Below are 288,358 nucleotides of genomic sequence, written 5' to 3' on the forward strand. Positions count from 1 at the left end.
AAAGGAGCCACAGCACAAATGCACATGTAAAATACACATAATGCCTTCATACCACACCACGTTTCATATTATATACAGATACTACTGACTTACCTTCAGTTACAGATGGAAACGCAACACACATAACTATCAGGTATATAAACTACACGTAGACATATCACACATGCCTACAGGCATGCAGAGATGTGTACACATAACTCAGTCAACCACTGTACTTGGGAGCCTCTCAGGGCTCTGGGTGCATATCCCTGGGAGAGCCTGCTTCAGTGCTGAGTCTAATTAAACCAATGCTTCAGAAGCCAGAGAGTGAAGTTGAAGTCCTTGTTCTGTTCCAGGCAATGTGACAATTCAATGATCACTCTGAGCTGTGGGAGAGGAGCTAAGAGGCATTCATCAGGAGTCAGAAGGTATTGGGGCTCCGTGCAGTTAGAGCCAGACCTGAACACCCACAGGCAGAGCTTTGGACTCCAACGATATGTTGGGCTATGAACAAAGGGAAGGCATTTCACAGACTGACTGCGTCCTTGCCATCAAAGTTTTGCAGAAAGGCATGTTCTACCCCAATGAAACCCCACAAACTGAACAGAAAACACCTCTCATGTAGACACATTATTAAAATCGGCGTGTGTTGGAAATGGGACCGGAGGAATAGAGCCCTGCACTCCAAGGTAATCTGTGCCAGCCTTCATTAAATGATAAAGCAGCATCAGCAACTTCCAGATGCTTCCACCCACACAGCTGCATGGTGCTGGACCTGAGTTTTGCTGTGACTGTCAGAGAGGGGGATGACTAAGAACAGGGCCCGATGGTTCAGTCTCATAACCCCAGCTCTTGCCACGAGAATTGCCACGAATGCTAGGCTAGCCTGGGCTACATTGTCTCAACAAAACAACAAATAAATGTCTGAAAGAAATAGAAATGTTACCTCAAGGGCATGTTCTAAGGTGGCTTAACCGCCCTCCAACTCTGCCTTCTAGTGGCCTGTAAGATCAAGAATCTGCAAGAGGGAGCACAGGAGAGTTCCCGCTATTCATCTCTTGTCCATCACAGCCCCCAGACCACCAGCTATGCAGGGCACAGCAAGACCTTAAGGATGGGAAGCAGCGCCAGGCGATCTTGAAAGACTCTTCTACTGCTGAGGGTCTTCTCGTGACTGCCCACGGCACAGGGTTAGGAAGGTCTCTGAGGTTGTGTTAGGGGAAGGAGCTGGGTGCTATCGTGAAAACAGTGGAGGGGTATGCCTGCTCTTCTTCTGGCCTTGATTTCTTTCTAGTGGCGGCTTTGTTCTAAGTCTGGGTCTGTAAACTCATGGGCTTCTAGACTCTAGGCAGAAAACAGCAATGAGCAGGCCAGAGTCAGCGGACAACACCTCCACGGGGTGGTGGGGCCTGTCCAGGTGCTGCTGTGTGCATGTGTGGAGTGTCTGGGGTGTGAGTCTGATGGTTTCCCAGTCATTCAAGATTTCAGAGTTCAATATAAGCACTATTTTTTATAGTTACTATTTATTTGTTTGTTTATCGTGTGAGTGTGGGCATATTACAATGTACATGTGGAGTCAGGTCAACTTTGAGGAATTGATTCTCTCCTTTCATCTTGTTTCTGAGGCAGGCCCCCCTTGTCCTCCCTCCCTCCTTCTCTCCCCCTCCCTTGCTCTCACTCTGTCTCCTTCCAGTTTTCCTTGTTCTTTCCAGTTTTTTAAATTCTTCCCTCATACATTATATCCTGACCAAAGTTTCCTTTTCCTCTGCTTCTCCAAGCACCTCCACCTCCCCTGTCCCCCAGATCTACTCCTCCATATCCCTTCAGAAAAGAGTAGGTTTCCCAGGGATGTCAACTGAACTCGGTATAACAAGTTACAATAAGACTAGGCACAAACCCTCCTATCAAGACTCTAAGAGACAATCCAGTAGGAGGAAAAGAGTCTCAAGAACAGGAGAAAGAGTCAGAGACACTCCCACTCCCACTATTAGGATTCCTATAAGAACACTGAGCTACACACCCAGAACATATATGCAGTGGTCCTAGCTCACACCATACAGGGTCTGTGTTTGTCCTTTCTCTCTCTGTGAACCCCTACAAGCTCTGTATAGTTGATTCTGTGGGTTGTGTTCTCGTGGTGTCCTCAGACCCTCTGGTTCCTACATTCCTTCCTCCCCGTCTTATGTGGGGTTCCCCTGGCTTTGCTTAATGTTGGCTGTGAGTCTCTCTGTCTGCTCCCATCAGTTGCTGGATGAAGCCTCACTGATGACAACTGGACTAGCCTTGATCCATGAGTTAGAGCAGAATGTCATTAGGAATTATTTCATTGACTTTGTTTTTTTTTTTTTTTTGCCAGAGTCATGTTTGGTTCTATTCTAGGTGCCTGGTCTGTCCAGTTTCTGGTTCCTGGCCATCCAGGCAGTATCAGGTATGGGATCCCTCTTGTGCCATGGGCCTCAAGTTGGACCAGTCGGAGCGGCAGGCTACGTCCCTCCACCTGGCTCCCCGCTAGCTTTACCCGAAATAATTACATGGAAACTGTATTCTTTTAAACACTGCCTGGCCCATTATATCTAGCCTCTTATTGGCTAACTCTTACATATTTATTCAACCCATTTCTAATAATCTGTATCTCACCATGAGGTCGTGGCTTACTGGGAAAGATTCAGCATGTCTGACCTGGCAGCTTCATGGTGGGCAGCTCTCTGACTCTGGTTCTTTCTCCCAGCATTCTGTTCTGTCTACTCTGCCTATCTAAGCTACTGCCCCATCAAAGGCCAAGGCAGTCTCTTTATTAACCAATGAAAATAACACATAGACAGATGACCCTCCTATATCACTCCCAAAAGTTCTGTGCCACCATTACTCCCAACATTCCTTGCAGGCAGGACAAATTGTAGGTCAAAGGTTTTGTGATTGTATTGGTGTCCAAGTTGCAGAAGATGACTTGAGTACATTGACACAGGAGACAACTTCCTGAACAGAACACTGATAACACAGGCACTAAGAACAACAAGCAATAAATGGAACTTCATTAAACTGTAAAGCTTCTGCAAGGCAAAGGACACCATCATTAGGACAAAGTGGCCACCTACAGAATAGGAAAAGATTTTCATCAACTCCACATCTGACAAAGGGCTAATATCCAAAATATATAAAGAACTTAAGAAACTAGACATCAACAAACAATCCAGTTAAAAATGGGATATAAATCTAAACAGAGAATTCTCAGCAGAGGAATCTTAAATGGCCGAGAAACAACATCCTTAGCCATCAGGGAAGTACAAATCAAAACTATTTTGAGATTCCATCTCACACCTGTCAGAATGGCTAAGATCAGAACCACAAGTGACAGCTCATGCTGGCAAGGGTGTAGAGCAAAGGGAACACTCCTCCACTGCTGGTGGGAGTGCAAACTTGTACAACCACTATGAAAATTAATATGGTGAGTCCATAGAAAATTGAGGATCAATCTATCTCAAGACCCAGCAATACCACTCTTGGGCATATACCCAAAGGATGCTCCATTCTACCACAAGGACATGTGCTCAACTATGTTCATAGCAGCTTTATTCATAATAGTCAGAATCTTGAAACAACCTCAACTAAAGAATGGATAAAGAAAATGTGGTATATTTACACAATGTAATATTATTTAGCAGTTTAAAATGACATGAAATTTTCAGGCAAATGGACGGAACTAGAAAAAAAAAATCATCCTGAGTGAGATAACCCAGACCCAGAAAGACAAACAGTATGTACTCACTCGTAAGTGGATATTAGCTGTAAAGTAAAGGAGAACCAGGCAACAATCCACAGACCCAGAGAGACTAAGTGACAAGGGTTCAAGCAGGGAGGGGGGTACATGGATCTCCCTGGGAAGGGGATATAGGATAGATTTTGCAGGTAGTCTGGGGGCGTGTGGGGATGGAAACAGGAGGTATCAGGCTGCAGGCAGGGGGATCAGTGGAGAGTACTGGGGAGATGACTGGAACTGGGGGAGGTGTGGAACTCTAATGCAGTGGAAACTCCTGGGCATCTACGAGGGTGACCCTAGAGAAGGCTCGAGTAATGGGAGATACAGAGCCTGAGCCGGCCCTTGTCATTCCCACACTGAGACCTCCAGGCTAGCTCTCCACGGGCTTCCTGCTGATTCTTCAGGCTCAGACTCCCTCTCTGTAGCACGAATAATAAAAGCCCAGAGACTTAAATTGAGTTTCAACCAAGTCACTAGAGAAGTCTTGCCTTTACCAAGGCTGGGCGACCACAAACTAAGCAGACTAAGCAGCCCCTCTCTCCTCCCATTTTATATTCCCTCTAGTTCTGGGATTAAAGGCATGACTCCCTGGGACTGGGATTAAAGGTGTGAGGCACCACCACCTGGATTTGTTTCTGCATTAATCTTGTGAGGACCAGAGTGGCCTTGAACTTAGAGAGATCCTTCGGTCTCTGTCTCCCAAATCCTGGGATTAAAGATGTGTGTCACCATTACCTGATGTCTAGTGGCTTTAGCTTTGCCTCTGGTCTTCAGGCAAGATTTATTTATTAAAATACAAGTAACATACCACTATCCATCTCTCTGCGGGAGTGCTGGGATTACAGACGCCTGCCACTACATCCAGTTATATCCGTGGGTTCCATGGGTGGAACTCAGATCACTAGGCACATGCAGCAAGTGTTCTTACATGCTGGGCCATCTCCCCAGCCCAGTGATAAAAAATGTAAATACTTAAAAAGTAATTATGTATACTGTATGCATGCATGTCTGCAGGCTGGTATGACCCATAATGTGTCACTCTGCAAGCTTTGTTCTGAATAATCCAAAAGATTTCCCTCAGAAATTCCATATGAGACCCACAGGCCATGTGCCTGTTAAGTCTCTCAGTCAATTTTTGGTCTCTTCCCCACACATCCAGGAGGGGGTCATAAGGAAGTGTCCATTAGGCTATTGTAGGCTTGATCTTACTCAAGTCTTGCGAGTCTTCTTCTTGGCTCTTCTTTGATGCACCTGAAAATTTAGGCCTAGAGACCTTACTGACTTGCTCAAGATTGCACAACACAAACCCAAATCAAACTTAGTCCTTTGCAGCTTTCAAAGTTTGGGGGTTCTATGGGTAGAAATTCCATGACATAATTAGCAGCATTCAGTGGAAACCCCAAAGGTGTGTGCCTAAAGCCTGGGAGGACCCCAGTTTCATATCTAGATCCACTGTAACATCCCCATTGTTCCAGAGGTTTGCAACTTGACCCACTGTAGTGAGGAATCCAACAGACATTCTTGAGCTGGACCTGAACCTGCAGCCCTGCAAGTGCAGGCCTCTGGCTGCAGTCTGTCCCAATAACCGTCCAGAAGGACCTTTGGTCTGGGGTTTTGAGACAGAGAAGCTCTGAAAGCTGGTGTCTTCCATCTGGTCCCCATTAGGATGCTGTTAAATTTTTCATGCTTTTCATTGTAGCAACAAATAAAAGCAGAACGAATCTCTTTGTTAAAGGGTCCCCGACTGACTTCACTGGTGATTAAGTGGCAGGCTTATTTTCTCATGACTAGAGTTCTGTGGGCGGTTTGGAAAGAGAACAGGTTCCCACAATGAAGCTGAGCGGGAAGCATTTTGAGATGGATGGAGGTGGGAGAAAATGAGAGCTCTAGGGATTGGGGTAGGAAAGAAGAGACACTCCTCAATGGTCTCAGCCCTGGGGATGACAGAAGGCTTAGTATCCATCCGTCCATCCATCCATCCATCCATCCATCCATCCATCCATCCATCCATTCATCCATCCATACTTACATACATAAACATATACATCTATTCATCCACTCAATAACTAATCCATTAATCCATTCATACACATATTAACAGTCAGCCCATCCATCAATCTATACATACATACGTACACTCACACCAGCAAACCCATCCATACACACATCCACACCTCCAGCCACCCATCCGCTCGTCCATCCACAACTCATTCTTCTAGTGACAGTGTAACCATTCACCCATCTACCCATCGACCTATTTTTCATCTACCTACCAACTCATCCATTTATATATTCGTCTATCTCTTCACCCACTTATTCATCCACTCATCCATACATCCACTTTTGTCTTTATCTATCCACAAATCCATCCACTCATCCATAAATCCATCCACCCACCCACGTGTCCATCTACCAACTCACCCATCCACTGCTGTCTTCCCATTTATCCACTGCCTCGTCCACCCATACATTTATGTATACATGTACCACTCTTGGTTTTTGTTGTTGTTTTATTGTTTGCTTTTCAAGGATTTCTCTGTGTAACAGCCCTGGCTGTCTTAGAACTCAGGAAGCAGAGGCAGGCAGATCTCTGGGAGTTAGAGGTCAGCCTGATCTACATACTAAGTTATAGGCCAGTCAAAGCTACATGGTGATATGGTGAGACACTCTTTCTTTATCCTCTTTCCATATACACATATACATAAATACACACACACATATATATATATAAGCATACACACATATTCATACATACATTTATACACACATATACATACACATATGTAGTATGAGGGGGAGCGTCCCGCCACCCGGATCTGTAGTAGGGAGAGCAGGGGCCCCTTTTGTTTCATCCTGCCCGGCTAGCTTACACCTGAAATAATCACACAGAAATTGTATTAATTAAATTACTGCCTGGCCATTAGCTCTAGCCTCTTATTGGCTAACTCTCACATATTAGTTCAACCCATCTCCACTAATGTGTATCGCCATTTGACTGTGGCTTACCGGCATGAGTCTAACCAGTGTCTGTCTTGGGCAGGAGAACCACGGTGTCTGCCTGTCTGTGCTTTCTTCCTCCCAGAATTCTGTTCTGTCTTCCCCGCCTACCTGAGTTCTGCCCTATCAACTAGGCCAAGGCAGTTTCTTTAATAACCAGTGAAAGTAACACAAATACAGAAGGGCCTCCTACACCACACACACACACACACACACACACACACACACATAAACACACATAAATACCAACATACATTTTTCACAGACATACACACACATCATTCGACCCAACCAAACATTTCTGGAGACACCCAAAGAGCTCTGGTCTTTATCACAGAGACCCTTGCACACCCGTGTTCATCCCTGCTCTGTTCACAACAGTGAGGGAAGGGGGACCCTACTTTCAGGCATCTGTGCATGCTTGCTTCCCGATGTGCCAGAATGAGAACCACTTTGGAGTTTGTAGAAATGGAACGTCTCTGAGCACCAAGCTAGTTTCTCCTAGCCTGAGGAGGGATTTGAACCCACACAGTTTAAATCCCTTCCCTCAATTGTTGTCACATTTCTGGTACCCCATCTAGTTCAGCTTCACTGCCCTGAATGAGCAGCCCCTTTCTGCCCATTTTACACATAGAGAAAGTGAGGCTCAGCAAGTTAAGCTTGCTAACTTAAGAAGGAAACCAAAGGCTGTGACTGACAGTGGTCAAACTCTCCTGCCTCTGTCAGTGACCATTTTTGGGCCTGCTGTGGGGGAGCTCCAGCCCACACAACTGCTTCTCTGCTTGGCATTCTAGGGACATCCCTTTGTGACCAGGGGAGGATTGCCGTGGGCTCACCTGAGGCTGCTCCTGGCCAAGGTGATAGATGAAGTGGGCTTTTTCTGTTAACATTGAAATTGTTAAATGAGAAGGTAAATATTTAACTGCCTGCAGTGACTACCTTCTGCATAACCATTTCAAGTCTGGCTTTAATACAAAACTATTGTAAAATAAGCATACCCCCTGCCTTCTTCCTGGAGCCAGCTGCTTTTGCTCCCCCCATGAGGCTGCTTCCCACCATGTGCCCCAGAGAGGTTGCATTTACATCATCCTCTGTCATGACAGGGCTTCCAGAGCATGGAAGGAGACACACACCTGCTTGTCCGTGGCCCTCTCACACCACCAAGGGCTGGTGTTGAATGCCTCATCGCAGGCTTCTTTGAGTCACTGCTGGCTAATACTCTGTTCTTGCGTTAGTTTCTTCTGATGTCACTGTGACAAAATACCTAACTCAGCAGCCTAAGAAAGACAGGTCTATTCTGGCTCACGGTTTGAGGGCACACAATCCATCATACAGGGAAGGCATGACGGAGGGTACACAGTTCATCACAGAGGAAGGCATGGTGTAGGGTACACAGTCTGTCATGGCAGGGAAGGCATTGCTGAGGGTACACAGTCTGTCATGGCAGGAAAGGCATGGCTGAGGTACACAGTCCATCAGGCAGGGAAGGCATGGCAGCAGAAGTGTGAAGTGTCAGATCACATGGCATCCACAGTCAGGAAACAGAAAGTGATGGATGTTGTACTCATTTCTCTTTCTTGTTTCTATGCAGACTAAGACCTCGGCCCATGAAATGGTGTCATCTACACTCAGCATAGATCTTCCTCCTCAGTCAATCTATTCTAGAAACTTCCATGCCCAGAGACTAACCTAATCTAGAGATTTCTTCACAGGCATGCTCAGGAGTTTGCCTGCTCAACATTCTAGATCTTGTCAAGTTGACAGTATTAACCATTGAGATCCCTGAGTATCTGGTTTTGGGGGAGCGGTCACCCCTCCTTTCCATTATAGATGTGCTTCTGCTGAGATTTCTCCCTCTTTGGAGCCCAAAAGCAAGAAATGTACAGTCATGCTTCTTCACACCCAAGACTATGTCCTGTCCTCTTGGGTGCTGCCTCCTACTCTGGTCCAGCCTAGACCCTTCCCTGCAATCTGTTGTCTTGCTCATTAAACAATCAATAATAGCAAAACACTTGGGAAAGTCCCTTGGCCATAGCTTGTCACAGCCTCCCTTGAGAAACACCTGTGGACCTGTGACTTCTATGGCACACTCATTCTCTTCCAAACACTTTCAAAACAGCACTGCCAGAATCTTGAGACAAACACCAAGAAATTTGCTCAGCAGAATGGAAATCTGCACTGGCTTAGTGTATAAGATGCCCACAGCTTCCTGTGATAGTGAAAGCTCAGGAGACCAAGGGAAGGTGTCAGCACTAGGGGGTGGAAGGAGCCATGTTCAGATTGTGATGGAAGACACGAGAACCAGCTATGGCGGCAGCAGCCAAGCTGGCTGATGCTTCCCTACACCAGGCACAGAAATGCTGTCAATCTGCAGGGCCTCTGTGAAGAAGCAGTTGTTCTTACCCTGTATGCTGACTTGAAAGAAAATGATCCCCAAAGGGACTGGCAGTATTAGAAGGTGTGGCTTTGTTGGAATAGGTATAACCTTGTTGGAGGAAGTGTGTCACTTTGAAGGCGGGCTTTGAGGTCTCATATATGCTCAAGCAATGCCCAGTGAGTCAGTTCACTTCCTGGTGCCTTTGGATCAAGATGTAGACTTCTCAGCTCCCTCTCCAGCAACTGGTCTTCCTGTACACCACTGTACTCCCAGCAGCCCTTCTCTCTGCCATGATGATAATGGACTAAACCTCTGAAACCGTAAGCCGCCACCTCAATTAAATGTTCTCCTTTGTAAGAGTTGCCATGGTCATGGTGTCTCTTCACAGCAACAGAAACCCTAAGACACCCCATTACACAAATGGGAAAACCGAGAATGCCTTGGTTCCTGCCATTTCTTTTCTTTTTTTTAAATTTATTTATTTATTATGTATACAATGTTCTGTCTGTGTGTATGCCTGCACACCAGAAGAGGGTGCCAGACTTCACTATAGATGGTTGTTAGCGACCATGTGGTTGCTGGGAATTGAACTCAGGACCTTTGGAAGAGCAGGCAATGCTCTTAACTGCTGAGCTATCTCTCCAGCCCCCGGTTCCTGCCATTTCTAACCCAGATCTTCCCAGCATCCTCCAGGCTCTCTGTTTTCCTGCCACAGCTTCTTGAGTGCTCCCTGTGAGGGCAGAACACCGAGGTGCCCTATACTTGCCCCAGGGCCCTACTCCAGCACAAAGGGCAAGCGAGAGTTGGCCTGTTCTTTGTTCCATGGCTTGGGTCATTATTCATCTCCAGCACTGTAGTTGGCCCTTCTCTCCCCAAACAATTCAGCCCACAGGTCCTCCTAACACTCCCTGGTAGACAGTTTTATGTCCCTGTTCTAGAAACATCTATTAATGTCTGGGGACATTATTAATTGTCACAGCTAGGGAAGGCTGCTGTTGTCGCTGTCATCTTCTGGGTAGAGGTTAGGAATGTTGTTAAATGCCCAACAATGGAGATGTCGGCCACCCAGAACAAAGACCCAGCCAGCCCTGCAGGCTGAGTGTCAGGGTTGAGGAGTCCTGCTCGCAGCCTGGGGCCCAGCTTTGTCCACTGCTGGCCCCTAATGTGGACATTCTATTTTTGAATCCCTCCATGGCCAGAACCCTCAGATCTCATTCCTCACTCCACTTCATGCCAGCTGCCCACCTATGGCATTTCATGTCTCCTCCTGATCCTGGTAGCTTGGCTGGATGGGGTCACCTGTTTCCTGTCCCCATACCACGAGTTGCCCCCAATCCTGTGTAGAGGGACCAATCTGTATGGCCCTCCTGCGGGACCACAAGGGCAGAACTTAGACCGCTGTGGGCTAGTACTAGCTACAGCGGTTATCCTCTGCCAAGACACCAAAGAGACCCCCATGTCCTGGGTAGTGGTCTTCTCACCCTAAAACACAGTGCCTGGCCTGGCAGACACCACCCACCAACTTTTACTGAAGCATTAATTTTAGGTACCCAGAGGTTCTGTCCCTTAGAGTCCCAGCGTCGGGGTGGACCTGGCAGTAGGAAAAAAGATGCTGTGACCCGTGCCTAAAAATACAAGTATTATCCAATTGTCAAATGTCATTCAGCTGTGACAGCTGCCTGCCTGACGCAGGCAACAGGCCCCCAGCAGCGGGACGGGCTCCCTGGGAGTCTTCCACTCCGGACATTAGGATGGATCTAGGCCGGCCTTTGGCAGGCAGCTTTGCCCTCAGTGCTCTGGGTTCTGGGATGGGATGCAGGCTGGCTCTGAATCCGTGGGAAGGAGAAAGGCACTGGGCTTCCTCGGCTGGTCCCCTTTCTTCTGGCTTCCACCCCCTGCTGAGATGTCCCCACTCGTGACTGGAATGAAATTTTCAAAGTACATTTCTACTGAAGTGGGGCCTGGAGGTTAAGTCCACACAGACTCCCTCGGCTTGCGTTCTCAGCAAAAGCAGCCCTCTTCCCGTCTCATCTAGAGACAAGAGCGCTGGGATCAGATAAACCACCACCCACTCCCAGTCCTCACTACCCACCCCACCCCCCCACCTCCACCCCCACTTCCCTCATCCCCATCCCCCACTCCCTGTCTCTGCCCTAGGAAATCTAACCCTGTCTGTTAGGCCTTGAAAGGTCCTTTCTTCCATGAAGGATTATCAAAGTTTTTCTTCTCTGCCAGGTCTTGCACCGACCACAGTGGTGTCAGTGGCCTGTCTGAAGGGTTCCCAGCGTGCTTCAGCAAATATGTAGGCACATTATACTCCTAGTCTCAGCAAGGTGGTCCTTGAGGAAATTTCGCGAGGTGTCGAAAACACCAGCTCAAATCCCAACTCTACTCCTACAAGGTCCTGTGGTCTTGAGTCTGATTATCTCCTTGTCTCAATCTCACGTTTTAGAAGTACTCGGTCCCGGCATGGTGGCACAGACCTGAAGGCTGAAGCAGGCCTTTACATTTGAGGACAGCTTGGGCTCCATAGAGAGCCCCTGATTAAGAGGGGGCGGGGATGGTCTCAATGCCGGGCTTGTGGGGCACTCGTGATTTTTAAATACCAAGCACATCGGCACCATAGCCACCCGAAATGCTGGCTGCACCGTCTCCAGGTTCGGGCACACAGAGTGAGGCTATGCCATCAGACCTGAATCTGAGGTCTGACTCCACTGTTAGTGGGTCCTAGGGCTTGCATTCTCCCCCTGAAAGAGGCACTGCCATCCTAACTTCAGAAGGTGAACGTATCTGAAGAGCAGACTGGGCTCTGAATCTAATACTCCTATATCCATAAGAAGATGGCCACAGAACAATGGAGGCACATGTTGAAATCCTGCATACGAGTGGGACCCTTAACCACTAACAGAGGCTTGGAGAGAGTCATGGAAGAGGCGCTCCCTCCACAAGTCCCTCAGGAGAACTGAGGCCCAGTGATACCTCGGTTTGAACTCTAACCTCTCGACCTACCCAGGAACATCCCCTGTTGTTGGAAGCCAGCCAGTTTGTGGTGATCGGTTAACACCAGCCTTAGTTAGCTACATACTGGCAGCACACCTGTCCCAGCCTTTGGATCCGCAAGTGTGATCCAGGGACTGAGGAACAGTGCAGATGGAGTAAGGGATACCTGGTAGGTGCTGGATTAGCTTTACTAGAACCTTCAGAGGAAGGAACACAGAGGTGGGAAATACACACACACACATACACACCCATGGATCCCAAGTAAGAAATTCCTCTTTCTCAGCAGCACCCTGGAGAACTCCCGGATGACAGCATGGAAGAATCTGCTGGTTTCTCTAGGACAGACAGGACAGAAAGTGGAGGCAGGGAACAGACACGGCCAATGGGTACCGTCAACCTGTGCCCCAGTAGGAAGGTGCCACCGCCACCGCCATGTTTCTCTAACATATCCTCTTTTTCTATTTTTATTATATATATATTTTTGTCCAACCCATCTTAAAATGTTGGCTTCCTTGGGATCAGAGCTCCCCTCCTTACACTGCTGTATTCTCCACGCTGTGGAATGAGTGACCTCAACTACAAGCCAGCCCCCATGCAGAGAGGTCACATGACCCAGGTCAAGGAGATTGGTACCACCCAGACCTCTGTAGTGACAAGGGAAGCCCAAGAAATGCCATGTGTTCCTTGCTGGGGTTCTTGCTGAGGAGGTGAGAGGAAGCCATCTCCCTCCCCAAGGTGGCTAAGACAGGATGTCACACACCTAGAGGTCTTTGTAGCTTCTATGTCTGCTGAGCTGCCTCAGGCCATGTCTAGTGTTAAGCTTTTGTCTGGTGACCAGAAGCGGGATCATGTCCAAGGCTACTCTCTGGTTTCGGGTCAGATTGCAATCTCTGGGGGGGAGGGGGCGGTGAAGTTCTAGACTGTAGCATCTGAAACTGTGGCCCCAGGAGTCAGGTAACTCACTGTGGCGGTTGCGCAACAACAGGTTCTCTCTCAGGCCTTTGCTATAGGGTAAGGCATGCCGAGCACTAAGCAACACTTCTCTGTGTCCTTACCGCCATCCATCCCACACAAGCCGGAGAGCCAGGCTGCCAGAAGCAGATGACGGCCCACGCTCACCCAGTGTCAGATCCAGGATGTGTTACTGATTCCTATGTGCCTTGGCTCCCTGGGGCGTTCAGCTTCGTGATGGAAACGGAATCCACCAAACTCACAGTGCACCCACTCACACTCCACCCACCCGTGACCTTCCAGAAGTCACTTTTGTTTGGGTGGTTACACTTGCAGGAAAATAAATGATAGCCCTGGAGACACAGCTAAGCTTCCTAACTGTGGCTGGGTTCACACTTGTCATTGAAAGGTCCCTAGACCAGCATGTCCTAGGAGCCCGCAGGGCCTTCCCTCCATAGATGATGCTCTGTTATTTGGCCCATCACGCTCTCCCTATCCTTTCTCTTGTAAAATGACTGACCATGACATTGCTCACCTCTGGGCATTCTCAGATCAGGGCTTCGTTTGACCTTTCACCCCTAGTTCCACGGGTGCTAGGATCAGCAAATACAGCACCAGAACTCTGCAAGCCCCATGCTGAATGTCAGTGTGGTGGGAGATCAGCCAGGCTTCCCAGAGGATGAACTCACTGGATGAGTGACATGTTGGCCAGAGAACAATTTTTATGTGTCAGTTTGCTACTGTTGCTCTTAGGTTCTATAAGGGATGGAAGATAGAAGAAGGCATGACTGCTGCTGACCTCATTGAGTTTGACCAATCCAAGTCCCAGAGGCTGCTTAGCCCTCAGGAAGATATTAAAATACATTGATGACATCAAGAATTATATGAGGGTATATATGCATGCATGTATGTATGTATATATGTGTATGTATTTATAATAAATATATAAATATATTTTAAACAGAAGTTTCTGTCCTGCCTGGTCCCACAGTCATTCAGTTCCAAATAAACCCACAGAGGCTTGTATTAATTATGAACTGTTTGGCCGATTGCTCAGGCTTGTTACTAACTACCTCTCACAACTTAAATTTACCCATAATTCTTAACTATATTTATTTAGCCATGTGACTTGGTACCTTTTCTCAGTAAGGCAGTCTCATCTTGCTTCCTCTGCATCTTGCTTCCTCTGCATCACTGCCTTTCCTCTTCCCAGAATTCTCCTAGTCTGATTGCCCCACCTATACTTCCTGCCTGGCTACTGACCAGTCAGCTTTTTATTAAACCAGTATGAGTAACAAATCTTTACAGTGTACAAGAGCATTTTCCCACAGTATTATATATCACATATATGATATGATATGTATTATCTATCATTTATGATAGATAAATAGACCAGAATTATATGGGGGTAGGTAAGTATGTAGATAAATAGATTAGATAGATACATAGATAGATGATAGATACATATATACATGTGTTTGTATTTGTGTGTGTGTGTAGACCAGAGGACAATCTCATATGTCATTCCTCAGGAGCTTGCTTTTTGAGACCAAGTCACTCACTGGGCCTGGAGTTCACTGGTTGGGCTAGTCTGGCTGACCACCAAGACTCAGAGAACTTTGTGTATGTCCCCCATGACCCCAGTGCTGGGATGACAAACACAGGCCATCAGCATTGCCTTTTCCCTCACCCAGGGCTTTGCTTTGAGACATAGGCTCAGAGAGCCCTGGGCCTGAACCTGTCTTTCCGCATTTGACCTCAGTATGTTGGTCTCATCAGTCACCTCTGATCTTGGGGTTGTTAAGGACACCCCTGATGCCCCATATGAGACGCCCTGTGCCAGCCTATAGAGGGTGAGAGACAAACTCGGGCTTCCTCTGCCCCTGGCCTGCTTTCAAAGCTGGGCTGACTTAACTCTGAAGAACGAGGCAAGGCACCTGGCACCCACATGGAGCTGAAACGACGCCTTGAGGATTGATCTGACCCCTGGGGAGGCCAAGCACCCAAAGGACCCAAGTGGAGAACTAATCCTATTTCGAAGCCTTCTGTTTTCCTAATTGCAGGCAGAGTAGACTGCGGACCTCTCCTAACCTTTCTCCTCCTGGGAGGCTGTAAATTCTGCCAATCAGTGATCAGATAAAAAACGTTTTCTTGTGAAGTTATAGCGTTCTCTTAGACAAAAAAGGCAAACCTTTTGCTCCCTCATCTCGTTTCATGATAAAGTCAGGCCTCAGCGCGGGGCAGATTGGAGATCATAGGAGCAGCTGCTCGGAGGCAGAAGATAACAGACATCACACAAAGGGTTGGACTCAGGACAAAATCCCAGCTCCATCTCAGGCCCCCGTTAGCTTTCTTAGCATCACAAATCTGATTTGGGCACCAAAGGGGAAAATCAAAACCAGACACCAACATGAAAAGCCGTGTTCTGTTTGGTCTGTGTTTTTGTATGTAGTGTTCCCGAGAGGAAATCTACTTTCAACAAGGTGAAACTGTTCAGGGAGTCATTGTCCCCAGCAGCAAATATTGTCATTTTATAGCACTGGGAATATTTTGCCAAGGGGCATTAAGTTTCCATTCTATAAACAGAAGAGGCCTGGAATGGACCCTCCCTCCTTCCTCTTACTTCCCTCCTTCCATGTTTCTCTCCTCCTCCCCCTTTCTTCCTCTTCTGGGGCTTTACATATTCTCCAACTCATTACTTAGCAAAGGATAACCTTGATTTTTTGATCCTCCTGCCTCCACCTTCCCAATGCAAGTGTGTGCCACCCCTGGTTTATACAGTGTTGGAGATGGAACTCAGGGCTTCACGCACGCCAGGCAAGCACTATATCAGCTACTGACCTACATCTCCAGTCCCGAGGCCTGGGATTCTAGAGCAAGGACAACCTTGTTCTCCTCTCTACCCCAGTCACTAGTACAAATATGACACAGAGCCGATGCTCACCCAATATTTGTCTGATAAATTAATTAACTCATATCCTCAAACATCCCTGTGGTGGTTTGAATGAGAATGGTCCCCATAGTCTCATATATTTGAGTGTTAAATCACCAGGGAGTGGCACTACTTAGAAGCCCAAGCCAGACCCAGAGGCTCTCTCTTTCTTCCCACCGCCTGCAGATCCGGATGTAGAACTCTCAACTTCTCCATCTCTGTGTTTGCCTGCATGCCGCCATGCTTCTCACCATGACGTTAATGGACTAAACCTCTGAAACTGTAAGTAAGCCCCAATTAATCATAGCGTCTCTTCACAACAATAGAACACTGACTAAGACAATACCTGTAAGTATCATCATCAGTGGGACAGACATTTTAGAGTCACAAAAGGCTACTAAACGAAACACCATACGCTGAGTGATTTGTAAACACCAAAAGTTTATATCTCATAACTATGGAGGCTGGAAGTTCAAGATCCCTACTAGATTGGTGAGATCCAATTTACTCGTTCCAAACTCGTATGGAGAAAGGAGTGAAGAGCCTCTCCCTGTCCATCCCTTTGAGGCTACAACTTTATTCATGAGGACCCCGCCACTCAAGACCTAAGCACTTCCCTCTTTCTGACAGTTTGTGTCTGGAATGTCCTCTGAGGACCCATTTCTGTTTTCAAAGTTAAATCCACAGTTTGGTGCTATTAGAAAGATTGAGGGAATTTTTAGAAGTAGGGACCAGTAGGGGGGTCTTCTGCTCATTGGGGACATGTGATAAGGGAATGTGGGACACTGGCCTTTCCTCTTCCTCTGTTTCACAGCCTAGAGCTGACCAGACATTCTCCACGACGTCCTCCCGCCATGATGGGTCATGAGCTCAAGGCAACGGGGTTAACTCATCATGGACCGAGGCACGACTGGAAGCCAACACACACCCTCTCTCTTTATAAGAGCCCTTGTCACAGTAGCAGAAAATTGATTAATGCAACCCTCTAGTTCCATGACCTTAGGAGTCGAGGAGAAAGAAGCATTGAAAGTTCAGGCCATAGTGCACCCCTGTACCAATGGAAAACCACAAACTGCTTTGTGTCTGTTGGGTGTAAACTTCAGAACAGACCTTCATCCAAAATCCCCAAGTCAGGCTGTGCCTAGTGAATCTTGTGTTCCTGAGAAATCTTCTTCCTCTTGTGGGTTGGTCGTCTCTTTTCTGACTGAGGAAAGCCTCCCACAGAGGAGCAGTGAGTGTCCTTCAGTTCGCCCCATCACGTGCAGACATCATACCTGTGCTTGGTATGTTGCTTGGAGACAGAAGAGTGCACCAGTGGAGCCATGGAGACCGCAGTAGAGCACGTGAGTGTGGGAAGCTGACAGACAGACACTGTCTTTTTAGTATTCTGTGAAGACAGCAGACGACAGAGCGCCGTGAAGATGGAGGGGTTATCTGAAGCCGGCCTACCTGAAAAAGCTCAAGGAGACAAGATTAGCACTAAAATAACCGATAAGAAATCCATCCCTGGGAAGGCCAGGGATGTGACTCCGCAGGCTAAGAGCTTGCCTAGCATGCGCAAAGCCTTGGATTTAATACCCAGCGAAGGAGAAACCGGTGTGACATAATGCATGCTCAAGTCTGAATACTTGGGGGGTAGTGACAGGAAGGTCAGCTACATAACCAGTCAGAGGCTGGAGCCTGGGCTGCATGACATCTTGTCTCAAATAAATAAAGAAAGAAAATGGGGGGAAAGAGAGTAAGGAGAAGGAGGGTACCCCAACAGTCAGTGAAAGCAGACCAGGACATGCTCATAAACCAGGCCAAACTACAGCTACCATGGAAGCTAATAGTGCTCAGAATAATACAGCCACAGCACTTGAACTCCAGCACTCAAGAGGCAAAGGTCTCCATGAGTTCAAGCCTAGTCTTTTCTACATCCAGAGTTCCAGGACAGCCAGCACTACAAAGGGACTCAATTTCAAAAAAAAAAAAAAAAAAAACCAAGAAAAAAATGATGCAAAGACCTGCAAGATGGCTCAGCAGGTAAAGGTGCCTGCCACCAAACCTGACAACCTGAGCCCGATCCCTGGGCCCACATGCTTGAAGGAGAGCTGACTCTCACTTCCACACACATGCATCTCCACATAGACACATACATGTACACATACACACTAAGTAACTCATAATAAAACCATTTTTAAAGGCAACGACACAAGACACAAACGGAAACTAAACTAGAATGTCAAAGCCTAAAACAGCAAAGATATGAGACACAGCTCCATCTAAGAATCATCTAGAAAGACAGAAGGAACGCCACAGAGACAACAGAACATCTGAAAGGAGATGGATGAGGAGCAGGGAGACTTTTTTTTGGAATTTTAAAAATTGCATTTATTTTCGTGTGTGTGCGTGTATGCACGTGCACATGCATGCGTGTGTCTGTCTGTCTGTGTGTCTGCGCGTGTGTGTCTGTCTGTCTGTGTGTGTGTCTGTCTGTCTATGCATGTGTGTCTGTCTGTGTATCTGTCTGTCTGTGCATGTGTGTCTGTCTGTGCATGTGTGTGTGTGTGTGTGTGTGTCTGTGTGTTTGTCTGTCTGTGCATGTGTGTGTGTCTGTCTGTGTGTCTGTCTGCGTGTGTGTGTGTATGTGTGTGTGTGTGTGTGTCTGTGTTGGTGCAGATGCACCACGGCACATTTGTGGAGGTCAGAAGATGACCTTCATGAGTCAGTCCTCTCCTCCACCATGCGGGTCCCAGGGATGGAACGCCAGTCATCAGACTCAGTGGCTAGTGCCTTTATCTGCTGAGCCATTTCAGTGGCCTGAGATTTTTAAAATGAAAAGAAGAAAGGTAAAGATTTGAGAGCAATGAAAATAGCCCAAGAAGATACGGTGTGTGGGTCAGAGATAAAACAGCAGCAAGAGAGTGAAGGATAAGTCACACAAGGACACTTGTAAAAATAAAAAGAGCAAACACTGTTGGAAGAGCACCCTGCACACCTGCGGCTACTGGCTAAAAACAACTAACACCCAAACAGTCTTTCCAAACCATCACCTTTATGAGAAATAGTGGCACATGGCTTTAACCCCAGCACTCGAGAGGCAGGGACAGAAGGATCTCTGTGAGTTCAAGGCAAGCCTGGTCTACAGAACGAGTTCCAGGACAGTCAGGGCTACACAAAGAAACCCTGTTTTAAAAAAACAAAACAAAACAAAACAAAACCAGAAAGGAAAAAGGAAGAAGGAAGAAGTTCCTGTGGGCACTTAGGAACAAAGAACACGTGATTGATGAGGTAAAGAAAGTGGTGGTGTGGTGTTCTGTCAGACTTTTTTCTCACTAGTATCATTTTACAGCAGAAAAGCAATGCCTTGGTTCATATGCACAAGAGGATGCAAGCAGAAGGATTTATGTCCAAGAAAATGAGTTTACGGAAGGAGAAGAGTGTGAAGACGCAACAAAGTCACCAAGCTGTGGGAGTCAGAAGCCACTGCTCAGAGCCCACCTCCCCCAGGAATCTGACAGAGAGGAGAGCGCAGAGCACCGGGGTGACCAGGGACTCAACACAGGGACTGTGTGGTCACCTAATAGCCTACAAAAAGAAGTGCTAGCCACGTGCTCCAGCAAGGAGACATGGCATGGCAGCAGGGAAGACAGAGAAAGCTGATGAAGAGGGAGACAGATAGGAAAAACATCTGTGAACTAGGAATGGCTTCCGTGCCTATAAGACCAGCACTCGGAAGGCTGATGCAGCGGGATCTTAAGTTCAGTGCCAGGATGGGCTACATAACAATACCTTGTCTCATGAAGGAAAAAAAAATTAACAGTTTTCAGTGGTCAAAATTGGTATCACACTGAGCACCACCACCATTATTACTTTATGAGAAATATGGTCTAATGTATTCCATGATAGCTTGAAATGTAACAGATCTTTCTTTGAACTGTCAGCTCTCAAATAATGACATGAAGACTTCTCTTATTAAGTAAGAAAGCTTGGCCTTTGCTTGGTCTTGCTCCCAACTAGCTCTTATAACTTAAATTAATCTACACTCTGCCACATGGCTCGTTCCCTCACCTTGTTACTGTACGTGTCCGTCTTCCTCCACTTCTGGCTAGCAAATCTTCCCAGAGTTCCTATCTCTCCCTGAAGTCCTGCCTATCCTCTCCTGCCTAGCTATTGGCTGTTCAGATCTTTATTAAACCAATCAGAAGATACCTAAGGCAGGTGAGGTTAAACAGACACATCTTAATACAGTATGCAAAAAGATTATCCCAACACTTGAAACAAATACGTAACTAAAGATGACCTTGAATTTCTGATTCTCCCACCTTTAGATCCCAAGTGCTGGGATTATGGGTGTGAGTCACCACACTCAGTTTTATGTGATTGCTAGAGGGTCAAACCCAGGGATTCATGCATACTAGCCAGCAAAACAATCTCTAATGACTGAGCTACAGCTGGGGGATGCAACTCAGTAGTAGAGCATTTGGGCAGCATTATAAGGTCCTAAATTCAGCCATTGAATTGAAGGAACAATGACAACTGTGCCACAGCCTGGTGAAGGTATTATTATTATTAACAATAATTTTTTTGAGACAGGGTTTTGTTTTGTAGCCTTGGCTGTCCTGGAACTTGCTCTATAGATCAGGCTTACCTCGAACTCACAGAGATCCACCTACCTCTGCCTCCTGAGTGTTGGGATTAAAGGCGTGCACCACTGTGCCCTGCTTGGTGAAGATTATTAATGTCACAAGATTGTAATGTGTCAAATAATAAAATGGGTATTAATAGGAGATTTAAACTGTTAGGGATTAAATCTCCTTCTTAAGCCTTTTTCTTAAACTTCTTTTTAAGCCCTTGATCATCAGGACACCTGACCTGGAGGAAGTACATAAGATAGAAATGGTTTAAGAATAAGAAGAACTGTAGTAGTATTCTAGATTAAGTTGGAACTTTTGCTTTGCATATTACCTATGTTCTGACTGTGTCTGCTGAAAAACCTACCTAGAACAAACACACAATAGCAAACAGATGTCAACTTAAAGGGTTATGTGAATGTAAGGGCTCACACTGGAAAACCTGCAGAAGAATATAAACAGAAAGTCTTAACGAGCTTGAAATAGAAAAGAAAATGTTTAGGATGAAAAGACTATTAACCAGTGAAGAAGAATGGGACTTCACTCAGCTAAAACCACTTGCAGCATTGAAAATTAAAATGATCACGAATGCTCACTTAAAATAAGTGGATTTTATGGATTATAAATTATACCTCAATAAAGCTGTTATAAAAATTTAAATTAAGAATAAAGCAGTACTAGTGAAAATCAGGTTTCTTATCATTTAAACAAAGTAGGAAGTAGACGAGGATTTGTGAATTCCAAACACAGTGTGGGAAAAACACTCTCATGCTGTGCATTCCTCCATGCAATAGGTCAGAAAGATTTGAGCGAATGAAGACGTGTGACCGGCCAGTAGAGAGTAGATACCACTGCAAACCCCCCAGAAGCAGCTGCTGTCCCGAAAGCACTGAGTGCAGTGTATGGCGAGGCAGGTCTGCGCCTGCATTGTTGGCGGGATGCAGAAAGGCAGAGTCACTTTGAAAAGTTCTTAGAAACTTACTCACGACGTGGCTCTCCACAATTCAAATCTCAGGCTCCTCCCAAAGAGAAATGGAAATGTAAAACCTTACGGAGACACACAATGGGATGTGAATGTGTCTGTCTGCTTGTCATTACCATAACAAATGCCTGGGATAAATCAACCAGTAAAAATAAAAGGCTTATTTAGGCTTAAGGATTATAGCTCATTGATGGTTGATTCCACTGCTGTGGAGCCTATGGCAAACAGTACATCATGGTGGGGACCTTGTGGTGGCATAAAACTTCTCACTTCATGGAGGCCAGGATGTGAGAAAGAGAGAACCAGAATCCCATAATCCTCGTCATGGACGTGCCTCCAAAGACCAAAATTTTCCAGTACCCCCATCTCTTAAATTCCGCATCCCCCAGTAGTGTCACACAGAAGGCCAGGAAGGAGAGAGGGAACCGAGGCAAGGGAAAGCTTTATTTTGATGACAAGGTGGGTCTTGGGACCACTCCACAGCCCCAAGGGAGAGATGCCAGGGTTCCAGGGGAAAGAGATGAGGATGGGTCACAATTTGGAAGATTCCAGTCTGAGGGCAGTGGTGGAGTGTTGGAAGAAGGATTTGCTAACAGATCCAGGGTTAAGTGTGTGGTACAATCACACAGAAACACATCTCTGATGTCTACCCCACTCCACTCCAAGTGTTCCAGAGAGCTCTGGCGTGATGACAGCCTCTTGTGCGCTAATGAGATGACTGGGGATAAAGCTGTCCCAGATGGGATGGGGTTCAGGTTCAAAAGGATTTGTATGCTTGAATACCTGGAGGTTCCTGGAGAGTGGCCCATTCAGAAAAGGCAGAGAACTTGGTCCGTTCCCTGTTCCTGGCCTTGTGTGTCTCTTTCACCTGCCCATTCACTTTTGTATCCAGGGTTACATACACCCTTTACCACCTATGGCTAAACTGTTTTTCTGAGGTCTGTGGGCTCCTTCAGCAAAGTAACCAAAGCAGATCAAATCAAATCTCTTTACAGCCGGTCAGTCAGAGTCACAGGTAAAAACACCCAGAGCTTGTGATTGCTGTCAAAAAAGGGGCCGACCCCAGGGGACCAAACACTCCACCTGTGGTAATCTGACACTACCTGATTAGCCTGTGTGGGAGTCGGGTTACAGGATGCCCAGCTGGTGTCTGCTGAAGACTCGCTGTGTAGGGAAACCACACACAAACACACAGCTGATGCCAAAGGTATTGTGAGGGGTGATGAAAGAACCGCCGTTTGTTCTGCCCCTGGTAGCGCGGGCAAGCCAAGCACAAAGATTCTTTCAAGAAAAGAGAGGTAGGTGTTCAGGGGAGTCAGAATCCAGGAACCAGGCCCATCCTGAGCTCTGGCCAGCGTGAGTTACTGTGCAGCCCTATGGCTAACCAGATCCTAGGAGATGCATAGTTGTGGTGAGGAGGAGGGGCCATTAACACCTGATAGTCCTTCTTCAGGTTATTCCTGCTTCTTCACTCTCTCTTGGTCTACTATCTCAAAAATGAGAAACATCAGTTCTGGGAGGACTCGGCCACCACTGGATGGCTGATGAGATTGGGCTGATGAGGGCAGCCAGGGCGACTGTGCTGATGTGGCTCAGGGTAGAGGAAACAGTCTCAGCTCTGTGCCCCAGAAGCTTCACTTCCATGCTGTGTGAGCCCACGTCCCCAAATCCACAGAGTAAGAAACAGAACTGGAGTGCTACCTGGAAACTTCTGCCATCATTAGTTTTTAATGTTGGCTGGACACAATCAGCAGTCATTTAGACGGAGCTGGAGAGAGGGCTCAGCAGTTAAAAGCACTGAATGCGTTTTCAGAGGACCTGGGTTTGATGCCCAGCACCCACACAGTGCCTCACAACCACCTGCAACTCCATTGTAGGGTGTTCAGTGCTCTCTTCTGGTCTCTGTGGGCACTGCACACATGTGGTACACAGACATACATGCAAATACCCATATATATATATATCATACAATACAATCGTATATAGTAATATATATACTAAAATTATACATATAATATATATAATAAAAAATTTTAAGGAGTCATCCAGGATGACGGAGTCTCGTTTAAAGGAGTGCCCAAATTATACTGACCTGTGACTATCTAGGTTATATATGACCTGTGTGGAGAATTGTCTTGATTATTGATTGATGTGGGAGAGCCCGGCTCACTCTGGACAGCGCCATTCCAGGCCAGGGGTCCAGGAGTATATCAGGAAGCTGGCTGAGCACAAATCAGAGGGGAGTGAGGCGGAAAAGCAGCCTTAGTCTCTGGCTTCTGCTTCAGTTCCTGCCCCGACTTCCCCCAGTGATGGACGGTGGCCTGGGAGGTGCAGCTGCAATAAACGCTTTTGTCCTCGAGCTGTTCCCGGTGAGTGCTTACCACAGCAACAGAGAGGCGAACTAGGCTGACTCTCTTCTTGCTGCCGACCCTCTGAGCTCCCTAGCACTGTCCAGCCAAACACTAAAGGCAATGGCACTCTATTTCCTCCCAGCTCTGGAGATCAGGGGTAGATAGAACTGGTTTCTGATGAAGCGTCTCACTTGACTTCTCCATTCTGTCTTCTCCCTGTTCGCACATGATCCTCGGTGTGTGTCCGTGTTCGAATGCTTTCTAATGAAGACGCAGCTGAAGCTGAGGAGATGGCTCTTGCTGTGTTAGCTCTAAATTTAACCCTCGCAGAACAGTACCTGCTATGCTAATATGATGACTGGAATTTGAATCCCTAGCACCCATATAACAAACAGGGCTGGGGGGCAGAGATGAGGGGATGCGGAGTGAGAGGGCTCACTGGACAGCTGGTCTAGCGAAAAGGATGAGATCCGGGTTTAGGAAGAGACCCTGTCTCAAAAAAATCAGGTGGAGAAGTGATTGAAAAAGACATCTGATGTCATCTCCGGCGCGCGTGCGCGCACACACACACACACACACACACACACACACACACCCCAGAAAAAGACACAATTGTAGTGAATGAGATTTATCCTAACGCCCTCATTTAACCAATTATCTCACTGGAGACCCTGTCTTCGATTAGGGGCAGAGTTCGAAGTATGAACTGAGGTGGGAGCCCCAGTCAGATACCATGGATCTTTTATTTCAAGTAGACTGCTATTCATTTGATCCGAGGATCGAGCAAATGCAGAAAGGGTTACCTTAGCTACCTCACGGATGGCACAGGGCTCTCTCAGCCAAACACTCTCTTCCTAAGCGTGCCCTCCCGGTTTCAAATGCCAGGGACACGCTGTCCCGTCTGTTGCTCACCTGGCTGTGAACTTTACTCCCTGAGAGGCTTTAAAATTTAAATCCCCTTGCAGAATACTAATTCTGCTTGCCTCTTTCCTATCCCAGATCCCAAAGGAGTTGGTGGTAATTGAGACCCAGCCACCCGGTCCTCTCACAGGCAGCCCTGGGCTCCCACAGTGTAGGTGCTGTGGAGTGTTTTTATTTGCATTTTAACGGCTTCAAACTCCAGAGCTGTCCCCCTGGACCCTGGAGGGGCCTGAACTCTTTCCATTCCACCTGCCGCCAGCTGACACAACGCTCTGTTTGTGTCCCTGTGGCTGTGGGGGAAATGGCTAACCCTGCACCACCGCATCCACCAACAGGCCACAAAAAGCCCAAACATGAGGTGCAGCTCAAAACAGGCCAGGCTGCAGCTCTGCCAAGCCAAACAGAGAGGAAACAAGCCCAAGCCTGCAGAGAAACCAGATTCCCCTGAAACGGCTGCTCCCTGCTGTGTCTGGAAGGCCCGGTCCAATAAAGCAGCTCCGAAAGGCCCCAAGGACCCCCATGGCCCTCATCTTGATGGAGGCACCAATAAAATTCTCAAAACATCCAGGCTGCTGGCCCTGTAGGCACTGCCCGGACGTAAACCAGCTATGAGCAGCTGGGGAGTGGGAGGGGAAAGGCCTGCTCCTGACATGGCCCACCAGCTCACAGGCCAGGAAGGAACAGAGAAGCCATTAGGGAGAGAGAGGGCAAGGTGACTGAATGGGAGGGGGGAGTCTGCCACCTTTCCAGGCCTCTGGTCTAAAACCAGGCCCAAGCTGTTAACTCCTTTGGAGTTTCGGGAAGGAGCAATGGCCGCCAGCAAACACAGGTTCCTAGAGGAATCTAGGGGAAACAGCCCTAGGAAACAATTGCAGGCCTAAGAGCTATAAACGCAACTTTGAAGGTGCCTTGGAGATGCAGTGTGCTGGTCCACAGAGAGGGGAGGTGTGTGTGTGTGTGTGTGTGTGTGTGTGTGTGTGTGTGTGTGTGTGTGGTGTGCATGTGTATGCATTTGCTTGCATATGTGTGAATCAGAATCCAGCCACTAGACATACCAGTAATGCGTGTGCATGTCAGTTTTCATGTGTACAGCAGGCTCTCCTTATTTGTGGAAACATGGAATTGTCTGTGGATTCAGCCAACTGCTGTCACAGATATTTGAAAAACATAGCTAGACCTATAATATTTGCATCTGTACATTTTCATGGTTTCCTGAGCAAGACAGCATATTTCTTTATGTAGCATTAAAGTGCATGGGAGGGTGTGTCCAGGTGACATTCAAAAGCCTCATCATCTTACGTAAGAGACTTGAGTATCAGTAGATTTGGGTATCTGAGGGGATTTTAGGACCAATGTTCCATAGACAGCAAGGGAGCTGTGTACAGTGGACATGGTATGGAGAGGACACATGCACACATGTGTGTGCTTATGTGTCTGTACGTTCGTAAGTTTAACAAATCAAAAATAAGATGTGTAGTTAAATTTTGATTTAGACACCCCCAAAAATCCCCAAAATAGGTCTTAATAGAATTATCCTCCATCATTTTATGATACAAACACTAAAATGTATCTTTGTCAACTTATAGGCAAAAATCAATTTGAATCTCTCAATTTCTTTTTTTATAGTTAGTCTGAAGAAAATGAACACCCCTCCCCCGCACACACACACAGTTTTTCTTATAGAGATTCGAGGGAAATTCCCAGCTAGCCCAGCTCAAGGCTGTGATAGGAATTCCTGGAGGCCATCAGCAGGCTGGGATAGAATCCAGTCTGTCATTTTGGAAGAGAGCCAGGAGACTCTCTTGGTGAATGCTAGCAAAGAGGGCAAAGCATTTGCCACCTGAACAGTCTGCGCCTTGGCCCTCTGCAGTGCCCGTGACTCCTCTGTAGTTTCCTGAGTAGCCTTGCATTTATGCACGGACAAGGAAGTCAGAGGATGAACTTAGTAAGGCAGAGACCCCCAGAGCGCAACCCTAGGGCCCCAGTGGGAGATGCTACAGACCTAGCAGGAGATGAGTGAAGCCACCTGAACCCCCGTCCTTGCCCCCTGTCAGCTCCTGACATATGGAAAAATAAAGACACTGAGGCCATCCCTCTCGCCAGAAAATCCCATTTAAGCACTTTGGGACTTGCCTGAGTAACAAAGTTTAGCTTCCAGTACAAGGACATTTTTCCTGTCCCACAAGAGGAGGAGTCAAGGTGACTTTCTATCTGGCCATCTCTTGTCCACATGCAGGTTGAAAACCCCTGTCCTCTGCAGAAACTGACTAGGAAGTCCGTGGACATTCTGACCAGGGGAGCCACAGTAGAGCCCCCCCCCCCCGGGAGATTCAATGTCCAGTGTGCATGCCCACAACTACCCATGGCAAGCTCAGTAAGTACTTGGGGGAGAGAAAGTGCCGACTACATGGAGAAGGGAGCCTTCTCCCCTCTTGCTGAGGAAGGACAGCCTGCTCAGCTGACTGAGCATGCTCACAGGCACAGGCCCCTCCTCCTCAGAGGCAAAATGGCAGGTGGTTGCTGTCCAGTCACCTCTAGCTCACTGCTTCTGCTTCCCCAGGGGAAGAGGCTTGATTTAAATCTGAGAAATGCAAAAATGGACCTGGCTGGACCAAGAAAGGCAAGCATTGGCAGGGTGTGGGAAGGTGGGCAAGGAGTTAGCGCTGAGAGAGTCTTCATGATCTGTTCTTTGACTGGAAGGTTGTGTCAAACCAGCTGAGGTGCCAGACAGGCTCAGACAACTCTGAAGTCCAAGGGACCAGACCCCTGCCCCTGCACTCTGTAAACTATCCAGTAGGGGGCACTGTTGACCCCACATGGGCTAGCTCACTAATGTGGCTGCTCTCCTAGCCTCCCAAGGAGGGAAGGCTGCTCTGGGCCCTGTAGCAGACTAGGGTGCCCAGCTGCTTGCTTGCAGACTGCTCACATCAACCCCACCTGACACAGCCTGGTCACCTCTTGCTTCCTTAGTGCTGACAGTAGTCATCACGGCCACAGACACCATTTACTGAACCCAAACCCACGAGAGTTCTCTGGAGATGTGGTGATGATTCCCATTTTATAGGTGTGAATGGCAAGGCAGCCAATCAGCAGCTGCTCATGAGGTTGTCATGTCTTTCCTACAGTTCTTGCCCCTGCCTCAGCTGCTAACCTTGCACAGAGCTGCCTGCCCCTGGCATCAAAGAAATCCTTGGTTAGCTGTCCTTCATGTGACAACCAAACCACCTCAAATGGCCCCACCATCTCTAACTGAGCCCCAAATCAGGAGAGGCTGTTGGGAGACCAAGCAGAATCCAGCCCGTTTCCAAGTCTGGGGAAGTCAGTCGGTTTCCTGGAGGGAGTAGCACTCCAACTTGGACCTCAGAACCCGCTAGGGTTGGGCATGGAAGGGGGATTGAATGAGCGCTTTCAGAACATGATGCTTCCTATGTAAAGGGGAAGACTCAGGGAACTGGGTTGCTGCCTGCAGAGTCCAGCACGCACAAGTCAAACAGCAGGCCCTGCTTTCTCCTTACCCACTCCAGGGGAAATCTGCCGTCTGCACATCTAGGAAGGGTAGAGCTTCTGAGATCTGGTGGGCAGGGACCAGGGAAACTGGTGTGTCCCTCACGATGCCCAGACAGTGCGGTGAGACAAGACGGCTTGGTCCTGCATACACATGGCGTGCTTTCGAGACACCTGTTTCTAGTCCTGTCTCTTTTCCTTCTGATCTTTCACAGAGGCAGCTTGGAGCCCAGCCTGGGTGACGTCTGGTCTGGTAGCATGGAAGATCAGAGGGACCCTGTTTGAAGGCCCTGAAATAGTAGTGACAACTCCAGTCGAGAGATACGCGGGGGCCTGACTCTGGCGCTGGCTGTGCTGGCTGCTCTCACAAACTTGTAATGGGTATAACGTCTTCTGCAGAGGCACAGAGCAGTCAGACAGCTTGCCCAAGATTACACAAGATTACACAGCCGCAGCACACAGAGCCCGGATTTAAGCCGAGAAATGAAAGGATCCAAGGCCTGCATTCTTTCCATACCTGGCCACCCCCTGCAGAGTTCCCACGTAACACACCAGCTCCTGGCTTTCCAAAACAAGCAGGAGCTTTCTGTAACCTCTGCTCCTTCACGGGCATGTCATCTGTGATCCCATGGGACCAGTGTTTTCCGGTTCTCCGGTTCACCAACCCTACCTAAGCACTTGGCAGTCCTTAAGCCTCAACTTTTCCCCATTCCCTGCCTAATAATAGAACCCTTCAAAGTTTGCATTGTGGTGGGGTTGCTGGCTGGGAACGACACCCAGTGACTGCCTGCAGGTGCACATCAGAGGACAGGCACAGCTCTGTTCCCTTGGTCACCTTCCTTGGCCTTGCACTTAATCCTTGCTCTGATTGGGCCAGACAGGTATTTTCCACCTCCAGGGTCATGGAGTCTTTGAATACTTGTGTGGAAAGCCAAGCAACCACCCCATGTGAACCCTGGAACAAAGAGGCCTCAGAGTTCCTTCCTTGACGCCACAGCAGCTCAATGCTACACTTGTGACCAGCCCAGGGGTGCCTGAGTCCGGCACACTATGCATTGTCTGAGGCCAGCCCCCTCTGTGACTAAGGGGTAGAGATCAGGGCCAGCCCTAGAGCAGGAGATAAGTGAGGGATGTGCCTGCTGCCTCCTCTACTGTAGCCTCAGGGACACTTGTCTCAGTGTCAGGGTTCTGGGGATGCAGGGGAGGTGAAGGCTTCAGTTGCCTCTCTGGCCCTAATGACGCACCCATTGCAGCTCTCAGAACCTGTGAGCAGTCCCGACTCACGGAGAAATCCACGTTTTTCTGCAGAGTCCTGGACAGAGGCAACCCTGGAACCTAGAGTGGAATGCACCCTGGCGGAAGCCAAGCGCTCACTTTTCACTGAACCAGAACAAGCCCGGAGTGTTTTCCAAAGTCGTTCACTCGGAACATGAGGACATTTGTTTATTCATCTAATCTTTCCTGGCCGGCCGGCGTCCACTGAGCTGGCACGATTCGAGGCGGGTAGATGCTGGGGAGGAAGAAGTGAGGGCGGCCACAGGGGGCCACAGAAAAGTGACACACTGGGGAAATGACCAGGCTGTGTCCTCGGTGCCAGCCGGTGTCTGGTACGTGAGTCCTGACTGCAGTGTGCTCAGAGAGAGTGGAGAGGGTCAGCCAGCCTGGGGGACGGGCAGAGGCCCTAACAGAAGCGTCATTAGGTAACCCAGAAACAAGGTAGAAACTTTTATGATCCCAGGAGTCTGAGGAAGAGATAAACCCATATTTTATCCGCCTGTTATTTTACCTGTACTGTCTGTTTTTATCTAAAGTCAAGAGTATTAAGAGGTACGGTTGAGCTTTCAAAGGACTGTAAGGTGTTCTGAACAAAATGCCTGGCTGAACCTTCTTCAATCCTCTCATTTATCCACCGTTGCCTCATTCGTCCACCGACTGGCCTTCATGGAACACCCACCTACGCCAGCATCCCCAGCATCTCATCCACTTCCTATGCACCCTCTCAGTATCCATAGCAACCAAAAAGCATCCCTGGGGACATCCTTAAGCACTGGATCCTAGCAAGTGTCTTAAAGGTGACATCTGATTAGCTTGAGCCAGTTTCTCCTGCCTTAGCTGGGTACAGAGAGGGAGGGCCTCCAAGCGTGGAGCTACCAGTCTGTCAACAGTCCTGGTCTCTACAGTTTACAAATCATCTTCACTTCCGGTGTGTCCTTAGACCTTCATAACAATTGCAGGAGTTCCAAAGAAGGCAAAACTAATGGAATAGAAAGGGAAACTAAGGCTCAGAGGGTAAGGCAATGCACCAAGTGTGCCCAGCAGCACCTCTGAATTGGAAGCAAGACGCAAACTCAGAGTTTGAACTTTAAGGCATGGCCAGATGGTGTGAACTGATGCTGAAACACCCCAGGGTGGGTATCTGTAAAACAGTCACATGCACCATCCTGAGGATCTCTGGGATAAACACCAAGCACATGTCCCCTATGAGGAACACGCTAGTGGCCCAAGAACGTTCTACGGCAAATGCTAGGCGAGCATTGTATTTTTCAAAGGTAGCCCCGACAGCCTGTCCCATCCCACAGGATCCTCCTGTATGGATTTCCATCTGCCAATCAGGATGTAGACCGTGATATCAGCCCCACTCCAAATCAGGGCCAACTTTAGTGACTTACCCCACCAATTGAAGCGGCCTTAGCGATGCTTTAAGATTTCTAGGGTTTGATGGCTCGTCTTCATTGTCAGCTTGACTGGATTTGGAATCACCATGGAAACATACCCCAGAGTACATCTATAAGGGTGGTACCAGGAACATTTAACTGAAGAGGGAAGATGCACCCTGAATGTGGACAGTACCATTCGTAGCTGGGTCCCCGGTTGCATAGAAAGAGAAAAACAAGCTGAGAACTGGCATTCCTCTCTCTGCTTCCTGATTGTGGATGCAGTAAGCCGAGCTGACTTAGTCCCTGCTGCCGCCTGTGACTCTCTCCCTGGGATGGACTGTACTTCTCCAGCTGTGATCCGAAAAAAACCCCATAAGCTGCTTCTCTTGGGTGTTTTGTTGCATCAGCGAGAGACATAACGAGCACATGGGCAACGTCAGAAGAAGTTGAAGTATGTGGAGAGATGCTTGGGTCAATCTCACGCTACTCTTGCAACGATATCCCTCAGGTCTCAGCCACTGTGCTGTGGAAGCCCAGTCAATGATCTCATATATGGCCGAGCTCCCGGTTGACGCCCTATGGCTGGGCGAGCTATCTTGGGCATTGTGCACAGTCAGGCCTTCAAGTAACTCTATGCCCAGCTCGATTCTAACTGGAAACAGCAGAAAACATCCCGGAAAGGTTTCCAGTTTATATTCTAGGATGTCTAGGATGGCAATCCCCTGTTTCTGTCAGGGGAGAAACAGAACAACAGTATTTCTTTTATTTATTTAAATATCTATCTATCTATCTATCTATCTATCTATCTATCTATCTATCTATCTATCTATTTATCTTGCATACAACGTGCTGTTGGCATGTATGCCTACAGGTCAGAAGAGGGCACCAGATCTTATTATAGACGGTTGTGAGCCACCATGTGGTTGCTGGGAATTGAACTCAGGTCCTCTGGAAGAGCAGCCAGTGCTCTTAACTTCTGAGCTATCTCTCCATCCTCCCACCCCCACCCCTGAAAAACAGTATTTCTTACAGCAGTTCAGGGCAGGGCTCCTCCGCCCCTGGCGAGGCTTGGCTGTCAGTGGAGGGCTCCAGACGGAGTGATGCAGACAGTAGCACAAGCTGGGCTACTGAAGCGAGTTGGGGATGCTGGCGAGAGCGGTGCTCCGGTGCCCTTTCGCTTAGTCACTAGCTGTCCAGTCGCACGCGTCAGGCAGAGCTGGGTCAGTGGCAGAGAGAACTGCACCCAAGGCACCCGTGCTGACCAAGAACGGACACCATGCATCTCAGCCATGAACTGGCTCACTGGGAGACAGCTGGATTCAGGACTTGGGTGCCCCCTGAACAGAACCCACTCTTCCGCTTTCACTGTGTTCTCAGGAGTGGCACCACGGGTGTACCACAAATCCTGGAAAGAGGCTTGTTATGCTGAACAGGATCTTTGATGCTTCATGATTTGTTAGAACACGCACAACTGAATAAAAATCCAAACTGAGCGTGGTAGCCCATGATGGTGATTCCAACCCTTGGGAGACTGAGGCAGGAGGACCCTGAGTTCAAGGACAACCTGGGCTCATTTGTATATTAGCATCTGGAAACATTCTTAATTTACCTAGAGTAAGCTGATGACTGCTTCCAGTCCAGGAAGAAGGGAAAGGAGAAAGGGAAAGAGAAGGTCATTTTGCTGGGCAGCAGATATGATACCAGCTACGGCACCAGCTACAGCACCAGCTACGGCAGCAGCTACGGCACCAGCTACGGCACCAGCTGTGGCAGCAGCTGTGGCAGCAGCTACGGCACCAGCTGTGGCACCAGCTACGGCACCAGCTGTGGCACCAGCTATGGCACCAGCTATGGCACCAGCTATGGCACCAGCTACAGCACCAGCTGTGGCACCAGCTATGGCACCAGCTATGGCACCAGCTACAGCACCAGCTACAGCACCAGCTATGGCACCAGCTATGGCACCAGGTATAGCAGCATCTAGGGCAGCAGTTGCTTTCTATGCATCCTTTAATCCCACGGCAATATGAAGATTCTCATTAGCCCATTTCACAGAGCCACAAAGTACATTTCCAAGGTCATGACCCTAAGTGAAGCAGGATCTGAAGGACAGTTCAGTTAGACTTGGAGGGCCATCTCCATTTCACTATACCACACTGCTGGCAGTAAACAACAGAGGTTTTTGGACAAAAATTCACTGGTCTTATTTATCAGAGTCTACTAGAACCAACTCTCAGGAGTTCCCTAAAGTGAGCATGGGATTACCCCATTCTTGGACAATTTGAGAACAGCAAACAAGGGAGACAGGGCTTTCATATGGCTCCAATCAGTGTAGTGTAGTGTAGTGTAGTGTAGTGTAGTGTAGTGTAGTGTAGTGTGTGTGTGTATGTGTGTGTGTGTGTGTGTGTTGTGCCCAACAAAATCAAGTCAAGTCTGGTGGGGACCCAATAAAAAGGAGAGGGGAGGTGTTGGAGAGATGACAGTGGATGACAGCAAAACTGCTCTTGCAGAGAACTTGAGTTTGGTTCTCGGCACCCACAGTGGGTGGCTCATAACCCTGTAACTGCAGCTCCAGGGGCTCTAATGCCCTCTTCTGGCCTCTGCGGGCACTGCACCGCACTCAGGCACATACCCACCCCGCCCCACATACACAGAGCTAAAACATTTAAACCATTGAAAGAAGATGCAATTCTATTATTCTAAAAGGAAAAGCTTTCAGTCTTATTATATTTCTCTCTCTCTCTCTCTCTCTCTCTCTCTCTCTCTCTCTCTCTCTCTCTGATTTGCAATTGCATTGTTGTCTAGTTGCATCTTAAATGCCTTTTTCTTCACTTTGACTCTCCTTCTTTGGTTTCTTTAGGTGAAAACCTAGGTCATCTAGACTTTCTAGTTTAATGACCCCACACTCTATATTTTTCTGTGCATCTGCATTCCCTCCAAAGGACTCTCTTGTTTGACCGTGTTAATGGGTCATGTTGTGGAGGTTTGAATAAGAATGGCCCCATATGTTTGAATGTTTAAGCCTCAGGGAGTGGAACTACTCGGGAGGGATTAGGAGGTATGGCCTTGTTGGAGGAAATGTTACTGAGGGTGGACTTTGAGATTTCAAAAGCGCAAACAAGGTTCAGTGTCGCCCTCTTGTTCTATCGCCTGCAGATCTGGATGAGGAAGCTCCAGCTCCTTCTCCAGCACCATGCCTGCCTGTGTGCTGCCGTGTTCCCTGCCATGACAACATGGACTAAACCTCTGAAACTGTAAACAAGCTCCAACTAAACGCTTCCCTTTATAAGAGTTGCCATGGTTATGGTGTCTTTCCACATCAATGGTAACCTTAACTAAGACGTGTGTGTTATTTCATTCCTCTCATGATGCTTGTTTCTGAGTATCTTCAGCATGTTCAATTCTCTGCACAACTGAAATCCTTTTGCACTCACTGAGAATCGTTCTTCAGGACAGTAGATGCTCACCTTGATGTGTGGTCCTTGTGTTTTGGAAACTCGTGTGTGTTCTGAATCCTTGGGTGAGAGGTTTTTCACTAAATCATGCTGGTTGAACGTACCCCATCCTTCCTTGGTCCCCTTTTTTTCTTTATCTGTCTTTATGTTTTGTAGGGAGAACTTTCTATGATTCCACATCATCTTTTAAGCCATGCCCCTTCTTTATCTGTTGGCAGTAGCTGCATCATGGCACACACTTCCTTACAGTGATGCCTCACACTGTGTGAGAGCTTTATGATCATGATTTCCACTGGCCCTTCCCTGGCCTTTGTGCTAATTTAGCATATATCCTAGTGTACACATTACAAACTTCACAATATATTGCCAGTACTTTAAGCATCCCATTGTCTTTTGCTCTGCTGTGGGTTTGTGCTGATGGGAATGTGAAATGGTACGACCACTTTGGCAAAGGACCGGGCAGCTTCTGAAGCCAACGTCTCTGACCCCAACACTCCACACTAACGTGTTTGCACAAAGGAAACTGGAGTTTGTTTCCACAGAGACAGAAACGTGGATGCTCACTGCTGTTTCATCGCTGGTAGAAAGAAACGGAGCAGCTCAGGAGTCCATCAGCCGGTTAGTGTCCTCAGGGACTGACGTATCCATATAACAGAACACTGTAAGGCAGGCGCACAGTGCTGACACCTGAATGGAACTGGTATATAATTATCACACTGCACTGAGGAAGCCAGAGAGAGCAGATTGTGCTACTGTGCCCTGTCAGTCAATCACCTGACGTCCCAGAAAATGCAAATTCAGTAATCAGCCAGCCCAGTGGTCATTGGGAATCAAGATCGAGAGAGGGGATGGATTGTAACGTAGCACAGGACACTTTTGGGGGGTAGTAGATAATGATCTTCACCATAGTGATGTTTCCATGGCAACACCTGGGCCCAGACTCAAAGCTTATACTTTAAATATGTGATTTATTACATGTCAACTAGACAGCAATAAAAACATAAACATTTATTGAGCAGGTTTAAAGCAGATTAGGAATGGCATAAGTGGTCAGTGAACTTGATAACACCACATGGTCCAAACTGAGAAAATGATATTGAGAAACCAATGGAGAAATGCTCAGCTTGCAGCAGGACAGCGTCTAACAAGCTAACATATGTGCACCCAGAAGTTCCTATGAAGTGAGACCAGGGGACAAAAATATATATACAGAGAAATAATGGGCAGCTTCCCCAAATTTTCAGCCAAAGATCAACCCTAAAAATTAGAATATAGAAGAATGAACACAATGATCACAATGATCAAATTCTCAAAAATCGAAGTTAAAGAAGAGCATTAGAATTAGCCAGTGAGCCCAAGGGGACTGGGGGGAGTGGATCAGTGGTTGGATCCTCAGCATAGTAAAAAAGAAGGAAGAATGAAGAGAGAGGAGGAGGAGGTGAAGGAAAGAGAAAGAACAAAGAAAAAGAAAAGAGGAGAGAAAGAAGGATGAAGAAAGGGAGGGAGGAAAGGAGGGGAAGGGAGGAAAGGAGGGGGGGAGGGAGAGACGGAGGGAGGGAAAGGAGGTAGGTAGGTAGGTAGGGAGGGAGGGAGGGAAGGAAAGGAAGGAAGAAAGGAAGGAAGGAAGGAAAGAAGGAAGGAAAGAAGGAAGGGGAAAGGAGGAAGAAAACACATTTTTAAAAAAGTATCTAGGATAAAAAAGAAGGAAGGAACCCATAGTGAACCAGTCTGTTTAACTGAAGCAGGAGGCGAGGCAATGAAATCCAGTCCCATGTTGCTTTAATAATGTTCTGAGATACATACTGTAGGGAAGTTTTGTCATGCGAGTATCATTCGGTGGACCTATATAACCCAAGATAGCCACAGTGCCACCAGACACATCATCTTTGGGGTCATCCCCTTTCATAGGCTTGTCACTGGCGGAAACATCACAGCATGTCACCTGAAGGTACAGGTGTGTGTAAGACAGGAATTTGTGCGTGTATATGTGCAGTTGTGTGTCCCGCACTTTTCTGTGAAAACTCACTCTCCTGGCGCAGGGCGCGCTTCCTGTACCAGGTTGCCACGAGTCTGGATCAATATCCTAAGAGTTGAACAGACACACACACACACAGAGATTGGATCATTTGCCCAAAGGGTAAATGTCAATCTTTATTCAACACACGTAGGCTTATATACTTGGAGGTAAGAGGATGAGAGCCCCCCTCCCACCTGGGAGTGAGATCATAGTGTTGACCGCCTGGCACCAGAGGACTGAGCCTCCATGCAGGGGGTATCGAGCTGGGAACCCTGACAGACAGATGGGAGGAGATTTAGGGCACCTGTGAGGACCTTCTTAGCAGGTGAAATTATCATAGCAATGACAGAAACAAGGCTTTGAACTAATTCCCCCCCCCCCCCCCTCGCTAGCAGAATGAGCAGGGGAAGCTAAGCTGGTTAGCATCTGTGTTTAGGCCTCAAGGAACAGGGAAGACAGGGCCCTACAGTTGTGCTTACCTAGAGGGCCACATGAGGTGTCTTCCACCTTAGTTTTTTGTGACAAAAACTTAGTCTTTTACTGAACAGGAAACTCTGTTTCAACTGGACTGGCCAGCGAGCCCCTGCATTGAGATTACAAGTATACGCTATTGCATGGCTTTCTACACAGGTTCTGAAGATGAACTCAAGGGCCTCATGTTTGTGCAAGGCAAGCACTTTATTGATGGAGCTTTTATGTAGGTCCAAGACAAATAATACTTTAAAAAAATAAGACGTAAAGGGTCAGAGAGATGGCCCAGTAGTCAGAGCACTGGTTGCTCGTACAGAGGGTTGGGTTTAATTCCCAGCACCCATAATGTGACTCACAACTAGTCGGTAACTCCAGTACCGGGGGATCTGATGCCCTCTTCTGACTTCCACAGGAACCAGGCACACACCTGCTGTAAAGATATACATGCAGGCAAAAATACTCATGTACATACAACAAAATAATATAACAATGCGTAAAACCATGATGAACTAACAAATTTAAGCAAAGGTCGGTATCCCTGGCATCTCCTGCTGCCTCCACAATGGTGTCTGTGCTGTGAGCACACCCTCATTACAGACTCACCTTGAAAATTTCACTCTGTGCTTGGTACTTCAAAGTCAACGGAGAAATTTGCTGAAGGAGTCAGTATCTTAAATAGAACAGGAATACGACATACAAAAGTTACAGGGGCTGCTGTGTTCAGTCTCTAGAAAATCTCTCAAATAAACAGGAGGGAACATCTGCTAGCTGCTGCAGACATCGGGGGACAGCTTCTTGGGGGACCTCTGACAGCTTAGATGAAGTGTGATAGCAAGCTGATTAGCTGTCACCTACCTGTCAGTGTTGACTCAAGGAGAAATAGAAAATCTGAAGTCAGACTCCTGGATCAACAACAAGTGCTATTGATTGCTGTGTTTATTTAATAGCTAGACTGTCCAGTGCATCTTTATTCCTTTGTCATTTTTACAAAGGTGTGCCGAGCATCACCTGGCTTCCAGACACTCTATTAGGTAAGAGAGATGCAATGATACTTCCCACGAATAGAGTCAATTCAGCAGAATTTAGGTTCATTCTTACAAAAAAACCTGGGCTCTGGAGCCCTGGTGAAGGAGTCAGCACATAGCAGAACTCTGTTTCTAGAGAAAAATCAGATTTATTGATGCTACTTTATCATATAAACTTGAGAATTATCTGTATTCTTTGGAGGAGACAGGACCAAGTAAGAGATAATTTAGGGAGAAGTTTTCAAATTAGTGTCAGTTGCCTGATATTCTCCTTCTAAACTCTCTCTCTCTCTCTCTCTCTCTCTCTCTCTCTCTCTCTCTGTGTGTGTGTGTGTGTGTGTGTGTGTGAGGGAGGGAGGGGGGAGGGGGAAGGGGGATGGAGACAGACAGACAGACAGACCTTGGGTGTTGTTCCTCGGGTCACTTCTACCTTTCTATTTGAGACAGGATCTCTCATTGACATGGATCTTTGACCAGTAGGTTAGGCTAGCTGACCATTAAACTCTAGGGATCCACCTGTGTCCACCTCCCATCTTGCCATCACTGGGAAGGCAAGCATGAGCCAATGAGTCATGTCTACCTCTTTACATGGGTTTTGAGACATTCAAACACAAGAACTCATCCCTGCACAATAGACACTGAACCCACTGAGCCATCCCCTCAGCTCTTTGACCATGATTCTTGATAGAGTTTGAAAAAGAGATCTGTGGATGCTCACCTTGTTTTTTTGTTTGTTTGTTTGTTTTTGTCCTTGTTTTTTTTTTGTTTGTTTGCTTTTTGGTGTCCTTGCTCATACAGGAGGGGCAATGCTACTGATGCTGGAAAACTGGGGAAGCGGGAGGGGAGCAAGGTGTTAATGGTAGGCATTTGTTAAATCTCAGCTCTGCTACATGTCAGATCGGCAAGGCTGGATAAGGCATGGATCCATGTAACATCCACCCTTGGGTATCCAAAGATGGCAGAAGGAAGCACAGATCCCTCACTTGAATTGTAGAAATGAAATTACATGGTAAGAATGTGTGGCAGGAACTGCTCTATCCCTGGGTATCAAGGAGCTGCCCTGACAGGATACTGGCCAGCTTCGATGGTCCCTCCCTGCTCACACCCTGGCTCCTTACCCACAGGCAGGATGAGTTCCATTTATATCACTTCAGAGAACAGCAAACCATGCAGAGGAGAAGGTGCTACCTATAAGTTAAATCATACCCATGTCTTGCTTCTGTACACACCTAAGGACATCTCTCATCTCACTTGGGCTTCCTAGTTATCCTCAGGGTACAAATTCTGTCCAGTTGGAAAGGCATCGGCTTAATCTATGTGCTACAGCAATCAGCATACGTGGATCTGAAGCTGCACCCAATTCTCTTCAGCTCTAGGGGGCTGCACAACTTCGCTATAGATGCTTAAAGCCTAGCTGGGGGTTCCATGTAATAATGATACTGCTTATCATCATTATAGCCATTTAATTCATACTTGTAAATACCCACCGGAGTCCAGTGTGGCCACTAAAGTAGGAAACAAATAAGATCTGGCTTTAGACTCTACAGAACATCTCCAGGAGTCAAGGCCGTGCAGGAATGGGGTAAAGGGCTCTCTTCCAATGTAGTGAAAAGTCCATGGCAACCCCCAAGGACTCAACTTTGGCTTCCCCTCCCACCTTTCCAAGGACGTACCAAAGCTAGGTGTTTCTGGGGATGCCACACACAGTAAAGGAGCTGGGATGCAGCTTGGGCAATGACGACGCAGGCCGGCCCCTAGGACTAGGAGAATGAGAGCCAGCAAGCCTGCTAGGGTTTTCCCGCACTGTGCTATCTCTCAGGCTCCTGCCTTTTTCTCCCCGGGACTTACTTTCCAAGACTGTGCAAACAACCAAGGCTCCCTGAACGCATTCCCCAGGGACTCCTATTTCTGGCTCCCTTGTTTCTCCTGCAGCTTGGAGCCTGCATTGCCCATGTCTGTGTGGTTTTCCTCCTGCCTCCGTGAGACTTGCTGCTTTGGAAGCAGCAGGGTGAGTGAGCCTTTTTCTGCCCTCTCTCTTCTTCTGACCCAGAAAGGTGGAGAGCCCACCCTTTGCCTCTCTAAAGTTCCCCCTTCAGACCTATTGCAAATATCTGGACTCTGAAGTTGACCCAGCTCCTGACGCTAGTACTTACCTAAGTTCTAGCTCCTCAGAGGGTGGATGCAGGAGGACCATGGATCTGAGATCAGCCTGCATAACTTAGTAAGACCACGTCTCAAAGAAAGACTGAAGGTAGAACGCTTTCCCAGCCCATACACGGGACTGAGCGCAACCCATGTGTAAAACAGCAAGAAAATGATTTCTGGACCACCAGTCAGCTCCAATGGGAGCCCCCAAACCAGCTGGGGAAGGTGCGGTAACCACCTCCACCCCCCATCTCTACCTATCTCTTCCCTCCTGAGGCATGCCACGTGAAGTCAAGTTCATCAGAGAAACAATAAACTCCTGATGGGAGTGGCTTCTGTTCAAGTCTTTATCTTTCCTCACTCCAGAGAATCCCATCCAGGCATCCTGTCCACACTGGATCCTGGCCATAAGCCCTTATCACCCACATCCTTCCCTCACCTCCTCTACTCGAGTGATAGCAACGCTGCTCAGAGAGAATCACAGGCCCGAGGGGAGGGCCGGGGACTTGGAGCAATTGATCAGGACTTGCAGGTGTAATCAGGAACATTCCACTCTGTCCCAGCATACATAGGTCCCTTCTCTCTGTCACTTGTTCAACCCTGTTCCTGAGGCCCGTGCTACCCCAGGAAGGAATCCTAGGGAGTCCTCATGAAGTCTCCTACTCACTTTAAAAAAAAAGTATTCCTTTTATTTTTTTAAGATTATAATTATACCATCCTTCCTTTCTTTTCCTCCCTCCAAACTCTCCCTTGTTCTCTTTCCAATTCATGGCCTCTTTTTTTTTTTACTAGTTGTTACTACATACATATCTGTAAATGTATACACACACACACACACATTCCTGAGCACACCCTACTCTGTCTATATAATGTCACTTATTTATATGTTTTCAGGGCTGACCATTTGGTAATGACTAGTCAGTTGGTGTGCACTTCCCTAGAGAGAACCTGCTTCTCCCACTCCCAGCATTTCTTAGTGGCCTGTAGTTGTGTGGAGGTAAGACCTATTCCCTGCCCATGTTAACGTGTTGTCCTTGTTCAGCCTGTGTTCAGGCATGTTAGTCTTACTGGTGAGACCGTCTGGGTGTCACTTTTGACAGTCGTGGGAGACACAGTCTCAAAGCAAACTCCCTGAGCCTCTCTTCTGTCTTTCAGACACAGCATTCCCTGGGCCTTGGGTGCTGGAGTGGTACTGCAGATATATTCATCGGGACTGAGTTCCACAATTCTGCATTTCGGTTGGCTGAGGTTTTCTGTAATAATCTCTGTTGTAAAGAGAAGTGCCCTTGATGATGAGTGAGGACAAGACGCATCAGTCTAGACCTCAAAGATGGATGTGTAGGGTTTTGCTGGGTGAAGAGATTTGGATGAGGCACAGGGGGGTAGCCTCTGGCTCACTCAAATACTTCTCTGAGGCCAGTGGTTCCCCTGAACTCAGGTTAGTAAATAGTGTGTTCATTCAATGTAGCAATGAAACACCTACCTACCTTCAGTCACGGTTGAAGCATCTCTTCCTCTCTGGTGATAGCCTGAGGTAGAGTGTGCAGGGCCACGTAACTCAAAGGCTCCTGGGAACTCTGCATCTGGAGTCCAGTTGTCACCTGCCCATCCTCTGGTGTCATAATCACTTCAAAAATCCTCCTAAAGATTGCCATTTGTCTTTCTTTGGTCTTGTGTGTATGTGTTTGTAGGTGTGCAGGCCAGAGGAACCTCAGGAACCATCTACCTTGTTCTTTTGAGGCACAGACTCTCGGTGGGCTGCGACTTCCTGAGTGGTCTAGGCTGGCTAGTTGGCCAGCAAGCCCCAGGGGTCTGCATTAGTGTCAGGGGTCTCCCGGGCACTAGTCTTACAAGCATAAGCCACCATACCCTGCTTTTTCACAGAGGTCCCGAGAAGTGAACTCTGGTCCTCAGGATTGCACAACACTCGTCTACTGACTGACCTGTCAGCCCAAGCCAGCCTTCCTTCCTTCCTTTCTTCACAAGATCTTGCCACATACCCCAGCTGACTTCCAGTTTGTGATCCTCCCATTTTCTGTCTCCTGAGTGCTAGATTATAGGCCTGTGCGACTACCCTGGAGATTTCTTCAGGGTAAATCAAACTATCCCTGAAGCCGGAGAGAGCATGCATTCCACTGTCTGAGGTCTTGCCACTTTCAGATGAGAGGAAAGCACTCTCCACACCCCCAGATCGGAGGGAGATTGGGACAGAAGGCTGGGTGGGTGGATGGGTTCTCAGTTCTGTGTTTGTGAAGTCTCCAGGCTCCGGCTTTGCTGTGGATGAGCACAGGGACAGTCAGGAAATCCAAGCCTAGTCATACTTTTGAGGTCCCGCCCAGCGGGTCTGGTCTATACTGTAGGAGACAGAGGAGTACCAGCGGGGGCCCTCTACCCAGGGCCTTCAAAATACAGCTAGAGATAATGTCCTTTCTATCCAGGGAGCTGGCACAGGAAGTCGCCCAGGAAATGAGATTATTCAATCAAGTGATTGAATCTTAGTCTGCTCAGTGATCACCTCTAATAATCCTCATCATTCCTCAGGCAGACTCAGCTCTGGATAGACTTCTGCCCTTGCTTAGAGCTTCCCAAAGTCTTGCGATTTCATGTCGCTCCATATCTTGGGGCCTGGGGTCTATTTCTACTTGGAGGATGCTGCCTATTCCTCCCTCCCCAGGTAAACCTAGCTCATTCTGATGACTGTTCCCTCCTCTCTAGAGGATTCCTGAGTCCTAGGCTCCCTGCCTTTCTTCTCTCCCCGCCCTCCGTGTGGAATTTACCTGTTCTCATACCCTCCACACACACACACACACACACACACACACACACACACACACACACCACGCATGCACCTATGAACACATGTGGCAGAAGACTTTCTTTGTGGTGCTCAGAAAGCAGAGAGAGGCAAAGGCCAGCACTCCACGGTTCAGTTGTCTCTTCCCCACCCACACACCAGGTTTATGAATGGATGAGCTGTGAATGAGTGAATAAGGAATGGATGTGTGCGTCAGTGAGTCAATCCATTCATTGATCATGGGTGATTAATGGGTTGGGAGAAGTAGGTCCTCCCCAGTGAACTTTGCTCCTCACTGCTACGTCAGAAACAAAGCTAAGGAATTTCTCAGCATAGAAATTAACCTAGATTTGTTCTGCCCCATCCATCCTGAGCTATGGACAAGGTGAGCTATGGAAGATGTATGGCTCACATTAGGCTACCACAGCACAGCATCCCAGAGCCTCTGCTCCCAGCAAAGGCTGATGTTCTGGGTGCCTTCATCCTTGCGATTCCTGAAGTACAGCTAGTGAGGCCACAGTGGCTGCGATAATGGGTCCCACAGGGCAGGGCGCATGTCCTGCCTCTTCCCTGTCTTCAGACTTCCAGTCTGCAGTATCCAGTGGACTTTGGCCTTGCCGGTCTCGGTGTCTACCCAAATATTCAGGCCACCATCATTTCTTGCCTCTTTCTCATTCCTCTTCTCCTGACATCAGCAAATTCCATAAGCAATTACTTCAAAGTAGCTCTGGAATCTGTGTCTCTTCCCTACCTCCACCCAGACCAAAGTCACTATCAGTCCTTGCCTGGATTATTTCCTCACGGTCCTCCTCATTGCTATACCCTGCCCTACTTTTTCTCCACACAGCAGCCAGTATGACCATTCAAGACAGCAAATTACGTCACGCTTCTCTTCTGAGTAAATATTTCAGGGTGTGGCTCAGGGGTAGAGTACTCGCCAAGCATGTACAAAGCTTTCCGCCCCAATCACAACACACACACATGCATACATACATACACACACACACACATGCATTTGCATATACGTACACAGACACACATGCACACATACAGACACATGCACAAATACACAATACACAATAGACATACATACATGACACGCATACACACATGCACACACATGCATACACACGCCACATACACAAACACATACATAACATACATATACACATGACACAGATGCATACAAATATACACGTACACACACACACACACACTAGCTGTAGCATCTGCAGTATACATGAATCCACAAATTACGTTAACCAGTAAATGAGAAGATTCTGTCTTTATCAATGAAAAGACCCATTTATAGAGTCATAATCAGTGATGTTGGAGGCTTTGGAAACTAGAGGGTGAGTTTAAAGAAAATAGGTCACTATGGAGGTGGGGCTCAAGCTTTTGAAGGGTATAGCTTGTCTCCAGTTCCTCCTCTTCCTCCCCTTCCTCTCTTTCTGGCTGCCATCGAATGAGCAGCCTGCTCCAGCAAGCCCTGTCACCATTATGTTCTTCCTCACTGCAGACCTGGAAACAATGGAGCCAGCTGACCGTGGACGGTAAACTTTGAAAGTGTGCGCTTAAGCAAATCTTTGTTCTTTTGAGTTGACTTTTCCAGGTATTTGCCACAGCTGTGGAGCACTGACCCAGACAGCCCATGGCCACATGGCATTTTATTACTCCATCTTCGTCTGCTCAGCAGTCCATACTAGGTTATAGTTCTCTGAAGGCAGACTCCCCCTGTTTACTTCCTCCTTGCCACGCCCACCCTGTGCCCAGGAAAGCACCATGCATTCTTAAGACTCTTGATGCCTTTGAACAAACTCACCCGTAGTCTCCTTCCCACACACCACATGGAGAGACTGCCCCAAAGCCATGCTCTTTCCCATGTTTACCAAGGTGGGGCTAGCACAGACGTGCAAAGTGGTTGCTAGTAGATTGGTGGTGGGAGAAAACCAAACTAAAACAGAAATAGCGCAAAGACCTATACTGTGCCACACCAGCTCCTAGGGAAGTGTCATCGAGATGATGGTAGGTAGGAGCAGGTCTCTTTCTGTCTGTCCCCAGACCTCATTCTGGGATCTCACAGCAAGAGACTGAGTCCCAGGCAGGAGAGAGCCACCTCTCAGTGCAGCATTGAGCCCTTTCCTCAGTGCCACCCACACACCAGGGCTGCCCAAGTGTAACCACAGCCCGCAGAGGTCTAATTGGGCATGCGCCTTTGTGCCGGGCCCTCTGTGGGGCCCATGACGTCAGTCCTTGTGGAGGCAGTCAGGTAAACACCATCATTACTGTGCTCTGGAGAAATGGTCAGCTGGGCAGGAGCAGAACTTCTGTCCTTCTGATCCTGAAGGCGGGAGCCTCAGCTCACCCTTAACGCCCCTACATTAGGTGAATAATCAATCAGGCAGTTCTTTCTTTGTGTGGCTTCCGACCCCAGCTCCTCCTGAAATGACTGAATGTGGGACAGAGATCGCCAGGAGCACGTGCCTATAAAACGTAGGTGTGAGCATCGTGGTAAAGGCTATGTCACTTTTCAAGGGGAAAGGCTATAGAACTATTCCAAGGCATTTTACATAGAAGGAAGGGACTAAAGGCAGTCCTGGCTTCTATAAGGAAGTAGAGAGGGGGGTTTACTGTGCTGTGTACACAGAAACTTCTGGTTGGACAAGAAAGATGCAGGGTTTGACACCAAATAACCTTCCACAGTGCAAAGGTCTCTGGGTGTGTGTGTGCCTAGCTCTCCTCAGTCCCAAGAGCAGCACTGTTAGGGGAGCGGCTAGATCAAGTCACAGCACAAGTCATTGGGTTGGTGCTCACTAGCCTGGCATCTAAGGGGGGGGGACGGTTATGGATCCGAAGTGATAAAATAGGGTAGAATTGGGGAGACCAGCATGGGAGTGGCTACCAGACAGAAAGACATGATGGGTTATAGATTATTTTGTTTTTATGTTAAACCGGAAACTTAAGGCAAGGAAAGTAAGAAAGGGATGAAGGGGACAAAGGCCTTCACTTGGCTGCCCAGAGGGACTGCAAGCCCCCTTGAGGTTGAGGAGACTGTAAAGAAATATGTTTTGGGGCAGGGGTTCTCAGCCTTCCTGATGCCGTGACCCTCTGGTAGAGGTCCTCATGTCTTGGTGACCCCTAACCATAAAATTACTTTTGTTGCTACTTCATACCTGTACTTTTGCTACTGTTATGAATTGTAATGCAATTATCTGTGTTTCCTGAATGGCCTTAGGAGACTCTGTAAAAGGGTCATTTGATCCTAAAGGGGATGCAGCCCACACAGGTCGAGAACAGCTGCTCTGGAGGGAACGGTAAGAGGCTTGGGGATTGGACAAGCTGGTTAGGGGTCATGAGAACAGTTGCTGAGCCAGCAATAGGTAGTAAGAACACACAGGAGTGTGTGGAAAGGACATTAAAGCCCAGAGCTTGACTGGGGTGCACTAACACGGGGCCTCCCTCTGACAGGGGCTGTGGAGGGGGAGACCCAGTTTCCGATCTTGGAAAGACAGTAGGAAAGGTGGGCTTTCATTCTGCACCCAGGTCCAGGGCTCTGAACAATGGCCTGTAATCCTGGCACTTTGGCAAGCTGAGGTCAGAGGGCCTCAAGTTCAAGGCCTACCTGAACAACCTGGTATGAGTCTGGCTCACAATAAAAAGTAAACAAAGAAGCAAAAACCCAGAGCTTGGATACCGCTCAACGACAACATGGCTGCCTCACAGGTATCAGGCTCTGGGTTCAGTTTCTGGTAGCTCACACAAACCAAGAAGTTATAGACAGCTCTGAGCTGGAGGCGGCCAAACGGGGTGGAGCCAATGGCCTGACCACTAACCCATTCCCCAACTTGCATAATTCTTTGGGACTCAGTTTCCACACCCAGCAAACAAAGAGAGCGATATTCCTGGCAGAGGAGTTCCAGAGGAAGTGTGCAGGCACAGAGGAGGTGTTAGCAGCCTGTTGTAGCTCGACTTCACCAGCCCAGGTCACCGGCCCTCCACGCTCACACACAGTCTGAACTGTGGTTCCAGAAACCCCAGCCTCTACAATGGGTCTGAGGAAGTCCCCTGGTCCTCCACGACAGCTACTGCCTCACGAGGGCTGGGGAAGCCTGATCGCAAGGTCAAGGCTACCTTGTCCCTTTGTGTAATTGAAGACGACAACGGTATTTTGTGTCTCGTGGAGACTAGTGAGATCAAAGGCAGCACGAAGGAGCAGCTGCGACAGGCTGGAATTCCCTGGCAATTCTGAAATTACTGAAATTGGCCACAGTTATGGCTATTACCATGAGGACGGCCAGCTCCTCCACGCTGTGGAGGGGACGTGCATCTGACAGCGGGGTGAGAGTTGTCTGTGGTGGGGCTGTCGGAAGCTTCCGCTGACCCAAGTTCAGACTTCAGGATGGATTACGGGTCCAGAGATGAGCAAAATGGAGTCTGGGAGCCATCTTGGGTAAAAAGGAATCAGAGGGCCTTGAAACATAGGCGAGAGGAAGAAGTGAGTTCTAGGGATTGGCTGTCGTGGTGGCTGCAGTTGCCTCACGGTAGAGGTGCATGTTGCTTTTCTGCTCCAGGGGCCCAATCAGAGGGTCACAGAGGCCACTGGGCAAAGAGTTGTGAGAGGAAGCAAAACCCTGAGCCTCTGCTAGTGCCAGAAGCTACTCCGGCCTTACTCAGGAGCTGGTCTGGGGGAGGGGTGCTAAAGAACCTAGGCCGCCTGAAGGTGACTCTCAGGCTAGTCCAGGAAGCTCTCTCCACAGTCTCCAAGGCTCGAAGCCAGCCTGGGGCTGCTCCTCCCACCACACCCCACCCTACTCCACCCCACCCCACCCCACCCACCCCACCCCAGTCTCCTGCCTCAGATCCTGCAGGAGACTATGAAGGGAATGTACCTTACAGAATGTCCCCGGTCAGGCAGTAAGCTTCCATTATTAAGTAAACAAGGAAGCTTGTTTAAGCGAGGCCTCGGGATTTTGCTTTTAAAAGTACATGATGAGTCAAAGGCTTGACTAGTGGAGGAGCTTGCTGACAGGAGCTATCAAGATATCCCATTAACTCCAGGCAAGGAGGGTGTGTGGTCAAGCTTCCTCTGAATGCCTTCACAGAGCGTGGGTCTTCACGGTGGCTCCATGGTGACAGGCATCATCCCATCTCAGACCTTGACTGAAGTTTTCACTCTTCTTCAAAGGCTCTAGCTGTGACCAGGCCCCCTCCAGACCAGCCACGGGCACTGGAGAACACTGCCCAGGAGTCTGGTGAAATTTGGGGGCTTGGTTCTGACTCAGTTACTCATCAGCAGGACAATCCTGAGAAATCACACTTCCTATGTCAGAATTCTTTTGCAAGCAACAGACAGCAGCATGGCTGGCCTATGCAGGAAATGGCAGGCCCAAGAGACCCCCTGTCAGGCTTCTGGCTTCTTGGGTAGGGGTGGAATGGAGCAGTCCAGGCAGCAGGAGCCCTCAGGAAGGTCTCCTGGGTCACTGCTCTGTTCTCTTATTAGACAAGGCAGCTTCCGGCATTTTGCGCTGCTGCCCTCTGATCAAGACAGAAACTGCAGGGACCAAGATGTAGGGTAAAAAGTCCAAGCTCACTCCTGGAGATTGAAATCCCACCGGTCCCTGAGCTCAAAATCAATCCCTTAGCTTGCCCCAAGCTCAGGATTCAAAACCTCACCAATCTCGGAGCTCAAAACCCCACCCATCCCTGAGTTTACCCCAAGCTGGGGACTTGAAATTCCACCAATCCCCACCTGGAAAACTCTACCCCTAAGAAACCCTAGATAAGCCCGCCTCTCACTCAGTTCTTTGCTACTTCTTGCCTGAGCAGAGGCAGCTACCCTCCTGGGTTTCTCCTAATAAATCTCTTCCATGAGGTTTGTTGTGCAGTATGACTTTGTGGTATTCCTTGGCTCCCAACTGCCAAGATACCTTTCCCTTCAGAACTGTAACACTTGCACTGGGGATCCTCAGAGTTGTAACACTTATATGAGGGACTGCTCTGGATGGACTAATTGGTCCTATATTTGATCTATGGCTATAGGAAATGAATCTTGTGATAGTTTGAAGAAGAATGATCCCCCCTCCCGTGGCCTCATATGTTTAATAATTGGTCCCAGTGGTGGAACTGTTTGGGAAGGATTAGGAGTGTGGCCTTGATGGAGGAGGGGTATCACTGAGGGGGCTTTGAGGTTTCAAAAGTGCATGCCATTTCCAATTAGCTTTCTCTGCCTTGTGTTTGTGGATCAAGATCTAAGCTCTCAGCTGCTTCTCCTGAACCATGCCTGACTGTGTACCACCATACTTCCTATCATGGTGGTAATAGACTCACCCTCTGAAAGTGTTAGCAATCCCTCAATAAACCCTGTCTTCTCCAAGTTGCCTTGGCTATGATGCTTCACAGCCATTAAAGGTGACTAAAATGAGCCTCTTGGTGAGGAATCCCACCAGCTAGCCCATTCCCAGGTAAGAAGCAACTCCCCCAAAGAAGATGCTTACACCAGCAGGAGTGGGCGTGGTTGTTGGACAGGCAGAACCAACATTTATGAGCCGTCTCCTCTCTATGAAATGGAGATGGTCATGCCTATCCCATGGGAACATGGAACAAAGTAGGAGCAATCATGTGTCTGACACAGCTTGTAGAGTGTCACCCAGTACAGTGACAGTCTCCCCGGGTCTGTGGCTGACATACTAGTCGTATGCTCCTGCCATTGAGACTGGATGCTTATGGCTACTTCTCTGAGCTCAGGTGTCTCCTTCCATGAAGAAAAAGAGGCGGACACCCCAACACTCACATTCTCCCCTCCTCACATCAATCCGTTGTCCCTTCGGAGCTGACTCAGAGCTCAGAAGATGCTCACCGCAGGTACCCTGAAGTCATGGTGACCGCCTGAGTAATTAGCTCACATGTCCTATGGGGGTACCATGTCCCTGTGATCCCCACGGAACTCCCCTGTGAGCTTTATGCTCTACACTTGGCTCTGCTTTCCCTCCGAGGGAGTATTACCAGCATCCATATGAGGCATTCAGGGGCAAATCAGCCACCAGCTGCTGCCACATGGCCTTCCCCTCAAACTTGCTGACTGGTGTAAAAGTCTCATCATGCTTTTCTTGAACAAGAATGGATCCGAGGACTGGAGGACATATAAAACCAAGTAAAAATAAGGCAGCATGTGGTCAATCCACCTGAGGAAGCTGGCCTCCTCCCAGGTAAGGACTTCCGGGAACCTCTGCTAGGTAACGTCTCAGAGAACTAACAAGACCCCTGCCTTCCTCCCTGAGACCCGTCACTGAATTGAGCAGCAGTTAAGAAACAGTGCCATCCCCACTGGTGAGGAAGAAGGATGGTTCACTAGAAAATGGTCGCCTGCCTTTTCTTGGACTGTCTACATGGGTCATGTGGGTGGGATATAAGTATATGCATCAGCCTTTGCTACTGAGTGGCAATCCACAGGCCTGACTCCTAGCTTGCTAGGCTATCCTGAAGCAACCAAAGCCCATTCATGGATATGGGACTGCAGGTCAGGCAAGGAGCTATTGATTATTCTGCAACGGAGGCTCTCACAACTGCACATTCAGAACCAGGGTAGTCCCTTCCTTCTTCAACTACAAGCTCCCCTGCGATGCAGTCTCAAGGGCGACCTCACAGCTGTGCAAATTTTCAACAACGATCAAACCTGACTGCATGCAAACTGCAAGTAGCAACTGCAACAAGTGAGTTTGTGCGTGAAGTCCAGTCTTCAGGGTGATCTCCATCAGTCATCAACAGGGATGTGCAGGCACTGCCTGGGAGGAAGATATTGCCTCTCATGGCTGAATAGTCCAGGGCTGGATGATCTAGCAGGCCTCACATGGGCTGGCTCACAGTTGCTGGGGCAGCTCCACATGGCCTCGGTGGTTGACTCACCTGGGCTCTGCACCACTTGGTCTCAGAATTCCAAGAAACCCAAAGTCAGGCAAAAAATCTGAATGCACAAGTACTATTTAAGTCTCCGTGTGGATCACAATTGTTAATGTCCATAGAACAAAGCAAATCTCCTGGGTGGAGTTAAAATGGAGACATGAGGGAAGGAAGTCTAACTCCACGAGACAAGAGTTCTTACAGCCATGCCTGTCCCCATCCACCTGGAGCATGAAAAATTGTCCCCTTTCTTTCCTACTGTCCCATGGTGCTGGAGGCAGGGACTGGCATGGGACCACCTGTGCCCTGATAGAATGAGTACCAATGGGTCTTGGTGAAGGAGGTGGGCAGGGAAGGAAGGAAGTGATGGAGGACTCAAGAAGCCCTGGGAAGATGGAGACAGTCCACAAAGTGGGACAGATGGGAAAGTCTGGACTGCTGACTGTCCCCTTCCCCACCACCACTCCCATAAAGCCAGTCTTTATCGCCATAGTCAGACCCCCCTGTCCACACTTGGATAACCTTCCATCTTCATAATTCCCAGCCTTTGGTTCCTTCTATCCACAGCTCTAGATTCCTGTCCATGCCAAGTACTTCCCCGCATCTCCCTCTTGAGTGTCACTGTGATTCAGATGGCACACCCTTATTTGTGGCCTCATTGTCATGAACGTACCCTGGGTACCCACTGAGTACCCAGCAGCCCCCTGAGAAGTACAGAACTGGGAGATGAATTCTGCTATGAAATCAATGAGCCATAAGACCAGGAATGGTCTATGGACACAGTTGTCCCACATCCTGTCAGGATCAAGCAGAACTGAGACTCCACACCTGTCCCCACACTGCAGTGAGACCCTGTGGCCCTGAAGTGAGGTCTCCATCTTCTTGAGAGAAGTGGCTTCTTGTTGTGATGCTGGCAAAGGTCCTGCAACTAGAGGTGTGGCACACACAATACCCCTTGTGGATGAGGATGCTGAAGGACCAAGCCTGACCTCAGGACCAGACATCTGACAGGAGCCAGCTTCCTGCTTTCCCCAATGGACTTTCTGCAATGATCTGACCCTGGGGCAAGAGATAATCCCATAGACAGGTCTTCCAATAGAAGGGTTTTTTTTTTTGAAAAAAAATAATTCTTAGAATAGGGCACAGCACAATAGGCAGATAGTCTGGGACTTCAGATAAGTACCAGAGTCCCTGCTGTCACTGCTACTGACCCCATCTCTCCCCAAGTTCCTCCTCCTTCCCATCTTCTCTCTAGCTTCCTGTTGAGGCTGGGGAATGACCCCAAGGGCAGGGGAGCTGGTTAGAGAGTGAGCCAGTTCCTAAGCTTGGAAGAAGGGGGAAGCAGGCAGAGCTCCTGCACACCCCACAGGGACTAATGCCAGCATACTCCACCCTGTGTTCCACACTGCTGGAGGTAGACGGTGCCTAGCTCTCTCTGACCCACCCCCTAGGGTAAGCCCTAAAATGAAGCTAATATAGCCTTGTTAACCTGGCACCTGGAGGGTTTGTCTACTTAGCAAAGGAGACACTGTAATAGTGCTTCTTGTTAGTGGACTCAGAAATAGCTCAAAAATGTGGCGGGAGGACCTTGCAGGTCCAGCACCTGCACCTGAAGAGGGACACCCTAGTCACAGCTGCCCCAGGCCATAGCCACTGTGGCACTGAGGATACCAACACTGAACACCTCAGGATCCCCTCTCACCAGGGAACTAGCCTTGTTCTTACCTCCAAGTGACATTAGCCTGTGACGGAAGGAGAGTGGAGGGTCCTTGCTGCGTGCCTACTATGTGTAGGGGGCAGCTCTGCACATGGTGTCCATTTACTGCCTCTAAAACTTGCTGTGAGTCCATTTCACAGGGGCAGAAGTTCAGGCCTGCCCAAAGCGGCACAGGAAGGAGGCGGTGGAGCTGGGATTAGAATCCGTGCCCGCCGGCAATCACTACCTGAGCTCCACATGCATCTGGTCTCCTTCCAGTCACTGAGGGGCCTAGACAGATGACCTATGTCATATCCTGATGGCTCTATCCCTGAGTACTATATGGATGGAGTCCTCCAGTCTGACATTCTGGCTCATGAGCATCCCAAATACAGAACTATGAGTCCACAATCATTGTTCTCAGTCACTTTCCTCATGGCTGTGTTTGTTCTGAGGCCACAGCTGTCTGATATGATAGGAAAAGGGCTGCCCTGAAGAAGGGGGAAGCTGGGCTAGGTCAGAGCAACCCATAGGAGTTCACCAAAGAAAGACCAAGAGACAAGAATGAAAGAGTGAATGTGAAAGCCAATTGGTCGGTGGGACAGCCGATCCCCCAACACTCATTAGAACATCCACCCAGAAAATGGGTGAGCTGCTCTATTAGAACTGCCCATGGAAGAAACCAAGTTACCCCTCCCCCAGACTCTGGGGCTGCCCCTATCTTCCTGCCCCTTCCCCTCTGCCTCCAAGGCAGATCTTCATCTGGACTTCTGCTATGCTTCACCACCAGCACCAGCACTGTGATGTCTTAATCAACAGCGCACACTTCTGTGTCTGGACTCTGGCTTCATGGTGTGGTTTTAAGACTGACCTGTGTCTTTCTGTCTCCTTGATAAACATGGTTTTGTGATGTGTCTATTTTCTTCCTAATGGAAGTCAAGGTACTCAGGCTATAGAGGACAATGTGATGACCACTCCAACACATTTCACATCTTTTGTCCAGCACCCTGCTCCCAGGCAGAGGCTCATGTAGCCCAGGCTAGCCTCAAACTCCGTATGTAGTTGAGGATAACCTTAACTTCTGATCTTCCTGTCTCCACTCTCACGTGCTGAGATTAGAAGCATGCGCCACCATGGCAGCTTACATGACTGCTAGGGCTAGAGCCCAGAGCTCCGTGCCTGTTAGGCAAGCACTCCACAGCACAAACTACATTCTCAGCCCTCTCAAATGGGGGAGCCTCAGACTTCGAAGAGGGGGGTCTTTGAAGAGGTTGCATATAAGCAGCACTTTGGAGGAACTCATAGGAGCAGATAGGCTGGGAGAACGGAGTGGGTGAAGGAGGGGAGGGTCCTATGCAGTAGGGACTGTGGACACCCAAGCAATTGGCCTCTAATGGTGACTTAGATAACTTGATGAGGAAGAGGCTGGAGGCCTTCAGGGGAAAATGACACAGGCAGGCAGCGGTGAAGGGAGTGGGGTTGGGTGTATCAGTCACTGGAACAGAGGACCCTGGAGACAGAGGGCGGGGCTAGGTTCTGGCTTCCTAGTACTTTGCGATGGTTCTAGTTCTAGCACTCGAAAGCATTCGCACATTTTCTTCTGTGATGTTGGACATCTCTCGTGTAATTCGGTGACTGCTGGGGCTGGAGCCCTCCACAGCTCAGTTAGGGTGGGCGTGGGCGTGGGATCTGGAACAAAGCTCCCGTGTCTGTCTGCTAACTCAGCTGCGCTAGCTGCTGGCTGGTGGGGCAGGGCTTCCTCTCTCCTGCTCATCCTGCATCATGGGACATGCCTGCATTTCCTCCAGTGTGCAGGCTCATGCTGATGAATGAATAAATGGTAGTACCCTCATCCAAGGGGCGTTCACAGAGACCAGGTAGGAGCTACAGGGCTTCTTATGACCAGTCTCAGGTGGGCATCACAGCTGCCATGTTCCCTTTCTCAAGCAAGCCTTGGAATCCAACCCAGGTCCAAGGAGCAGGGTGAAGAGCAGGGAGGTAAAACTGAGGGGTGGTAGGACAGATAATGGGGGGCGGGGTGACAAATCATCAGCAAGAGGGTGGGGCTTGCTACCGGCTTAAGGCTTCTTCCTTTTTTCCTAAGGAATCTATATGCAAATCCGTTTACACAGCACGGAACAGACTGAGTCACACACCACAGAACCTGTGGGCTAACAATGAACTACATGCCCGCTGGTGGTCCCTTAGGAATCCAGCACTCAGTGATGCTACAGCAGGCTTAGACTGTGTGAATGCTCCCACAAGGACAAAACTGGCAATAATGCACTCACCAGAATGCAGGCAGTATCCATTATGTCACACACAAATTCACCTTCTACAAAGGCCTCTCTGATGTTTCTGAACATAGACATGAGGCTATCTAGGACCCTCCGGCATCAGATGTGGGGATCCCCTTTGGACCTAGGACCTATGCAGAGGTCTTTTGTTCCTGGAGGTGAGTTTGTTGACTGTCTTGTTGAGCTTAGGCCAGCAATGAGTAAAAATGCTCCCTAGACAGGGGCCCTGCCTTAACCAGCCCCATGTGGGAGCCTGCCCAGTTCAAAGCCACCACAGACAGGACAGGAAGCACAAAGATCAGGTTGGCGTCTTCTACACACAAATCTAGGCTTGAATCTCTTCCTGGTTAAAGCACTCCAGTGACTTTGGGGACACTGCTAAACTTTTTGACCCTTAGTTTCCTCATCTCTGAAATCAAGACAATAATAGCACCTCCCCAGAGGAGTTGCTGGGGAGAGTGAATGAGGTCATAAAAGCACTTGACTGGGTCCTTGGCAGCGGTAAGTCCTAAATGCCAGCTGCACAGGAAGACAATAGACACGCCATAAAACTAGAAATGGCTTCTCCAGTACAGAGAATGTCAGCTCCAGGGGCAAGACCAGGGGGTGGGTAATGCATACTGGCTCTGACTTCTAAACATCTTTCCTGGGATTCTCTGCAAGAGAAACTTGATTGCCCAATGCCGAAAAGAAATCTCTCTGCAGTGTTGCTGTAAACATCTGGCCGGATGGGTGTTCTCTCTGTAAAGAGAAAGCACCCTCTCTCCACATTACGTGGGACCAGTATCTCCCTCGTTGTGGTGGTGGCGAGGGTTATCATTAGCTTCTCTGGAAAATGCACGCTCCTTAAATAGAGTTTTTATGTCTACAGAAAAAAAAAAATTAGCCGCCCTGTCTCCAGGGAAGCAGCCTTTGACTATTCAAAACCAGGAGAAATGAAGGGTTTTATTTATGGAAATTGGGACATCCGGTACCATCTACCTAGGGAAACAGAGCTATTCTTTTTTTTTTTTTTTAAAAACCCACCCACAACACCTCTGTATACCCAAAAAATTAATAAAATCTTAGGTAATACATTAATCTTGTGTGTTATAGGCAATCTCCTAAAGCCAGGGGCATTTTTATCTCTCAGAAGCCATTTGCTTTGAGCTGTTGAAATGACCTGGGTCTCACTGAAGAATCCAGTGGGCGGAGGCTGTGAACCTCAATTCATGGTCAAGAGGACAGAAGTCAAGAGAGGTTAATAAGTTGCTTGGGGTAGCACAGCCAGCAAGGAGCCAGGGCAAGAGAAAACCCACTTCTGTCGTTACACACCCGGCGTCCTCTGTCCTGTCGCTGGCTCCTGGACTCTGTCTTAGCACCTCTCTCCTGACAGTCTTCGAGTCGCGTGGAATTCTGGAGAGACGGAGAGGAGAAGAAGCACTGGCATCTGGCCTGGAAGAGGACTCAACTTGCCTGAGGCTCCTGGGCTCTGCAAGGATCAGGAGTTAGGAACTGACAAAGCTGAAACGTCATTTGTCTGTGTGTGCACGCAACTTATGTTTTACTGAGCACTGACGATCAGTCTGTTAAGGGCTGATAAACTACCCCAACTTTTCATGGCATTTTTTGGGAGTCTGGAGTAAAGTGGGTGCTGTAGTTTGGATCTCAGTGTTCCCCAGAGGTCTTGTGGGTAAAGGTGTAGTCCCTGCCATTGCACCACTGGGAGGATGTGGCATCTTTAAGGCAGGGCTAGCAAGCAGTATTTAGGTCATTAAGATAGAGCTAGGGGCCCCAGGTGCTTTCTTTCCTTCACTTCCTGCTCGTGCACTGACTGGTTTTGCTCTGCTCTGCACATCCACCACGACACATGGCTTTGCCCGAAGCAGCAGGGCCAACCAGAGCCCGAGACCTCCAAACTGTGAGCCTGAACCAACCTTTTCTCTTCAAAAGCTGATTCGCTCCAGTATTTGGTGGAGACACAGAAAGCTGGTGACCATGGTGGGCGTGACAGACAGAACGCTAGAAGCAGAGGCATATGGACGGTGCTACAGGATTCCTTAAGCAGGCACCTGGCACTGCCAAAGCTTCTGTCTAAACAGCTCAAGAATATCTCCTCTGCTTGATTAGGCTGTCGATCACGCACACTCACCTGCTAGGTCGTCTGCTGGAGCCTCCTAACACCTGCCCATGCCTCTGGCATCCTTCGCAGCATAACTCCAGGGCAGTAAGAGTCCCATTTAGAGCGTCTAAGGCTCCCACCTCAGTGTTGAGGTCTAACTTCGGAATCGGCTGCACTATCTACAGGCCCTGGTCACAGGGAGATGCTCACCCAAGAACTGGTGAATGAAGGTGGCCAGGAGGTGTTTATGGCACAGTGAAGCCTGGTGACAGCATAATACAGGCCCCTGGCTAAGAGACCTCTCGGCCTTTATTGAACACTCATCAGTAATCAAATAGCTGGGATCCACTAACTTTGAAATTTTTGCCATTTGAAAACAACTTCATAAAGTTATATGCAATTTTTTTTAAGTTTGGTTTCTACTAAGATTCCAAGGCTGGCCTCAAACTCCTGGCCCTCCTGTCTGAGCCTCTGGAATTCTAGGATTATAGGCTTGCATTACTACCCCATGCTCCTGAAGGTTTTAGCATGCTGATGAATACCACACTTTTGATAATAATTTTAAACTATATAAACCTGCCTATAGGGATAACTAGTACTGTATCCCCAAGTGTTAGTGTGGCCTACGGCCTGAGTCCTTCTCCAGTCATACTAGAGGGAGCTGTCAGTAGGCAGCGGGGACTACAGGACAAGGGGTTCAGTTCAGATCCTTGGGCAGGCTACTGGCAGACTTAAAGTTCTTCTAATAGGAATTGCTACCTTTATGGTCCCTGACATCCCCTCCAAAGCTGAAGAAGGCTATCGCTACACACAAGGGGCTATTGCCGTTTGGTTGAGAAACTCACCAAAGGTTCATGTGTTAAAGGCATGGTCCCGATATGGTGGGCTCTGATCCTCATCCAATTGGATCCTGAGGGCTCTGATCTAATCAATCAATTGATCCCTTGATGGATTCATAGTATGATGACCTCACTGGGAAGTGGTGGGAACCCAGAAGTAAGGCCTGATGAAGGAAGAGGGTCACCAATGGTGTGACCTAGAAAAATACCTCATCTGCAACTCCTTCCTGGCTGTCCCTCCAGTTCCCAAACGCCATCACGAGAATAGTTTACTTATACCACTCCCTTCTAGCGTAATGTTCTAAATCTCAGAGCCACACAGCCAGATAAATCCTTCTGACCACCCTTCTCTCGGTTATTTTGTCACAGCCAAGCTAACACATGACAATGGCTGCTTCCAGAGAGGACAGCTGCCCTCCAGTCGGGCCCCCTCCCACCCCTCTAGGTGGGTCTGCACAGGGACAATGGGGTTATCTTATTCTTTTGCTTCTGAAATTCATACGCCAGCCCTGTAGGCTGGGGCACACAGATGGAATCTGCATCTGAACTTCCTGCCTGGATTCAGCAGTCCCTAGCAGTGGGCAGGACAGTCACTGGGCCAGGTCTGCTGGAAATCTTTGATGGGGGCCAGGGGAGGAGGCTGGATTTGGTGCTGTCCCAAGTTCAGCACATCAACTCTGCAATCTTCCTTCTTTTGGGAGAAGTCAGTTCTAAACAACCACCAAGATTCTGGGAGAAGTGGGAAACATTTAGAAAAATCAGTTGTTGGAAACTCCTAGGAAGTCAAGTCTGTCGTCAGGGTACTTTTTCTTCCCCAAAAACCTAAAAAAGAAAGAGTACTGTCCAGTCATGTGAGAGGCCAAATGCCCAGTTTTTCCCGTAAATTCAAAACCTAAAAAAGAAAGAGTACTGTTCAGTCATGTGAGAGGCCAAATGCCCAGTTTTCCCTGTAAGTTCACATGCTCCACAAAGCTGGACGTGCCTGAGGAAGACATCCCCCATCCTGGCACTTGTGCCTACTTCTCCACAGCATGTGCTTTGCCATGAGAGATACGCAAACATATCTCGATGACCTCCTCAGAGTTCGCTTGGGCCTGGTCATGAGGGTCAGTCATTGGTCAGACCAGTCCCTCTACTTTCCCAGTTCAGGCCTACAATAAGGGCCATTCATTTATTCATTGGAGACCTTCCTCTGTGCCAGGCGCCATGCTTCATGCTGGAGGGGAGAAATGAGCTCTCTGGAGGTGAATGTGATTAAGGGGACATAAGCCGGGAAAGCCCAGGGATGGTTTAAAAGGGAACGAGTTAGGCAAATACCAGGTGATCATGTTTATCAGTCTGTTTCCTGTTCCTACAGCTAATAAGTAGGAGAGGTTTGTTTTCGTCAGTTTTGAAGGCTTAAAGTACATTTAGCATGGTGGTGGCTGTGATGAGGTCCTGGGTGATATCTCACTGTGGCGATGACATCATGGTAGGAATGAGTGACAGGGAGAGACCTCCCAGGAATTAAGAAGCTAGAGATTTGAAGGGACCGTATTTAGTGCTGCTGGGGTTGACATCCAGGGTCTTGTGTGTTACAAGAACCACAAAGATATATGCATATATGTATGTGTATCTATATCTATATATATCAATTTGTTAAGGGATGCTACGGGGAAAACAGACTCATGGATACAGGACAAGGTATAATTGTGGCGGGAAGAAGCGTGTGGCCACTGTCTCTCTTTTAAGAGATCACATCCACAAACAAAAGTCATGCCCTAAAGTCGGCATTCCAAAGTTATAGGTGGAATGACTACTCCCACAACACTTGTGCATAGCAGGCAAATACTCTATCACTCAGCTGCCCATAGTTTTCTTGCTTGTTTTATAGTAAGTTGATCTAGTGAGAACAGCCAGGGTTCCATGAGAATGACCTGAATCTCTTCTGAGGGGAACATTTCCATCAGGATCTACCGCCTCTCACTAGACCACACCTCTTACAGTTTCTTAGCCCCTCCCATCACCACACGGGGACCAAGCTTCCAAGCATGAACCCAAGAGGGACAAACCACACCAGACTACAAGCCCTGGGAGGGGCCGAAGCTGTAGCAACTCAGAGCATTAGATCAGAGTGGAGAACTATGGTTGACAAGGGAGGGTATAGCACAAGGACAGATCAGAGAGAACTGTGTGCTCCCAAAGACCTCAGAGATTCTGCAGGGGTCCTGTTCATTCAGTGATTGTCCAGGGGCTGCTAGGGGCCAGTGTCACAGTTCTGACTCCCAGGCCACTTGGAAAACCACCTCAAATTTCTTCCATTTTCATCCAAAGAAACACCTGATTTGCAGTTGGTGCTCTATCAGTGGTGAGTTAGGCCCCTCCCCTTTGTTCCCAAGAATAGGCATCATAGTTCATGCCAGATGACTGGTCCTTGCGGATCACATTCAACCACACTGCTTCAAGTCAAGTTCTTGGCCACCTAGCTCATGATGGAGCGAAGCTGACTTGCTCAGTGCTTGGCTTTTGTGAAGGAAGTGATTTTCAGCCCAACGTCAGCCCCCAGCGTTTAGAGAAAAGGAATTTGAGTGTGCTGGCTTGATGGGACTAGTGTTAACAATGCCTGTTAACAGTCCTGGTTCTATAGGAGGCTGACACACGTGTGAAGTGACCACACCGTTATGAATCAAGGCAGGGACAAGGAGGGACAACCAGAGCCTCAGGCAGTCATGATCTCCACTGAGTCTACCACTGCTGGGTTGATACCTGTCCCCAGGGGGTGGGAACAGGACTCTCTCCCCTTTAGACTCAGCTCCAAGGTCAGGTTTTAAGGACCCTTGGTGAGCTGCCCTTCACATTGGTTTCTCGCTCCCAACTGACTTCTTTTCTGGAGCTCTGTAATTCTCATCTCACTTGGTTATTGGGTTAAACATAGATGACTTGAAGGTTTCTCATTCCCCTTTAGGGCCTGCTTCACCCAGGAGACACAGGCCTGGGACCTCCATCTTTGCTTGGTCATAGGTGATGTGGCAATGGCCAGCAGGCCTAGGTGTGCTCAAATGATCAGAGAGCTTTGCCTCTCTTCTTTCTCCTGACAGTCATCATATAAAGGACACTTTCCATTTTCTGGATGGCTTCAGATGTTCAGAAAGGAGAAGTAGCTGAACAGGGAGCAAGACACTGGGACTCGGTACCCCTAAATCATCCCTCACCTTAGACAAACTCCCAGATTTTCTACTGGCTGACCAATAAAGGAGTCCTGGCTGCAGATACCCAGGGCTAGTGGAGCCCCAAACAAGATAAGATCCAGAGTTCTCAGGTTAAAAGACACAGGGGGCCCAGAGGGGAGCCACAAAGGACTGTTTTGTCTCAGGTATCCCAGGGTGGCTTTGAACTCATCCAGGTAGCTGTGAATGACCTTGAACTTCTCCTCCTGCCTCCCCCTCCAGTGTGCTGGGATTACCCGTGTGTGCAAATGCCAGGTTTACGTTGTGTACAGGATCAAACCCAAGGCTTTTGGCATGTAAGTGGAGTGCCATCTGAACTACGGCCCCAGCCGGTCCTTGAGGTTTCAATAAAACCCTAGGTTTCTTTTGGCCAGGACCTCAGGGTGGCTGTTTCTCCCAACAGTTGGGCAGAACCGGAAGTGGCCTCTAATCTAAATCAAGGAAGGAATTCCTCCCACCACCACTCACACACACACACACACACACACACACACACACACACACACACACACTCCCACCTCTTTGGAAACTCCATCTTCACACTGCTTCGCCCATCACTCATTTTCCATGGTCCTCCGGGACAGGGATGGACAGAGCTTGGCTGCCTTTAGCAGGAAGGTGTTCCAGGCATAGGATAGGTTCCCACTGCCACTGGAAGGGTCTCAGAGGGGCAGGATGGGAAAGGGGCAGACAGCCTGGACCAGTTCCTGGAGCACCCTGGCTCGCGTCACTAGGCTCACCGCACCCCAAGACATCACAATCTGGGGGCTGCGACCCCCGCGCCTCATCATTGTGCGTTGGCGATCAAACAATCCAACCAATATCCACCCTGGGGGTGGGGGAGGAAAAAAGAAAAAAAAAGGACTGTCCCGAGGCCGGCTCCTCCCGCCCCGCCCCGCCCTCTTCCCTCCCGCCCGGGGCCCCCGCCCCCGCCGGGCAGTGAGCGCGCGCCGGGCGCCCCGCTCCGCCGCCCGCGCCCGCCCGCCAGCCCGTCCGCCCGCGGCGGGGCCGGCCTTCGCCCGCCCACCGGCCCCGCGCTCGCCGCCCGCGCCCCCTGCCCGCCGCCCGCCGCCCCGGCCCGCCGCGCGCGCTCCATGGCTGCTCAAGAGTGGGACTGGTTCCAGCGCGAGGAGCTCATCGGCCAGATCAGCGACATCCGTGTGCAGAACCTGCAAGGTACCGCGGCCCCGGCCTCCCCGGAGGGGCCACCTCCACCAAACGTGGGCCCCGCCGCGTTCTTCGCACGCCCCGGAGCCGGGTGTCGCTGGCCTGGGCCGGGCTTGCAGAGCTCAGGGGGTGGGGCGGTGCGTGGGCGTGAGTGTGTGCATGCGTGTGTGTGCACGCGCACGTGTGCACCCCATTCCCTGTAGGGGACCCTCACCCCCCTCCTCCCGCCTCTGGTAGTTCAGAGAAGTTTGTACGTGGACTCTCAGGGGCGGTGGCCCAGGTTAGTGCTAGGAGAAAGTGCCACTGGTGTGTGCCTGTGTCAGACTTGGCTCACACTTTCTGAAGTACCTGTGAGGCTGGAGACCTGGAGTGAGGGGCATAGTCCGTCCCTAGGGCCTCTGGTTGGCAGGGGCACGCTGTGGATCCCAGTGAACTGAGGATCAGGAGACCTTGCCCACCCAACCCACAGTCTGAACTGGAGCTGGGACCAAAACCCTTGCCTGAGGCAGTTGACAAGATGGAAAAACTCTTGGTGGCCCGTGTGTCAGACACGGGCTCTGTGGTTCTGTCACCTATGAATATGAAGTATCTTTCAAAAGAAAGCATTGGGTGTGGAATCTTGGCAAACACACACACACACACACACACACACACACACACACACACACCCCTAAAGAAAAGAAATCCACCCCTTCAACTCTCAAAAGGTCATTGCTCTCAAGCTCCATGGGGGCAGAAGTGTGATTCCAGCCCTCTCTCTCCTACGGGGCTTTGCAGAACTAGACATACGTCCACTTCCGGCCTCTTCACCCGCCGGGACCTGTGCACAGGTGAGGTTGGTTTAGCCACTGCCCCTACTGGCTTGGGGTGTGTAGAGAGTTCAAGGTTGAAACTGCAAGAATCCAGCTGGGAGGTCTGGACAGCGGTGGGGGCAGGAGGATTGTGGGTGTCCCTTTGCCAACAGGGCAGGTAGCCCCTGCTGGGGGTGGGGAAGAGTCTAGATTAAACATTACACCCGAGAGAATGTTTCCTGGGAGCTCACGTGGCCCTCTCCAGCTGAGGTTTGGCAAGGACAGTGCGGGTCTGCAGAGGTGACCTGAAAAGGAGCCAGCAGGCGCCTCAGGGAGTGGGCACTGGGTACTCTGTGCTCTGCTACTGTTTAGTTAGCGGTTGTGATTTGTGTCGTGACAGGAGGGTTGGAGTCGCTGTGATGAGAAGAACCAGGATCTGGTCTGGGATGGGCAGTCATACCTTTTGCTGAGCTGCTATCAGGCTGGGGCTGTCAGGTCTTGTGTGCCTTGGGCAATCACAAGGCATTTTAATGAGCATGTACTAGCCAAAGCTATTTGTTGCAGCCAATTTTTCTTGCAGGACCAGCTTCCAGTGTGGAGATCAGTTATTGTAAAGGAACACATGACAAAGTCACGCTGAGGGACAGGATTACACAGCGTGGGGACCCTTTGAGATGGGTCTGGAAGGTTTAGGACTTCATAATTAGGTGTCTCGGTTCCTCTCTCGAGATTGTCACCTACCACACTTTCAGGCAAATATCAATTATAATTTGAACAGCAATGGACTTTGTTATTAAGAGGCAGACTTCAAATGTCATATGTATTGCACAGATGTATAATGAAGACTAATTTTAAATGTGAGCTCTACATGCTTTTAGATGTGGGTACACCCAGGTAATTGCTACCTACATATAGATTCCCAGATCCCTCCATGGTTGCCTCATCCTCCTTCCCAGGCAGTAACCTCACCTACCTACCACCAAGGTAACCTTTATTCGGATCTTTTGTTTTTAATCCCCAAAGGTTCAGTTTGCCTCTGGAACCTGCCTTGAAGTTGAATGGCACAGTGTGTCCTCTCAATCTGGCCCTTTTTGATCAACTTGATGTTAGCGAGTTCCCTCTGAACAGTCTTTTCTGTAGCTATAGTTCCTGTTGACTGCTGGGCACCGTTCCACTGTGTGGATATACCACCATTCTGTTCTCCAGTCAACTGCCGAAGGACCTTTGGGTTATTTGCAGTTTTGGGGGGTGTTAGGAACAAGCAAAGCCCGCTGTGTCTTGGGGTGGACATGAGTTCTGTGCAGTTGCTGAGATAGAGCGAGAATGGAGTTCAGGTCATGAATCGTTGGTTTTCTCTCTGATCTCTCTGTCTGTAATAGGAGCCTAGAAGATTTATCTCTTTTTGCTCCTGTGGCACTTAGAAAGTCTCCGCTAAAGGTTCAAGTCCAGAAGGCATCCTACATTGATCTCAGAGCATCTGCGGAGCCAGCTGGTGGATGTCAGGAGCCCAGATATGTCTGGATGAGCAGATGGGGGCTGTCTCAGGGCCTTGCTCATCTGAGCTCAGGTGGGCTGTGGGCGGGGGCAGCAGGCAGAGTCTGGGGCAGGGTTTGCTGTAGAAGCATGTGACTGCTCCCTGTGAAGGTAGCCATGGTGGCTCGGGGTTCATAGTTGGAGACAGTGGGACTTCGGGGTCTGTAATCAGAGGGAGGGAGGCTCCTGGTACCCTTGCACAGGCAGCTGCTACTGTCAGGTTCGTCAGGCCTATTTGGAGTCTTCTGTTCCTGGCACAAGGTGGTTCTGGGGTCAGCAATGAAGGCCGTTGAGATTAGGCCCTGGATGCTGCATTTCAGCGAACAGCTTGTAGTTAGCTGATTCTTCTCCCCATGTGCCCCAACGTTTATTCGGGAGCTTGTTGCCTTCCGCCCTTGCATTCCACCTAGGCCCGTGAGGTTCTAGAATCCAGGCTGTGATTGTGATATTGGAAAATCTTCCCCGGAGGAACGCTGGGGTGGAGGGAGGCCAGATGGGCTGGGTGGAGAATCCAGCCTCCCTCTGGGGGCCTTTCCTCCATGATCAGTCACAGAGCAGACGATGCTGTCCTGACGCGATGGCCGCTGAGGTGTTTGTCACCAAGGCTGTCTGGTACAGCATGGCATCCCTTGGCACAGACTGCCCGTAAAGCCTTACCAGGGTCCCTGCAAGGAAGTGAGGGTGGCTCAAGCTGTTGACCTTTTCGCGGAGAAGAAAATGACACACGGGAGGGTGTCTGAAGCCTCGGCCTGCGGATCCCACGCGTCCTCAGATCCGCAGCGGGTGACACGGAGGGTAGCGGTGGCCTTAGTTCTCTGCAGACTGCCCCCTGGAGGCCTCCAGCACCCTGAGGACAGTGTCACTTGGTTGCCCTCTCTTTTTTGCTTCAGTGGAGTGACCCACTCTGAACAAGGCTGCTGAGTCCGGGCTTGGGAGGCGCTTGTTGATCGGGAGCCTGTCGCCACCCCCCAGTCCACAGGTTTTCTCTGTTCTGCTTGGCAAGTGTGGGCCGGGCACACCGACCCTAGTCAGACACCATCTCAGGCACCAGCACTGCTTCCTGGGCTCATGATTTGGATGGAGAGATTTCCGCTAGTGTTGACAGGCAAAAGCAACGATCGGTCTGTCACAATCTAATTCACTTCTGCCTGCTAACGGGCTCAGTGGCCTGATGCGATTGTGTGGAGGCCATCCCTGTTCTGGTGCCCTCTCCTGCTGTCTGGTACCTTAAAGGCTTGGTGCTGTCATCTCTCACCTCAGTTTTTCTAGAGCAGCTTGGCTGAGATTCAGCTATGAGAAGGGGCTAGGTGAGCCTGGTGTCTGTCCCATCCCTTCTCTGAGGGGCACTCGGCAGCATCATTGCCACTGCCTGGGCCCTGATGGCTGCTCTCCCTGACAGATATTCCCATCCTCAGTCAGAACCCCCTCAAGATCATGTGACTTGCGAATCTGACTGGTATTTGAACCCAGGTGAGGCTGGGGCGAGCATTTTATGGGTATAAGCACATGGGTAAGAGGTTGTTAACCTCAATGGTGGTGGCTGAGACGGTCCAAGGAGGGGCTTTGAATTTGGACTTTGAAGGCTGACCCATAAATTGCACTTAGATTGGTTTGTCCTCTGTAGGGTATTGTTTGCATGTTCCAGAAGGATCTGTGCTTTTCTATGCTATTACTTCCCCATTGTCACTGACCTGGGCCCACATGCAGCTCTCCTGAGCTTGCTTGGGCTTCTCAGTGACCTTTTGAGGCTTTGGTCTAGCTTTACCTCCTCTAATCCATCCACCATCCGGCCACCCCACTGTGTCCCTCCTAAACCCTCCTGTGAGTTTGTGGACTAAGGCAAGAGCTTCCTGACCTGGTAGTGGCAGCAGGGACCTGGTGTTAGTTTAACTCTTCCTGAGAAGACTTCACCAAAACACCCACATAGGACACCAGCCGCTGCAGAGCAAAGGAATGATTCCATCCAAATCGAGCTTGGTGGGGCAGTAACTTTATTGGCCTTGTTCACAGAAGCGGGGGGGCGGGTGGGTGGGTGGGAAGGGGGAGTGTAAGCTGTCACTTACAGGACTGTGGGCTACAGAGTTGCCCTCTCACTTGAGTGACAGCTCATGGAAGCTGAAGTCCCTGTTCAGTTGACATTCCACCTCCTATTTACGTTAGCATTTCTTGAGACTCTGTGCAGTTTGGATTGGGACATGGGCACGTGGACAGGGCAGTGTGGCTGGCATCCAAGGGAGACACTGTCTGGTGAAGTATAGTCATGATACTCTGATTAAGATGAAAGTCATCATGTGATACGTGGAGGACAGCATCCACAACCTGGGTAGCTGCTTGGCCCACCCCTAGACCAGTAGTATCATGGGCTGTGGATGCCATGACGAGAGTTGGCATGACCTGGTCTATGAGGCCATCTGTGGTCTGCTGGGGGTGCCGCACCAGCCGCTTCACCCCTAGTTACTTCCTTCTCCCCTAGAGCCCACTCTCCGCTCTACTCGTCTCCCACCTGTAGACGTTCTGTGCTATGGGACCAGGCCAGACAGGGAAGGGCCTTTCTGCTCTCTTCCCCTGGTTCTCAGCAGAGTCAGTACCCTGGAAGGTTCCGTTGAAAAAACCAGGAGAAAATCAGATATGGAGTTTTATGTCTCTAGGGAGCTGCCTTGCTAGGTCCCAGGCACTGGGCTGTGTGCTTGTTTCCCAGGCGTGAATTGTGCTCTGGATGTTCTCGTCTGGTTCTACAGCAGTCAGATCCCAGACTCTGAGTCATCTCTGGTTTGCAGGTAAAAGGTCATGGTCTGGAACAGGATTTTCTTGGGGTGTTTGTGTGTGCGTGTGTGCGTGTGCGTGGTGTGTGTGTGTGTGTGTGTGTCTGTGTGTGTGTCTGTGTGTGTGTGTGTGTGTTGTTAGGGAAGCTGGCCTGGGAGGCCCATGGTAAGAGCCTGGGCTCTGACATTGTTGCTAACTTACTGTGGGATGCAGGAAAGATCTCTCTTGCCTGCAGCATCTTAGTTTTGTCATTGGTAGAGTTAGAGTTGACTCCCTGGGAGCTCTGAGGTCCTCCTGGAAGGTGGTGTCAAGAGGCTGGGCCTAGGCATCGTTTATCTGCCCGGGAGCCGTTTGCAACCCTACGGGGCATGGGCTGCCCACGTGCAGCTCTGGGCTCCATGCAGCTCCGCTGGCTGCTTTCCTGGATTCTTTCAAATTCAAGTACCAGAGACTCATTTCCACCCGGGGGCCGTGCAGAGAAGACCGCGGTTCTCAGGCTTTCCATAGAAAAGACACAGTAGTAAGTGGTGGGCATTCTCGGTTTGTGTTGTCTCCCACCCACCCACCCCTGCCTCCCCCACTGATCAAGCTCGGAGGTTTTCTGACCAGCCCATTCAAGCAAACAGAGGCTCCTGTCTGCATGTGTGCCCAGGAACAAGAGTGTTCAGGGGCCAGGAAAGCAAGAAATCCATCTTGAAAATGGGGTGTGTAGAGGTAGAGGCAAGCCCTTTATTGGGGGCTTGGCAACTGCCCTGTGAGGTGGATTGCACACAGAATGCTGGTAGTCACTCGAGGGGCCTAACCTCCCTCAGAGCAGCCTAGCTGCCTGCTGGCAGGGCAGAGCATAGGACTAGATCAGCCATTTCAGTGAAGTGCCTCTTGCCCAAGCAGCCTGGCTTTTCTGAAGTATCCTTCTGGCCTGCAGAACACTGTGGCATTTCACATTTTATTGGAACAGAAGAGCCCTGGGCAAAAATCCTGCCCAACAGGTCATAGGTTACGCCTACCCTGTGTCTGAAGGGAAGAAGAAAAATAAAGCGATTGTCTTTCAAATGGTTGAGCCATTAAAAGTAAACTCCCTGTTCCCATAGAAACCTTCTTTCACTTTTCTTGGTGTCCTTTGAAAAAAAAAAAAAAGAACAAACCAAATTGGTAGTTTATGTCTGTCATGGAAGGAAGCAGAAGCAGCCTTTGGAGAGCCTGACAGATTTTCCTCCCCACTGGTATGTTTGCTTCTCTTTGATTAATTTTCTACTAGCTGAGTAGGCATTTCAAGACGTCAGCCGTAGGCTATGTTTGGCCGGCTGCTTGTTTTATAAATAAAGTTTTATTGGCATGTGGCAACACTCATTCATTTGGTTATTACCCCTGGCTGAATAGGGAAATGAAGGTCCCCAGAAGACCAAACGTATATTTTCATATATTCAGGTGCAGACAAAGAGTGAAGTTGGGGAATGGAGGAACAGTGAAATTCAAGAGAAAAGGTGCGTGGGAGTGGGGAAGAGTGAGGTTTATGTGTGAAGTAGATATAATTTAGGTGCCAATCATGATCATCGTTAGATAGGTGGTTTTGCCAAGTCATTTTCTTCCATCCTGGACATGACCCACCAAGTTGTCCCAGGCCTCATGTCTGAAGTACATGCTAGCCGCATATGCCTTCTCCTCACTGCTGCACATCAGGTTTTGTGTAGTAGTTCCGGGTGAGGCCCTGATGTCATGCTAACACCTATAGCATACAGGGTCACCTTTCTTCCAAAGCAGGGGGCACACTCAGAGATCCAGGGAGGCGGATCAGCTGTGTGAGGTGCCTAGCCTTCCTGGGGAGACAAAAGTAGGGAGCTCACGTCCAGCATTGTCATGACTTGAAGACTTCCTGTCTGTACCATGGCAACCTGGAGAACTCCTGTAGGATAGTGGGGCCTGCGTGTTTTGAGAGCCGGTCCCATGGCATGTGACAGCGGGAGTCACTTACAGAGGCGTATGTTCTAGAATGCTTCCTCCAAGCTTAACGACTGTCATTTTCATCAGAACAGCTGTGGGCTGTGACAAGCCTCAGGAGACCCCAAAAGAGGTTTGTTGATTGTTGACATTCCTTCATAGGAAGCTGACATTCCAGCTGCTCCATCCTGCAGCTCTGGGGTCTCTCACGCTCCTGTAGCAACCGCTCACCCATGCCCATAATGTCATTGATTCCCCAAATTGTCCTTTGGTTTGTTCTTGGGACTTTGTAAGGAGGGGTAGACGTTGTTTGCATCCCCGCCAGGGAAGGAGTTCTCCCAACTAGATGCGCGTGGAGCACGTACTGTGGGTCAAGCCGTCTAGGCATTCTTAGCACAGGGCTGGGGGCACACCTGGTGTGCGCTCTGGGCCCGCTCTTAAGTGGATTTACACACTTGAAGCTGAGTCCAGAACTGTGATTCAGGGGGAGAGAGCTGGGCAGCGGACCCAGAGGAACCCACGCACTTGGTATTCCGTTCGTGTGTTTGCCGTGGAACTCGATGCTTCCTGGAGATTGTTTTACCCAGAGTGCTTGAAGATGAGGAGATGCTGAGGAGGGCTTTAGAGGCCCCGGTCAAAAGCAGCTTCAGCTCCTGCAGAACTCTGGTGGAATTTGATAGAGCCCCTGTGACATCACACCCCACTCCTGTTTTCTGGGGCGTGGGGGTGGGGGCTCAGGCAGCTGGAGCCTTTGCCACTTTATAGTCCTCTCTCTTTAGACTATTTTTAATCCTCTATGCTATGACATACTTAAAAGACAGAGCTCTGAGCACTCTGGTTAGGATCTGGGGCAGCAGGTAGAGAGGGGCTCAGAGGCCAACTTCTGGTTTGAATGGGGGAAGAACCTGAATTTAGATGACGTTATCCATTTCCCCCTTCGTCACCTAGCTTAGGCCAGTTCTGGCCCTGGGGTCACACCTACTTGGGCCACACCAGCTTCCCTGTGCACCTTGTATGGCCCGTGGTTTGCTGCCCTCAGGGCCCTCAGGCCGTATTCAGTCCTGAAACCTTTCTCTCTGGACACCTCTATCCTCAGCCAGATACTCTTACCCCAGGGGCAAGCCTTCTTCCTTCCTTGGATAAAATGAACCTCAGTGTTTGTTTGGGTGTTCACGCTTTCCATAGTGAAAGGCTGCAATCTTTAGAAAAACCATTGTAACTGGGGTCACCATGTTGGACAAGGACAGCCCGACTAGAAAAGCAAATACTGAATGTTTTCTCTCATCTGAGGAATCTAGATGTAAAAATGTTTTCACACACACACACACACACACACACACACACACACACACACACACACACACTGTGAGAGTAGGAGGGACACTGTTTGGGAAGGGGAGGGTAACCAACAAGGGCAAGAGAGGGTAACAGGGATCAATATGATCAAAGTACCTGATATACATGTGTAGAAATAAAATGAAACCTACTTTTTAATGCAATAAATATACACTAATTTAAAAAGTCCCAGTCTGGATACGTAAGTGATGAGGGGCTTTCATTTCCAGAAAACAGTGTCCTGGTCTTGTCTTGTGTGAAAGCCTATCTGAACGGCCGCATGAGTATTCCCAGAGTTCCCTCCCGTCTTCACGGCCCCTCCCTTCCTGGTAGAACACGTGGTCAGCTTAGATGGCCTTGTCGCTCTTCTTTTTCTGCGGTCATCTCCATGGAGAGTTTATGGTGCCGGTCACGATCCCTGTAAAGCACTCTTTGCTTTTGTCTCTGTACTGTTTGCTAAAGCAGGGATGTACACTGAGATGGCCGGATCCCAGAAAAGCCCCGTGTTTGGGGCTAGCCGTTCTTGTCGTCAGGCTGACTTAGGAACTGTCTAGCCAGTTACAGAAGACAGCTTGGAGCTGTGTTGTAATATGTTTGATGTTCCATGCAGGCTGTGTGTAGGGTGGCGTCGTAGTTAGCTTGGTCAACTTGGCATAGCCTAGGGTCAGCTGAGAGGAAAGCCTCCAAGGAAGAATTGCCTTGATTGCATTGGCCTGTGCAAGTCTGTGGGGAATTATCTTGACTGGTGATGGATGTAGGAGGGCGCGGCCTACTGTGGGCGGCACTATCCCTAGGCAAGGTGGTCCTGGACTATGTGAGAAAGCTGGCTAGGCAGGAGCTGGGCCGAGTCAGCTAGCCGCCTTCCTCTGTGGTTCTTGCTTCAGATTTCTGTCTGACTCCCTACCTCACTATCCTCCATGATGGACTGAGACCTGGAAATGCAAGCCTACCAAACACTTCTCTCTCCTCAGTTACTTTGACTCATGGTATTCATCGCGGGAACAGAATAAAATTAGAACTGGTGGTTTTGTTCGTTACAGTGAGTTGCGTTGTGGAAAAAGGGGATTTTGGGAGTGAGCTCACAGCGGGATGCTGTGCCCAGTGGTGATGGTTGTTATTTATACCTGAAATCGAGGCCAAACAAGCCCATGAGTGTTGGCTGCTGGGCTTTTGAGTCCTAGAATCAGAAATCTGAGTGAAGTCTGCATAGATGAAGTTAGGGCAGGTGCTCTACGTGGTGGCAGAGCCTGAGGGTTGGGTGGGAGCGTGGAGACTTGGCTGGGTATCAAGGATCAGCTGATTGAATGGCAAATGACCCTGGGTAAGAAGTCACTGCCTCGGGCGGGCTTGTCACCTGGCTCTTGGGACTCCAGTAACAATGCTTGCTGTCACTTAGGCACTGGTAACTCTTAACTATAAAGATAAAGGCCAAGCTCTTAGCCCATAGTTCCTGATTGGTGGTCATTGGGAAGTTTGGGAGCAGGGCTCGCTGTTGAAGAAATTGAGTCTGATTCCTATAACCTGAGTGATGGCGGAAGTAACAAGAGGTGGTCACGGGAACTGTCCTTTACTCTATCCTAGGCTGTGTGATGGTGATGACAGACTCTAAAGCTGTCAGTGTCTCTTTATGTTACATCATTTCATTCTGACATCACCACATGAGGTTGGTGTTATGCCCCCACTGTACGAACACATATGCTGAGGCCCGGTGTTCTAGACAGGGAGAACCTGTCTAATTTGAACTTGATTCTGATTGAAACAAGCCCACACACTTTCCAAATCAAAGCTGAGGGCCTTGGGCTGTTGCTGTGGTGATGGCCTCATCTGGGTTCTCAGGACCCTGTGTACCATGAGGTGCCTCACCCTGCGAAGGATGAGTGGGCAGGGAAATAGATCAGGATCACAGCTGAGATGGCCCAGGTCGGTACTGTGGCCCTTGGATCTGTCCTGGCAGTCCTGGGTTCCAGCTGTGTGCTGGCGTGACTGGAAGCTGGCGTGACTGGAAGCTGTGCCAGGCTTGTCACGAGAACACCGTGTTCACATCTGAACATGAGAGTGTGGAATTGAAGGGAGAATCCAGACTCTGGGTTCCGGCAGACCTGAGTGTATGCTTACTGATGCTTGGTGGAAGGGGATAGTAACCCCCAGGTCTCTTGCCTGTTAGAACATCAGTGAGGCCCCATCTCACCCCCTTTCCTTCCCTCTCGGGTCCCCCATTGTCCTTTCCCTGGAGACTTTCTTTGCTGATGATTTTGATATTCTACTCCTGTCAATCAAACACTTGCATGTCTTAACCGCGATTCCTCAGTTTTTTACTCCGATGCCTAAGAAACATAAGGGTGCCGCTTCCCTCTCCTCTTCGACCCTCGACACCACCCCTACTTCCTGATCTAGGCCCGTCACTATTTGGGGGGAATCTCATTGCTACCCTTGTCTGTGGTGCTCTAAGCTTAGTCTGTTGGAAGGTATGGTCAGCCAGTCCCCTTCTGAGTCTGCCTTTTGTTTTCTTGGGAGTTTAGACTTACTCTTGTTGTTGATCTGGTTGCTAACTTAAGGGCTTATGTATTTATCCCCAAACATTTCTGCTCTAGATGGCTGCTTTGGTTGTTTGGGACACCCAGTGAATTCTGTCTCAGCCCTGACGTCTTCAGTAAATCCTGGTCCTCTGCCTACTCTAGTCTGGATTTGTTGCCTTCCACACTTGGGACCTGTCTTTCACCTGGGCTGTCAGTCACCATTAACCATGCTTCACCTCTCTCCTGCTTTCTGCCTTCTGATGGTGTTGATTTGGGATCCTGGCACATATCCTCGCTGGGAATCGGTACTGAGGGGGGACATGTTGTCAGAGAACTTGAACTGGGCTTCTAGTTATATATTTAGTTTTTGGATACTGGCGCATACCCTTGCTGGGAATTGGTACTGGGGTGGTATGTTGTCTGAGAACTTGAACTGGGCTTCTGGTTCTTGATTGCTCCATTAACTGAGCATCATGTTCCGGATTGGCATCCCATTCCTCCAGGGCACAGAAGGGCTCCTAGGGATGCAGTTAGTAGGTTTGAATCTCTGCCTGAACCATTGTGAACAAACTTATTTTCTCTCTCTAGCAGCTTTCTGGGTCTTCTCTGTCCCCAGTGTCCTGAGTCTTCAAGGACTCCACCTTGATGCTGCCTTCATTTTGCCTATTACATTGAATATTTACTGAATTCTTCCCATCTGAGACTGTCCTTCAGTTCTGGAACATTCTCTTGGACTACACTAGTATGATGTCTGTTCTTTTGGATTTCTTTGACCTTCCAGAACTCTATTTAGATAGCAGCCCAGGGAGTCTTTCGTCTTTAATTTTCTTATCTTTCCTATTTGCCATTTCATTGCTCCTTGCTCTGTATTCTAGGCGATTTCATCCACTTCTAATTCTACATTTTATCATCTATTGCATTTTTAATTTGTAGAAACTATCGTAGAGGTGAAGCCATCTCTCCCACCTGGGAACATCGTGCTGCCGAGGATGGTGGGAGATCTAGAGAAACAGCCAACTTAGTGGGCTGGAACCCCAGCTCTGATGGTTTGGAGAAAAATTTCAGATGATGTTTTTGTTCTCCGGACACCTCGTATGAAGTGGGAAGCATCCTTACCTACCGATCTGCCCCAAGAGCCATGATGATTGTGTGAATCCTAGAGGCAAGGGGCCTGCAGGCATGTTCCACTGGAACCACCCCAGGGTCCAGTCATGGAAGTGGCGCAACGATCGTAAACTTAAGTCATTAGGAGAGTTCTTTATTTTGGTAACTCGATTGCATGGTTCTTGAATTTGAACTTCATAGATAGCAATGTTGTGTTGCTATATCAAGAGCCATGGCGGCTGGCTGGAAACTTGGCCAGTGCTCTGGTCTCCCTCACTGTGGAGACTCAACCTCTGCCAATGTTAGTTGGTTGTGTTCTGTTTTGATGGGTTTGCAGACTGCTCCTGAATATGGGTTACCAGTGGGAATAGATGGGATTGCTGGGAACATGCTGGCCACTTCTCATGGGTATTTATTTCCTCAGCCATACTCTAGTTTCCCTGTGACTGGTGTCCCAAGGCCTGGGAGTCAGGAACGGAGTTGGCTGCAGCTGCAGAAGCTGAGCCCTTACCACCAGGTCCCTGCTTCTCAAGGCTGCCAAGCCCCGCCCAGCTTGGCAGGCAAGGTTTTTATTGGACAGTAGCTTAGACTAGGTGCTACTTTAACAGGGAGCCCAGGCACAGTGGGGTTTGAAAGCATGCTGCCAGAGGGACCCTTGTTTAGGTTCTGCATTGTCTGGTGTTGGCACCCTCCCCACTTTTATGAATCTGCCCCAGCCTGAATCCGTAGGCTTTCTGGCACCAAGCTTTTAAAGCAATCTTTGCTTCTGGTGAGATGACAGCTTACCTGCCTGGCCTTCACCAGATGCTGCTGGGCTAACCTTAACTCGGTTGCTAGATGCTTGAGGGGTTCAGGCCAGCTGTGAGGAAGAGTACCATGGGAGCAACCTTTGGAGGTTCCAGGAAAAAACAAATCGATGTGTGGTCCTTCAGCGCTGCTTGCTGCTCGAATGAGGCCTTTTGTTTGCAGCCCTGGTAGCTTAAACACAGTTGATCAGCTGGGGCAGGAGGGGGGCGGGGATCAAAACAAACCCAGCAACAACAAAACAAACAAGGAAGGCCAGCCTGTTCCTGCTGAGTGGGAAGAGTAGGGCTCGAAGACAGCCAAGGGTTTGAGTTCCCTTCCTGTGGTAGCTGCACAATTTTAGCTGAAGTATCTGCCTTTGTCGTGTGCTGGTCCCTTCTGTCTGTGATGTGTGATATTAGCAACTTGGTGTACACCTGGGGCTGTTAGGGATGCAGTGACATCAGTAGGCCTTTTGAGTCAACATTTGTTCTTTCCCTCTATTTAAAATAAACTGCCTGTGGTGGTGGGAGTTAGGGAGATAGCTTAGTTGGTAAAATCCTTGCGAAGGGCCTGAGTTCAGTCCCCAGAAACCACACCTTAAAAATAAAGAGCCGAGCATGGTCCAGCATGCCTATAATCGCAGCATTGGAGAGACATAGACTGTTGGATCTATAGGGCTGGTTGGCTAGTTAGCTGTACCTACTTGGTGAGCTCTAGGCCAGTGAAAGATCCTATTGTTTGTTTGTTGAACCATTTGAGGAACACCTGAGATTGTCTTTGGTCTCCACACACGTGTGCACATGTAGACATGTACACATGTACACATACATATACACATATGCATGCAAAAATAAAAGGGGGTGTTTCTTCCTTTCTTTTGGTGTGGTGGTCAATATTTTCGCAGGATCTCAGCTGGATGAGGTGAGGGACTTATTCATTTAGGCAGTGTTTGGGGTTGGTGCTGTATCTCCTCAGGTTTAGACCACGTGATTGAGTGTTGATAAGCACTAAGTGTCTAATTGAGGCCTACATCACTGGTGGGTAGAAGAAATACTAGGGCTGAAGGATGTGGATGGCAGCCTGTAACAGGTCCTGATGTCAGGTGGGCGTGGGCGGAGTAAGGGGCTGTGAGATACTAAGGCGCATGTGTAGGAGTGTGCTTCAGACATCAGGGGGTGGCCTGTCCATCCCAGGACAAAGAGAACATGGTGATACGGGTGCAGAGCCTAGGGAAAGGGCTGTGGACTTTAGGCCTCTGTCTCTCCTGCAGCCATACCTGGCTGAAGGCCAGCATTCCTTCATGTGCAAGTGCTGATGTGGGTGCCACTGGCTCCAGAACCCAGAGGGCTTTTGAGAGTGACATGCGGGAGATTTTGCATCCTTAACTGAGTCTACAAAATAACCGTCATATTCCAATCAGCATCCCCAGTGGAAAATGGGACCACCCGCTTGAGAGCTCAAACGCACGGGAGCTACATCCTTGTGCTCCTCATTCAAAAGGCTCTTTGAGGTCCAGCTCTGAGGTCCCTGGTAAGTCAACAGATGATGTCACGGCTACCATGAATCGTGTCCATTATAACTCAGTGCTCTTCGGTATTGGGAAGAATCCAAGACAGGGACGTGATGATGACGACCCTTTGGATGACACCATGGAAAATTACCTAATGCGTCAGGTGTGCGTGCTGCAATTTTTGTTTGTTTTTCAAAACACGGACTGTTTTCCCATCCACCCGGCCGGAGTCCTTTTGGCATTGAGGGTAGAAAAGGACTTGACCCTTTTGAGCCATGCGCCAGCAGAGGCAGCTGTGAACATGACAGTAGGGTCCTGAACTAGGGCCCTGGGTCAGGTGTTCTGATGTTGAGATGGGAAGAGTGGATGGAAGTTGCTGGAAGGAGGGGAGTCTGCTTGCCTGTGATAAAACTGGTAGCAGTGAGGCTCATGGGCTAGTTCTTAAGGCTGCCTTGGGAACGTAGTGGAATCCTGTCTTACTGCCCAAAAGCCGAGGCAGAGGCACTGGAGTTCCACCTATGAAGCATTGGCCCAGTGTTCTAGCTATTGCCTGTGCACTCAAAAGTCTGGCATCTACTTCTTTCCAAGTGGGCTTTTCTAGAAAGAGCCTTCCCAGGGGCTGGAGAGCTGGCTTAGCGGTTAAGAGCATTGCCTGCTCTTCCAAAGATCCTGAGTTCAATTCCCATCAACCACATAGTGGCTCACAACCATCTGTAATGAAGCCTGGTGCCCTCTTCAGGCATGCAAGCATACACGCAGACAGAATATTTTATAAATAATAAATAAATAAATATCCTTAAAAAAAAAAGAGTCTTCCCTGCTGTGGATACACAGAATACAGCTTAGCTGAGATGCGGTCATACAGACCTGGGGTGACTTCGTGTGTTGGGGTACAAAGAGTACCCCAGTTGTCCTCCTCCCAGTGCCCCTCTCCCCCACTCTAGGCAGATCTGTCCCCTAGCTAGGAAGGCATATGTGTCAGGCATCTGGGTTAGGGATGATTGGCATGATGGGAGAAGTGAAGTCGACACTGATGGCACGTTTACTGCCACGTTGCTGTTGCCATCAGTGAGTGTCTGACTGACAGGAACACCGTGGGGTGTTTTATATTGAAGTCTCCAGGAACCATCTGAGCAGAGGAGCTACCTCTATTTTTCAGAAGGGAAATGGAGGCTGTCTGAATTCTGGTTCAAGATTCATGGCACCATGGCCCGTTCATGGCAGGGTCAGAATCCGACTGTCGGTGCCTCCCAGGACCCTGTACTTTCTTCACTGAGACCGGGTCTTCCTCAATTTCTCTCCACCTTATTTTTTGAGACAGAGTCTCTCCCTATGATATGGAGTTCACTGATTCATCTATGCTAAGTGCCCAGAGAGCTCCAGGGCCCCACCTGTCTCTGTCTCTCAGCACTCACATTAGAGGTGTAGACCTTCACACCCTGCTTTATCTGTGAGTTTTAGGGATCTGAACCCAGGTCCTCGTGCCTTTCTCAGGAACACTGTTACTGACTGAGCTATCTCCCAGCCCTGCCATAGATGTTTGGCAGCATTCCCAAAGTCATACTATTTCTTTAGTCAAATCCATAGGGGATAATGCGCTGCTGGGTCAAATGAGACACACCCCTCCATCAGTGGTCCGGCTGGCAAAGTCAGGTGGGTGCTGCCTGCTCTCCTGTTCTGGAGGCAGGGTGTTTGTATGTGTGTAGGTCTAGATTTGACTACTCAGCTGCCACAGGGAAATCTTCATGGCTATGCAAAGGGCTTGAGAACTCCAGACTTCTACCTTGGTGGCCATAGATCTCCTCTACACATCTGTGGGCCTTCCAGTATAGCCAGGGCTTGAACATAGGGTTAAAGAGTTAAAAGGTTGCCTGAAGAGGGATGAGACAGTGCTGTCCTGTCTTAAATTGAAGTCTTTACCCGTGACCAGTCACACATGGAAGCCAGGTTTGGTTTGAGGACTGTCCCTGGGTCTCCCCAGGCACTTACCTCTCCAGGAAAGCTGCACCAGCCTTAGATAGCACTTGCTGGGTGTGGCTGTACAGTGTCTAGGACAGGTACCTGTTTATTCGTCTATACATCTCTATAGCATTGCTAGTTTTTACGTGACTGTCAGACCACGTAGCCTCATTTCTGGGCCACCAGTCTTGTCTTCTGTTTCTTTCCCATCATCCTACCTGTTCTTCATCTCAGGCCTGTCTATCATGGAATCTATAGGTACCCATCGCCGCACTGTGTAAGATTGCCATCTGCCTTGCCTGGTGTCTTCTTAGACATACTGGGTGGCCCTTCCTGGCCTCTGGGGGGAGACGAAACCCGCTCTGCTCTTGGCAGTCACCTGGGCTCTTGTCATTTCCGTGCCTGCTCTCTGTTCTTAGAGACTGGCTGGTCCACGGTGACCTGGAGCATCTGTGGAGTGGGCATGCCAGACCCTGCTGAGCCGTGGGATGCAGCTTTCTTGCACCCTTCCTGGGGACACATTTGCCGCTTTCCAGACAAAGCTGCCCCGGGTGAAGCTCTTCCTGAAAGGCTACCTCATGATGAGGTAGTGTTTCCTCAGGGTGAGTTCTTAGAAAGGTGATGGCCTTGAATCTTGTTCAACATTTGGGGGTCTATTTTTTTATTACATTGTATTGATTTTCTGTATGTAGCAGGGGGTGGGGTGGGGTATACATGGCTCAGTGCCTGGGTGGGGGTCCGAGGACAACTGGCAGGTGTGAGTTCTCTCCCTTCACTCTGTGTGTCTCAGGTTGCCCAGCATGGGAGTCAGTGCTTTACCTGTCCATTCCTCTCACCCAGGCCGGAGGTGGATTTCAAAGTCTGGGTTTCCACTTGCGGCCTTTTGAGAGTCGGTTTCTGGCCTGGAACACTAGTTTCATTATTCCCTCAGGCGATAAAAAAAAAACCCTGACCTCTTACCCCATCAAATGTGAGAGGAGGTGAAGGCCTGGGGAGTCAGACCAGAGCACGGTCTTCTCAGCCTCTCCCTCTATGGCTTGGGTCACAGGGTGAGCCTTTTCTGGCTGCCTAAGGGCCCCAAAGTAGTCTGGCTGGAGGGCGGAGCCAAATGGCTGAACTTCCGGGAAACAGGAACTGTAGGGTAAGACTTAGCGGTCTTAGGAAACCAGGGAGGGGTGGATCTGGATCCGGGACTCAGCTGTGTCCTCAGACGCTGAAATGGTTCCAGCAGGAAGGGGCTTGGTGCATCAGGAGAGCTTGCTATCTAAGCTCCGGCGCTGGCTCCTCCCCTTGGCAGCCAGGTGCCTTCCCGCCCTCTTTGTCAACAAAGAGCACCCCGTGACCAGCCTGTGTTCTTCCAGTTCCCTGTGGGGCTTCCCTCCATGTGGTAATCTTTGGGTTCCCAGGGAGGAACCTCATCTGTCTGTATACTCTCCAGCTGAGCCCTCAGACTCAGGCCAGTTCTTGCATCAGGCAGAGTCATCCTCCAGGGAAGACTTGGTAGCCTCTGGAGGGGTTTGCGGTTTCATGACTTTAGAGTTGCTTTTCTCCCACTACTGGAGGTGGGTGGGGTGGGGTAAGGTAGAGGCCCCAGTGCCATTTAATACCCTCCCAGGCACAAATCAATCCCTGGTTGGGAATGATCCCCCAGTACCAGGGGGGTGAAACCCTGTCCCTTGCAGGGCACCTCACATGGCAGGTATCTGAGCCATACTAGAACAAGAATGTCTAACAGAGTCCCCAGGTGAGCCTTCTGTCCCTGCACTGTGCTGTCCACAGACTGCAACAGGGAAGGGGAATGCTTTCACAACCAGAGTCCAGGCTACCATTGTTCCTGTGGTCCTGAGTAGCCAAGGTGTGGAAAGGGTCCAATGAGCTTTTCATGACAGGTTGGGACCTGTGCTTTGTTCCCACCTCTGTTTCCGTGTGGATAAACTGAAACTCAAGGAATAGCGTTCCTGCAAAGCATGTGGAAGCACCTTCCCCTCACCTCCCCGCTCCCCACAGAACTAAGTTGGGCCTGCCACTCTTGCTGCATTGGCTCCAGTCGACATGAACCAGATGTACCCAGCAGGTCCCTCTCTCCCCTCCCTGATTGTCAGCTTAAGGAAGAAAGGGAGACAGGGAAAAAGGAATTACAGGACTGGGAAGCCAGAGCAGGGAATTCCTCAGGTTCCCTGGTTTCCCTCCCAGGACTTGGGGGCAGGAGTGCAGGGCGTGAGTAGGCCTTGTGGCATGAGCAGGTCATTGCATGCCACACCTCCTGTAAGACAGATGGTATGACAGTCTGGTGTCAGCTTGACGTGCAGCCTGGTGTCAGCTTGACGTGCAGTCTTGGCCACTGTCCTCAGTGCCTGAGGCACTGGTTTATAGAGTAGTGCTGGTCACTTGAGCAGGCTCCTCTCTCTCTCTCTCTCTCTCTCTCTCTCTCTCTCTCTCTCTCTCTCTCTCTCTCTCACACACACACACACACACACACACACACACACACACACACCTTGCTATGAGACATCCTTATAAAGAAGCTGGGTGTGGTAGCACATGCCTTTAATCTCAGCACTTGGGAGGCAGAAGCAAAGAGAACTCAAGGCCAGCCTGATCTGCATAGTGAGTTCCAGGACAACCAAGACTACATAGAAAGACCCTGTCTCAAGGAACTACCAACACCCCTGCCCCCCCAAAAGAGGGGTCATCCCAAGTGGTATGCGTGGGTGTTGCATTCCTGTCTTGAAGTTCCTCACTTATGCATGACTGGCTCTTCTGTTTGGGGCCTGTGACTGGTGGCTACAGGGCTCCTCAAAAGACCTGTTTCCATGTGGTTTGGCCCAGAGGGAACAAGAGTGGATTGGGACAACTCTGCTTGGGCGCTGTGATGATGTCATAAGTAAGCTGACCTTTGAACTCTCTCGCTAATAAACTCCCCCAGCACAGAGCTCCCTTGTCAAGGAGACTTTACTGGGTTCTTCCAAGACTGGTAAAGCTAGACCTTCAGGAGAGTGGGGGAAGGGTCTGCTGACCTGCCTTTCACCCAGACTCCGGGGACCCCCATCTCAGAGCTGTCCCGGAAGCTCCAGATGATTTCTTTTATCCTCTCTGGTGACGTCCAAGAGAACACATTCCTTATCACTGATTGACCCAAGGTTCAAGAACATAGGCATCAGCTTCAAATGGATCCCAGGGCCATTCTGGATCATCTAAATAAGATGTAGCTGTCAGTTCCAGAGAGCCCCAAATCACAGCATTGTAAACAGAAGAACATTTCTGTGCATGCAGTCTAAAGCAAAGGGGCAGGTCCTCCCCAAAACCTGCAGGGACCCAGGTTCCTAGCTCACAGTTCTGACATACTTTTTCCCCTCCCCCGTATGGATTTTTTTTTTATTTTAATGGGTGTTGGGTCCCCTGGAACTGGAATTATAGACAGTTGTGAGCTGCCGCGTGGATGCTGGAAATTGAACCTGGATCCTCTGGAAGAGCAATCAGTGCTTTTAACCACTGAGCCATCTCTCCAGTCCCCCACCCCCACCTCTGTGTGGATCTTGATCTTATGGTCCAAGGTGACCACTGGAGCAGGTTGGAAGGAAGGAAGATAAGGGTTGGGGTAAAACTACCTTGTGGCACTCTTGCTCAGATCTCATTGGCTGAAACGTAATTAACAAGAAACTGCGAAGAAGACTGGCTAATGGAGTTCCCTGCAAATGGGGTTCTCGGTCATGGAGGGAAGTAAGACGGCGGTGACTGTGGGGTGTCTGTGGCAAGCAGCATCTCTCTGTAACCCCCAGCTCCGACAGCAGGGCCTCCATCCAGTCCTGGCTTCTTTACATCTTAATCTTCTCTGGCTGCAGCTAGCGTTGACAGATGGCATGATTGTGACCTGGTCTGGCACAGCATGGGAACCGTTTGTTACTTCCACTGTGTTCCATCGCGGGCTGTTGACGGTCTGCCTCACAGGTGCTGCGGAGAGCGGGGTGAGCTGAGGACGTCAGCCGGGCTGGGGAGGGTTCCCTACATTTTCGCCTCTTTCATGTCGCTCTCTCAGGTGCGACAGAGTGATCACAGTGACGAGAAAGTAACTCATATACGGACTGAGGAGATGGCTCAGTGGGTATGAGACTTCTGCACAAGTCTGAAGACCTGGGTTCTAGTCCTAGCACCTACATGGAAAACCTATACCCGCAGCACTCAACCTACACCATGTGGGTGACAAGGGTCTGGCAGCCATCTGCCTCCCTCTGTGCAGCTGTGTGCTTTGGTGCTGTGAGTAGCCCCCAGCCATGCTGCTTGTTGCCCCATGGAGCCTAGGGGGGTCTGTACATTCAGGGGACAAGGGACTTGACCAGATTACATGGTCAGTGCAAAGATACCTATGTAGTAAGGCAAGGCTTCCATTTACCTAGGTGTTTGTGACTTGGTGTAAAAGCCAAGCTATGTGTGTCCACCTTAGGGGATGGTGAGTAGGATGGGCAAAGGGGTATCATACTCACTGAGAAGGTCTGGGCAAGGCCATGGAGACTTATGCCACCTCCCATCAGCACAGAATTCTTAGAGTCATGACTGAGTTTGAGGATATGTGTGCCAGCTCTGTCACCTGCCAGCTGATGGCTTCCTGGGCTTCAGTTGTAAACCCACCAACTTCATTAGCTATTTTTTTTGTTTGTTTGTTTTTTGAGACAGGATTTCTCTGTAGCTTTGGAGCCTGTCCTGAAACTAGCTCTTGTAGACCAGGCTGGCCTCAAACTCACAACGATCTGCCTGTTTCTACCTCCCAAGTGCTAGAATTAAAGGTGCAGAGATAGAGGAAGGGACTGGGGACCGGTATAAACCTCCATGGTGCGTCCCCAATGACCTACTTCCTTTGTTTAGATCTCGGACCTTCATGTTTCTGGAGCCTCCTTAAATAGTGCCATAGCTGGGAATGAAATATTCAGCATGTAACCCTGTGGGGACCTTTCATATCCAGACCACCACCCCCTCCCATATGCTGTGCTATGGACTGGACACAGGCATGGTTGAAGCCCTTGGGGCTGTGCAGCCTACCCTGCTTCGTGAGGTCCAGGCCAGTGAGAGACTATTTAGCAACAACAAATGAAAGAGGGGGAAAGAAGGAAAACAAAATGCTTGAACAACCCTTTGAAAATCCCAAAAGGGAGCCTGGAGTTCAGCCCAGTGAGACTTATTTCTGGCGTTTGACTTCCAGAGCTCTAAGATACATTTGACTTGTTTTAGGGCACCGTGTTCGGGTAATTTGCTGCAGTAACAAGTGGAAAACGGCAGGAGAGACTGTGGTCAGAGAAAGTTTCTCCTAGGGGATGAAACGATGGAAACAAAGGAGGCAAAACTTCTAGAGAAAAATACCATGGGCATAGGAAACGCTAAGAACAAAGGTCCCGAAGCCAGGAAGCTCTTGACTGGGTCAGTGTAGGTAGCCAAGTCCTTTGGTCAAAATGAAACTTCTGACCTTTGTCCCGCAGACTCTGGATGAGGCTATCTTCCTCATGGTTTTTTCCTTTGGTGCCGAGAGCTCTTTCAGCTCAGAAAACTGCTTGTGTCTCAAGGGGCGGCTCCGCTGTCCTTTCCCCGACAGCCCTCTGTGCCCTCGGCTGTTTCTAGCTCTTGCCTCGCTTGTCCCTCGGTGCCACTTGCTGATTATACCTGTGGCCTCTGCTGGGCAGCTGCCCAGGGTGAAACCTGGCTCCCTTCCACTGCTATCTCTTAATTGCCTGATGCCCAAGAGGCAAAATATTTGTTAGAAGAATGTTGGCTACGTCAGAAGTGTGGACGTGTTCATCTCCCTTTGGACTGAGAACGGCGAAGGGTGCTAAAGACTCTAGCTACTTGGACAGGGGTGGAGGACTCTGGGGAGAGAGAAGCTTGCAGTAGACCTCCAGTCCCGCTGTTCCCCTCCTTACCATGCCAGCCACACAATGGCATCCAGCAGGCTCTCTCCAGCACGTTGAGAGCTGGCAGGAGTAGGAGGCACTGGCCTCTTTTCTCTACCCACCCCTCCTATGGGATATCGGTGCTCTTCCCTGTAGACTGTAGGCTTGTGGGTGACCCCAGACCCTTAGATCCCCTTGCAGGGAGAGTGTTTGGGCCCCATCCTTAACCAGGGATAACTGGGCAGGGGCTGAACCTTGTGCTGCTCGTGGTATGGCTCTGTTTTTTCATTTCCAAAGCCGAGGGCCCCACAGGTTAGGAATAGGGGGCTTTGACCTCTGAGCTGCCCTGCACACCCTGCAGCTCTATCATCAGGATGGGGGCAGGGTCTTGGATCTAGAGAGGTCGCTGATGAAGACTAGCCTGGTAGATGAGGGATGGGGTTGGAGACTGGAGGTGTAGACTGTGTGTATGCATTTGATTTGATCAAGCAACAGAAATCTGAAAGGTGTTAGGAAGGGAGAGTGGAAAGGAAGGAAAAAGGAGAAGAGAAGGAAGGGGAGAGGGAGAGAAGATGTCTTCTTTCCCCTCTGTTCCTGTCAAGATGGCTATTTCCTGGCTGTTCCTTTCTACTCTCTCCTACACTTTCCCACTCTGTTCTCTGACCTCAACCCTGCTCTCAGCTTTGCTGCCTACTTCTCTGTGGTTCTTATGACCTGGCCTTGGCACATGACCGGTGACCTGTGCCGGGACCAGAGCGGTTATGTTCTTGACTGCCTCATGCCTCCCCAGCACCTGGTGCTGTGAGCTCCTGCCTCTCTTGGCGCTCTTGTCTTCCCTGTCAAGTCAGAACTGGCTCCCGAGAGAGAGAGAGAGAGAGAGAGAGAGAGAGAGAGAGAGAGAGAGAGAGAGAAAGAGAGAGAGAGAGAGAGAGAGAGCGCAGGGGTTTCATAGCACACAGGTGCATTGTCTGTGCCAGCCTGAGATCTGAGAGCAGGTGAGATTGGAGGGTGCTTGGTGTCCCTCGAGACCGTGTGAGAGCAAAGTGTTCTCAGGTTTCAAAGCCTTGTCTGACAAGGGAAAAATCAGGAGGTGAGACAGTGAGTGAGGAGGTGAGGAGCGTGCGACTTGGGTCTAGGAACTCCAGGACCCAAGCTTCCTGCTCTGAGTGTCCCCATATTCTCTACATCCTTAACCCTGCACTGTGGGTGTAGTAGGACCAGACTCATGGAGCGTCCACTGTGTGCTGGAGCACACGGGTAGGGAGTCCTGAGGACAGCAGCTGACCTGAGAGCCAGCAGCTCCCAGTGCCCTGGAAGGCACAGGTATGCGACCCCTCTGACTACTTATTGGGACAAACTGTCACAGCAGCATCATCATCTCTCAGTTCTGCGGATCAAAGTTTAATACAACCACTGCTGACAGCCAGGTGTCACTTAGCTGGTTCCTTGTTGTCTTTAGCTTGTAGAGCCCACATGCTTTCCTTGGCCTGTGGCTCCTTCCTCATCTCCACAGCCAGGGGCATTTCATCTTTTGTCCTCGCCTCTGTTTTTGTCAGTGTCCCGCTTCTCTTTGCCTTCCTGGGGACAGAGAGCCTCTTGTCATGGAGCTGGTTAGAGAGGCGGTAGTGGAGTTTGTGGTGTTATTTTAAGCCGTTCTAGGAGAGGCGGTGAACCCTCTAGAGACTTGTAAAAATAGCATCAGTTCTGGTTTGCGAAGCGGTCCATGTCCGCTGTCTATGGATGATATCGAAAACCTAGAGGAAGAAATCAAATCATCCGCCCGCAGCCGCCCAGCGTGACTCACAGTTCACATGATACCTTTTCTTTCTAGGTCTTTCTGAGGGGATGCTGAGCTCAGACTGGAGCAGTGCGGGGTTGACTCTCTCAGCAGCCTCATGTTGGCTCAGCTATGTCCAGGCCCTGGACACCTTTGGGAGCTGTCCCAAGGCCTTCACTGATGTCAGACTCAGTCATGGGTAGACCCATCCCTCCTTGGCTGGTGTCAGGAGCATAGTAGGCACCGTAGCATTCTGCCCTTACTTTTAGGACATCTGTGTAATATACTTTGAATGCCGCTTTTTTTCTCTTTTTGCCTCCACCTCTCCTGTGTCCTGTGCTGACTCATGTTGCCCTCTGCCATGTGAGTGCCCCCCTGTGGTGACTTCACTGCTCTTGGCCGCTTGGTTTGAGAGCTCTTGGCATCTCTCTCAGTTCTCCCATTTCTGGTGATATCTTAGGACGTGTGCCTACCTGGAGAGACACTGGTCACAGACGACAGGAACTGGGTTCTGGGGCTCTGAACCCTGGCCGGATTGTTTTATTAGGAGGGTGCCACTTTGCAAGAGCCAGGTGCAGCCTCTGCAGTGAGTTGGTCCCTTTGGTAGAGTTCTGCTGAAGAAGCATCTGTTCCAGCAAACAAGGAGCCTCTGGGAAGGGGAGGCAGCTGCTGTGGCCAGGGACATTTCCATGGAGCATGCTGATGTTTGGGTTTTATTTTCCTTCAGGCACAGGCTGTGACTGTCAAGGTGTTTAGTGATGATGGGAGCCTTCTAGATATGGAGCCGGGTGGGTGGAAGAATCTGGAAGGATTCATGGCCAGACTTGAAGCATTTGGCTCCCCGGAGCCAACAGGTGGTTTCCTTCATGGGAGCCAAGCCCCAGATGGACAGGAAGCACCCACTTGTGCTTAGTCCTGAGTGGGTGTTGTCACAAGGGACCAGAGGTGATCATAGCCCCCGTGGTCCACTCTAGCTAGCCAATACTTTTTCCAAGGCTGTTTCTTTTATTATTGTTCTTGGGGTGAAGTGGAGGATTTGATGGAATCAGGTGGAAGCCAGGCAAGTGTGGGAGGTGTTGATCATGATGCCAGCGGCAGTCTTGATCACATTCTTCATGGGGTGTCTACTCTGGTGTCAGAGCCTCCTGCTCCGATGTCCCCACGTTCACTGCAACCTTAACCCTGCGCCACCATAACAGAACCAGCTGCACAGTGCGCCCGCTGCATTCTAAAGCACAAGGATGGTAGGATAGTAAGTCTCTAGAAGTCTGCACCTCCAGCCCCATGGGATGGTATGAAAGATTCCCCTGGCTACTGGTACAGATTGTCACACTATTTTACCTTTCAGTTCTGTGGGTCAGAGTCACTGGTGGCAGTCAGTCAAGGCACTGACCAGCCGATGCTCTGCTGTCTTTAGCCTGTGGAGAGACATGTGCATTCCTTGGAATCTGACTCCTTCCTCCATTTTATACCCGGGAATCTTGTCTCCTGTCAGAGGCCTGTGTCTCTTCTGTCTGCTGAGTCAACTTCCTTTTGTCTCCCTTCTCCCTTAGGCCCCTCTACTGCTATCTAAAGTTCATCCCGAAAACAGAAAAACCCACCCTAGATCCCTAAGGTAGTCATGCCTGATAGAGTCTCCTCTACTGGGTTATGAATACATCCACAGATTCCTGGGACTCTTGCTTTTTTTCAGGGGAAGCTTTAAAATGTGACAAGGTCATAGACTATGATCAGCCGAAAGCTTGTGGTCCTCTGTGTTGTCCTGGGGGTTGATGGGATTGAGCATTCTGGTCTTAGTGCCTGAGAGCCATTGTTGAGAGCCTCCTGCAGAGTAGATCAGCTCTAGATGCCAGGCTTGGTATTTTTAACATGTGTGTGGAGGGGCAGGGGGAGCTTTTCTTCTTGGAAGGTACATTATTTTAAAATTCCATCCTAAAAGACACCTCCCTCAAAGATGGGAAGGACCCCTTGGGGCTTTATATGGGCCAGTTACTGTGTTTCTTGCCTGCTGTCCCTCTGTGCTGGGATGCCTACCCCTGAGCATGGTGACCAGGCTGGCTACCTCTTAGCCGCTGAACCACAAGACCCACATGATCTCAAGCAGCCACTAAAGTTGAGCCTGGCTGGATTCATTACAGGGGGCAACCTGAAGTATTTGGTGGCATCACCTGTCTATCAGATATCAGGTTTTTCTCTAGGAAGGCTTGGGAAGGGTAAGGCCCACATGGCTTTGGCCCCAGTGGAGGATCACAGCACCATCTGGTGACGTGAACTCTGCGTCAGTCTGTCTGTCCTTCTTCCTCCTACAGCCAATTAATCCTCACCGTTTGTTGATTTCATGTGTCGAGCTTGCTGCAATGTGTACTGTGCTGAACCAGGCAGGATTGGGGATACGAGTCGAGCTGGAGAGATACATTGGTACTCCTTGATTTAGGATGGGCCCACATCCTGATTAAGCCCTCCAGACCTGTAATTATTGCCCGTAGGAATGTGTCCACTCTACCCAACGTTTGCATGTCTCAACTCTACCACCAAGAGTGCTGTAGGGGGTCAGCTGTGACGTGGGCATTAGTGAAGCTCAGCATCCAGAGGTGATTGACTGCACATAACTGGCTTGTGGAAGAAGCCAAGTTTACACGCCAACGGGATTTTTTTTTTTTACCGCATCCTTGAAACTGAGAACTGGATATTGGATGGTCACGGATTGAGGATCATCTGCATGTGACGCATATACACGGGTGTGCTTGTGTGGATGCATGCACATGCGAGTGTGTGTGTGCACCACTTCTGGCTTCCCTGGTTCTAGATCCGGTGACTTCTTCCTATGAGTCAGGCTTCTTCTCTTCAACACTGGGATGTCTCTCTTTGTTGGGTTTGTTCTGTGCTTTGCGGCTGGACAGTACTATACTGGCCTCTGAAACCCAAATGCCATTAGCTTCTGCCCTCCCAATGTAAAAACCTACAGTGTCTCCAGCAACTGCTAGATGTCTTCACCGTGTGTGTGTGTGTGTGTGTGTGTGTGTGTGTGTGTGTGTGAGAGAGAGAGAGAGAGAGAGAGAGAGAGAGAGAGAGAGAGAGACAGACAGACAGTCAAACAGAGAGAGACAGAGAGACAGAGAGAGAGAGAGAGAGAGAGGGAGGGAGACAGAGAGAAGGGGGGCAGGCTCCCAGGGTGAGGCATCATTGCAGCCTCTACTTTGCCCCATTCCCTATCCTTCCTCCTCTCCCTGCTGCTCTGCTGGTCTCCCTGCCCACTGGCCACTGTCTCCGGTACAACCTGTGCCTTGCCTGTATTTCTCCTACTTCTTGGTGACCTCTCTGCACCGGACTCCTCAACCTTGCCTGTGAGGGCGCATCCTGGCTGTGATCCCAGAGCCAGCACCACTGGCTGACTCCTCTCTGAGCTTAGTAAATGTTTATTGAAAAGCTGAGGGAACCACAGACACATACTAGACCAAGCCTCCCCAAGCAACTGCATGGAGAGAAGAAAAACAATCTTGCAGGGACTGTACAGCAGGAGGGACCAGCATTCTGACATTGGAGAAGGTAGGGGGTGCTTCCCTCCTACCCAGGGCCAGAGTGGGGTCTCCGGATGCTCAGGAACCTAACAGGACATGACATATCACAGTATGTTTGCTGCATGATCACATGATTACATGCCAGCTCATCCCAGGCCTGCAGACACCATGTCTGGGCAGAATGGGGACCAATGATAACTCCAAGATTGGGGACATCATGCAGCCCTAGGAAGCCTGGACGCACTGTCAACGTAGAGTGGGGCTGCTGAGAGAGGAAAGACAAATGCCGGGCATTTCCAAGCAGAGCAGTGGAGAGGAAGTCAGAATTGAGGAGTAGGAGAACTGAGATGTGACCCAAGATGCTTTTTAGAGAGGGAAGTAAGAGCCAGGAGCGCTCCAAGAGAGGGGAGCAGACAGTAAACACATCAACGAGAGGTTATCACAGCGGACTCTATCTCAAGCATACAACAAGCCCCACGAGTGTTCATGGCAGAATCACAGCCCCAAATGCGCATCGACAACTCCAACTGCGGGTCATGTTGGACCATTAAACTGTGGTAGGTCCATATCATGGAATATTACCCAGCAATCAAATCAGAAAAACACTGAGAAATGCTCCCACCTACATGCTATGGAATATTATAAATAGGAATGAAATGTTGATGGATGTTGCCACATTGTGGGAACTGAAGGAAGCCAGGCTGCATGTTGTATGGGTCAACTGATATGAAGTGCTCCAAGTCTCTTGAGACAGATAGGCAATGTGATTGTGTAGGGCTGGAGATGTCCCCCAAGAAGAAGTAGGAGACTTACTAGTAGATCTCATGTTGCCTTTGGGTAAAGTGCTTAAAAGATTATTTTGTTTAATGTATATGAGTGTTTGGCTGTATGTGTGTGTATATACCATGTGTGTGCAGTGCCCATAGAGGCCAGAAAAGGGTGCCAGATTCCTGGAACTGGAGTTACAGGTGGTTGCGAGTCATCATGTGATGCTGGGAATAGAACCTAGGTCCTTGACAGTGCTCTTAACCACTGAGTCACCCCAAGCTCTGGAAACTGTGTTTTCAAACTTGGGAGATGGGTGGAGATTTTCAGGCACAGGCTAGAAACCTCAACTTAACCAGGCACTCAGGTTCCTATCTGAATTATATCTCAGAAATGAGAGACACACAGCCAATCTAATGGGAAATAAGGTGTTTGCCAATGAAGTATCTGAAAACCATTGATTAGCTGCGCATAGATAGATAGCCAAGGTAGTATTGTTCTCATGGCTTGGCATGTGTTGGAAAGACAGTCCTTCCCAGGGGCCTGTATTGACCCTGACCAAGTAAGTCATCCTACCTCCCTGGGTCTGCTTCTTACTCATAATACAGGAACGTGTTTGAAGAACGCCAGATACATATACCAGGTGAGCACCCATAGTGCATCAGAGAAACTCAGAGGAAGTTGGTTTGTTTCTATTTTTTGAGACAAGGTTTATGTAGCCTGGGCTGACCTCAAACTCATTATGCACCCGAGGATCTTGTTTTTCTTTGTTGTTGTTGTTGTTTGTTTTGTTTTTCCATTTTTTTGTTTGTTGTTTGTTTTTTGAACAAGGTCTTGCTATGTAGCCTTAGCTGGCCTAAGACTGGCTATGTAGATCAGCCTAGTCTTGAATTCACAGAGATCCACCTACTTCTGCTTCCTGAATGCTGGAATTGAAGGCGTGTACCACCATATTTGGTGTCTGTCATAGTGGAGGTAGAACCCAAGGCTCGTGCATGCTGTTGGCTAAGTTACATCTCCAAACCTGAAGAGGTTACTTTCTTACTCATGCAAAGTACACTGTGGGGTCTGGGGTCTGCAGAGACAGAAGGAAACCTCAGGCCATGGGGAGGGAAGGAGGAAGCACCCATAGACCAGCCCAGAAGAGACACACCTTTTGTCCCTATTTCATTGGCTGGAACTCTGTCACCTGATCCCACAAGAGGCAGGGGTTGGAAGATTTCAGGCCTCCAAGAATGTCTTCATGCTATGGACAGAAAGGGTCTGGCAACCTGGGGGGATTGTGTGGGAAGGAGCCCACCTGTGAGGGAGCCCACCTGCCAGCCTGGGGGTGTGTGGGAATGAGCCCAGCTGTGAGGGAGCCTACCTGTAGGTGAGGGAGCCCACCCAATAAGGCACATTGTCATTCTCTGTGTTTATGAGGGCACTCCCTAACTGGACATGTGGGACCTTTGTCTCAGTCCCCAGTTGGGCCTTTCAGTTCCACATTCCAGTTTTGCGGTGGAAGGAGTGGCCTGTGTCATTATGGGGTGCTCTGACTCCCCGCCCTCTTTAGCACTGCCTCCCTGCTTTAGCCTTTAGAGTCACCCACCTCCTCTGGCTTTTACAATCTTGTCACTTCCTCTTCTGCATGGGTCCCCTTGAAGGGAGGGCTTTGTTGGAGACATCCAGACTGAGTGCTCCAAAGTCTCTCACTCTGCATATTGCCACTTGTGGGTCTCTGTTAGTTCCCATCTACTGCAAGAAGAAACTTCCTCTGAGCAGGGCTGAGCGACACACTGATCTATGGGCATAGTAACATGCCATTAGGAGTCATTTATTACTACGTTCCTTAGCAGATCAACAGCAGCAGGTTTTTTCCCTTGAGGCCCATGACCTGACCAGTCTTGGGTTCTTGGCCACTTTAGCAGCGTCAGATATGGACACAGTAGGACTTTTCAATATGAACTCAGAGACTGTGACAGCCTACACACGGCCTGCGTAGGTTCAAGCCAGACAAAATTCCCAACACTGAGATCTTATTCCTAACCAAGAAGCTATTTGCAATTGGTACCTGCTGGAAAAAGGAAGTCAATTTTCTTTAGTGGGGTTTCACTGTGTCTATTAATCAATCACACTCCAGGTTAGGCCCCATGCCCAGGAGCAGTTGGCCAACACAAAATGGACTCCATGGTGTTTTTTTTTTCTTTTTGTTTTGAGAGAGAAAGAACATGAAGTTGGGTGGGTAGAGAGATGGGAGGGTCTGGGAGGAGATGGAGGAGGGGAAAGAATATGATCAAAATATATTGCTTGAAAAAATTCAAATAAATAAATAAATATAAGAAAAACCCAGAACCCAGGAGGTTCCTGAATGGCCAGTAGCTTCTGCAGTGGCTACCTTTGGTATGCCGAATTTCTGTGAGGAAGCTAGCTGGTGTTCCTAGAGGCCTGTGTAGGGTGGGCAGACAGGGGCCGAATGGGGTAGGAGGGCTGTTGCTATGGAGAACTCTGATGATGCTCAGACTGTAGCTCATTAAAGCAGTCTGTTCTTTTCCTCAAAGCTGGAGAACTTAACTGGGATGAGAACGCGTGCGCGCGCACACACACACACACACTCACACACACACACACACGCACGCACCCCACCTTCAAGCTGCCTGAAACTAAATGTTAAACAGAGTTCTGTCTGGGCACGAAGAGAATGGCTTGTTCCTTCTCATTCCACCCAGCTGCTGGAATATGATTCACCAGGAAGTGAAAATGAGAAATTGATCTGATCAGGGCACTAGCAAGTCATTCCCCACACAAAAAAAGTCTGACGCAGAGGCCATGCTTTCTCCTCCCCTTCTCAGGCCTCTCTGGGCCACGGGTCACACCTATTCCGAGGAGTCCAGATTGACTGTGGAAGCAGTTGCCGCTCTGTGTGTTTTGTACATGGGTTCCTTTTAAGATTTAGCTCATGCAGTGGTGGAGGCCTGGTAGGTCCAAACTCTGCAGGGTAGGTGTGTAGGCTGAAGTTTGATTAAAGTATGAAGGCTGCCTGCTGGCAGGATTTCTTCTTCATCAGTGGACCATCTTGATGCTGTTCATCCTCTGACTGATTAGATGAGGCCCACCCACATTCTGGATAGCTTGATAGATGATTCGGTGATCATCTCATTTGAAAAGTGCCTTCATTGAAACATCTAGAGTAATGGCCAAGTCTTTGCGTTCCACGGACTTGTCCGGTTGACCCATGAAGTTAATTGTTATTCTGAAGTGGTTGAAGTCCCCATAGGCATGGGAATGGGAGGAGGGTTGAGTATTAATTGTGCCACCTGCCTCTTGTAGGGATGGAGGCCCGTTCTCTGGGTGCCTGTGGCATAGCCTCTCTGTGTGGTTTGGGGTAGTTCTGAGACTCTCTCCCCAAGCGTGAGTACAAGGCTATCTTAAGGGACTGATCAGAAATGGGAAGCCACTGAATGGGTAAGCAAGCATGGAGTGAGGATTTGCTCGTGTTTAATCTGGGTCAGGAGATCTGTGTATGTGATGGACTGCTGACCAGTGGCCCTGGAAACCAGTGATTAGTGAGTGTCCTGTAAAACCCCCCTCTGGCTCTCCTCCCCCATGCCTCCTTTTTTTTGTTTGCTTTTGTTTTCCAAGACAGGGTTTCTCTGTGTAGCCCTGGCTGTCTTGGAACTCACTCTGTAGACCAGACTGGCCTCGAACTCACAGAGATCTGCCTGCCTCTGCTTCCCAAATTCTGGGATTAAAGGCATGCGCCATCACCGCACAGCCCATGTTTTCTTTCTTTAAGACTTTACAGCACCCTTTCTTCACCCTATATGTGTGCTGCTACTATTTCTTTTTGTCTGGAAACTGAGGCACAGCTCATAGGACATGCTCAAGGTGTCTGGACTCCTCTGTGGCCTTTTCTTCTAGCAACTCTGGGCTCCAACCAGCTCACCCCATGCCCTTCCAACCAACATGTCTGTTGTGAGTTTGTTCTTTGTGCAAGTCTACAAGGGCCTTCTCCCACAAAAGCTGGTTGGAGCCGGGGACATATAGTTACCTCCCTCTCCTCCCAGCCTCTTCCTTGAGTGCATGTGTCCACTTTGGCTCTCCCTTCTGGATCATACAGGCCTGTGAAGTGCGACACTTCAGTAAGTCATGTGACTGCTAGACAGCAGGATGGGGTGCCAGTCAACACCCTCAGGTCATAGACTCCAGCTAGACTCTAAAGGGTTTCCTTAGAATCCCAGAAGGACAAACAATGTATTTTAGTGTTTTTTTTTATTCATTGCTATAACAGAATACCCTGACAAAGCAACATATTTTTAACTCAGTAGTCCCAGGTGATGTTCATTATGGTGGAGAAATTGAAGCATCAGGAGCTTGAAGCAACTAGTTGCATCATGTCCCCAGGCAGGAAAAGAGAGCGATGGATGCATGCATGCCAGTGTTCATCTTAATTTCTCCACGTTTATGCAATCGAGGATCCCACTGCCTAGGGATTGGTGCCACCCATATCGGACAGCTTTCCCCACCAGAACGAATGAAATCAGGACAACCACTGCAGACATACTCAGAGGCCCTTCTCCCAGATGATTCTAAATTCTGTCACGTTGACAGTTCACACTCAGCACTGTGCCCGTGATTTTAGGCTCGTTACCTGCCCTGCTCATGCAGAAAAAGTCATCCCTGCTCCACAGCCGTGAGTGGATTAGGTGCTACACCTGCATGGCACACGCTCTGTGCTGAGTTAATGGCAGCTCTTTGGGTGTGCTATGGACGCGGGCAAGACCTTTTGACCCACTCTCTTCATTCTGGATTGTTTTCCAGACCAGCTCTTGCTGCATGGCGCTTCACTGGTTGGTAATGTGTTTATTTGCTTGACTTTTGTTTGGGGACGTGGCTGCTTTTGTGGAACAGAGCAGCTGGGCAAAGGTGAAGTTTCTATAGCAGAACAGCAACTGGCCAACCCCAGGGCATATAGGGCATATCTGAGAAAACAGTGGCTCCATGGAGCCAGGCTCTGAGAATAGCTTTAATGCATTCGAACAGGCACTGACTAACACTGGATCCCTGACTCCTCACACTGGGAGCTTCCCGAGCATTCATATTGATTTGCCATGATTAGGGGCACGGACATGGATCCTTGCCCAGCCCTAGTGCTTGTCATCTGGCCTCGTGATGCTACCTGCTCGCAGGAGAAATCCCAGAAAAAGATGCCTGGCAGACCAAGTGTCTCAGGGATGGTTAGAATCCGTTCTTGACACACAGAGAGCAGATGATGAGAGGCTGCGGCTGACTTCCAGGTTCCTACTGTAGTAGCCGCAGGGTCCTGGGTCCTCTCAAGCCTTGTGACAAATAACGGAGTCAGACACCTGCGACAGCTTAGGATGGCTTGGGTCGGAAGAGCTGGCCCATTCAACATTGCTGTGTGTTGTCAATTACAATGTTTTCAATATTTATTTTAATTATTTTAATTATGCATATGTGTGTGGGTTTATGTGCAAGAATGCAAGTGTCCACAGAGGTTCGAGGTGTCAGCTCCCCCAGGAGCTGGGGTTACAGGCAGTTGTCAGCCGTCTGATGTGGCTGCTGGGAATCGAACTTAGGTTCTCAGGAAGCATAGGAAGTACTCTTAGCCATGGCGCCACCTCCCCAGCCCCTAAATCTGTCCTTCTCCCAGGGTGCCATACTTAAGAACTCACCAGCTCTGGGGGCTGGAGAGATGGTGCCTGGCGGCTCTTCCAGAGGATCTGGGTTCGATTTCCAGCACCCACACATTAGCACGCAACTGTCTGGAACTCCAGGTCCCGGGGACCCGACACCCATGGCAAAACATCATTGCACATCAAGTAAAAATAAATAAATAAATACATACATAAAAAGAATTCACCAGGTCACAGACATTTATCTGTCAGAGGAAGGATGGGAGAGGAAGGAGGGGAGAGGGAGAGAGGAATAGGGGAAGAGGGGAGAGGGAAAGCAGGGAGGGGGAGAAGGAAAGAGGGAAAGGGAGGGAGAAGGAGAGAGAGAGAGAGAGAGAGAGAGAGAGAGAGAGAGAGAGAGAGAGACCTGGAAAAATGGTTCAGTCCGTTGAGGTGACTGCCCCCAGGTCTGACAACCTGAGGTCAGTCTGGGACCTATATGGAAGAAGGAGAAAACTCATTCCCTCTGGTTGTCCTCTGACCTCCACATGCTATGGCAATGCCCCCTTTGCCTTGCAAATAAATACATTTAATTTTTAAAATTAAAATTTAAAACCCTGGCATACTTCCATCTACCACTGGTCACAGCAATGACTTGGCAGTGCTTCAGCCGCCAGTCCTGTTAGTTCTGCCTCCAGCACCCCGGGTTTGAGCTTTTTCTTGACGTCAGTCATTGCTGTAACTTGGCTCCAAGCGCAGTGTGGACCTGCAGGAAGGCCTTGGGGAGGACAGGCACGCGCTGTGCTCAGGCTGTGCTCAGGCGCTCTGGAGAGCTGCTGGGAGTTGGCAGCTGCGCATATGAACTGAGTCCTCTTTACATCGAATGCCAGACCCTTTCATGTCAACCTGTGACCAGCAGTCACAGTAACTCCGATCGCAAATCTCCTCGCGGGTCAGTGGTGGTCCAATAGTTTAATACTGGCTAGGGCATTATGCGATGTAAATATTAGAGTCAGACTGGGTCACCGGGATCAGCTGGAGCTCAGTCACTCAACCTCTCACTCAAAGCCACCTTCTCTGGGAAGTCTCCCATGGTCACGCCAGCTTCCAAGGATCTTTCCTGTCTTATATTGCCTGACTATATGTTCCGTTAACTGTTGACTTAATACATATCAACAAGCTATTAGTCACTTGGCCACGTGGCTCTTATGCATGGCAATGGCCTGCATCCCCTCCGGCTGTGGATGCTCTCAGATAATGTCTGTGCTCAGAATAGGTCATGTCAATAGTGACAGTCTTTCGACAAGTACTGGACTTATGGATTAACTCATCGGCTTCCTTCTCATGACCACATAAAGGCAGAACTGAATAAATGAATGAATGGTATATTCATTGAGCACTTGCTGTGTGCCAGACAATAGCAAGAAGCTGTTGTGATGAGGATGTCGCTCTGGGGACAGACGCTGTGATGTTGAGGAGTGAGGGAGTGTAGCCTTTCCTGGCAGCAGGTGGGGCGTGTAGGGTGTGCCAGGCAGCACAGGAAGTGTGTGTACAAGCGTGTGTCTGGACTGATGTTTCTGAGGCAGCAGATGTTCTTGGTTTGGGGCAGGTAGGGCTCCGTGCTCTCCACTGGGAAGGGACACCCAGGATAAGGCGGGCAAGCAGGCTGTGTCCTCAGGAGCACTCAGCGCAGGGATCAGGTGGGATGCTTAGAAGGAAACTCCTTTCCGGCCCCAAGCCAGGCACAAAAGCAGGAGTCCTGCAGATTGAGATCTTATTTCCTGGCTTGTACCGGCCAGTCCATTCTGTGGGAACCACTGGCCTGACCTGTTTCCTCCCTAACTGTGTCTCAGGAGAGCACCACAGGGAATGGGGAGTGGGGAGGTTCTTCATCAAGTGCCTGCTTTGGCCACTAGAGGGTTGTGCCAGCATGTCTTCCTCTGCCCCGGTATCTGAGGTCTGGCCTTGTAGAAGGAGCTGGCCAGGATCCAGCTGTGGCAGGATTTGTTAATCTCTCACGGAGGTCACAGACAAACCTCTCCCTCTAGTTCTTGCCTCTGGCTTAGGGTGAAAGGAGGCCCGTTTATGCTATTGACACAGGGTCAGCTTCCTTTCCCAGCCCTGTGCACCGGCCTTGCTTGTTTGTTCTACCCTCTATGTCCTGCATTATCCTAACACACACACACACACACAGAGAGAGAGAGAGAGAGAGAGAGAGAGGAGAGAGAGGAGAGAGAGAGAGAGGAGAGAGAGAGGCTCAGAGAATCCCTTCTTTGGCTCTCTTTTCTGGCCCTGCGGATGCAACCCTGGGGTTCTCTGTTCCTTTAGGGGTGGTCAAGAAGAAGGGGCTTGATGAGAAAGGAGGGGATGGAGTAAACCTCGCAAGTCTGCAGATGGTGTTCCCTAACCTCAGGAATGTTCCATAGTTTCTGTTCCCATCAGAAGGACCAACAGTGTCAGGTTATCGACTTTCCTTCTATATGCCCAAAATGATAGAAGAAGATACGATGATTGTATAAGCTCTGAGATCTTCTAGCATTGTGGCTGTGAGCCTGCCCCGAGTCCTGTTTTTCTCATTAGTGAGATAAAGACAATGCCATGTGTTAGAATTTGGGGTAACAAGTCACAGAAGCACAGAGTCAATGGAACTGTGTAAGGACTTCTAGGAAAGATGAGGATGGAGGTACTAGCTGGGCAGGGGCAGCTGACTTCAGGCGGGGTTGGGGGGTTTGGGAAGCAGGACGGTGGCGACATCAGGGACCTGAACTTGACCTTTTCTGTATTTGATCTGAGACCGTCATTCAGTGCGTGGATTTGCCTCGAAGTTATGGTATCATGGCTTCAGCTATAGCAGAGGAATCCTGGGTTCAAGGCTCCGGGGAAGAAACTCATTAACCCCTCCAGGGTCCTCAGGGCTAGTGCATGACCAGGAGAGGGTACACAGTACCTGCTGCCTGGGTAGCCTAGTGGCTGAGAGGCAGGGAGCAAAGAGGAGGCCCTGAGGAAGGGACCGTGAACACGCCATCATTGTCAAGACAGAGCTGATTCCGAGAGACTTTGGCCAGCTGCCCGACTCCTCTCCTCACCCACTCTCCCCTTTAAGTTCTACAAGCTGTTTGAAAGAGAAGGCTAATTTGGATTAATGAGGTCTTGTTAAAATATTGTGAACACTTGAGTGGATAATTATCCTTGGAGCCCAGTGTTTCCCATGGCACCTGCTGGGTCTGTGTCAAAAGAACAAACCGTCACTTGCAGTCCGTGTCCTCCACCGCTCGCTCAGAGAACACTTGAAATCTGTCCCTTTCTGATGCTTCCTATGCCCGAAGTGGAACACAGGGTCTGCTGCTGAGCCGCATCCCAAACCCCAAGCTGGCTCTACGGAGCAAGTGGGAGAAGAGGGAGAAGGGGGAGAAGGGAGAATGATATTCTCCCTTCCAGGCAGGTGCCTGGGCAGTCGTTTGACCTGGATGGATAGCGCATAAGTCACCTGCCTAATCCAACTTTGTCTTTAGGCTGTTTCCCAAATTCTATTGTAACCTCATTCCAGGATGAAATTGAGTGAATCTATGCATTGACCTTATTGTATATGTGGTCCAAAGAATCCACTGGGTGGCATGCGTGACTCACTCTCCAGAGTGCCCCCACACCAGCTGTGTCTGTCCCTTCTTCCCCACACATACCAAGGAATGTGGGCTGACAGAGGGCTTAGATAACAGGTACCACACTTAGGGCTCTTTCTGGAGATAATGGAGTCCTGGGGGGGGGTGCTTTCTTGTCTCTACTCCCTGTGAACCCCCTCCAGGCCTCGAGCCCGTGCCCCAACCCCACCCAGGAAGCACCAGAGGCTCTTGTGCCTGATTCCTGTTGTGCTCAGTGACACCCCTACCCCATCGGTTGATTTCCCTGCATAGTGTGGCCGCATGTTGTCCAGCTTGGTTTTTAAGTGAGCGGACTGAGGAACCTCCCGCTAGGAGCCTGGTGTTCCTTCTAGTCTTTTCCATGCTTGCATAGTTCTATGCTGAATGGATCTTGGAGAAACGGAGGTGGCAAACAAGTCCCTCTTGGACCTGGCAGCAGCAGGAGGGCTGTCTCAGCAGGCTCACTGGGGACAGCATGTGCCCCAGCCCTCACAGATGTGGTGGAAGGGATGCTGAGTGTTGTGTGCTGTCTTTATGTTGAATTGCAAAGCCACCTACTGCCACTGCCTCCTCTGAGAGTCTTTGTTGCTGACAAAACTGGGCCCCGTCAAACCTTCATAAAGCCCAGTCCAGCCCTGTGCTTTTGAGAATAGCGCTAGGTTTATGGTGGAGCCAGCAGCTCTTTGATGCTCATCCTTACTGGCTCCAGTGGGTGCTGTGGTTTGCGGTCTTGGTTCGAGGTTGCTGGGGGGCAACATCATGGGGGCAACATTTCCTTTATCAGGTGTGCCGAACTTTTTGGTGTTGCAAGTGACATTGCCATCGTCAAAGTTCACACTTAAGAGCTGTACGATTTGAGTTGCAAATAACGAAGCAAAAACAACCTCAATGTTGTAAACAAGTTTCTGGTTTTGTGTTGAGCTACATTCATAGCTATTCTGGAGCGCATGTGGCCTGTGGACTGTGAGTTTAGTACACTTCCCCAACCAGCTATATAGCTGCCGTATGTCCTAGTGGTTAAGAACACTACTGAAGGAGCTGGATGTTTAAGAGCCCTTGCTGGTCTTGCAGAGGAGCCAGGCTTGGTTCCCAGCATCCATATCACGCAGCTCACAACCTCACAACATGTAACTCTAGTTCCATGGGATCTGATTCCCCCTTCTGGCCTCCACAAACACCTGCAAGCATGTAGTGTGATAAACACAGACACACACACACACACGCACACACACATTTATGTATTTATTTAAATATATTTTTATGTATATAAATCTTTAAAAAAATACTGCTCAAAACTAAGGAGATGACCTAGTCATTCAACTGTTTAACACTTGAAGACCTGAGTTTGATCCCATAAAACTCATGTTAGTTTTTTTTTTAAAGCCAAACACTATGGTGTATACCTGTAATCTTGGTTTTATGGATTAAGGGGGCTCAGACAGGAGGCTCTCTGGGGTTCACTGGCCAACAGTATAGCTGAATTAGCAAGCTCCAGGTTTAGTGAGAGACCCTGTTCCAAAAATTAAGATGGAAAGCAATTAAAGATGACATTGGACACTGACCTCTGACTTCCACACACGTGCACACATATGCACACATGTGAATAGAATACATACATACATACACACAGAATACTGCTCCGATCTGTGTTCTGCTCATATGTAGCTGTGCATCCATAGAGATTTTTGTGTAAAGGGAGGCAAGGGTCAAAATTGCTTGGGAGAGTTAGAATTAAAGAAATAGACTTGACATACTTAACAAAATACTGCCACTTCTGCTATGATAGGACATTTATTTCTGAAAGTCACCACATTGGTGAGGAGGTAGATATGGGGAAGAGAGGTTAGGGCAGAACACTCAGGAATTTCTTCAGTGGTATGATTCATTATGTATGTATGTATGTATGTATATATGTATGTATGTTTGAAGGGAACCTCTAAGAACCACACAGTTTTACACCTGCTAAGTAGGTAAGAAATCTATAAATACTAAGATAAACATGACACATCACCATAAAAGAGCTTTGGCTGTGGGCCCGGGAGGGGTGTGGCACAGAGCCTGGGGCCTCACACCAGAAATGGGCACGGCATGCTCCTAGCCCTGCAGGCTGCAGGTCTGAGATTGAAGTAGCTTGGGATCTGCTGAAGTCTCTTTCTCTTTCAGTGGGCTGTGTCCTTGACACCTCCTTGCATAGGTGTCCTCCATGCATGGGTGTCTCTCTGAATCCACATTCCCCATATTAGGTCACTAGTCAGATTGGATTCAGGTCACCTGCGGTCTTTGCTCTACTTGAACCACCTTGCTCAAGGCCCTGTATCCACATACGGTCCCATTCTCCCACGGCTTCAGAATCTAGATTTGTTCAGCTCAGTAGAGTAGATGTGTATGTCTCACAATACACAGTGAACCCCAAGGGGGCTGGTGGGTGTTTGAGATAAGTGTGTACAAGTGTGTGTGTGTATGTGTGTGTGTGTGTATATGCAGGTATTATTCCTACACAGCTCCACTCCAATGCAATCAGCCAAGTGCTGCTTTCTGAATATGTTTTTAAGTAGGACCACATAGGTCCCTTGGCTTCCCACATCTGAAAAACTGAAGCCTCGGTGCCCACCTCTCCAGGTCAGGAGACTCACCTACCCAAGACTCACCGTCATAAGAGTGCACACAGTTTAACTCCATGGTCCAGGCGCTCTGCAAAATTCTTGTGATGTCTAGGGAGCTGAGGTCAGCTTGGAGGTGATAATAAATTGAAAACATATTAATGTTCGATTTTTAATGTATTATTAGCGGATTTAAATTTATATGATGAAAATTTTATGTGATGAGAACTAATGGAGGATGAAAGGTATCAAAACGAAACTCAACAGAAATGGTTAAATGCATAGACATACCTAAAATCAGAGCACCACATTTTTAGGAGCATCACTGATCGAAATAGGAAATGTACCCAGAAGTGAATTTGATGGCATCCTAATAGAACAAAGTCAGTAACTTAATGTATCTCCTAAATGTTTCTTACAGACAGAATTGTGCTTTAACCGGACCCTAATGTGCATGCACTGTGTGAAGTTACCTATGGTGCACCACTGATGTTGGGAGGTGAACTTGTTTCCGATGAGCATGTGGTGGCCAGTTCCACAGTGTCTGCTGGGCACTGCTCCGTCTCCAGGTGACCATGAGTCACAGTGCTGGGTCTGTCTAAGTATACGCAAATGTTTCACTCTAAGCAGGGAAGGACGTTGTGACCATCACCCGTCACATGGATGGGCACAAAACCTCCTACTCAAGACTTGCCTGACAGTGGTGCTGTGAAGGGGGAGCCAGGCCCTTTGGTGGAACCAAGGCCACACTATGATGTTATCATGCAGATTCCTAGGCTCATCTGGTAGTATGTCTTTGGGTCTTTCCACATGCCTGGACATGGGCAGCTGCATTAACTATCTGCCAGGCCATTTTTTGATAGAACAGGGCAATGCTAGGTGAGACTGTCCTCTATCTCCCACCTGCCAGTGAGAATCCCATCCATCGTTGTCATGGTAATGACATTTCTGAAGGGATGATTATCACCTCTAAGCTGACCTCTGCTCCCTAGACATTGCAAGGAGTGTGCAGAGCGTCTGGACCGTGGAGTTAAACTGTGTGTGCTCTTGCTCCGTGATGGTGAATCTTGGATAGGTCCCAACCTGGAGAGGTGGGCACTGTGGCTTCTGTTGTTCAGATGTGGGAAGTCAAGGGACCCATGCGGTCCTGTCTGGAAAGTATGTCACTTGGTGCCGTGGCTCGTTCCCTTCCTTTGCTTCTCTGTTCTTTCTGATCCTAGTGGTTGTGGTGTGGAACCTGGGAAAGTTCGTGTCCAGGAAGTGGGCTCGAGTTGGTCAGACTGTCCCGGCTCTGAACAGTCTCCACACAGCACCCTCGTTTCTGACCGGCGACTGGTATAGGTGTCCCTGGTATCAGCCGCCGGTCTCTCATTCTTCTAGAATGACGGAAAGTTCCTTCTCTCGCTGGCATGATGCTTTATAGGGAAGAGTTCCAACCAGCCAACGTGATTGCGTGGAGCGGAGCTTTGCAGGGAGGCCCCCAAATGGAGAACCGCCGTGTCTCTTCCCAGTGAGGCAGATGCACGGCCCTCCCGCCCTCAGTATGTGACAGCTGGACCTTGTCTGTAAGACGTGCTTGGCAGACTGACTGATCGCCACTCCAGGCTCACCAAAACTGTGACACGAAGCCTCTATCCTTAGTCACAGGGTTGACCTTTCTGGGATGGCCAGTCCCCCTGTAGTATCCATTGTGATCCGCCACCCAGGAGCAGGAACTTGTTATAAATGTGACCCAGATTAGCCTGAGTTCTCTTTGAGGAATACACACTTCTTCTCCACCCAGATGTATTGCAGGGACGGCCCTTGGTTAGCTGATGGCTGCGCAGGCAGTGGCTAGGCCCACACTCTCCGTGCTCAGAAATATGCCTGTTCTGCCCCCCTTTTTTTTTCTTTATTTATTTATTAAGAATTTCCACCTCCTCCCTGCCTCCCTTTTCCCTCCCCCTCCTCACCTCTTCCTGCCTTTCTAGTCCTAAGAGCAGTCAGGGTTCCCTGTCCTACGGGAAGTCCAAGGTCCTCCCCCCTCCATCCAGGTCTATAAAGGTGAGCATCCAAACAAACCAGGCTTCCCCAAAGTCAGTCCATGCAGTAGAATCAAAGCCCAGTGCCTTTGTCCTTGGCTTCTCAGTCAGCCTTCATTGCCAGCCACGTTCAGAGTGTCTAGTTTGATCACATGCTCCATCACTCCCAGTCCAGCTGGCCTTGGTGAGCTCCCAGTAGATCAGTCCCACCATCTCAGTGGGTGGACGCACCCCTTGTGGTCCTGACTTCCTTGCTCATGTTCTCCCTCTTTCTGCTCCTCATTTGAACCTTGGGAGCTCAGTCCAGTGCTCCAATGTGGGTTTCTGTCTCTATCTCCATCCATTGTCTGGCCCCCTTCGTAGGTGCCCAGCTGAGCACCTAATGACCTGGGACAATTCCCTGGTGCTCTGGGCTGTCATTTGCCCCGCAGGGACCATGAGGGGAAGCAACCAGCCAACCATGACAGTGGCATCTAGGCCACCCTGCTCCGGAATGCCCACTCCCTTGACCCTTTTCTCACACCCACATGATTTTCTTGTTAAATTTTAAAAACCATTCATTAGTGGCTGCTGTGTCCGATGGCCTGCTGGGCACCCCTGGTGTTCCTTTGGTAATTTCCGGCCACTCAGAGAAGGAAGGACCACCCTGAGTCCACAGGTCTTGGGCCTCACGGTCATAGTTGACTAGAACTGGAAGAGGCCTGAAGCCGGAGACCAGGCTGGATGGAGTTATTTTTCAATCAAGTTGGGCTTTGCCTTGCTAATCCCTCTCCTCTGCAGGGGCTGAGGACAGACAACTCTTTCCAGCATGGAGACAGCCTTGGCCCTGAGATTGGGACCCTGGGCCCGAGTCTGACAATAAACAGAATGTGTCTCAAGAGACGCCCAGCTGAGCACCTAATGAAACAGACGACAGAGGAGAGGGGAGGCTGCCCGCAGAAGCCCGGGATCCTCTGGGTGACACCAACCCCTCCGCGTGTTGGGAATCTGTCCAAGACCTGTAGAACAGAGTCTTTTCCATGTGTGGATCTGAGTGCTGTGCTCCTTTCCAGCTGCAGGTTTCAGCCTCTCCGGCTGTAACATGGAGACAGTAGTACACGTCTCAGGGCTGGGGACATAGCTCAGCGGTAGTGTGCTTGCCTAGCGTGTGTGAGCTTCTGGGTTCAATACATCCACACACGGTATATATAAAAATACACATCTCCCACATGCCCTGCACAGTGCACAGCCATCAAATACTGGCTCTGGTTTCCATATCTGAGGCTCTTAGATAATTTGCAGTTTACATGCAAGTCCTCCTGACTCTTATAAATGAATTCTGTTTATGAAAATGAGGATATTCCAAACCGAACAAGTGTGTGGCAAATGTGCTTTAAAGAGTGCAAAGACTAGGTTAGGGCTGACTCACCCGGCAAAGCCCTTGGCGTGTGAACATGAGAACCCAAGTTCAACCCACCGGAAGCCACGTCTTATAGAAAGGGACAGGTATGGTGGTGTGCGCTCCTCATCCCAGTGATAGGACAGCAGAGACGCCATCCTTGGGTGCTCACTGGCCCCCCAGTCTGGCCAAACTGGTGAGTCCCAGGTAAAAACTGAGACTTTGTATTAAAAAAAAAAAGTAGACAATCATCTGAGGAACAGCACCTGACATTGACCTCTGGCTGCCACACACGCACACATATGCATGTGCAACAACACATGAATGCATATATACACGCATGCACATACACATGTTTTTAAAAAGCGTGAAAAGCCCTCTTGACTAGGAGGCAAGCTCCATTTTACTCCATATCTGATTTTATTGCGGCGGCCGTGAGAATGCAAGATTCATTTCCCGGCTGGGACAACGGAACTCCATCCACACAATGACTGTCAAATACAGTTGTAAAACTTATCAAAATGTAATATGCCGTGTTTTATCATCATCCCCTGAAACCCAAGATGACTTTGTCCTTGACGTGCACCGCCTTCCCTGACAGGAGATCAGCTCAGTGCTCGTACCAAATGCATATGTCTCACCATATGGCAAACAGCAAGTAACATTCAGGTCTAGAGGTCAGGGGTGACGTTTGGCTTCCTGGGGTCCCTCGAACAGATTTCCTGTGCTGTCTCTGTGGACCAGCCTCTCCTAATGCCTTTTCACAGTCCCCTGGTCCTTGTCACCTAGACTAGCGTCTGTCCTTTCCATTCCACGCCTGCCTGCTTACCCCGACCCCATATAAACCTCGAGTCATGGTCCCGAGATGCTGGCTCAACCCCTGTGTTTCTTGAGGCCCCAAGCAATATCCGGGATTTACGAGTCTTGCATTCGTGGGATCTCCTTCCTTCCCCGGTTCTTTGCCCTTGAGCGGGCTTCCTTGGGTTAAGAGGTGAACTCCCACAGAGCTGCACTGTAGTTCTTGAACCTGGGCAGTTCCTCCCCCCAACCCCCAGGATATGCCATTATTTGCATCTGATAGCTTCCAGCTCCATATTTGCTGAAGCTGCTGCCTTTTTGGATATGGCAATGTAAGAGAGGGACAGCCTATTGCCCATGACTGGACTGCCGAATCTTGTCTTGACTTAATGTCCTCTGGTTTTGTGAGGGGGGAAAAACAACTGTGAGAATCTGACAACTGTTAAAAGGTTAGAGACATATAAGTGCCCGTGGGCATTTATGCATCAAAATGCTTTTTCCTGAGCCATTAGTAGGAACAAGAGGCACTTGTATAAATATCCAGCTGAAGAACACATGGTTGGCTTGAGTTCTGTTCTTATTCGTGAATGATAGGCTCGTACCAATGGCAGAAGTCTCGCTTTGGTGTCCAGTTGTAAGTTACAAAGCACACAGGCCTTTTCAGAGAGTGCTGTTCTCATGACAGAAGCCCATGATGAGCAGCCCGGGGCCAGCTCTGGCACTCAGGGCTACAGAGGGACCAGCTACTTTCTTCTTGATCATCCGTAGTGGCCACTGCTGGGTTTTCTGTCTTTGGACCTGTACTCTAGGAAGGCCAGGGTTGGAGGAAAAGACGCACAGTGCCCTCAGCTCTCTCTGTAAAGAACATTCCAGGAAGCTTCATGCCCTCATTTGCACTTCCACTTTATTGGCTGAACTTTGTCATCTGTTCACTTCTGGGAGGGAGGCCAGGAAATGCTTTATCTTTCTTTTCTTTCCTTTTCTTAAATTTTAAAATTTATTATTATTATTATTATTAACCTTTCAAGACAATGTTTCCTCTGTGTTACTCTGGTTGTCCTGGAATTCACTCTTTAGCCTTGAACTCACAGAGATCCACCTGCCTACCAGGTGCCAGGATTAAAGATCCCCAGGAAATGCTTTTGCAACAGATTGCAGACTCAAAGTTGGAGTTCTATTAGGAGTAAAAGGAGATGGGCATAGATATTAGGGCAACGTGAGTCACAGCGCGCGTCTGCATCCCCTCCCCAGCAACCCTGGGTACCCACACTCCATGCCCCCTGCACAGAACTCTAATCATGCTCCTCCTTGGAAAGGATGAAGGCTTCACACTGGAATTGCAGCCAGGGCTAAGTCCAGCTCACAGGAGACCATGCCAGCTTCCCACTAGGTTGGAATGTGTCTGGTTCTTCAGGATTACATACTTGATTAAAAGCCAAGATCATTTGCTGTACTTACAAAGAAAGTTCCAGGGCGACCACAACACAGTGATGAGGATGCAGCCAGAGGAACCATTCGGGAAGGGTGAGAGGAAGACCCAGAGTAGAAAATCCCTTTGCATATGTGATGAGAAAATATTAAAAATAAGGTACATATCGAGGAAAGAATGGAAGAGATTAAATTGTCCTGTGACTTTTTCCTCCCCCTTTTTTTTGTTGGATTTTTCTTGGTTTTTCTAATGCAGATATCTAAATGTTTTACAGACAGAAATTTTTCTTGTCAGATACACATATGTAAATATTTCTGCATAGGTATTGTTCTTTTAAAAATAATGATGATGGGATGTCCGGGGCGGCCTGCGAGCCAGGTGGAGGCTGCCGCCGCCAAAGCAGTGCAGGGTCCCCGGGCGAGCGGCAGAGTCAGGTGGCTGGATGCGGTGGACGGCAGAGTAAATGGACATAAGGCTGTACATAAAGCTAGACATTTATTACTTAAAAAAGGGAGACATAGACAAACAGAGAGAGAACAAAGACATACGTACACACGACACGAAATAAACACACACACACACACACACACACACACACACACACGCGTGCGCACGCACACACTCACACAAGAGAGAAGATGGGGGGGGGAGGTGGGGTCAGAAGTGGCTGGGGTGGGCGTGGTTAGTTCTTAAAGTGTCCCAAAGTAATAACAGGTGGTATTGAGGACAAGTGAACTATTTGCCTAGGGAGGAGTGAACAGAACTATCATCTGCTCATTTATTTGATGCTTCAGGCAAGACAAGTGCCCTCCTGCCGCGCTGCACCCCCAGCCTTCTTCCCGCTTTCCCTTTTAAATTTGGTCTTCCTAAATTGCTCAGACAGGCTCTCCTAGTACCTGGGACTGCAGGCCTGCACTTCCAGGTCTGGCTTAGCAATTGATTTTTAAATATAGATTAAAATTCATATCAAATATATGCACACACATACAAAATGAAGTACTCAGGCAGACTTACAATAAAAGGTGAGTGTCCCTCCCACAGGCCTCTCTGCCTAAACAATCTCCCAGGAAACCCCCCTGGCAGCGTCTAGGCCTTGAATCTGAGACTCTTTCCTTGCCGAATCACCTGGAATAGTTTGGATGGCTTTGCTTGCAGAGGAACCCATCCAGGTGGCAGGTGGCATTGCTGGCTGTGGCGACCTCATTTGGAAGGACTTAGATAGTTTAGCTTTAGCGGGGCTAAAGAGGGGTGGTGAGACGGGAAGTATGTGTAATGGTTAGGGATGTAAGCTTTGGGGCCCTGTTGGGTTAAGAACCTGGTTCTGTCATCCACTAAATGGGTGACCTTGGTTCTCCTTATCTTGCTTAACACAGTTTCAAAGTAGTGACCAGAAAACTCCCGTCAAGAATTTTTTAATTTATTTTATTTATTTATTGTGTATAGTGTTCTGTCTGCATGTATGCCTGCAGGCCAGAAGAGGGCGCCAGATCTCATTACAGATGGTTGTGAGCCACCATGTGGGTGCCTGGAATTGAACTCAGGACCTCTGAAAGAGCAACCAGCGCTCTTAACCTCTGAGTCATTTCTCTAGCTTAAGGATATTTATTTATTTATTTATTTACTATCGCCTTTAACATTTATTGCTTGACTTAAATTCCCTAACTTTGGCACTGAATTTGGCCTAGGCATTTGCTCTAGTTGTAAGCTTCCAGACTGCAATTGCTCATTTTATAGTTTTTGAATTCCTTAAGTCAGGACCCAGTAAGGACCACATGTTGCAGGCTCTGTCTCTAGGCCTCTCTTGCTGTTCTTATTTTTGTCCGCATGAAGTTTACTGATTGAAGAAACTAGCTAGAAAGGTTCTCGCTGTAATCTGCCAAAGCCAACAATGGCATGTCTAAGCTAAAAAGCTGGCATTCCTCTAACGCCAGGGTCTCAGGGAACCTAAGGGCCAGAGCCATGATCCCTTTGCAGGCTCCTCATCTTTCCCCCTCTTGCTTGCATCCTTCTTGGTCTTTCGGCTTTGTAGTCTACGGCGTGGTAAGTGTCCTCCATACCACACCTCCCTTCTGGGGACCAGCCGGAAATCCAGCTCTGCCTGAATTCCCAGGTTCTCAGGCCTAATCTTCATCTAGAGATCTCAGCTTCTGGGTCCCCCCTGTTCTGTTCCATGCATCATGACAAGGAAGGGGTACCCCCATAGATCCCACCACAATGATACCTGTCTCCTGGAAAAGTCAGCTGAGAGAAGAAGATATGAAGAAGCACAAGGATCCCTCAATGAGCCTAAAGCACATGGCAGCTTCTGAAACTACCAACCAAAAGAACAATAATGTAGGGGCAGACTTATAGTGTTCATCGCCTCTACAAGGCAGGCCTCCCTTTCTCCTGGAGGACAGCCATGTATTTAAGCTCTATACAGAGACTTCAGAGCCTAGAACCAGAGATCCACCTGGCCACTGTGCCTAAGAATATAGTGTCTGCAAGCCAGACTTGTGCCCGTACTCTCTGAGACTGGGTGAGGCAGAATCCCTTCATGGTGGCTCAGCAGTGGACTTCAATAGCTTGAGCAGAGAAGCCTTCAGTCCCAGCTGAGACTCGCAGTGAGGTAGCTACAGTGACCCTTCACTCAACAGAGGATTAGCAGAAGCCCACCTGACTTGGGCCAGATATGGTGGATCATTATTATAACACCTCAGAGGCTAAGACAGGAAGACCATTGTGAGTTTGAGACCAGTCTGGGCTACATAGTGGAATCATGGCTCACTTCGGTTATAGAGCATGACCCTGTCTCAAAAAAATCCAAGTGTAGCAGTAGAGGAGAAAGATGGAGGAGTCTGCAGCAGCTATGGCCCCAGGCCCAGAACCAGCTCCTGTCTTCTCTGGGGCCGTCACTCCCATCACCAGCCTGAGAAGTGGTGTGACCTGTGAGCATCTGCCCCGGGAATGCACGCCTGAGAGGACCTCGTTCCAGAAAGGATCCTTTGTGAACATTGGCTTCTGCCATGCGCCTGACTCTGGCCCGGCAGCCCTGTCTTGTGCTAATTAATGAAAAATCTTGTTGTCCCCGAAGGAGGAAGGTGTGACAGTTCTCACTTCTCCATCACAGTTTGCAGTCTTTACCTTCACACTGCTATCACTCTCTGCTGGTGGGCCGAAACTGTAAATGGGAAGTTTGGGGCCACCGTTGTTCAGCACCTGGTGACAAACTGTACCCCCTTCCAGCTGAGACCCGGGGTCCCTGTTCCCAGGGGAACGTCTCTGAGGTTGTGGGAAGGAGAGCATGTACTAGGGCTTGATGTGAACATCCTTTCTCACCCAGTTGTTGTGTGGTAGCTCTCCTCTTTCCATGGGGAGACTTGGGGTTCCAGAGCCCCCTGCCTTTGTGGGTCCGCACTCTCAGTTCCTGTAGGGCGGGGTCGATGGTGACTAGAAACGGCTTGCTTTTAGCCCGACTCCATCCTGTTTGCCAGAACTTAACCATGGGACCCCACCCATCTACATGGGAGTTTGGGAAATGGGGTGTGTCCCACAGGGAGAAGGAAATGGATCTATCCTAGCTCACAGAGTAGTTTTTGCCACCATATAATGTTACCATCCACTTTGCACTCTGTCAGGATCCAGTGGAGGTATCTCCTCCATCAGTGACTGTCTCTCTAGTTTTCAAAGCAAGGTTTTGTAAGGACACTATGGTTTATATAGAAAAGTCTGGCCTCAAATGAATATGATTTGAGTGGAACTAACTCTCTCTCTCTCTCTCTCTCTCTCTCTCTCTCTCTCTCTCTCTCGTGTGTGTGTGTTTCAGGGCATGTGTGTATGCTGTAACACACATGTGGAGGTTAGAGGACAGCGTCAGGGGACAAGCTTCCCTCTACTTTGTTTGAGACAGGGTTTCTCTTTCTTGTCCTCTACTTTCTTTGCCAGATTAGCAGGTTTATTGACCTATAGAAAGTCTGTCTCTGCCCTCTCCCCTTGTAGGGGCAAGGGATTACAGACATATGTTATAATGCTTGGCTTTACATAGGTTCTGGGGTTCTGAACTCAGGTCCTCATGCTTGTGTGGCAAGCACTTAACCATTAAGCCATTTCCCAGCCCCATAATTTTTTTTTGCAAGATTTATCAGGGCTTTAAACATACTGATCCTAAATATCCACGAGAAGGGAGATTATTCCAGATGGCCTGAACCTACTAAGTCTCTTTTGAAAGAGGCATTTTAGTGAGTAGGATGTGGTTTGGAAAACATTGATCTAGAAGTTTCTCATTTTATTGTTTAGAAGCCGTGGGGTTTCCACGTGGAAAAATTGGTTTGAAACTAGTTGCCAAAATGTGTGTTTTCACAAAGTTTAGTCCTTTGGGGGTCGTGGTGTCAGAGACCCGAAGGATGAGTCTTCCGGGATGGGGTAAAGAAGTTTGCTACTGTGGCAGAATACCTGGAGAAGTCATGTGGAAAGTGAAGCAAGGTTTGCAGACTGTGGCTGCTCCAGCATGGTGCTTTGGACCTGTGGGGAGGCAAAATTTCATAGCAGGGTCCTGTGTTGGAGGAAAGTCACCCACCTGGCGGTGGCCCGAAGACAAACAGAAGAAGAAAAGGCCGAAGTCCCTGTTTTCTCTTCAAGAGTGTGTCCTCAATGATTCCGCTTCCTTCAGGTCGGCCCCGCCTCCTCCTAAAGAGCCTGTCCCCTCCCAGTAGCATGACCAGCTGGCACCTGGCTTTCAAGCGGATAAGCAAACTCAAACCAGAGCATCCTTCTCTCCCCTTCCTTTCCCCCTTCTTCCCTGCTCTCCTCCCCTCCCAGGTCCTTCCCTTCTCCCCTTCCTCATTCACTGTTGAGAAAGGGTCTCACTCTGTGGCCTTGAACTTGTGATCCGCCTGCCTCAGCATCCTGAGTGCTGGAATCACAGAAGAGAGCAGCAAAGAGCCTATGAGGACGGGGTCCCTGTCTTATTATTATTATGGTAGTCATCGGTGGGCGTCGGGTCCCTGCATGAGTGACTGTGCCTGCCTTGGTCATAGCTGGACACTTTGGGGCAGTCTACCTGCACTGGGCCCACCGCCCAGGCCTGTCCATCTGGCCAAATGTAAAATCCTTGTTTGTCTGCTTATGGTTTTATGGCTGGCTGGCGGCACTGGCCGTAAATCAAGGTGGTTTGAGGGTTAGTGCTGACCTTAGACAGAGTCACTCTCAGAGAAAACTGGAGTGGGTTTTTTTTTTTTTTATTTGAGTTACAGGCACTGGTCCTATATACATATATAGCTTAAAATTTAATTTGGTGTGTAATTGGGACTAGCTCTTTGGAACCCTGGGTTATGTGTTTTGGAGCAGCTGAGAAATAGGGGCGAGGCAGGGCAGGACATGGTATGTTAATTGGTGGCCTCTGGGACCGGTGAGCGAATTAGATCTAAGTCCCCCAGTTAGAATGAGCTTGGCAGTTTTGTTTGAGTCCGAGGGGGCATGTACACAGACAGCACTGGTTTGCACCAACTGGAGCAGGCTATTCTCTGCTCTGTTGCCCGTGGACACGGTCCTCAGCATGCAGGGGGGGGGGGGACAGAAGAGAGAAGGTTACAAGAGCATCCTGAGTGAGGGTGCATAGAGCCATGTACCCTCGCCCGCACCCTTGTCTGTAGTATTTCTGTGCTGCTTAGCCTGTGGTCCCTAGGAGGGTTTCACATTTTATTACCAGCCTCGATAAAAGGGACTTGGGTCAGAGCAAATATTCACAGAGGAAAAAACAAAGGAAATTAAATGCGAAATCGTGACTAGTGAGAAACCACACAGAGGCCTTGACTTTAATACTGCCAGAGCCATTGGGGAAAGTGGTCCCCAAGAGTCGGAACCAAAGGACGTGGGCCTGGTATTCCCAAAGCCTGGCCTCTCTCCTGTTTAAAAAGAAATTGCCATTTAATTTGTTTCTGAGTTTTATTTCTCAAGCAAACCAGCATGGGGTCCTGTAATGAGGTTGTGTTTCTGGGAGGTGTTGAAAGATGGAGAGGAGGGAAACCACAGAGGAAGGCTGCGTCTCATCTGGAGCGGGTTTGGACCGCTTCAAGTGGCACGGGCTCTCCAGAAGTCAGCGTGTGGAGCACAGGAGGGAGGTGGAGCTGCCCGAGAACTGTTACTCCCGCGCTGCTATGGACAGGAGTTGCATTGGGGTCCCCAGCAAACCAGGCAAAGGGCCCAAGAGAGGAAAGCCAGCCTGAGCTAAGGGGGTGAGGAAGTATGTCTGTAGTAACCAAGAATAGCTCTAGTGATGAGAGGCTCAGAGCCAAGTGAGCATCAGGGTCTCTGATGTAGATGAGCATCAATATCTAAGGGGCTTGCTTCCAGGATGTCCATGGGTACCAAAAAGTGAGATGCTCTAGTCCTTTGTATTAGGTGGTTTAGTGTTTCCACAGGGCAAACACATTTTCATGGTCCTTAATCATCTCTAACTGACTTGTGATACCTAGCACCTTATATGTGGGGTCTACATCTTCAGTTATTTTGCTGTATTGTGTAGACAAGAAAAAGAAACCTGTTCATATTCCGGATGGATAAAATTTTTAAAATATCTATTTTTAATGTGATTAACTTCAAAGATGCAGAAACAGGAGCCAGACTATGTATTAGGCCAGAGATTTCTGGTTCAGGGAGCATCAGAGGAAACATAGTGATGGTCTCTAAGAGGCAGAATCCCTGTTACCTGAGCCAGCTCTCTGTGCAGAATACGATTTGTGGGAAACAGTGACAGGGTGCAGGTGTAGGCATATTAGCATCTTACCACCCTGCCTTCCCTGACCTTCCAGATAGTGAAGAGGCCTTGACTCCCAAATCACCCTCCCACCAGCTCTCTGCCCAGCTGGCTCTACCCTCCCTGGCCACCAACTCAATTTATAAAAACAACTGTGGGCTCGTGTGGATGGCTAAAGGAAGGCCAGTCTGGGTCTGCACCTGTCTTAGCCTGGTGCTGCCAGCCATGAGTACTGATGAGTCTGTTTACTTGAGTGTTTTTGGTGACATGCATAGTCAGTGACACTTGCCAGCAGCCCTAGGAGGGGAGCACTGTGTCTGTAGACAACCTGGCTAATTGTACAAGGTGTACTGCAGCAGCCACACGGCGTGTATGCGGTACTTAATGATGTGCCCAGGTCTTTGCTAAGGTCTCTGAGTCTAAGGTTCCATTCAGGTCTATCCCTAACTAGTCCATCCTGCTTTCCCTATGCTACCTGCTTGCACACCCTCCCCAGGAGCCTAACACCTTGTTTAACAGGGAATCTGCTGCCAGGATGGGGTGAAACCCTGTTCTGTAAGAACACAGCACTCAGAAATTTGATGCTTCCAACATCCTGAAATAGGTTTTATGGGCCCTCTTGCACGGATGGGAAAACAGAGGCCATGAGAGCAGATCTGACTTCGTCCACGTTCCCTCAGAGGGGGAAGAGCCTTTCTGCTCTCTGCTCTATGGTGCCCTGGAGAATGTCTGAGAGGGGAAGTCACCGCAAAGCATCAACCCCATCCCAGGGCTTGCTCCTTCAGCACTGCTGACAGTCTCAACCCAACAAGTCTGTGCTGGGGAGGTTGTCCCAAGCATCATGGGATATTGAGCATCCCCTGGGTCTGGAAGATGCCAGCAGCAAGCATTCCCTCAGTTGTTAGAATCAGAATTACCTCCAGACATTGCCATGTGTTCCTGAGAGTAGTCACCTGGATTGGTAATTAGTGGCCAAGAGCCACACATGAAGAATCCTAAACCTTCTCAAATGTCCTTGGCCATGGGCATGGCCGAGGGACACCAACAGGGGGGTCAGCTGGGACACTGAGCCCAAGCTTGGTTAAGGAGCTGATGTCCTGTCCATTTTGTGAGTGTGCACTAGGGCTTCCAGTCATGTGCAGGTATAGGTGAGCCTCAGCCTGGAGCCAAGGTGAGTTAGGTGCGAGTCCTGGGATTCCACTGGGTGGTCACAGTACTTCAACTCCCGGAACCTCCCATTCCTCATCTGTAAACTGGGGTGAGTTTTAAGCCAGATTTCCAGAAAGTCTTGGGCTTATAGCAGAGAATGCTTTTATCCAGGAGACATGGCCTCTACCACCAGCTACCTTGAAAGATCCCCCAAATATTAGTGGCAGGGCAGTCTCCACAATTCCTCTCTCTCTTCCTCTGCCTGTGGCAGAGGGAAAGCTCATTTGTGTCTTCCAAGTGGCACTATAGGTCTTCCCTTTGAACTCTGTCCTGTGCCAGCCCGGTCCATTTCCCCCAGCTGCCTCCATAGAGGTCGCTCAGTACATCAAGTGGAGCAAGGACATTATAGCTGGTCCCCTTTATCTCCTTCCTTCTGTCCATCTTCATCATCATCAGAGCTAGGGGTGAATAAGAAAAGACTCTTGCCTGGTGCATCCAAGCCGTTCCTCAAGTGCTATTCATATTGGATTGACTTAAATAGCAATTAAGCCTGAGCTTATGGGCTTGGGGAGAGCCAGATGACCTTAAAGGCCTTGGTACCACTTACCAGGTATGAAATGTCTGGATCTTTCCCACCAGCACACCTATTAGCATTGCCTGCATCACCCAAAGACCAAGACGCCATCTGTGATTATCTCTTCTTCCAAGATGCAGGCTCTTTAGCAACCAAACAGGTGATGTGCAGATTCCCAGGCCCTGCCTCTGAGCGTGTGAGTCTGGGGGTCTTGAACAGAGTTTGGGGATGTAATTCAGTTGGTGGATTGCTTGTCAAGCATGGATGAAACCCTGGGTTCCACCTCTAGCATCGCAGGTGTCAGGTGAGGCAACGAATGCCCTTTTCCTCGGTTCAAGGTTATCCTACAAAGGGAGTTCAAGGCCAATTTGGGATCTGTGAAATTCTGTCTTAAAAAAAAACGGAAGGAAAGGAAGGAAGGAAGGAAGGAAGAAAGAAAGAAAGAAAGAAAGAAAGAAAGAAAGAAAGAAAGAAAGAAAGAGAAAGAAGAAAGAAAGAAAACATTGTGGGCTAGAGAAATGGCTCAGTGGTTATAAGTGCCAGCTGTTCCTATAGAGAACCATAGTGGTTTTCAGTATCCAAGTCAGTTGACTCTCAGTTGCCTATAACCTCAGCTCCAGGGAATCTGATGCCCTCTTCTGGTCTCCAATGGTACCCATATTCACATGTGCACAGACACTATACATTAAAAATAATAGTGAAAGTGTTTTTTAAAGTTTTGAATGGAGCTCAGAAATGATCATTTTAACCGTCACCAGGGGCCCTGTCTGTGAGCATAGGCAGTACTTTGAGTCATCTCTCATCACATTGAGATTGTTTGAGTGAGGATCCACATGTTAGCTGTGTGCGCACATAGCACGTGTCTGTTTTCTCTGGGCATAACGGAACTTAAAGAGATTTTCAATTTCAAGATCATGTAATTTATTTATTGATTTGTTTGTTTGTTTGTTTTGGTTTTTCGAGACAGGGGTTCTCTATAGCTTTTGGAGCCTGTCCTGGAACTAATTCTTGTAGACCAGGCTGGCCTCAAACTCACAGAGATCCGCCTGCTGGGATCCGAGTGCTGGGATTAAAGGCGTGCACCACCACCGCCCGGCCATGTAATTTTTTTTTATAAGTACCAAAAGCTATCACGTGTTTCCCCCAGGGTGGGAAGAGCAGATATATTACAGAGGAGATGCTGAATGTGAAGTAAGTTTTGGAGAAATATAACCATGGAGACAAAAGAATCTCTTTGTTTTAATTATTTCTTTAAATTTTTGAGATTAGTATAATTACATTATTTTCCCTTTCATTTCCTTCCTTCCAGACCCTCCCAATACCCTACTTTGCTTTCTTTCAAATCCATGGCTTCTTTTTTCATTAATTGCTGTTGCACGCGCACGCACACGCACACGCACACACACACACACACACACACACCACATATTTCTAAATACATAAAACAACTTTTTCTCAGTCTGTATAATATTATTTGTATGTGTGTTTTCAGGGTTGACCATTTGGTGCTGGATAGCCCACTGCTGTGCTCTACCTCGGGGGACACTATTTCTCCTCCCTCTTGACATTCGTTAATTGTCGGTAGTTCTTTGTGTCGGTTTGAGGCCTCCTGGGCTCCCCCCATGCCCACCCCCATGTCCTTGTTAGCATGTCTTGTGTTATATCCCGGTTCTATTCATATTCTGGCAATGAGACTTTATGCCTGTAGCTTCCCGTGTTCCTAGGAGACAATTTAACAGCAAACTCTATGACCCGCTGCCTCTCACACTCTTGCTGCTCTTCCTGCCACTGCGGTCCCTGGGCCTTAGGTGGGGAAGTGATTTGTAGATGTATCCATTGGGTCTGGACTCCACAGCTCCGCATTGTGATTGGTTGCGGTTTTCTGTGGTTCTCTGTCTATTGCCAAGAGAAATTTCCTTTGGAAGGGTGAGGACCACACTTATATCTGAAGGAATTTATTTTAACTCCCAGAACGTGTCCCTTTCTCAGTGACTACCAGCTCCCAAGCCTGCCTAGCCTTCAATGCCTGCAGAAGGGAGGGATGTCACATCTTCCATTTTCAGATAATCTGTTTTTAGCAAAGCCGGACGCAGAATTGTATCTGGGAATTTGGGCCTGTGACCTTGGGCTAGACTGCAGGGCCTCCCCGGTCTCCTGCCCCTCCTTTGCCTAGTCTTTGGGGTCCTGGGCCTGGTGAATTCTCCCTCTGCCCCCTGCCTGCTCCTCCTGCACCCCCACTGGCCAGGCAGAGCTGGGATGGCAATTTTACAGTGTTGTTATTACTTCATTGTTGCCCACATTGGGCCCCACAGCCACTCCGTGCTCAGGCCAGACCTTTCCAGAGAAACGGCTTCCTACACCTTTACAACGTGAGAGGAAAAAAGGGACCGTTGGATTTATGGAAACTATATAAAGTTTATGGAGTCTTGGCAGGCCCGAAGTAGGAATGCCTGCAGGAGGGGGCCACATTTTGAAATGGAGACTGTCGTGCAAGTGTAGTGGGCCTCTGTCGGGACACCAGACAAAAATCCCTAAGTTCAGGGTGTGCTGTGTGAGCCAGGGGCCAGGGAAACTGGCCTAAAGGCTGCAGCTGCCAGGGACGATCTCAGGGTGACCTCCTGCGCTCCCGTAGCGTTCCTCGGAGGTGGACACGGCTGTCCTCGTTCTGTAGAGTGAGAACTTGGCCCAGAGTTGTACAGTGTGCCACGAAGTGGTTGTGCGGCTGTCTGGAGTCCCTCAGACTCTCTCCTGTGGATTGGGTGATGTGTCCCAGTTTCGGTTTGGAGCCTGTCCGCTCTTTGTGATTGTGTCTGACTGTCCCCTGCTAGCCATCAGTTCTCACCAAACCCCTCCTGTAAAAGATGATTTATGCTCAGCTTTCCCCACAGGGATTGTGGGGGACAGAAGCAAAGCCATCTCAAGGCTGGTTCTGAATCAGAGCAGGGTTTGAATACATACACAGCCTGAGTCCCTTTGTGTCCCACTTCTCCTGTAGGCCCCGAGAAGAGTACCCTATGGGATGCAAAGTCAGCCCTCTCCATCCCTATAAGCCTGGCTCTTCTGCTCCGTTCTCTCTTTCACTTCTACCACATGCCCTCTTTGTTTCTCCCTCCCACTTGCGGGGATTCTTCGAGTGCAGATTCTGCGAATACTTAATTCTTTCTTGCTGGTTTTACCCACAGGGCCTGGCATTGTTCCAATGTCTAGTCATCTTTGTATAAATATCAGCTGGGAGTGTGGATGGGCGGGTGTGTGGATATGGATGGGCAGATAGATGGCTGAGTGGGTAAGTGGATGCCATGTTGGGCAGGTGGATAGGTGGGGAGGTAGGTGAAGGGCAGGTGAAGAGATAGATGGAGGAATGGGAAGAGGTAAGTGGTTGGTTGAGTGGAAGGATGAATGGGGGAGGTTGTGTGCTTGCAGATCGACGGGTAGGTGGGAAGATATGTAGGGCATGAACACCCGTGTTCACGTCTGCATCCCCACATGCAGTTAAGCTGTGAGTTCTCACTCAGCCTTCTTACTAAATGCTTCTCTGTTTCGGGGTCTGGGCTTTGCTCTCTCTGAGGCCAGCTGGAGAAGCAAACCTAGGTGTTTGAATGTGTGTGTGTAAATACTTTACAATCCCCATAAACTTGTTTAAAGACAGATGGGGGTGAAAGTATAAACTCGGGCAGCCTTTGGGGAGGGCAGTTTGGAAGTGGCTATTAAAATTTTAAATGTGCCTACCACTAAGACCCAGCAGCCCCACTTTGAGCCGTCAAGGATGAGAAATGCATTTGCTGGCTTGTGCACAAAGAGCTGTGTGCCGGGGTGCTGGTGCAAAGCTGTCCATGGGTGTGTCATTCCTATTAGTGGCAGATGGGAAGTAGTCACGGTGTCCTTTGAGCAGGGCATGGCAACCCAGTAAGTACCCTGGAAAACTTGAGCCACCAAAAAAGGACACGACAGATCTAGGTCCAGAGGTGGACATTTCTGAGCTGGCACTTGAGATGGGCCGCTCCTGCTCTCAGGAGTCTCTGGGCTTCCGGGACTCAGTCACCTCAGCAAGTGCCTCCTTGTCTCAACTCTTACTGCTGTCCACCGTTCCTTTCCCTCTCCCGGAAGCACAGCCTGCTGGGATCAGAGCTTTAAATGGCATGCCTACTTGTCAGTGATCTTCTTTAGAGAAGGAGACAAAAGGAGAGGAAGGCAGTCACATGCATAATTGCTGTCTGCTGGCTCTTCAATTAAAACGCACGAAAGGCACAATATTAAAATCTGATTTATGGGTGCCACTATCTACCTAATCATGTGGCCAAGGGCCAAAAAAGCACTGTAGTCGTTATGGAAAAGCCAAAGCGAAGCCTTATTCTCCAGCAGCAGACAAATTGGCTCTCATTTTCTCCTTGCTAAAGGAGTATGAAGTGTTTTCCGGCGTCTGTAGCATGTTCTTCTACTGTGCTGAAACCCAGAGCTTAGTAATCTGCAGGTAAATTAGGAGTTGTCTGCCTCAGCACCTCAGGGACGTTTCCTGAGAGGCATGGTGGCTGGACACCGAGGTGCCAGCCACTGTAGGCCACCATGCGTCAAGATACAGATTCTAGTGCTGTGACCCTCAGAGGTCCACAACCTAGGTCTTCCATGGGTCTGAGATGGGGAGGAGCACAGAGCTCAGGAGGGAGGGGGAAGAAGCGTGGGGCATTTAGCCCCAGTTTATTCATCTGTTAAGTGAGTGTGTGTGGCCGTGCGCGTGTAAAACGTGTGTGCATATATAAATGTGTGAGTGTCATGTATAAAACATGTGTGTATATATTTTATATATATATGTGTGTGTGTGTGTGTGTGTGTGTGTGTGTGTGGAGGGTATGTATAAAAGGTGTATGTGGGTAAGTGTGCACCCAGGTGTGCACATGTGTGCACATGTGCACATGATATCTTCTTCTGTTGCTCTCCACTCTGTCTGAGACATAATCTCACTCAACTTGAGGCTGCTGTCCCATCTCAACTGGCTGCCCAAGGGCCCCCAGGATCCACCTTCCTCTGATTCTCCAGACTGGGGTTGTAAAAATAAACTGATGCACCTCGCTTTTACACCGGCACCAGGGATTTGAACTCAGATCTTCATGCTTACAGAGCAAGCATTTTACCCACTGAGCCATCTCCTCCGGCCCTGCTCAGTGAATTTCTTAGGAGTCCTTGTTGCTGTTACTGGTTATTATAGGAGAGACAGAGCTGAAAACACACTTCCCATCTCCAGGACAACAGCGGATGTGGAGCAGTCCTGAGATGATTCCCAGCTCTGTTTCCTCTCGTCCATCCTTAGGACAGTTTTTCCTTAGCAGGGGCAGGGTTTATAAGGTCTCAGTTTACTAAATGAACAGAAGTGGCCCAGATCGTAACTGATGGGTGGCAGTACCCCCGCACAATGAGCACTTCTTACTAAGGAACATCGTGAGGGAGTGCTGTCCCCTGCTGTCCCCATGGTTTAGGGCTGTCCATTCACCACGGCTAGGCAGCAGGTGCCTGCAGAATCTTCTAGTCTAGCTCTAAAAGTGAGAGCTACAAAACTGGGCACGGAGACACATGCAGAACTCTGGAGGCCGAGGCAGGAGTTGGAAGCCATCCTAGACCCTATATCAAAAACACTTGCTGTATTACCATGGTATGCAGGACCCCAGGTTACCTCCATGAACTTGGGAGTGGGCCTCTCATCCTCAGCTTGCTGAGTGGAAGTAGTGGGGTGGGAGACAGGCCTGAACACAAGGCACAGGAAGGTGACAGGGAGTCTGACCCTAAGGCTGGGAGACTATTTCTTCAACACCCCAGCACATCCTGGAGCTCCCACCCGAATCCCTAACACTGTTTTATCCCAGCCTGGGAAGGAGACAGGTGCTCAGGGATTGGAGATGCACTCCACTGTGTCTGCCTTTCCCTGGGTTCTGGGCATCCTAATTCTGGCCCTCACGCTTGCCTGGCAAGGGCTTTATCCACTGAACCATCTCCCCAACCCACGGCTCTGAACCTCTACCTCTAGGCACCTATGTGGATTCAGTGGATTGTGTGACCGCGGCACTTCCCACCAGAGCTTATTTGACTTACAGCCAGGGGGCCGAACACTCAAAATCAGCCTGAATTCATGGGGTTACGTAGAGGCTCAATCTTGGGCTGGAAAACTGGGATCAGGTGCTACAGAAGCCCCCGGTGGGCCCCTTCTGTGAAGGATTCTGCTCATGCCAGGGACCCTGCAGGGTTCAGTCTGCCAGCTGTCTATATGGAATTTCCCCGGAAAGGGGGGAGGGGGCAAGATTTTGCCCATGTTTCTTCTGTTCTCTGGCTAATGGCATTTCTTTGTTTGCAGTTGAGAGGGAAAATGTGCAGAAGAGGACTTTTACGCGATGGATAAACCTACACCTCGAAAAGGCAAGTGGAGGTCTGGGAGTGAGTAAGTGACAGATTCGCCTGCAACCACACTGGTGGTTCTGTAGGATGGCAGGGAGGAGACATGACCCCCGCCCCGTGTGTGTGTGTGTGTGTGTGTGTGTGTGTGTGTGTGTGTGTGTGTGTGACTTTGTGTACTGCAGAGTATGTATGTGTCCTGACATGTCTATGTTCATATATGTAAATATGCTGAAGTCAGAGGACAACCTTAGGTGTCAGTCCTTGCCTTCTACCTTATAGAGACAGGGTCTCTTGCTCACTGCTGTGCACACCAGACTAGCCATCCCATGAGCTTCTGTGGCTTTTCCCCTTTCCACCTCCCCTCTCAACTGAGGTGCACTGGGGTTACAAATGCGCGCCGCCACATCTGGGTTCCAGGTGTCGGAACGCTGGTCCCCGTCCTTCTATGACAAAGGCTTCATGCATCGTCCCCACACCATGGCTCTGGGAGTTTGTGTCTTCATGGGGTCTTCTCACTGCTGTTCACACTCAGTATGTGAAGCAGACACAGAGAGCAGACACAGCTGTTCGGTGATTACCCACATCGCCGGGGAGGAAAACCCATGCGTGGACAACGGACGCTATTCCATGTTGAGCAATTCCAGGGCTTCCATGGGCAGAAGGCCATCACCCCTCCACCTCAGACACGATCCAGCTGCCCGCGCTGGGGTTGTTAGCTGCCGTCAGTAGCCATTTGAACTGATGTGAGCAAGAGCTCTGAACATCCTTTAGCAAAGCCTCTTTAACATGGTTGGTGAAGAGCCATCCTCTGTATCAGGCCACACACACTGCCAGGTCCCCTTGAGTCCTTCCACAGCCCACAGTAGACTGTGAGAATGAGGGCCTAGGTGTCCAGACATCCTAAGCTTCCCTGAGCTCTTCTACAGCGTCTCAGAGGCTCTTCTCTTTCCCTCACTTTCTCACGTTCTTTGACCATGCAGCTTGACTTTTCCATTGTGTCTTCTGCACATCCATAGCGTCAAGGCAGCTGATGCCGTCTCGGGCGGGAGGAGCTGAGGAGGAGAGCAGGTGGACAGTGCTCAGTGAGCAAAGGAAAGGAAGCCTGCAGAAATGCGAGCTCCCTATGCCTGTGAGACTGGACCTATAGGCCCCGGGAATATATTATCCCAAGTTTCCTGAGGCTGCAACAAAATTCACACTTCAGGAAAGCTGATCTGTGGAGCTGAGGATGGGGAGCGGATGGGAGAGTGCTTGCTTATCCACAAAGCCCTAGATTTCACCCCCCAGCACCGCATAAGCCAGCTCTGGTGGTACCCACCTGTAATCCTGGCAGTTTGGGAGATGGAGGCAGGAAATGAGAAGTTCAAGGTTGTCCTTGGCCAGCCTGGGCTACATGAGACTACCTTGGGAGAAAGCCAGATGATTTGATGTTTCTTGTACCAACACCACCTCTTCTCCCCTATGGACATTCTCTTGTTCTCCATCTACCCCACCCCACCCCCCGCCTTACCAGTCTCCCCTGTCTTCTGGAGGCTGGCTGTCTCACCGCTGTAAGAAATTTAAAGTGTTTCTCTCCTCTTCAAAGGTAAAAACGTAACCAGGTAAAGCCTGGCGCAGTGGTTCTCAACCTGTGCATTGCACCTCCACCCCCGACCCCACGTGCTTGGTTATTGAATGACCCTTTCACAAGGGTCACATATCAGATATCCTGCATATCAGATGTTTATATCATGGCTCATAACACTAGTAAAATGATAGTTATGAAGCAGCAGTGAAAATGGTTTGCGGTTGAGGGGTCACCACAGTATAAGAAACTGTATTAAAGGGTCGTAGCGTTAAGAAGGGTGAGGCCCACTGGCCTGGAAGGAACTCGTGCAGTTATTAGAAAGCAGGAAGTGGAACTCCTGACTGAGGCGGTTCTCTTTCACACTTGCCTGTGTCCTGAGCAGGCACGTGTGTCCCGCCCCTCCCGAGCCCCCGTCCCTCCTTCAGCATGGATAACATGGTGCTGTCACATCACCCATGAACATCTTAGGCACGAGGTGGAAAACGACAAGGGATCACACTCGAAGCATGATAAATCCTCTGCTGGTTGTTTTGACTGAGGGCACAGTTTTGGCATTGCTCATAAAGGAAAACATTACTGGGGTTTCGGGAGGACAACAAAGGAAAGCCAGTCCCCAATCTTGAGCTTGGCGAGCCCCTAAATTAATGCCTGATGCTTGTCGGCCTGCTTGAGAATTCCTAGCAGGGGACAGGGTAGAGCCAGAAAGTCTTTCTTTTTATAGTAAAAATAAATAAATACTGAAAAGAGCAGAGAGTTGTGTAACAAATGCCCCACACTTACCTGCCTCCCAGTGTGAACCTCTTTGAACATGCGTTTGTCATGTCAAGGACACGCTTTTTGGCCAGGCCTGTTCTTGTCCCTTTTTTGGCGGGGGGCAGGTAGGTAACATGTAGCACCCATTCTGAGGATAAATCAGACAGCACCTGAAAGCGATGTGTAATAAGCAGAGAGAAATTAACGGCCCTGTTTCCAGCCCCGAGACTTTTAAAAACAGCCTTTCATGCAAAGGAAACCTAGGAAGTCCTTGGTGAATTGGGCTTAACTGCAATTTGAAGGCTGTCAGGAATATTTACTGAGTCTCTGGCTTCTGGAAAAATTCCTTAATTTACAGAAGGAGTTCGATCATGCAGAAAGCCCTGGGGAGGTGAGGGGTACTGTGGTTCCGGCCGTAGCAGACTCCTGAAGCCTGGGGAATGTTGGTCCAGGGAGTGTTTGGACTGGAGTGGTTTCAGCCTAACCCCCTGCTGTCCAGCGGTGGACTCTGGCCAAGGTCCTGTTTGATGCAGAGGCCCTTCCAGGAACAGCCGATGGAAATTAGCCTCAGGTCAGGTTCTACCCCTGTCAGGCGGCTAACTGGAAATTTTGTTAGCCCATTCATCAGGGGTGTTTGGTTGGGGTCTCCTAAAAGGAAGCAGTCTGCCAGACTTGGAATGTGGCTGAGGCTGCAGGATTTGCAAAGAAAACACATTGCCTCTTGGTTCAAACTCCCTGAAACCCTTGAAGCGTGCCCTTTTCTGTGCACCTGTAGATAGCCTCATCCTATATTTTGGCTAACTGGGGCAGGAGACTAGGACTCGTATAAAGGGTGAGGAAATGCCACCTTCCTTAACCAGTAAAACATGATCCCACCAAGGGGCCATGATGGAAGGAAGCTTTCCCAGAGGAGAAGGTACTGGCCCAGCTAACATTGTATTGAGATTTTCCTCACCCCCGGGTGTGTGCTGGGAAGAGTTGCCACTGCCCCAGTTAGCTAGAAGCACTGCAGCATCTCATTGTCCCTGAGGGTTCATGAAGCATCCAATCACTCCCTTAACCTGGACTAAAGGTAAGGGAAAATTCTGGCCGCAGGAGCTCAAGAATGCAGGCTTCTGACCCACTGTTGGGTGGATCTCCATTGCATTCATTCCGACTGTTGAAGGCCAGACTCAGGACACCGGATTTTACCAAATAGCTATTTGATGATCGCCCAGCCTCCTAGCGCCTCCCTTTCCCCAAATCAAAAGTGAGTGTTTGCATTAGGTAATTTTCCATGAGCCCTAACAGAAGTCGTGTGTGCGTGTGTGTGTGTGTGTGTGTGTGTGTGTGTGTTATTTTGATGGATATGCTGATGTTTGTAGATGGGGAGAATATGAGTGCCTGTGGAGGTCAGAGGTTAACCTCAGTTGTGTTTTCTAAGAAGTCTACCTTGTTGTTTTGTAGATAGCATCCCTTACTGGGTGGGACTGGGGCTCACTGATTCAGCGAAGCTGGTTGACCAACAAGCTTCAGGGGTCCTCCTGAGTCAGCCTCTCACCATTGTGATAACAGCTGTCTATGTGGGCATTGGGGGCTTGAACCCAGGTCCTCATGCTTGTGCAGCAGCGGATACTTCTCCACTGAGCTATCATCATCCTGGATCCAAAATTCCTTTATGCTTTGAAAACATATGGGATGTGCCATTTCTTACTCTCCTCAAACAGATGCCTGATTGTGATCCAGCCTTGGGGTCTGAGATCTCATGTTAGGGGGGCCTCAAAAGCCACTTAATTAGTTCCTTTATTCCTCTCTACACCTGGGACCAGAGGTCCCTTTGAGGACGACAGACTTCTGGCTCTCAGGTGATCCTTCTGCCTGCAAGTTTCTCTCTCTCTCTCTTTTTTTTCAAAAGATAGTTTATTTAACTTTATCTTATGTGCATTGTTGTGAGAATGTCAGATCCCCTGGAACTGGAGCCATAGAATTCTGCGTGCTGCCATGCGGGTGCTGGGAATTGAATCCTGGGCACTGCTGGAAGAGCAGCCACTGCTCTTAACTGCTGAGCCATGTCTACAGCCCTGCAGGTTTCTCTCTTGACCACCCAGGTCACTAACGGGTCTCTTTTCCTCCTGTCCTACAGTGTGACCCACCTCTAGAAGTTACGGACCTTTTCATTGATATCCAAGATGGCAAAATCCTCATGGCTTTGCTAGAAGTCCTCTCCGGGCGAAATCTGGTACGTGTGTTGGGGAAAGTACAAAAGGAAGTACTTCGTAGGCTTCATCTTCATCTGGGCATCAGCTTCGCGTCACTGTGACAAAGTGCCCAGGTCAACTGTTTAAAGGAAGAAGGGTTTGTTTGGGCTCGTGGGTTCGGAAGTGGCTATGGCCACTTAGTCCTGTTGCTTTGGGCCCGAGGAAAGACAGAATATCACAAGAATGTGTAGCAGGGAAGCTTTTCCTCTCATGTCAGCAAAAAGAAAGGGACCTGGGATTCCAAAATTATCCTCAAGGGCACAACTCCAAAGACCTGACTTCCTCCCACCAAGCCCCACCCACTAAAGGTTCCATCACCAGCCGGTAGCCGCATAGCCTGGTGTGTATAGGCCAGCAGCACCTGGAGTCTTCAGTGTGTAGATCTTGAGGGAACAACCCAGATGTAACCGTGACATCGGGAATGAATGTATGCACACATCCAGACAGTGTGTACCTCAGCGTCAGGAAATGCTGAAGGTAACAGTCCTTTATCATGAGAAGTGTGGGACTGGTGGGATTGCTCAGTAGCTAAGAGCACTTCCTACTCTTACGGGAGGACTTGAGTTCTGTTCCCAGCCCCGACATCAGACAGTCACAGTGACCTCTAGCTTCAGCGCCAGAAGGTCCCAGTGCTCTTCTCTGTCCTCTGAGGGCACCTGCGCACATGTGACAGACATATATGCATAAATAAATTTAAAATAAATAGAGTGGTAGGAGAGCTGGAGAGATGACTCAGCCGTTAAAAACACCGGCTGCTCTTGCAGAGGACCCAGGTTCGATTCTCAGCACCCCATGGCAGCTCACAACCATTTGTAACTCCAGTTCAAGTTACAGATGCCCTTTTGTGACCTCTGCAGACACTATACACACATGGTACACATGAATACATGCACTCATATACATGAAATAAAAATAAGTGAAGCTTAAAGAAAATGAGTTACATATGAACATATGTAACTGAGTAGTATCTTTTTCTCTTATTATTTTATTACTGTGTATTTGTGCACACATGTAATAGTGTGTAGTGGCTATGGAGAGGTCAGAGGACAGCTTGAGGAAGTAAGTTCTTTCCTTCCGTTGTGGGTTCCGCGGATTGAACTCAGGCTTACATGACAAGCATTTTTGCCTGCTGAGCCATCTTGCTGACCTGTACCTTTTCAGTTGTTTGCTTTTAAAGCAAACCTATGTTGTTAGGTAAATGCCCAGTGTTTTCAGTGAGCCTATGATGGTTCAGAATTGAAACTGAAGGATCAAGTTACTGGACTAAGCATTGTGTTAACTGGAGTTGCGGTTGAGATTTAGGGAAAACCATCCATGGTTGTTGGCTAAGAAGAGGTAACTTCTCAATGCTGGAAACACCTGTTAGTATAGTGACCCAAAATGTTCCCAGGCATTGTCGGATGTGTCCCCTCTTCCCCCACAAGGTGGCAAATGATCCAGTCCAAGATGCCTGTCACAGGGGCTGGGAAACGACTCAGCAGTTGACAGAGATTATGGCTCTCACAGAAGGCTGGATTTTGATTCCCAGGATCCACACCAGGTGGCTCACAACCACTTCCGCTGGCATCTGCACCTGTGCACACATGCCCACATAGACAACAATAAAATCTTCCTTCTTTTAGATGCCATATGTGTTTAAGTTGAGAAACTGGCTCAAACTTGAGTGTTTGATTTGACCTCGGTGGTCCTTCGTGCCTGTCTGCACGTACAGTGACAGATACCGCACAACACAGCCCACGCTGGCTCTGGACCTGACTTTAAAAGCATGGCTTCTCGCCTGGCATGGTGGCACACTCCTTTAGTCCCGGCACTCGGGAGGCAGAGGCAGGTGGATCTCTGTGAGTTCGAGGCCAGCCTGGGCTACATGGTGAGTTCCAGGACGGCCAGGGCTGCACAGAGAAACCCTGTCTCGAAAACCAACCAACCAAACAAACAAACACACAAACATCTCTACTCCGATCTGCGTGGTTGAGGCCTGTCATCCCCATTCATACTCAGGAAGTAAAAGATGCCGTTGAGTGCGCTCAGGCCTGGAAGCTTTTCACAGCGGGCTGAGGCATTCTCAGCAGGTCTCAGTCAAGTTGCAACATCCCCACACACACACCAAAGGCTTTGTAAGAAAGCACACTTCAGCCCCTTGTTCTGTTCCCGGTAGATGGACTCCCACTTTGAAGCCAGGGCACATGGCAACAACCTCCATGGCCTTGACCTTTGGCCCTGCAGCTCAGCAAAGATGAGTCCTCCGCTGCCCATCAGTAGAGCACAGTGGAATTGGCACGTGTGTGCTCTGTAGATGAGCTCGCTGTACACTCTGCGCAGAGCTCACGCTGGCAGGAATGGAGCTGCAATTGGCAGCTGGCCATTGTGCATCCTCCCCAAAACCCCACCTGCAGAAGTTCTTAACCAGAAACCAGCCACATCTGCTGCTGCTGGGGAGCCAAGCCGAGCCGTGACAAGGACAGCAAGCTGGCTTCCCTAAGCAAAGAGTCACGTGTGCTATGAGAGCATGTTACTGCCGGTCCCTAGAGAGGGGGAGGGCTGGCGAGAACACTGAACACATTTGTCCCGTGTCTAGATTTCCTCTTCCCCGGCTCCAGTGAGTCAAGTGCCAGGATCCCAGTGTCACAGGGCATTTGGATGTCTCCTCTGTGGGTGTTTTTAACACCATCCCTAAATAAATGAAAGGCGCCCACTGTGGTCCTGGGCGCTTGCTCTCTTGCTGGCGCCTGCTTAGTGGTGTCTTCTCTTGTTTTTCAGCTGCATGAATACAAATCCTCATCACATCGTATTTTTCGGTTGAACAACATAGCAAAAGCACTTAAGTTTCTGGAAGATAGCAATGTAAGTGTTTGAAGCCCATCCATCCCGGCAACGCGAGCTTGTCCTGGGGAGAAAGGGCAGAATTTTCAAGTGTGGTGTGGTGGTGAGGGAAATATGGAAAGGCTTAAAAGCGGAAATAGCCAGCCCCTCCTGAGCTTAGGGTGAAGGGAAGTCACTCAGAGAAGCTACATTCTGGGATGTGGCCCCAATGTCCTGCCCACCCTGTTTGTGCCTGTGGATAGGCAGTCCGAGAGAAGACCGGCAGCTGTTTGGTTTCTAGAGTTCTGGGGTTGATGGCTAGAGTATATATTGCCTTGAGGACATGGCGGTCAGTGTGGCAGAGGGAATGGCAGCAGCTTGGCTCTGTCATGGAGATTTCTGGATTCTGCATTTGGAACTGTTTCTTGTCCTTCACAGGTGGGAAGGGAAGGCCCAGGGGTGACAACCCTAAAGCCCTCTCTCACTAGGTTTGTTTCTGGACTGATCTGGGTAAAAAGTCTTCAGCTTCTCTGACCTGTTGACACACAGTGAAGTGCATTACCCCAAGATGTGGCTCCTTTGAGGTTCTGTGTGTAAGACAGGCTACATCTTAGCAGATAAGTGCGCTATCTTAGCAGAAAGGGACCTGGGTGAAGGATGTCCAGTAGCTCATGAAGGGACCCAGAGAGTCTAAGATGGAGCCTGGGGAAAGCCGAGTACTTGGATCATCTCAGAACCCGCTGAAGGGCAGGAAGAGGTATGACCTTGCTTTCCTGCCCTGCCACTTCCCGCTGCCCTGAGGGAGCCTGGGAAGGTGCCCACCACTGCAGCATCATCCCACACAAGATGATGTAGATGTCAAGTCTGGAGCTGAGCCACAGCCCAGATGCAAGTGGAATGGGGAACGCATTCACCACCTCAGAGGAGCTGGGCTCTGTCTCCCGGTCGCCACACAGTAGAGGAAGGTTCAGGGCATGGTGACCACAAAACACCCCGGTGCACCTTGGGTATCAGAACCTAAAGGTGGGAACAGACCAGGAATTTATCAGCTGACAGAGGATCAGCACTCCCATGGAATACTTGGCTGTGAAAAATAATTTGGTGCTGGGGTGTGTGATGGCGTAGGACCTCAAGCACAGGGTACAGAGTGACAGAGATGGAGTGGCGTTAAGAGCACTTCCTGCATGATTCCATCCATGTGACATCTCCGTGATGGAGAAACGGCTCTAGAGGCAGGAGATCAACGGTGGCTTAGGCCTGGGGGAGGCAGAGGGATGCAGGATGATGACTGGTGAGTCCAGAAATCATGACTGGGGTCCACGGTGTACTGCAGTGGTGTTCACACAAGCCTGCAAACACACCAGACCCACTAAGTGGTCTTTAGGTGCTCCAAGTGGGCATCTTGAACAATGTCAGCCTCATCACAGTGAAGCCGTTTAAAACACAAGCCCTTCCCAGCATCACTTAAGGGCTCCCTCTTTGAGCTCAGGGACACTGTCAGCCATTACTTGAGTGAGGTTCAGCCTTGCCTTAGTATGACTAGGCCTCAGTTTCCAATCCTGGCCTCCCCACTCACCTCTAGGGACTGTGGGGACGCCATGTACCTCTCTAAATAGAAGGATCCGAAACAGAACTTCCTTCAGAGGGCTGTCGAGGAATTGGTGTGCCCACCCCCATTAACGGCTGGGTGGCCATTTGCTGCCACTTCCGTGGGTGACTAACTTGTGACGCCGCTCACCTGTGTTCCATCGTTAGCATTTACTTTCCCAAAGTAATGTCTCCTCTGAATTCCCAAGGAGCCTTATTTGGGAGAGGAGATGGGTGAGGTCTTCAAGCAACTGCCTAGGTTACCCCTTCTTCTGCCTTAGTTGACTGTGAGATGGTCTTCTACTGTTAATGCCACATGGGTGAGCCTGGTCACAGTTACCCAGGCACGTCCTAGGCTTCCATCTGAGTGTCTTGTGGGTCTGGGCTATACCTAGCATTGGGGAGAATCAGGTAATAAGTTATATAAGATGCCCATTAGCCTTGGAGATGGTTGGGGTCCAGAAGAAAGAGTGTTCACGTAGGCAACATACACTCCAAGGCCTGAAAAGATGATAAGGCTATATGGACTGAAGATCTGCATGGGGGGCTTTCCTGCCATGAATGGATCTAAGTACATGCGGTACCATGGGACAGCATGGCTGAGACTGAGAAGACCTGGCTTTCTGTACTCCACGTGTGAACATTTTCCAGGCTGTCTGCTCTAGCAGCCTCATAGCTGCTTGGAGCATTGACCCCATCTTCCCTTTAATTAATTTTTATAACAACGTTTAGAAGTGTCCCAACATGGATGCTTGTTAGCTCAGTCCCTCATTGGTTCCATTTCTCAGGCATGATGACCTAGGAGGAAGCTGGTGATGGAGAGGGGACAAGATAACATCCCAGAGGCGTGCTGTGTCCCATTTCCAGAATACACAGAATTACTTAGGGAGCCTTATTTGTCCCGCTTTGTGCCACTGCCTGGATTCCAGGAAGGGCAGGCTTCAGTGGCTCTGCTGAGTCCTTGGTGGCAGTGCCCAGAGCTGGGAAGTAGGTGCAGACAACAACCCAGCCTGCTGTTCTGGAGTCCCAGGACCAGCCGGGTATGCACCCTTCCTTCCATCCCTTCAACTGTGGATTGCAGATAACCTCACCATGGGACCAGCTCTGGAACCTCCACTAAGTTACTCAGGCCAAGCCTTGGCCTTGCCACCTCTGAAATGGGGACATTGTGAGAGCATTGGTGGATCTAACTTGGGAAGCCCCCTGCAGTAGCCGGTGCTCTGTAAAGGAAGCCATTGTCATGAAAGCTCCCAAGTCAGCTCTCTCTCTAAACCTGCCGGCTCCCAGAACAGAAAGGATGATCACATAACCCAGTAGACTCATTAGTATTCAGTGTGGCAAAACAGGCTGAGTTGGGGAAAAGAGGAGGGGACCCTGGCCCTGGAGATCTGAAGAGTGGTGATTTTATCGTCTGTCCATCCCCAAGAATGGAAGAAGGCTCTTGCTTCCAAGGAGGACTATACACTGGAGAGGAGGATGGCAATTCCATAAGCACTTGCGGTTCACTGGACTGGGATGGTTTATAACCTGCAAACCGGAGGATGTTTCCAGAGAGGACGTGGGGGTAGGAGAGCAGACAAGAGAGCCTCAACAAGTGATTGGTTATGTGAAGCAAGTGATGGCAGAGGAGCCCGGACTGAATGTTGGCTCTGAGTTTGATGGCTTATGTTCCTCTCAGTATTGACAACTTCCTTCCTGGCCTCCAGTCTGCCGGCGATGAGCCCGTGTTGTCTCAATTACCTTCTTGGCAGCGACTGTGAACGGCCCATCAACTAGGGAGCTGGGCAGTCAGGCTCAATTAGGCTACCCCAGACCTAACTTGGGTTGTCAGAGCCCCCAATAAACCGATAAGATCAGAGACCTAAGCCAGAGCAGTTTAACAACCTATGATGGAGAGGGGGAGTGGAGAGAGAAACTGTTGGATGACAATGTCTCTACGTTTTTCCTTCCCCAAGTGTCCTAGGATGAAGTTTGCAGTGTGGGTTTTAAAAGGTTGCTCTGATTAGCTCACTTCATCCCCCTTGCCCCTGAAGGCAGCTATGAACATTTGGGAAGTGTTGCTCAACAAGGAGAGGAAACAGAAGAGAGACCTATCCAGCCTGCACAGCCTCGCTCACCGCACTCACTCTGTGGCCCTTTCCGGAGAGGTTGGCAGAAGGCTGAAGCGTGGAATCAGATGCTGTTCACAGAATGAAATGCTGACTGTAGGCGCTGGCCCTCCATCCTGAACCCACACAGGAAACCCTATGTGTATTAAAATGCAGAATAGGCGTAGCAGGGTGGATCACAGGTCAAGGGTCAAACAGTTACTGCTTTAGACGACCTGAGTTCTGATACTTGATAGCTAAAACTTATATAAAAAATACAGGTGCAGTGGTTTGTGTCTGCACTTCCAGTCCCCCCCCCAACCCCCTGAAAGGCAAGATGGGGACAGAGACAGGAGGACACCTACAGCTCATTGGTCAGCCAGTGTGACCAAATCAGTGAGTTCCAGGTCCATTGAGAGACTTTGACTTAAAATACCAAATCAGTCGGAGAGACAGGCATGGTGACAGACACCTTTAGTTCCAGTACTTGGGAAACAGAAGCAGACAGATCTCTGGGTTCAAGGACAGACTGATCTACAGAGCAAGCTGTAGGTCAACCAGTGTAATACAGCAAGGCCTTGTCTCAAAAAGATACATAAGATAAGATAAAGTAAGTAAATAAATAAAAATTTAAAACTACAGTGGAGGTTGATAGAGGAAGACAGGATGTCAGCCTCTAGCTTCCACATGCACAGACGTGAAGTGCAGACTGTGGGTGTCAGGGACATGCACCTCCGTGACTAGGTCCTTGGGATGCTGCAGGCTCATGGGCTGCAAGTAGCCTTAGGGGTTCATCGGGAACATCTTTGCATGGTCAGACACAGGTGAAATAAATGAGCCACCTTTGGGCAGTTTCTCAGGATGGTATGTAGAGCATTCTGTAGAGATGCAGGGTCCCTTGCTGTGGTGGGCTCACTATTTCTGTCTTTCTGGTGGCTGATGTTGGTGCTCTGAGTTGGTCAAGGGTGTGTGAAATCAGGGGGGTTGGTGGCATGCTTGTGACATACAGCCTTCCCGGGCTATTGCCCTCCCTTTTGGGCAGAGAATGGTAGAAACTTTGCACATTTATGGCTCTGGGCAGATTGTATTTATCTGGACATGTCAGTGCATGCCCTCCTGATACACAGCGGTAAGGGAAGTGCCTACGTGATAGGCTTGTGGTTGGGGTAAACTGAGTCCTACTCATAAGTGCTTGTAAAGTTTTAGGGTGGCATTCACTCATGGTAAGCACTATATGTTTTTTATCAAATACAGTTTTATATATTGAGTGTCCCCCAAGAAGTTGTCTTTGGCAATGACAAATAACACTATGCAGTCAGCAGCGTCAGGCCTTGGATGGTGGTAGAGGTGGTAGATCTGACTCCTTGGGGTTTCGCGTTCATCGACTGCTTCTTTCCAGGTCAAGCTGGTTAGCATCGATGCAGCAGAGATAGCGGATGGCAACCCCTCGCTGGTTCTCGGGTTGATATGGAACATCATTCTCTTCTTCCAGGTAAACCTGCTGCTCTCTGGCACATGGTTATCATGTTGAACATTGTTCTATGATGTCGAGGGACATCATAAGGCTTAGTTTCCATGGAGTCAGACTTGACCATTTTCTGAGTGAGAACCAAGATGTGGAGACTGAGGTTCATGGTTTAGATACAAAGGAGATCCACAAGGGGAGGGTTTCCAGGGGCTTTGGGGCTGCTGTTGTCCAGAGAGGTACATGTATAAGCACTGTTTGAAGCTATGGATTCCTTTCTGTCTAAGCCTTGAACTTGAGCCTCGGTTCCCACATCCGCAAATGCAGCAGTGGTCACCAGACATGCTCCATGTGAGAGTTTTGCCCGCTGTACCACGTTTGCACAGGACTCGGTCACTCTAACCTGACTTCCTGAGAGATGCCGGGGACATCAGGAAATGTGTTAAGTGCCTTAAATCGACCCCAGAGCTTCTTTTGCTTGTTCAGTAAACATCTGTTGAGTTTCTTCAGTTTTGCAGATGCTAGAAAGACAAGACTCTGTCTTCTTGGGGGAGTCACAAAGATACGTGGATTCTGTCTTACTAGATAGAGGGTGTGGGTCACAATTGAGGTGTGAGCAGGGCTTTGTAAGAGCTCTGAGCAGGGACAGCTACCACAAATGGGTGATCGGAATGAGGAAACCCTGAGGAAGTGACCAGATAGTGTTTTGCCATGTGGATAGGAGTGTGCGCTGAGCAATGCCTCTCAGATATACTGTGCATACGAGTTGCGGGGACGTGGTGCTGAATCTGTAGGGCAGGCCCGAGCTTCTGTATTCCCCACATGTCAATGCTGGAGGAAAGGGACAGCCAGTAACAGGCCCAGAGTGAACAGGGACAGTGAAACTTGAAGAAGCACGGTGCATTCTGGGAGTGCCAGGTTATAGGGGAACAGAGAGAGTCTGGTCAAAAGACAGGCGTGTGTGCCTAGGCTGGTGATAGCCACGGGAATCTCAGGAGAAGCTTCTCATATACTGAGAACCAGGTCTACACAACCTGGATTCTCCAACCAGGGTCTTGTGGATGCAGGTCAGAGTGACCTACTGGCCGGGGGTCCCTTGTGAATCACTGGGTCTGATTTGCCCTTTTCTCTCTAGATAAAGGAGCTCACGGGCAACCTCAGCAGGAGTTCCCCATCTTCCAGCTTGTCACCTGGCTCGGGGGGCACAGACTCCGACTCCTCCTACCCACCCACCCCCACCACAGAGAGGAGTATGGCAGTATCAGTGAAAGACCAGAGGAAGGCCATCAAGACACTGCTGGCGTGGGTGCAGCGGAAAACAAGAAAGTAAGCTGCAACCTCCCCCTCCCCACCTATCTGCCTCAGGCCCACCGGTGTCCACCATGAGTACACCACACCCCATAAGGTTGTTTCCAGGCCCAGGGAGTAGTACACATGGACCTGGGTGGGTAAGGTGCATCAAACTCCATCTGCTAAGGTGCTAGGTATCCACGGGCCCTATGATTCACATAAACCATCAGAACAGGAATGTGATGTGTTTTTCCGGTGTGTGTGTGGTGTGTGCATGTGAGCGTGTGGGGCACGCACACACGTGAGCACGTAGAGGCCAGAGCAGGCACCAGGTGTCTTCCTCTGTTTCTCTCCATCTTATTCTCATAAGACAAAGTATTAGACTAAATCAGAAGCTTGCCATTTCCACTAAGCTGGCCAGCAAACTCCAGGCATCCTCCGGTCTCTGCTCCCCAGGGATAGGCTTACATTCATGGGCAGCTGTGCCTGGGTGTGTGTGTGTGTGCTGGGGATTCAGGTCCCCAGGTGTGTGCAGTCAGCACTCTTGCTATTTTCTGAGCCCAGTTATAGCCGTCTTCCGTCAGGTCTTTTACTGGCAGATCCTGGGCCTTCGTCAGAGGTGCCAAGTTAGTGTAGAGGAAGCCACACCCACTCGGGGACATCTCAGCTCATCTGTGTACAACCTAGGTGGTCGCTGCTGATGCCTCACTTGTTCAAGCTTCCCCTGTTGAGTGGCCTTCCAAGACAGTTGTGACAGAATTGGGGAGAGCAGCCGTACCTCTCCTGACAACCGCTTCATACATTTCTGCACACCTCCCAGGGACTGGGAAGAGGCTAGACCTTTGGGGAATTGAAGGAGGGAGTTGAGTGTGAATGATTAGCATAGGTTACTATGCAAAGACAGGAAATGTTTAAAAATAAATCAAGCCAAAGAGTTCATTGCCGGGGCCAGCGTGAGTGTGAAAGAGAGTTGGCAGCTAGGGAGGTGGGAGTGTTCTGTGGCCCCACTTTGGGTACCCGTGCGTCCCTGCACTTGGGCAAGTGCATGCAGCAGCTGGTGACTTTGGCTTGGTTGACAGTCCTACTGAAGATTGTCTGGATGACTGGCTATGAGAATGTACTCTGATCAGGTCACTGGGCCAAGGCTGGCACGAGCTCTGCCTAGGGAGTTTGCGACCTGTTAGGGGTCTGAAGTTACTTCTACACTGGAAGCATTTGTAAGGTGTTAAATTTTTATTAATTCCATGAACATAATAAGACAACTTTAAAAGTTATGGTTTTTCGGGCTGGGGAGATGGCTCGGTGATTAAAACACTTGCTGGGCAAGTATGAGGAAGAAAGTTCATATTTACAGCGTCTGCAGGCTCGGCAGCCCATCTGTAATACCAGAGCTCAGAGGGATGAGACAGAGTGATCCCCAGGGCACATTGGCTAGCCAGGCTAACCACATCAGGATGCTCTGGGTTCAAGCAAGAAACCTTGCCTCGGTGAATATAATGGAGAATAAGGAATGAGAAATACTCCTTGATGTCGGTTTCCAGCTTCCACACACGTGCCCCTCCCCCACAGGCAAACACGCATACACACGCACACACACTCACATGCCTGCCGCACACATACACATGAGGGGGAAGAAGTGATTTTTATGTGTCTTCATGATGCTGGTGGCTGACACTCATTGTGTGCCTTTTGTATTCCTGCTCCACACACCGAGTTCTGCTTTAGATGAGGCCATTCTTGTGGGAACTTCACCCTTCCTGATCACAGCACCCCACAAGGTCATCCTGTGTTCACTCTGTTTTATAACTAAAGTGTTAGAGGCTCAGAAAGGGTCTGTGCCCAGTCAAGGTCACTGACGTAGAAGCATAGAGGGACAGCTGAGATAGGAACTTGGATCTTCCTAGCTCTGTCTGTAATAGAGCACATCCCTGTGTGCCCACTTTCCATTGTCATGTGATGTGTGCAGCATAGAAATCTCTCCTTCATGTATTTAGAGACTTGGGAACCAAGGGTCTGGCTGCCTTTTGGGATAATGTGTACCTCCTGCTCCATTGGAAGATTCTCAGGGTGGCCCTCGTGATGGTCAGGGCCGGGGTGTCTTCGCAGGGTGACATAGCACAGCACCTAGCCCCCCTCAGGCCAGCGAGACTGCTGTGTGCAGACCTCCTCTTCAGGCTCCTTTCCTGACATGGGTGGTTTCTGTCCCTGCTACTTTCCGTCAGGTATGGTGTGGCGGTCCAGGACTTTGCGGGCAGCTGGAGGAGTGGGCTGGCTTTCCTGGCTGTCATCAAAGCCATTGATCCCAGCCTGGTGGACATGAAGCAGGCTCTGGAAGATTCCACCCGGGAGAATCTGGAAAAGGCCTTCAGCATTGCACATGATGCCTTGCACATCCCCAGGCTCCTTGAGCCGGAAGGTACAGTGACCTCTCTGTCCTTTAATTATTATTACAAATGTGCCATCTGATCTTTCAGGTAGAAAACTCAGAAAATAAAAATAAAAGCCCAATGAAGAAAAAGTATTATTTCCTATGTTATAGTCTTTTTTCTGTGTATCTAATTATAATATCTTTACACAATTGATATCATTTAGGATACATACGATTTTATCTCTTTTTTCACTCATCATATGTAATATCAATATTTAGCTAGTATATTTCTATAATCTCCTGGTTATATATTTATATTGGCTGCATAATTGTCCACCCATAAAATTTCTGTATTTGAGCCATTGAGGTTACTTCAGAAGTGATCCCTTTGAGGGGTTGAAGGCATAGCTCAGTGGCAAGCGGGAGGCCATGGCTTAGATCTCCAATTCTGTATATGGAAGAAAGAAGGGAGCAAAGGAAGGAGAAAGAAAGAAAAAAGGGAGGAAGAGAAGGGAAGAAGGAAGGAGAGAGAAAGAAAAAAGGGAAGAAGAGAAGGAAAGAAGGAAGGATCATTTTTGAATACAGCATGACCGTAAACATCTTACTTACCCAACATGCCTTTGCCTGTACCTCAAGGACCAGTTCCCACCTACAGAATAACAGAGTTAGGGGAGTGCACTCCTTTCGAAGGTGTGCAGCTCTGTTTTGTCACCCTGCACTCCACATTGGGTGTTTAATTTGGGACTCCCTGCAGCAGATTCATGGTCACCAGATGTGCTTATTCATGGGCCCAGCAATGAGCTGACTGCTCACAGCGAAGGTAATCAAGGAAAGAGGGCAAAGTCCTGAGTGTGGGATCCCAGGTTCTACATCCCAGTTCCTCTGTCCTTCAGCCAGCTGTGGGACTTTAGCCAAAGGCATCATCCCCCTTTCTGAGCCTAAATTTCTTTAAGGGGAAAAGGAAAGTCCTTGCTGATGTGTATGTTCCTTCCTCACCAGCACCCTGTGGTCCTATGGAGAAAGCATGTGTCTTTGCTAATGCTGTGTCTCTCTCAACAGACATCATGGTTGATATGCCGGATGAACAGTCCATTGTGACGTATGTGGCCCAGTTTCTAGAACGCTTTCCAGAGTTGGAGCCTGTACGTTTCTTTTCCTTACTTTTAATTCAAAACTATGCGTTTTCACTGGGTCCCCAGGGGACACAGCAGGGGCTTGGGCTGCATCATTTTATGTGGTTGGTGCAAACAAAGTGACCTCAAGTTCCTTGCCTTATTTGAGTTTCAGAACCATCTGTGACATACATCAAGCTCTCCAATGGGACAGAAAGCCGGTCACATCTCACACATACTTGTTCCCATTCCAAACTTGATTCAGGTGACAAGTTCCCTGTCATCCAGACTTCACTTTTATATGCCCAGTGGAACAGCCCAGTAGTTCACCAACATTTACCAAGGCTCAAAATTATAATGGAGAATGACCATTCAAAAGCATGCTTGTGGAGTTTATTTGTGTGTGTGTGTGTGCGTGTGTGTGTGTGTGTGTGTGTGTGTGTTTTAGGGGAGATTTTCTGGGGGGATAGCATTTTTGAGGCAGGATCTCATGTTATAGCCCCGGCTGGCCTTGAGTATGTGGCAATCCTCCTGCCTCAGCCTCCTCACTCTGGGAATACAATTATGTGCCACTGTTCCCTGGCCACTTCTTTTACTGTTTAGAATTCCAGATCATACTTGAAGATAGGTTTGGGGCAGGGACGAAGTTGTCATGGTTTTACTGAACACACACGTGTACATCTATCCCTGAGACAGTAGTAACAATAAGAATAACAACCGCAGCCTGTGGTGGAAGCCATCTTCCACCTACTGCATACCTAGCACCAGCTCAGGGAACTCAGCAAGTAACTGGACTGGACCTGGCCATAGCGCAGTGCTATGACATTGACTAGTGCTCACAAAGCTCTGGGTTTGGCCTCTAGTTATGCAAAACTTAATTAAAAAAAAAACTAAGTTAAAAAATTAGGACAAAGTCAGTTGGACAGATGAGGTGCTTAGGTGATGCAGCTTTGTTCTAGCAAAGAAGAGAGTTAACATATCGGTAGATGCATTACTGTCCCCAGCAGATTTACGTGCTTGGTAGAAAAAAAAAAAAATACAAGCTTAAAGAAATAAAGAATGTTAGGGGACAGGGACCCTCTTGCAGCTGGAGACTTTGTCTGCAGCTGTCATTCCTACAGTACTGTATAGTTCACCACCGTTATCCTCTTCTTACATATGAGAATGCCTCTGTCCAGAGAACCCTAAAGGTCTCTCCAGGGTCACACAGTCATCTAAATCAGGACTGCGGCAGACTCCGGAGCTTTGTTTCCAAAGTTTATGTTCCTGGCTCTTGTAAAAATACCACTGAGAGGGGGCTGGAGGGATAGCTCGGTGGTTAAGAGCATTGCCTGCTCTTCCAAAGGTCCTGAGTTCAATTCCCGGCAACCACATGGTGGCTCACAACCATCTGTAATGAGGTCTGGTACCCTCTTCTGGCCTGCAGACATACACACAGACAGAATATTATATACATAATAAATATAAAAAAGTACCACTGAGACTGGAGCCTTATTCTATACAGCAGAGACTCCCAGTGAGCCATGGGTTATATTACTGCCTGACCCTTATGTGTGGTTCCCACCTCTTCCAGCACCGTGATATTTTGAAGAGGAGTTTCTAGGCTGCCACTTGAAGCTCTGTGACCCTAGGCTTGTTCCTTGGCCTCTCTGACATCTGTATCAGACTCCTTCAAAAGTGGAAAGCATCACCCACATTTCAGGCTTGTGCAAAAAGTAACTACCTGTGTGAAAAACCCAATTTTGCTCAGAATGAACATTCACCAAGAGGTGGTGGCAGTAATTGCTATAGAATTCCACTTTTGGTAGCAGGATTTTCACTAGGCCTGAGCTGCTAACCCAGAGGCAGAATCAAAAACCAATTAAAACAGTGGTTTTCAACCTTCCTAAGGCTGTGACCCTTTAACACAGTTCCTCATGCTGTGGTGACCCCAACCATAAAAGTATTTCCATCACTACTTTATAACTGTAATTTTGTTACTGTCATGAATGGCAATGTAATTATTTTTGGAGATATGGGTTTGCCAAAGGGGTTGTGACCCATGGTTGAGAACCACTGAATTAAAAGTTGACAGTATGATTTAAGGTCGTGGTCAAGATTCAGCAAATCTAGAGAGACTGAGAAGGACATGATGGCTGGAGGAAGGGTCTTGGTTCACACAGAGCAGCATGTTTGAGCCTGCGGTGTGTGGGATACATTCTTTTGTGTTATGGACGTTACTTTCTTAGTCTTTAATACTTTTGTGTTTGGACTTTTTCTTTCTTCCCTTCTTCTTCTTCCCCTTCTTCTTCTTCTTCCTCTTCTTCTTCTTCTTCTTCTTCTTCTTCTTCTTCTTCTTCTTGGCTTTAAATAGTCAGTAGGAGTAGGCTTTTAAAGAGGACTGTAAAATATATTTTATTATTACTGTTGTTTTGGTTGTTGTATAGTCGGCTGTGTGCATGGAGGTCTTGGCAGCTTGTGTCCTCAGACTTACATGGCAAGCACCTCTTTCCCTCTGAGAGTGCCTTCTGCCCCTCTTCAGGTCCAGGCTTCCATCTGTGATCATTTCCTAAAGAATATCTTCTGTAGTTTTTGCAGTGTAAACTGGCTGTTCTAGAGCCTTCCTTGTGCTAATTCCAACCCTGAGCCATAGGTGGGTCTACTTTTGGCGATTGTTGCCTCCCTTGTTTGTAGGCTTCATTCTCCTGCTTATTTCCTAAATTTGGTTTGCTTTCTTGGCAGAGACAATATGCAAAGTAAGAGTAGCTACTGAGACTTTCTTTTCCTGTGTTGATCTGTCTTCTGTTGTTACAACAAGATACCAGATGCTAGATAACATATAATGAAGAGAGATTTGGGGCTGGAGAGATGGCTCAGCTGATTAATGAATGCACTTGCTGCTCTTACGAAGGCCCCAAGTTTAGTTCCCAGCATCCACATGGCAACTCTCAACCATCTGCAACCAGTTCCAGGGTGGGATCTGTCGCCCTCTTCTGCCTCTGTAGGCACCTGGCACACATATGGTTCAGAGAGAGAGAGAGAGAGAGAGAGAGAGAGAGAGAGAGAGAGAGAGAGAGAGGCAAACATTATACACATAAAATAAAAATAAATAAAGCTGGAGAGAGATTTGACTCAGCACCTTCGAAAGAACCTCATGGGCATTATAGTCAAAGTGTGTGTGAGACAGAGAGGTCACATAGCCAAGACAGGAAGCCAGAGGGCCACTTGACTCTTCACTCTGAAAGCAGCTCCCTCTGCAATGGACTGGGGTCCTAGGAGAAGGATGTCAGTTCCTTCTGAGGTTAGAACTCCCAATCACCTTGCACTGGGCCTCATCCTTTAAAGGTCCCTCCATGCCTCCTATTGCTGCACTAGATAATGAACTTTTAACACATGAGCCCTTGGGCCTGTATTCCAACCAAGCAGGGGATATAGCCTCCTTCTGAACCCGAGATGGGAGTTGCTCAGTCTGATCATTTCAGGAACCTAGAGGCGTGTTGGTGCCAGCTCATTTCTGCCGTCTGGGTTTGTGTTCTGAGGTCAGTCCACGCTATCACGGCACTCACCAGAAGCCCAGCTATCCCTGCAGTCCCCACAGATGTCTGCCCTGCTTCCCAGTCCTGCCTGGGCTCTCACGCTGAAGATGCCCCTGGGGGGAATCAATCAGGAGACTCTGATGAGAGTTGCTGTTGGACAACTTCCAGCTTCAGACTTTCCTAGTGACCCACATGGTCAGTAGGAAGGTGATTGGTCCCTCCTTTTCTCAGACAGGCTAGCTCTCTCTCCAGCAGGGTGAAGTGGCTGAGGTGCTGCTCACTGAAGTACACTCAACACCCCATTGGGTGCATTGATAGTCTCTTTGCACCTGTCGTTTCAAAAAAAATGTATTTCATGTTTTTATTGACCTGGAATTTTTGCATCTCAGCGGGAAAACTCTTGTTAAAGTGGTTTTGTTGTTGTTTGGGTTTGTTCTACTTGAAGATGTTCTACCTGTGATTTCATGTTATCTTGGGTTTCTTGGTAGGAAGAGTTTGTGAATCCTGACAAAGAAGCCCCCATCGAGTCCACCTTTGTCCGAATCAAAGAAAGCCCTTCTGAACAGGAGAGCCGGGTCCTCCTCCTCAGCGAGAATGGAGAGCGGGCCTACACTGTCAACCATGAGACCAGCCACCCGCCTCCTGCCAAAGTCTTCGTCTGTGACCAGCCTGAGAGCGCGAAGGGTTTCTGTCTGGGCGGCGTGCCCAGCCACAAGCTGTCAGACAGTGAGACTGAGTTTATGCACCAGATTATTGACCAAGTCCTCCAGGGGAGCCCAGGGAAGACCGGATCCAGCACCGAGCCAGCTCCAGAATCTTCCATCTTGTCCACCAGAAAGGATGGCCGGAGGTCCAACTCTTTGCCGATCAAGAAATCCGTCCACTTTGAGACTGACTTGCACAAGGATGCCTCATGTAGCAAAGACCCTTTCTACAGCTCAGACTTCCGCTTTGAGGGGAGCCCAAGGGCGGCAAAGGATCTGTCGAAGCAGGATGGTCATGTCTCATTGGCTGAGGTTGCCAAGGAAAAGAAGACAGAACAGGAAGCCAGGCCAGTGCCTGAAACTGCCTCAGACAGAAGCCCTGAAGACACTGTTGGTGTGGATGGCGTGCCCCATCATGATCAGCCTCCTCAGGACCCCTCATTCTGTAATGGCACTGTAGAGACTCAAGCTAGCCAAGGTGAGAAAGGCCCTTCTCCTCCATCCCCTGGAGATCATACTATCCTGGCCAACTCCACTGAACTCAAGGTTCAGCTGCTGACTGTCGAGCCTATGGATAAAGATGACTATTTTGAAGGCATCCCACTGAAGGCTTCCAAGTTTAACAGGGATCTCGCAGATTTTGCCTCCACCAGCCAGGATTTTGGTGAGGACCCCTCACCCCCTGAGAAGACACCTGGGGAGGAAGAGGGGCTAGAGAATCACACCGAGAAACCGGGGAAAAGGAAATCAAAGTCTCCCCATGCAGAGACAGAGTCCCAATCGGAGGCTGACAAGCACGAGCCTCCTTCCAAGGGCGTGGAACAAGAAGATCGAGACCATCCTTCGTCCCCAGAAGAAACGCCTGCAGATAAGAAACCCGAAGTGTATGAAAAGGCCAAGAGAAAGTCCACCCGACATCGCAACGAGGAAGAAGGCGAAGCGGAAGGCCTCACTGGGGTCGGCGGAGAAGGGCCATCCAACCCTCCAAGTACCAGCGTCAGCCTGGAAACCCTCAGGAGTCACAGCGAAGAAGGGCTGGATTTCAAGCCTTCTCCACCACTCTCAAAGATCTCTGTCATCCCCCACGACCTGTTCTATTACCCGCACTACGAGGTGCCCCTGGCTGCAGTACTGGAGGCTTATGCGGAAGGTGGGGAGGATTTGAAAAGTGAAGATCTAGGGGAGCCAGAAGAGGGCTATCTCCAGGACTCCAGGGAGGAGGAGGAGGAGGAGGCCCACAGCTCCCAAAGCAGCTGCAGCTTCTCCTCGCCTGTTGACAACAGCCACACCAGCACCGGTGACCAGGCGTCCCATGTTGATGGGACTTCTGAGGGGCTCACATCAACCTCAAGACCTGGTTCTCCACCATCTCATGAGGACTACCAACAGAGGGAAACCAAAGAGAATGGCCCCGTGGAGAGTCAGCAGGTACTTGAGATTTGGGAACTAAGAGCTTCTCCCTCTGTAAGTCTTCCCTTAGGAACCCATAAGCATAGAGTTTATTTTTCTTCCAAGAGACTAAAGCAGGTACTGCCTTGACCCCCAAATGGGAGCTACTCCTAAAATTTTGCGACCAGTCACCCCACTGATCTTATTCTAATCCACACCCTATTCAAAGGGCTTCTAAGAGGACAAATGAGATTGTGTGTGAGGGCCCAGCAGAGCGGAAGGTGATCATTTAAAAACATCCATTAACAGTGAACTATCAGGTCATCTCCTAAGGCCCCCGGGAGACTGGGCAAACTCACATCAGTGTGATTCTTAGATGCCTTGGCTGTGTCAGGTTCTGGTGACTTGCTGTGGATCACGTAGATGGGCAGGGGCACACTCATTCTAATCTCAAGCAGCTGAGCACACACTTGTCAGCCTCTTGTGTGTGTGTGTGTGGCTCTATCAAGGAGGGGACAAGAGGGGATAGGTGGACGGAGCCCTAGCCTGACATCCTGGGGAGCAGGGAAGGTCTTCATACAAAGAAATACCTTGCAGCCCTGGGAACCCTGGGTGGGGGGGGGGGGTGTCTAAGCCCTGCTGGGACCTGAGCTCAGCTCCAGCAGTTCAGGTGCCTGTCAGCTCAGCCGTGGTTCTCAACCTGTGGGTGGCAATCCCTCTGGGGTATCAAATAACCCTTTCACAGGGGTTGCAGAGCAGATATCCGCCAGATCAGATATTGACATTGCAATTCACAGCAGTAGCAAAATTACAGGTATGAAGTAGCAACAAAGTAATTTTATGGTTGGGAGGTCGCCACAACATGAGGAACTGTGTTAAAGGCTCCCAGCCTTAGGAAGGTTGAGAACCACTCGCTCAGCCCTTTGAAGGAAGCATGACCGGCGTCATGGCAATGTGAGGGAAGAGAGGTGTGCCACACTACCTAGAGCGGTGCACACATGGCGCCTGATGTGGAGGTAGCCCTGCAAAGGGTTCCTCAGAGGAGATTCCTCAGACCCAGAGAGGCTGGAGAGTGTGGGAAAGCTACGCGGTGGGGGACATTCCCGGAGTGCCAGAATCAGCCTAGGAATGGAACCAGCTTATTCCAGATCAGCTCCGTCTGTCTTCATCTTTTCCTTCGTGTTTCACCTCTTACCTTTCCCAGTTAGTCCTGAGTGGCCCACACGGGAGCCCCTAGACCCCAAGTGTCATCTCATTTCCCCCCACCCCCACCTCCTTAGTATGACCTTTGACACACTTTCCTCTCCCACCTGACTGTCCACCCCTCTCTGCCTTCCTTCCAGCAAAGCCAGCTTCTCCTGGTTCCCAGACACCCATGCCCTGCGTGGTCCTTCCCCTCCCAGCATTTAGCAAGTGGCCATTCACCCTTCAGAGCTCTATACCACGGTCTCCTCCTCCCAGTTCCTGCCATAGCAGAGATCTTGTTGCCTTAGCTGGGGCCAACCACACTCTGGCAGTTCTTTCCTGTTTCCATGGTTTTGGTTTTGGGTTTTGTTTTTGAGGTATGTTTGTTTATTTGTTTGTTTTGGTCTTTTGAGACAGGGGTTCTCTGTGTAACAGCCCTGGCTGTCCTGGAACTCACTCTGTAGTCCAGGATGGCTTCAAACTCACAGAGATCCACCTGCTTCTGAGTGCTGGGATTAAAGGTGTGCACCTCCATCACTGGGCTGGGATTTTTGTTGTTGTTGTTGTTGTTTTTCCATCCCAAGAGTAAGTATCATCTGTTATTCATCCTTGGACTCTAGAGACCAGTGTGGTGCCTGACAAGTCTGTCAAATGCAGGGGTCAAGCGCATATCGCTTTGGGAATGAAACAGGAAGATAAACGGGGAGACATAGCTGGGCTCATGAGTGGTACTGGGAGGTCTGAGAAAGCCTTACACTCCGGGGGGCATGGCTCCAGGCAAGGGAGTGTGGGGAGCCCCCAGAGATGCTTAGGATTGAGATGGCACACTGCCATCATCAGAGCTTTCTGTGGTCCAGTTTGCCAATCCAGGACAGTGGGGAGAATTCTCAGTCCTCAAGCACAAATGGCTGTTTGGGACAGGGCAGGGAGCAATGTGCTCCACAGCTGTAAGGCAGATGAAGAAGAGGGCCGGTGGGTGGTTCCAGAGGTGCCAGACACAGCTGTCTCCTTCCCCTGGTGCTGAGAGCCACTCTGTCCACACACTTCTTCACACGTGGGCTGCCAGTTCTGCCCAGCAGTGCCTCCTGTGGAAAACTGACAGAAGCCGGCAGGGCTGGACATGGCCTTCAGTGAGATCTGATGTCTAAGCTGGAGATGTACAGGACAACTGGAATAATTCTCCAGGTTGCTCGGGGACAAAAAAACTATGAAGGGCAAGGCAGTGAACATGCAAATCACATCCTGGCCTTGGCCTTGGGCGAGCAGCCTATGGAAATCCAAATCCGGCCCTTCATTCTTTGTTTTACTGGTTGTGACAGGCTCTCAGGTACCTCAGGCTAGCCTCAAACTAACTCTGTGGCCAAAAATGACCTTGAATGTCTGACCCTCCTGCTCTCACCTCTGAGTACCTGCCGGGCTTATGCCTGGGAACAGAACCCAGGGCTTCTTTCTTGCTCGTCAAGTTCTCCACTAACACAGCCACATCCTCAGTGCCTGGCCCTTCATTTTTATAGGCTTTCTGCCCGTAGTTCCCGAAATCAGATTGAGTGCCTGCTGTGTGCAGAGTGTTCGATGGGTAGTAAGGGTGGTTGGGGCAGCCCTGGGTTGGAACCATGGTTGTTCAGAATATTTAGAATCTCATCCTGCCCCACATCTTACTGATGGCCAGTGGGGGAGCTTAGGGGGATATCTGCTCAGGCTTCCGTCCTGCATCCAGAAGGAGCGATATTGACACCACCATGGCTCTGATGCATAGCCTTGCTTGCCTGCTGCTTCCAACCCCATTTGGCACTTTGGTCCCCAAGAGCAGCCCCTACTTCACCCTGGGGATGTACAAAGTCCGTGGGGTGGAGAGCCCCGAGTCTGTCTCCTACCAGAAAAGGAAAGGCTGTCTGAGCAAGCCAAAGACTGGGGAAATGGCAAGTTTGTCTTGTTCTGATCGTTTGAAAAAAATAATAGTAGCATAAACAAGATCCTTTCATTGTTTCCCCTCTAGGAAAGGTCTCTGCTCAGCCATGAAGGATGCTCGTCTCGTGTGGCTAAGCGCACTCTCAGTTCCTACCTGGAGCTTTGTTCAGGGTAGCCGAGCTGGCCTCTAAATCCCTCATCTGGCCCCTGCTGAGCAGGCTCTCCCTGCTTTTCCCCACACTTCTAGATTTCAGTGGGGGCATGGCTGATGGCTATCAGGTGCTCAGTGTGACATCAGCCAGATAGGCCCCTTCCCAGTAAGGACTAGATGTGGCCCTGTGGTCCTCCCACCAAAGGCACAATGTCAGTGTCCTCCCACAGACTCTGCTTTTACACTTGGCCTGCTGGCTCAAGTTCAGCCATTGCCTGCTGTAAGGGCTAGCCCTCTAAAGGATGTGCTGCAGAGGGAAGAGGGTGGTGGTGACTGTACCCATCTGAAAGCTGGGAGGGTGAGGGTCAAAGAGAGACAGTCAGTGGCTTAAGGTCAAGGAGCTGAGTTGGGCAGGGTTTCATATCACTGAGCTGCTTGGCTCCAAAACTTGCTGCTTTTCCTCCATCGATTCTCAGCCTTGGATCTCTGCACAAGGAGCAGGAATGGGTTGGGCTTCTCTCCTGGGCCATCCATGTCGGAAGGAATTCCTAAGAACTGGAAGAGACACTGGCTGGCTTAGAGTAGAGCCGGGATAATGATGTCATCTGCTTCAGTGGGAAGTCTGACCTGTATTTTGGTTATTTTGTATTCTAGCCCCAAGAACCTCCAAACCCAGAACTCCCTGAAAAGCCATTAGAAGAAAAGTTAATGGAAGCCTCAACTAGCAGTAAAAAGAAAGAAAAAAGGAAACATGTGGACCAAGTAGAAAGCTCATTATTTATAGCCCCTGGGACTGTCCGCTCCTCAGACGACCTTGAAGAAAACCCCTGTGAACACAAGGTCCCTTCCAGGTACGTCACTGAGATCTTCTCACTGGGAAACTGAGATAGGGGCTTGCTCTGTTAGGGTGAGCGAGCGTCTTGAATAGACAGTGCATCCGTGGGGGAAGAAAGCAAAGCCCAAGCCATGGATATTGGCTGAGGAGAACAGACAAGGAAGTGTCCATGTCCCTGGGCGTGACGTCGGGTTGACCACGCACCCTACACAGAGTCTGGCCACTGATCACAGAATAGGTAGCAGTTACCTCCCAGTTCCTGCACGCTCAGGCACATTGTGGTTAAGGATGCTGTGGTGTGGGTAGACCTCGTTAGCCCAGAGGGCTCCGCAGCAGCTCCATTGTAACAGGTAGCACTGAGGTGAGCTTACATGAGGGCATCCTGGAGCCTCCATTGCTGGCCCCAGGGTAAACAGAACTTCTGGGAGGTTGTCACCTGGCTTGAGGTTACAGTGTGGAACCATTCTCTGGGTGCCTCTCTACTATGCATGCCTTTCTGGTCACAACTCAGTTGGACTCCCTGCATAGCTTTCCTCTGGCCTAGGAACACACAGGAACCCCTAATCATTCATGTGTGTATTCCACACCTCTGGTCCTGGCCTTCTACCCTCCATTGGGTTCATACTTTGCTTTAGGCTCCTTCAAACTGGAGGATTGTCGCTCTGCATTCAACTCTGTTCCCTGGATCGCTCCAGCTCAGCCTCTGGGGCCAACTCCATTACACCTCCTCCAAGCAGATGTCCTGGGATTCTTATGGGTTATTTTTGATACACTCATATCGTTCCTCCTGTGTGGGTTTTTTTAAATAGAACATTCATCTCTTTATAATTTTAGGACGCACTGGGGATTGAACTCACAGCCTCATATGTGCTAGGCGAGTGAGCTAGGCTACCACAGAACTACTTCCCCAGCCCTCTTGGCTTTTTGTTTGAGGAAGTGTCTAAGTTGCCTAGGCTGGCTTTGAACTCACTCTCTAGCCCAGGCAAAGGCAAGGTGTGGAGTTCACTTTAGCATGGCCCTGACTTGCAGCAGGCACTCAATTCTTTGGATAGATGAATGTATGAATGGCTGGCTGTGCTTCCGCCTGTGTTCTGAAGGTCAGGAGATGGATCCTCAGCCCCTGGTTCCTGGGAGAGTGAAGAGCAGTGCTCACACTCCTTACAAGGCTCACATGGATGGGCTATAATGTAAAAATACCTGGGAGAAAGCATGCTAAAGCAGAGCGGAGAGACCGTTCCCTCCCACCAGGAATGCGTTGTTGAGTTAGGAAGCATTCCCCACACATGAGGGCAAGAAGGGACTCTACAGCACCCAGCACTGCACCATGGAGGATCTGGTTACCCTGGACACTGCTGTGATCTGGATCCCTGGGTCCCTTTTGACTCTGAGATCGCATTTTGCTTCAGGCCTGTGCTACGGTGGCAGTGAGGAATCTGTGGTACTACCAAGGCTGACTTGCAGGGTCTTTCTGAGATTATATTCTCCGGCCCAGGGCCAGGCTCCTGGAAGCCATGTAGTGAGAAGTTGCTGAAAGGAAACTGAGATGACATTGTCGTCAGGTGTATAGCACCGACCGGACACCTAGTTAGGCTTGGCTGCAAGCCAGGACCCAAGGCATCCTGAAGCAGACGGCATGATCCATCATTCCACAGAGGAAGAACACTGAACAGGGATGTCAGTTCCCAGCTAGCATCGAAAACTCTCAGCCAGGAGCCACAGTTGATGGCCCAGGATTCTTCTGCCCCTCTTTGTGGGTGTCAGCTCTGCTCAGAAGACCAAGGGACATTCCACGTTGGCCTTAAAGATTTGGGCATAAAGTCAGTCTCCTTCTGTAGGAGAGGAAAAAATAGCGGTATTCCCTAGGACTGTATTGGCAGAAAGTAGCCACATAGCAAGGAACACCATATTGCAAGAGAAAGTCCAGCCTTTGGGCCTTAGGCCCAGCCCTGCCCTTAACCTACAGGGGACTGCAGGTGAAACCCCAAACCTCAAGATGTTTGTATATAAAGACCCCAGTCCTGGCCCAGATCCTAGAAATTTTTTAGAAATATGTGGTCTGCTTTCTATTAAAAACCCTGATTTGCATTTGGGTATAGATGAAGGCCCAGTGTCTGCGGCCACACTTGGCTATGTGCTTCAACAGTATGGATGCGTAGGTACAAGCTATCTCTGGGTCTGAAGTCACAACTGTGCTTCCAGCTGGAGTAACTGTGTGACTGGGCCCCTTGTGCTTTGGGCGGTACCCATTCACCACGTGTTTTTGCTTTTCAGGAATAGCCACAGTGACTCCAGCATTTACATTCGGCGACATGCTAATAGGTCTTTGGAATTGGTTAGTATGTGAATTTCTTCTTCTCTATGGCCCCTGCTAATCGGTACCTATCGGCCCATCCTCCCTCTCCCAGCCCTGAGCTTTGGGATTACTGACCTGCACCAACCTTACACTGGGATAGAAGACAGACACACTTCAAACCATGTTAAGAACAGTCCAGTTGGATATCCAGTTGGGGCAAGAAGGGATGTAAATAAAGCGTTGATTTCAAAGCCCAAAGGCCTCTTTGTCATAAAAAAAAAAAAAAAGACACTTCCCCAACTCTGCACCCACACCTAGAAAGATCACAGTCAAACTAAGGATCACAGTCAAACTAAGGGTGCCCCGTCACTAGAGGATCCTTCAGGTGCTGAGACCTGCAGTGGCTCTTACTTCAGAGCCTGTCTAGGAGGTGGGTGGGTCTCTTCCCAGTCACCCTTGCAGGGAGGCAAGGGCGGGGGAGGGAGGCAGGGCGGTCTCTCTTGTTTGGCAATTTGATTTTTGAAACTAGATGTCTGCAGTATCGAGAAAAGTGTGGCACGGTCGGCTTTGTAAGCTTAAACTCACCTTGTTTTCTGTTTCAGAGATTTCATCTTTACTAATTGGGTTGCGGGGTTTTGTTTATAAATTTCACTGTAGGACCATTTTAGCTATGTTCAATTGAGGAACGCAGCCGATCTGGATGAGCGGAGAAACAGAGTGTTAAACAGGTTGGTGATCTCATTCCATAAGTTTGTGGGATTTAAATATATAAATACGACATACATATATGTCTTTATTTAGATACGTGTATATATCTATACATATGTGTGTGGTGTGTGTATATATATGTATGTGTGTGTGTGTGTGTGTGTGTGTGTGTGTGTGTGTATATATATGGAGAGAGAGAGAAAGGGAGGGGGGTATACATTCGTGTGTATGTCCGTGTGTTTGTGTCCTACCTCCTACAGGCCATTTTTTTCTTTTTTTCTTTTTCTTTCTTTTTTTTTTTAAACTATGGTTTCTTTATCATGCTGTTAGCTATTTGGGAAAATAGCTCTTCCAAATGAAATGAATGTAAATTGATGAGGGAAAGGTTCAATCTTGAGTCCGGACAGAGTGGCAGAACAGCTCAGAGTGTGTGAGTGAGAAGATGGGTCTGGGTTCTGAGTCTGCACCTGTGCCGGAGTACATTAGCGGTAGAGTCCAGTCGGTCGCCTGGGTAGAGCTGTAGGGTCCCAATGCTACAGCACCTGACCCTGTGTCCCTTCTGTCCCACTGCAGGTACAATTCCCAGAAGCTCACTGAGCTGATTTTACAGTTTTACGGCATCAGAGCAGACATGAAGCGGGAATACAAACATGCCAGGCTGTCTATGAAAGTATTTGTTACTGGTGGAGAGCTAGATTGTCTAGTTGATTGTTCTTGAGTTACCGTAAACCAGTCCGTCTAGAACCCCGGAGATGGGTTTATCGTATCATACTTTGTCATATTGCCCCGTTCCTGTGGGTTTGCATGGGCTTGGAAGGATTTAGATGGTGGGGGTTGGTAGTCTCTACCCAACACCCCGGGAACGGGGCCCTTAGGCCTCCACTCTTTTGGCTCCTAAAAAGCAAATACAAGCAAGATACCCTGCTTTCTTCCCAGGCCTAAAATAGAAATGTTAATCTCAGTTTTCTGCCAAAGGAAGCCTTCAGCTGGGGAGAGAGTGCTTTTAGCTTTGGTCAGGTAGGGCTCTGAAAAGAAACAAGAACTTGATATGTGCAGGAGTTTTTCCTACCTCCAGCTAGGAAATATAAACAAATATAGTTCATATTTTCCCCACAGACAACTTTAAGCCAGAGAAATTGTGCCCAGTGTCTGTTATTCCGGCGTAAATCCCGCTATGGCAGATGTTACAGACTAACCCGTCATTGTCGGGAGACGGCGGAGGCTTCGCATAGCCCCCACCCAAGGCCTGGAAATGGCCCCGAGAACCTCATGTTTCAGGCTTCTGTGTATCGGTCTCCCACCCACCCATACTACCTTTTCCCTGGTACATTTGGGTCTGAGATTTGGTTTTTACCACCACCCAAACTCTCCTGCTAGCACCCTGTTTGTTACCTGCCAGGCAAAAGCCAAATGGCATGTTAAACACTGCCTCCCACCACATAAAAGAAAGGTAACTTTAACCCCAAATCAAAGCTAGCAGTTCCTCTGAAGGTAGTATTTCAGACTAAACTTGGGGTGACCTTGTTTCTGGTGGCTGCTTTGAAATCATCTAAGTTCCTTTATTACCTGAGGTATAGCTGAGAGCTGGGAGTCCTACCTCTTCCTTCTGAGGTGTCCCAGGAGATGTGACTTAGGAGCAGCTCTATTACAGAGTCATTGTGTGACCTGTGACAACTGCCACCCCATGACTGTAACTGGCCATCTGTGAAATGGGCCCGGACAGCTCCTTCCTTTAAGGGTCATGGATACAGATGGGTTCTGTGTGGGTGTTCCAAGGACTTCCTGGGCGGAAGTATATACACTGATGGGAACCTTCTGATGTATCATAGGAACCGTTATCTTCAGGGTGGCAGTGGGGTTGAGGTTCAGGATGTGGTCCTCCTAGGGACCTCACCAGTGACCATCCTGTCCCCTGTCTGTCCCTCTGCAGGACTGGCACCAACTCCTCCGGAGAAGCCGTGCCCCTGGGGAGCCAGAGCCCACCCAACGACTCCCTGACACAGTTCGTACAGCAGCCCGACGTGGTCTATTTCATTCTTTTCCTGTGGCTCCTGGTCTATTGCTTGCTGCTCTTCCCCCAGCTTGATGTCAGCCGGCTCTGAAGCGTGTGTCTGGAGAATAAAAAGACAGGACCCTAACCAGGGTGGAGTTTGCCTCCTGCATTTTAACTGTCTGTTCGGGGTCGAGCCACTTCTACAGAGATGGAAGACCTCAGAGGGGGCACAGGCCCCACCTCCTGTTGCTGTCTGGTTTCAGTCTCTGCCCAGTTTCCCCTCGGTTCTCTAAGACCTGAGAGCATGCTTCCCTCCCTGACTGTGTGCTCCGAGCTCAGGTTGGAGACTAGGTCTGTGAACAGGATTCCTCCTTATGTGCCTTGTTTGATCGATGCGCGTCCTTACTAAGGTGTGCCCCAAACCTGGGGCTTAGCGTGTGAACATGTAGGTTTTCAAGCTCCTGGAGGAGCTTGAGTTAACTTACTTTTATCTCAGGGGAGGGTCTGCCTGATTTCAAGAAAGAACAGAGTCCGTACTAGGAAGGAAGGTACCTTGTTCTCCTCGTGTGAGTGATTGAGTGAAGATGCCGTGGCTCCCGTGAACCTCTCCCAGTCTGACGACCTGTTGTGTTCTTTGGCACACACCTGCCTGCTCCCCAGAAATTACACCTGGGCATTGGCAGACTCCAAAGAAGAGGGGTACTCTGCCAGCTTGGTTGTGAGCCACGGCACATTCTTTCACCTTGGTGTTCTTGGAGGGTTGTGTGTTTAATTCACTTTCGCGTTGATTGGATTGAGGTGGAGCTGTACTTTGCAAGCCTTCTCCACCAGTAGGACCTCCCGGCAGATGAAAGAGAAGGAATCAGTCTAGATTTGCTTTAAAAGCAGGACGCTGGCTGACTCGGATAGCCCTGAGACTTCCTCCCATCCTACTGAGTTTTCTGTACAGAATCTGAAGTCCTTCTGGGGCTGCATGCAGAGCCCCAGCGTGCTGGAAGTGCCAGGGTCAGAATAAACTCCCGTGGTGGAGCTGGAAGAGTTTCTGCAGGTTTCTGGACTCAGGATGCACACCTCGGCACCAGCATCTTTTGCAGTCAGCCATAACAGAGACCTTGAAAAGACTTTGTGGGGAGCACCAGGGTGTAGGTCAGGGCAGGCATGTTGTGAAAGGAGTGGCTTCTTTCCTCATCCCCCCTTTTGTCCTCAGTCCCCTCCCCAGCATCCTCTTGCCCTCCTCTCTGTGCAAAGGCTCAGGTCTGGGAAGACTTTTGGTCCCTCCTCCCCTTGTCATCCCTCTCTAAAAAAGCACATGCTACACAGCCCTTATAAAACTGTAAACTGAGCCGGGCAGTGGTGGCGCACACCTTTAATCCCAGCACTTGGGAGACAGAAGCAGGTGGATCTCCGAGTCTGAGGCCAGCCAGCGCTATGCAGACAAACCCTGTCTCGAGAAACCAGAAAGAAAAAAACAAATAAAAACCATAAACTGTTAGTCAGGAGGAGGCCTTAGGGAACATCTTATTTAGCTGAACTCGGAGAAGCAAAGCAGGCTGCCTGAGGTCACACAGCCCACCAAAACAGACTGGCCATGAGCTCGCAGACCACATGACCTCCAGTCTAGAACCGTCGCTCAAGAAACTAAGTAAAATGTTCTCATTCAAACAAAGCCATCATTTTTCGACCTTTTATTTAACCTTCAAGCTTATCCTTAGGTCCTTCTAGAATGTTCTTGGCAGCTGCAAAGGCTTATGCGCTGCTCATTTCTCTTGTTGCTGTGACAGAAGAAGTGACAGAAAACAACTGAAGAAGGGGGTTTGGAGCTCACGATTCCAGGGTCACCGTCCATGATAAAGGGGGTCACAGCAGCAGGACTGTGAGCTGGCGCATCACCCTGCTCAGTCAGGAAGCAGAGAGACACGAACGCTGGTACCTGCTCACTTTCTCCTTTTCGTCAGCCCAGGACCCCCAGCCCATGGCATGGTGCTGCCCACACTCAGGGTGGGCTGTGTCTCTTTAGTTGAGACCTTCTGGAAAGACCTCTAGCGTCACATCCAGAGGTGTGTTCCCATGGTGATACTAAATGCTATCAAATCCACAATGAAGATGGAATCACATCTTGCCTTTGACATGTGTGCATTGTTCTTAGCCCGGGAGTCATTCTCTTTAAGCAAGCCAAAGACTTGCTTGTTTTTAAATACAATTAAAAATAATTCATGTAGCACATTGAGTCAGGACAGCCAGAAACCTGGCCTCTCAACCATTTTGATTGGCATCTGCCTCCCCTCCCAGAAAGAACTGAGGCCTTCCAAGGGGGAAAGCTTTTGTGAGCTTGGAGCAATTCCAGGTTGAAGGCCTGAAGCTCCCTAGAAAGAGAACTACTTAAAGAGCTCCCTGGTCCTACTGGAGGTTCAAAAGTACAGATGATAAAGGTGCTGTGTGAGATGTTTTATGTCTTTGCGCATAGCAGTTCTCTCCCAGATGAGGTACCAAAGAAGAGCTGGCCCAGATGTGAATCATGTGTTTTATGGGACTAGACCAGGCTCAGAAGTCTGCACGCTCCTTCTCTCGCCTCCTACAGTGCTAACAGCCTTTAAAATGTCTTCAGGTAAGATGCCCAAGAATCACTGGGTTCAGGCTGGCAGGAAGTCGGCTTTACTTTAAAGGGAAAAGCAATCGCATGGAGTGTAGGGGTGAATAGAAGAGGTGACTGTGGGAAGCTGCTGGGCAGGCCATCCAATCCCTTGACATTTTAAAAAGATTTACTTTAAAGTGTGTGTGTGTGTGTGTGTGCGCATAAGTACAAGTACCATGGAGGCCCTAAGACGGCATCAGATCCCCTGTGTGGGTACTAAGAACTGAGGCAGGGTCCTCTGCAAGCGCAGCATGCACCCATCACCACGGAGTCATGTTTTCAGCCTTGCTTAGCATCTGTTAAATGAGAAAATGCTGTAGGTTTGAAATGAGGATAGCTGCCCCTGAGGCTTGCTTGTGGCAGTAGTCCCTTTAGTCACTTTAAGCTGTTCTTCTCTGTGCTCCTATGTGACATGCAGCAGGCTTGCTAATACCTTAGATGTGAATTTCCCTGTCACCAGTACCATACGAGGTTTCCTCAATGTAGTTATATCACGTGATAGATGCATCCCTAGTTCAATAAAATACTGTCTTGGGTATGTGGGGACTGCACTTCTGAGCTAAGTTGTGGGTAGTGGTTACATATCCTTGCTTGTTATCTTCCTTCCCTCTTCCCCCCCTTTCTTCCTTTTCCTTCTGTGTCCCGTCCCCTTCCCCCTCCATCCATTCTTCACTAACTTCTTGAAAAATGGAGCTTGAGAAATAAATGTAAATATTTTTAGATTCCCCCCCCCCCATGACTTCAAATGTCTGTCTTCTGCCCTTACCATGTGGCTGGACATAGATCAGCAGGTGGAAATGTTGCCCTCACTACTCCTTGCCAATGACATTATTAAAATTTCTGATGCCATTCCTATCCCCATGCCTTTATGCATGACGTGAACCTTCCCCATTCCTGGAGATAACACCAGTCTCTTCTCGGGGACCTGACCTGATGCTGTCGTGCCTTTGCTGTGGTACCTATTTCCTCACGGAAGTTCTCTTGCAGTTGCTTGCTTGCTTTCTGAATCCCTGGCTGGTCCAGGGTTGGACCTCCCTGGCTCATCTAATATTTGTATCTATTTTAAATCCCTCACCTCTGTATGTGTCTGCTTTCCACCTTCTCTTTCCAACACGAATGTTTTATTTTTTTAACTTCTGAAAGCCTCCTTTCTGTTCTCTGGGTTTTGCCACATAACACCTTGTTCTTGGTTCAGGGGTCCGGGTCTTCTCTGTGGGTGATACAAGTCTTGGGGTCATTGTCTACTCTCAGAATTGCCTTCGTTTTCTCTAAGTCTCATTTCTCTCGGTTGGGCTCAGTCTCCACCTTTCGCATTACGAATAAATACCTGTGTCTATTCATCTTTAAAGGTGATGCATCCAGGAGCTGGCAGGAAGCTCCAATGACCATCTGGTAAGACTAGTGTCCCCTAGTGGTCTGGCTCACCTCTGAAGCGCTTAGCATATCAATGGGTGCGTGTGTCTCCTGGAGCTTTTGCCATGTGCTTACAGATCTTCCCACCGCTCCTGCATGGAAAAGAGGGACACGCACAGGGCTGCTGATAGCCCGTGCAGTGCACTTGTGCAGTGAGTGCGGTAATCCTGCCCCCTCTGGTCAGAAGCCACCCACCATGCATGCTTGGTTTAACTGGCAGAGGTTGGCTATTTTCTTTTCCTCTGAGCAGATCAGTCCTCAACTAGGACAGAGACTGGGTTTTAACTCCCAGATGCTCCCTTGGCCAGGTGCATAATCCATAGGGTGGAACCCAGAGACCCCTGAGAACTGAGTCCCGGCCTTGAAGAAGTCTGTCTCAGTAATCACCATGTCACCTCCTGAAGTTGCTCCTGCCTTGCTTAGTCTTGTGTGCCTAGGTTGCACTTTTCTTGTTCTCTATTAGAAGGAGGCAAAGCCTTCGTCTGGCTGCATGGGCCGGGCAGGGGGCCCAAGAATTAGCACCATGTCTTACCCCACCTTCACCGTTCCGATTCACAAGCCCTTCTTAGGTGCCAAAGTGCTGCCCCTGCAGGTACGTGTTGTGAGGACCTTTCCCTGCTTCCTTCTTAGTGGCCTCTGCTTCAGCTCTGAATGGATGGTGTCTGTGGCCTTCTGTCTACCCTTTCCTGTCCATGGCTATGGAACTTTCTTTCCTTCACATTTATTCTGACTGGCAAAATAAGTGTGCACCTATGTTCTGTACACTTAGTTTCACTGCTGTTTGGTTTTGTATTTTGAGACATAGTCTTGCTAAATAACCCAGGCTGGGCTCCTTCCCCGTTCTCCGAAGTGCTAGGTTACAGGCATACACTACCCTGCTCAGCTTCAGTGTGCCATCTTGATCCATAAATGCCTTTGGGTTTTCTTGATAGTGGGTTAGGTAGCTCATTGTCCTGCTAAATTCAGTGTCCTGGGTGAATCTTCTGAAGCTATAAGACAGCACGGGTGGGAGAGCATCAGGCAGCACAAGAAAGCCCTGTTTGAAGCATTCCTCCTTCTTCTTCCTTTCTAGTTTTGCCACCTGCTCCCACGGAACACTTAGATCTCCAAAATCCTCACAAGATGCAGTCTGTGTGGTCACCTGATTTCTACCCTTGCTATACCTACCACCCCACCCTTAACTCCCATGCCGGGAACAGGTTGTCCACACTGGCCTTTGCCAGACAGCAGACAAGGTTCTCTACTAGTTATGTTTGGAGTTTGGGCAGGATTTCCCCCTCAAAGCTGTGGTTTTCCTTAGCTGTTGGTGACAAAGTCTTGAGGCTGCTGGACAGATGTGACTTTAGTGGAGAAATGTACTCCAACACTCTGTCTGCCCCAGGACCTGTGTTTGTCCACTCCATGGCTCAGCCCGTTCAGCAATGTTCACCTGCACTGTAAACAGTGGCATTGAGAAGGCAAGGATTCTTTTCTTTTTAAAGATTTATCTATTTATTATGTATACAGTATTCTGCACGCATATATCCCTATAGGTCAGAAGAGGGCACCATATCTCATTATAGATGGTTGTGAGCCACCATGTGGTTGCTGGGAATTGAACTCGGGATCTCTGGAAGAACAGCCAGTGAATGCTCTTAACCTCTGAGCCATCTCTCCAGCCCCAGAAGGCAAGAATTCTCTAAGTCACAATTTCTTTGGTGGCTTTGGGAACCATGTGAAGGCTCAATGTCTTCTTTAGAGATGAAGCTGAGGTGGAGGTTCATCTGAGTCTGCAACCCCAGTCCAGGCAGTACAGTAAGGTGGTGCTGAAAACAAAAGGCAAACAAACAAAACCTGAAGAAAGCAAAACTGAGAACATACAGCCTCCTCGCTTTTCTAGCCGGTGGCTTTGGGATGGCCACTCCTTCCCAAGTAGGGCTTGTATAAAACTGCAGCCACTCTCGGTGAGGCTTCCGAACACCACTGGAACACATCTCACCACCAGAAGTCACCCAGTGAGTAGGGGACACCTCGGAAGCCTGGCTTCCATGGTGACACCTGTCCCTTTCTGTGAACGTCATTGTCATGATGACGTAGACTCCTCCGTGTGATTTCATCTTCTCAAACTCCAGAGGGCTGAGTGCAGTCTGAGGCCCAGCCTTCCTCTCTCTCCTGCTTAGAGACACCGTCCTTAGGGATCATCACTGATTTTCCTATCTGGACTCCAGGTGAGGCAGGTTTAACGGCCAGGGTCTGGGCCCGAGTATCCCGTGAGTCTTCTAGTCTATCCTGGAGAGGGGATGTTCTCATGAGCACATCTCGGATCTGGGTGAGTGACTGAAGACTTGGTGCTGCTGTCTCTCTCATTGTCTGAAAATTGCTGTGGAAGTTTTCCCTTACCCGTTAGCCAACGTGAGACAGAACAGCCTTGCCTGGACTGCACCTCCTCCCCGACGTTCACTTGACTATGGCTTCTGCCTGCTTCTCTGGAGTCCCACTCTGCCTCATCCTCCAGCAGCTTTTACAAGAGGAAGTGTTAAGCCATTGTCTACTTGTAAACTCACTTGACCAACTGTCCAGGAAAGTTTTTCCTTCAGGGAGGATCAAAAAGACTGGCTCCAAAGATAAGGTGGTCACAGCCTCCAGCTAATTAACGCTGACAGATTTACTGCTTAGATTCTCTGTGAGTTCAATGGCAGCCTGGTCTACAGAGTGAGTTCCAGGATTGCCAGGGTTACACACAGTGAAACCCTGTCTTGAACGTCCCCCCACCACACCAGAAAAAAAGAAAAATGAAGTGATAATCCAAGAATATTCTGATTTGGGGGCTCTAGTCTACCTGGGAGGTGTGGGTGGGATGCTCTGAGCATCCCTTCTTTACCTCATCCCTGCCCACTGTCTTCCCACCAAGTTTTTGCACATTTTGACCCAACCTGTGCATAGCTACTTAAATCTCACGAAATTCATGGTTAACCTGCAAAAGTAAATTTAACAGCAAATATATGTTTGGCTCTAGCTTGTAGCAGCAAAAACTCATTATTCCAAACCAAACCCACAGCCCCTCAGTAGCTTCAACCAGCACCGTGCCCTGCCCCCAACTACTCCCTGCCTCCACCTCCAATGCATGCTTCTTGGAGAGAGAATCCAGGCTTTTCCCTTCAAACATAAACCTAGAGAAAGAAGCATTTAGGAGAACATAGTGAAGAGTGAGGATCGAAAGCCAGCCGTAGTGGTGCACACCTATAATTCTAGCATGGAGGAGTCTGGGGCAGGAAGATTGCCAGCCTGGCTCAAGGAGCAAAATCCTATCACAAAAGAAGAAAATACAAACAACAAACAATAAAACCAAATGGGTAAAAAAAAAATCCCCACAAAATTAACTTTACAAAAGATTTTATTTGTATGTTAATGTGTGTGAATGTTTTGCTTGCATGTGTGTATTTGTACTATGTGTGCAGTGCCTATAGAGGCCAGCGTAGAGCGCTGGGTTCCCTGGAACTGGAGTTACAGATGGTTTCGAGCCACGTAGGTTGCCTGCAAGAGTGCCAAGTGCTCTGAGTCACTGAGCCGCTTCTCAAGCCTCTCAAATAAACATTTTCAAGCGTTAAAAACAGGAATGGAAGACCGTGAATTCCGTGGATAAAGTTATCATCGCCCTTTCTTACATGAGAATCATTTTTTCTTTAAGTTTGAAAGTCATGAATTTTTGTATCGTTATTTAAAAAGGAAGAAATAGAGAAACCTCATTTAAGTCGAGGCTTGTTTCATTGGTGATAGCGAATGCTTGTTTTCCCTGCACATCAAGTCTGTAGGCATGGAGACTGCAAGACTGTGTGGGGCGAGCAGCCACAGAATGCCTGTGCTCTCAAATGTCACATGACGATAGAGACAATGTCTTAAAGGAAAGTTGGGGAGTTCCCAAGCTTAAGACAGCCCTGGCCTGGGAATCACACCCTGGCTCAGCCACGCACACCCCAGATAATGCATTTACCTCTCAGGGTGGAAGGTTGGAGAACCACAAAAAAAGTCCTCTCAGGGCTTAAAGCTCCAGGCTTAGCAAGGTCTTGTTTCTTTTTATCTCTGTAAGTGGCCTATTCGCTTAATAAGTGCGCTTGTGTCAAGGAGTGAACTGCCAAAATTTAGAGCTTGCGTCAGGCTGGATGTCTGGAAAAGGTGCCTTGTGTGTGTGTGTGGGGGGGGGACCAGGGGTGGCCTGACAGTTACAAGGTTTGAAGTGGAACTTTGCAACTCTAAGTCAGAACCTCAGTGTCCCAGGGGGAGATGTCTTTGAAATTCAAGAATTTAGCTCTAGGAATAATTAGCTACTGCTTGGATCTTTCCATCCCTCCCAGCCTTTTCCTCTTACACTAGCCAAGAGAGCTGTGTACAGCATCCCTGGGGAGGGTGTGGTAGGGAGGGCGGGTTCTACAGTGAGAGGTGCCTCTGCCTTCTGCCCTTGAAACTGGACTTTACAATACTACCTGCATTATTTACTTCTGTGCTGATAATATCGGCCAAAGACAAACAGGAAAATGTTCCTCCCTCCCAAGCACTGTTGGGACAGGTTGTGAAGCCTGGAGACAGGATGGTATTCTGTCTTGAATTTTCCTTGGATGGGGATGGGTGTTTTGTTCCTTCAGGGCCTGGGATATAGTTAACAGAATTAATGTTTTCTTAATGTCATGGCAGAGAATCCCATGGCTTGTGCCTGAAAGTTGCAGAACTGTTGGGGACAAAAGCAAAGTGTTATTTTGTGGTACAAGGATTATTTTGTCTATTTAGTATGCAGAGCTATAGCTTTATGAAAACAAAGGGATCTTTGTAAAAAAAATATGCTGTGTGAATGTGCACTCTTATTTATTGATTATTGTAAATGGAGATATAAATGAATATTTGCATAATTTATATGGGAATCCCCCTGGAGTGTTTGTTACTCGATAGTTTTCTATCATGGAACTTTGGGCCTGGTGCTATGGTGAATGACGTTGGAAAATCACATGTATTCCTAAGAACAATTTTCAAAATAAATTTCTTGAACTGATTACTTTTCTCTGATAACTTCTTTCTGTGTGTGTGTGTGTGTGTGTGTCTGTGTGTCTCTGTGTATGTGGATATGTGTGTACATATAGGTGCATGTATTTTTTCCAACCAGAAATGACACTGTCCTTCTTTTCCTAAAAGTACTTTTACCATCTGCCTTCACAGGAAACACCCTCTTACTGGGTGTGTTGGTTTGAAAGAAATTGCCCCCCAGAGGAAGTGGCACTGTCAGAAGGTATGGTTTTGTTGGAGGAAGTGTGTCACAGTGGGGCTGGACTTTGAGGTCTCCTATGCTCAAGCTTTGCTCGGTGTGGTAAATAGTTCACTTCCTGTTGCCTGCAGATCAAGATGTAAAACTCTTAGCTCATTCTCCAGCACCATGTCTGCCTGCACCCACCATGTTTCCTCCCACCATTAAGATAATGGACTAGACCTCTGAAACTGTAAGCCAGTCCCAATTAAATGTTTTCCTTTATAAGAGTTGCTGTGGTCATAGTGTCTCTTCACAGCAGTAAAAACCCTGCTCGGCTTTGACCACTTGCCTTGAGTCTTTTTGAACAAAGTCCCAAGAAGGAATGACAGCAGTGCATCATCCTCAAGTGTCTGCATGAGGCTGGCTCTCCGAGTTTGGTCAGAGGTCACAGAACTTGGATGCACAGGTTGAAAAGACAATGGTGTGATATTGGCATGTGAGCTACACGCATTCTTATTCTTTAATCACCTCAGGATTACTCATGATACTGTGACATCTGTGCTTATTTAAACAGTTATCATATTATTTGGGGAATAATGACAGAAAGCTAGTCTTCCCATGCTATGTGCAATACAGATTCAAGTGTGTGTATGTGTGTGTGTGTTCCCCAGTTGGTCCAATCCTCAGATTGGATTGACTGCTAGGCCTGCATTCCCTGACCTTTTATTTTTTTTTTAAAAAACCTGCTTTATGATCTATAGCAGTGGTTCTCAATCTTCCTAATGCTGTGACCTTTTAATACAGGTTCTCATGTTGTGGTTATCCCCAACCATAGAATTATGTTGTTGCTACTTCATAGCTATAATTTTGCAACAGTTATGAATCATAATGTAAATATCTATGTTTGCTGATGGTCTTAGGTGAGTCAGGGTGGGGCATGAGCAGTGATAGGAGTATCCCTAGAGCTCAATGACCAGACAGTCTAGCCAGTGAACTCTGGGTTCAATGAGAGACTGTGTCCCAAATGTTATGGTGGAGAACAATAGTGGAAGACACCTGATGTCAACTTCTGGCTTTCACATTACAGGCACACACGTGCACACACACACATGTGCTACACATACACATAGAAAAAGAAAGTATTTAAAAGTATTTTCACTTCTGTCTGGAGAGACCTTCAGCCTCGATTCGTCTATTAACTGACCTGTCCTCCTAGCCCCTTTTGGATCTCTTGTGGCTGTGTCATCTCTATACCATAGTTCCCATCCTCATGGTCCAAAATGGAGACTGTATACTTAGACAGCTCATCCCTTCTCCATGCTGCAGAGTGGAGGGAGTGGCAGCTGTGAGCCACCACTGCAGGTGTCCAAGAAGGACCATACCTTGTATCTTCCTTTGTGTCTTCATCTGGGTGAAGCCATTGGCCACAGCTACCAAGGAGGAAGGAGACTGTTCTCTGGCTGGTTGTGGGGTTGGGTGAGTTACAGTGAAAGATTGGTGTGTTAATCAGTTTCCCACTGCTTTGACAAATACCCGTAAGAACAACTTCAAGGTGTGCCTCACTTACCATTCTATTGCCATAAAGACACCGTGGTCAAGGCAACTCACAGAAGAAAGAATATATTTGGAGCTCACAGTTCAGAGGGTGAGTCCATGACCATCATGGCAGGGAGCATGGCAGCATGCTGTCAGGGCACTAAAGCCGTAGCGGAGAACTTACACCCCAAATTGACCCATGAGTATGAGACAGGGAGAGCTAACTAGGAATAGTGTGGACTTTTGAAAGCTCAAAACCTCCACTCCCAGTTACATACCTCCTCCAACAGGGCCACACCTCGTAATCCTTGCCAAACAGTTCCACTGACTGAAGACCAAGCATTCCAACATAGGAGCCTATGAGGTCATTGCCATTCAAACCACCACAAGGTGAAAGATTTATTTTTACAGTCTTGGAGGCATCAGTCTCTATTTAATCTTTAAATGGCTCCATTGTGGTGACCTGAAGCAAGTCTGAGCATCATGGCCAAGATCATGTGATAGGAAGCAGTGGGTGGGGGGCAGGGCACAGACATACTCTTTAAAGGCACAGCTCCAGTGACCTGCTTCCCCCAGTGAGGTTCTACCTCCTGACATTTCCATACCTCCTAGTAATGCCACCAATGATGAACAGACCAATAAATTAACCCATTGATGAAGTCAGAGCCCTTACGATCCAACCATGTACCAAAAGCCACATATGTAATCACTATTTGTTCTGGGGACCATGCCTTCAGTTCATGAACTTTTGGGGGAATGGGTACGTCAAACATAATAAGAATTATAATTTGGACAGCAGCAAGCACCCTGGGTGGTGTGTGCCTAGTTCTAGCAGTCAGGGGTTGGGTCAGCTGTGGCAGCTGACTACCTCAGCACACAGGTGGTTGGATTTGGTGACAGAGGTCACAAGGCGGTAAAGCCTACATTCCCTCTGATGGAGCACACAAAGCATCTGGGGAGGGGAGAGAATCATGAAGGACACACCTGCCATGTGCTGGGCACTCTCCCAGGTGCCAGGCTATGAAGCACCCAACTCAATGTTCCAAACTTTTATGGTGGGCGCTGCATCGTCCCACAAGAGGCAAAGAGTAGAAGAAATAAAGAGTAGAAGAAATAAATAATAAAGGGGCAGAACTGGAGCGAAAATCTGAGGCCCCAGGAATTTCCTGGCAAATCAATGTGCTTTTGGAGCCCCTTCAGGTGGCCCCCAAACAGTGTGAAATGTGACCCTCAAGAGGTTGTGATCGTGCAAAAACCTTGCAGACACTCCCAGGAAGAAAGCTGGCAATCAGGTGCAGGTATGAAGTTCTATTATCTCTAGGGAAGGAGACCACGGGAGCTTCCAGTGCCCCAGCACAGGACCAACTTCAGCTTTCCCAAGCTCAGTTCTTATCGGCCTTGCCATAGACGGCTGTGTGAACCAAGATGAGCCACATGGAAGCAACTGGAGCCTCCGTAAAATGGCACCACCCTGCTGTCCTTCTTTAAACTCCTTTTTCCTGGACCTCAACCTTTCCCCCACCCACTAGTCTTCATTCCTAGATGTTGCTGTGCCACTGCCATAACAGATCGGACAAACGTCCCTGGCAGCCTTGGGTTTTCTAGACAGCCATTGGCTCTTCTCTGTGCCACCCTCTCGGTCTCTATCCTGGCACTGCTGGGAAGGCTGTAAGATGGCAACTAGGAAGTCACAGGCTGACAGTTTAAAACCTGTGTGTTGGACCCTCCAGTCTTTCTGGGCTGAAGGATGGCCTATCTGTGGTGACCAGAGAAAGCCCTAGAGTTTGAAGCTTGTGTAGGTGTGCATGCACATGTGTGTGCATGGGGGGGCAATAGTGTTTACACCCCAGGTGCCATGTTGTATGTGGTGTCTAAAAACTATCTGTCCAGTCTCTGGAGATTATGGGACGATTCCAGATGACATATGTGAGGAGAGAGCATAACTGGAACCCCAGGCTGGATTTGGGTACATCTGGGGAAAGAACTCCCCCAAATCGCTATGTGTCAATGGGATTGTTCTCATTCAAACCATGCTTTGTGGTGAAGGCAAAAAGCACTTGACAGATTGGTCCTTCAGTGTCCTGCCATCCCCATACCTAGAGCCATACACAGGACAATGTGTTAAGGGTGCCTGCAATATTTGTGATACTGGGAGAAATCTGATTTATCTCAGTCCTGTCTGGTACCCTGATGATGCTGGAAGATGCAAGCTTAGTGAAGTGATGTGTTCATTGTGCCCAGTGTGACAGCTAGACAAAAATTGCTATGTACTTGGAGGCCTTGGCACCAAACAGTGTCTCTCCCTCTCAGAAAGGATTCATTTACTCACCGGTGAGTAAGCCTACTCTCTAGGCTGCCTCAGAAGAAGGCTCACACTGTCCCAGTCTAGCCTTCTGCAGCTTTCCCACTACAGTTCCTGAAGAAACGGGGATGCCCAGCAAGGTAGGTATAGACCTGTCATGCTGTCAGCCTACTTGAGTGTGTGCTGCAGCAAGAAAGTCTCTCCTCCTCACTATCTACACCACTATCAGCTGTAACACGAGGGCTGGCTTGTTGGGGTTTCTGTCCCACCCAGTACCCCACAACCAGCAAGTCCCAAAGAAAATCACACACAAGACTCCATAAGATTATAAAACTGATTGGCCCATTAGGTCAGGCTACTTACTAGTTCTTATGACTTATCTTAACCCATTATTCTGATCTATGTTAGCCATATGGCTTGGTACCTTTTTCAGCTGTCAGCTTACATGTTGCCTCTTCAGTGATCTGCGCAGGAATGGCAGAGGAACCTCCCTGCTTCCCAGAATTCTCCTGTTCTCATTGCATCACCTCTACTTCCTGTCTAGTTTTCCTGTCTATACTGCCTGCCTGGCCAATCAGCGTTTTATTAAAATATGATTGATAGAATACAGACAATTCTCCCACATCAATCAGCATCGGCATCAAATGACTGTTCAAACAACTACATCATCAATTAGATAGTAGCACACCCCTCTTATTCCTACAGGGTCATCTTCAAAATAAACTGGACTGTTTGCTCCCATTGGGAGCAAACTGGAAACGATTCAACAACAAATCTGGGAGCCGAGACTTGGAGAAGTGACTTAGACATCATAATCAGTCTAATTATTAATCACTCTGGTTGTCTTAAAACAAAACCCAACACTACCATTTCCCTTTTGAAGGTAGCAAGTGTAGATTGGTCCAGTGAATGCCTCCTTAAATGGGATTTTGCTTGCTACAACAAACAGAAATTTCTTTTTATTTATGTCCTTTATCACACCAAGATTGGGAAATCTGGGTTTGTAGTTTCTCCTGATAGATTTTGAGGTTTCAAAATCCCCCTACCAACTGAGAAGTTTCAATATAAAATTAATAATATTATGTGTATGGGTGTATACGTGTACCATGTGCATGCCTGGTATTCACAGAGGCAACAAACCAAAAAAAAAACAAAAACAAAAACAAAAAAGGTGTCAGATCCCCTGGAACTGTAGTAACATATAACCGAGAACCACCATGTGATACTGGCAGTCAAACCCAGGTCCTCTGTAAGAGTAGCCAGTGCTTTAATCACTGAGCCATCTCTCCAGCCTGGTGAGCAACTTTGCATATATGTTTATTTGCTATCTACATTCTTTTACCGTTCATCTGCTCATATTTTGTTGCTGGGTTGTTTATATTGCTAAGTTTTCAAAATTATAAAAGCATATATTAGGGAAGCCTCGTCTACAGAGTGAGTTCCAGGACAGCCAGGACTACACAGAAAAAAACCTTTCTTGAAAAACAAAACAAAACAAAAAGTCAAAAGCCCAGAAAGAAATACATATTACAGAGACCAGTCATGCTTTAGCTAGGCATCTGGAAAGCATCCTCTGCAAACTTGTAGCTTGTTAGATAACAGAAGTGGTTTTTTTTTTTTTTGTTGTTGTTGTTGTTTGTTTTTGTTTTTTTTCAAGACAGGGTTTCTCTGTGTAACTCTGGCAGTCCTGGAACTTACTCTGTAGACCGGGTTGGTCTTGAACTCACAGAGATCTGCCTGGCTCTGTCTCCCAAGTGCTGGGATTAAAGAGGTGCACCACCATCACCAGGCTGAAGTTCTAAATTTGGAGATATTTGATCAATTAAATTTTTTGGCTATTGTTGTCTAACCCACGTCTGTAATTATTTTGCTGTACTGTCTTAGTTAGACATCATATTCTTTTGGGATTCATATTTTTGCCTATGATACATTCTGTTGATTTTTGTACATATGCAAAGGATGTTTTTGTATAGATATTGTGTTGTCTAATTCTGCTTGTCACTTGGTTCTAGAATTAACTAACTCCTGAGCAGGTCTGTGATGCCTTTTCCTAGAATGATTGACAAGTGGTGATAACCCTCCCCTAAAGTGGGCAGCACCTTTTGGCAGTGGACAAGCCTTTGCTCCTTGCTGGTGAGGGCTTCTTCCCGGTTGCTGAATTGCTGCCATCAAGGCATTCTAAATCGATGTCATTAACAAGGCATGATCTTGATAAAAGGATAAACATATGGATGGATGGAAGGATATAAAGCATCTGTTAAAAAAGCCAAATGTTTTTTGTTAAAGACGTCAAAGAAATTCCAACAATTGGTGCCAGAGCAATTAGCTATCTATATATATTAAAGTTCTCTAGAGGAACAGATAGAATGACTATATATTAGAGGGGCTTTATTATCATATTGACTTAAGTCAGCAGTTCTTAACCTGTGGAGTACGACCCCTTTTGGGGGTCACATATCAGATATTCTGCACCTCAGATATTTACATTATGGTTCATAACAGTAGCAGAATTACAGTTATAAATAAACAACAAAATAACTTTTTAGTTTGTTGGGGGGGGGTCACCACAACTTGAGGGACTGCATTAGAGGGTCTAAATATTGGGAAAGTTGAGAAACACTGGTTTAAATGATATTAATGATACAGGCTTGGTAGTCCAGCAATGACTGTCTGCACTGTGAGGTTAAGAACATGGAAGCTGCTCGGTCCATGAGTCTAGATTCCTCGAAAGTCCTGATTTGGTTCTGAAGTCTGGGAAGATTTCTAAAGAGCCACTGGTCTTCAGCCAGTGTTGGAAGGCCAAATAAGCTGATGTCAGCAAAGGATGGTACATACACACTGGTGATATTGGAATTGCTTAGAATCTAACAGTGGTTTGAGAATTGGCATTTCTTTTTTTATTTTTAACCTTTTAATTGATTCTTTGTGTTTTTTCACATCATGTATCTCTACCCCATTTATTTTCCCATCCCTTTGTACCTACCCTCTTCCCTTGCAACTCCCCTTCCAAAAAATAAAGTTTAAGAGGAAAAAAAGAGGACAATTGATCTTGTCATGGACGCTATAGTGTGACACAGTGAGACACAAAGTAAACCCTTTTATCCATATAGCTTTACTTGCAAGTGTTCATTGGAAAGTCGCTGGTCTGATTCAAGGTCTCTGGTTTCTGCTACACTATCAATGCTGGGCCCTCACTGGAACTCCTGTTGGCTATCCTGTTGTTGCCCTGTGTTGTGGAGATCCTGAAGCTTTGGGTCTGCAGAACCGGTCCCTTCATGTGCTCCAACAGATCACAGACGTGGTAGATGATGGGGTGGGTCAACATACAACCCTAGTTCTGGGCCTTAGTAGTTTCAGGATTAGTCAGCCCACCAGCTTTCCCTTGCCCTCACCACCAGGATGAGTTTTCCTGAATTGCCTTGGTAAATTCAATCCTCGTAGCAATGAGCAAAGGGCGGGAGAGTTCTGCTGCTCTCATGTTCTCAGGGTCAGTTCTCCCACACTAATGGCACCATGTGGACAATTACATCCACATAAAACCTGAGAGAGCTTGGGAAGGAATTCTAGACACAAAAGAACATGGTTAAGCACAGCTTCTTGGTAGCAGCATTTTTTTGGGGGGGGGGAGTTCTGTTTGCTAGAGGCAAGTGCATCTCCTTCAAGTGAGGCTTCCTGGCTCAGCTTTAGCTGCAAAAACCTTGCAACTCTTTTAAGAGGCTGTGCCACAAACACTTAAATGATGTTCATGAAAAGCCAACAGCATGCTTCTTGGTGGTGGCAGGGACCTTGAAACTCCAGAGTTGTGGCAATAAACATGGGTCCTGCCAGTACCTCCGCCATGAAGCTAGACTCTCAGAAAGCTAAGGAATGGGGTAGATATAGCTGTCAAAGCCACAACTTTAATTATAGCCATATCACTTAGCAAATTAAAGACTCATGTGGTCATAAAAAGGGAGATTTGGAGTAGAGATAGATTCAGACAAAAAAAAACCTTTCTAAATGGTTTACTGTGTGTTTAAAAATATATGTGGGATTGGGAGAGAAGCGAAAAAGGATACAATCCTTAAGAAAGAAAGAAAGGAAGAAAGAAAGAACGAGACAGAGAGAGTAGTTGGATGTGGTGGCCCACTTTTAATCCCAGTACTTGGGAGGCAGAGGCAGGGGGATCTCTGTGAGTTCAAGGACAGCCTGGTCTACAGAGTGAGTTCCAGGACAGCCAAAGATACACAGAGAAACCCTGTCTCAAAAAACCAAAATATAAAAATAAAAGAAATAGAGTTTAAAATAAAGCCATGTAAAGATGGAAAATACACAGAGAATCTGGATATCATATGTTATTGTGTTGTCTTTGAATTGTTTGATGGCTGAGAAAGGAGCAACAGTTGCTAAAAGACATTTGATTATAAATGCTGCTGAATTAATCCAACATATATATTTTGAAAATGCCTTGACTTCAAAATTTAAGTCAAAAGATATGTTACTTTGGAGAAGAGGTTTTGCTTTTGTTTCCACAGGAAATAAGAGGCTGTGGATTCATTCTGGGTTAAGAAAAATCAGGTTTGATCAAGGAAGACCCCCTAAAAAAGTCTCTGATAGGAGCAGAAGGCCCAGGTGATCCAAAATTTCAGAGGGCTTTTGTTGGAGTTTTCTCTGAGTTCTACATCCAGAACAAACTTAAGACTGTTGACTGAGATGATTAAGCCTCACAGAATATTCCAGTCAGGACTTGATCATAATTCTAATTTTTCTTTAGGTCCCCATAAGATTATCAGTGTCCCCCAATCAGCAGGAAGTAGCCTAGAAAATTATACCCACATTCCCAAAAAATGGATTATGGATGTTTGTCTTTCTTTAGAGTGTTGGTTACAAGTTGCTATGGATAATGGTCAGGAAAAAAATCTAAACAAAGGAGATCAGATTCAGAATTCTTGTTTTGACAATAAAAAATGTTGGGGGGAGTACTGTGGGACAATGGTCTGTATCCTGTAAATATTTGCTACTTGTATTAGTTTAATAAAATGCTGATTTGTCAGTAGCCAGGCAGGAAGTATAGGCAGGGCAACCAGAATAGGAGAATTCTGGGAAGAGGAAAGTTTCAATCTGTAGTTGTCACCCATACACAGAGAAAACAAGATGAGAATGCCTCACTGATTAAAGGTACCAAGCCACGTTGTTAACACAGAAAAGGATTATGGGTTAATATAGGATGTAAGAGTTAATAAGAAGCCTGAGCTAATAGACCAACCAGTTTATAATTAATGTAGACCTCTGTGTGTTTCTTTGGAACTGAAGGCTACAGGATCAGGCAGGACAGAAACCTCTATCAATACCACACCTACACTGTCAGGGCCAGCTCTACTGTGTTGCCCAGGCATGGTATAGGAGCCACTCACCTGAGTGCTGCAGTTGATGATGGGCAGGGACAGTTCTGCTCTTATGACCTCAGAGTTAGCCCTCCCACCTGCCTCAGGTGTTTATGGGGAGGGACTGGCATGTCTGTAATATTGAGTAGTCCATGAACATGGTACACCTCTCCATTTATTTTGCCTTAACTCTTATCAATGTTTTCTAATTTCAGCACAAAACTCTTGCATAGTTGTTAGATTTATCTCAATGTCTTTTTTGGCTTTGGGTGCTTTAGACAAACTGATTTGTGCTTTCACACTGTAATCATTGAACTTGTGATTTCCAAGAGTGTGGAGCTTGCTGTCTGCCAGCAACCAAGCAGTTCTTCAGCAAATGCCAGGTCCTGCCTCTAATCCTGTTCATTTCTCACATTATCTGCTGGGTAGAGGCATCTGATCCAAGACTTCCCCATCACCCACAGATGTCAACTATAAGGTTGTTGCTCAGCAACCAATTACAAGTTGTTATTCCTACAAATTCACTAGAGCGGCTCCCAGAATACAGAGAAATGGGTCTGCTGACTTATTATAAAGGGTATACAGAGGATGAATGAGGAGGTTTACAGTGTAAGGTACAGAAAAGAGGGCATGGTGCCCTCCCAAGACATGTCACTCTCCAGGAACCTCCATACAGCTCTATTCTGAAGTCTTCCAAGCCTTCTACATTTTTATGGAGGTTTCGGTGCATAGGTGTTGGCATTGGCTACTGGTGATTAACTTCACCTTCACCCTTCTCTCCTCCCCAGAGGCTTGAAGTTCCATCCCTCTGGCAGTGCCCGTCCTGAAGCTACTTAGGGGCTGCCAACTGTCGTTATCTTATTAGCATATAAAAATATCATTTTGAAGGTCCCAGAGATTTTATGGCTTATATTCTAGAGATCAGTAAAGAAACACACACACACACACACATACACACACAGCATTGTAAGACACTTAAAATATGAAATTTCAATTATTTGTTACCAGAACATAGAAATACAATTATTTTCATATATCAACCTCATATTTAGTGACCTTGGCAAACTCCTAAGAGTTTATCTAAGTAGGTCTTCTGAAGATAATTTAGTCTTTTTTTATAGCTTTACTTTTCCTTGCTTTAGTTTTTCACTTTTTATTTGAAAATGCTTTCAAAGACAGCAATGGCAGGACCTGCCCTATGTCCTTCATTTCCCAATCCCACTCACTCTCTACAGCCAGACCTATACCGTTTGTTTCAGGACAAACAAGAACCATGCATTTTATTTAGTTTTCACTTATCTTCAGTCTTCCTCATTCTGAAACCATTCAAAAATTATTATTATTTGCATTCTGTTTATTTGCACACATTTATGTGTTTGTGAATACACACATGGAGTTCAGATCATGTCCTGGGGATTGAACTCAGGTTTTCAGGGTTAGCTACAAGGACTCTTACCTGCTAAGCCATCTTGCCACCCCTCTGAAATCATTCTGAAGCTCTTCTTTGGTTGCCTCATCTTAAGAATTTTGACTACTCTTCAATTTGGGCCTGTTTGGTGGTTCTATAATGCATTCAGGAAATGCATTTTGGGCAGAAATACAACCAGTGTGGGTGGTCATCGTTGGTGGCACTAATGATAGAAGATGGATCTGAAAAACCCTGGCGTTCATACTCTCCCTCTATGGTGGCAGAGCTGACCTTTGACTGAGCTGGACTAAGCAGGACTGTGGAGAGACAAGTCATTGGACAAATGTGTACATTCCTGAGAGGCAAGGTTGTTTCCATGGCTCCCCATGGACAGACCATGGCCCTTGGCAAGCGTAGTCCTTAAAACATTAGACAGGGTTTTCTTTGGTAAACTTATATTAAGAAAAACTAGGAATGTTTTGTCCACCCACTCATCTTGGTTGTGGCTGTATCCTGCACATCTGGCTGCTGGCCAAAGCAGACACTGTCCTGCTGGAACTTTGGCCACGCGGTACACACATCTGTGCTCTGTCATACTGCATAATAATGATCAGGGTCTGCACGCACTCTGCCACTCTCTGAAGGAGCATTTCCCGTGAACCCCTACCAGAGCAGCACTTCTGACCTGACACTTAGAGATCTATGCTGACAAGACGGAGGATGTGACTCTAGTGGGTATGTCTGTGATCCTCTCTCAGGACAGCTGACTTCATCAGGGTAAGATGACATCTGCTAGGTTGCTCTTCTGTAAGTTAGGACTTCTCAAAGAAGACTTCACAGGGAGAGCACTGAATCCATGTGATGATCTCTCATGCCTTGTTCAACCTTTATCCACCACTGTGTTTACTGTGATTTAGTAAACACAGTTGCCAAGTGGTGATGATTGCTATACCACTACTCCTTCTAAACTTATTCTGTGGTAAGGAGGAGCCTTTTCTCCTCCTCAGTTACTTCTTCTTTTCTGTATCAGTGTGGACTAAAGTATTTCTGAGGGAAAATAAAGAACTAGCTCATAGAAAATGCATTGCACATGGTATTAGACCATTGTTTAGTGTGGCCTGAAATCTTAGCTCTGAGATTCTTGGAGATCCAAACAAAATGTGAAACTCGATCCCTTACAAGATTTTATATTCCCAGATTGAGAACAAACTAGCAACTGGAGCGTGAATAGATAGACCACTGGAATGGAGAAGTTCAGAACCCAGATAGATTCTACAAACAGCTAGTAAATAGGCAATTGTAAAGGTGTCTGGGCGTGGAGAGGGGGTCATTTGGAATCATGCCTCACCCCACACACTGGATCAATTCTAAATGCATCAATGTTGAATTGCAAGACTCAGTCTGCATAGCTGCACCAGAGAACTGGTGAATTATGGCAAAACCAGGAGCTTTTCCACTTGCTATAGATATTTGTCCTATATATGTATATATTAAAAACAAGATATACTAAATCTTGTTTATTTATATACTATGTATGGCATTCTAGGATTTTGGTAAATGAAGAAGACAGAGTACCCTGGCTTGTTTGTGAAGACAAGTTTGAAGAATGAGCAAGAAACAATGGTTGTTGCTGGGGTATGAAAATGTCTGTAGGAGACAGACTTCTTTACTGTTTATTTTTCATTGCTGCTGATCATAATCCTGAACCATGCATCTCAAATCCTGAATACTGAAAAGCCCAAAGAGTATTATGGGTCAACTCTAAAACCTCCAAACTGAGCAGGGTATATAGAGAGCACTTGCCTAGCATGCATGAGGCCCTGGGTTCAACGACCAGTAGCCCCGAATTCTCAATTCTGGAAGATTAGTCCCAAATATTGATGTTCTAAAACCTGGAATTCCTGTTGAAAAGGGAGGATATATGTGAGGATTAGAAGGCTAAATCATGGGAAGAAACTGGTGCATTCTGATCGGCTGAATTGCTGGTGAGGGTCTTTCCAGAGGCGATCAGTGTGAGAGCTGAGTGGCCTGGTGGGAGGAGTCTCTTCTGCAGCTGTGTTTCTGAAAGGCGATGGTCTTGAGAGCAGGACACTGCCCAACTGCACACATAAAGACGACCCTTTGTGGATGTGCATACATATCGTATCTACACACACACACACACACACACACACACACACACACACACACACACACAAAATCATGTATATATGTACCAGGGCTTTGGGACGTAGCTCAGCCTGGCCTTCATCTGTGATTTTGCTATCTCAACCTCCTCCCTATGTTTGGATAGTCCAAACTCATTTTTTTTTAAATTTAAAAGACAGATGAATCACAGTGTTCTCCAGTTATTTTAAAGATAAACAATAAGCCGGGTGGTGGTTGCACACGCCTTTAATCCCAGCACTCGGGAGGCAGAGGCAGGTGGATCTCTGTGAGTTCATGGCCAGCCTGCTCTACAAGAGCTAGTTCTAGGACAGGCTCCAAAGAGAAACCCTGTCTCGGAAAGAACCAAAAAAATAATAATAATAATAAAATAAAACAATAAAATCAGAAACATCTGCTAATGGACAAGCCCAGCTGGCTTTAAAAAACTTTTTTTGTGACGTGTGTGTGTTTGTGTGTATAAAAGGGGATACAACAATGTGTTGTGGAAGGAAGAGGATAACTTTGGGGAATTAGTTCTCTCTTGCCACCTTTAGGTGGATCCCAGGATTTGAACTCAGGTTGTCAAGCTTGTAGTACAAGCACCTTTACCAGCTGAGCCATCTTGATGGCTTTGAGCTGGTCCTGAGAGACTATGGGAGGACAACAGGAAGAAACATCAGTTTTACCCATTCACAATCCTGCTGCCAGTTTCCCTCAGTGCAGCCCTACACTTCTCTCAAATTTCCTTCTGCTTATAAAGGATCACTTACAAAAACCCTTTATGTCTTCACTGGGGAGCGATATTGCCCACAGCACTTTTTTCTTCTCTTTTTAAAGAAAAAACATTTTGTAAATGTGGTCAGTAAAAACCATTTTATTTCCTGATTTACCCATGATGTTCAGGTCAACGGTCAAGTAAGTTCATGATAAATACATGACCAAGATTTGAGCACAGGGCTGAATGAACATACCAGCTCGGAAGATAGCATAAGCTTCAAATCTGTTGTTCATATCCTAGCTGCAGACTTACTGGAGGTTACTCCGTTTTTTGTTTTTTGTTTGTTTTGTTTTGTTTTTTCATCTGTTAAAATGGAAAGCACATAAGAATGCACAGGTCTGTAAGCCTTAACTTCAATGTTAGTCAATGAAGCTTAAAAACTTCGAGGGCTCCCATCAAAGAAATCAACAGGAGGAGGGAGAGCTGGCTCAGAGGTTAGCAGCGCTTGCTGTGAAATCACGAGGATCCTAGCTCCAAGCCAGGCACTTCACATACACTCACAGACACACAAATAAGTGAATGAATACACCTTTTTAAAAAGGTGGGCATGGTGATGCACGCCTTTAAACCCAACAAATGGGAGGCAGAGGCAGTCGGATCTCCGAGTTCGAGGCCAGTCTGGTCTACATAAGAGACCTGGCTTCAAAATAATAGTAATAAAAAAATAAAACAAATGATACTAGTATTTAATAAATAAATCGCTTCAACCTTTAAGTATAAAGATTAGTAAATCATACCTCCAATCTTAATTCAGAGAGCTAACAGCCACCACCGGGACAGTGCAGAGGGACACCTGCCATTAAGTGCTTCCAGGGGCAGAGAGAAGCCGGGTGCTAGCATCACCCCATCCATCTCTCACCCGGGGGTACAGCAGTCGGGCTGGGGGAGAGGGTGTGGAGGGAGGAAAGGAAGATCTCCAGGAAGAGAGGTATACATGGGAGGCGGGGGAGGATCTTATACTAAGATGGTTTTCTATAAGTCAGTCTCTTCACTCTAAGCAAGGAGGCGCGGCTCAAACCCATAAAACCAAGTCTCTACACACCGAGGGCATTTTCAGCTTGTTCAAGTTGGCCTCGAGGGCTGGCCACGGGCCCAGGTCTGAGGACTCAAAGGGCCCTGCAGAGGGGTTTGCGGATGGGGGCGATGGGTCCGTGAAGATGCCACCATCAAGAAGGGAGACTCTTCTAGACCAAGCCCAGACTGCGTGGCCCGCGGCGGCAGCGCGGCCAGAATTCCAGGCGCCCGGCAGACTGCGTTACCCAGCTCGGTCTTCGCATAGGGCCGCAGGCACCACCTCAGCTCGAGCCCGTTGTTTCCTAGCTCCTGAGTGGCTGGGGGGCCGGGATTAACCTTTCACCTCCGCACTTCGTCCAATCACAGGACGGCTTTCATGCGACCGCGGGGCGAGCAAGCGACGGGGCGCGGAGCGGCGGCGCGACGCCGGTGGGATTCTCCAAGCCGCTGTGCGCCGTCGCCGCGGGCCGAGCGCGGGCTGCGGGCGAGCAGGGCGCTGCGCAGTCTCCGCAGGCGCGGGCGGGAGGGGTCGGGGCGCGGCGCGGTGAGGCGCGGGCGGCTCCGGGCCCAGGTGAATGGAGTAACCTGACAGCGGGAACGAGGCGACGGCGAGCGGCAGGAAATGGCGGCGGCGGCGGCGGCGCCGGGCGGCACCGGGAGGCCTGGGCTGTGACGCGCGCGCCGGAGCGGGGTCCGATGGTTCTGGAAGGCCCGCGGCGCCCAGTGCTGCAGGTGAGGCGGGCTCCCCCTGGGCCGCTTTGTGTCCGGGCCCCGGGGACTGAAATGCCTGGCCCGCTTCTTGTGCGCGGCCCGCGCGGGCGCAGGCCGCGACGCCGTACCCGGCCGGGTGAACGGTCCACGCGGACCTCGGGCACCCCGGGACTCCGAGCCGGGGCCTCCTCGCACCCACTTCCTGGGAGGAGCGGGCTTTGACAGGTCCTGTTCGGCGTTCGAAGCCCGGGCGAAGACCGGAGGTGCACACGCGGGCCGGCGTCCCCGGGATCGCGACCCGGGCCTGCCGAATGGCGGGGGACCCGTGAACACCTCAGAGGACCAGGAGGGGGACAAGGCCTCGGACGAGGTGACGGCTGGAGTCCTGGGAAGGATTGTTGTGTGTTTATTGGCAGGTGACCAGGGCTGGCCCCAGGCGGCGGTTGGCCGAGGCCATCTTTTCTGCCCCTCCCCTCTCAGGTCTCTGTGCCTGGACCCTGCGAAGGGGCTTTCATTGGACAGATTGATGTGCATTTCAAGCAAGCACATCAGATTGGTGTGGATTGCCTAGCAGAGCTGAGCCGCCCTTGTGACTTTGCCTGCAGGACAGCGCCAGTGTCCTGAAGATTTGCTTAAACGGATGATTGAGGAGTCTTTGATCTATAGCCCTTGCTTTTGTGAGGAGAGTTGTAGTAACTTAACGGTTAAGTTACTAATATATGATGGCGTAGGTATTATGATAATCACATATTGGAAACCTTCATCTGATGAAAGAGAGTTACTTGGGGGCTCGCCCTGCCTGACTTTCTGAATCTTCGCAGACCTGATTGTCAGTATCCTGAGCAGCCACACCATCAGTCAGTAGAAAAGGGCGCAAGTTGAGCCACTTGGGAAATAGGAAACTTGCTGTAAAATGCGTTCACTAAGTTGGAAATTCATTGGTGTAAACATTAAACTTTCCGAGTAAAATTTCCATTGTAACCATGAGCTCGAAAATGTATTAAAAGGTGAAGGCTTGGGCAGTAGTTTTGATATTACTAATATCTTTGGAAGCTGAGTTCTGGAATGATCTATTTTGCCAAGTATCTTTCAGGCTACCTGTGGCACATGCCGTGTGTAATAAAAGTGCACATGCTCATGGATGGAGAGAGTATTTTATTAGAATGGCCGGCACCAAAGTTGCTTTTATTATGATCAGCATAGTAGCCTAAGTTTATGAATGATTCCAGAAGATGACTTGTTTGGTTTCAGTTGGGTGATAAAAGACCTTGCAACTACTTTAGTAAGGGTTGTCTTTGCTTCCCATGCTGAACACTGCATTATGACAACATTTCTAGGTAGGAATTGTAGAACTAGGCTCTCTTCCTATTGTTGAGCTTTCTTGTCTTGGTTTTAGAAAATATTTGGATGTAGCCTATTTCTGTCTTCCTTGACCTCAGGATGCTTCTGCCTCACTCAGTCTCTCCAGTAGTGGGGTGACAGGCATGAACCGCCAGGCCTGGTTCTCTTGGTTCTGATTGGATAGTGATTTTGTGGTAGTGTATAATTAGTAGTATTTAGGTATAGTTCTGCTTTCTAGGGAGGATAACTTTTATAGCATTGCATTATATCATTACCATAGCTTTCTGTCTTTGCCGCTGTCTGATGATGTGAAGTGGTGACGTCATTTGAGGTGAGTGTGCTCTTTTAAGTATTCCGCCTCTGCAGCCTACACATGCTTATCTGTAGCAGATAAGAAGGGCATTTGGTAAATCTCATCAAGATGTGTCAGATTCTTTTCACACATCCCTGTTGACTTCTCAGTAGTGACCGCCTTCCTGATTTTACACACCAGGGAAGTAATGCCCAGTAATGATTGCTTCAGTCTGCTTGAACCTTGACTGGTTTGCTTCCAGAATGCCAGCATGCCAGATCCTCAGAGTGTGCTGTCCAAGTGGGTTTTAGGTGATCTACACAGTGTAATATGGCCTCGGCTAATGCAGGTAGGGTGAGTGAGGTTCGTCAAACTGAGCATTAGGTGACCTCTGCTTATCTAAGTGTTTCCAGTTGTTTTCAGATGTGCCAGGCACACATGGTTGCAGCTTTACCCGTTAAGTGTGCAGTGCGCTTGCATTCACGTTTTGCAGTTACTACCACTGTCCATCTCCAAACTTTGTTTCTCACCGGGACACTTTCCCCGCCTAAATACCAGCCCTATGTTCTGCCATTCATTCCTAAACCAGCAGCATTTTCTCTTTTCATGCTCTTTCAGTTTGGCTATGCTAGGAACCTCATGTAAGTCGAGTCATTCAGTATTTGTCCTGTGCTGATATATTACACTTACATAGTACCTTTGGCCTTCATGTCAATGCGTGCATCAGTTTCCTCACTTAGACTGGTAGTCTGTTGTATGTACAGATGGTCCCTAACTTATAATGGCTTGACTAGACACTTTATAGCTTTAGGATGTGTGAAAATGCACAGTCACAGTAGAAACTGTTCTTTACATTTTGAATTTTTGATTTCTTTTTCCTGTTCCAGTCAGACATGTGATCCTGAAGGGTAACCAGTGATACCTTAACATTATGCTTTGTTGCTAAGTTAGAAAGTTTGATCTGCTAAGTATACACTTTTCCCAGGTCTGTATTTTCAACTTAGAAGTGGGTTTCTAGGGCCGTTGATGGTGGAGGAGCACCTGCATATGTCCCTTTCTGCTTATCCAGCCATCTGTGGGTGGGTGGCAGTCTTTTGACTGAGAGGAGTTGGTGCTGTGAACATGGATATGAATGGGACCTGAGACCTGCTGTCATCCTTTCATTTGGGCATATACCCCAAAGTGGTCAGTTTGTTTGCTGATCATTAGATCGAAACACTAGACTCAGGTTCCTTCCAGACTCTTAATTTCCTACAAATAGTTCCTCTGTGTCAATAAAAGACTAGAGCCTTCTCCAAGTCCAGAGGCTACTGATTTTTAGAATCTTGGTTCTTATCACAGTAAAGCAAACAGGGATTCTTATCACAGAATTTGTTCAGTGGATCAGCAGGTTGTTATGCCCTGATGGAGCCATAGGAAGGGGCTGCTAAGGTTTCTGTGTACCTTGTACAAATAGAAAGTTGGAGCCTGATGATTATTTTGTTTACCTTAGGCTCTGCTGTTTGGGCATTCAAGAGTTAGCTCATCCTGAAAGCCAACAGATATGTGTGTGTTGTGCTGGCTTTTATTTACAGGCTTCTTTGCAATATCTTCAGAGTAGGCTGTACTCTTTGGAGGTAGCAGTATTTTGGTAACATTCTACCTCTTTAGTCTAGCTGCTTGGACCTTTTAACCATTGTTTTCTGATTCTTTGATGATTACCAACATTTCTGCTAAAGAGACTCTAGTTTTAAAGAATTCTGTGTATAGATGAGCATTACTGTAATAATTATGTTCTTTGAGAAAGGATGTAGGACCTCCTTGTGTTAATAAAAAGGTGTTTTAGAGAACTATGAAAATAATAGTGCAGGTGTAGAATAGTTCATGGATGGGAGAATTAGGTGAAGAGCTTCAAATAAGGATAATTCACAGCTTACATGTAACTAAAGTGCTTTTATGTTTTTGTTTTAATTTGCCAAAATGAAAGAGGAACTAGGGCTAATTATAGTTGCCATTGATTAATGAAGGAAGTGTACCAGTTAGCCAGGATAAGCAAACTTTTCTCTTTTATGAACAGGGATTGTTTGCATTCTTCTGCAAAATAACATTGTCAATGTATGGAGTCAGTGTTGTCCCTTATAGGTGATAAACATTTCCCTTGTGCCCTTATAAAGAAACTGAGTCAAAAGCATAAGGGAATCGGGTGGTGGTGGTGCACGCCTTTAATCCTAGCAGGCTGGAGACAGAGGCAGGTGGATCTCCGTGAGTTCGAGGCCAGCCTGGTCTACAAGAGCTAGTTCCAAGACAGGCTCCAAAGCAACACAGAGAAACCCTGTCTTGAAAAACAAAAACAAACAAACAAAAAGCATAAGGGAGAGTCAGAAAGCATTGGTAAGATGGCCTGTTTGGTTCCGGTGATGTCATCTCCTCTGGAGTTCAAGTGTCCCTCTTAGTGTGCAGACTTTGGTGACAGATAACAGTTAATTGAGGAATGCACCCTTTGGACTTTACAAACTGGTGTTTTTGCTGGCCTTCAGGAGCCTGTGTTGGGTGAAAAAGTAGGACTGCTTGTGTGGTGGTTTGGACCTGTTAAATAAAAGAGCATGGAGAGAAAGGTGCATATTTGAAGTGTAGCTAGAGAAATGGGAAATTTTGGCCATGTAAGAAAGCCTTTGTGGATTCAGGTCCACAGTGACTTTCCATTTTTCTAAAATGGCTGATTAAGGGTTGGTATTCCTGATACTCACCTACCTGCTACGAGTCAGTGACTAAGATGCCCGGGCACCTTTTAGGCATGGAGCTTCAGTTAGACTACTTGCTGAGCCTATGTCGCCTAGACCCAGAAGCCACATAGTAACATGAGCTGTTCGTAGCTATGCTGAGGTTCCTAGACTCACAAGGGGGAAGCACTGCATTTGTTGTCACTGCCACACAGCACTTGTGTAAAGGAGTACTTGCTTCTGCTGAGTAAATAGATCAGTTTATCTTTATAAAAGTTTTGAAGGTTTTAGAAACTAGCAGTGCTGTGGGGAGGAATATTGCTGGCATTGTAAGGCTTTTGTAAAAGACCTTGACTCCTCTGATAGTGGACAGATCATGCCTTTGGATTCTTCTCTGCTTGTGCATGCGCTGTGCATGACTGAGCACTGCAGACTAGGAGAAGTATCTGGAATCATGGAAGAGAGTTACTGCAGTACTTGGAGATTTATTGGTACTAGAGACATTTTCATTGTTGAAATGGCTAATCGCTACTTTTTTTTTAAGTGATAGATCAGTGTAAGTAATAAAAATTTTAAAAACACATTTGAAGCCAGGTGGTGGCAGCACATACCATGGAAGGCAGAGGCAGGTGGATCTCAGTGAGTTCAAAGCCAGCCTGGTTTACAAAGCAGGACAGCCAGGAACTGTTAAACAGAGAAACCCAGTCACAATAAAATAAAATAAAATGAAAATAAAAACAAACAAAAAACACCAAACAAACAGACACACAAAAAACCTGCTTCTTCTTAAAAACAAAACAAAACAACCCACATTTAAAAAAGTTTTTGCCAGGTGGTGGTGGCACACGCCTTTAATCCCAGCATTCAGGAGGCAGAGGCAGGTGGATCTCTGTAAGTTCTTGGCCAGCCTGGTCTACAGAGCGAGTTCCAGGACAAGCTCCAAAGCTACAGAGAAACCCTGTCTCAGAAAACAAAATTTAAAAAAAAGAAAAAGAAAAAATTCTCTTAGGGATTATACAAGATTATGCCATGACTCCCATGTTACTAATATTGAAAGACATATTCAGGTTTTTTTTTTGTTTTTGTTTGTGTGTGTGTGTGTTTCAAGACAGGGTTTCTCTGTGGCTTTGGAGCCTGTCTTGGAACTAGCTCTTGTAGACCAGGCTGGCCTCGAACTCACAGAGATCCACCTGCCTCTGCCTCCCGAGTGCTGGGATTAAAGGTGTGCGCCACCGGCGCTCTGCCATATCCAGTTTTCTAATGGAAATGGTCCGAAAAAGACGACTCGTGCACAGCATTTTCATAGAGGATTTTCTTTTCTTTTTTGTGTACTTATATATTTGTGTGCGTATATAATTATCAGTAATAGTCAAAGAAAAACTTTCAAGTTGAGTAGGAGTACGGAGCATGGGAGGAATTGGAGGAAAGAGAATGACAATGTGTGTGTGTATGCATATTTTTTCTCCTTTTATTGAAAATGGATTTTTTTCCCTCACATAATATATTTTGACTACTATTTTCCCTCCCTCTACTTCTCCCAGTTCCTCTCGATCTCCCCTCCCATTCAGATGGAGCCCTTTTGTCTCTCATTATAGAACAAATAGGTTTCTAAGGGATAATAATGAAATATAATATAATAAGCTAAAACAAAAACTAACAATTTGGATAGGACAAAACAAAAGGAAAAGAGCCCAGGAGAAAGCACAAGAAAGGACACTGAGACCCACTTGTTCACACTTAGGAATTCCATTAAAAAAAACCAAAAAACCACTGAACTGGACACTATATATATATATATATATATATATATATATATATATATATATATATATATATATATATGTATGTATATGATCGAAGAACCTGTAGGATAAGAAGAGAGGATAAAATAAAAAAAAGATAAACATTTTTTATTTTTTAAAAAAGTCCTGGCACATTATGAGACAAGGCACTTTCAAAGATACCCTTGAATTCATTTTGTGTTGGCCATCTGTTTCTGGACATACAGCCTCTCTAAAGACTAGTTTGTTTCTCCTCTAAGACTCCCTTGGAGAAAAGTGACTATCTTTTGCAAGTGGTTATCTGTTGGAGGGTTTGGGATGGTGGCATGCGTCTACTTCAGCTTTCAGACCCCATCTGGTGCAGACCTGTGAAGGCCCTGTGCATGCTGCCTCAGTCTCTGTGAGTTCATATGGGGGCATGAAGGCCTTGTTTCCTTGGTGTCCTCTGTCCCCTCTGGCTCTAATACTCTAATATTCTTGCCTTTTCTTCCAAAGGTTTCCAAAGGAAACCTCCTGTTTAAGGCTGAGTGTTCCAAGGTCTCTCTTCTACTCTTTGCATATTGTCTGGGTTTCTATATTTGTTCCCATCTGCTTCAGGAGGAAGCTTTTCTAATGATGGATGAGCAAGGCAGTGATCTATAAGTATAGCAGAATGTCATTAAGAGTCATTTATTGATATGTTCTTTTAGTAGCACAGTATTATTTGGTTTTAGTGTTTTGTCCCTGACCTATCTAGTCTCAGGTTCTTGGTAACCCAAGCAATGTTTGGGTATGGGTTCTAGCTCATGGAGTAGCCTTTACATCAAATCAGACGATAGTTGATTACTCCCACAAGCTTCTTGTAACTATTGTATCAACATATTTTGCAGGCAGGATGTATATCAAAGGGTTTGTAACCAAGTTGGTATTTACATTTCTCCTTTGATAGCACGCAGAGAACCTTCCTGACCCAAAGATGCTAGCATGCTAACACATAGGGGTGGGAGCTCTGTATAGGCACCAGCTTGACTTCTCCAGTGTAGTTGTTGTCTTCAGTGACAGGGCCTTGCCGCATAGACAGTTTTCTACAAGGCTCACCCACACTGGTTAGCTAGTTCTGTGATGGTGATGCCAGGTGTAAGGGTGTCTTAAATATCTCCAACTTGCCCCAAATGCCCTTCCTCACCTGTTATGCATGAATAAGTGTGCTACCCTGAGATAGTACTTTAAGCTGGCACAAGCTTTTCTGTGTATTGTTAGACCTGATGTAGACTAGTCATTCTTTAACTTTGACACCTCTAGTTTGATGGAATATATGTCTCATCCCCCCAAATATGCATCTATATCCATAATTTTATATAAAATAATAGGAGAGGCAGGCAAGCCCATCCTTTTATAGACATTTGAGTTAGGCTATGGCTACTCATCAACAAGTACTGGGCTAATACAGGGACAAAATTCTGGATAGCCTCAGGATAGATATGTTTGAGATTTAACTGATAGTAGAAACCAAGGCATGATTTAAAAACCTATGGTCAGCCAGACAGTAGTGTCTCACGCCTTTAATCCCAGCACTTGAAAGGCAGAGGCAGGTAAATCTCTGTGAGCTCTGTAGCTAGCCTGGTCTACAGAGCTAGTTCCAAGACAGTTAAGGCTACACAGAGAAACCTTGTCTTAAACAAAACAAAACAATAACAAATAAAGAAATACCATGGTCAAGTTGAGGTGACAGCAGCACATACCTGAAATTCCAGCCCTTGGGAGACAGTAGGATCAAGAAGTCAAAGCCAGCCTGGGGTTTATATCGTGAGATTCTGCCTCGGAACACCAAGGCTTAAGTTCTATTCTAGGTGGCTTTACTTCTATAACTTGGTTTGTCATTAAGGACAAGTCAACCTTCACTGCCATGTTTTCTTTTTGTTTTTCTTATAATGATCAAGTATACTAGATCCTTCAGATACCTTACAAGAAGTAATCTCTTAAACACCCCATAATCTATGTACTTCTCCATTTCAGACTGAGCCATTTACATTAAAAATAAGATCTGGGTAGATACCTTTGCCAAACTTTACAATTGGTGACTGAAAACATGGGGATGATGGAACCAAGACCTGAGCAGAGCGTGCAGGATGGAGGCTTTGGGAGTAAGGCTTGAACACTAGAGAAAGCCTTGGGTAGGGTGGCAGCATCTTAGAGACAGGAGTTCTGGTCCTCTAGTGCAGCTTGGTGTTGCTGACTGAGAATCTGACAGATTCCTAGCTTTGCTACACTCTAGTATAGCAAACAATGCACAGTGCATTGAAAAGCCTGTTCATGGTCATGCTCATACTTTCTTACACCTGCCACTGTGTTGATGCTGCCCATTTCTTAGGATAGTTTACTGAATATCTAAATATTAAGAGGGGATTAAAAATCTCAGATTCTAAATCTTTATGTGCACTTGTTACATATAATAAAGTCAGCTAATGTCAGGTTAATCATAATTGTGAGAATATTAAGAATAAGACAAGCTTCTGGTGATAGAAGTGATAGGAACCTAAAGTGTGTATGCAGTGCGGAGCACAGTTGGTGTTGCTGTTCTCCGAGCAGACTGGGGCTTCCTAACACTTTGGCTCTTCAGTGTAATTTTTTTTATTAAGATAGGCTTTAGCTTCCAGCCTCTCTCCAGTTGGATGCCTAAAGCTTTGCTAAACTGGTTTCCTTTGGTGTTTATTAGAAGTTTCAATTGTATCTGGTAGACATTTTTTCTTTATATAATTTGTATTTTCTTATATCTTTATATATTTATAATATGTTATATTCTGAGAATTCCTTGAGGCAGTATCGCCATTTTGGATTGAGGTAGAGATAAGAGCCAGTGGCTGACAGTTTTGCTTTTCTGACCTTCAGACATGCGTCCATCTATTAAAATACAAATGAAATAGCATTACAGGTATTGTGTAGATTCATTTCAGGATTGTGCATTTTACTTAGTTTTCCTGTTTCTTCTTGTAATCTGGAAGGTTCTCAGCTTTTTCCTGATACTGACAGTTTTGTGAAATGAATATCAGATTTGGTTTTGTTTCCTGGTAATTGGATTCAGGCCTTGTACTTTGGGCAGGGAAGCTTCATGAGTTACATGTCATTATCCCACTGTCTTCAAGAATAGACCTAGATCACCTTATATTAATGTAGAAGAGAATTTCGAGTGATTAGCAGTTACTTAAGACAGATGAGAATGACTGTAGTTGGATGATGTCACCTTAATTAACAGATTGACACTCTGTAGCTCTGACAGTTCCATTCTGGTCATTCCATGGGCTTGGTGTGTCAAGGATGGAGGTGTTAACCTTTGAAATAATTCAGGTTTAAAGCTTGTGGGACTAGAAGATATCTAAACTGAGTTTTGTATTTTAACTATAAAAAGCTGCTTTATCTTAATAGATGTGAATTTAAGGTTAGAGTAAGAAAGTTGGGGCTTTTTGTGTGTGTGTGTGTGTGTGTGTGTGTGTTTAAAAAGACAAGATCTCCTTGTGTCCTCATGCTGGCCTTGAACATGGAGTCCTCCTGCCCCAGCCTTTCCACTTTCCAGTGCTGTTTGCTGAGCTGTTTGGAAGAGCTGTAGGTTAGTCTCAGAATTAAAAAGTGATAGTGGATTATGAATTTTGTTTTCCTGCTTTTCAGACATAATTTGGAATTTACTGTAAGTTAATAGATGAACAAATTAAGTCATGCACAGGGGTAGTTAATAGTAAGTGAGGATGAGGTTCTTTTTTCTTTTCAGAGATCTTGAGTGTAACACGAATTCTAATTGGTCTTACTAAATAAAACCTGGAGTCAGATTTAGGAGGTAAAAACCGAAGGATCAGAGAAGCAGTGCAGCCAGCCACTAGAGAGACCTTTTACCCCTACCAATGCTCAGACCAAAGATCCTTTCCTCAGACTGTCTCCTCAGATTGCACGGAGCTCTTGTCTCCTCTGCCTTATAGTCCTCTCTCCACCCAGCCATATCACTCCTTTCTCCACCTCCCCAGTTCTGGGATTAAAGGCGTGGGATCCCAAATGCTGGGATCACTTTTGTGTGAGCTCTTTTTCTCCTTCAGACAGATTTAACCTTGTGCAGCCCCGGGTGGCCTTGAACTTACTGAGAGCCCTCTGCCTCTGTCTTCCGAATCCTAGGATTAAAGGTGTGTGCCACCACTCCCTGGCCTCTAGAGGCTTAGCTCTTGCATTCTGATATTCAGGCAAACTGTATTTGTTAAAACACAAACAAAATATCACTACATTTCACCTCTTTTTTGTCTAAAATAAAAGGCTATTCAACTAATATATACGATAACTACAATAATGATATACAATACATACGAGCAATAAATACATAACAATGTCTAGTCTATTTGTATTTGACAAGTTCAGAGAAAATACTCCATTATCTACCCTATCTTGGTGAGTCCAAAGTTTTGTACCTAATTTACTTTTTATTTTAACTTGTATACCAATTTAAAATTATCTTTTTGTGTCTCTCCATTTTATATACTTCACATTACTTTAGTGAATTTCTTTTTTGAGTCTGGTAAATAAGGAAAACTATAACTACACTTGAGCTTTTGGGAGGCATGACAGGAACAGTCCCTGATCGGATGGTTAGATAGCCCACTTGTGGGGTTGCTGACAGCCTCTTAGACAAAGCTGGCACGAGCTGTGTAAATGGTGAGTGATAGGGAGTAGGGAGTGGTGATTGATTGCCTGCATTGTGAGGAGGGCAGATGACCAGGTGCTGCACAGCTTTACCCTTGTCTGGAGCTTTGCTGTCTTTTCATATTTAATTAAACATCCACTGCATACAGTAGTCACTTAGATTTGCTTTGCAGGATTAACCCCTTTTTTACTGTTCTGTTTGTCTGTCTGTCTGTCTGTCTATCTATCTATCTATCTATCTATCTGTGTGTGTGCACGCACATACTTATGCAGTTCTTCTTACACATAGATATCTTTTGGTGTGATAGATTGGTAGAAGATTGATAGACATGGACCGGATAAAACCATAACATTTGTTGCACGGTGTTAAAAGCAAGGTATGGAGAATCAAGTACAAGCCTGAAAGCTTATGCTATGTTAAATATTTACCTTTCAAAACAAAACTGCAGAGTAGCTGTCATTAGGGCTATTGGAAAGATATGGTGAGTGTCTATGTTCTTCTGGGGCCGTGGTGTCATTTTCTGAGATGGATTCCAAAGAAGCAGACAGTTGGCTGGAGCATAGGGATACTTTCACATGGACAGTTTTGCTGGGTTGAACGTGTTAAAAATGACATTTTACTTACATTAAACTTCATTTGGGACAATATAATGAAAATCTAAGCAGAGCCAGGCCTGGTGGTCCATATCTGTTGGGAAGTGGATGCAGGAGGATCAATCAGGGTTATCCTTGGTTACACAGGGGCTTTGAGGCCAGCCTGGTCTACATGAAACCATGTATCAAATAAAGCTAACAAAACCAACACCACCACTACTATAATGATAACAACAAAGATCATTTATACTACAAATTTAGAAAAACTCTAGAATTTTCTTGGGCTTTTAGAGAAGTGCATAAAATGAGATTGTGAATGACAAATTCAAGGATAAATTTTACTACACTCAGTGGTTTAAGAATTTTTTGTTTTGTTTTTAATCAAATTTGTGTTCCTACAGATCTTTAACTGTTGTATTCTTACAGATCACCCGGTTTGAAAGTTTATTCTCCACTTCTGAAATAATACATACTCAACTTGTAGAGGAATTGCAAATGTAAACAAGGCCATCACGTGTGGTAGTAGTAGTCAGTCTTCAGTGTTAGGTGACATCTCCTCTCCATCCCTTTTCTTTCTCTAGGTTTAACTAACACCCATGCAGGTCTTAGTGATAAACTGTAGTTAAAAAACTACATTTTCATTTGACGTCATGACATACACATTTTTGTCTGTTATAATCTGTCCTCCTTCTCAATGGGTGTACTAGGTTGACGTCATGACATACACATTTTGTCTGTTATAACCTGTCCTTCTCAATGGGTGTACTAGGTTGACGTCATGACATACACATTTTGTCTGTTATAACCTGTCCTTCTCAATGGGTGTACTAGGTTGACGTCATGACATACACATTTTGTCTGTTATAATCTGTCCTTCTCAATGGGTGCACTAGGTTGACGTCATGACATACACATTTTGTCTGTTATAACCTGTCCTTCTCAATGGGTGTACTAGGTTGACGTCATGACATGCACATTTTGTCTGTTATAATCTGTCCTTCTCAATGGGTGCACTAGGTTGACGTCATGACATACACATTTTGTCTGTTATAACCTGTCCTTCTCAATGGGTGTACTAGGTTGACGTCATGACATGCACATTTTGTCTGTTATAGTCTGTCCTCCTCAATGGGTGTACTAGGTTGCTTCTTGAAAACCAAACCATAGTTTGCCAAAATATTTTCTCATTTGCTCTTTTTCTTAGACATGTAGCTGAGGGATGGGCTATTAGGGATAGCAATGGTGTATCAGACCACACTCAGGTTTTTTGTTTTGTTTTTTTTTTGTTTTAATATTGACAGCTATGGCAAGTAAAAGTAGAAATGTCTACATCTGTCCTGTGCTCTTTTTAGCAGTCTAAAGAGAGTGGTGTTTGCATTCTGACACTCATCATCCAATTTTTTTCTTCCTTAATCTTTCAGTTTTTAGTTTGAGGTTTGTCTTACTATAATATAGAGTCACTAAAAATAGTTGATAGATTCTTTATGTATTTATCTTACATACTGTGGTTATTTTGGGTATTCCCTATTTCTATTTTATCTTGTATTTTAAAATTTTAAAACTTACCCATTTGATTGCCATTGTTTCTTTTTCTGTGTGTATGACTGTGGGCATGGGTGTGCAAGTGCAGACACCAAAAGAAGATGTCCATTGTCCTGCTCTGTCACTCTCTGCCTTGTCCCTTTAAAACAGTCTCTCAGTGAACCAGGAGCTCAGGAGCACACCTTTTCTTGACAAGCTGGTTGGCCAGTGAACTCTGGTGAGCTCTCTGTCTCTGCCCCCTTTAGCTTGGTGCTTACATGCAGGCACGGCCACACACCTGGCTCTTCTGCAGTTGCCGGGGATCAGAACTCAGGTCCTCATGCAGGGCCAGCAAGGGTTCCTACCCAGGAGCCATCTCCCTGACCCCATTTAGTTTTTAATTTATTGCTTTTTTCTTTATTTTATGTGTACTGTGTTTTGTTGCACGTATGTCTGTGCACCACATGCATGCAGTGCCCATGGAGGTCAGAAAAGGCCATCAGAAACTGGAGTTACAAACAACTGTGAGCTGCCATGTGGTTGCTCGGAATTGAACCTCGGTCCTCTGGAAGAGCAGCCAGTGCTGAGCCATCTGAGCTATCTCTCCAGCCCAGCCCACAAGGGCACTCACTGGACTGACCAGGAGCTTTCCGATTTGGTTAGAGAACTAGTAGGTACAAAACTGCTTAATTTTACTTCCTGTTATGTACCATTTTCCTAATTTGTCTGATTTTCATCATCATGTTGATGATGACTGGGTAGTTGGGAATAGAGAGGAGGAAACTTTACGTCTACTCTCTTAGATTTGATAGTTGGAGTCTTCAGATAATCTGACAAAGAGCAGTTTTGGGGGGAAAAAAATCTTAAAAATGGTGTTGATACTATTATTTTTAGGGACACCTGGTTTCTCTCTCTCTCTCTCTCTCTCTCTCTCTCTCTCTCACACACACACACACACACACACACACACACACACACACACACACTCACCCCTACACACAAAGTGAAACTCCAAAGAATGCTTTGGCCCCCAAATAAAAGGGTTGCTTTCTACATCATTGGCAGTCAGTGTGCCTGCTGTGAAGATGGAGTGACTACATGCAAGCAAAACACAATATATGTAAAATGAAAATAAAGAAGAAAAAAACTAAGCAGTAAATAAAAAACTAAATGGGATTGGGGAGATGGCTCTTGGGTAAGAACCCTTACTGGCCCTGCGTGAGGACCTGAGTTCTGATCCCCCATCAACCACAGAAGAACTGGGTGTGCCCGTGCCTCCATGTAAGCACCAAGCTAAAGAGAGCAGAGACAGAGAGCTCACCAGAACCCACTGGTCAGCCAGCCTGATTTATTTACAGTCATAGCTAAGTGTGATAAAGTGTGAAATAGAGGAACGGAGGCTTGGGCCTTTAGGGCTGGAAAATTGTAGGAGGTATCTAGAAGTATCTAGAAGGAACTAGTGGAAACTGAAAGCTGTTTGGTAAAGTTTGATCGTCCAGACTGTCATGGGGCCATCTCTGTCTGCTAGGTATAGGACTTGATCTCTTCCCTTTGGAGCAGACTGGAGGGATTTATACCTTAGTTTTTGGTAGAAAGGGTAAAGAGAGACCTTTTCCTGAATCTGTTGCTTCTTAATGCCTTGAACTTAAAATAATCTTGGGGTCACAGTGGCATGTTTAAAGGTGGTGTATATTTATCTCCTTTGTGAATTTGTGTTTTCTTGAGGTTAATCTGGCTGAAAATGATATGTAAAATCTTGTGTTTTATGTTGCACACAAGGTTGTATTTTCTGTATTGAATCTTAATTATATTTTAAGTGTTTAAGAATTCTTTAAAAATTTAGGTTAAGAAGTATAGTTCCTGTGTTTGCTTTACCAAGCTTAAGCTCTTGTTTCATCCTAATACATGTTCCTGCTTTTTGGACCAGGAAACAGTGTTCAAGGGATATTGGGGCTTGATATGCATACACTTTGACCTATCTGATGTGTCTCTTGCTGGATTCGGATACCAAAAAAAGAGAAAGATTACTTTCTACATCATTCACATTCATGGTGCCTAATGGCTGACTCCATTAGTGTGAAGAGACCAGAGCCTCGATTTGACTTGGGCCTTCCTAAGGACAGCTGAGACATTGTCCTGACTAAACTTAGAAGAGGAAGGGATTTAGGAAGGGTTTTAACCAATACTGACCATTGGATGTGTGAGTTCCTTTTTAATAGAGCAAGTGTTGGCCTATTTTAGTAGTTCCATCTTATTTTTAAACTTTCTCTCTCTGTGCTGTTGAGGAACATGTTTTAGGGTTTCTCGAGTCCTTAAGTTCTAAGAAATGAAATTTACTATTTGGCATGAATTGTTCTTGAGAATTGGACTGTGTTTAAAATGGTTTAAAGCCATGTTGGAGAAACAGAACAGAAATTCTCTGCACAGAGGTAGAAGAAAAAGGAAACAGTTTCATTTTTGAACAACATTAAAGTAGGCTGGAGTGCATCAAGGCCAGCTCTGAAGACAGGAAGAACGTTGATCTTTATGTACTTAAGTGGTGTCTATAAATCCAAACCCAGAAACTGGAAGCAAGAAGTCCCAAGAACTGATGCTGTGGTAGCTCAGAATCCGTAAGCAAGGCATGGGCAGTGGCGACTTCTATGAGCAAACTTCATTTGTTACAAGGCAGACAACATTCTTTTGTGGTAAACTTCTGTTGGAGTTGAGAACAGGTACTATATAATAGAACCTATGTGACCAATAGAAAAGGAAGAAGAGACTATATATATACTGAGCCACACTACCATAAACAAGACTCTGGCCTCTTACTATATGTCTTATGTCTGGTACAGTATAGCTGATACCTGTTTTAGGACTTATGGTCAACAGGTAGCCCAAGTGTTAATGACTGGCCACAGGTCGAAGACCTTTCCTTGGAGATGAACTTTCTAGTATTCTGGCTTGATGATGAGAGGTCAGTTTTATAAATTGGAGTCAGGTGACAAATTAGGCCTATCTCTTCCTAGGAAACTGGTTGTTCTCTACCTTGTACTATTTTCAGAGATGTCGTTTAGGCTCTGGGGGTAGCTTTCTGTAGTTAGGGAACTTGAGGCTTGAGTTTCTGCACATTGAAGGGGAAGGATAAGAGAATACTGAAAAACAAAGGAAAAAGGGTTTCTTCTTATTTCTAAGGTGTAATTCTCTTTACCCCATGCCAAGCTGTCACTTGGGCTCCCGAGCTGGTGTTGTCTAGGCTAGCTTGCTATAGGTGTTTGGATTCCCCATAGCACATCTGTTGCTGGGAACTTTTCAGTGCTTACAAGTTGGACTGCATGTCAGTGCTGTAATGCTCATGCTGAGCCCCTCTCTTGCTTACCAGGGGCTTTATGGAAGCTGTATATTAGGAGCTCAAGAGTAGGATGAATGTGACATAAATCTATAAAGTTAGTAGTGACAGAATCTCTGAGATTCTGTTAGTTTGCCTCGAAAATTCATACTAGGAATGGAAGAACTGTCTGTTTCTAACTGGGCACACTGCTGAGATGGTTGCTAATGGGAGTTTTTGGTTTATTTTAAAACCTAGTATCATTTAGAGCTTATCTTAAAGACTTGTGAAACAGGATTTTGGAGATAGCAACTTAACTTTTTAATTATCAACATAAGTTACTATCCTGTACTTGTCAAATGGGCTTTCTGTGTGTGTATAGATTGCCTAGTGATGATGTAACTAGAGAAACAGATAATCCTGTACTGGTTGACTTGACTTTTGGTTAGAGCATTGCTGGAAACAGGCAGGTCTGAAACATTATTTACCACCTTCTAGAGGCAATAAGACTTGGGAGAATGGAGCCAATAAATGAGGACTGAAGTTTCATGTGATAGCAAACTTTATTCAGAGCATCAGACAATTTATACTCTGAGAGTTAAGAATAGTCACATGAGTAAGGTGTTCAAACACAAGGTCAAGCCACAGGTAGCAAAACATGTTCTTTCCCATAGAGGCATCTAAACAAATATCTATAGCCAGTAATGAATAATCTAAAATGAACTCATTCCTAGCCTATGTACCTGGGAGAGGCATGAAAGCACGTCCAAGAACAGCCCATGTTATGGAGGAACAGAGATTAGAAGACTCTTGTTTACTTGGAGTTTTCTCACAAGGTCTCAGAAGTTGTTCATACAGCTTTGTTCATGAACTGTGTTTCTACCACCCGTGTTGCTATGCATGGTTTTTGCATCTTACTGGGTGGCCTATATAATGTGATTAAAAATCCAGTGAAGGATGAGGTAACCTTGGGAGACAGACATGCTGGGAGGTAGAAAGACATGCGGTACTGTAGATTTGTCATAGTGTTCATTTAGTAGGCTCACAGGCAGATTTTACTAGGAAAATTTGTTGTGCTGTGCCAAGAGCTTTCCCTTGTATCTAACTGGATTGCATAACAAACTTCCTTCTTTTTTACAGTTGTATTAGAATGTAATACAGATTTTAACAGGCAGATATTTCAGTCGTGTACTGTTTTCTTGTCTTTTAGCAGATTTATGAAGGATTTTATTCTGATATTAAATATAATGTAGCTAATTTGTTAACTAGTCAATTTCTTAACTTTTTTTTAAAATGAGTTGCTCTTCTAAAATACTCTCTCTGATTGCTTTTAGGTTACCTAGGGTATGCATAAATACAGACTTGGAAACTCTGAAAGAACTTAGAGTCAGCATTTCGAGGTAAATATATATCTATTAATGTAGTATTTAGGCCGTCCTAATCTAATTTATTAACAGCTAGCTAGCAAAAAAAAAAGTGTACAAAATGAGGGTTTACCTGCATGATGGTAGTGTAGATGGTATAAGTTAGCGAGCTCAAACCCAGTGTCATAACTAAGATCAGTGTTTGTTGATTGCGTTAAGGTTTTCATATCAATTCCTCATGCTTCCTTTGTTTTTGAATCATAATAATCATTTAGGAAAGGCATCTCCAGATTTAAATTTCTTCCCAATCCTAGCATTGTCAATTTTAGTCTTGAATTGTCTTATATATAAATCAATTTGATGAAAAGTGGATAGAACAGGTTTAACCGTCTTTAGAGCTTGTTTTTAATTTCATTTGTTAAATTGGAGTTAGATTTCATGCACACACTAAAGACTTACTATAGCTATTTTGATTTCTCAGCCAATTACCTCTTCTGATGATCTTTATTTGTTTTTGTAAATGGGGACCTAGGAAGTAAATGCATCATTATTTTTTTTTTGTTTCTCTGTAATATGTAAAGTGTAATCGTTAACGTTTGGGTCACATATATTTTGAAATCTTTCCTGGAGTTTGGACATAGTTTTTCTCTCAGTAGGTCAGGTTTGCCTTTGTTTCCACTCACTCTCTGTTCTTTGTTTTAGAAGAAGATTTGACATAAGATATCCCAAATGTCTTTTGTTTAAAAGTTGATACAAACTAATGGCCTGTTATTCAGCTCCTCATCTGAGTGGGACTCTGGTGTGTGCCCTCCATTTACAGGAATCTTATTCTTGACTGTTTCTACCTTTGTTTTAGAGCAGAAGCTTGGGCATGCTGTGGTTTTCCAATAAACTCTCACAATGTCAGAATGCAGTTCAGACAGCAGCAACACAGAGGTCGCAGACATTAAAACGGTAAAGCTGGGTTGTTGTCTGTGGAAAGAGGACAAGGGCTTATTTTTGTGTTTTATTACATTGTTCTTTATGTTCGTTTGGCTTTTGTTCTTGTGGTGTTGGGTATTGAATCAAAGCCTTGCTTTGTATTAGGTAAGTGCTCTGCCCCGCATTATACCCCAGTCTCAGTAAATACTGTTAAGTGTGTAACCTACCAGAGCTGGCATACAGCTTTCCAGTGTTACAAGGATAGATTATTTGATGAAAAAACTGAAAACCTGTAATTGAAAATAGTCACTTGTAGTTAATCTTTTGGTTCTTCCAAGAAGTTAATGTGATTCATCCCTGAGTCTTAAACTATTATTATTATTATTATTATTATTATTTTGGTTTTTTGAGACAGGGTTTCTCTGGGGCTTTAGAGTCTGTCCTGGAACTAGCTCTTATAGACCAGGCTGGCCTTGAACTCACAGAGATCCGCCTGCCTCTGCCTCCCAAGTGCTGGGATTAAAGGCATGCGCCACCACTGCCCAGCTCAAACTCTTATGTATCATCAGATTCTTAGCCTTTCACTTATGGTTTTTAAAAAAGCAATTAAAACATGCTAAAGAAAGTAAAAATTGGCAAAATTATAGGTTTTTCTGGTATTATATGATTAAGTTACCTATTGATGTTTTAATTTTGGGTTTGCTTTCCTTAAATAGAAAGTGTTTTACTGTGGCCAGCCACTGTACATAAAATGAATAAAAATTAATTTAAATATTCTGACCTTATGGAAAATATAATTGGAAGGGTTCACTTTCAGTCTTCCACCTCCTTGTAAAATCCTATCCTCCACCATCAAGGATCGTAGCAGTTTATTTCCAAACCAATAAAAATACATTGACTTGCCCATGATTGTGTTCTTTACATTGTTGTGTTGCCATTTATGAATCTGTGGCTCAGTTCTATACGCATACACACACACACACACACACGAAACACGAGAACAGCAGATTTAATATATACAGAAAAATGGAACCCATATCTTGTTCTGAGGGAGCCTGTGTTCCAGGAAGAACAGAGGGAGGAGAGGCTGTGTCTGTGCGTGTATGTAAAATGGTTATGTTCTAAAAATCAGAGAAAAAGCTGCTTGTGCCACTCAGCTGGCTTGGCTTTCTACAGAGTTGCTTAGTTTGTTCATTGTGTCCCAGCTGTGGGTTAGGACAGTGGGACAGGAAGAAACACACAGCTCCTGCACTCAAGGGCAGGCTAATCAATCATTTTAAAACAAGAGTAGAGATTTCAAAGCTAAGAATAAAAAGTGCCTTAAAGTTTTAGAAGAATACTTTAGTTTTTGGCTATTAGCAGTTTCAAGAAGATTTACTTATTGCAGAAAGTTTAAACCATATTCATAAGGATAAATAAGGAGAGAATGGCTAACCTTTAGAAGTCATGGAAGCTGCTAGATGGACGTCATCTTGGTCTCTCACTGAGTTGTGCTGTACTCTGAATGTTGTACTGTAAATGAAGCTCTTAGCTTGTGATCTGGTCACAGACCTGGGACTTGAGGTTTCTAGTCTGATGGCTTTCTTTTTGGTTTGTCCCTGACTTTCCTTTTTTCTTTCTTCTCTCCCACCTTTATTTCTATTCTTTTCTCTTTTTTTTCGTTCTAGATCTTTTATAGTAAAAGCACTAATGGTGATTTACACTATTATTAGTTCAGAGTTGCATAAAATTCAACTCGACGTTAACTTGAATAGTAAGGGAATTTATTGGCTTATGTTTTTGGCAGAGATGTTTTTATGTTGGGCTTTGAGGTTGATTGAACTGCTCATTGATGTTACCAGGGACTAAGTTTCTTTATTGTTACTGTTGGAAGTACGTTTTTTCATGACTGTCAAATGATTTCAGCAGGACACAGGACTAGTGTTTCTTGTACCATGTTTGAGGGGAAGAGTTGCTTTTCAGCCACTGACTAAAAGGCCCAAACTTTTTGTCATTGGATTAGCATGAACCAGTTCCTAGCCTAAAGAGAGGCGTGTGCCATGGGCTGAGGGCTAGGTGACTGGCAGAAAGATAGAAAGTCTGAAACCCAGCCTTGACAACTTTGATGAGCAGCTGTTTGAGAATACATAGTGCTAGGCAGTCTCTTATTTGGGAAAAAAGTACAAAGTGGCTAGTGAGTGATATTCATAGAGTTACCTGTTGTCTCTAACAGAAACGAAGTACTTACTTGTATTATATTACAGTATAAATTTTTTAAAAAGGACCCAGTACTATCCCTTGTGAAGTCAGATCTCTGAATGATAATAACTTTAACTTGAATGTTTCTGCATCATTGTTCACAACAGTCACAGTACTAAAGCTGTTCTTGCATCTGTCAGCAGGTGGGAGCGCACACTTGCACCCATACACAGCCCCCCACCCCTGAGACACTAGGAATATTACTCAGAGAAAATTCTAATGTTGCAAGAATTAGAATAGGATAACAAATACATGTTTTACCCATTTAGTTACTTGCTTTGTTAGTTTGTCTGTATCTGTATGGCTTCTGCTTAGTGACTATTTGAGACTAATTTCCAGACATGCTTTGTCCACAAGTACTTTAGTGAATCCTTCCTAAGAATATGGCTATCCTCTGACATACATGTAGTCAAATTATCACCTTCAGGGTCTTTTAACACTGTTGTTTTCTGTAGTGTAAAAGACCTCTTCATTAATATCTTTTATGTAATTCCTTTATTAATGTGATTAGAATTAAAACTTATTCTTAAATGCAGGTGTCTGTTTGGTATGTTTATTGTAGTGTATTCACAGGAGCTAAAATACGGAAGCAGCCTAAGTGTCTGTCAACAAGATTGGATACACAGACAGACAGATGCCCCCCCCCCAATAATATTTGATCATGATAAAGAAGGAAATGCTGACCGTTGTGATAACCTCACTATACAGAGAGGCTATTACATTAAGTGCAACAAACCAGGCTTAGACAAATACTTCAGACCCTCTTACATGTGAGGTCTAGTAAACAGAGTTCTTCGGACAAAGTGAGAGCATAGGTGACAAGTGTAGAGCGTGGGAGAACTGAAGAAATGTTGATTGAAGGACACAACATTTCAGTTACGGGGAGTAGGTTCTAGAGATCTAATAGCCAGTGGGCTACAGTTGGCAATACTGTATGCATTGTATAGTTAACCTGCTCTGTGTGGTTTCTTAGTGTTCTCACCATACCAGAACATAGGAGCTGTGGGCGTGCAGACTAGCTGACTGTGACAGTCAGTTCACTGTGTGTGTCCTGTCACATTCCTTTAGTATAGCCAGTTTCGTCGTGAAAAGCTGTCAGTCTGAGATCTTCCCGAGATCAGTTAATATGTTTTGTTGCCTGTCTCTTTCAGTTGTCTTTGCTGTGGTATATTTTCATAGTTTCTTTTGTATTTTATGATACTGAGTTTTGAAAAATAGTTTTCTTCTGCTTTAAAAAGTGGGAGCATACTACTTGCTTTGTGGATCATTTTTGTAGATTGTTATTAAACTTGTTTATCTGAGAAGTGTTCTAGACGGGGGAGCTGCTGGTCTCATGTGCAAAGTATTTGGAAGTGAAAGAAAGACTGTTGGCTGTTTTCATTGTTGCTGTCTTTTCTCCTTCCTCTTAGATTCCCATTCCCCAGGACTTAGTTTTGTTGAAATTTTCCACAGTGCCTTGATGTGCTGAGTGAAAAAGTGTGGTACCAGGCTTAAGGGCAAGGTTTCTAGATCAGCTGTGATTGTGAAGTAGCTATCATAGAGTGGTCGCAAGCTCAGGAAAGCCCTGCTTTAGTTGGTAGGCCTTCAGGGTGGCCTCTTGATCTTTAGAAGCTAGGTGAACTTGGCTTCCATGCGAGGTTCTTGAGTCCTGTGTGCTGTGGAATTGGGAACTATGTGTGTCAGGTGGGGTGCAGGGAATGGATGTTAGACTTTGATTCCAGTAGAAAGTGAGTTGATTATTTCCCATGAGGAATATGGTTTCTTTGATCCAATAATGGTGATGATGGTAGTGATGTGTGTGTGTGGGGGGGGGGGGAGTGATGTGTGTGTGGTGGGGGGTGGTGATGGTGGTATTTGCCTGATAGTTTCTCCAAAAGTACGTACTCACTCCTTTCATGTCTCCTTCCTTTGAAAAACATAGTAAGAATAGTAAGAATGATAATGTTTGTTGGTGTGTGGACAAGCTGTCTTACCAAGATCCTTAGTACCTGTGCTGCTTCCTTACAACAGTACCTTGAATAGGCTGTGTACTGAATTATGCCATCTTGATTTCTGAAACATGTGCAGTGTTGTACCTCATTATGAAAGAGACTGGCAAGTAAAATGTTTGGTTTTTAGAAAACTGAAGAACTGGCTTCTTTTCTGGTCTCATAGAGTAATAGTGAATACCATTGCAATTAGTGGAGTAGGGGTAAGAGCAAAGGAGGGGTAAACGTTCCAAGTGCAGGATCAGTATATTCTGCTCATCCAAGGGGAGCTAGTGATCGGCTTTCCCCTAGAGTCTTGACATCCTTGTCTTCTGTTCTGGTTGAAACTTTTAGAAAGATTGGCCTGGGGATGGGTAGCCCAGTTGGTATAGTACTTGCAGTGGGAGCATGAGGAGCTGGTTCTTTTGATCCCAAGCACCTGTGTAAAAAGCCAGGCACCATGCTTATCTGTAATCTGAACTGGTAGTAGGATGGGTTTTGTGTATGTGGTAGTTACATGTAGAGTTGGACAGATCCTGAGGTATTGGTGACCAGCCAGTTATTATGATCCTGTAGACTATGCCAACTATTTTGAGATTTTTGTCCCTTCATTCCAGGGCTCCAGTGACAAACCAAAATACAACTCCACCCAAGTCCAACTTGGGGGAAACCTGTGAGTTTATTGTGTTTATTTACAAAGCATTGGTGAGGGGTCACTTAGAGGAGAGTGGGTGACTGCAAAGCAGACACACCACTGGAAATTCTTACCCCAGCATGGATGGTAGCTTCTTACAGCTACATAGATGGGGTCTCCTCTTCTGTTAATTTTCCACTCTAGACCTCCTGAGGTCATGAGACCATGCGTAATTAGAGCAGGATTCTGTACAGATGGCAGGAGGTGTAGGAGGCGTGCAGCTGGAAGTATCCACCAACCTTCCTCACCTGCTCCTTCTATGAGGGAAGGCCAGCACTCAGTAAGATCTGCTTTGGGGAAATCACAAGTAGTCACGGCTGTTTTGGTGAGAATGGTGGCCGTTATGCTCAGATGACAGTGCTTTATAACACCAGTGTAGCTGATGGTGAGTTCCAGTTTCAGCAAGAGTCCCTGTCTCAAAAAATGAGTGTACTGGAGGATGGCATCCAGTGTTGTCCTGTGGCCACTACAGTTGCACACACTAGCACACACATAAACACACATGATTTTTAAAAGATCAGTTTTTATTTTGCTGGCTTACATAGGGAAAATTACTTCTGGAATGGGAGAGTGCTTAGATGACATGGAAGAGAATGTCATGCGTTTAGTGTATCAGGGGTATGTATAATTTTAAATATACATGTCTAAGGATAGTTTTAGCTATGCAGGTGTAGATCGTCAGTTAAGCACAACACCCCTTTTAAGAAAACGATGTAACCAGGTCAGGTGTTTGCATCTTTAGTACCTGCCTGTATGTTGACTTATTCTTTTGTCAACATAATGTTAGAAAACTTATAAAGAGATATTTTTATGTTTGTACTTCACAATATAATGTGTATATTTACATGCTTACATGCATGTATATGTTTAACAAGGCATCATATGGTACTCATTGTCTCTTAAGGGTTTATTCTGGGCTTTGCTCTTTGCCAAAAATAGCGATAGATTCTTTGATAATACCTTTAGATAGCTAAAGTTACTATGATTTTCTACTAGTTTAAAGGCTGTTCTTATTTTCCAGTAATGTAGCAGTACAAATTGATGTGTTTATATTTGTGCAGTTGCCTGGTTTATTCTTTAGACAAACTTCTAGGTATAGGATAGCTAGGTTGAGCATAGACTGCTTGACTTTTAAAACTGTCCTCTCAGATCTCAAGAGAGACCAAACCAACCACAGGAAGAACTGGAAAGACTCTCAGGAGTGGTAGTCTGATGTCTCTCTTGTTCCTGTGCTTTCTTTTGTTTTAACCCCGCATGGTTGTGTAATGGTATTCTTTTTCCCTTTTATAGTAAGCTGTGCTAGAACAAAATGCAATGAAAGAAACACTGGATGAATGAAAAGCCCTGCTTTGCAGCCCCTCAGCATGGCAGGCCTGCAGCTCATGACCCCTGCTTCCTCACCAATGGGTCCTTTCTTTGGACTGCCATGGCAACAAGAAGCAATTCATGATAACATTTATACTCCAAGAAAATACCAGGTACTAATGAAATGACTAATACTGGAGCATTTTTCACTAAAGTAGAATAAATTAGTACAGAGTTGACACAACTTATAAAACTCATTTACCCTTTCAAGCCTCCCTCTTCTGATTAATTTTCTTGTTTAAAACATTTTTGTTCTTAATTGTTCTTTTCTGTTCTAACATCTGCTGGGTAATTGATTTGTTGTGTTGGTTCTGTTTGCGAGTTCCTTTCCCCACTCCCCCCAGTTCACACTGTTCCTTTATATCCATTTGGATGTATTAGTCCTAATGAGCTGGATAGGAATGGAGATTGTTTTGAAAGTGTTCAGCCCTGAGCTGTTGAAACATACCTAGTGTAGGTTCAGTTATATGTGTTGTTCTAGAGAACTAACATGTGCAGAAATAATTCTTAAATGTAATTGTTAGTGTTATATTAATGTATGTTTATAGCAGCACAGCTGTGTCTAACAGCCATTTTACTTCCCTGTTATTCTTGAGTAAATATGAAGACATTGTTTTCTTTTTGTAAAGTTGTCTTCAGGTTTAGATTTTAGAAAACAGAGAAAATTCTCATTTAAAACAAAAGCCAATTCTTAAATGTGGTGCCTAGTTAAGTGTATGATCTTTTCCCATGTTTCAGGTTGAGCTGCTGGAAGCAGCTCTAGACCATAACACCATTGTCTGCTTGAATACCGGCTCAGGGAAGACGTTCATCGCGGTCCTGCTCACCAAAGAGCTGGCCCATCAGATCAGGGGCGACCTCAACCCACATGCAAAAAGGACCGTGTTCCTCGTCAACTCTGGTAATCAAACATTTACCAAATGCGAGGAGAAAATTGGATGAGACTTTATATTTTAACAGACTATCTCTATGGGTATTAAGTTAAATTTTTGAAAGAGAGTTTGACAAGTAATGAGCTTACTGAAGTCCTGCTAGCCAAAATACCGTTTTATTTCTCTGTAGAATTTCTCTGAATTTTCAGACTCAGCATTTCTTTTAATGAGACTTGCTCTGGGGAGATGGCTAAGTTGTGAAAATTGCTTTCATTCTTGGTATCTCCATAAAGCAGGTTGAAGGCTGACTAGAGATAGGAACCTATGTTTTGCTGCAGCACTTTTAGAAACTTAGATCTTCTTTAAAGCTGCTGAGAAAAACTAAGTGTCTGATGTTCATATATGTGGGAATGTCAAAGTGAAAGCACAACCTGTGAACCCAAAATGACCTCCCTTTTTGTTTTTTAAAAGACAATCTCATCATAATTGTGTGATTTGAACAATACATCTTGGTGAGTTGATCTGGTTTCATTGAAGCGAGCAGGAGGGATGGATGTTGGTGCCCTTCAGCCTGAAAAGGACTTAGGTCTTAGGATGAAGGAAATCAGTTGTGAAGGGGGTATGAGGATGTCTGCAGGAAGAGACAGGTCCCATCCTCTGATTTTAGAGGGTGATCTTGGAACTATGATTTTTAAATTAGCCATTTAAAAAACTGGTGGCTAGGTATAACTTGATAATTTTGTAATTGTTCAGAAAACCAATTGGGCACAATGTTTATTTTTACATGTTATCTTTGTGACCAGCAAACCAGGTTGCTCAACAAGTCTCAGCTGTCAGAACCCACTCAGATCTCAAGGTTGGGGAGTATTCAAACCTAGAAGTCAATGCATCTTGGACAAAAGAGAGATGGAGCCAAGAGTTTACTAAGCACCAGGTGAGACCTGCAGGGCGTTTCACGGCATAGATCCTACAAGTTCTTGATTTGATAAGCATTAACCTTCACTATATGAGGTAGTTTGAAAATGACACTTTCCTAGTACCTTTTCGTTCGCTTCCTGTAAGGTTCATCTGAAGCCAATATGAACAATAAATTACTGAGTGCGTGTCATTCAGTGGGTAGAAAAAGAGACAGCTGCTGTTATTTACTTGCTTGAAAAACACAAATACCTGTGACTTATTTTGAACTTGAAGAAAATGTATTTTTGAGTTAGGTACTTTTGAAACTGGAAGTTTCTTGGTTGAGACCTCTGCTTTCGTGTTTCCATGTAGCTAGCATGCGCTAAGGGCTTCTTGTGTGTTGTGCTAGGAGGTATACACGGTTGAGGACTGCTTTGTAACTAATATTCAACAGCCTACTAATCACTAGTATGCCTCACATTGAATTGAAGCCAATTATAAAGCCTGTCCACAGAACAGTAGGCTGTACAAAGAATATATAATCTTTCAGAAAACCCTGTCAAAACAGTGTAATTCTTTTGTGATTTGACTAGGTTGACAGGTCTTATCTTTTAATTATGGTTGGGGAAACCTGATGTCGATTTAGTAACTTACCATGAGGGTGTGGTCTCCCTTTCTAAGGACTTTTCCTCATAATCTTTTCTCATATTTTCATTGTATACATCTTGGTTCCAGTGTTTGTATGTATGTTCTACATATGTAAATTTTTTTGCTTTAATTTTGACCCCTGAATTTCATAATCTTTACTTCCATATACTGACTTTGTGGTCTCTGGTAGAGGGATAGCCAGGCAAGTTAATAGCGTTTGTGTACTGATGTCAGTTTTATTTTAGGTTCTCATTATGACTTGCTATGTCGCCTTGAATGTTTTGAAAAATGGTTACTTATCACTGTCAGACATTAACCTTTTGGTGTTCGATGAGTGTCATCTTGCAATTCTAGACCACCCCTATCGAGAAATTATGAAGGTAGGTTTTTAGACTTTATCAACTTCAATAATTCATGATCAAATTATTAAGTTTATTAAGCTATTGAGCATTACAGTTTTAAATTTTAAATTTTTAAGATTTTTTATTTTATATGTATAGGAGTTTGCCTGCATTTATGTCTGTGTACATTTGTGTCTGGTATGCTCAGAGGCCAGAAGAGGCTGTTGGGTCTTTTTGAAACTGGAGTTACAGATGGTTGTGAACCGATGTATGAGTGCTGGGAATTGAACCTGGGTCCTCTGAAAGAGCAATCAGTGCTCTTAATTGCTGAGCCATCTCTCCAGCCCTATATACTGTATTTAAAAAAAAAAAATCAAAGGACAGTGGTATTCGTTGCTAGTATTGGGAACTTGATTCTAGTATACAGATGAATAAATCTTAAAACTAATTTCATTAATCTATAATCTGTAATGTTTTTAACATTGTAATATTAATTGATATTTTTTACAGTATCCAAATGTGCCCTTTTGAAAAATAAATCTTTAAACAAACAAAAATATAATAATTTATAGTATTATGCTGCTGTTTTCACAGAAGTGGATTTTAGTAGCTGCCAGTAGTTTTCCTGTGTTTAGATGTGGTAGTGTCTCTTGCTGTGGTCTTACATGAGGAAGTCCTTACTGTCTGTGTCTTTTATTATGCTAGCTCTGTGAAAGTTGTCCATCATGCCCTCGAATTTTGGGACTAACAGCTTCCATTTTAAATGGAAAATGTGATCCAGAGGAATTGGAAGAAAAGATTCAGAAACTGGAGAAGATTCTTAAAAGTAATGCTGAGACTGCGACTGACCTGGTGGTCTTAGATAGGTATGTGCTTCTCAGTTACTTGGCTTTAAGCGCAGTTAGTTACCAGCAAGCACAAATATCTATCTACCCTTGTTTCTCCAGAGAGCCCCAGATGGGCTGCTGCCACCTTCGGTGATGGTGTTGTGTGGGGCGAGTATGCTGGCTAGTTTTATGTCAGCTTGACACAGCTATACTTAGTTACCTGAGAGAAGGGAACCTCAACTGAAAAAAATGTCTCCAGAAATAAGATTGAGCTGTAAATAGACAAGCCTGTAAGGCATTTTCTTAGTGATCGATGGGGGAGGGCCCAACCCATTGTGGGAGGTGCCACCCTGAGTGCTGGTAGTCCTGGGCTATATAAGACAGCCGACTGAACAAGCCAGAGGGGCAGGCGAGTAAGCAGCACCCTTCTATGGTCTCTGCATCAACTCCTGCCTCCAGATTCCTGTCCTGACTTCCTTCGACAATGAATTGTGATACAGATGTGTAAGCAAAATAAACCCTTCCCCGAGTCGCTTTTAGTCTGATATTTCCTCACAGCAGTTGTCACCCAGACTGTCAGTCAGTCAGCCCTTCCCGTTCCCTGGTGTTGCTACACTGGGGACATTTAGCTTCAGTGGAAAGGACACCATTAGTGTGTGCCTTGGTGTTCTGATCTAGACATCTCTCAGGGCACATTGAAGGATTCTTAGAGAATTCAGCAGTATACTTTAAACTATTTGAGAATACCCTATTGTTTTGAAGAGTTTTTTTTTTTTTGCAAGTTTATGACAAAGATGCTGTTTGTGCTTTGTAAGTTTTCTTGGTTGAAGAGTAAACAGTTTTGAGCTTCTGTAACTTAATCGACATGGAAGCGACACATGCACACAGCTTGATCCTTGTGTTTACCTCTATGGAAAGGAGCTGTAGCAGTTAGTGAAAATTGCCAGTTTGGCAGAATCTAGAATTACCTGGGAGACAAGTCTCTGGCAGATTGTCTTAATTGAGTTAATCAAGGTGGGATGACTCAGCCTAAAAGCAAGTGGCACCATCCCCTGGGGCTAGGGTCCTGGACTGAATAAAAAGGAGAAGGTGAGCTGAAACTAGGCACCCAGTGTTTCTTGACTGTGGATGTGATGGGAACAGCTGCTTCAGTTTCTTCCTGTTCTGATTTTCCTGCCACTTTAAACAATATCCCTAAACTGTACCCCTTCCCCACTTACGTTCCTTTTGTCGGGCTGCTTTCTAACAGCAACAGCGAAGACTCAGACAGAAACCATATATAAGTTAGTAGGGAAACGGCTTACTGTGAGCAGGAATAAGCAGTGAGTATGGACATGTGTTATGTAAATACAACATTCAATTCACGAATAGTCTAATGTTCTTACTGGTAAACTGCTAGTGAATCTTCTGGCCCTTGGAATAGGCTGTTACTTCCCTCAGCCAAGCAGCTGTGATGTCCACACACACCATGTGTGTTTGTGGTTTGTCATGATTTGTGAAAGACACACAGTGGATTCAAGGAATGACATCAGAAATTAATGAAAATGGGCAGTTTACCTTACAAAAATACATTAATATTGACAGAGTCAGTGGAATGACTCAGCAGATAAAAACCTGCCTGAGTTAAATACATGGGTCCTATCCCTTCCAAGCTCCTGTCCCTCCTGCAGAATGGGTGACATGGCACTGTTCTTCACTGTCATGAAGATGGAAAGAGAGAACTGACCTCATGAAGTTGCCCTCCTACTCTGCATTGTAGTTCTCACATGCCTGCCACCATCATACAGACACAACATATAAATTAATAAATAAAAACTTTACAGTTGAGATTTGCAGGTGTTAAAAAAGATTTCACATAGTGGGCTGGAGAGATGGATCAGCAGTTAAAGAGTGATTGCTGCCCTTCCAAGAGAACCCGAGTTGGTTCTCACTACCCACGTCAGGCCACAGCCTTGAACATCTGCATTTGTGTATATACCCATTTATAGACACACACATCTTATAATAAAAAATAACTAAAGATAAAAATTTTCAGATTATATGTTAAGCTGTACATTTAATGACAAAACATTCCCTGTGCCTTCTCCTGATCAGTTCTGTTGCTGAAAAATAATTACTGAGTATTTTGAACATTTTTGGTTTGGTTTTGGCAGTCAACTTACAAAACAAAACCAGTTCTGGGACTTCAATGAAATCTATTCACAGAGTTCTCTGAACCTTAGCTTTACAATGATGACTTGCACCTAACTTAGTGAAAAGCCAGGTGCCACTTAGGAAGGCATGCTGTGAGTCTGCCTTTTTGCTTTAAGTAGAAACATAAGCTAGATAGGGGAGGTAAATGAATCAGAATGTTGTATTGATTTTTTTAAAGGATGATGCAAAGGTCATTTGGGGAAAAGGCAAGGGACTTTTTTTATCTGAAAGAGCCTTTGAAGGACTGTGGTTGGTTCTGCTTTGGTGGGATTACCTAATATTGCTGACATTCATTTCTTTTTCAATCCTTCCTGTGTTTGGATTAAGACAGAGTTCCCAGCATACTTGAAATGTAGTAAACATCCAATTTGCATTCTTTTCTTTCCTGTTTCCTTTAGGAAAATCTCTTGTTATTTATTTAACAAAAAGCCTGTTTTATTTTCTGTGGGGAAATTCAGAAATATGAAAAAATAATAATTAAAATAAGTACCTAAAATTCTACCATACTGCTAACATTTAGAATCATTTTCTTAGTATCTTTTTTCCTTATTTTTATAAAAAGCAGTTATGCATTTTCACTGATGATATTGACAGCTTGTTTCTGATTTTAAAGATACACTTCCCAGCCGTGTGAGATTGTGGTAGATTGTGGACCATTTACTGACAGAAGTGGGCTTTATGAAAGACTGCTGATGGAATTAGAAGAAGCACTTAATTTTATCAATGATTGTAATGTATCTGTACATTCAAAGGAAAGAGATTCTACTCTGATTTCCAAACAAGTAAGTATGTGCAGAGTCTCTCCATTGAGCACTGCAATGAAGGAATACTTCTGTTGAGGCTCTTTCCCACACATTTCAGTTTAAACTATCTTATTAGCACTGGACAGTTTTCCTTGAACATGTGATAGCTAGCACATGTTAAGGTTGGGTTTGTTATAACCCTCCCTGCAGGACTAGGAGTTCGGATCATGCCTGTTTAAGCAGTGAGTCCAGTTTGTTTTGTTTTGCTTTGCTTTTGGTCAGATGAGTTAGTTCCCGCTGGAACTTTTGGTCTGTGTCCTCTGCTATTTCCTAGCATTTGTAACAAGAATACCCCACACCTGCAGCAGCAGCCGCAGCACTCTGCCTTTATCCTGTTGGAAGTAAAAATTATGGGACCCATTGCTGGCCTACTGAGTCTGGTCTCAGGAGGGTGTCCAAAGGACTAACGAGGTTGAGAAGCCCTTCCAGTGATCCTGATGTCATTGATGCTTAACAACTAGTGACCACTGTAGGTCTTTGCAGTGATTTTTTTTTTTTTAATATCAATGCTCTCTTAAATGTGGTCAGAATTTCTCGTGTTTTTTTTTTGTTGTTGTTTGTTTGTTTTGTTTTGTTTTGTTTTGTTTTGTTTGTTTGTTTGTTTTTAACTGCAATGTCCAGGTTGGGTTCTGTTTGTTTGTTTGTTTGTTTATTGGAGACAGGGTCTCACTATGTATCTATGTATCTTTAGTTGTCTTTGAATTCACTCTGTAGGTTAGTCTGACCCCTAACTCACAGAGATCCACCTGCCTTTGTCTCCTGAGTGCTGGGATTAAAGGTGTGTGTCACTGTGCCTGTCCTTGGTTGGGTTTTTAAATCCTATGAATCTTGTTTAGTTCATTTTCAATCCAATGTCTTTGCCGGCATATAGCACTGGTAAATGCCACATGTAGAGCCTGGCTGTACATTTTTATTCAATTCAGCTGAAGTTATAAGTTGGGCTACTCTGGACAGGCTCCAAGGTGAGATTCTGGATTTTACTGAGTGCTTTCATTACAGTGAAGCCAGAAGGGACGGTGCACAGTGGTGTACAACTGTCCCGCCTTTGTAGAGGAAAGTGCTGGTGCTAGCCTGGCAGAATTCACCCATACTTCCTAACATTCCATTTTAATATTCATTATAATAGAAAAATATATGTATGAATGACTAGGGAATGTGGAACATGAGTACAATTGAAGGGACATTACTTTGGTCTTTGAAGAGTAGGGCTTTTCTGAACTACTGCACTCCATAGCTCTTTACAGGGCTTAGTAGGGACCAGATGATGTAGTTGTAGTTCTACAAATCCTGCATCTAAAGGTCAGTTTTTAAAATCTCTCATAGTTGCATATTTTAGCTGCTATTTATTGCCTTTACTGGGAGAAAAGGAGATAATTCTAGGCATAGATCTGTGACAGGAAAGTTGGGAAGGCTGTTAAACTATGCCTCTAATGTTAGGGAATTAACGTCTCTGTGTTCCTGTTGGGGTAAATTGGTTTTGAAGAAGCACTTTAGGACCGCTGAAGTTCAGTTGTTTGAAGTATATGATGATTATCCAGCTTTTGACTTTCTTCACTCTTCTCCTAGATACTCTCAGACTGCCGTGCAGTGTTGGTTGTTCTGGGACCCTGGTGTGCGGACAAAGTAGCCGGGATGATGGTAAGAGAACTGCAGAAGTACATCAAACATGAGCAAGAGGAGCTGCACAGGAAGTTCTTACTGTTTACAGACACTTTGCTGAGGAAAATACATGCACTGTGTGAAGAGCACTTCTCACCTGCCTCACTTGACCTGAAGTATGTGACTCCTAAAGTAATGAAACTGCTCGAGATCCTGCGCAAATACAAGCCCTATGAGCGACAGCAGTTTGAAAGTGTTGAGTGGTACAACAATAGGAATCAGGATAATTATGTGTCCTGGAGTGATTCTGAGGATGATGATGATGATGAAGAAATTGAAGAAAAAGAAAAGCCAGAGACAAATTTCCCTTCTCCATTTACCAATATTTTATGTGGAATTATTTTTGTGGAAAGAAGATACACAGCAGTTGTCCTGAACAGGTAACTGTCTGAGCCAGTGTCTGTCCCATGCAGAACAAAGCAGGTTTTCATGTGAGGAAGCAGTGCTGTGAGGGCTTGAAGAGCCTGCATACAGGCTTGTGTCTGTCTTACGAGGTTTCATCTGGAATTGGTGTGTCATGCTATCCTGAATTAATAAATAAAATGTCTATAGTCACTTTCTCTAAAGACTAATTATGGCACAACTGACATTTCTGTCTTAAAGGATGCTAATTCATTCTAATTAATCAAAAGTAGAGAACATACAGAAAAATTGAGTTGAAGTAAAGCATGACTTGTTTTGTGTGCAGCTGCTGGATTCAGGTCACTTGTCAGTCAGCATTTGACGTATTAGGCTTTGCGTTGAGCATGTCTCACACAGCTGTTTCCGTATACGCTCTTAGCATATACTTTATCTTAGCATATTCTTTATCTGAGTATTGAGGGTCAATATTTTTATTATTATTAAAAATTTTCCCCTTAATGTGATACCGTGAAATGCTGTTCTGGTTTCTGGGCATACAGGTCCTGAAATCCTTAGAGCCTTCAAAATGATAAGTATCATTTATATGCTAAAGAATTGTTTAGTCTCAGGATGGGGGTTGGTCTAGAATGATGTAGGCAAGATTGAAATATAGCCTTTTCCAAGTGTTTGGGGAAGACTGAGTTGATGACCATTGGCCACTGATTTAACCAGTCATACCATATAAGAACAGTTTCATAAACCCAGAAGATCAGGGGAGAGAGCTTCCGGGTTACTGAAGTTCCTGGATGGTGTGGACCTAGGAAGGTGAATGTCATGTGTCCCTCCTCACTTGTCTTGCCTTGTGCTTCCATTCGTCTGTATCCTTTATAATTAACCTGTATAATAAACCAGTAACAGTGTTTTTTGGACCCTTTGGCTGCTCTGAAGAGGACACTGCTTGGGACTTGGGACTGGCATCTGAAAACTAGGAGCATTTCTTAGAGACTGGACCTTTCAGGCTTTCGAATCTGATCACATCTCCAGGTTGATAGTGCCAGAATTAAGTTACAGGCACAAGCAGCAATATATCTGCTTCTACTGAACCGATTGTTTGCTGGGGAAAATTCTGAGGTCACAAGTCTTCTGTTACTGACTTTTGTGTTTGGGAACATAGGAGGAAGGACCATTGTTCAGTCTTCAAGGCTGCACTGGGGAGAATTTAGAGGTAGATTTGTGGTTTAGTTTGGTTTATAGACTGCATATTAAAACATTTTGAGTTAGCCAGACTGTGGTGGCGCAAGTCTTTAATCCCAGCACTTGTGATGTAGAGATAGGCGGATGTCTGAGTTTGAGGCCAGCCTGGTCTACAGAGCTAGTTCCAGGAGAGGCTTCAAAGCTACACAGAGAAACCCTGTCTCAAAAAACCAAAAACCAACCAACCACACAAACAAAACCATTTTGAGTTGGAAGAGAATGTTATAAATTTCTGAGAATATTAGTGAAGGTAATGGTTAATCCCTGTTTCTATCCTTTTAATGAATATTGTTGGTTTTTGTTTTTCCCTGGAAACCTGGACACAGAGCTGTGCTTTAATTATGAGTCAGGTTGTCATTTAATATATAGTGGATTTGGTTTTTAGTAGATATTCTATTGTTTTCTTCCTAAAGAAGGTCCTTATTTTTTTTGTACTTAAGACTATACTTTTCTGGGAGATCCATTAATTGGCCAAAGTTTGATCCCTGAGAGCCTTTTGTGAAAGTAGTCATCTCTGAGGAGAAATTACGCTTTGTTTCCTGAGGTAATTGGGATTTTTTTCTTAACTGCTTCTTGAATGTTTAGGAATTTTAAGTTTTTTGAATAATGGGAAATTGGATTGGATAGCAGTCATCTGGCACTTTGCAGGTGGGTGATTTTGCTGGTCACTGAGCCTGGGCCTCTTGATGGATATGAAGTGAAATAACTTGAGGTATGGAATTATATTTAAAAAGGACATTTAAGGTTGGAAGGGACCTCACTGAGCATCTAATCCAACCACTTAGTTCTAAAAAATGCTGCAGGAGGAAAAGTGATTTGCTCAAAGTTAAATTGCTAGTCAGTGGCAGAGACAATTCTAGAATCCTAATACCCAGCTCCCGACTTCCATTTCTTTCTACAATCATAACGCTCCTGGGTGTCCCTAAGCAACAGAACTGAGCGCTTTCAGCAGGAAGCAAGACAGGGTACCAAAAAGTGTGTGGCTGATGGGGAATGGGGGTGAAGAATGGAAGTGGGGGGTGTTATTTCTTAGGCTGGGGAAAAGGCATTTCAGGGGTAAAGGCATTTCAGTTCGGTGTCACGCTGTGGATAGACTCCCTGCTGTGTATGACGGATGGCATTAGGATGAACGTTTTCTGGGCTTGGAGAAATGGGAGTTTATCTTCTTTCTATCCCCTTTATGAAAGCTTTTAAAGAACCCATGCTAGGATCTGCATGTGTTTTATGCAAAGATGTGTTTATTTTCATTGCAGTATTATTAGCCAGAAAAGGTTTACCTAAAATCAATCACTTCCTATTGACTTAAGGATCAGATTAATTGTGATCAGCTTTCATAAAACGTGACTGGAGTTAGTGTTCTAGGATGCATGAAGAGCAGTCTGAGGGTTGACTTTATGGCATCTAATTAAAGGTACAATAGAAATTTTGTTCTAATAAGCTGAGCTTAGAAAAACTTGGTGCAACCTGGAGTCTTTCCTCCCCTCTGTTTATAGGAGGAAAGCCTCCTTGTTGACAGAATAGAAGCTCTTAATACACAGACTGCCAGTCATCTCCAGACCTGCCAGTCATACTGCTGCTGTGTGTGCTGCAAGCCCAGTTCGTTCTCCCTCTTGCAGTCTCTTGTGTACCCTCACTGCAGTGTTCACAGCACTCCATGGGGGGAAGAGGACACCTGCCCCAGACTCAGGTGTCAGAAGGTGGTGCCCAGGTACAAAATGCAGTCTTCTCACTCTGCCTTTCTAGGATTGTGTGGTACCACTATTGGACAGACCCTCATGTACATCCTGTCTGTCTCGAACTTCTCCCTCCCTAATGCTTTTTATTCTGAACTATTTTTCATTTACAGAACAGTTGGATAGAACTGTGTTCTCTCATCAGTTTTCCTATGATTAAGGCCCTTGTCTCAATCAGGGAACCAATATTAGTGCAGTACTAGACACTTCACCTCTGGATTTGTCTGTTTTCCATCTTTCTGTTTCTGTCCTCCAAGTGATTTTTGCTTTGAGATGTAGTCAAGACTAATCTACTAACAAGATAGAATCTCAAACTAGTGTTCCTTCTGTCTTAGCCATTTGCTGGGGTTACATGTTTATCCCTATTCCTTTTGCTTTTTGTGGGGGGGGAGCGGGGGGGGCAGGATCTCCTTTAGTGCGGGCTGGTTTCAAACTCACTGTGTAGCTGAGGACAACCTTGACTCTTACTCTTAATTGGTTTGATACAGGTGTGTGTCACCACCTCAGCTTTCCTGTCCCCTCAGGGATCATATAGCATTGTTGCTGTCTCTTCAGTCTTCTCGGGTCTCTCCTTGTTTCTGATGGTCTTGAGGCTCAGGAATATTGGTTAGGTATTTCATATGCTGCTGCTCCATTTAGACTGCCTGGTGGTGTTCTCAGGGTTAAGTTAGGGATAGGGGATTTCAGAGACTACTGTAGAGGTGGCACTTCTCTATGGTCATGTCAGACTAGACTGGCTTAACAAAACCATCATTGATGAAGTTCAATTTCCTTTTAGTGTCTGCTAACCTTCCTACTGTGACGTGTTTCTCTTTTCTTAATTTATGCTTGGGAAGCAAATTTCCACATTTAGGCTGTCTACAGAAGGAAAGCACGATTAACCTCCATTTCCTGGGGAGTCAGTGAATATATGCCTGTTGTTTGGAAATTGTCCTTGACTTCTTAATCCTGTTTACTTATCTTTCAGCTTGTATTTATTGGATCAGTGAAGACCCATGTCTGAATTTTGGATCGTAACCTAGTAGCGTGCTATTCATTCAGATACCCAGTTGTTTTCATCTGGGCTACTAGGAGCTATTTGTGGGTGGCTTGTTTGCTCCTTTACACACTTTCATTCCTTTGTGTTTTGAGTACTTCTTGGTTAACATATGCTTCATTACTGCTCTTACCTTAATAGGGCTTTGTAGATTGCTTTAATGTATTGATAATGTATGTGTGTATATTTACACACACACGTGTGTGTTACATTGACAAGATAGCATAAGGATTAAGGAACACGTGTATGTGTGTGTGTCTGTTATATTTTCTTTTGCCACAATCAACCATTTTTGCAATGGACCTCCTTTCCTCTTCATACCCATTTTACAGGCACATATTTTGTAAATTTATCTAATTTTAAAACCTACACATCTGCATCTATAAAATACTAGTAATGCCTCCTCCCTCTTACTGTCAGTGTACACAGAAATAGTGCACTGTCCTGTGACTATCAGGGGTCAGGATAGGAGCTGGGCACATTGACAAGATAGTTTAAGGGTTAAGGGGCACTGGGTAGGGAAGTGTTGTAATGTACTTCAAGTACATGGTAGATATTTTAGATGTTTGTGTGCAAATATGTTCATTCTGTTGTGTCTGTATTATGTAGCATGTGTGGTCATAAATCAGTTTATGTAATCTAGTTCTCATGTACACCTTCTCTGTGTTTGGTAATGCCATCCTAATCCACCTGGGGAGGCATCATGTGGCACATGGTGTGGTCCTCCCTCTGCCTGAGTGGCGAAAAGAGGTTGAAAGTACTTGTATGGATACTCTGACAAGCAACTTGACAAGAATATTATGCTTCCCGAATGTAATACAATTGAATTTTAGTGTTTTTAAGTTTCATCTTCTTAGTAGTTTTTTTCTATGGAATTTTACAAAAATACAGATCTTTGGTGAGTTGGAAGTTTTTGAAAAATCTGGTTCTTCACTCTCATGTTGTAGATCCAGGGAGAGCCATTGAGCTCAGCACATAACTATCAACTTCCTTTCAAAGCCACAGGCACAGGGTGGGCCTTCTCACCTGTTCCATCATCTGCCAAGAAATCTTAAAGAAGTTTGTGCTGATCTCTTATTAACTTGCTGAGGATAGTGGACACTTCTTTTCTTTTCCTTGATGCCCATGACTTAAGCATGGGACATGGTTAGGCATTCTCTTCGCTAGTCTAGGTGAACAATCATGTATGTTAACAGCATACATACATAACATTACATTATTGCTTGCAAGGTATTTTTACTAATGTGCATGTTGTCACTTCAGCTCTGCAATTAGATGTCAGCATCATTAAGGCAAAATAAATTCCTGTTAGTATTTTCATTTCTCAGCTAATTGAAGCCTGCCAGCTTGATAATTTGGGCAAAGCGTATTCTTAATTAGGAGTAACTTGAAGTGCATTTTAAAACCTCCTATTCAGATTGATGCTTGTTTGTGTAAACTAAAACGAACAGTATATGTTATTTCTAAGGTAATTTATTTCAGATTTGGGGCTTTGGGGCATGCTGCTTGTTTTCACGTGATTCTGTTTTTTTTGTTGTCCACATTGTGTATTCATCACAGTAATGCAACAGACCTTGGAATGGGAAATCAGGAAGCCTCTGAATTTAAACGTCCTAGAACAGAGTCTGGCTAACCTGCTGACTGGAGGCACAAGATTCTCTACATGGCCACTACATTTTGCCAGCTCTTTGATATTAGCCTGTTTCATCTATTTTTTTTTTTAAAAAAAGAATGGTTTGACTTAAAAATGCAACTTTCCATTAGAAATTTATACTACATAGCATGATTTCAGAGAGACCATGTGGAGTCACTTAGGTCAGGTGTGGAACCGTTTATCCTGTGCTGAGTCTTTGAATTTGGGTAGTTCCAAATAGCTGTAATGGCAGCACTGGCTGTTAACCTTCGTTCTCTGTAATGTGATCCATCCTGTAGCTCTTTTCCATGTTTTAGTCAGAAGGCCCCTTTGGGTTTCTGGCACTACAGGTTAATGCCAAGAAACAGGTGGGAAAGGGGCCATAGCTTGGGGCTCCTTCATAACATTGTGGTTATGGCATTGCTGTGAAAAAGCCCAGGACTCTGCAGGGTGAACGCTGTAACTCATGGGCTGGGAGCCAAAAGAGAATCTGAATTGAGCTGACAGACCCCACTTTCCCAAGAACTCTGTTTCTAGTGTCATGGTAAGATGACCTAGGTGGACCACTGTCACACCTGTGGGGAAACGTGTGAGGTTAGGCTGCACTCACTGCTCTGCAAGTACCTCCAAAGAAGAGAGCCTGTCGTCTTTACAAGTCTGGGCTTGTGGTTCTCTGACTAGCTTGGTCCCATCCCAGGACACCATTTTGTTAAGTCATCATCACTACTTTGGAAGTTAGAAATAAAGTGACCGTTTTACTTGTTAGTGTAAGCCAGCTTTACAAGTAGCCAGCCTGCAGGTGTGTATGATGAGAAAGGACACTGTTTTGTTTTGTTTTGTTTTTTTGAAACTTGTTAGGAAGAAATTACCAAGCTTTAGCTGTCAACTTGACACAGCTGGAGTCACCTGAGAGGAGAACTTCAATTGAGGATCAGATTGGTTTGGGGGATGGGAGGGGTTTCCTTGCTTGTTAATTGATGTAGGAAGGCCCAATGCACTGCGGGTAGTACCCTCCTTAGAAGGTAGAACTGGGCTATATAAATAGAAAGATGGCTTGTGAACCTTCCAGCAAGCATCATCCTCTGTTCCTGCTGTACTTCTTTGGTTGTGAAATACATTCCTTGGTCAGAGGTAATGCTGTGTGGAATAGCATGCTGGACTACCAATCAAGTTCCCACCTTGAATTCCTGCCTCAGCTCCCTCAGTGATGGACTGTGACCCGACATTGTAAGCTGAAATGGTCCCATTCCTCCCCAGCATTGCTTTTGGTAAGAGTGTTTTATCACAATAACAGAAGTAAAACTAGAGCAACTGTTTTGTTAGGGGTGTTGGCCCAAGCAAGACACGAACGAGTACAAACTCTGGACATGTATTCCTATTTTAAAGGAAACCTAAGACTAGATTTTAAGGGTCTGGAGAGAAGGCTCAGTGGCTGAGAGTGCATACTACTTTTCCAGAGGACCAGTGTTTGGTTGCTGTACTGGGTGACTAACGACAGTCTTTAATTCAGTTCCAGGAATTCTGATGCCATCTTCTGGTCTCTGTTGGCACTATACATGTGTAGTGCACAGACAGAGAAGCAGGCATTGTGCATGGGCACACTAAAAGTAGAAAAATGGAAAATAAGAAAACTCAAAAGTTAAAATGTGTTTTCCTTGGAAGTGTTTAACTCCATGTCTTTTACTTCCTTAGATTGATAAAGGAAGCTGGCAAACAAGATCCAGAGCTGTCTTATATCAGTAGCAACTTTATAACTGGACATGGCATTGGGAAGAACCAGCCTCGCAGCAAACAGATGGAAGCAGAGTTTAGAAAGCAAGAGGAGGTGACAATGACAACAGTGGTTCTTAATATGCTGAGAAACCTGGGACATGAAAACTCTTTCTTCTTAGTTCTCCAGCAGTTACTTCATTTTCTCCCTTCCTTTCCCCCATCCCCACTTTTCTTTCTTTATAATATATTACTTGTTTATAAAGAGGTCTGTTGTTCTCATGAAGTGACTAAGGGTTGTTATGCTCAAAATTAGAGTAGCTTCTGGTGAATTAATTTGTTTTAATTGTCAGTAAGTAGTCCATTTTCTTTCATGAATTTACTATCAGATATCTACATCTCATAGGAGAATAAAGCCTGAACACCATGACTGCTGTAGCCTTCACAGACCTGCAGAGCAACAAACTGTAGTCTTGAGGTGTCCTTCATGCTTGCCTTTAAAGGCATGCCTTTTTGATATATCTAAAAACCACTGTAATTTGTAATTGTAGCTTAAAATTGTTCATACTTTTTAAAATCTTATACAGGAAACTGCATATAAAGATGCTAAAATCTAAGTGTTAGGACAAACAGGATGCATTTGCTTGTTTTCTATTTAACTTAAAATTAGCAGAATAATTTCCCTTATAGGCATGTGGTCTTAGCATTTTGAGCAGATTTTTGGTCTGTGAAGTCCAAGAGCCAGTCTGATATCTGTCTGAAGAGCAACGTGTGCTATATAACTTAGCCATGTTGAGAAATAGATTAGTTATAGCTGACAAAATCCCCCACAGAAGCAGCTTAAGTAGGGAATGGTTTATTTTGCTTCATGATATGAGAGTCTACTCTGCTGTGGCAGGAATGGGATGATGACGGTAGTATGAGACAGCTGGTCATGTTGCATCTGTAGTAAGAAAGCAAATAGACAAATATCTGTGTTTAGCTTGCCGTCCCCTTGTTGTTGAGACCTGGACCCCTAAGTCATGGATTGATGCTGCCCTGCCTGCATTTAAGGTGGATCATCTCTAACTTTACTTAAACTTCTCTGGATACATTTTTACAAGGAGGTCCAGTGTTGACAGAGGTTTCTGTCCTGTCCAGTCCCGCAGCCGTTCAGTCTCAAAGAAACATACAGAGGTCTACATTAATTATAAACTGTCCTGTTAGCTCAGGCTTTCGTATTAACTAATTCTTACATCTTAAATTAGTCCATAATTCTTGTCTGTTAGCCATGTAGCTTGGTACCTTTTATCAGTGAGGCATTCTCATCTTGCTTCCTCTTGGTCTGGGTAATGACTGCAGACTGAGTCTTTCTTCCCAGAATTCTCCTGTTCTCCCCACCCTACTTCCTGCCTGGTTGCCCCGCCTAAACTTCCTGCCTGGCTACTGGCCAGTCAGCGTTTTATTAAAGCAATACAGTGACAAATCTTTACAGGGTAGAAGACCATTGTCCCACAGCAGTTTAGAGGTCTATCTTCTAAGTGTTCTGAGGTAAATCTCATCAAGTTCACTAATCAGGATTAGACATCACAGATGGAAATGGGATTTTAAATTTTGCGTGAAAATACTTATCCTTTGTTTTAATCAATTTTGTTTTCTTTAAATTAAGTTTCTTAGGTGCTAGTGAATAAGCAAAGCTGTGCTTGTGACTTAATTCCAAGTGCTGGAGCTGTGATGACATCTTGGCACAGCACAGTCTCACAGACAGTGGGGGCCACTGTGGCAGGACAAAGCAGCAACAGGTCTCCAGGAGGGGCTCACTGCATTACTCGTATGAGTAGATATGCTTGTGGTCAGTAAAGGGAAGCCTGAAGTCTGAAGGCGTTCAGTGAAAAGTCCTTTAATTAAATCAAGGCCTGTGGGCTTGTGACTGTGGCCTTGTTGGTTCTGTAGCAGTTTCCTTCCCTAGATTGACATTAGAGATGTAGTGTGCCCAGTGAATATGTCAGAAATGGCCACTGCTAATGATTTTGTAATGTTTTCTTTGGGAAATTCCTTAGAATTGCTTTTCTTGGTGAATCTTTTTCAGGTACTTCGGAAATTTCGAGCTCACGAGACTAACCTACTCATTGCAACAAGTGTCGTAGAAGAGGGTGTGGATATTCCCAAATGCAACTTGGTGGTTCGTTTTGATTTGCCCACGGAGTATCGATCATATGTTCAGTCTAAAGGACGAGCCCGAGCCCCGATCTCTAACTATGTGATGTTAGCAGATACAGACAAGATAAAGAGCTTCGAAGAAGACCTTAAGACCTACAAAGCTATAGAAAAGGTATAATCACAAAGTTAATCTCTCTTCCTTTTTCTGTGTATGCATGGGAATAGTAAAAGGTTGTTCTACAGAGCCCCGTCTCATCTTGGCAGTGTGTACATATAAGGAAGTTGAGATGATTACAGAAATCTAGAATGCCCCAGTAAAATAGCCATGCCAAAGGTTCTGAAGGTCATTTGAAAAGTGCATCTGATGGGCACTGTAAATATGAACAGCGTAGCACCAGTGATGGAGTTGTGGCAGGAGAGTGATGAGACAGTAGTTTACCAACCAGACACTGATGTGTCTTTTGTGTGTGCATGCACAGTGCCAGATAATCCTTGTACAGTGTATTTCCATATGACTGGAGCTGGGAGGATTCTGTGGAGAGCTTTGCTGAAACAAATGGCTTTGGGATTTTTGAAGTCTATTAGGAGAGATGGTTGTGTCACACAGCATACATGAAAAAAATTTTTTTTTCTTTAGAACAGGGTTTTATTGTGTAGTCCTGGCTGGTCTAGAACCCATGGTCATTGTGCTTCAGCCTCCTGAATGCTAGGGTTATAGACAAGTGCCACCATGCCTGGGTAGAGAGTTTTCTCTGTAGATACAAAGGCAGAAAGCTAACATGTTGCAAAGAAGATTCTTGTTCTCACCCTACATCTTGTTTATGAATGCGCAGATCTTAAGAAACAAGTGTTCAAAGTCAGTGGATGGTGCTGAGGCTGACGTTGATGCCGTTGTAGATGATGATGATGTTTTCCCACCATATGTATTGAGGCCTGATGACGGGGGTCCACGAGTCACGATTAACACTGCCATTGGACACGTCAACAGGTGAGGGATTAGATCATTTGTCAGTGTTTGAGGTCGAAGTCTAAACCTGCGGTATCGTGTGGTCTGTCTCTACGGGTGCATAAATGACAGCTTTACAACAGGACATTTGGCAGGCTGTACCCAGTGGCAAGTGCTACCACCAAGAATAAAGGTTCAGTGGGCACAGTGAGACAGCTTGAACAGTCACACTTCAGGACAGATTAGCCAAAAATGTATAAGCTGAGTATAATCTTGAGAAAAATCTCATGGAAACTCCAAAAGATAGAGTTGCAAAACAAAGTCACTTACTTAGATCAAGGAAAGATCAAAGATACAGAGATATGACAGCCTGGTGCAATCTCTGATCCTGGACCTCATGCTTTGATTACAAAGAATATTTTTGTGAAACTTGAATGTTTTTTCTGGGTGAAGGGCAGGTGAGAATTTCCTAGCACTCTGACAGCATTTTAAAGTTTAAAATAGTTTTCAAGGTAAAAATATAAATTAACTCTTACATTTATTTGCACCTTTGTTTTGCCCTTAAATGAGATTTATCCTGGTATATAAACTAGGCCTGCTCAGGAGAAAATTAATTATACTGAAATCCAAATTAATTCTTGATAATGATAGTTGATTGCTAATGGAAAATTCAGCACTGCACAGTGCAAAAAAAATTTTTTTTTTTTTTTGATTTTTCGAGACAGGGTTTCTCTGTAGTTTTTGGTGCCTGTCCTGGAACTAGCTCTTGTAGACCAGGCTGGCCTCGAACTCACAGAGATTCGCCTGCCTCTGCCTCCCGAGTGCTGGGATTAAAGGCGTGCGCCACCACCGCCCGGCCACAGTGCAAAAATTTAAAGTGGAATGAATTCTTTGCTTATGTTTTATTTGTGGTGTTTTCTGTAGTCCTCCTATTTCTTGTTAATGGCAGTGAATAATAATGGTGTTGGAAAATGGACTTGTGGGCATGAACTTGTACCCTTAGCAGGTATTGGGGTGTCCTACTACCAGGCCTCTTTGTAAGAAAAGCCAGACATCTGCCTACTTATGTATGCCATGTGCATACGTTCATATCTACATTATGTCTCATCCTTTGCTTCTGCTGACCCCATTTTTACTGTGGCTCTAGGTTCATTCTAAATTTCTTTTTTTCTTTGCACTTCCCTCTTCCCGTGGTGAGAAGTCTGATCCACTGTGCTCAGGTGTCAAGTGTGTGCTCAGTGCACCCGTCCAGTGGCCTCTCTTATCTTCCTAGCACCCTAGCTGCACAGGTCTTCCCCTGTGAGTTTTTGGGCCTGCTTCCTGCTCTGCCACCATTTTATGCTACCACTCATGGAGCTTCTGGTTTTGGTGCCCTCTAAGTTCAACCTTAGGCTGTCCTGCTGTCCTCATACCTTTTTTACATATGCCATGACTGCTGGCAAGTGTAAGATAAGAAACTGATACCGCTAATGCACTCTCATTGCTACATCAGAGCACTCCTCTGTATTGTGCAGTATCGGAACACTAGGTGCAGGGCAACCTTTTAAATGCAAGCTTCAGTTTTAACTAAAATAAGATTAAATAATGTAGTTTCCTAGTTAACACACATCCATTTCCATTGCCCAGTTCTGTCCTATTCAAGGTAAAGGAGCAACAAAGAACATTCCTTATGCAAATGATAGCCTAACAGGCAATGTTGTGAATGTTGAGACAGTTTTTTATCAGTTCCTCGTGTGTAGATTCAACTTCAGAATTCTTTTCTTCACAGATATTGTGCTCGATTACCAAGTGATCCGTTTACACATCTAGCTCCCAAATGTAGAACCCGAGAGTTACCTGATGGTACATTTTATTCAACTCTTTATCTTCCGATTAACTCACCTCTTCGAGCCTCCATTGTTGTAAGTTAAGAAAAAGACATGACTTGCATTGAAGTATGCCATTAGGGCTTGTCTAGCTTCTCTAAGACATCCACGTTATAAATTTGGTTTTAAATCTATACTCTAAAAAATTATTTGTAAGTCACATAGTCAGTTCTGTGTTCATATTTTTGTAGACTACACTCTGCAAACTCTTTGAACTTGACCAGATGACCTCTGGAAGTTCCCTTTAGGCTCTTAATAATTTGAACCCTTTTAAGAAATCAGCTGTGGCTTTGCATGCAGTGATACAGAATTCATTAAATGTAGTTCAGCTGAAAATTTGCCTTTTGTAAACTACTGCCCTTTCTTTTACCCAATACTAGTTTGCAGATGTTCCAAAGTGAGTAATTTTAAGTCCACAGAAAAGCTATTCCATATTAATATATATCATAGTTAGATTCTAATATGTCTTTACCTTTTTGTTGTGTATTTGTTGACTAATGAAAATATACTTTAAACTATATGAAAATGCACATTTACTTGACATTGTAACATCTTAATTATAAACTCCTTTTTTTACTAGTCATGGTTTTAAAAGATGGGTATTTCAGAATTGGATGTCGCTTGGTGGTAGAGCCCTTGCCTCGTTTGTGTGAGACTCTAGATTCCACTTCCAGCACCACCGAAATTTGGGCAAACAAACAAGAACCATCTAGAATTTTTGAAAACTTGTTGGTATTTTTAAACTAAAGTACTTGGTTTTGGCAAGTTGGGCATCAACAACAGTACCAGGGCAGAGGTTCCGAGGCTGTTCAGTGTGTTGGTGACCTGTGTTGTTGCTTTCAGGGTCCACCAATGGGCTGTGTACGGTTGGCTGAAAGAGTGGTAGCTCTCATTTGCTGTGAAAAACTGCACAAGATTGGTATGTAACATTTTTGAAAGCATACATGAGTGAAAAAAAATGACAGAATTATACAACAAAAGCGCATGGAGGCCTCTGCAGGTTTCTGGAGCTTGTCAGGGTTTAGACTTGCTGCTTTTGCTATACTTTGGTGGGTTTAATATGCATTTTCTGTAACTCAGAGACCCTACAGTGCTGGGCTCTTGACTTTTTACAGTTTCACTGTAAACAGTGCCACTTTTTACTTCTGTTATTGACCCCTTTTAAATACATAAAAAATGCACTTAACTATTGGATCCTGAACTGTCCACATAGTTTGTTAGACTATCAGGTTAGTCTATATTGGTGAAGAAAATAATCCTTTAAATAGGAAAAAAGCTTGTGTTTAAAAGGGATATGTGGGACTAGCCTACTGATACTTTATTTTTGGATCTTAGATTTTGCAGGCTTGCCCATGCTGGACTTACAAGTGTCAGGATAGATCCTCTACATAGTCACCTGCTGTCACTTTTACATTGCTTTTAAGATTTATTTATTTTATGTGTATGCATGCTTTGCCTGCATTTGTGTATTTGCACCAGGTGTGTGCCTGGTATCTGTGGGGGACAGAAGAAGGCATCAGATCCTCTGGAATTATAATTACATATGGTTGTGAGCCACCATGAGGGTTCTGGGAACTAAACCCAGGTGTTAACTGCTGAGCCATCTCTGACATTTTTAAAGGCAAAGGACCTTCATTTACCATCATTTTTTCACTTGCTTCCTCAGTATTGTGTTGTCTTAGATTATTTACTTATTAGGCAAAATTTATGTTGCTGATATAAACTCTCTTAAATGTCTTAGGTGAACTGGATGAACATTTGATGCCAGTTGGGAAAGAGACTGTTAAATATGAAGAAGAGCTTGACTTACATGATGAAGAGGAGACCAGTGTTCCAGGAAGACCAGGATCCACAAAGCGAAGGCAGTGCTACCCTAAAGCAGTTAGTATTGGTTAGAACTGAGTAAAAATCCGACTTTCTGACTCTATTTCCTGCTAGATCAAATCCTAAACTGCTCTGCTCAGATGTTTTCCCAGATGCTTGTAACTCAGACCAACTGTGGACCTCAGTTCATTCTCCTGATTCCCAGCATCCCCAGAAGCACTCTTTACTAGACATTCACTGTTCTGGGTTTGTTGTCTGGTTTTGTCTTGTCCTTCAAAAGGATACTTGAGGATTATTACATTCTGCTCAGAAGGAGCTTACTTCATATAAGAAGACATTCTTTAGTGGGACGATTCTAGTCTTTTTGTCCCTTGCTGCTTAGATCATCACTCACATGGTGAAGTAGGCTGCTCTGCAGGTGATCAGAAGGGGCATCAAAAGATGGAGGAGATTGTGCTGTGAATCTACCTGACCTGTGATGTCCCAGCAGAGATCAAATATCAGCATCTCATGCTTGACAGAAGTGTTGATCTTGAAAATATTACCATTTTTAGCGAAACAAAAGCAAGCTTCACTGTGTTTTATCTCACCTAAATGTGTGTTTCTTACTTTGTTTTTGCAGTTTTTACTTAAATATTTGTACCCCAACTAAGCATTTTCAATATTTAAAAGTCACACTTCTTTTCAAATCCTGTTACCTATTTTTGTGTAGTTTTTTGCCCTTTGTATTCACTTTTCCTCTTGAACAAATTTATTGTAATAAATACTACTGGTGCTGTCTCCTGAGACACGTGGCGTCTATCTCACCTCCCTGACCAGCCCATTTTGTCTTCTTAATCAGAACTGTCTCTTAGCCAGTGCAAACAGGTGTAACTGTGAACTACCAGTGCAGTGTGCCAGTGAACCTCAGAGCTGTGGACACTAATCTATGAGTCTTGTTAAAATTGAAAGCTTAGAAAATCTGATGTAATTTTACCGTGATTCACTCTTATAATGAGAGCTGTTAAATTACACTAAAGTAGTAGAGCTGGCTCAGCAGGTCTGATCCTACACAGTGGAAGAGAACTTGTTCTGACAGGCTGTTCTCTGATCACCACAAACATGCATGGCACATGTGTCCTCACACACATGCATATTCTCTTACTCGCTCTCAAATTAATAAAGGTGAGACATTTTAAAAAGTTATTCTGATTTGTGAAAGATGGTCCCATTGTAATAACTAAGATAAAAATAGATTCCCTTCCTCACCCTTCCTTCTCCTTACCCCCACTTTCCTCTTCCCTCCCTCCCCTTTCTTGTGTATATACCTCAACTCATTCTGTGTTAAATGATTCCATTTGTACTGAAGAATAGAATTTTTTCTTCCCATTGGTTCTAAGGCAAATGTGATTTGTATGGTAGAGAAAATGTTGTTTTAATAGTTTTAAAAGTCATACAGCATATTTGAATGTAATCTTTGAGTGATGGGGTTATACACAGTATAAAAACTTGTCCACCGCTAGGTGGTGGTGGCACATGCCTTTAATCCTAGCACTCGGGAAGTAGAGGCTGGCAGATCAATGTGAGTTCAAGACCAGCCTGGCTACAGGAGCTAGTTCCAGGACAGGTTCTAAAACTACAGAGAAACCCTGTCTTGAAAAACCAAATAGTCTGGAAACTCATGGAATAAAAGTGCTTTTCTGTCAAAAGAAATAGACCAAATGATCTAAATTTTTTAAAGGCTAAAAGTGTAATGAGCAGTATATTATAACATAGGTAAGCTTAGGCCAATGTGAAGCTCAGACCTGACATATATTGACCTCCCAGAAATCTTACCACTGAGTACCGTAGCTACAAATATTCTCCAGCCCACTGGTCACCCTTGACCAGGTTTTCTCTGTTCACCTGGTCCCGAAGCCACTTAGGAAATATTCTGAGGCTTAATATTAATTACATACTCTTTGGCCTATTAGTTCAGGCTTCTTATTAACTAACTCATATCTTAAATTAACCCATTTTTAATCTGTATATTGCCACAAGGCTGTGGCTTTCCTATAAGGTTCTGGCATCTTCCTCCTTTGGCAGCTACATTGTGTCTGCCTGACTTAGCCTACTGAAAGATTCTCCCTCTATCTCTGCCTAATTATATTCTGCCCTTCCATAATAGACCAAAGCAGCTTCTTTGGTCTTAACCAAATTAACCAATTATTATTTTATTAACCAATGGTAATAAAACATATTCTTAGCATACAGAGGGGAATCTCAGATCAGAGTACCTTCTGAGCTTTTTTAAAATCCTAAGCCAGAAATAAATTTCTTGCCAACATGTAGAACAAAGGCTATTTGTACTTGAACTTGATGCTTAATTCTTTCCAATTCTAGATTCCAGAGTGCTTGAGGGAGAGTTACCCCAAACCTGATCAGCCTTGTTACCTGTATGTGATAGGGATGGTCTTAACTACCCCCCTCCCTGATGAACTCAACTTCAGGCGACGGAAGCTCTACCCCCCAGAGGACACCACAAGATGCTTTGGAATCCTGACCGCCAAACCCATACCTCAGGTAGACCCTTCACCATGTTGTTGAAAGTGCCACTTAGGACTCAGAGTTTGAGTAAACTAATGCAGTAAACCTCTTGACTAAAGGATGCTTTGCTTTTCTTTTTGCTAAGATTCCTCACTTTCCTGTGTATACACGCTCTGGAGAGGTCACCATATCCATTGAGCTGAAGAAGTCTGGTTTCACATTGTCTCAACAAATGCTTGAGCTGATTACAAGACTCCACCAGTATATATTCTCACATATTCTTCGCCTGGAAAAACCCGCCCTAGAGTTTAAACCTACAGGCGCTGAGTCAGCATACTGTGTTCTACCTCTTAATGTTGGTAAGAAGGAACCTGCTTTTCTGTGTTGGTTTATTGTAGCTGGATGGTGAGAGTTTTGCTGGTAACTGACTTATTGTGTATCCTGTGGATATTATTTACATGGACAGCTTGAGACTCATGGTAGTTTACCTTACATAGGACTCTCATCTGTGTTACATTTACCACGCTAAAGAGTCTTTTTCTTCTTTTAAGTTAATGGCTCTAGCACTCTGGACATTGACTTTACATTCATGGAGGATATTGAGAAGTCTGAAGCTCGTATAGGCATTCCCAGCACCAAGTACTCAAAAGAAACACCGTTTGTTTTTAAGTTAGAAGATTACCAAGATGCAGTTATCATTCCAAGGTAGGTGTTTCGAAAGGAAAATAGCAGTACTTGCTACAGAAGGGTGTGCTTGTTCATGTGGCTGTGGGTGTGAGCAGTGACATCAGCATAGAGATAAAGGCATCTCTCTTGTTCACTTCATTTAAGCAAAGACTTAAACTTTGCATGTGAAAGGATATACTTTGTGAAAAGTATTGTTTCTCATGTAAATAATATTGATAGCCTTTAAAGATAATCTTTACCCCTTTAATTCCAAAGTCTTATGAGAGAAGTTCATTGGGAACAATGCTTGCACCTCAGGCTTTCCAAGAGGATTATTGTTAGTAAGCCTCTGGAGGGTGGGAAGAGCACTCATTCTTACTTTGCAAAATTATAGGGAATGGAAGTCTTAAGGCAATAAATTAAATCCAGATACTTCACAAAGAATTGGAGTGCTGGTTGAGTGACTCTGACTTAACATTCATGAATATTCATGACCTCTGTCTTCACTTTATTCCCCCCCAATCTGGAAGTCACATTTTAAAGATTTCACTGGACTATCACTATCATGGGTAATGTAATACATCTTGTGTATTGGATGCCTTGTGTTTACAAAGGATTTATTCTGTAGGGTATTGCTAAACTTTCTCTTTTGATTATTGAAACATACTTGAAGGAGCCATTAGCTTTTCATATTGTCAAAGGAAAGAAATTTAGAAGAACAAGTAGGGAAAGTGAAGAACCTGTTTTATTTACTTACTAGTAATAAAATTTTTTATTCTCAACCTCTTGAAATATGTTTTTAGTATTTTAATTTTCACTACTGTTATTTATATTATTTATATTTAGCCATTTGAATTCTTTTTTTAATTTTTTATTTATTTTTATATATATATACATATATATATATATATTTAACCTGTACTGACCGAAGTTTTATTTCAAATGTAAGTTATCTTTCCAATAGAAATGGGATAAAATATGGTTCTCCTCCCTATTCCCCAAACCCACAACTAAATGAAGTGGACTTAGTGATGTTCACCTTTTTTTTTTTTTTTTAAGAAAGAGGAAGCCATTTGAATTCTTAATGGTGATGTATGTTTCCACATTAATCCATTTGTGCTTTGATGATAGTTGATTTACACAAAAAGACAACTTGATTTTCTTCATTTTTAGATACCGCAATTTTGATCAGCCTCATCGATTTTACGTAGCTGATGTGTACACTGATCTTACCCCACTCAGTAAATTTCCTTCCCCTGAATATGAAACTTTTGCAGAATATTATAAAACAAAGTATAACCTTGACCTGACCAATCTCAACCAGCCACTGCTGGATGTCGACCACACATCTTCCAGGTAAGAACTACAGAAATGACATTAGGTTGTGTATGGGGTTGTTTTCTAGGGGTCAGGGTGCCTCTGCCTACCCATGGACTTTGAAATCAAGAGATCCTTTGCACAAAGACTTGCCCGGGTAGTAGAGGACTGTGCTGACTGAACTCCTTAGGCAGCTTGTAGGCATACCAAAGCTGGAGTCCAGCCACTGTGAGGGTGTACTGTTTACTTATTTGATAAAATTGCTCTGAAATTTTTATAGACTTAACCTTTTGACACCTCGGCATTTGAATCAGAAGGGGAAAGCACTTCCTCTAAGCAGTGCTGAAAAGAGGAAAGCCAAATGGGAAAGTCTGCAGAACAAACAGGTAAATGAGTTGCTACTAGCACAACCTAATGTTCTCTAAAATGGTTCTTTTATTTTTTGTAATTATAATTGCATCATTTACCACTTCTTTTCTCCCTTCAAACATTCCCATATGCCCCTCCTTACTCTTTCAAATTCATGTCCACTTTTTTCATTTGTTGTTGTTGCAAACATATGTATACACACACACACACACACACACACACACACACACAAATACAATGTGCTCAAACATGACCTAATTTTTTTAACATCTCAATAATATATTACCAAGATAACAATGATTTGTGAATTTCTGGGCAGTCATCATGGGTACTGAATTTATTTTGAACATCTCTGTTGGTAAGGATTGAGTTTTGCTGTTAACTGTGGTCCATTGATGCATCATGGAGTCACCCTCATAGATCCAATTTAGTGTTAAAGGATTATTTTTAAAAGTTCGATATTAATAACATTTATGATTCTCATCATTATCCCTTAGTGAAATTGATCTTTTATTATTTGTGTGTGCTTTATATTTATCAGCCTGTGTTTTTTTTTAACTCTTAAGATACTGGTTCCAGAACTCTGTGCTATACATCCAATTCCAGCATCACTGTGGAGAAAAGCAGTTTGTCTCCCCAGCATTCTTTATCGCCTTCACTGCCTTTTGACTGCAGAGGAGCTAAGAGCTCAGACAGCCAGCGATGCTGGTGTGGGAGTAAGATCACTTCCTGCAGATTTTAGGTATGTCTGTGTTACTGGCCAGAAATTTAATTTGCAACAAAATAAAATTAAGTTAAAATTGTATTTTTCTTTTTCATCTTTTTCATCATCAGATGAAAAGTAAATGTGGACACTTAAAACATGAAAATTAACTATGTTGTTTGTCCTCTGGGTTACTGAACCTTTTGTTCTTGTCAAGGTAGAGAGAGGCAAGCTCATGAGACAGCAAACATTTCTTCCTTCATGGTGATGTTGAAATGAGGGTGAAAGTAGTCTTCTAAAAAATGAGTTATATATAAGAAAGCAGCAGCCTTCATTTGTTCTTATCTTTATCATTTCTTCCCCATTAGTAAAGTTCTGTATACCAAAGAAATTTTTGACTTAATCACTCAAATTAATTTTGGGATTGAAAGAACTTAAACATAACAGTCACATTATAATAATTGAGTAATTGGTTCAGTATGAAACACTAGTTTAAACAGCATAACCGTTATTAACTCATTGTATTCTGTGGCCTGTCCCGAGTAGGATGTAGTGGCCACATTTCCAAGTGCAAAAGTTGAGTCCCAGACAGAATTTGTAAGTTGCTTGAAGCTGCTCACTTGGTTAAGCAGAAAGCTTGAGGTTCTACTCACAAAGTCTGTGGTTCCAGGTTCTGCAGGAACCTCCATCTTGGATCCTCTCAATCCCCCTACTGTGGGTTCATAAACAGAGGTCAAAGAGCAAACTGTTCTACATTATTGTTGAATATGTGTATAATCCCTAGTTATGTTCATTTAAGCTTGAAAATGTGTTATTCTTCTTAAGTAGGAGGACTTTAAGAGTTGCTTTGTTTGTTTTTAATCCAAAATGCTGCTGTTCTGAGCTTACCCTTTTGAAGAATCAATAGAAAGTTATAAAAATGTCTTTACAGATACCCTAACTTAGACTTCGGGTGGAAAAAATCTATTGATAGCAAGTCTTTCATCTCAACCTGTAACTCCTCGTTGGCTGAAAATGATAATTACTGTAAGCACAGCACAATTATAGTCCCTGAAAATGCTGCACATCAAGGTGCTACTAGAACCTCCTTAGAAAACCATGACCAAATGTCTGTGAACTGCAGAAGACTACCTGCTGAGTCACCTGGGAAGCGCCAGATTGAAGTTTCAACGGATCTTACAGCAATTAATGGTCTTACTTACAACAAAAATCTTGCCAATGGCAGTTATGATTTAGTTAATAGAGACTTTTGCCAAGGAAATCAGCTGAATTACTTCAAGCAGGAAATACCTGTACAACCAACTACCTCATATTCCATTCAGAATTTATACAATTATGAGAACCAGCCCAAGCCCAGCAATGAATGTACTCTACTGAGTAATAAATACCTTGATGGAAACGCTAACACATCTACCTCAGATGGAAGCCCCGCGGTGTCCATGATGCCTGCCATGATGAATGCTGTTAAAGCATTCAAGGACAGGATGGACTCTGAGCAGAGCCCTTCTGTTGGGTACTCCTCAAGGACTCTTGGTCCCAATCCTGGACTGATTCTTCAGGCTTTGACACTGTCAAATGCTAGCGATGGGTTTAACCTGGAGCGGCTTGAGATGCTTGGCGACTCCTTTTTAAAGCATGCTATCACCACGTATCTTTTTTGCACTTACCCTGATGCTCATGAGGGCCGCCTTTCATATATGAGAAGCAAAAAGGTAAGGGACTGTTCTTTGAGCTGTTGCTTCTTCAGTGTGCCTGAAAATGGGGCAAGTTACCCATGGAGATTCTCCGTGAGTCAGTACAGCTGCTGCTTGCGCTAGTATATTAGGGCCAACCTCGCCCATGGGGCATTGCCTGGTAAGTGGCACGATGGCTGTATACACCCAGGCTGTGGGGTTGGCTGATAACCTTCTCAGCTGATAGAAGTTCAGTTTAAATAAACCTCTGTACAAATGGGTAGGACTCTTAGATCCTGGGGGTCGGGGTAGAAATAGGCAGAGTTACTGTTCAGGGGGTTGTGCTTCAGCTTCAACTGAAGCCTTTTGTTAGGAGAGCTTTAGTAAACAGGTATGTGCATGTGAGTAATATAAAGTCATTCCAGGAGTTGCATTTCTTCCAGATTTCAGGTAGCCAGGCAAGGGAAGAACATTAGGCTTTAGCCAGTATAGACAGGGGGACCCCCTAGTCTTGAGCAGTTTTTCCACAATCTTGAGAAAGAGTAAGTTCTTTTTATTTTCCTGTGTGTACATGTGTGAATAGGCATACAAGTTGCTCACCTATGTGTGTATCTGTTCAGGCTGCTGGTCTATCTCGGGTGTCAATAGGTGAGCACCTTAGTTTTTGAGGCAGGGTCTCTCACAGAGCTTGGAGCTCACTGATTCAGCTAAACTAGCCAACAAGCCCTTGGGTTCTGCCCGCCTTGTGTGGTTCCCCCACCCACACTGGGGTAAGATAGCACCACTGTGCTTGACTTGTATTTTGGTGCCAGGGATTTAACTCAGGTGTTCATGCTTGCACTTTACCCATTGAGATAGATTTTTCAGCCTTAGTTCATAAGCTTAGTGTAAAAAATAGTAATTAAGCTAAAATATATCAATGGTCATAAAATATAAAGCAGAACTCTGACAATTTACAAAGCTGTTAATGACCTAACATTAAGTAGGATGGAATGTCACTTGTGAATCAGAGATGTTTGTGGGAAACATTATAGTATAAAACAAAGCTGCATCTGCAGAGTGGTAGCACCTAGTAGAGAAAGGAAGGCAGTAACAGTGAGGACTAGGAAAGTAGCTGAGGTTGGATGTGAGAAGAAGCCCAACTTTATGTCAGGAGCTTGTGCATGGTGTGCTTGTTGTGGGTACTTGAGGAAGTTTGAACAAGGAGACAATACTATTAGCAGAGGGATCGTGAAAGAGATTAATGTGGTACAGGCTGTAGGGTGGGCTGAACAGCACAGCCAAGCCTAAAGCAGAACAGAACAGAAATGGCTGAAAGAACGGGATTGTGGTGAGTGGTAATTTCAGAGATAATCATTTGAGTCCAACAAACTGCTTATGCTACCAGACTCCTAAGAGTAAACATAAGGGTAGAGAGGGAAATGCTAATTTCTCTAATTAGTTTAGGTTTTCTTATAGCCTAGAGAGGTGCATGGTTTTGTTTGTTTGCTTTTGTTTTGCTTTGTTTTGTTTTTTGAGACAGGGTTTCTCTCTGTAGTTTTGTAGTCTGTCCTGGAACTTGCTCTGAAGACCAGGCTGGCCTTTAACTCACAGAGATCTGCCTGCCTCTGCCTCCCAAGTGCTGGAATTAAAGGTATGCACAACCACCGCTTGGCTGAGAACTGCATATTTTTATATCCCCTTTTGATAGGAGAAGACAATGAGACTGGAGAGGCTAACTTGTCCAAGAGCACATTGCAGTAGGGAGCAGACCTGGGATCGAACTAATGGTATAGCAATGGACCTCCTTGCCTGTCACAGTTATGGCAGCTTGCTTTGAGCACCAGACATCTGGATATCTTACAAGCAACACTTAATCTCTGCAGTTCCCTTCCAGTTAGATGTGCCACCATTTTGCAGATGAAGAAACTGATGTCCAGATTGTGGCATTACTTTGTGTGAGGTTATTCACTAGTCCCAGATATTTAGGACTATTTCTGAGACAAGGGGCACATACCTACTGGCTGCCTTCCTAGTGAGCTTAAGACAGACCACAAATGCACTGCCCTAGCAACTGTGACAGCTTGCAGATAGTAGCTAGTGGCATTGACAGGTGTTGTGAGGAAGACAGAGTGAGGCATCAGGTAGACTTAGGCATTAGACCTTATGGTATAGGGACTGGAAGAATGCTTAGAAACTAGAATTCAGTCCTGAAGCTCTCAGGGCTGCTTACAGGAAGAAGATCACAGTTATGAAGGCATTTGATGTAAGAATACTAGACCCTATTAAGCAAGAAAGAAGCTACTTTAACCTTTCAAAACTTTGTCCATTCATCTGTTCAGAGCTCTTTGACCTAATTTCTTGCAGAAGTAATTATTGTTTCCTTTGTGTGGTGTTAAGGTGTATTCAGGATGCTCTTGCAGACAGAACCTGACCAGGCTCTTGCTCGCCATTCTTGAGACAAGCCTTATGTTCACTGCACAGCCTGTGTCCTTGCTCAAGATGGCCCTTCCTGTGATCTTCCTTATTGCCACCTGCTGCTTCTGTCTTGAATTTTGCCTCACATCAGGTCCTTAGTTACATCTTTTCCATCCACTGAGCATTTCTTCTGACTTGGAATGTTTTCCCTCTCTGGGCCCTTATTGCCCTCCTCTTGGGATGCTCTTGTATAGCATGGAAAAGAAAACCAGCATTTATGTCTGTTGGCTCCTTTATAGACAGCTGGTAAGTGCTTTGGCAGTGGTGTTCCCTGGTAGAGCTGTGTGCCAGTCTGTATGCATTTCAAGGACTGCTTCTCTGTTGCTTTGCCCGCTTTCTACAAGACTGTCTAGCCAGTGCTAATCGTGGGTACATGCTGGCTAAGTAGTACTTGGGTTATATGGATAGGGCTCTTAGAGTGTTTCAATATGTTTTTAGAGACTGGAAATGAGATTGATGGTATTAGACCCTAGTCTCCAAGTGAAAACTAGACAAAAATGTCATGTTTTAAGTAAATTAGGGTTGTGGTAGAGCCATTAGAAAAAGCAAGTGTACTCGAAGGATAATAAAGTTGCCTTATTATTGACGTACTGTACAACAAATGTTCTTTAGTGCCTTTTACTCCTAGTGTCTTGAAATGCTACCCATAACAAAAGAACAGTATTTGAGAATGTTTGGTTTGGAGTTGTGTTGGTGCTTAGATTCCAGAGATATAAAGTTGTACAGTGACAGTTCTCATGTTATAACGTGATATCCTTCCCTTTGCTCTTTAAGAATAGCATGACATCTTGAGTTATAGTGTGTTGACATCTTCTCTCAATTCCACTTGAAACTTCTCTCAATTTCATATTATCAATCTGGGCTTAAAAACTTTGAGATTGAACTTTTTTTGACTTGTTTATAAGGAAGGGAATTTGTACATTAGATTTTTGTGACTCTATTTTGTATCGAATATTTATTTGATGACACCAAAGGATATCCAATTCTTGAAAATTTCAAGTTGTTGTTATAAATAGGTAGTAACACTGTAGTCCTTTTATTTGGTGATCAGTTGTACATTATAAAGAACATAGGCATAAAATGTAATGGTATGCGTGTTTTCCCGCCAAGGCCATTTATGAGTAAGCATTTGTGACTCTTTTTTGCCGAAGGTCAGCAACTGTAACCTTTATCGCCTTGGCAAGAAGAAGGGGCTGCCCAGCCGCATGGTAGTGTCGATATTTGATCCTCCTGTGAATTGGCTTCCTCCTGGTTATGTGGTAAATCAAGACAAAAGTAACGCAGATAAATGGGAAAAGGATGAAATGGTAAGCACTCAATAAGGAGCTTTTTTGTTTCTGTTGACTGAAGAAGTTTTTGTTGTTTCCTTTCTACTGCTGCACTTTGCAATGTAGTAGGTATTTTATGTGTTGGTAGACTGACTGTGACTTTAGAAATAGTGTTGATTTTAGTGGAGTGTAATTTCTATTACCTTTTCCAAAGGGATAAAATTTTGTTATGTTTCCACTTAAAAATAAAATCAGAACCCTCTCAGGTTCCCTGTACTCTCATGTTACAGTGTCTCTGTATTTGTTGAAGTGACTTCACAGTGACCTGTGACCTGCAGGCTGTGTCTGGAAGAGTTCACTTCAGCGCAGAATAACTTGTGCAGTGTGGGGCTAGCTTGACTCTTGCAGACTGGACACCATATCACCATTTGGGAAGGTTGAAGTACTGTAAATAATTTGTCTTGCCAGAGACTTAAGACTTGTCTCTTTAGCAGCTGCAGCTTCCTTTGTCTTGTCCTAAAGGCCACCAGGGGGCAGCTGGGAGGACTCTGTGCCCTGGGCTTGTGGCTGGGAAAGAACTGTCTTATACTTCTTTGAAGTTACCATCTGTGCAGACAGCTCTGCTTGCCAGATTTATTTTGTATTGATGATAAATGTACTCCTGTTACTTCATTTTTACTTCAGGCTGATAATGATAACACCATTTCTTTTACAGGTTTCTAAATAGCAGCATCTCCATGTCTTGTTTTGGGCATTTCTATTCCAATAAGTCTGTAGTGGCATCTGTAGTGGCATGTTCTGGGAGGCTGTTCTGATGCAGGCCTGTTTGCTGAGTGTATTTGTAACTCAAGTAGGATTTGACTTATCACAGAAATGCAACTCAGCTATAAAAGCATTAAGAGAATATTTTAATTCAAGTTAGGTCAGAGGATGACATTTGTTACTAATTTAGAATAAACACACCTACACATACACTTATATACATATTTATGTATATACACATGTACCTTAGTAGAAAAATGTATTGATTTTGAACCTTAGAAAAAGTACTTAGTTTCTGAAAGAAAAAACAAAACAAAACAGTCAACAGGCCTTCTCTGTCCATGTATTTGACTCTTCAGGTGACAGGGACACGTCAGGTCTTTCCTGAGTTACATGCTACAACATGAACTTCTGGTTACTGGCCTTTTCTGCTGACTCAGCATGTTGGGACTTGGTGCACACTAACAATATGGCTCAGGCTTTCATCTGAAGTATATCTCTCTTTGTGAGGATGAAGAGTACATGGTTCCAGGGGCAAAAAGACAGTCCACTACGTTACAGAAACACAGCAGTTTACGGAGAAACTTTGCAATCTAAAATCTCAAACTGAATAATTTAAATTTGGCCCATTTTGTCTTACGATCCAAATAATAAAGCTTGTGTAGTATGTGCTTTTTTTCCCACTTTGGATACAGAGGCAGGTGGATCTCTTGAGTTTGAGCCCAGCCTGGTCTACAGTGTGAGTTCCAAGCCACATGAAGCTACATAGTGAAACCCTGTCACAAACAAAACAGAAGCAAAAAATAGTCAAAGCCTCTCATTTTGTCTTGGAGAAGTAGAAAGGTTCTGACAGGTAGTTTGCTGAGGTTTGCCACTTGCTGAGTGTTTTGCCTGCTTGTATGTGTATGCATCTAGTAGACACTGACACCTGTGGAAGCCAGAAGAGTGTTGATCACCTGGAGCTGGAGTTACAAATAGTTATGAACTGCTGTGTTGACACTGGGAACTGAACCCAGGTCCTCTGGAAGAGTTACCAGTGTTCTTAATCTCTGAGCCATCTCTTCAGTCCTGTTGATAGTTTTTTTGCTGTTCATTATTTCTCAAAAGGACTTTTGGTGTATTTTTTTTGAAGCAGTGAACTGTATGTGATTATAGCGCTAGACTCACTGTCATTTTATTTTTTCAGGCAAATACAGAGTTTCTGTATCTTGAGTCTGGTTTAAAATAAAATACACGCCTCTTTTAAAAACATTTGGGAAATAGTTTGAAAGTGTTTTGTCAGAATACTCTGGAAAATTGTCCCAATCAAAGTTGAAGCTTATTGTTCCGTGTTTGCCCCCAAGTAAAGTGGTGGTGGCTTTGCCTGAGTGAGTTGGTGTTTATTGTTCAGCAGAAATTGGGTATCTTTTTAGCGTTGCCAAAAGGTTACATCACTGCTGAATTGTAGCCCATTATTAAGGTTGTCATTCACAAATAAGCTTTTGCCAAAGAAATTGGAATTAGCAAAAATTTTTTTGACAGAAATGGGATTGTTATGTTTCATGTTAGCCTAAATTTTTTTCTATTTTGTCAGTCTGCTATGATCTGTTGGCTTTAGTACCACAGCTCAGAATAGAGGGTAAAAAATAATTTCACAAATTTATCCCCTCTTTGAGTGGTCCCATTCATTTTTTTTAAGCAAAGCAGTTTAATTTTATATTGTAGCAAATGTTTTTTGATTTGAAGTGGAAGTAGAGAAAAAAGCTGTTACAAAACCCTCCTGCAGTTTTTAATGGTAAAGGTTTTTAAAAATAATTTTGTCTGTTTTTTTATTATGCTCATAGTTGAAAAGATAATACTCTTTCTACATCTGGAATTTAATTTTGTTGGTTTGAAAGTCAGGCTACCTACCATATTTTCAGACTCTGTCAGCTAAGTGGAAGGCCTCTTATTGGCACACAAGAGCTCTGTCCTTGCAGAGTTAGGCTACTCAGTTGACATTTTTGCATGGTGGACACAATTTTAACTTTATCCATGTTCAGAATTCTTCACTTACAGATTTATACTGGATAAAGGTCATTTTATAACTTAGAAAATGAACATCCAAAGAGCATGTTTGACTTTGTTTATATGATTAAATAACTTATTTTATGTTAATTGAAAACAAATGGCCATGATTTTTTAAAGTTGCCTTTTAGTATTTGTGGTTGTCATTTGAAATTATCCATAACCCTTGCTTTTATTGAGTTTCAAAACCTTTTAAAAAAACAGCAGCTCTGTCTCTCCTTTCCTCTTCCCCGTTTCAGACAAAAGACTGTTTGCTGGCTAATGGCAAACTAGGTGAGGACTGTGAGGAGGAGGACCTGACGTGGAGGGCTCCCAAGGAGGAGGCTGAGTATGAGGACGACTTCCTGGAGTATGATCAGGAGCACATCCAGTTTATAGACAGCATGTTAATGGGGTCAGGAGCCTTTGTGAAGAAAATTTCTCTTTCTCCTTTTACAACCTCTGATTCTGCTTATGAATGGAAAATGCCCAAAAAGTCCTCCTTAGGCAGTATGCCGTTTTCCTCAGACCTTGAGGATTTTGACTACAGCTCTTGGGATGCAATGTGCTATCTGGATCCTAGCAAAGCCGTTGAAGAGGATGACTTTGTGGTAGGTTTCTGGAATCCATCAGAAGAAAACTGTGGTGTGGACACAGGGAAGCAGTCCATTTCTTACGACTTGCACACGGAGCAGTGCATTGCTGACAAAAGCATAGCAGATTGTGTGGAAGCCCTGCTGGGCTGCTATTTAACCAGCTGCGGCGAGAGGGCTGCTCAGCTTTTCCTCTGTTCGCTGGGACTGAAGGTGCTCCCAGTCATCAAAAGGACCAGCCGGGAAAAGGCCCTGTACCCTGCTCAGGAGAACTTGAGCAGCCAACAAAAGAGCCTTTCAGGGAGCTGTGCTGCCGCTGCAGCCGGCCCACGCTCCTCTGCAGGGAAAGACTTGGAGTACGGCTGCCTGAAGATTCCACCAAGGTGTATGTTTGACCATCCAGATGCAGAGAAAACCCTGAACCACCTGATTTCTGGATTTGAAAATTTTGAGAAGAAAATCAACTACAGATTCAAGAATAAGGCTTACCTTCTGCAGGCTTTTACACATGCCTCCTACCACTACAACACTATCACTGGTAAGGAGCCCCAAAAAGGAGACTTTGTGTGTAGTGCATTGTTCTTGCCGTGCACAAATAAGATATATGCATGCACAGTCTTAGCGCTTAGTATGCATGGCCGGGGGAGGAAGTCACATAAAGTAGAGCTTTTTATGTTTCCCATCGTCTGTGGGGAGTAGGAGCTTGGTGACTGTGACAGTGGGAGTGGGGCCCTTACGTCCTCTCACACGTGGGGTCTCACATGCTGCCTGCTTAGAAACTGAAGCCCGGGATTTTGCTGTTTTTCATCCTTTCCTACCTAAATACCTTTCTTGGGCTTATTCATTGCTGCTTTAACTTCTTGATTTATTTATATAGTCAAGAACTATTTCCACATCTTTTTGTTGTTCCTCGACAAAAAGGCTCCTCTCTTCTAGCCTTTTTAAGTCTAAAGATGAGAAGATTAAATAGAACTATTCTATAGGAAGAACTCGTTATTTCCCATTGTGCTGTGGTTGTCTCCTTTATTTAGTAGTCTGCTAATGATACCTAAGAGAGTAAGTCCCCAGGACCAGTTTGCTTCAGCTTGTGCACCCAGATAAAGTTTTTCTTTTGCCTTTTGTATAAGATTATCAAATATATCAAAGCAAAATAAAACGCTTATAGTTTGGATAGTAAAAATTCTGTAGTTAAGGCCATTTATAAAAAAATATAAACCCTGAAAGTGGAATTCTAAAAGCTACTTTTCTGTGTGGAGAGGAAAATACATTGATGGAAATTTTAAGGCCTGAATTCCAACACGGCTTGGCTCTTCACCCAGTAGGTACTCTGGGACAGGTCACTCTGCCCCAGCCTCAGTTTTCTCAGCTCAGTGGATTCTTTTAATGGCTCTGAGGAAATCAGGGAGCTGGTCAGCACTGGTAGCTTTTTTAATTTTGACAAGCAACCCTTTTTGTTTAGGGGTTTTGCTCCAGTACGGAACTCTTCTTTCTGAGTCCCTTGTGTCAGGTTTAGTATGTCTAGTTAGAGTTGAAGAGTCATGTTTCCCTGCTGTTCTTTCATGTGCCATATAACCCTGAAATGCCAAGAAATTAGACCACTTAGCACACATTGCAGAGTGTGGTTGACACACTGCCTCTATGCAATGCCCAGAAGGAATTATGCCATGTGTGGCTTTACTGAGATGCCACCATGTTGGAGACTCAGGAGTGATGCCCAGTGCCTGTCTGGCTAATAGAGTGCCCAAGGAAAAAGGTGCTATGACTTATTATGTCTACAAAGTGTCTTTTTCCTCTCTAAAACAAGCATATTATTTGAGCACTTGAGGATTATATGGCCCAACTTATATATAAGAAATACACTTTCAGTTGCCGTTAAAACTCGACTTCCAGGTGCATTAGCAAGTATGTGTCCAATAATTTCATTGAGGAAGGTAAATGAAAATGTTTCTCGGTAGAAGTCTCAAAAAGAGTCTGGGACTGCAACTTTTTCATCTGCTCCCACGCAGACAGAGTATGCAGAAAGTGCATGTGCTCATGCAGGCTCACCGTTGCACTTTGGATCTCTGCGCAGATTGTTACCAGCGCTTAGAATTCCTGGGAGATGCGATTTTGGACTACCTCATAACCAAGCACCTTTATGAAGACCCACGGCAGCATTCCCCAGGGGTCCTGACTGACCTGCGCTCTGCCCTGGTCAACAACACCATCTTTGCTTCATTGGCTGTGAAGTATGACTACCACAAGTACTTTAAAGCTGTCTCTCCCGAGCTCTTCCATGTCATTGACGACTTTGTACAGTTTCAACTTGAGAAGAACGAGATGCAAGGGATGGACTCTGAGGTTAGTGCTGTTTAAACTGTGACCTCAGTGCTGAGGGAAGCATCCAACTTTGAGTTTGGGCAGTTTGAGCTCTGATTCATGGCTGTCCAGAGGGATAGTTACAGGCCAGGGCCAGGGTGCCCAGACACTGCGTGATCTCAAGCAGAACTGAGAATGACTTGCCTCGCTCAGGTAGGCCTTTGAGACTTGGCTGCCCACTCCATGGACCAAGTGGTCATTCAGGCAAGGAGCCTGGGTCTCAGTTACACTTGAGTGAGGCTCCTGTGACAGGCATAGAAATTGTAGAAGTGCACCCCCTCCCATGCCCCAAAGTGGCCTTAGCTTCTGACATCACAGGATGATCTGTTTCTGTCTTTTCTCAGGTAAGCCTCACAAATGTGCGCTTCACATTGTTTAAAATGGCACCTCTTGATTGTAAGCTTTGGGCGCTGGGATATCTGTGCTGCCTTGCTCAAATGTGTGCATGCTGCACTGCTCTGGCTCTGTAGGCAAGGACACTGCTGAGCTGCTCGTTCCCTTCTGTACCCAGTAGCCAAGGAACTTCATTCTAGTCCAGGGCTTTATTCTCATCTTACTGTTTTGACTTTAAGTTTTACTACATCTTTTGCAATTGTCCCAAAGCGTTGGAGAGTAGAGTTTCTGAGCTTTCTGTGGGAACATAGTCTAGGGCTGAAAACCTTGCAGCCAGGGCAGGGCTTATGCTCCCCACTTTGCCTCTGTTTGCAGTTCCTTCCAGAACTCAGCCAGTAGTGAGGTGATGAGAGGAACCATCCATGTACATTTCTAGTTAAATTCTTTACAGTTACTTAAGCTTTAAGTTTAAGGACTTTACTAAAATTTAGATTCTCTTTTGATGCCAGTGAGGCGTATTGGCTCTGTTAGTTTTTCTTAATTCTTTTACTGTCCTTTGTCTGTATCAACATGTATAGAAGTAGCAACGCTTGCCACACATAGCATCTGGCTTTCCTCACTGAGTTGTTTTTTCTTAAGGAAGTCTCTATCTTTCTGGGCCTTAGCTTCCTTAGCTATAAAGAGATAGAATTAAACCTCCTAGTCTGAAATTTTCTTTATATCCCAGAGCCATGAGTAATGGGCATCTTAGAGAAGCCAATATTTGAATATATTAAATAGTTTGTGTACAAATTAAATTTTTCCCTTTTTTTTTTCTTCCACAATAATTTGTGCTTTGCTCTTATTCTTAGAAAATACAAGTAAACAAAAGAAAAATAAAATTGAAATTGTATGGTTATGTGGTCCTCATATAGTCAGCATTACCATTTGGCGATATGCCATTGCTAATGTGTCCAGACTTTAATATACATAGAGATGCTGGCGTGCTGCACACTGAATCTTACCTTTCACTTGATGTGCTGTGCAGCTCTGAGTACCAACTGGCATCATGACTTGAGGTACACTCAGCTTGAGATGGCTGCTTTCTTTAAATGATCTTTCTGATGGGCCAGTCAAGTAGTGTTTAGTTAAGACGTTTAGTGAGTATGAGTATGATTCATGGGCTTGTAGATGCAGTTAGTTACATTGTGGCCTTTACATAGGGAAGGTTTTAGTCCACTGATCCAAGTATACACTGTGTCAGCTCTGCTACCATAGTGAGAGTATGTTCATGTTTTTGTGACAGGGAACCTGAAGGGAAAGGGCTTCAGAAAGGATTTCTCTGCCCCAAAAGCGGCAGTCTCTACCCTCCTCCCTGCACTGTTGCTCTTGCTGGACACTCAGAGAAGGGTATTCTAATAAAGGCAGTTGTTTGGTTACAGATGATTTTAAAACAGTTAACTTCTAGTTCTGTGTTAAACTTAAATTCTGTTTTAATTTAGAAGTGTTTTTTCCTTTGCTGGGCATCAGTTACCTGACCCTTTCCTTTCCTTTCCTTCCCTCCCTCCCTCCCTCCCTCCCTCCCTCCCTCCCTCCCTCCCTCCCTCCCTTCTTTCTTTCTTTCTTTCTTTTTTTTTTTTTATGAGGTGGTTTGGGGTTTTCCACTGCCGTGAAGTAGGCATGCCATAGGTCCTGGCTACTCTTGTTAAATATCAAAAGTCAGCCGAGAAAAACCAGGGAGCCTTTTTTTCTGACAAGTTTCTTCTCTTCAATAGCTTAGGAGATCCGAGGAGGATGAGGAGAAAGAAGAAGATATCGAAGTCCCCAAGGCCATGGGGGACATTTTTGAGTCTCTTGCTGGTGCCATTTATATGGACAGTGGGATGTCTCTGGAGGTTGTCTGGCAGGTGTACTACCCGATGATGCGGCCACTTATAGGTACAGTGCTGGCTCTTTTCCCTTGGAGTATGTGGGGACGTTGTTTAAAATGCTTATAGGGTCTTTGGTCACAAAATCTTTCATTTTGCTTATAGAAAAGTTTTCTGCAAACGTGCCCCGTTCTCCAGTGAGAGAATTGCTTGAGATGGAACCAGAAACCGCCAAGTTTAGGTAAGTAGGAAATGTGCCTGAGAAACTAATATAACTAAAAACGAGAGTTCTTAAGAAACCATAACTACTGACTCTGAGAACGTCTGCACAGACGTTCTATGACCCAGTTTCCAGTTTTTGTCTGATTGACCACGCTTTTCCTTATTGTTTTTCTAAAGCAAAGCTAAATGAAGGAGGAAAGAGCCTGTGTTGATTGTGCAGTAAGCCTGATACACAGTCGGTTTATAGGAGGGACGCTCAGCCCTAGAGGGCCAGAGGTGCTGACTGACGATAATAACAAATACCTCTGACTTCTAATTCAAACTGTCTGGTTTTTGCAGCCCAGCTGAGAGAACTTATGATGGGAAGGTCAGAGTCACCGTGGAAGTGGTGGGAAAGGGGAAATTTAAAGGTGTCGGCCGGAGTTATAGGATCGCAAAGTCCGCTGCAGCAAGAAGAGCCCTCCGCAGCCTCAAAGCTAACCAGCCTCAGGTTCCTAACAGCTGAAGCCTCCAGATGTGCTGACAGCAAGACGGTGAACCAAAATCACAGAAACACATCAAAGGATGATTCAGAGTTGACGTGGAGCAGAGTATTGAAGGCAGAATTTAAAGTTTGATAACAAGATAGATAACAGAATAAAACATTTAATATGTGTATAAACTTTTTGGAACTAATTGTAGTTTTAGTTTTTTTGCGCAAACACAATCTTGTCTTCTTTCCCCACTTCTGCTCTGTTTAAATCACAAGAGTGCTTTAATGCCGGCATTTAGCAAGTTTTTGAAATCATTTTGACGGGTTTTTTGTTGTTTTGGTTTTTGCATTTAATTTCTGTTGACTTTGCTTGGTGTTAAGAGGCCATGGAGCTTAACCCTCTAGAAGTCCCTAGAACTGGGTAGAGTCCTGGCCTTGCAGTCCCTCAGTACTAGTGCCTATCCTGCAGCAGTTGTCGAGCCCAGCAGGACAGAATAGCTGTGACAGAATCACCAGTGTTGTTGGGTGCAGAGCAGACTCCCGGGCTCTGTTGCACTTAATAGTAAGGGACAGATTTTGAGTCAGTGTTGGCTGTTTGAGTCAAGCCCAGGTTTTCTGAAGCCACATAGTGCTGCATAGAGAGAGGGTTCTTGCCTTAAAAGTAGAGACTTGATAGTTTTCTTACTTTTTGGTCTCTTGGGAACAGATTGTTTTGCTTTTCCTTTATCTTATTATGCATTAGATGAGATGGGGTGACACAGTTCACTAGGGTACTTGCAATAGAATGATTGCAGGCAGGATTTCTGTCACACATGTATATACACTAAAGACATTCTCAAAGCAGGGTGAGTAGTTTGGAGTTTAAAACAGCATTATAGACGGGACATGTGACTAGGTGCCCAGTTTTCCTCAGACCTTCCTGTCAGGTAGTCCTAGTGGTGGAAATTCTTGCTCAGTTGATTGTTGCTTTAACAAAAGGACCCTGAGACGCAGTATACCTAGAGATGCTGCAGGTTTGTAATGGAGCTGAGGCTCATTTAGAGTGGCAGAGCAGGACATCTCCTCCTGCTCCTGTCCATGTTCTGACTGTGCCTGCAGTGTTGCCAGCATCACCAAAGCTGCGCCATTTATGCTTGGGGTCAGCATTGAGGTGGACTGCCAGGACTGACACACCTGGGGTGGAAGTCACTAGTTTCGATAAACTAGGTCATTAGTTCCATCTCAGAATAAAAGAAACTAAAGCTTTTTAGGCTTTCCTGGAGCTTCATCAGACTGTAGGCGCTCCTCACTCACACCTCAGTTACCCTCCTTGTGCGTGCATTTTCCCAGTTGGTGCTATGTTTATCATGCTTGAACTTTAATTTTTGCACTGTGACTATAATACCTCTTGATTTCCATTTTTAAAATGCTCTATGGGTTGGTCATACCCTCCCACCGACACACGGTAGAGATTTGCTGCAATTTGCCCTATTATGCTTGAAGTTTCAGCAGGCTGAGCCAGGGTGGCTCTTACTTCCACACATCCTTCTGAGGCTGATGCTTCATGTAATGCTGCACTTAGGTTTAAATTACTATTGGTTTTGCTGTGCATCATCCACCCACAAGATACCTGTGTGTATGTGTGTGTGTGTGTGTGAACACACAGAAGCTGTTGGACCCACTTTCTAAGGAACCTCAAGGGGATAGTGAGTTTCTCCAGGATCATTTGTTGACACCAGTCTTAAACTTAAATTGGGATTTAAATTATTGAGTGAGTTTTTGAGGAAATTAATTTGGGTGACTTGTTTTAAATATTTAATTCTGATTGAGATTGTAGTTGTTGATTTGATTTAAAACACCCCCACTCCCCATGCATATACACAAATCTTAATGCAAGACATCATATAGCAAGTTCAAACCAGGTGATCTTTTGAATGTTGTAGCTATAACTTTGACAGTTAGATAGTAAGGGGGTGGGGCTTGGGGAGGTGGAGTTTGTTGTCCTATCATAGTCTCTTGGTAATTTATAAACTACCTGATTCTTTGCATTGTGACTCATGCATTTATCCCTGTGTCATGGAATGCTCTTTTATCCTGGCACCAAAATCAGATTGTTTCACAGTTCCGATTCCTGGTGGTAGAAAAATGCCTCAATATATTTTGTGACCATAAGCAGAGTATTTTTTTGTTAATATTAAAAAGTTCAGAGTTGGATATGATTAGATCATCCATTCTCAGGGCTCAGACTTCCTCCACTATTCAGAATGTTTTATCAACAGCAAACTTGGGCTGTTTTCCTTTTTTTTTTTTCCTTGTTAGATGAACGTACCTGATAATTAATATGACTCACAGTTTGAAGCATTCTGTGATTCACCCAGAGACCAAGTTGAAAAAATAAAAAGTATGAATTAGACACATGATGATCAGGAATGCTTCTGGGTTGTGGAGTTTGCCCCCAGTTTCCCTGGTTGAAAGGCTTTGCATTTCAGAGAAAAGTTGCTCTCACCTTGCTTAATGACTTAGTGTTTCTCCTCTGCCAGTGTAGCAGAAGGTGGAGAAGATGGCCAGTGCCTGTAAAGACCGGTGAGGTCCACTGGGGTCCACAGAAGGTCCTCCTGCTGCTGCATGGGAGCTCGTCAGGATGCCACAGCATTTGGATGTCCTTTGTGGCTTTACAGTCCTAGCCATACTACGTCTTAGGTGGCTCTGTCCTCTGTTCTGCCCATGCTGCACAGGCAAGGACAGTGCTTGGTATGCTCTACCTTCTTCCAGGGACTCACGCTTAGTCTAGAGGAAGGGACATGGTTGGACCTTGCTGCAGTTCTGATTTCCAAATTTGAGAAGATACTGTGATGCCTGCAGCCTTGTCACACACTTGCACAACTTAAATATTGTTACATCTGTGGCATTTTCTTTTTCTATTTGTAAGGTAAAAGCATGGCAAAAAATTGTTGACTGAACGCTTAATTATGCTTTTAAAATGTTTTGGTTACATTTCTTTTTTTTGTATTATGTGAAATGATTAAATTTAGAATGACCTCTAGTTAGCACTCCTATAATTATCCTTTAAAATATTGATGTTTTTATTTTCTTGACAGTAGCCCGCCCTCAGAAAGATGCAGACGTGCTGTCTAATTTGCAGGGATTTGAGGCTGCTTTGTTCTGCTGTTCAGTTCCTGTGTGCAGTCGCCCACCAGCAGCCACCAGACAGTGACTGCAGAGCACCGAGAATAGCCAAAAACCCACAACCACCTGGTTTGCTTGTAGGGGCCTGTTAATTTAAAACTATTCCCTGCTCAATTGAAGGCGTCTAATCCTTCTGCACAAAGTTATGCTAGCAAACCGAGGCCTTGCACCTTTATTTCATGGACCTGAGCTGAGCCTATATCCTCGTCCTTAGCTGGTGTCGTGTCTGCAGGGGCACTCAGGTTTTGTGTGTCTCCTCTGTGCTTGATTTAACGACTTCCAAGAACCCATAGTTCCCACCTGCTGATTACTTTTCTGGAATTTAATTATTTCTCAATAAATTTTGTATTTTATATTGTACACGAGACATTTTAAAGATATGTTTAAGACCAAGAATAGTTAAAATGATTGTAAAAGTTGTATGTCTGGCATGGAGACTGTGTGCTATCCACTAGCAGGGAAAATGATCACCTCAAACTAACTTGCGTATATTATTTTAATCATTATTTTATTTTTGTTCAGTTTTCTTTGAAGAACAACCATAGACAGTTTAAATGTTACAAATGCCCTCAGAATTCACTTCAACTCTGCTGGTTCTGTAGCAAAAGTGCAGAGGTGAACGGGAAGAACACGTCTGCCTTTGCTGTAAATAAAGGGAAATGACTAAGGTGAAGTCAGACTGCCAGTTCTGCTGACAATAAACCATGGCCAACACATGCTGCAGCTTTTTAAAGACACGTAGTTCATGCACATGGCTGTCACTGCAGATCTGCGGTCAGCACCTTACGGATCACAGTTACCTTTAGTTGTTTGTTTTGTTTTCATTTTTCTTTTTAATAATTGTAGCCAATAAAGTTTTGGTCTGTTCACTTTGTGTCTTTTTATCATTTTTGTTTTAATGTTGTTCCTTAATGCAGTGTGAACAAGTAAGTTGTGGTCGCAGTAGTAGTCTTGGAAGGTTGTCCTCCCATAGGGAAGCTCATGAGTTGTGTATTTTAATAAGATTGTGTTCAAGTTGTGCTTCATGTTCTGAGAAATGGCGTAGTTGCCTTTTAATACCTTATAATCGTGGTGTGCTCTGCTGAGGTCCTACCATGCTGATTGATGTGTTCCAACTCCTGGGTTGTCTGTGATGTATTTGATGTGTTCCTTATTGGGTTTGATAATTTTGGAACAAAGTGGACAGAGTGTTCACTTACAGATCCTTAGAACACATTTCCAGCATTGTTGGTTAAGTGAAAAGTTTATTAGTTTAAGTTTTTAACATTTTGAAAGGTGGTAACATGAAGAGGGGTACCAGGCTGAGAGGAGCTAAAGTGGAGAAGGTGTAGTTTCTTTTCAGATTTCTCAGAACATTTTACCAGCAGTTAGCATGTTCATGCCCTTAACACTTTCACAGGGTAGCATTCTAAGTACACACTCACATGTTCCTTTTTAGTAAAAACTAGCAGATTTGGGAATATTCTGTCAGGGTTGCTCGTTTATTTTTGTTTCTTTGTAATTTGTAAAGTACAGTCAACCAATAATCACTTATGTGTACATCATGTGTGTGTTTGTGTATGTGTGTGTATCTGTGTGTGTATGTCTACACCTAGAGAGCCATCTACCCTATGAAGTTAATGTCTCAAGCATTTTAGAAATGGTCCTCAATAGCTGCTCCTTGGCAGATCTTTGTACTGTACCTGGTTCTTGCTGATAGATAGGAAGCCATAATTCCTACCTTTTGAACATAATGGACATGCACATATCAGGTTCTAAATTCTCAAGTCTAGAAAGTACAGAATCAACTTGTAGAATTGATACAAAACCTGACAAGCTGAGTAGCTTCCGTCCCACTATAGGCTTCTCTCCCTGCTGGGGAACCTGTAATGGGCTCTGTGGAATACGTGGGAAATTCGTTGAACTGCCCTGGTATTGGTACTGTCCTGCAGTGGAGCCTGTATTGACCTCAGTGACTTCAGCTAAGGGCTCAAGGGCCTGTGATGAGCAAGATATAGAGAAGGACTGGGTATCAGGCCTGTGCTAAAGTCCATGTTTACACTCTTCCCCAAGAATCATAATGGCAGCTTCAGGGGACTGGGTAGGGTGGGGTAGTTCAGGTGGCCAGCTGGCTTGCCTGCCTTTAGGGTAAAGATGGAGTTCTGTGAAATCCTGGACATCAGGTTCGATGTGTCCATAATTCCCTCCCAGATGGGCTGAAGATGCCTTGAGAAGGGATCAGGGAGCTTGAGATTGCACTAAGTATTTCCTGGGCCTGAATCCCCTGAAGTAAATCTGTCAAGAATTCTGATGAAGGGCTGAATAATGCAGGCAGGATGGCATAGACTGGTTGACGTGGGAGAGCAGAGACAGTGGTCCCTTCCATTTAGAGAGTGAGCAACACTGGCTTCTGCTCCAACAAAGGCATGCATGTGCATATACATTTGCAACAAAAGTAGGGTATGCCCGCAACGGTGTTCTCACCCTGTAGAATGAACAGCATGCGTTCTAGGTCTGGTAACAGCTTCTCGTGGCAGAAGTTGGGGTGGTGATGTATGGCATACAAAGAGCAGAATCTGGCTAGAAAGTTGCTAGCTGGTGAAGGGAGGCTGTTGACATCTCCAAATGTTTCTAGCGTTTCTGAGAAACTAATTTTGGTGAGCTGCTCACTCAGCGTTCCCTGTTTGGCTTTGCTTTGAAGTTTGTCTTGCCTACGTCCTCACTTCCCTTGGCCTGTAAGTCTGCTCTGTGGAGTGGAGATGAGTGGATTCGTGAGATAGTCACAGATGTGGTATGGCATGAGTTAAAAATGTGCTGCTTTGTTAGTGACATTTGGGCGTTGTGGGTGAAATGTGCTCTTTGCAGGACTTTTCGAGTTTTATTTATACCTGAGTGTACCGAGTGTCAGAGAGAGCTACATTTCTCTAACTTTGACCACAAACACCTTCACAGTTGCACTCTTGGTGGCATCCTGAGTAGTGCTCAGGACATGTCCAGGCAAGATCAAACACAACTCTGAAGCAGTTTGGGACCCCACCTTGGTACTTTCCCACCAGAAAGTGGCCCGCTGCCCTGAAATTGGGCTAGAAGGGGACCCATTTCTGGTGCAGAAGTTCTACTGAATCAGGTTTATATAAAAACCAGTCTCTGCTTCTTCACGCTGGCCCCTAATTGTCACAGGGAAGAATGTGACTGTGACCCATGAAGGTTGTCCCCATTGGAGGAATTGCACCTGACCCAACTCAGCTTCAAGGAGCCCCATATATGTCCCGCCATCCCTTCCCAAGCCCCAGCTGCAACTCTGGGTGCCGCCTCCTGCGCTCAGCCCCTTTGCTGGGGCCACTGCTCTGGGCCCACATCAACACCTCGCACACCACTGGCACCATCTCATCACATGTCTGATCTACTGGAGTGCCAAGAACGTGTCAGCCACCCCATGTTCCAGGCTTCGAGCTGTGTGCAGCTGAAAGGCAGTGTTGTCCCCGTTCTACGGTCTCCATTGCCTCTATGAATGGTTCCTGGGGAGATGTAGCGTTGGGGAACCAGGGCCACCAACAGTGAAGGGCAGGACAGTTCCCAATTTACTAGTTTTTTAAACTATGTTTTTGCCCAAAGAAGTGAGGATTAGGGCCTGCTGGCCAGTTGGACACGAATGAAATGTGTAGAAATGAGAGGAGCCAGTAGAGAACTGTCTCGAAAATCGACTTGCTCTTAGAGCTTTGATCTGGATGGATACTGCAGGTTGTAGCTGGTGTGTCTCCTTTTCACTTTGGCTGCCTAGCTGCACAGTTCACTTCTTCAAAGCCCTGGAGACACAGCAATGAATAACATGGTCCTGACCTGGTCAGAGGCAGTTATGCCCTGTGGGAAAACAAACTATAGCCAAGTCAATAGATACTACTGTATAGGAACAAAGCAGTTTCATGGGTAGTCACTTCTCGCTTTCCTGCCTCCACTCTGTTGTGTAGCAACATCTGGGCTGTTGTTCTCTTGCTGTGGATTCTTGGGGGGAATTGATCTGGGCAGCAAACAAGCACAAAGGCTTCTGTTGGTCTCAGATGTACTGATGAAGCAGTTACTGGACTGGGCTCGGGAAGTGGCCAGGATGAGTGGAGCAGTCCTGAGGTTGCATCCCTCAGGCACTGCTGCGAACTTAACACTTGCTTTTGCTGGTCTGTTCCATGGGAGTATTTGTGAAGCAGGTGCCGCCCAAGTCGGTGCCTGCTCTGTGCAGCTTGTGACAGCAAGCCTGGCTCTCCGTGCTTCAAAGCTCACTTTGGATTTTACTTGGTGGTTGGTTAAGTTTGTATGTGAATGTGGGTGTGGGTGTGTGTACATGAGCATATGTGTGGAGGCCATTCTTCAAGCATTGTCTACCTATTTTGAAACAGCGCCCCTCCCAGGCCTGGAATTTGCTGAGTAGTAATTAGCTGGGCGGCTGGTTGACAAGCCCCTGCCTCCACTTCCCCAGCACTGGGATCTTAAGTGTTTTACATGAGTTCTGGGGATTCAACTCAGGTCCCTAAATTGCATGGTAAGCACTTACTAACAGAGCCTTCTCCATGGCCCTTGGTGGTTAGTTTTTAAATTCTATTCACCTATTCTGGAATGAAGAGCTGAGTCAGTCTCTCCAACAAGCTAGAATGCCCGTTTGTGGTCTGGTTATAAACAGAAGATGGAGTCTCTCCAGACCTGAAGCTTTCAGAGACCACTGGTGTTAACAAAGGGGAGATGCTGACAACCAGTCGGCACCTCTGGGTGTCTAGAATATCTGAGATTCACACATGTCCCAGGACATCTGAACTTTAACCATCCAGAGAGAGAGAGAGAGAGAGAGAGAGAGAGAGAGAGAGAGAGAGAGGAGCATGGAAATCGTGTCTGGAGGAGCCTTGCTCTGCTCCTCTTCAGCCAGGTTCTTGCTCTCTTGGGGTTCTGTCTCCTTGCCTGTACAGTGGAGTTGGCCCAGCAGACACTTAGGGTTGATCAGGACTGATCAGGGAGGATCCAGTACCAGAAGACTGGAGCATAAGGACGCATCCATACAAGGTGTCTTAGTCATTCTTCTCTTGCTGTGAAGGGACACCGTGACCACGGCAACTCTTAAAGGAACACATTTCATTGGGGCTGGCTTATAGTTCAGAGGTTTAGTGCATTGTCATTGTGGCAGGAAACATGGCAGCATGCAGCCAGGCATGGTGCTGAAGAAGTAGCTTGAGAGTTCTACATCCTGATCTGAAGGGAGCAGGGAGAGACACAGTGGGCCTGACTTGAGCATTCGAAACCCTAAAGCCCACCCCTAGTAACACATTTCCTCCAACAAGGCCACACCTAATTCTTTCTCAAGTAGCACCAGTCCCTAATGGTCAAACTTTCAAATCTATAAGCCATTGGGGGCCATTCCTATTTAATTAAGCACAAGGAGGAAGACGTGGTGTGTTTTGAGGGACAAACAGTTCTTGACACAGAGAACTTCACACAGTAGTTAATGGCCCAGTGACAGGTGTCATCTTTTCAGTAGACTATGCTTATTGTTGTTCTCTTGTCAGAATGCAGAATCCCCTGAAAAGTGGACCTGAAGGCATGCCTGCAAGGAATTCCATCAGTTGTTATGAAAAGACCCATTTTAACTGTGAGTGGGACCACTCCTTGACCATAGGGGTTCAGAATGAATAATAGGGGAAATGAGCTGAACACTAGCCTGTGAATATCTATCTTCTCTGTCTTGACTATGAATGCCTTGTGGCCAGCTGCTTCAGGCTCCTTCCTGCCATGCTGGACTGCACACTTAAACTGAGAGCCAGAAACAAATCCCTTACCTGTGAGCTGCTTTTTCTCAAAGTATTTGATCACAGCGAAAAGAACAAACTGCAGCACTTACCTTTTTTTAAAGGAAAGGCTGCGCACACTCTGAAGATGCCAGCCAGACATGATAGAATAAATAACCGACTTATTTTTTTTTTTTCTGGCACCATTGAGCGTTGAGTCTGTGGCCTTAATGCCTGCGAGGCAAGAAGCTCTGCCAGTGAGCTGCAACACAGCTCGAAACCCTCAATAACTTGTGAAGGATTATTTAAAGGTGCTTGATCACTGAAAGTCTTTAAAATTAATTTCCACATTTCAACCCGAAGTTGTGATTTCAGTGTGGGCAGTTACGCATCCTACAGCTCTGAGCATGGGCTGTGTGTCTTTCTAAACGGCAGTCAAAATCCGGGTTTCCATGGGGAAATCTCTCTCCCACTTGCCGTTCTGGGTTCCCAGATGTAGGGTGGCTGCCGCCAGACCAGTGATTAACAGCACAGCTGGAATCTCTGGGTGTAGTCCCCCGGCACTTGCCTTTAGAATAAGTTTTCCTGAGGAGCGCATGGGATAGCCAACTGGGGACAGCTCCGAGCTGATACTACGCAGACAGGAGGGGTCCTGTCCCCACAGCTGTCTCAATTCTTTCTGTTCTGTGATGGAGCTTTGCTGATGGCACTGTTTAGAGACAGCTCAGCCTGACACTAACATTTGACTGTCAGGGCTGCCCCTCGGTGCCCTGGGACACGAGTCTGTTAGGGATAACCCTCAGTGCCCCTCCTCTTCTGCATGGCCCAGATCTTGGTGCCATTTCTGCACCAAGATCCCATTTCCAGGTAGGTATGTCACACCCTAGCATAGCAGCAGAACCTCATAATGAGGGTTTTGAACACCTCGCTATGAATCATGTCAAGGGTACCCGGTGAAGGGCCGAAGGTATTTGAGATCCTCTGGGACCAAGTGTGAGCTATTACCAAAACGAGACTCCACTTAATAGGGGATAAATCTTGATATTGTTAAGTTTAATATAGTTTGATGGTTGTAAATCCAGAGAATCTACCTTAGGAATTTGCCGTGTGTTACTTTTATGAAATATTTGGTCAGGTGTTTTTTTTTAAAGGTACAGCTTTTCTCATAAGTGCTAATTTTTGTGGGCTTAACAAGAGAATTTTATACTGATGTCAAGCATGCTGCCTGTTCGGGGCCTTTTAAAAGGGAAAGGTATTTGTTTTAGAGAACACAGTGACAGCCAAATCAAGAAGTAGATTATTTATAGAAATGTCTTTAAGAACAGGAGGCCTTAAAGCAATGTAATGTTTAGATTGCCATATGAGGAGGGAGTCCACACGTGAGGCTGAGAAACAGCTTTAGTGTGTTAGCTGGTCAGGACTGGGCATTCATAACTCCACGCGTGCACATTTGCTGTTGCCACCTAACAAGACCCCATGCTTAGTGGCTTATAAGACACATATCTTAGCTCACATCCTCTCTGTTCTGGAGTCCCAGCACAGCCTGGCTAGGGTCTTTCAGGAGTTCCCAAGGCTGTAGTCAAGTTTCCCCTGTAGCGTAGGGCTCACACAGGCTCGGTAGCTTCCACCATCTTGTAGATGCAAGTACCTAGTTGCTTGCTGCCCACAAACACCCTGCCCTCCCCCCACCCCAACTTCATGGCTATCTTCTTAGGAAGGTCTGGATTGGCTTCTAAAGGGTCTGCTCCATCGCCTCGGTTCATCTCTGTCTCCATGAACTCAGTCCGTTGGATGGGGAACCCTTGTTACCGATGCATACCCTCGCATCTTTGCCATAGAAGGTAGGCCAGCCACAACGGCAGGCAGGCATCACTTTCCCGGGCCCCGCCCACACTCACAGGCAGGGTGTCATGAGGTGCCTGCCATCTGCCCACTGCACCGTGGAGTGAAGCTGAGGACCTCTGTGAGCTTCGCTTCTGAAGGAACCCCAGCTACATACCGTTTCAGAAGAGGGTCATCACTAGCCCCAGTGAAATTTTAGGCTTAGAATATGCACCCTGTGCAGGCAGGAGATACCAGGGTGAGAGACTACAATGTGGGAGCCATCACTGAGGTCTCATTCTGTGTCCGTTCAAAATAGGCTGAATATGGAGAATCCATGTGAACTGTCATAGGTTCGCTGCTCAGTTTTCTTTCCTTGGATCCAAGGCCCAATAAACAGACTGAATTCTCTGAGTGCTCACTGTTCATGACAGTCTTTCATGATCCTTACACCTCAGGGCAGTCAGAGCCATTGTCTTTGGATTAGGAATGGATGTTGCTTTCACAACACATTCCACAGATCATGTCGCCCATGGTCTTTATATGTGATAACTAGTTTTGTCACGTTGACACAGTCTAGAATCACCCAGGGAGAAGGACTCCTGAGAATGTTTTTTGAGGGATTATCTTAATGACATTAATCAATGTGAGAAGTCTCACCCACTCTGGGTGGCACCATTCCCTACGTGTGGAATTCTGATCTATAAGAGTGGAGAAAGCCAGCTGAGTGCTGACATGCATGCATTAATTAGTTCATTGTTCTCTACTTCTTGCCTACGGATGCAGTGTGAGTGGCTGCTTCAAGTTATGGTTGCTGTGACTCCCCCTAAGTGATGGGCAGCAGCCTGGAACTAGGCTAAAATAAACCTTTGCTCCCTAAGTTGCTTTGGTTGTGGTATCACATCAACGGAAACTAAACTAAGACACATATCCCAAACTAGTATCCTTTGCAGGGACAGTGAGCTCATCTACCCCGAATCTCCACCTTACACTCGCCCAACGGATCACTTTCCATTTCCCAATTAACACAGAACCTACTTGCAGTCAGATAGGACAGGGCAATTTTTTTTCAATAGGTACTGTGGGTCAGTGGAAAGTAACCGGTCAGACCCGATGCCGTAGCAGCCAAGGAGGATGCTGTGCTGTTGTGATTTCAAAGACAAGGAAGTGGGGAGGGGCAGGAAAATCCATCTATGAGAAAGTGTTTTTAACATCAGCAAACGTGTTGCAATGCCATTAAGAAAGTTTTTGTTAAGGACACATTCGACTTGAGGTTTTTAATTTGTTTGAAGTATTTTGCTAAAACAGAATTATGCTGGAGTTTATATAAAAGCAGAAAAAGACATGAAAAGTTTTAACTTAAGCAGCAAAATATAGAGGCTAATCTTATTTAAAAGTAATATGTATGTCTTGATTGAATGCCCAGATACGCTCAACTGGGACTTTTTAGTGGGATCGGGTCTGAGCTGTTACACTGAGTTATACCAAGAAGGTTTCCTTGGGCTTATATTGCCAGACCTGAAATACTCTTGTGGCTGTATTTAATAACGAATTGAAAGTCTTGAGTAAGGGGATATGATTTTTTATGACAGAAGGAATGCAAATAACTCTTAGTCTCATTGCCTTGACCGGGTTTGGTTTGATTTGACGGAGTTTCATAATGACTTGTAACCTGTGATGACAATATGCAGGCCCGCACAACGTCATTTAAGTCATTTATTCTGCATGCTGTAAAAACAAAGAGATGGCAAATAAATACCCAGGACGTTCATTGTTTGTCAGAGAGCCCAAGCCAAGAGTTTTCAGTGACCTTTTAAAATATGGTCCCAGGCTAGTACTAAAATGTCTGTCACTCAACACACACACTTGCACGCTGTGGCCTTTTAACCCACGCAGCTTGTGTTTTTCTCTTTCAAACGGGCGTATGAATTTCCAATCAGCTGCAGCGACTTGGGCTTTTGCATGGGAGGATTACTGTAAATTGCAGACTGACAATTACAATACGCAGGGCACTGGCGAGTTATTAATGGGCTCGCCTACCGATGGCCTTTCAGCGCACCCTCAGACCCGCTGAGCTGCGGTCTAATTGGATCCAGGGGTTCAGGCCCCCATGGGGGGGGATGAGGTGGCGGGGAGCAGGACTCTGAGACCTCCACCCCCTCCCAAGCAAAGGAAGATATCAATTGATCACAGAGGGCTCCTGCCCGCCGTGGCTCATATTCACTCTCTCTGTAATGACTTGTATTGGCTTAAGGAGTTCTGCATGCTTTGACAGCATCGAGTTCAACTGACAAAGACCAGTAGGTGACTTTAATTGAAGACTTCTATTGCGAGAGATTTTATGCGAGACAGAGCAACAGTTCACAGACACAAAAGAGGCCTGGAGAAGGAAAAGAAAGGAAAAGAAAAGCGCTCGGCATTTCCAGGAGACTGAGGCCAGATCCCAGGCTAGCTCCTTTACTTTGCTTTCCTCTATGCTTTTCACCCTGTGAGTGGCGGGATGGGAGGGGGACCCACTCGGCGGCCCCCTGGCCCCAGCAAATTCTGCAGCTGCCTCTCCTCTCTTGGGTTTCAATATTTATCTTTGGGGATGAATTATGTCCAGGCATAAATTATGTTTGACACATCTTGATGCTGGGGGGAAAAAATTAAATTTTTCACTGCTCTGAGAAACATTCCACAGACCGTATCGCGCTCACCGTGCATCCTGAGAGAACCAGCGTGCTGTTTGGTTTTACAAAATTAAATGGACGACCTGTCTGAAGCGTTGGAAGGGTCCGGGGATAACGATCAGTGAGTGAATGAATCAGAGGGAGATGATTGTGATAGGACCACATGCTTGAGCCCTGGGACAGAGGAGAGCAAGGCTGGGCCAGCCAGGGAGCACCTCCCTCTCAGGGGCTGTTAGAGAACTCTAGCCAAGGACGTTGTTTGTGGAGGATCGAGCAGGCTGAAGGCATGGTGTCATCCGGGCAGTGGGCAGCTGACATCCACTGGGAACCTTCTGCTTGCTCTTGGTTAGAGCACAGGGCGAGCTGAAACTTCCTTCCCCCTTGATCTAGCGCCTAGGTACACTCTATGCACAAGTAACTCACCTTCCCTGCTCTTCCCCACACCTCCACCTCACTGCTTCTCACCGTTACTCATACACGCTAAGTCTTCTCATGCCTCTAGCATTTTTACTTTCTCTTCCTTAATTCCCCCCCTCCCCATCTCCTGCATTTTACAAACTTAAGAGCCAGTTTGGTCAGCTCTTCTAGAAGGCATCCTCCTCTTGCTTTTCTTCCAGGTGGTCTGATTCTAAAGCCTCCACTCTCCTCACTCCCTGGAAAGGGTCAAGAAGTGCTTAGATGTCGACAAGAGCCAGCCAGAACCCAGTCTGGGCCCCTAAGAAGGTACCACAATACCCCCAAACTTGAAGCAATGATGAGTTCTAGTGGAAGGTGGAAGGGGAAGCAGAGAGGCAGAATTGAGGTCACCTTGAAAGGAGGGTTGTCCTTGAGGCTGGGCAGGCCCTTGGGCTGTGGCAGGGGTAGGCTGTCCTGTACAGAGTCCAGACTCGGGAAGTCCATTGGGCACTGATGCCAACTGGTGGAGGGGGCAGGAATGTTGCCAAGGCCCACAGTTTTGGAACTGTGAGTCCACTAGGCAACGCAGGGTCTGGTCAACCTTACTTGCCAACACTGCTCCAAGCAGATGCCTTCAGATCAAAACTGGAGCAAATCCATACCCTGCCACAGCCATGGCCTCTGCTCTGGGAATAGCCCGGTTCCACCTGCCTGGCTCCTGTCATACACCTTCAGCCTTTTTGGCTGCCAGTTGTAGCCTAGGTATCTGCCAGAGTTTTTGCACCATTTGAGGCTGCCCCCTGCTGCTCCCGCTGCTCCATCCGCTCTCCCACTCTATGGTGCAGCCCCCGCCCACTCCACACTCAGGACCTCAGCTGGCCCATCATGACCGTCACTTTACTGCATCTCCTTCACTCATCCTTACCACCCCTCTACCCATCTTCCCCACTCGGGGCTGAGCTCCGTTCACTGATTTTGAGCTTTTCCTGTGGTGCCACTGAGGAGTAAGTGGGTAGTGAGCTGGAGAGGAGGATGTGGGCTGGAGAGGAGGATGTGGGGTGTCGTCACAGCATAAGGGGAAACACGAGTTTGGGGAGGTGAACAGCTGGGGACACAATAGTAAGCTCAGCCCAGGATCTGATGCAGGGCAAATGTGAACAGGTCTGTGACTACGTCACTGTCTTATAGACAACTGTGTATCCCGGCCAGCTACCCCTACCCCAAAGTCGGGTGCCTCCTTTTACTTTAGGGCAACTTCAGATTTATTCTTCCTGAATGACCTGCCCCGGGGAACTATGAGCCCCAAAGCTGCCCTAAGCTGCCAGGCAGGCTGGGGAATAATTGCTCCGTGAGGCATGATGGCTGGGTCAGTCATTCAGTGACCAAATTGGTCCCCTGGATGTCATCATCACCTTGGCCACTCTCCCCGCAGCCGCAGCCACTCAGAGGGCCTCATTAGGCAGCTGTGGGGAAGGCAGTCGACCCAGGCTGTCAGACTCGCTCTGCCAGGCATAATTCAGCCTTCGGCTGAGACGTGTGCACTAGACTCCCTGGGGCCCTTGGGTGGCCTGAAGGCATTTTGCTCCCTCCTCTCTTTACCCAGGGGGGAAGCTTGCAGAGGAAGGGGCAGACTTTTAAACTTCTCCCAAGGATGTGCGTAAGTGGAGGTTCCCTGTTTATTTCTAACCCCAACCCGAAGCCGAATCCTGTACTTCTAAGTGTAAAAGCTGCACAAGGCCAGCCAATGAGGCTGAGTGAGGCTACATGACTTGGGCCCTGTTGCCTCCCGTGCAGAAGCCAGCCTGACCTCGCTGCCAAGGCTCTAGGGAGAGGCGATCAGAAGGAATGGCTGACTAGGGCTTGGTAGCTGGAGCCCTCTTCCCTCAGTAGGATGTGAGGGTACAGCCCAGACCTCACATATTAGTGGGGAATTGTAAAGAATGTTTCTTTCACCTTTCTCAGAGGAGCCAGTGAGGGAATTCCCTTCCCTTCCCACCCCTCCCTTCCCCTCCCTTCCCCTCCCCTCTTCTCCCCTCCCCTCATTTCCCTTCCCCTCCTTTCCCTTCCCCTCCCCTCCCCTCCCCTCCCCTCCCTTCTCTTCCTTTCCCTTCTCTTCCCACTGCAGAGTGAGATTGAGAGAGTCAGCTGAGACTTGAGGATCCTCCCCAGTGTAACCTATCGCCTCCTCTCCTCAAGGGAGTTTCCAGCTGAGGAGACCAAGGAGAGAAAGTGGCCATCCTGCTCACTGGAGAGCGGTGGAGGGCGTCTTGCCCTGCAGTTACTTTAGACACAAGCAGCTTCCACCCTCCTTCCATGTGTCAGATTTTCCTCTCCAGATCTTTTGCTTGAAATCACGCTCGATGCAACACGAAGGAGTAGACGTGCAGGGTTTTGGAAAGCTGTGTGTGTGTGTGTGTTGGGAGGAGAGGGTGTGGGAGAATGGGGAAGGAGAGGTAACATGAGGCAGGGAGGCAGGCAGAGACAGAAGGACATGGGAGGAGGAAGGACTCCATGAGTCTGGAGACCTGATGTTTGTGGGGCTTGGGACTGAGATGGCCTAAATCTTTCCGGAATAATGTTGGATAGCAGCAAATAGGTGACGGTGATGATGATGAAGGTGATATTGAGGATAATAGTGATGATAACAGTGATGGTAGTGTTGATGGTGGCGGTGGTGGCAGCGATAGTGATAGCGATAAAGATGATAATAGTGATGTTGATGGTCAAGGGAGTGATTGTGATAGTGAGGATGGTGATGCTCATGGTGATGGTGGTGACAGTAATGATGGTGATTGTGGTGATGGTAATGATGGTGATGGTGGTGACGGTAATATGATGGTGATGGTAATAATGAAGGTGCTGATGAAATGGTGGTAGGGATTAAAATAGTAAAAGTAATTATAATGGTGGTGATGATGTTGATTATAATAACAGTGATTGATGATGATAGTGAAGATGGTGGTCTGGAGAGGAAAATTATGGTAATAATGGTTATATTGACTCACTGTGGTCCCAAATAAAGTCCTTCCTATTTACCGAATTTCAGATATTTTCATGACTCTAGACAGGAAGCCCATTTCGCCTCCTGCTGGGGGACCTGCCTAGTCTCCCAGCTGGAAGTGGGTCACCAGCTCAGCCTTTCTGGTGCTGACAGCACCTGACTTCCTGGCCCCTGGAATCCTAACCTGTTAATCACATCTACAGGCCTACCCCAGGAGGAGTCGCCTCCGCCCCGTGGGTCTGGAGAAAATCACTGTGGATCAGATTTTCAGCCCCTGGGGATGAATAGGTGCTAAAAAGAGGCCAAACTGGGTTTGTCAGAAACCAACCCATTTTGGTGCATGAATGTGCTCTTGATGCAACCTGCTAGCCTGGTGTTTAGGGGTGTGAGAGGCCAAGGGAGGGGTGCAGAGCAGGGCTCTGGGAAAGTGCTTAATCCCAGGGTACCAATTAGTACCCTGTTTGGCCTCCAGAGCCAGGCAGAGTTGTGGGGAGCCAGGAAAGGACTCAAATTATTACTGTCATCTTGCCTTGTGCAGTATCTATGGATTCAGGCCTCTACCCAGCTGCTGCGGCTTCAGAAGCCAGGGGTCCAGACCCCTGCATCTACTTAGCTTTGCTTATAGAAGGGTCACGTGGTTGATCTTTCGGGAAAAACTCTGCAAGTGGCAAACTGCCGATAACATGTAACTTATCTGTGCATGTCTGTGACCAAGAAAGTTGTTTGTGCATGTGTGTGTGTCTGTTGCGTGTATGTATGTGTGTACATATACACCTATGTGCTCGTGCATGTGGAGATCAGAAGATGATCTCGAATGCCTTCCACTTTTTGTTTAAGGCAGGGTCTCTTCAGTGGCCTGGAGCTTTGGCAAACAGGTTAGGCTAGCTAGTCAGGGAACTCGCAAAGGTCTGTCTGTCTCTGTTGCTCACCTCACCTTCTCAGGGATGACAAGCATGTACCACCGCTCCCGGCTTTTTATCCACAAACTGGGAGCTGAACTCGGGACCTTATTCTTGTGAGGCAAGTGATTTATTGACTGAGCAATCTCCCCAGCTCCTAAGAAATATGTTTTTAAAGTAGCCAATGAAAGTTAGGCCCAGGAAGGGCCCAGGGAACAAGTGTTCTACTCTCTCTAGCTTGTCCCTTCTGAAGAGTTCTCACTTGACCTTGGGGACCACAGCTCTGTCTCCTACACAGGCTCCCTCTCTGCCTGGCCCTGGAAGTGAGTTCCTCTAGCTGTATTCCTGGCTCTGTTCTTTCTGCCCTGCCCTTCCTTCTTCTGGTCCAGGTGGCCTCTTCTATTCCTTGCAGCTTTGGTGACCAAGGTTCAAGTCCCTAGCGCAGAGCAAACCTTTTCAGTACCAACCCATGGAGCATCTCTCCTTAGAGGACCACGGGAAACTAGCCCCCTTCATAGCTCTGCCCTGTAAAAGCCGTCCCATTCCTTGAGGTGCCCAGAAAGAGGCCTCAAAGTCATATCTATCAACTCCTTCATCTTATGCTTCTCCTCCCTGTAGTGCTATAGTATTTGTCTTTTTAACAAATCAGTCTTGCCTGCAGACCAGAAGCAAAACTAAAGCCACTAGACGTCAGGTAATGGTGACACACACCTATAATCCCAGGATTTGGGTGACAGAGGCAGATGGATCTCTGTGAGTTTATGGCTACCCTGGGCTATACAAGATCAGTGTAGAAACAAATCCAGATGGTGGTGGCTCACACCTTTAATCTCAGTACTAGGACGTCATGCCTTTAATCCTAACACCAGAGGGAATATAAAATGGGAGGAGAGAGACTTAATCTGCTTAGTCTATGGTTGCCCAGCCTTAGTAGAGGTAAGACTTCTCTAGCAGCTTGACTGCCTTGCTTTTCTGGTTTTCAAGTTGAATCCCAATTTCTGTCTCTGGGTTTTTATTATTTGTTCTACACCTCCCCAAGAAGCCCCATGTTCTTGCCAGTTCTTTCTCCATCATGAACCCTAGGCTTGTCCTCCTCCAGCTGACCTCCTCACCCCTGGAGACCTGAAGCAGATGCCCTAGATCTGCTCCTCTTCAACCTTTTGTGATCCCTGTACTACACAGCCCCCATGATGGCCTCTCTCACATGCAAGTCTTGGCCACCCATCCTCCCTCCCAGGACAACTCCCATCTGTCTCCCTGAGTACAATACTTAGAGGAGCCTCTTGGTGGCCTCTGTGGTCTTTGCTGTGAAAGTTCCCCCATCTAAGCATTGTGTGACTTCCTTATTTTCCAGAGAGAGTCACACAGTGCACTGGGCCTCAGTTTCCCCACCCGTGCAATGTAGACAGTACATGACTAATTCACATATCCATGGAAGAGCATTGTTGGGTCCCATGTTGAGGCGACAACTACCTGGCCCCATGTTGAGGACTATTGTCATGACATCTGCAGAGTCCCGCCCGGCTTAGTCGTCTGAGCTTGGAGGGAAGCATGAGGATTAAAAAGGAAATAAACAAGAGGCAACAGATAGAATCGGGAGGGCACCTGAGATTTGCCTTGTGTTTATTTCTCATAGCCTTTATATACCCTGATCCAAAGAGGGTGGGGCGGGGAGCAAAAGGCTTCTTTACCAAGATGCAAAGAACAAACAAAGTACCTGTTCAATACCCAACGCACCAAATAACCACACCCCAGGTCAAAACATCCTGTTAGGGGGGCTGGAGAGATGGCTCGGCGGTTAACAGCATTGCCTGTTCTTCCAAAGGTCCTGAGTTCAATTTCCGGCAACCACATGGTGGCTCACAACCATCTGTAATGAGGTCTGGTGCCCTCTTCTGGCCTGCAGACAGAATATTGTATACATAATAAGTAAATAAATAAATATTTTTTTTAAAAAAAATCCTGTTAGTAGCCACATCTTAGGTCAAACCTTCTGCCGTGTAACCTTGAAGGAGAAAGAATAGGTCTGAACTCTCTGACCTTTAGACAAGGTGGAATGGATTCACTGCTGTGGGCTCCCACAGAACGTATAGAACAAGAGGCACCATTTTTGTAAGTGGCATCATGATGATCTTTGTGTGTGTGTGTGTGTGTGTGTGTGTGTGTGTGTGTGTGTGCTTGCAGCGAGTTGGCATGTGAGGTGTTCCTGCACATGTATGTGGAAGCCTCCTTTGTCACCCATCCACCTTATTCTTTGAGGCAGGGTTTCACAGTCATATCTAGAGCTATGTAGCAAGCTCATTCCGGGGCTTACCTGTCTCCTGTTCTGAGACTGGAATTATAGACAGACTACTGCACCCACCAGACATTTAAATGAGTTCTGAGAGCTGAACTCCAATCCTTTGACTTGCACAGCAAGGGCTTTAAGCACTGGTCCACGTCCTCAGGCTCCGGATGTGTATTATAGCCATGGAAAAGACAAGCCGGAGTCCGCAGGTTCCCTTGGCGCTTTCCTTGCCCTGATCATCCAAGTTCACTGTCAGCGTTCAGGATGCAGCAGCTGCAGTCGTAGTTTCCTGCCCTGGAGACACTAGCTCTGCTCCCCACACTGATCGGGAGGCCATGCAAGTCCAGCCTTTAGGAGGCCATGGAGTAAAGTATCCCCAGCTCAACTCCCTTGTTCAGAGGTGGAGCTCGCTGCAGGCTGTCCTGGCAGGGCTAAGCACCGCATTGTCTACAGTGTCCTGCGCTGTGGCTGGAGCTCTGGTGGCCTTCCCTTGCTTCTAGCCTGACCTCTCCAGACCCCTGCTGGTAACGTACAGAATCTGCCTGCCTCCTGCAACCTGCTCACGTTGGAGCCCGTCTGCGTCCGCTCCGGGGAGACTGAGATGAGGATAGAACAGCCTACTGCCGGCGGTAACAGGAAAAACAGCCATGACGACAATAAAAAAGAAAGCCACTGTCGGCATGTGAATCATTTGTCATGCCTGGTCTTCTGCAGATCCTCTCATCCCCCTGCGGTAGCTGCTGTTTACAGATGGGCTTAGAAGCTGAATGACTCCCGGAGGCCTCACAGCCAGGGCTACAGGCTAGGTTCCAGCTCTCAAGGAGATCTATAGAACTTGCCGGGACCACCAGGCAAATGGCCACGTTGCTGTCTTCCCTGCATCCTCTGGTCCTTTTCGACTCCGGGGAAGGAAGGGACCACAGGGACACCTTGCCTTGTAAATGAAGAGGCAGAGACAGCAAGCATAAAGGACTAACCGCAGGTCACACAGTGAGCTGATGTCACAGTTTTCACCGCCTTTGGCAGAAGCTTCTAGAAGTACAACACTAGAAAAGGCATCCATGTGGTCTCTTGTGAGGGTTGGTAAGAGGGAGTCTTAGCTATCTAGACTGCTTTTCCCTTCATTGCTCTTTGGGAGAACTTGGTCCCCTTAACAGGCCTCCAGCCTACCAACTTGTGAAATGTGGGCGCGAGGACCATGTCGCTGCCCTCCTCAGGCAGAGGAGAGGAGATCAGCAACAAAGAGCAAGGAGGGCTCAAGTGGCCCTCAGCCCAGGACCTGGAGGCTACCTGGGAAAGGGAACTTTATACATCGCCTCACAAAACAGATGCTGAGCCCAGCCCAGCTGTTCCTGGACTTGCCGAAGGCAATGTCCACTGCCCACCACCAGATGTGGGTCTAGAAGGCAAGGCACCAATCTGTTTTATAGAAAGTTTTATGCTTTAAATTCTGATCATAGGAGTGGGGGAGATGGTTCAGTGGGTAAAGTGCCCACTGTGTAAAAGTGAAGCCCTGAGTTCAGATCCCAGAACCCACATAAAGTCTGGTAGACAGGAAGATGGTCCCTAGGGCACACTGACCAGCTAGTCTAGCCAAAATCACAAGCTCCAGGCACAAAGAGAGACCTTGTTTCCAAAAGTAAAATGGAAAGGAGTCGAGAAAGATTCTGGGCCTTACCTCTGACTTGCACAGGCACACACACACACACACACACACACACACACACACACACACACACCAGCATGCATGTATGTGTGTGTGCTGTTGGCCACTATTAAAAGTCCACCACTGAATGATTGAACTAACCTTATCCTGAGTCTTTATCTTTCCCATAGGTTGCTCCCTTGTGGTCCTAGCTATAAAGCGACATCATTTGAAAACTATCTCTTGGATGGACTTAGAAGCTAAATGGGGAGACTAACGCATCTTCACTTCCAGTACAGCAAAGGGAAGGACCTGGCTATGGGCTCAGTCCAGTCAAGGGACAAAGCCTTTTACTTAAATTATCCCATAGCAGTTAGACCCTTTGTATCCTGGACTGTATCCACACCCCTGGTCCAGTTCTGACAGGATCACCATGGGAGGGGCCTTGGCTATGCAACTGTCGCAGAGACCCTAACTGCTGTCCTCTGTGGGTGGCTGGCTCTGCCTGCTGGTTTGTTTTTCAAATCTCAGGGCTGTGGGGTTTGGTGGGTAAGTGATGATTCACCAGCTTCAGAAGGTTGGTTGTGTTTATTTAAGACCTTACAAACAGTTTACAGCCAATGGGCCGTGGTTTACAGTCCGGGAACCACTGTGAGACGGTCTTAGAGGCCACCAGGAGGGCAGACCTCTTCCTTGCAAGAATACAAACGGAGTGTGATTAACAGGGATGTGCCACCGCCGTACTGACTTGAGGGAACTCACTGGGCATTCCTAGCTTTTCCTAACTTGGGTTGGACTGTGTGCCTCTGAAAGATACACTGGCATCGGACCCCTCAGTACCTCTTCTTTGAAACTGGGTCCTGGTAGATACAATGGAGTTGAGGAGAGGTGATGGGGTCAAGGTGACCCCTAAACATAATGGCTGGTGTCCTAGTTACAAGCGTGTGAAAAGCACATTGAGGTGGCAGTCACATCCCTCCTGGAGACAGGACATAGGCTTAGCCTGACACCAGGCAGCAAACTGGTGTTTGCTCCTCGTTAACTGGGAGCCACCAGAAATAGGGAGAGTCAAGCGCTGGTTCTTTAAGTACTATTTAGTAGGGCTCTGACTGCATCTTGGTTTTAGATGTTAGGGCTGCAGAGTTAAGGATCCGGTTGTGCATTTTGAAGCCACTCACTGTAGGTCCCTTTGTTAAGGGGCCCTCAGGACGTCACTGGTCCTATTCACTTTCAGGTCTCTGCTATATCTGCTCTTTTTTATTGGTGATTTTTTTTTACTGATTTTTATTGAGCTCCACATTTTCCTCTGCTCCCCTCCCTGTCTCTCCCCTCCCCTTCAACCCTCTCCCAAGGACCCCATGCTCCCAATTTACTCAGGAGATCTTGTCTTTTTCGATTTCCCATGTAGATTAGATCTATGTAAGTCTCTCTTAGTGTCCTCATTGCTGTCTAAGTTCTCTGGGATTGTGATTTGTAGGCTGGCTTTCTTTGCTTTATGTTTAAAAACCACCTATGAGTGAGTACATGTGATAATTGTCTTTCTGTGTCTGAGTTACCTCACTCAAAATGATGTTTTCTGACTCCATCTATTTGCTTGCAAATTTCAAGATGTCGTTATTTTTTTCTGCTGTGTAGTACTCCATTGTGTAAATGTATCACATTTTCCTTATCCATTCTTCGGTCGAGGGTCATTTAGGTTGTTTCCAGGTTCTGGCTATGACAAACAAAGCTGCTATGAACATAGTTGAGCACATGTTCTTATGGCACAATTGAGCATCCTTTGGATATATACCCAAAAGTGATATGGCTGGATCTTGAGGAAGGTTGTTTCCTAATTTTCTGAGAAATCGCCACACTGATATACAAAGGGGTTGTACCAGCTTGTACTTCCACCAGCAATGATTTTGTTAATTTGGATATTCTCTCTCTGCCTTTTGGTGAGCTTGAATAAAGGTTTGTCTATTTTGTTGATTTTCTTGAAGAACCAACTCTTTGTCTCATTGATTCTTTGTATTGTTTTCTTTGTTTCTATTTTGTTGACTTCTCCTCAAAATTTGATTATTTCCTGCCATCTAGTTCTCTTGGGTGAGTTTGTTTCTTTTTGTCCCTAAAGTTTTTCAAATGCTTTGTTAATTCACTAGTGTGGAATTTTTCTAGCTTCTTTATGTAGGCATTTAGTGCTGTGAACTTTTTCTCTTAACACTGCTTTCATTGTGTCCCATAAATTTGGGTTTGGGTATGTTGTGTGGTTATTTTCACTGAATTTTAGGAAGTCTTTAATTTCTCCCTTTATTTCTTCCTTGACCCATTGGTGATTCAGGTGAGCATTGTTTAATTTCCATGTGTTTGTGAGCTTTCTGGGATTAGTGTTGCTGTTGATTTCTAGTTTTAAGCCATGGTGATCTGATAAGATACATGGGGTTATTCCAACTTTTTGTATCTGTTGAGGTTTGTTTTGTTACTGAGTATGTAGTCAATTTTTTGAGAAGGTTCCATGAGGTGCTGAGAAGGTATATTCTTTTCTGTTTGGATGGAATGTTCTATAGATATCTGTTAAGTCCATTTGAGTAATAACATTTGCAAGTTCCCTTATTTCTATGTTAATTTTTTTATCTGACTAACCTGTCTAGTGGTGAGAGTAGAGTGTTGAAGTCTCCCACTATTAGTGTGTGGGGTTTAAGGTATGATTTAAGCTTTAGAAATGTATCTTTTACATATGTGGGTGCCCTTGTATTTGATGCATAGATGTTCAGTATTGAGATTTCCTCTTGATGGACTTTTCTTGTGACTAATATGAAATGTCCTTCTTTGTCTCTTTTGATTGATTTTAGTTTGAAGTCTATTTTGTTACATATTAGGATAGCAACATCGGCTTGTTTCTTAGGTCCGTTTGATTGGAAAAATTTTTCCCAATCCTTTACTCTGAGGCAATGACTGTCTTTGAGGTTGAGGTGTGTTTCTTGTATTCAGCAGAAGGATGGATTCTCTTTTCATATCTAATCTGTTAGCCTGTGTCTTTTTATAGGTGAGTTGAGTCCATTTCTATTAAGGGATATTAATGACCAGTGATTCCTATCTCCTGTTAGTTTATTTTTCATTGTTGGTGATGTGAATTTGTGTGTTTTTCCCTTTTGGGGATTTGCTGCTGTGAGATCATCAATTCTCTGTGTTTTTGTTAATGTAGCAAACTTCCTTGGGTTGGATTTTTCCTTCTAATACTTTGTGTAGGGCTGGGTTTGTGGCTAGGCATTAGTTAAATCTGGTTTTATCATGGAATATCTTGTTTTGTCCTTCTATGATTATTGAAAGTTTTGCTGGGTATAGTAGTTTGGGCTGGCATCCATGGTCTCTTAATGTCTGTATAACACTTGACCATGACCTTCTGGTTTTCATTGTCTTCAATGAGAAGTCAGGTGTAATTCTGATAGGTCTGCATTTATATGTTACTTGGCCTTTTTCCTTTTCAGATCTTAATATTCTTTCTTTTCTCTGTGTGTTTAGTGTTTTAATTATCCTGTGGCAAGGGGACTTTTTTTTTTTGATCCAGTCTATTTGGTGTTCTGTACACTTCTTGTATCGTCATAGGCATATCTTTCTTTAGGTTGGGAAAGTTTTCTTCTATGACTTTGTTAAATATATTTTCTGTGCTTTTGAGTTGAACTTCTTCTCCTTCTTCTATACCTATTATTCTTAGGCTTGGTCTTTTCATGATGTCCTATATTTCTTGGATATTTTGTGTTAAACTTTTGTTAGATTTAATGTTTTCTTTGACAGATGGTCTGTTTCCTCTATTGTATCTTCAGTGCTTGAGATTCTCTCTCCCATATCTTGTATTCTGATGTTCATGCTTGTGTTTGTTGTTCCTGATCTTTTTCTCATGATTTCTGTTTCTATAATTCCCTCAGCTGTGTTTTCTTTATTGTCTCTATTTCAGGTTTTGAGTCATAAATAGTTTCTTTTATATATTTGATTGCTTTTTCTTGGTTTTCTTTAAGGGATTTGCTGATGTCTTCCAATTTTTTGTTTGTCTTTTTCTCCATTTCTTTGTGGGAATTTCTCATTTTCTTTTTAAAAGTCTGAAACATTCTCCAGAAGTTATTTTTTAGGTAATTTTCTCCTGCTTCATCTATATTTGGTTGTTCAAGTTTTGCTGTTGTAGGGTCTCTAGATTTTACTGGTGTTGCTCTTTGTGGTGTTGCGTGTGTTCTTACCTTGTCTACTCATCTTTTCTTCTAATTGTTGTGGTTGGGGCTGTGTGTGACTCTGGTGATTGATCTTCTAGATACCAGTGGATCCAAGACTCAGATGATTGTTCCTCGTGGTAAAGTCAGTGCCATGGTTCTAGTTCCCCTGTTGGTTACTCCATGTTCCTGGAGGTTGCTCAGTGCTCCCAGGGTTTGCTCCACTCCTATGGAGTTTGCTGTCTCAGGCCTGATCTGGTCTTTGTTGTAGGCTCAGACCTGTTTCTGTAAATGTCCCTGTTCTAGATCCATTCCTGCAGAGGTCCAAGGCTTGGGGTTGGTGCTATAAGGGTGTCTGGCTCTGATCTTCTCCCTTGGAGGTCCCAGACTTGGGTGCACCTGGACCTGCAGAGGTCCTTGCTCAGGTCTAGTTCCTTGGAGGTCCCAGACTCATGCCCAGGGGTCTTGGCTCAGACCTACTCTCTTGAAGGTCCCAGACTCATGCCCAGACCTGCAGCAGTCTCTGTCTCTGACCCACTCACTCATCAGTTGCTCCCCCGTACCTACTCCTGTGTCTTTTGCTGTCTCAGGTCTTCTCCGGCCCAGGTGGTTGGCTCAATCCTGCCTTGGCAAATGTCCCTGCTCTGGATCCGCTCCTGCTTTCGCGGAGCTTGCCCTCTCAGGCCCTGTATCTCTCTCGCAACATCCTCACCATGACTTTTCCAGTCCACCTCCCTATGACCCGGTGTCCCCTGGGCTTGCCCACTTGGACACAGTCTCTTTGAAGCTCACTTTCACTGATGCAGGGCCTGAGAGCCTCTTTGGGTAAACCTCGCAGATCTCAAGGCTTCCAATCCCTCAAGTCATGGAAATCCTTGGCAGGAAAAGGTGTCCCTTAGATGTGGTCATGAACATGGGACCCTGGAAACAGTTTGGGGTAGGACTAAGAGAGGGCCCCAGGAGCCCCACTATTAAGACTTGTATTCTGAGGGAGACAAGGTGTTGAGCCTTGATTCAGGACTGGGGAGAAGATCTCATCTCTCCTCTCTCTTCAAAGCGTGGATGCTGCATCACCTCACTCAGCCCTGCACATTGAGACCCCACATTTGACCCCAGTGCCCATCCCCGCAGAATACTGCGCAGGACTGGAAGGCAGATATCATGGTGCCTGGGCCTGCTTCTCTGTCATCTCCTATTCAAGTGGCATTTCCCCAGGACCTGGACCTGCTCAGGTTCTGCAGATGCTGATGCTGTATTTGATAGGGGGGTGCTTGAGCTCTGAGGGGACCCAAACTCTTCCTCCTCTCCATTTCTGTCTCTCTCAGATGCTCCATGCAATAATTCCCACTCCAGCCTCTTGACCTCCTCACTGCTGGCCATCCAACTCTGGGGAGTGTACCTCTCAAGGTAGAGGATGGCCCATCTTTGCCATGTTCGCTTCCCTCCCAGAGCCTCATTCTTGTAGCCCGAATGACTGTTCCTGGCCCTTGTTCCCTCTAGACCTACCTCTTCTGAGGCATTGTGTACCTGGTGGCCAGAGTTTGTACCTGGTAGCCAGAGCTCCCATGCTCACTATTCACAGAGGGCCCCCAATGGTCCCCAGGAGTCTGGAAGCAAGCAAGCTACACTCTGGCCTGGGAGGTAGTAACCTGGGTGTCTAGAGAGGCGAGCATTCACCAACTGTCCCCAGAAACTGCGTGACCTATGACATTTACGGATGTTTTAATAAATAATTACAATAAAAAGACAGTGTTGGTGGTATTGTTTCACAGTGGTATATGACAAAGGTGCATTGACACCAGGAAGGAAGGAGAGGCTCTTGTTGGTCAGCAGCTGACACAGTACATCTCCTTACACACAGACTGACTGATGACTAAAGATTAGGTAACCCTCAGTTTGTTCCAGACTTAGTCATTTGGCTCAAGCATGGGAGGATGTGACTAGAAAGGGCCCTAAGTAGCAGCATCCTCCCTGTGTGAGATTTGAGAAGAAAGGTGGTGAACAGGAGGAGGTGTGCAGGCAGAAGGGAGCTTGGCCTGGCCTGGAGGAGACTGGAGGGTGAGCTGTGTGGGGTTTACTCTAAACCTGTCCTTCCAATCAGGTAACTTGAGAGGCCTGGATGTGTTTGTAGATAGCTGCTCCTCCCCTCCTTGCAATAAGACATGGGAGGCTACCTGGGTCAGCATTCAGCCCGAAGATGCCCAGAAGTTTACTAGTGTGAAGGATGTCTCCCAGAACATGAGTCCTTGGGTCTTCTCAGCTGGGGGCCTCCCTCTGACTGCCTCCGGACATGGAGGGTAGTTCCAGAGGAAATCCTGTAAGTGCTGATAATAGTCTAGTGGACAGGAGGAAGTAACAGGGAGCAGGCATGTGTCCCTGTGCACAAATGCCAGCCAGTACTGCACCTTCTCTTTCTTGTTCCCATAAAGGCACAGTAGAAGATGAGTCAGACACAGGGGGCATACTATGAGCAGACCCCTCACCTCTGCCTTCCCAGCATATGACACAGTGCTAAGAACATGCCTCATAGACCTAGGCCCAGACCTGTGATTACCACTGTGGCCAGTGCTGAGGCCAACAAACATAGGTATGATATGTGGAGGGGAGGACTAGCTTCTTCTGTTGTGGAATATTAACTAGGCAAAGAAGTGTTACATTTGTGTCTTCTGCCTTTGTTAATGATATAAAGATATGTTACATTTATTTGTACTGCATTTATTTAGTTATGTAAAGATGTGTTGCATTTGTTTCACCTTGCCTGCCTAAGGCACCTGATTGGTCTACTAAAAAGTTGAATGACCAATAGCTAGGCAGAAGAGAGAGAGGCAGGGCTGGGGACAGAGAGAGTAAGTAGGAGGAGAAGTCTAGGCTTGAGAGAGAAGAAGAGAATGAGGGAGAAAGAGAGGGATACACGTGGGGCCAGAAACCACACCAGCCAGAAATGAGAAGCAGTGAAAGGAAGATACACAGAAGGAAAGCAAGGAAAAGGTCCTAAGGCAAAACGAAACTCAAGAGAAACAGGGTAAGTTATGAGAGCTAGCAAGAAATAAGCCTAAGATAAGGCCAAGCATTCATAACTAATACTAAATCCCTGTATCATGATTTGGGAGCTGGGTGGTGGCCCTGAAGAGAAGGTCTGTTACCTTCCTCTATGCCATAGACATACTATCTTGGAAGAGGGGCATCTCATGGACAAGAGAGCCATTAACCAGGTGGTCAGAGTGGGAAGGATGCAGGCAAAGGGACCATGGAGACAAAGCCCCGATGAGGTCATGGACAGCGAGAGAAGAGACTGGCATAGGGTTTGTCAGTATAGCTGGGGATGAGACCTGGAAAATATCTGTCCAGCCCCTTCTACCCAAGGGCAACCACTTCTGTTCTTTCGCCTCAGGGATCTTGTCTATTCTTGTACGTGACAGTAATGGAGCCGCACAGATGATACCCTCCTGCCTGTTGCCTTTCACTCTCTGTGGTCTGTGAGGTCCAGGCAGGGTGACAGAGGGTGCCTGGTTCCCACTCCAGCAGACTGTGGAGGCCATGGCATGCCCATGGTGGCAAAGCCTGACATGGTGCCAAGCAGACCCGGGCAGAAGCACTCTCGGCTGTCTTGGTTTCTTGTCCCCCCCCCCCCCCGGGTCACATCACACTCAGAAGGCAACGAGTGGGGGATGCCTGCTGATGCCTGGCTTACTTTCACTATATAAGCAGTCCAGAGTCTCCTGCTAGGACAGGATCAGCCTCCCCTCATGAGTGCAATCATGACATCCTTCGCAGGCTTTGGCCAGAGGCTAACCCAGCCTAGCTGGCCCCTCACGGGTATGGCCAGAGGTGTTTCTCTTAGGTGAGTCTAGATCCTGAAAAGTTGACAATAAACACTATCAGATCGAGAATCTCCTAGAAAGTTGTAGAAACTGTGTTGCTTAAAGAACCAGTATGTGAGCTGGAGAGACGGCTCAGGAGTTAAGAGCACAGGCTGCTCTTGCAGAAGACGGACATTCAGTTCCCAGTACCTACATGGAGGCTTACAACAATCTGTAAGTCATTCCCAAAAGGGATCAGACACCTTTTCCGGCCTCCATCGGCGCCAGCACACATGAGGTACACACATACCTGTAACGGGTAAAACATTAAAAATACACATAAAAATCTTATCTTTTAAAAAGCTTTATTAGTATGTGCTTTATTATTTGTTAGTGTGCTTTATTATTTATTATTGTGTGCTTTATTAGTATCAGATAGCTAAGGGAACTACCAAATCTTGTCAAGTGACAGTAGGCAGGTTCTTTTCTTCCGGGAAGAAGGCCCTGCTCATCCTCTAGTGTAGGGCAGTCACATTCGTCCAGGTTGTCTGGTCTGAGACTCTGCCACCCTGGCGAGTGGACTGCTGGCCACCACATTTGTTTGGTTGGAATTCATCTCCTGGTCTCCACAAATTCATTTGTATTTATTTTCCTGAGCAGCTAAACAAGTCATTGAAGCTGGGCAGCCCCAGGGCAGACTCCCACTTTTCCTGTGAAAATGTCTTTGTGGGTCTGAAATTCGCACAAAAATGTTCTCACAAGCAAAATGCTTCCGCGGTCTGTGTAACCCCACAACGGACAACTTCTGGGGGATGTGTGCGTGTTTGCACCCTGGAAACACACGTCAGTCACAATAGTACACACAGATGAGGCACTTACTGTATACAGTTTGTGGAGAGGGAGGCAGAAGCTGACATGTCCCCAGGAGGGGAGCAGGAAATCAACTGAAGTCCCAACAATGTCCAGATCTGAGCTAGGTGCACAGAGGACTATAGGCTAAGGGATGGAGTAGGAGTCAGGGCAGGGACCAGGCCTACTTGAGTGGCCCTAGAAATTCCACACTGCTGCTGCTGTAGAATTCTATTCCCTGAGCATCTCTGCATACCAGCTACTCTGCAGAGCTATGGGGACATTGCCCCATCCCATCCATGGTTCAGACATATGAGGTGACTTGCTTAATCTTTTCTTTCCTCCTACCTGCTAGAGAAAGGTAGCATGGCCAACAGACCCAATATTCTTGATGTTTCTGAGAGAGTGTTTTTATGAAAAGCATTTTACGCAAAGAGTGGATGGACTCTCAGCAAATGTGGGTAGGTGTCATCTAACCAGATGAAGGCTCAACAGAGTGAACACTGTCCCCGCCCTTTGGCCCTTGAACAGAGGGAATTGTACAGAGAAGGTCTTAGACTACAACACCGGTCTTTTCTGGGTTTCTAGCCCGAGAGGCCGTTTGCAGTGTGTGTCTCGCACTGGGTGTCTATTTCACACAATAAACTCTGTGTATATTCATGCATACAAGCAGATACCTCCAAGTGCACAAGCATACACATATAGATACATACGTGTGCCCATGTGCGCGCACACACACAAAGCCATCCATCCTCCATCCATCCTTTTCCCTCCTCAATCTACCCGACCTGTGCCTTTCTTCATTCTTAATTCTAGTTCTCAAGCACATATTGATAGCTCAATCTTTATCATTTTTCTTCTGGCAGAATTCTGGAATTCAGAAGAACATACAGTCCGTGACCCGCTCAAAGAACTCCTATAGAACCGGAGCAAGCTTAACCCCTTAATTTGAGGGCAAGTGGACCAGACAGAATCCTGAAGGACCTTCAACTGGATATGTGGGGCCCAGAGCTCAGACTTTGGAGTCTCCTGGCTCAGTAACCACTCTGTGACTTCTCAGTTTCATCTGCATCCACTGATGAATCAAAGCGCACACCTGTCTGTTCATCTGTACAGGTCCCTCCCTGTACCATCTGGAGATAGAGGAGACAAGGCAAACAGCAAATAAATCAATGTCAGACAACAATACCCCAGGCAGAACCCGTGCTACTGGGGCACAGGACAGAAGGAACTAGCAGGACTTGGAGCTGGGTGTGAGTGGGCAGTGCGGTTGGGGAGGAACTCGTCTGTGGAGGGATAAAGAGGGGGTGAGGGCTGGAAGACACTATGTTACAGGGTCAGAATACAGAGAGAGGAAGAATCTGAATACAGAGACTGGATTAGACACTATGCTACAGGGTCATAATACAGAGAGAGGAAGAATCTGAATACAGAGACTGGATTAGACACTATGCTACAGGGTCAGAATACAGAGAGAGGAAGAGTCTGAATACAGAGACTGGATTAGACACTATGCTACAGGGTCAGAATACAGAGAGAGGAAGAGTCTGAATACAGAGACTGGATTAGACACTATGCTACAGGGTCAGAATACAGAGAGAGGAAGAGTCTGAATACAGAGACTGGATTAGACACTATGCTACAGGGTCAGAATACAGAGAGAGGAAGAGTCTGAATACAGAGACTGGAAGACACTATGCTACAGGGTCAGAATACAGAGGAAGGAAGAGTCTGAATACAGAGACAGGGAGTCTGGGTAGCTGCTGGAAGCTGGAGAAAGCAAGGACACTTGAGCTGCTGGCAGGAGGCAACCTTGCGGACACAGGTTCTAGGCCTGTAACTCTATTTCGGACCTTGTCCTCCAGAGTGTGGTGCAGTGCTGAGCCTGGGTCTGCATCCAAGCTCTGGCAGCAGCAAGAAACAATTGGAATTCGGGCAGAAGTGAGATCACAGGTGAAAGACAGTGGCTCTGCTGAACTCTGGCACCTTGGAGGGAGTGGAAAATGATGGGATTCTGGGCAGATGGGAATGGAGCCAACAGGAAGGGCATGCTAATGAACTGGGTGTGGTTGGAGGCCCTGAGGTCTCCAAGGTTTATGACTAAGACAATGGTGATGTAAAAGGAGGTTTGCAGGAGGGGGAGTGGCCTGGGGGCTGGGTTGGGGTCCCCCAGGGTTGGTGCAGCCTTGTGAGAATGGGAGGACAATCAGGGCAACCATGTTTGTTCTGCGGTGCAAGGGATTAAACTGGGTTTAGAGTGAAACATTTCCTGGATGTCACTGGAGGGAGCAAGGACAGCTTTGAAGGCGGAGAAAGAGCATCACCTGTGGTCTCCTTGGCTGATCAGGATAGGAAGAACATTGTCCCCAGGGATGTTAAAGCTAATGACAACTTTCTCCCTGCCACACAAGCACAGCCATGGGAAGAGTGCCCACCACAAAGCCAACTGTGATACTGAGAAGTCCACACAGTCCTGAAACCCCCTGTGTCCAGAGTTCTAGGCTAGTGAAGGACCAAGGCTGGGTGGCGTTCGATAGACTAGACATCCAGGCGCAAGGTATCGGCAAGGTTAATTTCTTCTCTCATTGGCCACTTCCTCTTTGTGTCATCACGTGATCTTCTCTAGTGTCTAGCCTCCTCACTTCCTGGTGTGCTTGGTTTCCGTGTGTGGTGATGGTGGCGGGTATGTGTGTATGTTTTTATGGTATGTGTGCACTCGGTTAGCACCGAATGTCTTCCTGGATTATCTCCCACTTCATTCTTTGAGACAGGGTCTCTTGCTGAATCTGGAGCTAAGCTAAACTATCCAACAAGCCCTAAGGATCTGCTCATCCCTGGACTGCTAGTGTTGGGGTTACAGACATGCTGTCTCCATCCTCACCTTTGCTACAGAGTGGTGGGGTCTGAACTCAAGTCCTCACGCTTAAGTGGTATGTACTTCACTGAGTGAACCGTCTCCCCAGCCCCCTATTTATTTATCTTTTTGAAACAGGGCTTCGCTACACAGCCTTGAACTCATGATCCTCCCCCCCCAGTTTCCTGTGTGCCGGCATTACAGACAAGCACCTCCAGGTTCGCTAGCCTCTTCTTACAAAGGATACCAGTCTCATCGTATTAACATTACCCTAACCACTTTCTTTGACAACCTCTTTAAATGCGGTTGTAGTATGATTGTTTGCGAGTGGGGATGGGGGTGAGTGGGTAACACAATAATGCCTGGTAAGACATAAGGTGTATTCTCTACACTCTAATTGGGGAACTGACCTTCATTTGGAGAGTGAATTTTCATAGCCATCAGCCCATGGATGGCTGGGTCACATCCCATTCATTTGAGGTCACAGTTCTCCTTGCTATCACCCCACTGGCTTAGACACCAGAAAACCTCCCCCAACTCCTGGTGTCCATTTCAATCCCTACAGGCACACTTCAATGGTCACAGGGGCCTGCTCCCCACCTTGCACCAGCCATGTCATATGTCACCCTGTTGGTGGTGGCCTCCTGTAATCAAACACCTCTCTGAGTCAGACATCGCAGAATTAACAACCCTCCCCACGGCATAAACAGAGTCGAACTCGAGTGCCAGCAAAAGGATATTGCCTTTTAAATAGCTCTTGACAGCTGTGGAAAATATTATGCCCAAATAGAACCCTTACATATGACAGACATTAATTCTTAAAGAACCCCTAAACGGGTCCTCGGGATCGTTTGTAAGATTTTATTTTATTACGGGCTGGATGTATTGAAGTAAGACTATAATCGTATTGTGTTCTGACCTCTGTTTTTATAGCCCTGTATGAACAGCAGTTAGCGTATTAGATGGAGAGATGTTTACAGATGGAGAAATAAAAACACACCGATTTACTGTGCTGGAGAAACCCGAAACCGGCCCTAGGCAGGGCCTGGGTTTTGTACGTCAGAAGCCCTGTCCTGATGGGAGCAGACAGCTTGGAAGGTTGGGAATGGGTAGGGCAGGGCCTTGGGCTTCTGTTGGCAGGGGTAAACCTCGCCTGTAGCCCCAGAGTGGCATGGCCTGCCGCCTAGGTCCTTTCAATGCTCCTAACACCCTGACTTAAGGGATCCCCGAGTCGGCTGGGGAGAGGTGTCACAACCCCCAGAGTGTTTGGGTCTCTGACTTGTACAGACTCTAGATATGGGCTTTGGGACTGGTCAGACCCTCTGGACCCTGGTTGTACATCTAACCCATTCTGGGACTTAAACTTGGGCTTTTCCAAATCTGTGGAAGGAAGAAATCCCGTGACACAGGCGCTTCTGAGGTGTAGAGGAAATATCTGAGAGATGTCAGCCCTTCCCCCCAAGTTTTTCCCCATCTCCTCTCTTTTAAACTTTGCAATGGTAGGCTACATAATTCTTGATCTCCTATGGTATCACGGGCCCATATAGGGAGTCCCTTTAGGGTCCTCAAAGATGTCCTGCTTTTGTTTCTCGGTAACTAGCTCAGTGCTGTGCCAAAGAGCAGCAGTTGGAGCAGAGGGATGGGTGTCAGTGTCTTTGTGGCCATGGGGTGTTCAGTGAACAAGTGAACATTTGAATGAAAAGTCAAAGCAGCTGGGGGAACAATCATGTCAACATGGAAAAGAAGGTCTAGGCACAGGGGACAGGAGAGGCAACGGCCAGAAGGAAGCATAGGCACAGGTCTTTGGAAGTAAGAGTGGAGGGGCAGCAATGGTATGGGGTCAGGGACATGATGGAGGTAGGAACAGCTCATACTGCAAAGGGCCAGACACCAAGGACCTAATGATTCTGAGGACCATAGTGCTGGAAGAGTCTGGGGATCCGATGTCAAACTGTGGGCCAAATAGGGGTCCTATTTTGTTTGGGACCACTATGGCAGAGAATTGCCCCACAATTGTACCACGGTGAAAAGGGCTTGCTGAGAAAAAAAAACATTGTTAATGAAATCATCTAGTTTGTGACATGCACACACGTTGGAATATATTCAATAGACATCTGGCTTGCGTTCATGTATCGGTTAATATATTCAGTTACATCTCTGTAGGAGCCAATAAACAATGCGGATCAGGCTGGGGATGGTTCAGTGAGTAGAGCATCTGCTAGGTAATCCTGGCGACCTGAGTTCAGATCTCTGGAGCCTAGGAAAGCCAGATGCAGTAGCTCAGATGTCTGTGATCTCGGTTTCCCCATGGGAAATGGGAGGCAGAGACAGAGAGCCTCCAGAAGCCTGAGGGCCAGGAAGCCTGGCTGACACAGTCGGTAGTGAAGAGACCCTACCTCAAATGAGGTGGAAAAGTGGGAGCCGACACATGAGGTTGTTCTCTGACCTCCACATGCCCGAATTCTCACACAAATTCATATACTTCTCTCTCTCTCTGAAAGTCATGAAAGAAAGGGAAAAAAGTGGAAGAGGGAGGATGGTGAAAGGAGGAGGGAGGAATGAAGGCAGAAAACATACTGAAGATCAAAGATTGTGCCTGAGCAAGAGTCACTAACACAAACTCCAAGTTCATTGCCGACTAGCATTCCCCAAGGTTCTCCTATGCCATTGGTCTGAAGCCCCAGTACTAAAGGCTGACATCTCTGCTGTCTTCTGCCCCAGGTGTCATGATACCAGCTCACAGAGATCTTCAGGACTTAGGAAGTGGCCTTTTGTAACTGCAGTCTCCCTTCAGCCGCTTCCACAGTGAGGCCTCCTGCCATGGCTGCATTCATTCCTCAGACAAATACTCTCCTCCTGTGGGAGAGCATCCTGGTGAGCGGGTGGGTTCACACCTGTGAACAAGGCAAAGCCCTCACATGAAACTGAAGGGGCTAGGGAAGTGTGGTGGCAGGCATCATTTGGAACAACAGAAGCACTGAGAGAGATAGAAGAAGGGAGACCAGGCCTATGTGCTCAACTCAGAGGAGACCCTTTCCATAGTGTGGGCTCATTCTCATTTTTGGGGGATGTTCTAGACTATTGTCTTAGGGTTCCTGCTGCCGTGAAGAGACACCATGAACTCGGCAACTCTTATGAAGAAAAACATTTAATTGGGGTGGCTCACTTACAGTTCAAAGGTTTAGCCCATTATCTTCACGGCAGGGAGCATGGTGGGGTGCAGGCAGACATGGTGCTGGAGAAGAAATTAAGAGTCCTGCATCTTGCATGCAACAGGAAATGGTCTGAGAATCACATTGAGCAAAGCTTTAGCAAAAGAGACCCCAAAGCCTCCCTCCGCAGTGACACACTTCCTCCAACAAGGTCACACGCACTCCAACAAGGCCACATCTCCAAAGAGTGTCTCTCCCTGTGAGTTTATGGGGGCCAATTCCATTCAAACTACCACAGCTATCATCTTCAGTAGATCAGGGGATTTTAGGGGATAGAGGAGTTATGGAGGAATCCAACCACCTGTCAAGCATCTCGGTGTCATACCATCAGGGGCCTAAGTGACCAAGTGAAGGACCAGACAGCATAAGGGCGCTGAGCCCGGAGCCAGGCACGCTCAGCAGGGAGGCTGCAGATATACATCTCCCCATCCAGGACTCTGTTCTTTGCAGTTTCGCGATGGGGCTCTGGGCAGGTGTGGGACGGCGTTGCCCTCCTCCTGCCTTCCGGTCCTCCTACCAGCCTTAGATGCAATTGACAAAGAGAAGGGTGCTTTCAGATAATTCCAAATGGTGAAGCAGGCTCTGGATGAACAGCTGCCCTGGAGAGAAGGACCCTACTGTGGGTTCCCGCACAGAAGACTGTCTGAAGGGGAAGGTGCCGAGATCTCCTACCCCAGGCCTGGGCTGGCCTCTTGATCTTACTTGGTTGGTGTCTAACTGAGTCCTGGATCTGGAAAACATGTGTCTAGGGATATTTTTCCTCAAGGCATCGAAGGAGAAGCCAGGTCTGATGCTTGATGTCCTGGGGTACACAGGACAGCTGTCGTAAGATGGAGACCTCCGTGAGTGTAGTGAGCAGGGTCGTGGCTGAGAGACTCTGGACTAGGAAAATGTTGAGACCAGCTTAGGCCTTCAGAGGTCAGGGCGCTCAAAGCTGAGGACTCTGAGACCTGAGGGGTGGGAAGGGAAGGCTTTTGCTCGGGGCTTGCAGTGAGCCACAGCAGGGGCAGGAGGGCCCCATCAACTCATCACCCAGTGTGTTTTCTATATCAGACCAAGCTACTGAAATCACTGCTGTGATCGTCTGGACATGAAGCATCTCCTCTAAAGGGCTCCTGTGTTGAGAGCTTGGACTCCAGCCTGTGTGTGTGTGTGTGTGTGTGTGTGTGTGTGTGTGTGTGTATAGCAACCTTAGGCTGAACATCCCAAAACCAAGAGTTGAAACAAATCCTTCCCCTCCTCCCCCTAAGCTGTTTATTTCAGATATTCAGTCCCAGTGACGCAAAGGTTATAAGAACAGCATAGGCCACTTCTGCCAGCGTTTGCTTGCCTAGAGAGTGAGGCCTAGGGTCTTACTAAGGGTTAAGATACCGCTGCGCCCACATGGCTGGGCTTGAGGCTCAGCTGCAGTTTGCTGTGTGGCTGCAAGCTGAGAGTTATTTTCTTCTTTTGATTCCTCCAGCAGAATCTGGCCCCCACCCAAACCAGACTTGCCATCTCATCCCCGAGCCACAAAGCCAAGCAGGCTTCCCTGAGCAGCATCCATCCTCTGCCGGAATACGGTGATTGCTGGCAATGCTTCTGCTCGTAACGAAAACCAGGACCTTGTTGCTTGGTAGCATAGTTGATGATGGACGTCCCAACCACGAAGGACAAACCAGTTCAATTAAATGCCCTTTTTTTGGGGGGGATCTTTGGGGTGGCTCTACAGTCAAGGTAGGACTCTCATCTGTCCATTTCTCTACCAACTCTCTAAGACCCAGAGTTGGGGGTCTAGGCCTGGGTATGACTAGTAGCCGACCAGAAGGGGGTTAATCAAAACTCCCCTCAGATTACATTGGAAATACACCAGAGCCTCCCTTGAACTTCAGTGCAAGATGGAGTGTGGGTGCCTAATGCCTGTGTGTCTGCCCCAACTGTACTGCAAGCTCCAGACCCTTCTGACTATGGGGTGTGTGACACTGGCCCATGGCCCCGGGCTACCTGCAGGTGTCCTGAATGAGAAGCTGGGATATAAAGGGCATGACAGATGAAGGTGTGGGAACCACCTAGTGGCCCGAGGACAGAGGTTGAGGTCAGGAAGGTTTCTGAGCCTGAGTGGTGTGTGGATTCTTTTCCCCTTTTGTTGTCTTGAAATTGTTATAGACTCGTAAGAACTCGCAGAAAGAGGACAAAGTGGTGCTGTGGATCTGTGGCTCAGTCTCCCCCGGGGGTGTGTGTGTGTGTGACATCTCTGTGACTGTGACGTGTCACTCAAACCAAAGCATTGTCCCTCACAATACACTGTAATTAGCTGGGGTGCATCCTGTCTTGGATTTCACGCGTTCTCGCTCGCCTCCATGTGGTTTCGTTTTGGGTGTATCTTTGTGTACAGTTCAGTGACATTTTATCCCATGTATAGATTCCCAGAACCGCTGCCAGTTACGCCGACCCTCCCGCCATGATGAAGAGGCTTCCTTGTGCTTCCTCTCCACAGCTACGCCCGCCCGCCATGTCTAATCCCTGTGACCGCTGTTCCTTTTTTTCATCCCTGTAATTTGACTGGTTTGAGAATGCTAAATCAATGGACCCAGACAACAGGTTAGTGCTGGGCACGGGCATTTTCCACTTTGTAAAATTTCTTTGTGACCATCCAAGTTCTTGTATGGGTCAATGATCGGTTCCTTTTTATTCATGAGTAGTATCAGCCTATGGGATGAATTTTTAGTTTATTTCGCCCAAATTCCATCCAAACGATCCACTCAATTCCACAGGGAGCAGTTAAGACAGAGTGATAAGAAAGGACAGCAGCCTTGTCCTGTTACCAAGCGAACTCCCCGCTGAGGACTTGGGGCTGTTTCTCTCCATTGATCCTCACGTTTACAGTGTGACACAGACTGTGTGCAGCCTCAGCAATGTGACAATGAACAAAACAGGACCCCAGCCAGTTCCAGGTGTCTGTTCCTCTGTAGCCCAGGGGACAGAGGAAAAGACACAGTTCTAGTTTTTGGTGGAGGTTTTAAGAATGAAGATCTGAGGTTGCTCTGGAAGCAGCTGTAACATTGAGTGAGACGATTGTGGCGGTCTTTCCTGGGGAAGTGAGCAAGATGAGGAGTTGGCTAGTGGAAGAGAAGGGTTCTGTGGTGGCTTGGATGAAAATGACCTCCATAGATAGACTCATGTGTAACATGAGGGGGCCGGCTTGTTGGGGTTTCCATCCCACCCGGTACTCCTCAGCCGGCAATTCCCAAAGAAAATAACACGGAGTCTACATTAGGTTATAAACTGATTGGCCCATTAGCTCAGGCATCTTGTTAACCCTTGTAACTTATATTAACCCATTATTATTATCTATGGTAGCCATATGGCTTGCTACCTTTTTCAGCTGTCAGCTTACATGTTGCCTCTTCGGTGATCTGGGCAGGAGTGGCAGAGGAAGCTTCTGCTTCCAGAATACTCCCAGTCTCTTTGCTCCACCCCTACTTCCTGTCTGGCTTTCCTGCCTATACTGCCTGCCTGGCCAATCAACGTTTTATTAAAATACATGATTGACAGAATACAGACAATTCTCCCACATCACTCATAGAGGGTAGGGGGTAGCATTTAGGTCAAAGATGCTCAAGCCAGGCCTGGTGTGGTTCTCTCTTCCTGCTGCCTGCCAATCCGAACGTAGAGCTGTCGGCTACCTCTCCAGCACCATGTCTGCCTGAATGCCGCCACGCTTCCTGCCATGCTGACTGTGGACTAAACTGCTGAACTGCAAGCCAGTCCCATTAAATGATCTCATTTATAAGAGTTGCTGTGGTCATGGTGTCTCTTCACAAAAAGAGAAATCTTAACTAACACAGCACCTCAGGCCCAAGAACACTCTTAATGGGAGTTCTGAGGCTGGAAAGAGGCATGGGATGGTCAGAAGGCAAGTGTACTAATTTCTTTTTTGTTTGTTTGTTTTTTGAGACAGGGTTTCTCTCTGTAACAGTCCCGGCTACCCTGGAACTTGCTTGATAGACAAAGCTGGCCTTGAACTCACTAAGATTCACCTGCCTCTGCCTCCAAAATGCTGGAATTAAAGGCTTGTACTACCACCTGTCACATTGACTTCTTGATTAATAGTCTAAGTGAGACCAGACAGGGTAGATATCAATGAGTTGGTCATTTGTAACTTTGTTGGAGGAATATTTTTATTTTAAAGCCAATTGATGTGGGATGTCCTTCTGTATATGTATTGCTTTTATTGGCTGACGAATAAAGCTGTTTGGGCCAATGGCTTATCAGAGTAAAGCCAGGTGGGAAATCTGAACAGAGATATAGAGAGAAAGTAGGCAGAGTCAAGGAGACACCATGTAGCTGCCAAAGGAGTAACATGTGAGTACCAGTAAGCCATAGCCTAGTGGCAATACACAGATGAAAAGAAATGAATTAATTTAAGATGTAAGAGCTAGCTAGAAAGACGCCTAAACTATTGGCCAAGCAGTGTTGTAATTAATATAGCTTCTGTGTGATTATTTGTGTGTAGGCATCTAGGAAATGAATGAGCAGTCTCTGCCCACAGCCAACGGGAAGCCACTAGAGGATTTTAAACAGGTGAGTGCATTTTCTGGTTTGTACTTTACGATGACCAAAGTGACTGGAAGTCACGGTAACCTCCTGTGACTATGATGGTCTGGTTTAGGGTCTGTAGGAGAAATGAAGCATTGTGGGCAGAGTCGTCAGGCGGGAGGTGGAGCAGATTTGAGTAGAGAGTGCCAGGCTGGACTGTGTCTGGGGAGGATGGCCTGTCTTGGAGTTGCTGTGTGATCTTCCGTGTGTCTGTGCGATCTGCCGTGCATCTCTGTGATCCATGAGTTTCAGAGGAAAGGGGGACTGAGACAGAGAGCAGGGACAGGCTCTGGGGAGAGGGCCTTAATTCAGACCACATCTAGCACTTAGCGTCACCTGACCTTGGTGTCTTTGTCAGTGGAATAGTGGAGTACAGTCACAATCGCAAGGGATTACATACATCATACATGTAGGTCTCTCACAGAGACTGATACGGGGCAACAGGGTGTTATTGTCAGCTTCTCTTGTGATGAGGAGAAGGCGGCACCTCATGTAGCTTTCTCTACTCCGTATGTGGCTAACCATGGGGCACAAGGTGGGTGCCCCTTTCCTTGAACTTCCTTTAGAGACTCCTCCTCCAGGAACAGGTAGGCAGGGCTGGGGCTTGTGGGGTGCTCTCTAAGGGCATGGGGAGTGCTACCAGGGAAGCCATCTGCACACAGCAGAGAGGTGGGTGGCTCACGTGGCCATGCACATGCATCTTTACCCTTTTAGAGCGTGTGGACATGCTGCATGCCCATCTTTGGAGCTTTAGAAAGCATGTCTCTGGGCAAGGACGTGGAAACAAATGCTTTGCAGGTCTGCAGGGCGGAGACCTCCATATTTTCTTTCTTCTAGATGGCTGGCTTTTCTCTTCTCTTGCTCCCTTTCTTTGTTTCTGAAGTCAAGACACATCCCTCCATCAGTGTGTACTTGTCAGCATGGCTTCCTTGTGCCCCTCCCCACTCCTGAAACGGCCGTTAAATTTTTCAGATGACATTTTATATGGAGGGGATCCGACTGTGCTGGCTTCCGACAGGCAGAACTCTTGGCTGTGATGGATTGAGTCACTATGAACGAGGCTGAGCATGCCAGACAGAATGCGTCTGGAGGTTTTAGGGTCCTCAGTGGCCTCTCTTGGCTGACCCAGGCTTCTGAAC

General features: G+C 46.6%; 2 protein-coding genes and 1 long non-coding RNA gene across 11 annotated transcripts; 2 read left to right on the forward strand and 1 right to left on the reverse strand.

Annotated features, from left to right (window-relative positions):
* Positions 1-55,746: 55,746 nt before the first annotated feature.
* LOC125398455 (uncharacterized) lies at positions 55,747-61,834 on the reverse strand. The gene is made up of 2 exons (XR_015004531.2): positions 61,485-61,834; positions 55,747-56,291 (listed from the first exon to the last, which is right to left on the reverse strand). It is a non-coding gene; the product is annotated as an uncharacterized LOC125398455 (long non-coding RNA).
* A 170-nt stretch (positions 61,835-62,004) lies between these two features.
* Positions 62,005-163,631, forward strand: Clmn (calmin). Of its 5 annotated transcripts, none has more exons than XM_087911532.1 (14): positions 62,005-62,142; positions 122,580-122,641; positions 127,063-127,158; positions 129,935-130,018; positions 135,050-135,142; positions 136,251-136,441; positions 138,628-138,821; positions 139,833-139,915; positions 143,889-145,532; positions 149,392-149,588; positions 151,844-151,904; positions 152,523-152,593; positions 153,147-153,239; positions 154,504-163,631. In XM_087911532.1, the coding sequence occupies exons 1-14, from the start codon at positions 62,061-62,063 to the stop codon at positions 154,673-154,675; spliced, it is 3,123 nt and encodes a 1,040-aa protein (XP_087767658.1). In that variant the 5' UTR covers positions 62,005-62,060; the 3' UTR covers positions 154,676-163,631. The 5 variants fall into 5 exon arrangements, with proteins under 5 accessions (XP_087767658.1, XP_085554018.2, XP_087767655.1 ...); XM_087911529.1 differs by lacking the exon at positions 62,005-62,142 and adding an exon at positions 62,636-62,963; XM_087911531.1 differs by lacking the exon at positions 62,005-62,142 and adding an exon at positions 63,788-63,908.
* Positions 163,632-178,967: 15,336 nt separating this feature from the next.
* Dicer1 (dicer 1, ribonuclease III) lies at positions 178,968-250,149 on the forward strand. Of its 5 annotated transcripts, XM_085697883.2 has the most exons (29): positions 178,968-179,104; positions 196,609-196,674; positions 197,495-197,592; positions 203,749-203,936; positions 204,562-204,724; positions 205,499-205,629; positions 206,486-206,620; positions 207,287-207,447; positions 210,215-210,383; positions 211,971-212,443; positions 219,754-219,886; positions 221,840-222,082; positions 222,744-222,898; positions 224,625-224,757; positions 225,565-225,640; positions 226,463-226,602; positions 228,907-229,086; positions 229,196-229,409; positions 229,602-229,755; positions 230,890-231,072; positions 231,314-231,419; positions 231,969-232,144; positions 233,037-233,817; positions 237,387-237,542; positions 240,551-241,421; positions 242,955-243,223; positions 245,329-245,491; positions 245,587-245,662; positions 245,983-250,149. In XM_085697883.2, the coding sequence occupies exons 4-29, from the start codon at positions 203,793-203,795 to the stop codon at positions 246,146-246,148; spliced, it is 5,751 nt and encodes a 1,916-aa protein (XP_085554009.2). In that variant the 5' UTR covers positions 178,968-179,104; positions 196,609-196,674; positions 197,495-197,592; positions 203,749-203,792; the 3' UTR covers positions 246,149-250,149. The 5 variants fall into 5 exon arrangements, with proteins under 5 accessions (XP_085554009.2, XP_085554012.2, XP_087767660.1 ...); XM_085697885.2 differs by lacking the exons at positions 196,609-196,674; positions 197,495-197,592 and having other exon boundaries at positions 178,977-179,104; XM_085697886.2 differs by lacking the exons at positions 245,329-245,491; positions 245,587-245,662; positions 245,983-250,149 and having other exon boundaries at positions 242,890-243,121.
* Positions 250,150-288,358: the final 38,209 nt, after the last annotated feature.

Source organism: Myodes glareolus, chromosome 11 (genome assembly GCF_982192425.1).
Source record: "Myodes glareolus chromosome 11, mMyoGla1.1, whole genome shotgun sequence".
In the NCBI taxonomy this organism is placed as follows: Eukaryota; Metazoa; Chordata; class Mammalia; order Rodentia; family Cricetidae; genus Myodes; species Myodes glareolus.

Excerpts from the sequence above, each read along its gene's own strand:
- Clmn (XM_087911529.1), top strand. The coding sequence starts at position 62,651 with ATGGAAAAACTCTTGGTGGCCCGTGTGTCAGACACGGGCTCTGTGGTT. Across the intron at positions 149,589-151,843 it reads GAACACAAGGTCCCTTCCAG|GAATAGCCACAGTGACTCCA; the intron begins GTACGTCACTGA and ends TTTGCTTTTCAG. Across the intron at positions 153,240-154,503 it reads AAACATGCCAGGCTGTCTAT|GACTGGCACCAACTCCTCCG; the intron begins GAAAGTATTTGT and ends GTCCCTCTGCAG.
- Dicer1 (XM_085697883.2), top strand. The coding sequence starts at position 203,793 with ATGAAAAGCCCTGCTTTGCAGCCCCTCAGCATGGCAGGCCTGCAGCTC. Across the intron at positions 204,725-205,498 it reads CGTGTTCCTCGTCAACTCTG|CAAACCAGGTTGCTCAACAA; the intron begins GTAATCAAACAT and ends CTTTGTGACCAG. Across the intron at positions 243,224-245,328 it reads TGCAAGGGATGGACTCTGAG|CTTAGGAGATCCGAGGAGGA; the intron begins GTTAGTGCTGTT and ends TCTCTTCAATAG.